At 40.7% G+C, this 288,358-nt stretch overlaps 2 protein-coding genes across 4 annotated transcripts; one reads left to right on the top strand and one right to left on the bottom strand.

Annotated features, from left to right (window-relative positions):
• Nucleotides 1-89,464: 89,464 nt before the first annotated feature.
• On the top strand, nt 89,465-202,185 carry meak7 (MTOR associated protein, eak-7 homolog). Of its 2 annotated transcripts, none has more exons than XM_073070332.1 (10): nt 89,465-89,639; nt 150,186-150,312; nt 159,654-159,810; nt 163,555-163,809; nt 172,304-172,534; nt 177,827-177,971; nt 188,826-189,266; nt 195,105-195,223; nt 196,192-196,371; nt 201,548-202,185. In XM_073070332.1, exons 4-10 carry the CDS (start codon nt 163,639-163,641, stop codon nt 201,665-201,667), a joined length of 1,407 nt encoding a protein of 468 aa, XP_072926433.1. In that variant the 5' UTR covers nt 89,465-89,639; nt 150,186-150,312; nt 159,654-159,810; nt 163,555-163,638; the 3' UTR covers nt 201,668-202,185. The 2 variants fall into 2 exon arrangements, with proteins under 2 accessions (XP_072926433.1, XP_072926432.1); XM_073070331.1 differs by lacking the exon at nt 89,465-89,639 and adding an exon at nt 138,200-138,278.
• Nucleotides 202,186-208,705: 6,520 nt separating this feature from the next.
• On the bottom strand, nt 208,706-283,006 carry LOC140740804 (calcium-transporting ATPase type 2C member 2-like). 2 transcript variants are annotated; one of them, XM_073070325.1, is made up of 27 exons: nt 282,592-283,006; nt 264,744-264,860; nt 262,887-263,003; nt 257,834-257,923; nt 254,809-254,844; nt 254,661-254,722; nt 254,304-254,412; nt 248,590-248,739; nt 246,980-247,048; nt 245,802-245,877; nt 242,991-243,057; nt 241,250-241,374; nt 240,786-240,883; nt 234,848-234,949; nt 233,583-233,672; nt 232,039-232,140; nt 231,790-231,946; nt 228,772-228,942; nt 226,216-226,313; nt 225,472-225,522; nt 225,066-225,232; nt 224,623-224,691; nt 224,402-224,518; nt 215,063-215,210; nt 213,657-213,752; nt 212,054-212,195; nt 208,706-210,099 (listed from the first exon to the last, which is right to left on the bottom strand). In XM_073070325.1, exons 1-27 carry the CDS (start codon nt 282,676-282,678, stop codon nt 209,987-209,989), a joined length of 2,826 nt encoding a protein of 941 aa, XP_072926426.1. In that variant the 5' UTR covers nt 282,679-283,006; the 3' UTR covers nt 208,706-209,986. The 2 variants fall into 2 exon arrangements, with proteins under 2 accessions (XP_072926426.1, XP_072926427.1); XM_073070326.1 differs by having other exon boundaries at nt 264,744-264,857.
• Nucleotides 283,007-288,358: the final 5,352 nt, after the last annotated feature.

Below are 288,358 nucleotides of genomic sequence, written 5' to 3'. Positions count from 1 at the left end.
AATTCGCTGCTGTTCTGATAAAAGGCTGTTTGAATTGAAATGCTACATCTGTTCCTCTCTTCACAAAAGCTGCTAGACCTATGGTATATTCAGACATTTTAAAATTTCAGTATGGCGGCATAGTGGCATCACTGCTGGACTACAGAGCGAAGGCTCCTGAGTTCGAATCCAGCCGGCTCCAAAAACCTGGAGAGGGATGGGCTCTGCCAGGTTTCAGATGCCCAAGAGATGCCGTATGGTCAGCAATCACCAAAAGGACGTGACGGTGCCCTGACGACTCCACCAGGAATTAAGGGTACACACACACACACACACACACACACACACACACACCGATAAAGTACATTAATATGTGTCCAACCGCTTCATTATATAATATTCACTCAGAGGCAACTACAGGAGGTACCTAATAAAGTGGATCACTCTACACCCTGATAAAGATGTATTTAAACAAGTTTTAACAGCACATGTTAAAATTGGTTCTGTGCATTATCAGCTTTGTGCATTCTTGTTTGAAAAAATCTCCTGTTACAGTAATGTGATAAACCATTTTACAGGGCATCTGGCAGTCAAAGAGATATCTTTCGTAATAGAAACACTTTGCTGGTCCTTCTCTTAATTTACTCACATAGAAAAATAACATCAGCTGTATTGCAAGAAGCATAAGCAACTCTTAAAAACTCAGCAACCATACAAGATGTGCCAAATTCTTGTGCAATCATAATGAAAGAGAAGCTGAACCTGTCCAAGTTTCTATTTTCCTTAAAATTGTGATTTTATTTAAGGTACTGCTCTACTTGCTTAGCATGAAGTGTATCTACTTAGTATAAACATTAGTCCTTGACCAGTTAGGCCCTGACCATTTTAAATCACCAGATAGAGATGGATGGAATGTTTGCTGCACGCTGCCATTGGCAGATTGCAGAGAAATGAATTCAGTAATATTCTTTATCAATTCCTCACTTTTACACCCCATTCTTTCCCTGTAGTATGGTCATGTTCTTGAAGTCAGAATAAGTTGCCTGAATTGCTGAAGTGAATTTTAGTCCTATTAGGTCAACGTTTTGAGAATTATGGAAAAGTGTGGGAAAAATATAGGAGCAGGAGTTGGCAAAGAGCACTGAGCATGCTCTGACACTCGACAAATTCCCAGTTTATCCTGGAGATCTACCCTTTAATTTTTCACTTTATTCCCTTAATGCAGGGATTCCCAACCATTTTTATGCCATGGACCCCTACCATTAACTGAAGGGTCCATGGACCCCAGATTGGACCCCATGCCTTAATGTCATAAAATCTGTCAATCTCAGATTTGAATGTGTGCAATAATTGAGCATCTGGATTTCACATGCTCTCAGATTTACAATCCTCTAAGTGCAGAAATGTCTTTTCATTTCCTTCTTGAAAGGCACACTCCTTATCCTGGGATGCCGCCAGTTCCAGACTTACTTGCCAAGGGAAATAGTTATTGCACAATCTAAAATTATTAATTATGTTCTGAAATCTTGCTCAATCTCTTCCCATAAAATAACCTTCTCAACCCATGAAATAATCCAGAAAGTAAAAAGCACTTGCAGGATACTCATAGATTAAAAGATATCACTCTTTATTTGTGTCTGTTTGAGTAGAGGTCATTTTACAAATGGACCAGCATTTAGATTATCAAGGAAAGTGTCCACATTTTAACAGATATTTTTTACCTTATTTACAAACAAAATTCAGTCTAGTCACCATCAGCATTATCATAGATAAAATGAAAATGACTCTCAATTAATCTTTAATGTGGTATATATAAAGACAGAGTGTAACTAAAAGCCTTTAAGAGCTGCTCTATGATCTGGCAAACATCATAAATGCTAATCAGTCAAATGCTCGTCCCTATACTTGATAAATGCAAGTTAAACAAATAATTCAGTTTTATGAAGACATTCACTTAAACAAGAGAATAAGACTTTGACAAGACATAGTGCCAAATTGCAAGTGCTTGTTATTGTGACCTTTTAGAAATTTTATTGGTGTCACTATAATTTCATAGGTGCAACGTTAAATCATATTGCGTTATCAAGAAACAGACATACTGTTCATCAAGAGTAAATTAAAAGAAGTTGTTCATAATGTCACTGGCTAGATGTAATTTTATGCTTTTATTTCTAGTTTCATAAAAAGGCAGTCACTTAAATCAATCTGGATGAAGAAATTGTGGACAATGCAAAATGGGACTGTGTATTTTCAAAGTCATGTTTTGGACGTTTTAGCTCAGATTGAGTTGTAAACCAAGTACCTTGACTGATATGAGGAAAGACTAACATGAGAGGTGGAGGCAGAAAAATAGAAAAGCAAAGGTTTTATATAGAATAAATAGGCATCATTACCTTTTTATTAATTACTTTAGCTCTATCATTGTAGTTAAACTTCAAGTTTCATCCTTAATTATACAGATTTCACAACATTCAGATCTTCAGATCTTTCTGTCGTTTGTCCTCCATTTAAGGTCAAGAATATCTTTCTCCACATTTAAACAGATGAGACAAAATGATTAAGGTCATGACTATAAATAATCTGAAAAGTTAGCAAAAGGTTAAAAGTTATTAGAAGAGTGTAATGTTATTTTATCTTAGTGTTTCCTGTCAATGCCCACTATCCGCATTGAAGACCAACAGTTAAGGGGTTCATACATCACTTGTTTTTCACTGGTTCCATTCAGTATGAGAGAATGTATAGAGTGTACAACCTGAAATTCTTACTCTTTGCAGACATCCATGAAAAACAGAAGAGAACCCAAAGAATGATTGACAGAAAACGTTATAACCTCAAAGCCCCCTTTTCTCATAAGCAGCAGCAAAACATCAACCCCTCCCTCACCCCCCACGTATTCTGCACATAGTGTTATTGCTATTCCCATTGTTACATACAGAGAAGAATTCAGGCAATCTTGGAAGAATGATCTAAAGCTAGAAGGTGAAATTTAGTTAAGCCTGGTAATTAATACTGCATCAATGAGTAAAAGATGACTGATTTAAAGTGGTTATGAATTGTCACATAGAATAGCAATGTTATTTTTACCTCCTTCAATTCACGCTCCAGTTTAGAATTGTGCATTATTAATATTATTTACCCTATCTACTCTCCTACAATGCATATTCCCAATGTGGCTGCTTTGGTTACCAGCTATGAAATGCATTTGTATGAAGAGTTCTTCAAAGGCACCTCCAAATATGCCCTTCTAATATCAGGAAAGAGAAAGGCAGAAGGCAAATGTATGGGACCAATATCACCAGGAAGTTTCTCTTCAAACTGAATACTGTCCTTAGAAACATATAAAGCCTTCATCCTGTAATTCCTTCATCCCTACCCGACAACACTTCACCTCAAGGACTGTAACAGTTGAAGGTGATAGATCATTTTGCTACCCTCTGAAGGGCAATTCTTCTTCTTTTTTAGCTGTCCATCTGTCAATATTGACTGAGGAAGACCGGCAGTTGCCCATGCTGCAAGTCTCCCTTCTCCACACCACCGATGTTGTACAAGGGAAAAGGGACTAGGCCGATACAGCTCAGCACCGGTGTCGTCGCAGAGCAATGTGTGGTTAAGTGCCTTGCTCAACATGCTGCCTCAGCTGAGGCTTGAACTAGTGACCTTCAGATCACTAGACCAACGCCTTAGCCACTTGGCCACGCACCAACACTGGGCAATTAGTGTTGCTCTTACCAAGAACACCATCATCCTGTACATAAGTAAAAGGAAATTGAACCGTGGGACTAGAGTTATTTGGATTTAACATGTTCACACTAGAAAATGGATCTGCTGTAGGAGACTCTTTGTAATAGGCCCCATATTGTAGTGAATCAAACATCTGGTTGGGATCAAGTGATTCAGCAGACATTGGCATTTTAATCCAAGAATTTTATGTTCTTTCTCTTTTCTTGTAAATCACCCCAAGTAAACTACAAAAATATGGTGATGTGACATTGTGGTTTAAAACTTCATCTGGAGAACTCCAATCCAATCAAAACACTTTCATGTATTTAAAAATTGGCTTCTTAAAGAGTAGAGCAAGTGTGAACACATTTCAGAGCAGCTGGTAGCAACCACTGGGTAATTCAAATCCTTTTTTAACAGAATTTCTGTTTGGCCTTGTATCTTTATGTCCCTCCTTTGTAAATCCCCTACAAATGCTGTCAACAACATTGATCTGCAAAAAGATTTGAAACCTCACATGTGTGAAAGTTGTAGTTCTAATTTAGCTATAGAATACAGCAGCCAATTTTTACTAGTTTTCCCAGAAACCATGTGTCTAACTTAATCAAACTTCATTTTATGTCCACTCTGATATACGAGGCCTCCCATAACCTTGTATATAGCCTCACACATGCATATTGTACAGTTAAAACAATAGTGTTAAGTTGTGTTATAACTATGTCTTTCCTTGTTGGGCAGGCTTATACACGGGCATTGAATAGTTCCCAAACAAAGACTGTATTCTTGTTCTGACTTGTAATCTAAAAGTTTTACATGCTTTTATCTTCAGAGAGCTTCAAACATAAAATTAGTCAAAACCAATATACCCTCATTACTGGCAACTGCGGGTGGTACAGCCAAAGAGGATGGCAGTGGCACTGTAGCATTGTGATTGGTACAACGCTTTACAGCAACAGCGACCAGGGTTCAATTCCTGCCTGATCTCTTGCTGTTTCTACGTTCTCCCCGTGATTGCGTGGGTTTCCCACAGTCCAAAGATGTACCATTTGGACATTGGAAATTGTCCTGTGATTATGCTACGTTAAATCGAGGATTGCTGGGTGGCATGGCTCGAAGGGTCAGAAGGGCCTGTTCCGCACTGTATCTTAATTAAATAGTAAAGATTGTTCTGGCCTGTCCAATTTGGATGCTTGCAAATTCCAAGTAGGATTCTTATCTGTGAAATTTAAAACCTGGAATCTTGTGGAACAGCTTCTGCATTAATGTACCTTGGCCTGTGAGCTTGGTAAAGCTGCCAGGGCAGTTGTCCACACTCATCTGGAACAAACAAATTATAGCAGAAATGGTGACTATGAATCTCCCAGAATGAGGGGGAATAATATCAGCAGGTTAACCTATTGTCCTTCTGGAGTGTTGACTCCAAGTGTCTTTAAAATGGCCTAGAAAGCCGAGGGAGCTTCAAGAGGTATTAGAGGTAAACAGTGAATTTTGGTCACATCAGCAATTTCACATCCAATGAGTACATAAGAAGTCACAGGTTGGATAGGTACATGGATAGTAGGGTACAGAGAGCAGGTCGATGGGAGTTGGCAGTTTAAGTGCTTTTGGCATGGACTAGACAGGCTTAAGGGCCTGTTTCTGTGCTGTACTTATCTGCAACTCTATAACTCTCCAGTTTCAGTCATACCTTCAGTTTCTTATCTTTGATCTGTCTTTCACTTCCATTTTTCCTTGTTTTTCATCTACTAAACCCCTTTCTTCCTTATCGTGAAGCATTTTGAAATGCTTCCTGCATCTAAGAGTCATGTATAGTCTTCGTAAGTAAATAGTAGTGGACATTTGTAATATGAAAACTCTTTTCATATAAAAGCTCTTTTGATGTGTACCCGCTTTAAGTTTGAATAAGGCCTCGTGAATGAATCAGTTCCTGTCATTGTTCTGGTGAATAAGCTGTTTGAAGAAAGAAAAACAACTCCTAAAAGAAAACTGGTAAGAGTGTTTATAGCTCATGATCTCTCGATTACTTGGAACAGTTCCCAAGTTCCTGGCTGCTAGCCTACCTGTCAACCTGATTGACCAATGAATAGGAATTGGAATAGAAAAATGTTAAACTCAGGGTTTCCAGGATCCTATCAATGTGGCCCTTAATTCTTATCCTGTAAACACAGATCTGAGATAGGTGATTTAAAAGGTCTCTTGAGCTAAAGCATGAAATCAGCTGAGCTGAAAAGCAAACCAAACTTTAAAACAACATCACTGTCGTGGCAACACACACACAAAATGCTGGAGGAACTCTGCCGGCCAGGCAGCATCCATGGAAAAGAGTACAGTCAACGTTTCGGCCTGAGACCCTGATCAGGAGCTGGTTGTGGATTACAGCAGGAATGGAGATGGGCTATCCCCTATTGACATCAATGCATCTGGGGTTGAGAAGGTAAACAACTTTAAGTTCCTCGGCATCCACCGAGGACCTCATATGGTCTGTACACACCTGCTACGTAGTGAAAAAGGCACAACAGCGTCTCTTTCACCTCAGTCAATTCAGGAAGTTTGGTATGGGCCCCCAAATCCTAAGAACTTTCTGCAGGGGCACAATTGAGAGCGTCCTAACTGGCTGCATCACTGCCGGGTATGGGAACGGTACCTCCCTTAATCACAGGATTCTGCAGAAAGTGGCGTGGACAGCCCAGCATATCTCTAATTGTGAATTTCCCATGATTGAGGAAATTTACAAGGACAGGAGTATAAAAAGGGCCCGTAGGATCATTGGGGACTTGAGCCACCCTAAGCACAATCCTTTCCAGCTGCTACCATCCGGGAAAAGGTACCACAGCATAAAAGCCAGGACCAACAGTCTCTGAGACAGCTTCTTCCACCAGGCCATCAGACTGATTAACTGATTTGAGTGTATTTCTATGTTACATTGACAGTTCTCTTTATTATAAATTACTATGATTGCACATTTAGACAGAGACGTAACTTAAAGATTTTTTCTTCTCATGTATGTGAAGGATGGAAGAGATAAAGTCAATTCAATTCAGGATACCACTATTGCAGCTGTGGTCGGGCATGAATCAGTATCGTTGAGAGTCCAGAGAGTAATTGGTCTGCAAAAAGCAGAGTAGGAGTTCTGATGGTGGCGCTGGGGGAGGGAGTGTTTCAGAACCAGAATGAAGAGATCATAAACCAGATTGTTCAGTCTAAAAGCATGTTAGACCTGATCTGATTCTGACTGTGACTGAACAAAGTAGAAAGCATTGTGTTCTTCACCTTGAAAGCCACGGAATAAATAAGATACATCTTCACAAGCAATAAACGATTACAGGGCTTGATGTAAGACAGTCAGTTTGTAGAAAGGGTGGAGATCATTAACTTTGGGAAAAGTCCAGGATAAGGACGATTTAATCCCACTAACAAAGGCATACAAACCAATCCCATCAGATTTCTCTGTCAGATGCCATGTTTATATGCACAATCTTCTTTCCTCAGACATTTTCTTCTATTATGTAACACAAAGTCCTTCCATAATTTAGCATGGTGGCATAAAACTGTGTGAACTTGTGGTTGTACAAGCTGCCTCCCTTACAGAACAAGTGCATGGGGTATGTTAATCTGTTTCTGACAAATACCTCCCATTATATACTGTAAAGGACAACATCTGTATTCCAAATAGTAGCATGGTTCAACTGGCTTCTACCCCAGTTCTCAATCACAAACTTGCTCAGTGTAAATGTGCGGAGATGCCAGATCCTTCCCTGGCCAAAACATTGGAAGACTGGAGGGAGTAGGATGCACCTAAAGGCTATCTGAACTTAGCAGTGGCTACCCACGTCATTCCCTTAATTAAACAGGGACATGACAATTAATTTTATAAACACAGGAAATGACCTTTTGATCTATCTCATTCATGCCAACTGTTTATCAGCTTGATATCATAAGCCATAAGTAGATAGCATTTTCACTTCCATGCCGTGCTGGCATGAAAAAAAAACCTAAGCCATTTCTCCATGCAGTTCTGAGGAAATGTTGCTTGCTGTTGGAGATTCTAGTCTTTAGTTACATGTATACTCTCCAGTGGACATAAAACATTGTGCAGCACTGTTGGGAAGAAGTGAGGTGCAATTATCCTGAGATTTGTGTCCAATATGTAACCCTCCATCAACATCATTAAAAACTCCATTCACTTTCATGTTGTTGTTCCTAGGAGGATGTTGTGTACAGATGGCTCATTCCATTTTATACATGACAACAGTCATTATACTTCAAATGCAGCTCAATAGTTTTTGCAACACCCTGAAAGACCTGCAAAAGATGTTAGAGAAATGCAAACCTTTCTTCCTAATGCTCCACATTAACCTCGTCAGTTTAAGAATACTCCACTGAAATATAAAAACAGAAAATGCGGGAAATACAGTGCTGATTAGAGAGTAACTCTGTGAAACAAGTCCTCTTACTTCTCCTGCTGGTATCCTGTGTTTCCTTAATTATCTTACTCTGTTCTTTTCAGTCACTTGACATGTACAAGTTCCACATTCTCACCACTTTCTGAATGATGTACAATTTCCTAAATACCTTTTTTGAATCCATTGGTCACAGCCTTTTAATTATGATGTCTAACTTTGGACTCTCTACAAAAGGAAGTATTCTATGTTTACTCTACCAGTCATGTCACTGTAACTCTAATTCTCAGCGTTCTCAAAAAAGCACCCTGGTCTGTTTATCTTTCTCACAGAACAGTTACTACTGGGATAAAGTGAGTGTGTACATTGGAGACTTAGACATTGGCATCTCAAAGAATGCCATTCACAGCTTTAGTTAACATTTTCTTGGGTCATGGGATGGCTGGAAGGATTCAAACAGGTAATTACACAAAGATCAGGTGACAACACATATAAGAATTTATCTGATAAAATATAAAGCAGTCAATAATTCTGATATAACAGGAGTGTGTTGTGATTTAGAAGTGTCAATAAATTTAAATGGAAATATTGAAACATAACTTAAAATATATTAAGAAACTAAACATCCTCTAGAGAATATCTTAAGCAAAAAAGAAATCAGAAAAATCTAATTTTATGCTTAACATTACTTTTTTAAACTGAAGTTTCTTCCTCCTGACATTCCTTTGGTAAATATGGAAGAGAGCTTCCTGTAAAATTTCAATGTTTCAGAAGGCATAGAAACAGGAAGAGACACTCAATTTTGTTTAATAACCTGTTCATCACAAAATAACTGTTGAGCTGAATTATATTCTAGAGGTTAAATCAGTTTTGCTGAGAAAAACTCATTTTAATTATTCATGGGCATTTGGAAACTATTTTAAACCATTCTCTGGGTGATGGCAAGATTGAAATGTCGACAGCAGTTTTCTTTTTAACAGAATCATTCTCAGTATGGTATCAGGAGAAATTATATCAACTAATTAGTTTCCTGATGTCATTTCTCCCTAGTGTAAAAATTATTCAACTTTAACAAATTTAATTTTTTAAAATTCAAGTTCCAAGCAAAAAAAAACTTACATAAATGTGTTGGTTTTAAAATAACTTGTGGAGCCACAAGAGTCACTGCAACCAATGAACCAATCAAATCACACATGCTGAGTTAGCCAATTAGCGATCTACACATCACCTTCATTGCCGGATGGTCACAGTGACTCATCATCTGACCACAGATGAGATCAATCAATTGCCATTTCTGTGCTTATATAGGCATTTTAGCACCTACCACTGCACTAAGAGAGGTGTGGGTCTACTTGAGATCTCATAAATAGTAATTTTTTAAAAATCCACTCAGAATGCTAGATTGACAATGGACAGGAGAAATGAAAAGGCTACTGTTTGGATGGTGGAGTAGCAGGTTTCTCAGGATGAGGCCTGTTTAATATAATGAAGAATTCAAATGCAATTATTTAAATGAGCTAATTTATGTTGCCTCATTTTTATTTTTTGAGATACAGCACGGAATAAGCCCTTCTGGCCAATCAAGCCATGCCAACCAGCAACCCATGATTTATCCCTAGCCTAATCACAGGAAAATTAACAATATTCAATTAATCCACTAATCGGTGCGTAAGGACAGTGGGAGGAAACTGGAGCATCCAGAGGAAACCCACACAGTCATGGTGAGAAACTCCTTAGAGGCTGTGGTGGGAATTGAACCCTGAGGACCTGTATTGAAAGGCGTGGTGTTAACCTCTGCGCAGCCGTGCCAACCCTAACACTTATTGCAAATTTGGGCCTATCGTTATTAACAGACTTTTGATGTTGATGCACCATCAATAACTCTCGGAGACGTGAGTTAAGGTAGGCTTTTATTGGTGGGAAGAAAGCACAAGCAGCAAGCGACCACCACACAACATCCTGAAGACTGAGGGAGGAGCAGTGCCTCCAATCACCTTTATACAGGGGTCTGTGGGAGGAGCCACAGGAGCAGTCAGCGGGGGGGGGGGGGGGTCGTGTCCATACAGGTATATGTAGTTCACCTCAGATGTATATTCACATATTCCCACATTAACAAGTTCTTTAAAGCTGGTAATAATCCTAATGTTAGAGAAATACTGTTGGTAAAGATATTTTACAAGCTCTGGGTGCTAACGATATCAATCCAGCAATCTGAAATGCGTAAATAAGAAACAATGCATTTTCATTTAAGAAATTCAATTTAAGTCAAATAATTTTGTGGCATTTTGTGTTAATTAAATAGTCAAAACTCAAGGTCAAGTTTATGATTACAGTATAAGCCCAAGTGCATCAAAAATGAAAAACTTGCTTGCAACAGCAGACAGCATCAAAGTACAAACTTTAAAGTAAAGTGATTATTCCAGTTCAAGATGGCGGCACGACGCAGTTTGTAGTGGCCTCTCCAGAGTTGATATCTGTTGTTTGTCAAGCGGAGTGCCGTGCACAATCCTAATCTGATGAAAAACAGACAGGGGAGATTGGAGGAACATCTGGAAATCTCCAGGAAGGCCTTCTTTGTTGCTGCTGCTGTTGTAAGGTCCGGGTCTCTGCTGGAAAAAACAGGCCCCCAGTCCTCGGGGTCGCGTTGCTGGTGACCGGTGGCGGAGGCATCGTAGTGCGCTTGGCAGAGGATGATGCTCAGAGAGGCTGTGCCGGACGGGATGGTCGGAGGCTCGGAGGTTCGACGGACTCGGAGTTCGCTGTGGTCGGGGTGCTTTCACTGTGTGCTGCGTCTGCGAGTCTGGGTCCGGCGGCATTTTCATTGTGTAATGCGTCTGCGAGGCTGGGTCCGGCGGCGCTGTGGAAGTCCATAGCGGGGGTATTCGTGCTATGGACTTCGTGGGATGACGAGTTTATCGGGACCCTGAGGACTTGTGGAAACTGTGTGGTGGTTTCTTTCGAACTTATAGTCTTTTAACATCTTTGGACTATTTTTACTGTTTTTAATCAATTATGGTATTGTTTGCACTGTTGTAACAATATGTTGTAACTATGTAGCTTTAGTTTTTGGTTTGTTGGGTGGTAGAATTGGTCTCCTGACTTGGTGTGTCGGGGTAGTCTTGTTTTGTCTGGTGGGTTTGGAGCTCCTTTCTGGGCAACACGCTAAGAAGGTAGCCCGATATTAATATGCAGCAGCCTCTCCAGACTCTGGATTTGGGGATTACCAAACATTATGTGGATTTTCTGGTGTAGTCTATTTAGTCATGTACTTTTGTGATATCATTCTGAAGGAACGTTGTTTCATTTTTTAACTGCATTGCAGTTGTGGTTTCTAAATGACAATAAACCGAAATTGAATTCAATTCAATTATCAGAGTACACACACACACACACACACACACACACACACACACGAGGGGTGATTGATAAGTTTGTGGCCTAAGGTAGAAGGAGATGAATGATTAACTTCAAACTTTCTGCATTTTCACTCAGAGAGTTGAACTGCATGTGCATGTAACGAGAGCTGTATAACTCATCTCCTTCTACCTTAGGCCACGAACTTATCAATCACCCCTGCTGTGGACACTTTCTGGAGGTCCAAGATCCATATGCTCCACGACCACTGGACTGTGTGTAAATGTAGGAGGGGACTATGTTGAAAATAAATGTGGTTGGTTTTCAAAAATTGACTCCTTCTACCTTAGGCCACAAACTTATCAATCACCCCCCCCCACCTCCATATGTCAACATACACAACCCTGAGGCTCATTTTCTTCTACACCATAGAATCAGTGGGAAACTGAACACAACAAGATGGACAAATCTGTGTTTGAGAGTATATTGACTAGCTGCATCATGGCTTGGTTTGGGAACATCAATACCCTTGAATGGAAAATCCTACAAAAAGTAATAAATACAGCCTGGTCCATTATGAGTAAAGCCCTTCCCACCTTTGAGCACATCTACATGGAGCATTGTTGCAGGAAAGCAGCATGCATCATGATACACCCCCACCACCAGGCCATGCTCTCTTCTCACTGCTGCCACCAGGAAGAAGGAAAAGGAGCCTTAGGACTCACATCAACAGATTCAGGAACAGTTATTACCCTTCAACCATCAGACTCTTGAACCAGAGGGGATAACTTAACTCAATTTCACTTGACTCATCACTGAAGTGTTTCCATAAAATATGAACTCACCTTCAAGGACTCTTCATCTCATGTTCTTGACATGTTTTGCTTATTATTATTATTATTATTATTATTATTATTATTATTATTATTATTATTAATAGTAGCAGTCGTAGTATTTATTTTTTCTCAGCTCAGGCGGGTAAAACCTGAAGTATGGGCATAACTAAGAACATTTATTTGTAAATTGCTGGGAACTTTTGGACTATTCTAGTAGTGTTATTGTGGCTTTTTTGACAATTTACTTAGATATTTCTGTGTAGCACTAATTGTTTAATGCTATTGTCTAGTGCCTTTGGGATAATACCAGTTGTAGATATTACTATCACGATGATGTGTAAGACATTTGAGAAAGAGAAGCTAAAATCAGATGTACAACAGTGGAGTAAAGAGAATTAGAGGCATGAAAGAGGAGTTGGCCAGAATTGACTGGACAATAAAAGCACTGGCAGAGATTATAGCAGAGCAACAATGGCTGGAATTTCTGAAAGCAATTTGGAAGGCACAGGATATATACATCCCAAGGAGGAAGAAGTATTCTGAAGGAAAGATGACACAACCGGGGCTAATGAGAAGTTAAAGCCAACATAAAAACCAAACAGAGGGCATATAATAGAGCAAAAATTAGTGGGAAGTTAGAGGACTTGGAAACGTTTAAAAACCAGAAATATACTGAATTAAAAGAGGAAACTGAAAGACGATGGAATATGAACAGGGTATACCATAAGTCCATAATATATAAGAAAAGAATTAGGCCATTTGGCCCATTGAATCTGCTCTGCCATTTCATCATGTTTGATCCAGTTTTTCTCTCAGTCCCAAACTCCTTTATTTGCTCCACATCACTTCATGCACTGACCAATTAAGAATCTATCAACCTGTGCCTTAAATATACATAAAGGCTTGGCTTCCACAGTAGCCTGTGGCAAAGAATTCCAAGATTCACCACTCCTTAGCTAAGGAAATTCTTCCTCATCTCCATTTTAAAAGGACACCCCTCTATTCTGAGGCTATGTCCTCTGGTCTTAAGACCCTTCCACCATAGGAAACATCCTCTCCACATTCACTCTATCAGGACCTTTCAACATTTGATAGGTTTCAATGAGGTCACACCTCATTCTTCTGAATTAGTACAGGCCTAGAGCCTTAAAATGTTTTTCTTGTGACAAGCCATTCAAGCCTGGAATCATTTTCATGAACCTCCTTTGAACCGTCTCCAGTTTTCCTTTGAAAGATAAAAGGCCCAAAACTGCTCACAAAGTGAGGCCCTCACCAGTGCTGTATAAAGTGTCAACATTATATTCCTGAGTTTGTATTCTAGTACTCTTGAAATGAATGTTAACATCACATTTGCCTTCCTCACCACAGACTCAACCTGAAAGCTAACCTTTAGGGAAACCTGCGCAAGGAATCCTGGGTACCTTTTCCCCTCAGTATTTTCTCTCTATTTAGAAAATAGTCAACCCTTTTATTTCTTCTACCAAAGGACACAAGGATGATTTCAGGAATGAAAGGGTTATCATATGAGTAACGTTTGATGGCTCTGGGTCTGTACTCGCTGGAATTTAGAAGGATGAGGGGGCACCACATTGAAACCTTTCGAGTATTGAAAGTCCAAGACAGAGTAGATGTGGAACAGATGTTTCCCATGGTGGGAGAGTCTAGGACAAAAGGGCACAGCCTCAGGGTAGAGGGGCATCCATTCAAAACAGAGATGCGGAGAAATTTCTTTGGCCAGAGGGTGGTGAATTTATGGAATCTGTTGCTACCAGACAGTTGGGTGTATTTAAGGCAGAGGTTGATAGGTTCTTTGTGCAGACTCTTTGCAAACTGCCATGGTTTCTATGTATTGGCACTTTACGAGCTGGACCCAGGACAGATCCTCTGAAATGATAATGCTGAGGATTCTAAAGTTGCTGACTCTCTCCACCTCTGATTCCCCAATGAGAAAGGGTTCATGGACCTTCGGTTTCCTCCCCCTGAAGACAATAATCAGTTCCTTGGTCTTGCTGACATTGAGTGAGAGGTTGTTATTGTGGCACCACTCAGCCAGATTTCCAAGCTCCCTCCTATATGCTGATTCACCACCACCTTTGCTTTGGTTGATGACTGTGGTGTCATCCTTGCTTCAAGAGCCCGCAATTTATCTCAGCTGTTTGTCCTGCATACTTCTTATGAGATTGGGTTTGAGACAATCCAATCGTGAATGCAAGGGAAGACCCAGGAACAGCGTAGCTGGTGCGTTGTTGGTTGGGGAGTGTATTGCATTTTGATATGCAAGGAGGAAATTAGTGAGCTTCTGACTCAGCGTCAGACTAATGTGTTATGCTGACATTGCTTGCCATGCATTCGTTAGGCTCTGCAAATCATTTCTGCCATGCCATTTGTGGCTGGGTGGTATGGTGCAGATATAACATGTCTTATTCCATTCATTTTCAGGAATGATCTGCACAAACTGTAGTCCATTTTCATTGACTAAATGTTCTGGAACACCAGCCTTTGAAAAGAGGCTTCTCAACACATCAACCGTATGCTAGGCTATAGTGAAGACTATTGAGAACAATTCTGGTCTCTCTGTAGCTGCATCCACTATTACTAAGAAATTTGTGCCTATGAATAGTTTGACAAAACTTACATGAATTATCTGCCAGGCAAATATAAACCATTCTCTGGGTTGGAGAGACGCGGTTCTTGGCATTTCCTGGACAAGTTGGCATCCTGAAGAGCTGTTCGATCTGCTGACCTAGCCCAAGCCACCAGACAAAGCTTCAAGCCAATGCTTTCATTATGACCATGCCTAGATGACTGGTATATAGCCAACACTTTTGCTCTCAGCTTGCATTGTGCAGCAAATCTCAATCTTCATATAAGGCAACAGCCATCAAAGGCAAGTTCATCCCAGAGCTGGTAAAAATGTAGCACCTGAAATTTATGCTGCACATTCCAGCTTTTTTGGGTGGCCATGTAGACCTGTGACAACATGGGATCTTTTCTGGTTTCCCTTTGGATCATCACTGCTATAATAGTGAGACTTCTGATATGCATCAGGGTGAACACATCGAGAGGAGTGTCCTCTCCTGTAAATTTTTCAGGTATTTCCTTTTCCAGGGGTAAATAGTGCAATCCATCGGCATTTCCATGATTAATTGTCCCCTTAAATTCAATCTTGTAATTATGTCCTCCAAGAAACAGAGCCCATCTCTGCATTCATGCTGCAGTTGTTAGTGCAACACTGTTCTGTGAATTGAAAATGGACACCTGTGGTTGACGATCAGTAATGAGTGTAAATTCTTTCCCATGCAAGTGTTGGTTGAACCATTTTATGCTCCGAACCTGATTCAACGGTGTGACCACAGAAAGTGATGCTTGGTTTAAAGAATTCACACTTGCTGCACTGTGCTCTGCACTCATAATCTTCCAATCTTTTAAACACTGTCTTGAGATTTTGAAGGTGCTCCTTGTCAATCTTACCAGTAACAATTAGGTCACCCAGCTAGCACCATGCGCCTGGGCAGCCTTGTAGCACCTGGTCCATGGCTTTCTAGTAGAGTGCAGGAGCAGATGCTATTCCAAAAATAAACCTATTATAGTGATAAAGCTCTCTGTGTTTATAAGGAAAAGCACTTTGGACTCCTGTTTTTCAATTCTGAATGTATGTAGGGCTCAGCTATGTCCACTTTGCTGAAGTGTTTCCCTCCAGAAAGGTTTGCAAAGGTATCCTCTATCCTGGGCAGAGGGTATTGTTCTACTTTCAGAACTGGTTTGATGTTGACCTTAGAATCACTACAGATCCTGACCGACCATTATTCTTGGTTACTGGGAAAATTGACGTTGCCCATGGGCTCCACTCAAACTTGGATAGAGTTCCTTCAACCTCCATGCAAACTAGCACAGGCAGTATAACAAACTGGGTGTAGCATTTTCATTTAACACTGTTTTTACCCTTGATATGTTTGAGTTTTTCAATGTCATCCATGAGCACTGCTGTGGCATCATCCAGTACCTTTCTTAATTCACTTTCGGTTGACTTTATTGCAGGGGATTCGGCATGCAAATCGTGGATGGCTCTCTGATCATAGCCTCACAGTGCTGACCCTGTTTTTACCAAATAAAAGCCCAACATGGCTTGGTGGATGTTGCATTTCACTGTTGCAAATGTCATTGCCACAGGAGTTATCTTTTTTCCAGTATAAGTTCTGAGCTGGATAGCTGCAGGCCATTCAAACTCATTTTGCAGAATGACTGAAATAGCTAAAGCCATATCCAAATCCATTTTAATTAATTTGTTGCTCACTTCTGGTGTAAGCAATATTGCTTGTCTCCTCTTAGTTTTCACATTGTAAATCTCAAAGCTACTCAGTCCTGTCACTCTCATTATCAGATTTAGCATTAACAGCATGCAGATTAGGGCCCTTTTTTAACTGCAGCTTGGCATTTTATGTTTTTCTCTTCTCGCTGCAGTCCATTTACTTTTGTCTGTCCAGTGTGTTCTTTGTATGTGTCCTACTTTGTTGCATTTTCTGCAAGTTTTGCCTTTAAACCTGCATTGGTCTGGTGTATGTGAGCCCCTGTCCCAATGATATCACACAATTTGTTCAGCCAGGCCAGTTTCTGCTGAGATATGGCAATTTTGTTCACTCACTTTCATTCCTGACTGTAACTCAGCTGCTGTTTCAATTGATGTAGCAATTTCAACTGCTCCTTTAAAGATGAGTGGTGCTTCAGTTAGGAGCCATTTTTGAATACTTTCTTGCAAGCTTCCACAAACTAAATAATCTCTCAGTGTATCATTAAGACCATCACTGAATGGACAATGCTTGGACAATCTCTTCAATTCAGCCACATAAGCTGTAATGGACTCCCCTTCCTCCTGATTCTGCTTATGACACCTAAAGCGTTCTGCAATCAACAGTGGTTTTGGTTCTAAATGCCATGCATTACTTTCATGATATCAGCAAAGCTCGTTTCAACTAGTTTGGTTGGAGCAGTTAAACGTCTAAGCAAATTGTATGCCTTTCCATCTATAGTACTCAGTAACACTGACACTTGCTTTTCATTGGCTATTTCATTTGCTTTAAAATACTGCTCAATTTGCTCACTATACATCAGCCAGTTATCCACAGTGTAATCAAACATATCTGTTTTTCTGATATAGCCAGCCGTTTCTCGTCTTTTTAAAAATTTACGGATATCAGCCAGTACTCATTGTCTATGAACTTAGGAATTTCTTCCATTTTCTGTCTTTTTTTTAACTTGACCATCTTCTCATCTGAAAAAAAAATGCATGCCGCACATTTTTTTTAAAAGAACTTGAACACCTCACTACATTTTAACAGGTAGTTAATTGATATGTTTTGTAACTTCAAAATATAAAACTAAGGAAAAACACAGAGCTAGGGAACAGTATGTCCTTAGTTCCTTTTACTTTAGCGTGATGTTGTGATGTAATGACATATACTATTTACATATTTTTATATATGTTCCATAATGAATTAAATAAACAACAAAAAAATTCAATCAAACAATATACTTACAGTATTACTGAAATATTAAATACACAACAAATCCAAAATGACTAGGTTCTGCAAGTGAGGATATTGGCGATCCAGTTGCATATGGAGTTATTGAGGCCTAGGTCTTAGAGCTTATTAATTAGTTTTGAGGGGATGATAGTAATGAATGCAGAGATGTTAGTAATGAAGAACATCCTGATGTATGCATCTTCACTGCCCAGATGTTCCAGAGTTGAGTGAAGAGCCAAACTATAAATTAAGTTGTGATAACTAATAAGGATAGATCAATGTAAAACCAAATAATTGGCTATATTAGCTGAAATGGCACTAATTCTACTGAAACATTAAGAATCATTACAAACAACTCTTATTGATTGAGAATAAGAACTGCAAACACTGGGAGTCCAAAATAAAAACACGAAAGCTACAGTTAATATTTGTGTTGAGTAGAAAATCTTGTTGACAGCCAGACAATGTGGGTTCAGAGGACGAAACAGACAATTAATTTCCTACTCTACTGTTTGTGCTTGCGAGACTAGCTGGTCCAACATTTCCTTCTTGCTCCACCCCATCGCTCCACTATTTTGTGCTGACTATGTCTCCTTTATATTTCAGTACAGATGAAGGATCTCGACCTGAAATGTCAACTGTCCATTTCTCTCCATCGATGCTGCCTGTCCTGCTGAGTTCTTCCAACATTTTATGTGTTATGCTTTCAGCTCACTGTCTGTTTTAGGGCTTCATTTTAGAGTCCCATCTTTTCTCACAGCAAACAGGGATATTAAACATGGTAAATTTTTATGTGTGGAGGCTACAAAGGCCACAAAACTCCCTATGCAGTACAGCCATCTGATGTCTTTTAATGAAGGTTTAGTCAAATATTTTTGGTGCGGATTTGAGTACACGCTGGTTCACTAACTGTAAAGATGCCTATCTTTTCTCCAAAACTATTCATGGCTGACTTCCCTAATAAACTGATCCTCTCATGGGAGGGGCTTGGTTGTTTTCACTTTTTGAACACTCTCCTGTCGATATTAAAATCTCTGACCTGAGCCATATCCCGGTACCACTGAGGTTAAAACTGAGCCTCATAGGTTTTACTGTACTTAACAGTTCAGTGTGAAGCAGCAAGGAATAGAGACTTTGAAGATGGTAATGGTGCTCAGTATCAATATAACTTCTATATTCTAGAGCCTTATCTCTTGGAAACTTGTTCTAATATGAATGCATTCCATATTTATTGTCATAGGCATAAATGCACAGGGTATAAATGCCATGAAAAATAGCTTGAAACTATCACCTCCTAGCTTCTCTCTTGAACAGCAACTCCATCCCCCCCCCCCCCCCCATCTACCTACCTTACCCCTCACATGTTGTTTGTCAGCTTGTACTCCTTACTCTCCCCCTGCCTTTCTATTTTGGCTGCTTCTCCTTTCCTTTCCAATCCTGATGAAGGGCCTCGGCCCAAAACATGGACTGTTTATCCCTCTCCCTAGATGCTACCTGGCCTGCTGAGTCCCTACAGCATTTTGTGTGTTTCCCTCTGGATTTCCAGCATATGTAGAGTCCCCTGTGCTTTTGAAAGTGGCGTGCTGGGTCAGAACTGTTACCATCGTTGACTGTTCAGTGACAAAGAAGTTTCACGTCACTGGAGTTTTCAGTTAGAATAAAGTGCTGGCATTATTTCCATGCAGAGAGGATCCTAACATTGGCACGGTTAGTTGATCTTCTCACAGAGGTTGTTGTCCAGCTCAGTGCTTGCTGCTTTCCCCTCCCCCTCCCCCTCCTTGCTTCATCCTTTGTTGTTGCAATAATGCAGTAGAAGGCCAGAGCCAGAACATGAGCTCAAGTTTTCATCGACTCACCCGGACTGGCCTTACTTTGCATTTGCTGAACACATCACAGCCTGATTTGTCTGGAATATATTCAGAGCTGATTTAACTCCTTCTGACACACACAGCTAACTGTTCAGCTATGGCTGTGTGAACTAGGGCTTTTCTCTTTGGAGAGAAGGAGGATAAAAGCTGACTTGATAGTGGTGTACAAGATTATAAGAGACATTAGTATAACTGGATAGCAAGCCATTTTTTTACAGGATGGAAATGGCTAACGCAAGGGGGTATATTTTTTAAAGTAATTGGAGGAATCAATGGAGGATGTCAGAGGGAGATTTTTATGCAGAGTGGCAGGTGTTTGGCACGTCTTATAGTTGTGTTGGTAGAGGTAGGTATATTGGGGCAGTTAAGAGATGTAGATATGCTGATAGATGTTAGAAAAATGGAGTGCTATGCAAAAGGGAACGGTTAGATTGAACTTAGAGTATGTTAAAATGTTGGGCTGTAGTGTTCTGTGTTCCATGAAAAGAAGACACAGAGAGACACAGCAATGTTGATTTTACCAAAGAAGAGGATTAGGATGCAGAATGAGAAAGGTGTAACAGGTCCAATTGATTGTAATTCCTGTAGGGAATTCCTATAATTTCAGCACAGACTAATTTGGGCTGAGGGGCCTATTCTGTGTTCTACTTTTCTATGACTCTATGTATGTGCAAATGTTCCTTTTTTCTCAACTGTGGTAGCATCGGGAATATGAAAAAAGAACAGGAGGGGATAAATTAGGCTGCTAGAGTATGTGCCACTCATTCAGCACTCAATAATCATTGTTATTGTGTTCATACGTAGACAAACATACTGCCTATTTACGTAAAATGGTAGTCCTGGGCCTCTTCTTTGCTTTTGGGTGGAACATGAAAATCAGGTGGCATTGTGGGATAGGACTGCTCCTCCAAGTCCACAAAGAAATTCATAGCAATAAGCTATTTGCAAGAATAAACTGTGCAACACCTTATCATACTTACATGTATAGTCAATGTGATAAGTAGTGTTTTATTACATTCCTGAAGACCAATAGGTTTATTGTCAGTAGGTTCCTGAAAGCTGTTGTAGCAGATGTGGTAGAGGGGATAAGCTCCCACTATCTAGTAAAAGTAACTAGTAAAAATCTAGTAAAGAAGATCTTTGGCCCAAAATGTCCACTGTGCTTTTTTTCCATAGCTGCTGCCCGGCCTGATTAGTTCCTCCAGCATTTTGTGTGTGTTGTGGACTGAAGTGCCTGCTTCTGTATCTCTGGATGAGCAGCTGGAGAAACATAAAGGAAAACCCAACATAGATTGGGGAAGACTTTGTTGAGCACCTTCCCTCCATCCATAACTAGTAGGATTCCTTGGTGGCCACCTATTTTACCTCCAATACCTATTCCCAGTCCAACATGTCAGTCTATGATGAAGCCACTCTCAGGCTGGAGGAGCAACACCATCTGGGTTGCCTCCAATCTGTTGGCATGAACATCAACTTCTCTGACTTCTGGTAATTTGTCCCCACTCCTGCTTCTCTCTTCTTTCATTCCCTGTTCTGGCTCCTCTCTTCTCTTTATCTGCCTATCACCTCCCTCTGGCACCTCTCCTCCTTTCCTTTCTCCTTTGGTCCATTCTCCTCTCCTATCAGATTCTTTCTTTATCACCCTTTACCTTTTATACCTATTACCTTCCAGCTTCTCACTTCATCTCTCCTTCCCCTTCAGCTGCCTTCACCTAACACCTTCTACCTTGTACTTCTTCCCCTCCCCTACCTTCTTATTTTGGCTTCTTCCCTCCTCCCTTCCAGTTCTGATGAAGGACCATGGGCTGAAATGTTTCCGCTTCATTTCTTGCCTGACCTGCTGAGTTCCACCAGCATTTTGTGTGTTACTCTCGATTTCCAATGTCTGCAAAATCTCTTTTGTTGAGGGTAGTTTAGGATATTTTTAAAGATGAATGTAGCCTTTTATACTGAGAACTGAAAATAGCTGATCCTGCTAAGTGAAAATCAAAGCTGTGTAATTTATTGAGGGCTACATGTGTGTATAGCAGATGATTGATTTGATGGTTTTGCAGAACAAGCTATCGTTCTGAGTGAAGGATCTGTGGCTGCTGTGGTCACAAATGAATGCTTACACAGGGTGAAATACCAAACCATGCCTACCCAGTTTAGAACCTCACAACAAGAAATCAATGCACTTGATATGACAGGGAGACAGGAGAATTTAGAATGCCTAAAATTGGTGAACAGTCAGGGAAGGGCTGTGCTACAAGTGTTCAGTAGAATTTAAGTGGAAAGATGACATTATAATTTGTTAAAAATTTAGCTGGTCAATTTAACAGCCTATCAAGTAGCTGGGATTCAAGCATAAGACAAACACCAGTCCGCAGCCTTAGAAAGCATTGCCACAATCACAATTAGAGTTGGGGATGGCGCTGGTGGTGGTGGGGGCATGGGTGATTGGTGATGGGGAAGTGAAGATGGATGGATAAATTGGATTTTGAGAGAAAGACCATCAAAAGTAAGGAGAGTTGTGATGGATACTTGCTTCCTGGGCCAGGGAGTTTCATGTTTGGCCAAGCTCAGCTTTCTAAACACAACATGCTCTCTTCTCACTGCTGCCATCAGGAAGAAGGTACAGGCGCCTCAGGATGCACACCACCAGGTTCAGGAACTATCAGGCTCTTGAACCAAAGAAACCTCATTCAACTTCACTTGCCAATCACTGAAATGTTCCCACAACCTATGGACTCACTTTCAAGGACTCTTCATGTTCTCAATATTTATCGCTTATTAATCAATTACTTACTTAATTATTATTGTTGTTATTATTATCATTATCATTATTATTATTATTATTATTATTATTATTATTATTATTATTATTCTTTACTTTTGTATTTGCACAGTTTTTTGCCTTTTTCACGCTGGTTGAATGCCCAGGTTATTGTCGTCTTTCACTGATTATGTTAGTATTGCTCTATAGACATTGAGTATGCCCACAAGGCAAGGAATGTCAGGGTTGTATATGATGATATATATGTTCTTTGGTAATAAATTTACTTTGAACTTTGAACTAAACAAGAGATTCTGTAGATAAAGGAAATCCAGACTAACACACACAAAATGCTGAAAGAATTCAACAGGCCAAGTAGCATCCATGGAGAGGAATAAAGAGTTGAAATTTTGTGCTGAGACCTTTTTTCAGGACCTTCTTATCTGGAAAGATCGACTCTTTATTTCTTTCCATAGATGCTGCCTGACTTGCTCCAGCATTTTGCGTGTGTTACTTCATGGAGTTAGTGTTTTCAGTGTGCCTTTATCTGATAACTTCCCTCAGCTTGAGAAATCAACATATCAATACAATCTAAATCTTGCTCTCAGTTTAAGAATATTAATAGTGTTTTGCATCTGTACACTGAGAATATCCATCATCATGTGGAGGATTCCAGATGTACACAAATCGTTTTGGAGATACTGATACCATTAAATCCCAAGTTGATCCTACCTTATCTTTTTTTATGTTGGAAACATGCTAATGTAGTGGTTAGTACGATGCTATTGCAGGTCAAGGCATCCAAGTTTGAATTTCAATCCTGGTGTCCTTAGTGAGGAATTTGTATGACCTTCCTGTGGGATGCATGGATTTCCTGTAGGTGCACCAGTTTCCTCTTATATATCAAAGATATACCAGTTAGTAGGTTAATAGGTCAATGTAAATTATCTGGTGAATAGGTTAAAGATTGGGAGTTGTTGGTGGAGCGGCTTGTAGATCCAGAAGGGCCTTTTCTGCTCTGTATCTCTAAGTAAATTTTGTTGGAGATAGGGTTAACATTAAGGGGAACATCTTATCATTTAGTGGCAAGGAGACTGATGGCCAGTGATTTTTTAATGGCAATGAGCACAGTTGGAAAGGAAATGTTGTAAATAAAAGTAAAAGGAAGTATCTCCATTAACAAGGTGCAGATGTGAATATCCATATAGTTAAACTATTTATCAGTTTGTACAACCCCTCTTCCTGTAGTTAAGACTTTAACTGAAGTATCTTTTCAATTTTGTTTACTCAGTGGTGTATATTTTTGGTGGAATACAGTACAACTACTCTGAGTCAGTAGGCAGAGTTGGGACAGAGGTATGGGTGTGGACCAGGCTGTGGACAAGGTCTAGATACCAAAGATCCTCTGAGAAATATTGTCCTATTGCAGATGCCATCATTTGGGTGAGATATTGAACCAAGACAGTAACTGTTCTCCTGGGTGGATACAAAAGACCATATAACTGAAGAGCAGACTAGTTCTCCTTGTGTCATATAACCATATAACAATTACAGCATGGAAACAGGCCCTCTCAGTCCTTCTAGTCCATGCCGAACGCTTACTATCACCTAGTCCCACCGACCTGCACTCAGCCCATAACCCTCCATTCCTTTCCTGTCCATATACCTATCCAATTTTACTTTAAATGACAATATCAAACCTGCCTCTACCACTTCTACTGGAAGCTCGTCCAACACAGCTACCACTCTCTGAGTAAAGAAGTTCCCCCTCGTGTTACCCCTAAACTTTTGCCCCCTAACTCTCAACTCATGTCCTCTTGTTTGAATCTCACCTACTTTCAATGGAAAAAGCCTATCAATGTCAACTCTATCTATCCCCCTCATAATTTTAAATACCTCTATCAAGCCCCCCCTCAACCTTCTATGCTCCAGAGAATAAAGACCTAACTTGTTCAACCTTTCTCTGTAACTTTGGTGCTGAAATCCAGGTAACATTCTAGTAAATCTTCTCTGTACTCTCTCTATTTTGTTGACATCTTTCCTATAATTCGGTATCCTGGGCGGTACATAGCACTTGGCCAACAGCATGGAAAAGATGAGCAAATTCTGACCATATTGTTTTTTGTGGGATCTTGGGCTCCTGGCTATTCTATACAGTATTACAATACTGATGGCACCACATGTATTTCAGTGGTTGTGAATTGTTTTGCAACACTCAGTAAGGTGCTATAGGAATGTAAGATTATGTTCTATGCTGCTGTTCAGAGTTGCTCCTTAGGATTGTTACAGCCGGGGGTGGTAATGGCGTGCGACTCAGATAGCCTCTGACAACCAAGTCCAGCTCCTGGTATTCACGTGTGGCTTAGCAACTAAGCCCGGCGGAACCAGTTTTACTGGCAGGAGAAGGGACAGAGAGGCAGGTTGCTGGTGCCTTAAAAGCAGGCACTTTGGGCAGATGAGTCTCAACAGCCATGGTTGGCAGCTCATCTAGGACAAGGAAAACTCTGATCTCAAACCTCTGCTGCCTTGTGGCTATACCTGCTTATGTGGAAGGCTTCAAGAGTAAACCTTGAGGGAAAATTCAAGCTCGGATCCCTAAGACAGACAGTTCAACATTGACTGCTAACTCCTGCGATGCCACTGGTGCTAAACTGTATTGATGGAGAGGAGGAGCCTGCTACGTGGGCTGCAACTTGTTCTCCATATCATACTGTCCTGGGTTGTGTACTGGCTTGCATATCATCTGCACAGCAGGGCTGCAACATTCATGTTTGACCCTGGCCAATGGAAGGCCTCAAGTGTTTGAAGAGGTCAAATGATCACCTAGGCCATAACTTAACTTTTACTTTCATTTTGAAAAAAGTTTATTAAATCTTACCCCATGTTCCAGCTATGCCAGAAGTGGAGGGAAGGGTGATCATGGGGGATTAATACTCAGTCTGGATTAGGGCCAAAGGGCCTGTGTGACTCTGTGACTTGGTGATCAGGTGAAGTTATCAAGACCTTGGAAATCCTGCCTCTAACATGCTAAGCTTCTAGTTGCCTGTAATATGAAGTCTGGGAATTTGAGGTACCCACAAATAGCAAGAAGTGATGCAGTAAAGATGCAAAAGTTGCAGCATGATAATTTCATCAGTGCTGTAGTGTAATCTTAACAAGCAGTCTGGGGAGACGAGCAACAGACATCATGCTGGAGGAAGGCTCTGGTTGGAAAAGGCCAAGGTAAAGCTTTAAATGCCTTTGAGCCACCAGGACCTCCAGTGGCCTACAAGGAAAAGCAAAGTAATCAGCATTATTAAACATAAGTGACTTGCTCTTCATAACATTGTTGGTTTGGTGTGGTCAACTTTCATGTTGCCTGCATTACAACAGTTTCAAAAGTCCTCCATTACCTTTAAAACAATTTAGCAGAACCTCGCATCTTGAAGGGTGGTTTATGAACACAATTTTTCCTTGTCTACATTTTTTTCACCTCCTGAGCCAGTGCTCCTCTCCCCACCTTCCGTCTAAAGCGCCAAGTTCTTGGAGGAAGTAATCTGCTTTATTTCAGAGCCATTGCCTCATTTGGCATCGGATCCATGCCAAATCCACTGATTGAGAATGCACCTCTGCAAGGTAAAAGATAAGGCCGAACTGGAGTAAATTCTGTGACCCATCACATGTAGTTAAAGGTAACACAGACTTTTAACCAGTCACAGGTAAATTATTACTTGCAATTTAACCCTGGCCTGAGAGCAGTCAGAAGAAATGCTGTTGACTCTTTCATGGCAACAAGTTTTAAGTCAATCTAACTGTCAATGAGTACTGAAAATGAGAATAGATCATAGATTATTTGTGCTTCAACCCTATTCACCTGTCTTTCTCTTAATTCACTAACAAAAGATCCACTCATCCTACACTTTGGAAATTTGAATTGACCAAACAGCATTTCCTCTTTCTGTTGTACAGAAAATGATTACTGGTTTCACAATGGACTCACTTCCAAGGACGCTTCATCTCATGTTCCAGATATTTATTACTTTATATATTTGTCATTTCTGTTTCTTCCTTTTGCTTTTGCAGAGTTTGTTGCCTTCTGCACTTTGGCTGATGACTTAGTTGGATGGTCTTTCATTGATTTTGTATTGTTATTATTCCATAGATTTGTTGAGTGTGACAAGGAAATGAATCTCAGGGTTGTATATGGTGACATATATTTTCTTTGATAATAAAATTTACTTTGAACTTTGAATCATGATCAAACTCAGATTTTAATAGTATACTCCTTTGGTGTAGATTGATAGCAGTGTAAATTATTTCTCTGCATCTAAGCTATTAAATTTCTTTACTATTTAAATTTCCCATCAATTATTCTTCAGCCATTCAAACTCAAGGGAATACAAACTATGTTTATATAATCTGCCCATGTAATTCAGTACTCTCAGGTTCTAAATGTCAAACTGTACCGTCTGAAGGCCAATGTATCCCCCCACAGGAGCAGTGCCCAGAAATGAATGCAATACATCAGATGGAATCTGCTCTAAACTCCATTCAAGTGACGCATCACTTCCTCATTATGCATTCTAGCTCCTCTGAGATAGCCATCAAACTTTTGTGGAGTTTTCTGTCCTTGTCCTTGACTTGTTCAGATGAAGGGATAAATCCCCTTGCTGCTCGAGAGATCTGAGTCTAACTTTGTAAAGAATATATTCAAAATTATTTATTAAGAATGCATTCCAAATTATTTTTCTTGGATCCAGAACAGATAACCTCACACTTTCACGCACTGAAACCCTTCTGCTTTAGTTCTATGCACTCACTTGATCTCAAGGAAAGAGAAATACAAAAAATGAGGAAATGTTGCTTCATTTGTGCAAAGGTCTGGCCAGACCTCAGCTAGGTTTTGCAGATTGAATTGGAGAACAACTCCTTTCTGCATGTAAAATGAAAGAATATGTTAAAATTATTTTCTCTGTGAGGATTAGTACAATTCACAAATCAAAATTAAGTACCATCTTCACCTTCACTTTTGCATAATTCTGAGTGTCTTAGTTATTAGAATGGGAGTTTTTGACAAGTTCCAACAGCCTGCTAGTTCACGATAGCATGGTAGCAAAGTGGGTAGCGTAATTCTTGTACGGTGCTGGCGATCAATGATTGGAGTTTCAGTTCCTGCCTCTGCCTGTACTTTCTCCCCATGACTGTGTGGGTTTCCTCGTTGTGCTTTGGTTTCCTCCCACAGGTAGGAGTTAGGGCTGATAAACTGAAGGCATGCAATGTTGGCACTAGAAATGTGGCAGCACTTGTGGGCTGCCCACAGCACATATCTGTACTGTGCTGGTCATTGATGCAAATGGGACATTTCACTACATGTTTAGAAGTTTTGATGTACACGTGACAAATAAAGCGGAGTTTTAATCTGCCTGACTGACTCCTGGAGATTGGAGGAAACTTTACCTTGTTTGTGTGCTCTCTTTCCAGGAACTCTCCCATGTTATAACAGTCCTTGGCATGACTGAAGTATTTGCATACATGACCGCATTCCAGTATTCCAGTTACAATGACATGCTGCAGTACAGATGGATGTCAGGCAGGGTTAATTGTGGTTTCTGGCTGCAGTTTGTTGATCCCAATTACAGCGGTACAACTAGCACAGTTGTAACTATGCTGAAATGTCACCAGCGCTGCTTTACATTCATTCAATTCGTTTTTATTTCAAGTATCCCTCCCTCAAAAAGAAAATGAGCCAGCGACTTAGCTGAAGTTAATATCCACAAGGATATGCTAGTCTTTTTGAATATCACCATTTCCCAGTGTGTCATCATTCAAAGCAAATTGTGTGTTTCTTTATTTTCCAGTAAAGAGAACTACTATTTTCGCCCCTGTGTGTTCCATATCCCTCGATGTTGCCCATGGCCATTAGTTTAGCCTATGTCCATAGAAAGGTCTTTGCATCTTTATCGTTGCTTCCAGTCCCACTCGATTTTATTTTACACCATTAGGAATGTAACATATGGTTCCCTCAGCAAATTCATTGATATAGATTGTGAATTGCTGTGCCCAAGACCCCCTTTGATATTCCACTAGTCACAGCCTGACTTATTTATATATGCTTGTTGTTTTCTATCTGTTAATCTATCCATACACTCTCTTGCATCTGACCTCACTCACTAATTGTGCAGCTGCTTACTAATGGCATACTGGAAATTAGGATTGGACCAGAAACATCTGTAGGAAATGGAAGATTGATTATTCTCAATCCCATCCAAGGTCTGCTACTAGAGGATGTCTTTGAGAAATTGTGGCCCAGCTAAAGGCACTGTATTTCAGTAAGGAGAACTATTTTTCAGAGGTGACAGGCCATTTATTAATATGGTAATAGTTACATGGAAAGACTAAAAAGCTAAAAGAAGCTACTGTAAGTGTGTTTGACTTATGGCAGAGGAGGTTATGCTGAGGTTTAATAAGGGTTTTCAAAATGGTCAAGGACTTAATCAGGTAAATAAACCTTGCCTCTTACCTCTTCTCACCTGCCTATCACCTTGCCCTCGGTCCCCTCCTCCTTCCCTTTCTCCTATGGTCCACTCTCCTCTTCTATTAGCATGCAGCCTTCTTGCATTGAGGCTTGCGCACACTGCCTCTGCTGCCCAGAATCCTCTCAGAAAATGCAGAGTGCTAGAACACCCAAATGACCTTCAAACCGCAAACCACAGGCGCCAGCAGTTCCAGAGTCACACTCAGGATGAAAAACAAAAGTAAAAGACATAAAAGAAGTGAAATGTACGGTTTCATGATCCACCCGGCATATGTCGACTAAAGGAGTATTGTGTGCAGGCGCCATCTTGACCAGACAAAACAGCTGGGAAAGAATGGTGGAAGGGGAATGTGTTGCTTTTAAAAAGGTATTGGGCACATCTTTACCAGGGTAAACTTGGAATAATTGACATATAAGCAACTGGCTGTTGCTGGTAATGACCCAGTACAGATGTACAGGATTGAGTAGCCTCCTGTACTGAATCAGGTTATTCAGTTTGTTTAAGATTGTTTAATGTCATTTCCAGTACACCAGTGTAAGGAGAACAAAGTAATTGTTACTCCAGATCTAATGCAACCCAAAAAAGAGCATTAGACATAGGAACAGAACTTGGGTACTCAGCTCAATCGAGTCTGTTCTGCCATTCTATCATGGCTGATATATTATCCCTCTCAACACCATTCTCCTGTCTTCTCCCCATAGCCTTTGATGCCTTGACTAACCAAGAGCTTATCAACTTCCACTTTAAATATACTCAATGACTTGGCTTCCACAGCCATTCTTGGCAATGAATTCCACAGATTCACCACCCTCTGGCTCAAGAAATTCCTTTTCATATCTTTTGTAAGTGGATGTCCCTCTTATGAGGCTGTGCCCTCTGGTATTAGACTCCCCCACTGTAGGAAACATCCTCTCCATATCCACTCTATCTTGCCCTTTCAATATTCAATAGGTTTCAATGAGACCCCCTTCATTGTTCTAAACTCTGGTGAGTACTGACCCAGAACCATTAACTGCTTTTCATACGTTAAACCTTTCATTCCCAGAAAAATTCTTACGAACCTCCTCTGGACCCTCTCTAATACCAGTATATTTTTCTTAGATAAGGGGCCCACAACTGCTCATAATACTCCAAGTGCAATCTGAACAGTGCCTTATAAAACCTTAGCATTATATCCTTGCTCTTATATTCTCATCTTCTCAAAATGAATGCTAGCATTACATTTGCCTTCCTTACCACTGACACAACCTGCAAGTTAACCTTTAGGGAATCCTGCACAATGACTCCCAAGCCTCTTTGCACCTGACTTTAGAATTTTCTCCCCATTTAGAAAATAGCCTATGCCTTTATTCCTTTGACAGAAGTGGATGACCATGCAATTCCCTGCACTATATTCTATTTGCCTTGTCATTGCCCATTCTCCTAATCTGTCCCAAAATCTGTAGATTTCATGCTTCCACAACCCTACATGCCCTCCATCTATCTTTGCATCATCTGCAAACTTGGCCACAATCCCATCATCCAAGTCATTGACATATATGCGAAAGGAAGCCATCCCAACAATGACCACTGTGGAACACAACTAGATCCCGGTGATCAACCAAAACAGGGCCCTTTTTACACTGCTTCCTGCCATTCAGCCAATCTTCTATCCATGCTAGTCTCTTTCCTGTAATATGATGGGCTCTTATCTTGTTAAGCAGCATCCTGTGCAGCACCTCGTCAAAGACCTTCTGAAAATCCAAATAAAAAATATCCACTAACTCCTCTTTAACTATCCTGCCTGTTATTTCCTCAAAGAATTCCAACAGGTTTGTCAGGTAAGTTTTTCCCTTAAGGAAATCCATGCTGACTTTGGCCTAATTTACGATGTGCCTCCAAGTACCCTGAAACCTCATCCTTAATAATGGACCCCAACATCTTCCAAGCCAATGAAAAAAACACAATAAGATAAAGAACACAATAATAATAATAATAATAATAATAATAATAATAATGAAAACACAACAAATACTGTATAAATACTTAAGAAAGCATACAGTGGTGCTAGAAAGTTTGTGAACCCTGTAGATTTTCCTTTATTTCCACATAAATATGACTTAAAATGTGATCAGATCTTCACGTAAGTCCTTAAACTATATAAAGAGAACCCAACTAAATAAATAGCACAAAACATTATACTTGTTCATTTATTCATTGAGAAAAATGATCAAATATTACACGTATTTCTTGGAAAAAGTATGTGAGCCTTTGCTTTCAGTAACTGGAGTGACCTCCTTGAACAGCAATGACTTCACCCAAATGTTTCCCATAACTATTGATAAGTCCTACACATCAGCTTGGAGGAATTTTAAGCCATTCTTCCTTACAAAACTGCTTCAACTCTAGGATGTTGGTGGGCTTCCTTGTGTGAACTGCTTGCTTCAGGTCCTCCCACAATATTTCTATAGGATTAAGGTCAGGACTTTGACTCGGCCATTCCAAAGCACAGAATTTCTTTTTAAATCATTCTATTGTTATTTTACTCTTGTTTTTCAGATGATTGTTTTGTTGCATCATCTAACTTCTATTAAGCTTCAGGTGATGGACTGCTACCCTGACATTCTCCTGTCAAATTGCTTAATACAATTTTGAATTAGTTGCTCTTCAATGATTGTAAGCTGTCCAGGCCCTGGGGCATCAAAGCAGCCCCAAGTCATGATGCTCCTTCCACCACGCTTCACAGTTGGGATAAGGTTTCTGTGTTGGTGTGCCATGCCCTTTTTCCTTCAAATATAGCAATGTACATTTTTGTAAAAGTTTAACTTTTATTTCATCTGTCCACAGAACTTTGTCCCAGAAGTGTTGTAGAACATCCAGGTGATCTTCTGTTAACCTAAGGCATGCAGCAATATTTTTTTTTGAGAGCAGTGATTTCCTCCTTGGTGACCTCCCATGAACATCACTCATGGAAAACTTACGGTGTTTTTCTTATAGTGGACACATGAACAGAGACTTTAGCAAGTTCTAGAGATTTCTGCGGGACTTTTGCTCTTCCCTTGGATTCTTTTTCAATTCCTTCAGCATTGCACGTTGTGCTCTCAGTGTGATCTTTGCAGGATGACCACTCCTAGGGAGAGTAGCAACAGTGCTGAGTTCTCTCCTTTGTAAACAATTTCTCTTAATGTGGACTGATGAATACTCAGGTCTTTAGAAATGCTCTTGTAGCCTTTTCCAGCTTCATGCATCTCTATAATTTTTCTTCTAAGGTCCTCTGAAATTTGCTTTGATTAAGGCGTGGTGCACATAAACAGATCTTTTTTGAGTAACCTGACTTTGTGTCTCTTTTTTATAGAGCAGGGTGCCTCTACAACCCACACCTCCAATCTCATCTCATTGACTGGAACACTTATCTCTAAATAGCTTTCGTAGAAGGCACTACCCCAGACATTCATATACTTTTTCCAACAAATACCTGTAATATTGGATCATTTTTCTCAAAAAATAAATGAACAAGTATAATGATTAAAAAAACACAAAATGCTGGCAGAACTCAGCAGGCCAGACAGCATCTATGGGAAGAGGTAATAATGATGCTTCGGGCCGAAACCCTTCATCAGGAGTGAAGTAACATGGGATGGTCGAGGGGGATAAGAAGTGGGGGAGGGATAAAGTAGAGAGCTGGGAAGTGATAGGCTGGAGGGAAATGGGCTAGGGGGAAGGTGGAGAATTATGGGAAATAAAAGAGAAAGAAAGGTAGGGCTAGGGGGAGAGATTATAGTGAGGGGGAAAAAAGAGAGAGAAAGAGAACCAGACTAAAATAATAGATAGGGATGGGGGTAAGGGTGGGGGGCAGGGGTATCAACGGACGTCAGTGAGTTGGAGGTTCATGCCGGCAGGAAGGAGGCTACCTAGGCGGGAGATAAGGTATTGCTGTTATTTATTTAATTGGGTGTTCTTTATCTAGGTGTTTGGACTTATGTGAAGGTCTGATCATATCTTGGGTCATATTTATGCAGAAGTAGAAAACATTCTACTGGGTTCACAAACTTTCTAGCACCACTATATATACATAGATTGATTGTATGTCCATTAAGTGATGTTAGATTCACGCATGTCTGTACGTAAGGTGACTGACAGAAAATGATTAAGTAATGGTGGTTGGCGGTGTGGAAGGGGAGGTTAGTGCTTAGAGGTGTTGATCAGCTTTACTGTTTATGGAAAGTACCAATTTTTGACTCTAGTGGTCCTGACGTAGTTGCTACATATCCTCCTCCATGATGGGAGTGGGACACACAGTCTATTAGCGGGGTGGATGGGATCCTTTATGTCGTTACTGGCCCTCTTCCGGCACTTTCTGTTTATATGTTCTCGATTGTGGGTTGGCTGGTGTCAGTGATGGATCGGGCAGTTTTGACTACCCACTGTCGAGGCTTCCTGTCCACTGCAGTGCAGTTTACATGCAGCTTGTTAGGATGTTCTCTACTGTGCATCTGCAGCATGACATGGGCATAGATGTGCATAGTCCAGCTTTCTTCAGTCTCTTTAGAAAGTAGAAGAGTTGTTGTGTTCTCCTGACTGTGTAGGATTTGTTCTGGGACCAGGAGAGGTTGAGCAAGATGTGCACTCCCAGAAATTTGAATCTGCTCCCAATTTCCACTGCCGATGTAAAAAGGAGGGAGTTAAGTGGTGCAAGTGCTCCTGAAGTTGATAACTATCTCCTTTATCTTGTTTACATTAAGGAAGAGGTTATTTGCCTGGCACCGATCCTCGAGCTCTTCCACCTCCTGTCTGGTAGGCCATCTCAACGTTGTTGCTGATGAGACCCACCGCTGTTGTATAATTGACAGATGACAATCAGGCATTTGAGTGAGCAGAGCGTACAGCGATGGGCTCAGCACACTGATCTAGGGGACATCCGTGTTAAGGATGATGGGAAGGAAGGAGCACTGTGCATCCTGACTATCTGAGGTCTATTTGTTAGAAAGCTCAATAACCAGTTGCGCAGTGGAGTACTTAGACTGAGGAGTAGGAGCTTGTTCATAAAGGTCTGTGGGACTATAATGTGGAATGCTGATAAGAACTCTAAAAACCGATTTCCAACATAAGTGTTCTTGTTATCTAGGTGTGTCAGGGCCAGGTGTATGACAGCTGCTCTGGCATCTGTTGTAGAGTGGTTCTGTCAGCAGGCATATCAATGTATGTCCAATGTGGGAGGACGGGAGTCTTCAATATGTACTATTACCAACCATTCAAAGCACCTTATGATGATTGGCATCAGTGCCAATGGACAGTAGTCATTCAGTTCTGAAGACGTACTGTTCCTCGGTACAGAGATGATGGTGGCTGATTTGAAGCAGGAGGGGACAGCAGCCTGGATGAGAGAAGTTTTGAAGATGACTCTGAAGATATCAGAGAGCTGGTGTGCACACTCTCTGAGTACTCAGCGTGGGATGTTGTCTGGCCCAGCTGTAGAGCCCATCTTACACCGGTTGTTGTCACAGACAATGGCTGCTCACATTGGAGCAGGATAACTTTTGTGGCTGGTGTTGGGTTACGTGCTTCCAAGCATTCTTAAAATTTTGTTGGAGTGTCAGAGAGAGAGAGAGAGGCATCACTGGCACAGTTGACGGTTTTTCCTTTCATTGTAGGTAATGCTCTTGATACCATGCCGCATGCGTTGGAGATCATTATTGGACTGGTGTTCCTCAACCTTTTCTATGTAGATCTTTTTCCTCTTGAAGCCCAAGATGAGGTTTCTCCTGGCTACTCTGAGAGCTGTTCTGTCACCCTTGAAAGGAGCACCCTGGGCTTTTAGGAGGGAGTGCACATCTACATTCAGCCAGGGCATTGAGATGACTGTTCTTGAAAGATCAACATTGTCTGGACACTTACAGATATAGCCGGTGCCAGGAGAGGCTATAAGTGTGTAGACCACAGTTCATCATTCTAGTATTCTTAATTACTGTATACTTAACTGGTCATTCATTTCATGGCCATATTTCTGGCATTTTTTTTGTGTATGAAAAGGCTGGCTACTTCTTAACAGTATCAGTTAATGTGAGATGTTTCAGAATTCTCAGAAAGGTAATATGGCAACATACAAGTGATGTCACACTTGAACAGACTGATGCAGTGGCAATCTGAATTACCAGTCCGATGAGGGAAAAAGTTGAAGTTCTTTTTTCTCAACTCACATTAGTTATAAAGAATGAAAAAAACTGTCAGTATATTCATCTTGTATCATCCAGACTTCCCGTATAGAATGTATGCAAAGTGACGTGCGCCTCTGTCGCAAAGATACACTGATGTTACTCGTTTGAGCAATGGACTGTAAAATAGTTTCATAGCCAAATGTCATCGAACAAGTTTCTTGCATGGTTGAGTCAGGATTACTTCTCAGGTCAGGCGGTACTTTGCTGGCCTTAAAACTTGTCGATATGTCAAGCAAGACTTTTTAACGAAGTATGAATGAGCTAATGAGGGCATGACATCCTCGTCCAGTGGTACCTTCAATTCCCGCTGCAGCCTGTATGTTCTCCCCGTGACCGCGTGGGTTTCCTCTGGGTGCTCCGGTTTCCTCCCACAGTCCAAAGTTGTACCGATTGGTAGGTTAATTGGTCATTGTAAATTTCCCTGTGATTAGGTTCGGATTAAATCGGGGGATAGTTAGATAGCACGGTTGAAGGGCCAGAAGGGCCTATTCTGTGTTGTATCTCAATAAATAAATAAGCAAACAAAATATACAAGGTCCTTATCTCTGGTATACAACTTTTATCACATTATACATACTGGCATGTTAGTATGATCACTCAGAATTACTAATAATCATTTCTGTGAGTAAAATCTGCTGTATAATAAAGGTTGATAATGACATATAAAGAATACATGAATAAGAAAGATCTGTCACTTGGCCATCACTACCATGTCATAAATCATTGACCTAAAAATGTTTGGCTGCTTTCTCAGTTTCCAAGCTTAAATTCAAAAGGAGGGTCTGAATTTATACGGAATGTGCATACACGCAAAACATTATCTTCATTTATGTGGCTTCTGATACAAGTTTATTCAAGCTTACCATGATTCATTTCAATTAATCGAGAACTGAGATGATTTGGCCAATGAAGTGAGCTGGGATCAAACTGATTCTTGCTCATTCCTGTGTGCAATCGATATAAATGACGTCACAATAGTATTTACCTGGAACTGAGACTGGCAGAATTATACCCATTGGCATTGATAAAAATGCCAACATGTACTCAGATTCTGATTCCACTCGAGTTGCAAGGACAGAGCCACACCATCTGCTGCAACCTAAATGAGCACATCACTCCATCACCAATGGCAGGAAAGGCCTCCTAAGTTCTTATTTTCTATTTCAGGCTCTTTGTCAACATGCTGCCATTTGGTAGATGGTCTTAAGTGCAACATCTGTAAACTTTAATAACACATTGCATCTCTGACAGCTATCATTAGCCAAGTTGGAGGAAAGTTAGGGGGGAATGACAGAGCTAAGTTTTTTTACAGAGAGAAAAGTGGATGATTGGAGTGCACTATCAGGGGTGGTTGTACGGGCAGGTACATTAGAGGCATTTAAGCGACTCTTAGTTAGGCCCATGGATGATAGAAAAAAAGGAGGACTTTGTAGGATGGATAGGTTTGATTAAAGGGCCAGCACAACATCATGAACTGCAGGGTCTGCACTCTGCTGTAAAGTTCTATATTCTATTAACCGAGTTGTGAGAGCTAAGATAGGGGAGAAGGGTGGAAATGAGAGGGGTAACATCCATATGAAACTTATTTACACCAACCCCCAGAGTCCACCTCTGGTCTACAACGAGTCAGATGCTCAGTTGTTCCATGACTGAACTGTTCACTGAGTTATCATGCTTTCTGTAATCTCTCCCATCCCTAAGTGTATAATTATTTCGAGATTATACACCTTTAACTGTAGATTTCTGTAAGCCTCCATTTTTAGACTCCCATGGATCTCTGAAATTAATTGTTCCTTCACTGACAGTCATGCCTTCAGCCATCAAGTGCCAAGCTCTGGAATTCTTTACCCAAATTTTCCTGCCTCTTTATTTATCTCCTTTCCTTTAAAACACTCTTAAACCTATCTTCTGACCAAAACTTTGCTTGTCTAACTGCTTGTAAAGCTCAGAGTACCAAAGCAACTTGAGGAATGTTTTCTTTGCTAATGGAACAGACAAAAAACAAAAATGGAAATTATTGTAGACTTTTTGCCTGGCATTTTCCATCCTACAACTTGATGAAAGACTTCAGAGGTGAGATACCTTGTTCTGGCTCCAAGGAGTTTTTTATCCTTCTGAAGCCACATCTTCCTCTTAAATTACAAACGTACATGATACTTTTGAAATGTCTTTCTGTGGTGAACTACATATACCTGTCTGGACATGCCCCCCCCTGCTGACTGCTCCTGTGGCTCCTCTCACTGACCCCAGTATAAAGGTGATTGAGGCCTGAGCCCTGCCCTCAGTCTCTAGGATGTAGTATGGTGGTCAATTACTGCTTGTTCTTTCTTCCAGTCAATAAAAGCCAATATCTCGCCTCACGTCTCGGAGAGTTATTGATGGTGCATCAATTTTATTGACTGGAAGTTTAAAACATGGACAGCATTTTACGTCCGGAAAAATTAGACCTTGATCCGCAAGACTCCGAAGCAGCTCTTGCCTTTGAACTCTGGCTTGCATGCTTCCAATCATACTTGGAACAGATTCCAGTGACTGAGCCTGCCACGAAGTACACAATATTACTATCTAGAGTAAGTCCGAAAGTATTCTCCCTTATCAGGGACCTACCACCCTACCAGCATGGCTGACATCCCCAGGGCCAGTGCTGCTCCGGAAACATGTGAGGAGCGATAAATACTCCCCGCTGGTCGAGAGTGTTCACCTTCTACATGCGAACCCCCAGTATGCCTACGTGGTCTTACCTGATGGGCAGGAGGACACGGTCTCCGTCCGCGACCTGGCGCCCGCAGGAGCAGCAGACCACTACCCCGAACACTCCACGGTAACTATGAACCCTGTACCTGAGGTGACACCGCGCACACCAAGCCCTACACAGACTCCTCACGACACTCCTATACCGGGCATCTCGCACGCGCATATACCAGGCACCTCGCACACGCATGAGGGATCACTGACGCCTAGTGGGCTGACACCTCCAGTTAGGCCGGAACCAGCACAACCACCGTCTCCAGTGCAATCACCACTGGCACCTGTGCAATCACAGCCGGTGCTACGTAGATTGCAGCGACAGATTCAACCACCTGATAGACTTAACCTGTAAATATACTTGTACGAAACTTTGCCCCATGGGGACTCTCTTTTAAAACGAAGGGGGGGTGAACGTGGTGAACTACATATACCTGTCTGGACACGCCCCCCCCCCGCTGACTGCTCCTGTGGCTCCTTCCACAGACCCCTGTATAAAGGCGATTGAGGCCTGAGCCCTGCCCTCAGTCTCCAGGATGTAGTATGGTGGTCAATTACTGCTTGTTCTTTCTTCCAGTCAAAAAAAGCCAATATCTCGCCTCACGTCTCAGAGAGTTATTGATGGTGCATCACTTTCTTTGTTCTCTAAAGCGGACTTAAGATGTACTTCGACATGAATAAACATATAGAGAAGCTGAATTAAAGAAATCTACAATTTATTAACATGATTTTACTATCCCAAACATCAATAAAACTGTATGAAAACTTGGCAGCAGAAGAAGCTACCAAAAAAATCTCAATTTTATAGTATATGAAAGTTTTACTAGGAAACATGTCCGTAACAGCACTTCACACTTAATAAATTAATGTAAATCACCAGTCCACAGAGAAGTCTCAGCTGTGGAGAATATTGTGGCTCAGGGTCACATGTAGGCTGCAGGCCTTTGCAAACAACACCAAATGAAGCATGCAACTTCCTGAAATCTTTCTCCAATAAGCAATAACATTTTCTCAACCGGTCTCCCTTCAATGGACGTTAAAGCAGTGCAGTTTTGATGGGCAAGAGAATTTTGAGTCTGTATTAAATAAGGATCAGCTTTATTCACCACATACATTTACATGAATTAGGGATTTACTGTGTGCTGTGTTGATCAGGGCACAGCATGCAACACAAACAACATTCAACAACTATAAAGAGTAAAACACATAGCAATTAAAGTTAGAGGTTAAAGTACAAATATGGAATAACATGTACAAAACATGTATTTACAATGTAATGTCATCGTCGTCTGAACCCTTAGTGCCTAGGTGGCACATGGGGCCTCCTTTACAATGTAAACAGCATTATAAAAAGTGATTTAAAGTGTTTTCAGTACAGTACAATTATGGGAGGATAATAAACAGAGGGAGCTGGGAGGGGGCTAACTAGAATGGTTGATCGGATTGACTGCCTGGGGGGGGGAAGAAACTTTTAAGATGGTGTGAAGTATTTTGTTTTAATAGCCCTGTAGCGCTGATGATTGAAAGTAGATGGATAAGAGATGAATCATGAAGAATCAACATTGCACAAGTGAAAATTTCTACAATGCTGTCCTTATTTATTTACATTCATAAACAACCTTAATAGCTTAGATTTCCAGTTCAGGAGGCTAGTTTGACATCTCTGAATTCAATGTTGGCCTTCTTATTTGCTTCAATCATTGTAGCTCGTGCACTAAATAGAACAGGGACCAGCGGCAACAATGAATAAAGGCCTCCTTGTCAGTTTGTATGGAATGCATGTTATGCTTCATATTCTCATCCCCGACTGGAATTGGTTATCATTCTCTTAGCTTCTTCTTAGGCACACCCTCAGGATCAAAGCAAGCCAAGTTTCACTCCAGTTCTGTGCATTCTGAGACAAATGTAGACTCCTCCAGGGATGGGGCAAGGAACAGCTCGATGGGACAGGTGACCGGGTGATCTGGCAGATGATGTACTCCTTCTGCCCTATTAACGTACTTCCCACGCACATCCTTGTGGCCTTCAATGGAAACTCTGAATGGTTCTTCTCCATTTTGATGCCAGAGATTCACTGGAGTGAGTGGGAATTTTTGCATTTTTTTGTCCCAGCAGATTTTAAAGATAACCTTTTTTCCTGGTAATCTTGTTTTATGGCAGAGCTTGGAGTCCAGTGTCAGGCATGCAAAAGGCACAGCATGCCTGCTGATGCTGAATGAGTGTAATTAGGACGTAAATACTGGAGATAATTGCCTAGAAGGAGATATTGTCTCAGCCAGTAGATTTAGGGCATTTTGCAGAAACAATGTTGGTGGTATCTTGATAAGTCCATTGTAAGCCAAGTCTCAGAAATCTCGATGCACCAAATGTAAATATACCAAGTCTAAGAAGCGTAAAGATTGGCAGGTGTCGCTGCATCTTGGTAGACCATGACAGTCATGCCAGGTTTGAGATCTTGAATGCAACCCAGTCTACTATGGAAACCAACATCCCTTTCATTGATTCCATCTCGATTTCCTGCTGCCTTGGGAAAACAGCCAATGTAATCAATGGTCGGTCATTCTCTCTTCTCCCCACTACAGGCAGAAGACACAAAAGCTTGAGAACACATGCCATCATGCTCGAAGATAGCCCCAGTCCCTCTGTTATAAGACTCTTGAACTGACCTTTAAAATGATAGACATGAACTCTTGAGCTTTCAATCTACCTTCACATGGCCCTTGAACTTCATATGTCTACAGGCACTGTGCTTTTTCTGTAAATATAACACTATACTCCTGATGAAAGGTCTCAGCTTGAACCATTAACTGTTTATTCCCCTCCACTGATGCTGTCTGACCGGTTTAGTGTGCAGCATTTTGCGTGTGTTACTATACTCTGAATTCTGCTTCATTTTCCTTTTGTATTACTCAACATACTGTACTTACATTTGGAATTATCTGACTGGATGACATACAAACAAAAGCTTTTTTTGCATCTTGGTACAACCAAATGCCAGTTACCAAATGATTCTCCTAACCCTTTTCCTTAGACAGGTGGAGATTGAGGGCAGTGGTCAATCTGACCATGAATATCTGCCTTCACTGCGAGATGGCTCCTGAAATATATGAAATGGTTCACATTTTCCATTGCCTTGTTGTGGACCGATATTGTCACCAGCAATTATCAACTTGTTTATTGAAGCTCATGACAGGATGGTCTTTACACTCAACATCTATAAACGAAGGTCCTCCATCAATCTGCCCCACTCTATAAGAATAAACACTACAAATATAATAATTCTGATAGGAAATACAAACTTTGAAAAAATATGGTGATCACTATGTAGTTTTAAAATTTTTGAACCGATATACCATATCTAAAATCTTAACCCTCATCTCAGTGTGTGAACTATGTTTGAGAACTGACAGGTGAATTATGTTAAGAATAAACCTCATGTTTGATGGATGATTTCTTCATAAGTATTAGGACTCTATTTATGCAATGCCTCAGAACAGATTGTCTCAATTATTACACAATATATCACAGGCTTCTGAAATATACAGTACTGTGCAAAAGTCTTAGGCACATATGTATAGCTAGGGTGCCTATGACTTTTGCACAGTGCTGTATTTGTCAGTATGGAGTGGAGAGCGGGTTTGAAAAATCTGGCAGGAGCAAAGAATGTTGGGATTGGCGAGGGTGGAACACCATGGAGGGGAGTAGGCAAGGTGGCAGAGAAAGAGTACCAGGGGCTGGGGTGATGGGGGTGGCATGGGTGCAGACACACACAGCCCTGTGCCACCTGGCAAGGTCATTTGATTCAAAACAACTGGCTTATTGATCTTCACAGAATTTACCTCTGGTATTTACTGCTCCCTCTCTTTTTCCTGTTTCCTTGCCACTCTCAGTCCTCAAAAGAGTCCCATCAAGTTTATCATCGCTTACATATGTCAAGAAATTTGTTTTTTTTTTGTGGAAGCAGTACAGTGCAATACATAAAATTACTAGACTACCGTGCAAATATCTTAGGTACACTAGCTATATACTGTATATGTATATAATGACCTGGATGAAAATGTAAATTAACCCAGATAAATGTGAGGTGTTGCACTTCGGTAGGGCAGGGAGACAGTACACTATTAAGGGCAAGATCCTTAACAGTGTTGCTGAGCAGAGAGACCTTGGGATGCAAGTGCATAGCTCCCTGAAGGTGGTTATACAGGTCGATAAGGTGGTTAAGAAGGCTTATGCAATGTTTGCTTTTATAACGTTCAAAAGTCAAGAGGTTATGCTACAGCTTTACAAAACTGCCGCAACTAAAACATTGTATACATTTCTGGTTACCCCACTATAGGAAGAATACTGAGGCTTTGGAAAGAGTGCAGAAGAGGTTTACCAAGGTGTGGCCTGATTTCGAGGGTATGGGCTATCCTGCGAGGCTGGATAAACTTGGGTTGTTTCTCTGTAGTGCTGGAGGCTGCGGGGAGATCTGATAGAGGTTTACATGATTATGAGAGGCATAGATGGAGTGGGCAGAGTATCGGTTTCCCTGGGTTGATTTGTCTATTACCAGAGGGCATGCATTCAAGCTGAGAGGGGGTAGGTTGAAAGGGGACGTGAGAGGTAAGTTTTTCACTCGCAGAGTCATGCATCCCTGGAGTGCGCTACCTGATATCGTGGTAGAGGCAAATACATTAGGGGTTTCGAAGAGATGTTTGGATAAGCTCAAGGATGTAAAGAAGATGGAGGGATATGGACATGGTGTAGGTAGGAGGGATTAGTGTTTGGGTGTTTTGATTTGCTTTTTAATTGGTTCAGTACAACACTGTGGGCTGGATGGCTTGATCCTGCGCTGTACTCTTCTATGTTTTATGTGTCTAAGGCTTTTGCAGAATACTGTAGTTATATTGATTTTCCCTTTGACACCAAGCAGATGTATACTCAGACGATGGCAGAATGACTAGTTAGGCAGGACATTCTAACTTTGATGCAAAATGGAAATATTTCCAGGACTTTAATCCATCAACTGAGTGTTGAAAAATCACTTAAATTTATGCATGTGCAAGTTGTATATTGTTAAGATTTTTTTTAGTGAATCATAAACCATGAAGAAACAGGCACCCCTCCCATTTATGATTAATAAAGAAATTTGAGACCAAAGTTTCTGGAAAATAGTGATTGTCATATGCTAAATCCTCAGAGAGATGCCAAGATCAGAGAACAGCTCAACCCTACCATCAAATGCCTGAGCTATACATTTTCTGAATGATGATCCTCTCTATATTCTAAACTGCCAGAATCTCTTCAGTTCATATTCTTCTGTTTTATAAGAGGGGTGAAATCCTGAAGAGAACTGTGCTTGATTATCTAGTTTCTGTTTGACTTGACTCCTTCCTTTGAGTTTCGCCTCCTTAACAACTGACACATGTGTATAATTTCACATCTGGTGGCTGCTTTTCAATGTCCTTCCTCTGGGTTGCTGGAGTTCAACTATGTAGCTTGACTGTTAGGGTGGAGTCCACATAGCTGAATTGAATCTTTCCTCATCCGCATATGCACATGTTCTGACAGGAGTTAATAATCTGCAATCAGGAAAGGGGGAAACTTGGCTCTTTTCCCACCTTCCTGCCCAAGAGCTTTGACGCTAATTGCTGTAGTTTGCTGATGGATCAATTCTACACCTCAGTTTACACGTGTTTCCACTTAATAATGAAACATTACCAAAAGGGAAATAAAGTTTCACAACTTCAGGGTATCCAAATTAACTTTATATCAAATAAGGAATTGTTGAATTGTTATCACTGTTGTAATGTCAGAAACTCTACAGCCACAATGAGACAGCAGGAAAGTGATAATCACATGAGATTCTGCAGATGCTGGAAATCTTGAGCAACATACACAAAGTTTTGGAGGAACTCAACAAGTCAGACAGCGTCTATGGAGAGGAATAAACAAGTGATGTTTCAAGCAGAGTCCCTTCACCAGACCTGATGAAGGATCTCAGCTTGAAATGTCAACTGTTTATTCCCCTGCATAAATGCTTCTTGACACATTGAGTTTCTGCAGCATTTTGTGTGTATATAAAGTGACGATGCCCAGAATCTTAGTGATGTTCTTTGAGAGATAAATATGAGCCAGCACAGCAGGAGAACTCCTCTGGTCTGTTGTTGGACCTTTCATATTCTTCCAAGAAGCAGATGCCTCATCTGCAACACATTGGGTAAATTGCAATAGCAATTTACAGTACTGTGCAAAAGTCTTAAGTATATATATATATACTTTTGCATATTACTTTATTTGTCAATGTAGAGCAAAGAGAAAGTCTCTAAATCTGGCAGGGAATATTGATGTTGGGAATGGCATGGGTAGAGCACCTTGGAAGGGGTGTGGACAGGTGGCAGAGAAGGAGTGCTAGGGTGGGAGATGGTGCATGTGCAGACAAGGCTGGCCCTAAGACACCAGGCAAGGTAATTTGATTCTAAGCAATTGGCTTATTGATCATTATAGAACGTCTCTCTGGTGTTTCCCTCTCCCTTCTCCTTTATCAAAACGTAATTCCCTTCTCCCTGCCCCCTTCCCACTCTCAGTCCACAACAGAGACCCATATCTGAATCATGTTTATGACTACTGACATATGTCATGACATTTGTTTTTTTTTCAGCATCAGTAGTGCCATACATAAAATTACTGCAGTGCTGTGCAAACGTCTTAGGCAACCTAGCTTTAAATATTTGTGCCTAGGACATTTGCATAATACTAGACATAACTTCAATGTGTGAATGTTTCAAAGACTGTTATTCTACATCAAATAATATTAAAAATATCATAGAAAACATAGAAAACCTACAGCACAATACAGGCCCTTCGGCCCACGTAGTTGTGCCGAACATGTCCCTACCTTAGAAATTACTAGGCTTACCCATAGCCCTCTATTTTTCCAAGCTCCATGTACCTATCCAAAAGTCTCTTAAAAGACCCTATTTTATCCGCCTCCACCACCATTGCCAGCAGCCCGTTCCACGCACTCACCACTCTCTGAGTAAAAAACTTACCCCTGACATCTCTTCTGTACCTACTCCCCAGCACCTTAAACCTGTGCCCTCTTGTGGCAACCATTTCAGCCCTGGGAAAAAGCCTCTGACTATCCACACAATCAATGCCTCTCATCATCCCGTACAACTCTATCAGGTCACCTCTCATCCTCTGTCGCTCCAAGGAGAAAAGGCCAAGTTCACTCAACCTATTTTCATAAGGCATGCATAATACAAAATAATAAAATATTCTGTCTTCTTGTCATCATTGGCTTTTGAACAAAGTAACTATTTTTAGTCTGACACAGTTGTACTTCTTCAAAATTTCAATTCATATCCTTACATTTCTGAAGCTGAATTTTGCCTCAGTGACTGTGATTTATCACAGCTGCCTGCCTCTTCATCGTAAACCCATTCAATTTTCCTACATTTTAATTAGCTAGCAGCAAGCATTCTGTTTTATAAAGGCTAAGGGTTCTTATTCCATTTTGCACTCTGAATTACCTTCATGTACCCAGGATAACTTTCTGAGCATATTCAATATTATTTTGGGAAGCAGATCAGAAATTTAGTTAACAGGTCTTCGTAAGTCATTCACCCATTGCTTGGACAAAATTTAATCTCTCAACCAATTATTCTTGTCCAATAGATCAAAGTTCAAAGTAAAATTATTAACTAAATGCATATGTGTCGCCATATAGTACGTTTTCTTGTAGCATTCATGGGAAAACAAAGAAATGCAATAGAATCAATGAAAAACTACAAAACAAATAGACTGACAAACAACCAATGTGCAAACTATTATTTTACATGTACTGTAAAATATACATTTACAATATATTGGTGCTCATAAAGATTCCTCTAACTAGGGTGCTATTATTTTTTAATGAATGCAAAACTTTTAGAAAGCATTTTAATTGAGTGCTGGCTGGGAATTCATTCATGAGATGTTTGAAGAGTTGAGAATCAATGAGAAGGGATTGATGCAGAAGGAAGGGGAAGTTCAATCTTTAATACAATTGCTTCTACATATTGCTCAGGAATACAGAGTCACATTGCACAGAAGTAGGAAAGATTGCTATGAGTAGGTGAAGATTTTAGTTAAATATTAGGACTATAACATATCTACTATATATAGATAAGGGAAGTCAACAACCTATGATACCATGTGACTAGCTGATGCACCATCAATAACTCACTCTGAGACGTAAAAGTGAGGTATCGGCTTTTATTGACTGGAAGAAGGAACAAGCAGTGAGTGACCACCATACTACATCCTGGAGATTGAGAGGCCGGCTCAGACCTCCATCACCTTTATACAGGGGTCTGTGGGAGGAGCCACAGGAGCAGTCATCAGGGGGCGAGTCCAGACAGGTATATGTAGTTCACCACACTAGCTACCCCCAGTATCTTGCAACAATGTGTAGTGTAAAACTAGGCTGAACTACTGCACCTGTGAGGAAGTAAGCTAGAGTATAGATGCTGTCCCCCACTGAAAAAATTTCTTTCATTTAATCCAGCCCCCAGAAACTGGGTATTTTTTATTGAAAGAGATAGTGATACAAAGGCAGAAACAGAAATATGAACCAGTAAGGGGACATAAGGATGTTTGGTAACTGTGGTAAAGAGAGTAAAGGTTAGCTTTATCTATCACATGTGCATGGAAACATACAGTGAAATGTGCATTTGCATCAAATCAGATCAGTGTGGGATGTGCCGGGCAGTCCCACAGCTGTTGCCATGATTCTGGCCCACAACTCACTAACCCTGACCGTACATCTTTCAGAAAGTGGGAGGAAACTGGAGCACCCAGAGGAAACCCTTACATTCAGGAGGAGAATGTACAAACTTCCGACAGGCAATGGCAGGAATTGAATCCCGATTGGTGGAAAGTGCCGCACTGACCTGCTATGTTACAGCGCCGCCCCTGTATGTGTATAAAGCAAGTAGAGGCATATTATTTGTCATATAGCCACAGAGATGTACAGCAACAAAATAGGCCTTTTAATCCACCACATTAGTGCAGACTGTGATGTCTATCCATGCTGATCTATTTGCCTACATTAAGTCCATATTCCTCTATCCCCTCTCTATCCAGGTATTTGTCTGAATGCCATTTACACATTGTAATTGTACTTAACTCCACCACTTCCTTGGTAGTTCCTTTCATATAAGCATCACTTGTGGTGTGAAAAACTTGCCCCTCTGATCTCCTTTAAGTATATCCCCTCCCATCTTAAACTATGATCTCTAGGAAAAAGACTCTAACATCCCCTCAGAATTTGTACACCTCTTTACGATTGGTCTCCTGTGTTCTAGTGAGGCAAACCCTGTGTTAGACCCTGATGTCTTTGCGATCCAAAGATTCTTTGGAAGTCAAGGATGAGGCATAATACTTGTTGCTTATGACCCTTTACGAAGTGTTACAATAAAGAAGAATGAACAAAGAAAGAACAGAGAGAACAAAAATAGACAAAAGCAATTGTGGTTGTTTCATACGGAGATCAGAGATCACAAAATTCCGATGATAATAATTAACTTATAAAATGGCCAGTTTCAAGAGGCGTGACACCTGCTAGAGAAGACTAAGAAACTTCTAGAAAAACACAGAGGCAACTGGACCATAATTGCTGGAAAATTCACTGAACAATTATACATATATGTGATTAAATAAAAATTCAAGCAAGCACAGGAAAGTTAAACTACAAGGAAACTAGATGAAAAATGACAATTCTACACCCTAACTCAATACCAGTCTATGCAGTCACTCCTGAGAAGTAAAGCCCCCATTTCCAGGCAATATCCGAGTGAATCTACACTGCACTCTTCCTATTGCTATCATATCATGTAGTGTGGCAACTGGAACTGTACACAACACTCCAAATGTGGCCTGACCAATGTTTTGTACAGCTGCAATGTGATATCCCAACTCTTGCACCTTGGCCTATAAATGTAGCCATAGCAATTGCTCCCTTTATTATTTTATCGACCCGCGTCACCATTTTCATGGATCTACGACTTGCACCCAAAGACCTACTGTACATCGACACTCCTAACGTCTCTGCTATTTACTTTATATGTTCTGTTAGTATAGATGTCCCATATCTTATAGTCATTTGGATTCATTCCATCTGTCATTGCTGAGCTCAGCTTTCCAACTGATCTACTGTATGTCCGTCTGTACCTTTGCACTACTTGCTTTTCTATTTATTACTCGAATCTTAGTGATATCAGCAAATTTCCTCATCAGCTCAACTACATTCTCATCCAGGTTATTTATATACATGACATATTATTTATATACTGTACATGACATTCCTGATCCCTGGAGTACACCACTATTACAGACTTCCAGTTAGACAAGCTCCACTCAACCACCCTCTACCTTCAAATTTAGATACACCTTGCCATTTCGTCAGACCTTGCTGATTAATCCACCTTGATATGTGCCAATATTGCTAACACTCCTTCCTGAAATGGAGTTGTCCAGAGTATCAGTGTATTCCTCCCTTAACCCTTCAGGCTCCAAGTCCTTCTCCCTGTTGAATACTGACGGGAAGAATGAATTTAAGATCCTCTTTATATGCCCTAGCTCTAGCCATTGAGTACGCGCTTGGTGCCTGAGGGAACATATTCCTTCCATAGCTACCACCTCACTTCCAATATACTTCAGAATTCACCTTAATTTTACTTCCCCATGCCATTTTCATAGCCTGTTCTTACCCTCCCAATTCCTTTCTTAAGTTTTCTCCGATAAATTACAAAGGATCCACTTGATACCAAATGCCTGTATCTGACAATTGTAATACTTCATGTGACATGCTGGGTGTCTCACTGAAGTGAAACTTGTCTGAATGAATGAACACTGCATGAATGCCACCCCCTCAAAATGATCACGTTGATGTTTGTGGCAGCAGAATATTGGCCAATCTTCATCTGGTGAACTACATGAGGAAGTCTATTAACTCAGTGGTTAGACTTAAGTGTCGTGGGGATCACAAAAGCCAGGTAGTCTCTTTCACTGGTTCTATCAGTTCAAAATTCAGAGTGTCCTTTATCAGAAAGCAGCTGGAAAAATCTTTCATCATTAGAAAATCTTCAGAAGTGTTTTTTGTTTTCTATTAAATTTCAGATGTTGCTGTCCTGGTACAGCTTTCTGTGAGAATACCAAATGGATTTTTGAGCTCCAAAGAAAGTTTAAAGTGAATTTAAATTTTAAAAAATGACATCCAGAAACAGCAAACTACTGTACATAATAAATGACTTCTTTGTTCAAATGGTTGATGCAGTAAGTTCATTGAGGCCTGGTCTAGTGCATCAGCATCAACAAACAGTCTGCTGGAGGAATTGAGCAGGTCAAGCAGTGTCTGGGGAGGAAAGAAACTGTCGACCTTTCAGGTTGAAAGCCTGCACCCACATATTGGTATTGAAGTATATTGGTGTATAAATTTCATATTTCTGCATTAGGAAAAGAATTGTTATATCATTCACGAATCTCCTATTAGTGACCACAGTCACATACTGGGAAGGTTCACCTTATAACTGTGCATCAAGTGCACACTCTCCCATGATCTGTGCACCATCACGGTCTCTCGCTGGCACTGTCACGAGCTGTTTGCCTGAGATTGTTTCTTAGTTGGTTCAGTTCCCCCACTCTTTCACGAGTGCAATCATTTAGTGGAAAGACAACCAAAAAAGAAAATTTATACACACTGACGGATTACAAAATATGATTATCACTTTTCAGGGAGTTGAACAAGTTGATAGAAATGTTAGCACATAGTTAGTGCATGAGGATGGCTCCAAGGGATGTGTTTTCTTCTGTGTGTGAGATGTGGGAATTCTGGGAGACCTCCAGCCTCCCGGATAACCACATCTGCACCAGGCCCACCGAGCTGCAGCTCTTCAGAGGATGTGTTGAGAAACTGGAGCTGCAGCTCAATGACCTTCAGCTCATACAGGAAACTGGGAAGGTGATGGACAGGAGCTACAGGGATGTGATCACCTCTAAGCTGCAGGAGGCAGGTAGCTGGGTGACTGTCAGGAGAGGGAAAGGAAATGGGCAGCCAGTGCAGAGTAACCCTGTGGCCTTTCCCCTTAATAATAAGTCTTCCACTTTGGATACTGTTGAGGGGGAAGACCTACAAGGCAGAAGCTGCAGTGAATCTGTCACCATGGCTCAGAAGGGAATGGGGAGGAAGAGGACTGCAGTAGTGATAGGGGATTCCACAGTTAGAGGAGCAGACACAAGACTCTGTGGATATGATACAGATACCCAGATGGTATGTTGCCTCCTAGGTACAAGGTCCAGGGACATCTTGGATTCAGTCCACAGTATCCTTAAGATGGAGGGTGAGCAGCCAGCAGTCTTGGTACATATTAGCACCAATGACAGGTAGAAAAAGTGAGGAGGTCCTGAAGAGAGAATTTAGGGAGCAAGGAAGAAAGCTAAAAGGCAATACCTCTAGGGAAGCAATTTTCAGATTACTGCCAGAGAGGGTAAGAATAGGATGATTTGGCAGATGAATGCATGGCTGAGGAACTGGTGCGAGGGACAGGGTTTCAGATTTCTGGATCATTGGGAACTCCACTGGGAAAAATACGACCTCTACAAAAGGGATGGGTTATACCGGAACCCGGGGGGTGACCAATATCCTTGTGGGCAGGTTTGCTAGAACTGTTGGGCAGGGTTTCAACTAATCTGGCAGGGAATGGGAAACTGAGGGATAGCGCTGAGGATAGGGCAGTTCATCTCCAAGCAGAGACAATGTGCAGTGAAACTGTTAGGAAGTACAGGCAAATGATAGGGCAAAATTTCAATTAGTGGAATGAGTTGCAGTGTAACAGGTAGACAAAATCAAAAAAACATGATGAACACAGGACTCAAGGTGTTATATTTGAATGCATGCAGTTTATGAAATAAGGTAGGCAGTTAGAGATCAGCAGGTATGATGTGAGCAACACTGAATTGTGGCTGAAAGAAAATTACAGTCGGGAAATTAACATGCAAAGATATATATAGTATCAAAAGGACAGGCAGGCTGGCAGAAGGGGTGGGGTGGCTCTGTTGGTAAATCTGAAATCAAATCCTTAGAAAGAGGTGACATAGGATTGGAAGATGTATAATCATTGTGGGCAGAGTTAAGGAACAGCACGGGTAATAAGACCCTGATGGGAGTTATATACAGGCCTCTAAACAGTAGCAGGATGTGGGCTACAAATTATGCATGTCAAAAGGGCAATGTTACGATTGTCATGGGGGGGGGGGGTTCAATATGCAGGTAAATTGGGAAAATCATGTTCATGCCAATTTTGCATCCAAGAGAGAATTTGTAGAATTCCTATGAGATGACTTTTCAGAGTAGCTGGTGGTTGAGCCCACTACGGGATCATTTATTCTGGATTGGATGAACCAGATTTGATTAGGGAGCTTAAGGTAAAGGAACCCTTAGGAGAATGGTTATAAAATGATAGAATTCACTTTGCAATTTAAGAAGGAGAAGCTAGAGTTAGATGTATCAGTATTACAGTGAAGTAAAAGGAATTACAGTGGCAGGAGAGAGGAGATGGCCAAAGTTGATTGGAAGAGGACATTAGCAGGGATGATGTCAGAATAGCGATGGCTGAAGCTTCTGGGAGCTATGTGGAAGGCAAGAATAGATACATCCCAAAAAAGTATTCGAAAGGCAGGATGACACAACCATTCCTGACCAGGGAAGTTAAAGCCAACATAAAAGTGAAAGAGAAGGCACATAATAGAGCAAAAATTAGTTGAGAAGTTTTTAAAAAACACAAGAAGGCAACTAAAATAGACATAAAGAGAGAAAAGATGAAATATGAAGATAAGTTAGCTAATAACATAAAAGAGGATACAAAAGGTATTTTCAGATATATAAAAAATAAAAAAAGAAGCAAGATTGGATATTGGGCTGCTGGAAAGTTATGCTGGTGTGGTAGTAATGAGGAACAAAGAAATGGAGGTCAAATTCAGTAAGTATTTTGTTTAGTTTTTGCTGTGAAAGATACTAGCAATATGCCAGAAGTTTGAGACAGTAAGAGGGCAGAAATGAGTGTAATTGCTATTACTGGGAAGAAGGTGCTTGAGAAGCTGGAAGTCTGAAGGTACATAAATCACCTGGACCAGGTGGACTACACACCAGGGTTCTGAAATGGGTAGCTGAGGAGACTGTAGAGACGTTAGTAATGATCTTTCAAGAATCACTAGATTCTGACATGGTTCTGAGGGACTGGAAAATTGCAAATTTTCCACTTACCTCCACTCTTCAAGAAAGAAGGGAGGTAAGATAAAGGATATTATAGGCCAGTTAGCCTTCACTCAGTGATTGGGAAGTTGCTGGAGTTAATTGTTAAGGATGAGGTTTCAGAGTACTTGGAGGCACATGATAAAATGGGCCAAAGTCAGCCCAGTTTCCATAAGGGAAAATTGACCCTGACATATCTATTGGAATTATTTGAGGAAATAACAAACAGGATAGACAGAGGATAATTGGTGGATGTTGTGTACTTGGATTTTCGAAAGGCTTTTGGCAAGGTGCCATACATGAGGCTGCTTAGCAAGAAAAATACTAGTATTACAGGAAAGATACTAGAATGGATGGAGCATTGGCCGATTGTTAGCAGGCAAAGAGTGGGAATAAAGGGAGTTTTTTCTGATTGGTTACCGGGTCAGTATTTGGACCGCTTCTTTTTGCATTGTACGTCAATGATTTGGATGATGGAATTGATAGGTTTGTGGCCAAGTTTGTGTATGATATGAAGATAGCTGGAGGGGCAGGTAGTGATGAGGAAGCAGGGTGTCTGCAGGACTGAGACAGATTGGGAGAACAGACAAACAAGTGGCAGATGGAATACAGTGTCAAGAAGAGTATTATCATGCACTTCAGTAGACGGAATAAAAGCATAGACTATGTTCTATATGGGGAGAAAATTCAAAAATCCGAAGTGCAAAGGGATTAGGAGTCCTCATGCAGGATGCCCTAAAAGTCAACTTGCAGTTGAGTCAATAGTGAGGAAGGCAAATGCAATACTAGCATTCATTTCAATGGGATTAGACTATAAAAGCAAGGATGAAATGTTGAAGATTTATAAGGGACTGGTGAGGACTCACTTGGAGTTTTGTGAGCAGTTTTGCACTCTTTATTTAAGAAAGGATGTGCTGACATTAGAGAGGGTTCAAAGGAAGTTCACAAAACGATTCCAGGATTGAAAAGCTTGTCATATAAAGGGCATCTGATAGGTCTGGGCCTGTACCTACTGGAATTTAGAAGAATGACACAAGATTTCACTAAAACCTATCACGTGTTGAAAGGGCTTAATAGAGTGGATGTGGAGAAGATGTTTCTTATAGTGGGGGAGTCTAGAATCAGAAGGCACAACTTCAGAAAAGAGGGGCATCCATTTAGAACAGAGATAATGAGGCATTTATTTAGCCAAAGAGTGGTGAATCTGTGAAATTTGTTGCACAGACAACTGTGAAGGCCAGGTCATTGAGTGCAGCTAAGTGGAGATTGATAGATTTTTGATTAGTCAGAGCGTGAAAGGTTATGAGGCGAAGGCAGGAGAATAAGGTTGAGAGGGAAATGGATCAGCCATGGTCACATGGTGGAACAGACTTGACAGGATGACTAGCCTAATTCTGTTCCAATATCTTATGGTCTTATTGTCAAACTTATGTAGTGAGAAAAGGAAAATGTTTCTGCAGAGCATGCCAGAATTATTTCTTTCTCAATATATTTAACAGAGTACTGGATGATCTGGTCGAGACAATTAGCTAACCAAACAGTAGGAACCCATTTGAGAACTAATAAACAGGGTATAATTAAGTTCAGTGCAAAATATATAAAAATATTGAGGATAAAACAAACTAATTACAGCTTGATAAAATGGCAACAGATCACATAATAATGATATATTTTAAAATAAAGATGGAAATTTTAAAAAAGTAAACAACCCGTATGTCAGAAATAAAAATGGTTATTAAAGATACAATTGCCTGGGATGTCTAAATTTTAGGTTTGGAACTGAAGTATTTCATGTTTAGGTGGTAAATAATGATGAAAAAATGGAAATATGACAAAATACAACAAATTTGCAGAATGATAAAGAAAGCAAGAAATTAAAAATGACATCAAAGCAGAAAATGTAGGAGATACTCAGAAAGGTAAGCAGAGATAATTTTTCATTATCATTTATCATTATTGAACTTGTCAAGGTGAGATTATTGTTATTTGTACAAGTATGGTGAGATACAGGTACAATGAACAACTTGCTTATTATATTATCACAGACACATAGGTTCAGACCATACTCTATATAAGGCGTCAATTATCTATAAATTATACAAGAGAGTGAAGAGAAACTAAAAGACTCTGCAAGACAAGACAGTGCAAAACAGATGCAATCAGAGACAAGACGTAATCTGTAGAGTTCCATCCCACGGTTAGGATTAGGTCAGTTCAAGAACTTCAGAACCAGAATCAGAATCAGGTTTATTATCACCGGCATGAGATGTGAAATTTGTTAACCTAGCAGCAGCAGTTCAATGCAATACATAATCTAGCAGAGAGAGAGAAAAATAATAATAATTATAAAGAAAGAAGTAAATCAATTACATATATTGAATAGATTTTAAAAAACGTTAAAACAGAAATACTGTATATTAAAAAAGTGAGGTAGTGTCCAAAGATTCAATGTCCATATAGGAATCGGATGGCAGAGGGGAAGAAGTTGTTTCTGAATCACTGAGTGTGTGCCTTCAGGCTTCTGTACCTCCTACCTGATGCTAACAGCGAGAAAAGGGCATGCCCTGAGTGATGGAGGTCTTTAATAATAAGCACTACCTTTCTGAGACACCACTCCCTAAAGATGTCCTGGGTATTTTGTAGGCTAGTACCCAAGATGGAGTTGACTAGATTTACAACCTTCTGCAGCTTCTTTTGGTCCTGTGCAGTAGTCCTTCCATACCAAACAGTGATGCAGCCTGTCAAAATGCTCTCCACAGTACAACTATAGAAGTTTTTGAGTGTATTTGTTGACATGCCAAATCTCTTCAAATTCCTAATAAAGTATAGCCGCTGTCTTGCCTTCTTTATGACTACATTGATATGTTGGGACCAGGTTAGATCCTCAGAGATCTTGACACCGAGGAACTTGAAGCTGCTCACTCTCTCCACTTCTGATCCCTCTATAAGTATTGGTATGTTTTCCTTCATCTTACCCTTCCTGAAGTCCACAATCAGGTTGTTGCTGCGGCACCATTCCACTAGTTGGCATATCTCACTCCTGTATGCCCTCTTGTCACCACCTAAGATTCTACCAACAATGGTTGTATCGTCAGCAAATTTATAGATAGTATTTGAGCAATGCCTAGCCACACAGTCATGTGTATGCAGAGAGTAGAGCAGTGGGCTGAGCACTCACCCCTGAGGTAAGCCAGTGTTGATCGTCAGCGAGGAGGATATGTTATCACCAATCTGCACAGACTATGCTCTTCTGGTTAGGAAGTCGAGGATCCAATTGCAGCGGGAGGTACAGAGGCCCAGATTCTGCAACTTCTCAGTCTGGTTATTGTTGCTAAGCATTTTCAGCATTCCCCATTTCTTCTTGAGATTTCAGCATCTGCAGTACTTTGCTTTTGAATGGAATAATAAAGGAGTAAAGTTTAAGTTAAACTTATGAACAAAGTACATATATGCCACCATACACTACCCTGAGATTCCTTGCCATGTAGGGCATTCACAGTAAGTACAAAGAAACACAACAGAATCAATGAAAAACCACACACAGATGAACAAAACACCAATGCACAAAAGACAACAAACTGTGCAAATACAAAAAGTAAAAGAAACAAACAAAATGATAATAATAAATAAGTAAGCAATAAATACAAGCCCATGAGATGAAGAGTCCTTGAAAGTGAGTACTTAAGTTATACGAGGAAATCTGCAGATGCTGGAAATTCAAGCAACACACACAAAATGCTGGTGGAACACAGCAGGCCAGGCAGCAACTATAGGGAGAAGCACTGTTGACGTTTCGGGCCGAGACCCTTCGTCAGGACTGATGAAGATATGCTGCCTGGCCTGCTGTGTTCCACCAGCATTTTGTGTGTGTTACTTAAGTTATACGAACATTTCACCACCGGGTTCAGTGAATGATATCCCTTCTGGTTCAAGAGCCTTATAGTTGAGGGGTTATAACTCCTGTGACTCTGCTGCTTGTAGATGTGCTCAGTGGTAGGGAGGGCTTTACCTGCGATGGACCGGACTGTATCCACTACTTCTTTTGTCAGCTTTTCCATTCAAGGGCACTGGTGGTTTCATACCAGGCTGTGAAGCAGCCAGTCAGTATTCTCTCCACTACGCATCTATAGAAGTCTGTCATAGTTTTAGAGGACATACTGAATCTTTGCAAACCTCTAATAAAGTAGAGGCATTGTTGTGCCTTCTTTGTAATGGCACTTAATGTGCTGGACCCAGGACAAATCCTCTGAAATGATAACCCTGAGATATTTAAAGTTGCTGATCCCCTATGAGGACTGTCTTATTAACCTTTGCTTTCCTGCTCCTGTAGCCAATAATTAGCTCTTTGGTTTTGTTGACATTGAGTGAGGGGTTATTGTTGTGGCAGCACTCAGCCAGATTTTCGATCTCCCTCCTATACGCTGATTCGTCATCACCTTGATTCAGCTAATAACAATGGTGTTGTCAGCAAACTTATATATGACATTGGAGCTGTGTTTAGCCTCACAGTCATAAGTCATCGCCTGCTGGAGGAACTCAACAGGCCAGACAGCATCTACTGAAAAAGTACAGTCAACATTTCCGACCTAGACCCTTTGGCAGGACTGGAGAAAAAAAAGATGAGGAGAAGATTTAAAAGGTGGCAGAGGAGAGAGAGAAACAAGGTGATAGGTGAAACCAGGAGGGGGAGAGATGAAGTTAAGAGCTGGGAAGTTGATTGGTGAAAGAGATACAGGGCTGGAGAAGGGGGATAGGAGAGGAGAAAAAGCTATGGAAGAAAGAAAGGGGGGAGCACCAGAGGGAGGCTATGGGCAGGCGAGAAGGTGAGAGAGGGAAAGGGGGATGGGGAATGGTGAAGGAGGGGTGGGGTCATTAACAGAGGTTTGAGAAATTGATGTTCATGCACCAGGTTGGAGGCTACCCAGACAGAATATAAGGTGTTTTTCCTCTAACCAGAGTGTGGCCTCATCGTGACAGTAGAGGAGGCCATGGATTGACATATCAGAACGGGAATGGGAAGTGGAATTAAAATGGGTGGGTACTTCTTCTGATGAACGGAGCGTAGGTGCTCGGCGAAGCGGTCTCCCAATCTACATCGGGTTTCACCCATCTATATCGGACGCCACAGCGGGAGCACTGGATACAGTACATGAGTTTAAGAACTGTTCCTATGCTTGACTGTTTGGGAGTCACACACACATATACACACATAACACTGTTAACTTCAGTTTATTTTGTTTAATTTTCTGTATTTTGAGTAAATACTAATAAAGATAGTTGTTTTAACATTAAAACCTGGCTCAATTTATGATCTATTGCTGCTGGTACGTAACACTAACAGACTCACAGGTGAAGTGTTGCCTCACCTGGAAAAACTAAGGATCCAATTGCACAAGGAGGTATTAAGGCCTAGGTCTTGGAACCTATTGATTTGTTTTAAGGGAATGATAGTACCGAATGCAGAGTGTACTCAATGAAGAGCATCTTGATATATGTACCTTCACTGTCCAGATATTCTAGGGTTAAGTGGAAAACCAATGAAATGGTATCTGCTGTAGACTTGTTGTGACGGTAGGCAACTTGGAGCAGATCCAAGTTGCTCCGCAGACAGTACTTGATATGTTTCATTAGCAGCCTCTCAAAGCACTTAATCACCAGTGGATGTAACTGCTGGTGGATAATAGACAAGTTACCATGTTCTGAGACATTGGTATAATTGGAGACTGCTTGAAGCAGGTGGGTACCATAGATTGCTGAAGTGAGAGGGTAAAGAAATCAGTGAACACCCCACCTAATTGATTAGCACTGGTCTTCAGTACTCGGCCAGTGCACCCCATCTGGGCCAGATGCTTATAGTGGGTTCACCCTCCGTGAATCTAAAAAAGACCGTAGCATTCATTGGGTCATGAAAACTTTCATCTCTGAATCCAGCAGTTGAAAAGGAAATAAATCACAAAATCATTCATCTCATTCTTCTTTGAGAAATCCCTCTGTGCACAAAATGTGTTTCGGTGGTAATCTCATTTAAAGTAATTAGCTATAAAATAGTCTGAGATGAGGCCGTGGAAGAGGTGGATTTTTTTTGCACACTGGAGGTCTGTGTCTTGTGGTGTGTCACTGGGATGAGTGTTGGGTTCACTCGTGTTTGTGACCTATATTAAAGATTTGGATGAGAATATAACTAGTTATCTTGTGGATGACACCAAAATCGTTCGACTCTACATTTAACCCCTTCAGGCCAGCTCTCCTGTCAATACTGCTCTCCAGAGTTTTCTCACTGGAAAACAAACTGAATTACCTTCATCTGCAACTGACCCAGTGCAAGGTGAGGAACTGCTTATTCTTACAGAAACATAGCTCCAGGCCAACATGCCATGCACTCTTTAGGCCATACCATTCAGAGAATTGTGCTAACATTATTTTGTCTCTATATTGTGCTCTGGAGTGGTGGGGCAGAGATATGTCTCTACCAAAGGAGGTGTAAAGCGCTCCTTCCCTCTGCTAGCCCGCCGGTCACCCTTGGGCAAGGTGTAGCGCCTGATTGGCCCCCCGATCAGAGTCACATGAAGCCATGGGAGCAGCTGGTGCATATCCCCTGTCCTGGTTATACGACCACTGATGCCAGGTAGACAATCTTTGACGTGTATTGATAATAGCTGGGTTCACCCATCTTGTAAAGACATTAGCCAGAAGAAGGCATTGGCAAAGCACTTCTATAGAAAAATTTGCTGAGAACAGTCATGGTCGTGGAAAGACCATGATTTTCCATGTCATACAACACGGCACATAATAAATGAATGATTGGGCTTTACCATAACAATATCTGCTGTATTGTAACTGTATGTGCTATCTGTAACTACATGTACTGTGTTTTTCACCTTGGCCCCAGAGGAACGATGTTCCATTCAGCTGTACACATAGTTGAATGACAATAAACATGAAATTGAACTTGAACTATTGTCACATGTACTGAGACACAACGAAAATCTTTGCTTTGCATGCCATCTATCAGATGCTTTCATCACATCATTACATCGAGGTAGCACAAGGGAACAGCAATAACGTAAGGAAGAGTATAGTATTATTTTTAAAGAGAAAGCGTAATGCTCAGAGGGACTAGGATGCAAGGCCATGATGAGGTCCGGAGTCCATTTTGTCATACAAAAGCTCTGTTCAATAGACTTCTATCAGCAGGATAGAAGCTGTCCATGAGCCTGGTGGTATGTGCTTTCAGGTTTTTGTATCTTCTGTTTCAAATTTTTGATGTTCCAAAACATTTATCCACCTCCAACTTAAATTTACCTATTGATCCAGCCTCAGCACTCTTGGGGGTAGAATTATACAGAGATTTACTACCCTAGAGGGGTTTGAAAACATATATATCTTAGACTCTATAATGTATATTGAGTGGAGCAAGCAGTTATAAAGAAGGTAAGACAGCGGCTCTACTCTCATTAGCAGTCTGAAGGGATTTGGCATGTCAACAAATGCACTCAAAAACTTCTATAGATGTACCGTGGAGAGCATTCTGACAGGCTGCATCACTGTCTGGTATGGGGGTGGGGGGGAGGGGCTACTGCACAGGACCAAAAAAAGCTGCAGCGGGTTGTAAATCTAGTCAGCTCCATCTTGGGTACCTCCAAAGTACCCAAGACATCCTCAGGGAGTGGTGTCTCAGAAAGGCAGCGTACATTATTAAGGACCTCCAGCACCCAGGGCATGCCCGTTTCTCACTGTTACCATCAGGTAGGAGGTACAGAAGCCTGAAGGCCCACACTCAATGATTCAGGAACAGTTTCCTCCCCTCTACCATCCGATTCCTAAATGGACATTGAACTCTTGGCACTATCTCACTTTTTTAATATACAGTATTTCTGTTTTTTGCACGATTTTGAATCTATTCAATATGTGAAGAGCAAGAGGATAAGACATGAAAGAATAGGATTAATCAAGTGTGATAGTGGAAAAATGTGTATGGACCTGGAGGAGACAGCAGAGATACTTAATGAATACTTTGCTTCAGTATTCACTATGGAAAAGGATCTTGGTGATTGTAGGGATGACTTACAGTGGATTGAAAAGCTTGAGCATGTAAATATTAAGAAAGAGGATGTGCTGGAGGTTTTGGAAAGCATCAAGTTGGATAAGTCTCCAGGACCGGATGAGATGTACCCCAGACTACTGTGGGAGGTGAGGGAGGAGATTGCTGAGCATCTGGCAATGATCTTTGCATCATCAATGCAGACAGGAAAGGTTCCGGAGGATTGGAGGGTTGCAGATGTTGTTCTCTTATTCAAGAAAGGGAGTAGAGATAGACCAGGAAATTATAGACCAGTAAGTCTTACTTCAGTGGTTGGTAAGTTGATGGAAAGGATCCTGAGAGGCAGGATTTATTAACATTTGGAGAGGTATAATATGAATAGGAGTAGTCAGCATGGCTTTCTCAAAGGCAGGTCACGCCTTATGAGCCTGATTGAATTTTTTTAGGATGTGACTAAACATATTGATGAAGGTAGAGCAGTAGATGTAGTGTATATGGATTTTAGCAAGGCATTTGATAAGGTACACTATGCAAGGCTTATTGAGAAAGTAAGGAGGCGTGGGATCCAAGGGGACATTGCTTTGTGGATCCAGAATTGGCTTGCCCACAGAAGGTAAGGAGTGGTTGTAGATGGGTCATATTCTGCATGGAGGTTGGTGACCAGTGGTGTGCCTCAGGAATCTGTTCTGGGACCCCTTCATGATTTTTATAAATGACCTGGATGAGGAAGTGGAGGGATGGGTTAGTAAATTTACTGATGACACAAAGATTGGAGGTGTTGTGGATAGTGTGGAGAGCTGAAAGAGATTACAGTGGGATATTGATAGGATGCAAAACTGGGCTGAGAAGTGGCAGATGGAGTTCAACCCAGATGAGAGGGCATAGTTTTAAGGTGCTTGGAAGCAGGTACAGAGGAGGTGTCAGGGGTAAGTTTTTTACGCAGAGAGTGGTGAGTGCATGAAATGGGCTGCCAGGGCAGTTGTGGAAGTGGACACAATAGGGTCTTTCAGGAGACTCCTGGATTGCTACGTGGAGCTTAGAAAAATAGAGGGCTATGGGTAAAGCCTAGGTAGTGCTAAGGTAGGGACCTGTTCAGCACAGCTTTGTGGGCCAAAGGGCCTGTATTGTGCTGTATGTTTTCTGTGTTTCTATGGAGCTTAGAAAAATAGAGGGCTATGGGTAACCCTAGGTAATTTCTAAACTAAGTACAGGCTTGGCACAGCATTGTGGGCTGAAGGGCCTGTATTGTGCTGTAGGTTTTCTATGTTTATATATGTATACTGTAATGGATTTATTTATTTATTATTATTTTTTCTCTTCTATATTATATATTACATTGAACTGCTGCTGCTAAGTGAACAAATTTCATGTCACATGCCGGTGATAATAAACCTGATTCTGATTCTGATCCTCTGTGCCGTCAGCAGCATGTGACTGTTGAGTGCTTTGGTGTCTGCTGAGTACCTAGGGGAAAGGCATGGTGCCATCAAACTTCCAGGCCAACGGCTCTTGTGGAAAAAATCTTTCATGGAACAGAACTAACTAACAATTAAAATAGGTCATGCCTTTGAGAGTCTTTGGAAGGGCCACATTTTTGTTCGTTCTTGCACAGATGTACCATTCAAATTGTTGTACTTATTGACAATCGTATCCGAAAACTCAGCAGATGAATGAAATAACAAAGTTTATTTCAGGTCTGCTCTGCAGATGGTTTCCATCACTTAATGGCACTTCTGAAAGAATTTCACAGACAAAGTTAGAAATAGAAAGCTGCAACAAATAAAACTCATGGAGATCATGTTTACTTTTCCTTGTTACTCTTGGTGAAAATGTAGAGACAACTAGCTATGCAGTGAACATAGACGGGCAGCATCTATGGAGGGAAGTAAACAGTTGATATTTTGGCCCAATACCCTTCAAAAGGACTGAAACATTGACTGTTTATTTCCCTCCATAGAGACTGCCTGACTTGCTGAGTTCCTCCTGCATTTTGCGTGTAGTGCTCAAGATTTCCACCATCTGCAGAATCTCTTGTTTATGTAAACAGACTGTTTAACAATGTACATTTGTGACCTAAGATTCCTTCAAAAAATGGGCCAACTATCTAGTGTTTCTGTTTCTCAAACCTAAAACAAAAGAGAAAGGAATTTGTAAACGCACAAACTAATGAAGCTATTTTAATCTGAATCATACCTGTAAACTGATTAATTTAATGAGGACAAACTGTGAAAGTTTGGGGGAGAAAACTGTTTTGTACCTGTGAGATAGTTAATGGACTATGGCAGGGTTATCAGTTCTGCTGTATGATTACCAGTCTATCATGGCAATAAATTTGTGACTTTCAGTGATGATGTTTAAAAGAAGTCCATTTTTAGTGTCGTGTTACAGTCAAGAAGGCTTCAGAGGATATTTTACCTGTGCAGATAGTTGATGAACTACGGCAGGCGCATCAAGTAGTCGGAGGTAGAGGATTCGCCTCAGCAAAGGTCAGTGCTTTGAAGCTCAGAGGAGATGGTTGAGTTACTGTTCAGTGGGGCACAGAGCATTTACAGTAATGGAATAGCAGTACCGACATGGTGGAGATGGGGGTGGGGAAGGGTGACGTTGAGTACCTTGCAATCCAGAAACACAGAATGGCAGAATGAGGCAGTCATACAAGCACACATACTAATCACTAGAATGACTGGAGATACTGGAGTTATTGGAGTTTGTGGATATCGTGCAGTGAGAAGACAGGATTGGACTCAGGATTTCTTTCTGGATGTTATATTTGTCACTTCTTGGCTAATCAATTTCAAACTAAAACCCTTCTGAAACATGACAAATAGGAGAAATCATGAAATAATCCAAAATACTTTGACCAGTGTGATACTCTGTGACTGATGTCAACATTGCCTATGCCATTCTTATTTTGCGCCTGCATTCTTTACATAGAACAGTACAGCACAGGAATGAACCCATCGATTGCTAATGTTGTATCGAACTAATTAAGCTAGAAATTAAATGCCCAACTAAACTGATCTCCTCTGTCTACATAAAGTCTATATCCCTCCATTCCCTGTATATTTACCTGCCTCTATTGTGTCTGCCTCTGTCACCACTGCTAGCAGTACACTTTAGGCAACACAACTCTCTGTGTAAAAAACTTATCCTACACATTTCCATTAAAATTTTCTCCTCTCACCTTAAATGAATTCTCTCTAATATTAGACATTTCAGGCCTAGGAAAGAGATAGCAGCTGTCTACCTCATCTCTGCCTCTCATAATTTTAAGAGCTTCGATCATTTCTCCCGTCAGCTGCCAAAGAAAACAACCTTTGTTTGTCCAAACAATCCTTGTAGCGCATGATCTCTGATCCGGGCAGCATCCTGCTAAACCTCTTCTGCACTCTCTGCAAAGCCCCATATGTTTCTACAATGGGGTGATCAGAATTGAATGCAGTACTCCAAACCTAGTCAGCTTAGGTAATGGGCAAAGAAGTGGCAGATGAGAAGTATATGGTCATGCACTTTGGTAGAAGAAATAAAGGTGTAGACTTTTTTCTAAATGGTGAATGAATTCAAAATTGGCGATGCAAAGGGACTTTGGAGTCCTTGTTCAATGTTCAAAGAAAATTTTTTAAACAAAGTCACCATATACAACCCTGAGATTCAGGGTTACTCAATATATACTCAATAAGTATATGATAGAATAATAACCATAATAGTATCAATGAAAGACCACACCAACTTGTGTGTTCAACTAGTGTGCAAAAGACACACATTGTTCAAGTTCAAAAAGAAAGAAAGAATAATAATAAATAACTAAGCACTAAATATCAATAACATGAGATGAAGAGTCCTCGAAAGTGAATCCAGAGGTTGTAGGAACATCTTAATGATGAGGCAGGTGAAAAGAGTGAAGTTACCCCTTTGGGTCAAGAGCCTATTGTTTGAGGAGTAATAACTGTCCCTTAACCTGGTGGGTTGAGTCCTGAAGCTCTGTACCTTCATCCTGATAAACGGAGCATAGCCTGGATGGTGGGGGTTCCTAATGATGGATATTGCTTTCTTGTGGCAACACTTCACGTAGATATGCTCAATGGTGGGGAGGGCTTTACCTGTGATGGACTGGGCCTTATCAACTACCCTTTGTAGGGTTTGGTGTCAAAGGCATTGGTGCTTCCATACCCACTGTGATGCAGTCAGTCAATATACTCTCCACCATACTGCTAAAGATGTTCGTCAGGATTTTAGATAGTATACTGAATCTCCTAACAAGCATAGGCACTGTTGTGCTTTCTTTGTAATTGAACTTATGTGCTGGGCCCAGGACAGACCTCCAAAATGATAACACTGAGGAATTTCAAGTTGCTGACCCTCTTCACCGCTGATCCTCTGATGAAGAGGTCCTGGACCTCTGGTTTCCTCCTCCTGAAGTCAATAATCAGCTCCTTGATCTTGCTGACATTGAGGAAGAGGTTGTTGCTGCGGCACCACTCAGCCAGATTTTCACTATCCCTCCTATATTCAGATTTGTCACCACCTATAATTCAGCCTACAACAGTGGTGCTGTTAGCAAACTTGAATATAGTATTGGATGGAGTTTGTGGAGGAGATATGGTTGCCAATTCGAACTGACTGCAAGTGAGGAAATCGAGGATCCAATTGCACAAGGAGGTATTGAGGCCAAAGTCTTGAATCTTAATTATTAGTTTTGAGGGAATGATGTTATTGAATGCCAAGCTGTAGTTGATAAAGACCGTCCTAATGTATACATCTTTGCTGTCCAGATGTTCCGGAGTTCAATGAGAGCCAAAGAGACGGCATCTACTGTGGATCTATTGCTCTGCTAGACAAATTGGAGCAGATCCAAGTTACTTCTCAGGCAGGAGTTGATATGTTTCATCACTAACCTCTTAAAAACCTTCAACACTGCTACTGGACAATAGTCATTGAGGCATGTTTCCAAGTTCTTCTTCAACACTGGTATAATTGAATCCAGCTTGAATCAGGTGGGTCCCTCAGACTGCTGAAGCAAGAGGTTAAAGATCTCAGTGAAGACTCCAGCCAGTCGATGAGCACAGGTCTTTAATACTTGGCCAATTTCCCTTCTGGGCTGGATGCTTTTTGTGTGTTCAACCTCCTGAAGGCTGCTCACATGTCGGCCTCAGAGACTGAAATCACAAGATCATCCGGGGCTGCAGGAGTTTGTGATGGTTCCTCCACGTTTTGATGATCAAAGTGAGGACAGAAGGCAATAAGCTCATCTGGAAGTGAAGCCGTGTTTTATCTTATGTTGCTTGGTATAACTTCATAAGAGGTAATAGCATTCAAGCCCTGCCACAACTGTCAAATATCCTTCATTGTTTCAAGATAATCCAGAATTGTCACTTCACCCATGAGATGGCTTTCTGGAGATCATACTTGGATGTCCTGTAATTTTCTTGGTTACTGGTCTAGAATGCCTCTCACCCGACCTTCAGCAGATTGCAGATCTCATGGTTAATCCACGGCTTCTGGTTGGGAAGAGTTTGAATGATTTTGTGGGCACATGCTCAGCTGTTTTAATAAAGACCTTTACAACCTTGACAGCATTCATTCAGATCCATAGATAAATCCTTGAACATAGCCCAGTCCACTGACCCGAAGTAATCCCATTGCCGCTCCTCTGCCTGATAACGACTAACTTGTTGTTCTAATCTCTACAGTTTTGCTCTTTACTCTCTGCCTGTATGCAGATAGAAGGACAACCAAGTGATCAGATTTACTCAAATGCGGTCTGAACATGGAATGGTAGGCATTCCTTATCTAGTGTGTTGGGACATCTTGTGCTACCAGTTATAAGCTGATGGAGATTGAGCAGGGTTTTCTTCAAACAAGCCTTATTGAAGTCCCCAACTATGATTTGAAATGCATCAGGATGGACTCTTTCTTGTTTGGAGATGACTTCATGCAGTATCTCAAACGCTTGATTATAGTTAGCCTCTGGTGGTATACAAACTGCTATCAGCATTATGGGGACCTTTTTAGGTAAATAGAACAAATGGATGGCATTTGACTGTTAGGTGTCCAAGTTTGGAGGAACACAAGTTTGACAAAACCACTACATCGGAGTACCACCAAGAGTTTATCATGAAACACACACCTCCATCTTTTGCCTTTTCCAAATCAGCAGTTTAGTCAATCCTGTGAATTGAGAAGCTCTTGGGTTTAATTGGCGTACCTGGCTTGCTGGGAGTAAGCCACAACTCAATCAATCATAGAGCACAACAGTCTTCCATTTCAACACAAGCAGATGCTGGAGGAGCTCAGCAGGCCAGGCAGCATCTATGGAAAAGAGTAAAAAGTCAACGTTTCGGGCCGAGACCCTTCACCAGTCCTAATGAAGTTTCCCATCCTGAAATGTCAATTGTTTACTCTTTTCCATAGATGTTGCCTGGCCTTCAGAGTTGTGTGTGTTGACTTGGATTTCCAGCATCCATAGAATTTCTAGTGCTTGTGAATCTTTCATTTCTCTCCGATATAACGATCTTGCAAATTCACTAAAAGTTGACTCACAGTGAATCAATAGCAAGGAAGGCAAATTCAATGTTAGCATTCATTTTGAAAGGACCAGAATATAAAAGCAATGCTGAAGCTTTATGAGCATATTTGGGCTATTGTGAGCAGTTTTGAACCATATATCTAAGAAAGGCTGTCTGACATTGGAGAGGATCCAGAGGTTTAGGAGAATGGAGCTAGGAATGAAAGTGTTAATGTGCGAAGCAGTTGATGGCTCTGGGCCAGGTCTCACTGGAGTTTAGAAGAATGAAGTTAGGATCTCATTGAAATGTATCAGATATTGAAAGGCTTAGACAGGGTGGATGTGGGGAGGATGCTCCTATTGTGGGGAAGTCTAGGATCAGATGGCCCAGTCTCAGAATAGAGGGATATTTCTTTAGAACAGAAATGAAGAGGAATTTTTATTTAACCAGGGGGTAATAAATCTGTGGAATTTATTGCCACAAACAACTGTGGAGGCCAAGTAATTTGGTATATTTAAAGCAAAGGTAGGTTCTTAATAAGAAATGGTGTCAAACATTGTAGGGAAAGGAGGAGAAATTGGTTGAGAGGGAAAATATATCAGTCATGATTGAATGGCAGAGAAACTTGATGGGCTGAATGGCCAAAATTTGCTCCCATGTCTTATGGTGTTATGGTCTTACATGGTCTAACTGAAGTTACTTAGATTACTCTACGGATGCAGGTGTGTACCAGGTGGCTAGATGGCCATACAAAGTTGAACAGAATTAAAGAACACAAATATTAAAGAATATAGTCCATAAACTGGACTTCTAGATTCCATATTAATAAACTATCATCACTGACTGTGTTGAGATTCAGATCTCAAGATACTTTGGTGCTGGGATTACACATACTAGATCTAATAATGAAAGGACCATGTGAAGATAATACTTTCCATTCTGCCATTCTACTCAGATCAATAAGCAAAAGTTAGCCTGTTACAGAAATGACAATCCTGTAAATCCAGTGTGTTAAAATGCAAGTAAGTAGTTTCATGAAGATGATTAAAATGTTCTGTGGCTGGAGAATAGGTCCTGTAATTTGACACTCATAGACATCAGATGTCAGTTATGTCTAACAATGCCAAGTGCATATTGTGATCAACAACTTGTGACAGTACAGACAGTTAGCAGTTTTATCAATGTCTAATATGGGTAAATTTCTAGTGGTGAATTAGTTTTGAAGAGGCTTCTAAGTTGATGTCATTTTATGTGAAGACATAGTTGCTTATTATTATTTATTGCATTTCATTTATTAATTTTTTCCTTACAAATGAATTAATAAGCTTTTGCAAATGCCTCAGAATTTTCCTTGTTAAAATACTGCCATTTCAATTATGATCACTGAAGCAGAGGTTCAATGAATGAAAACCAATGAAAACTTAAAATTAATAGTGAAAACTTGGACATTTATTGGCTTCTAATGCCATTTTTATTTAATCAATGACATAGCACAAAATTAACAGGAGGATTAATAAAAAGGCCTTTCAATTTGCAAAACAAAATAAATGTTTGCCCCAGTTTCAGTTTAGATGATGCAATTACGAAAGCACTTAGTCATTTCCAAAACTAAGACTATACAACTACTTAACTTCAGAGAAGATAACTTTCTTTGTATTGAGGATGATTTGCTTCTACTCAGGTTCAGAGGAGGGCAAGTTGTTGTTGTGTGTGTTTTTTTAGTGCGTGGTTTTTGCACACATGATGGCACATAGTTTCATAGACTTCATAGAATAAGGAATCAGAATATTGTGTACATATGTGTATGTGCTAAGTCTGTGTTCACTCTTAGCTTTACATGTTACTTGGAGAGAGGGAGACATAGTCACACGGTGCAGAAAAGGTGCTTCGTCCCGCCATGTCAATGCTGAGCTACCTGTCTTTCCTAATCCCATTAGTACTTGGTTCATAGACTTTTACGTGCTGACAAGTCAAGTGCTCTGAAAGAGAGAGTTCATTCCTTTGGCTGCACATGGAGCCCGGTGATGGAATGGAGTGACCTTGCACTTTATAGCAGGTCTATGAATGTCCAGCTCTCAGGTTGGAGTGCTTGAATGGCAAAATTTCCCTTCTGAACTGCCGGCAACTTTCACATATTCCAAATAAAAGGCTTCAATTCTGCTTGATTACAACTTCAAGCAGCATTTCTGAAGATGGCAAACAGCTTATCATAAGGCCATTCTGAAATAGCTTCTGTCTCTTTAAGCAGAAACTTTGAAGCTGTTTAAATACAGTTGTGGCAGAACCGCTATGAAACATGAACCACACAGTTGGTGCACTGTGGAATTGGGCAAAGAGACAAGTAATTATGGCTATAATGTGAACACAAACTAAAATATTTTGGAGATGGGGATAGACTATTGTTTTTGTTATACATTTTGGTAGCCTGCTAAATACTCTAGATTCTATTAAAAGCAGGCAGAAGGTATAAGCATTTTCTTAGGAAGTCCTACAAGGTAAATTAATTATGCAGTCATTATAAAAATATGTCTTGATGCAAGAGGAGCATTTCATGGTCTTGTGCTGTTGAATACTAATGGGTTTTGTTGAGCCCTTCGCTTTTATAAAAGCTGGCACAGCAGTCGATGCAGAGAAGTGCCGTCAATTAAAGCAGCAAGCTACAAAAGTCTCTTTGATCATGGAATAACTCAGCTTCCACTGTGACATTTAAAAGCAATGGCTTTATTTCATTTGATGCAGATTGTATGTGAATATTGCACTTCTTTTTAATGCATGTATGGGTTAAATGAGCAATTTGACCATAATATTTTATTTACACCATAGAGCTACATAATTAAACCCAAGGGCAACATGAGTGAATCTGCAGATGCTGGAAATAAATAAAAACACAAAATGCTGGCAGAACTCAGCAGGCCAGACAGCATCTATGGGAGGAGGTAGTGGTGACGTTTTGGGCCGAAACCCTTCATCAGGAGGGTTTCCTGATGTATTAGTGTTTTTAATTAAACCCAACTTGTCTTTAATAGGTTTATACTCAATGACAACCTTTTCCCACCTTGTTTTCGCAAACCTATTCAGCAAACCCTCCCATTCTCAGATTAAATCAAAATATATTCAAATCTTTATGAATGTCGTTGAAGTGTTTTTCTGTCAACCAAGAAATCCCTTATATTGATAGCGTTCAGAGTAGGGCAATTGTTTGGGAGTCAGGGATGTAGATGATACTTGATGGAGTTGATTAACTGTGATGCTGGTGGCGTCAGCCTGGAAGAAGTCACTGATATTGGTTCATCTATTCTGCCAATGAATTTGGAGAATTTTCAAGTTCATATTTATTTTAATGGGCATACATATCCAGGGTATAAATGCCATGAAATATAGCTTCTTGTAACAGCAGCAGAGTACAGTCAAAGAAGACAAAAATTAGTTTACATAAACTTAAACTGAATTATACATAACTTACATCATTTATAATTAAACAGGATAACATAACAACATTAGCTCAAATTGAGAGAGAGAGAGAGAGAGAGAGAGAGAGAGAGAGAGGAGAGAGAGAGAGAGAGAGAGAGAGGAGAGAGAGAGAGAGAGAGAGAGAGAGAGAGAGAGAGAGAGAGAGAGAGAGAGAGAGAGAGAGAGAGAGAAAGAAAGAAAGAAAAATGTAGTCCAAGGTAATGTTAGAGTTTTTCAGGTCTGCTCTGGAAGCTTATGGTCATGGGGAAGGAACTGTTGTTGAACCGTGAGATGTGTGTCTTCAGGCTCCTGTACTTTCTGCCTGAAAGCAGCAATGAGAAGGGGGCATAGTTGCCATGATGGGGCCCTTAATGTTTTGTCCATGCCTCCAAAGCATACAGTGAGGTAGGAATCATTGTTGTTGGGCAGACCATGAACTTGGTGTCAGCATTGATGTCTTGTTATTTTTTCCTTCAGGTGTGCTGGTACAACACACTGATGATGAATCTTGTCATGAATATCTGCCTTTTCTGCAAGATGATTCCAGAGATATGGAAAGTGAGTCTCATCTTCCAGAGGATCTCTAAGTGGTGTTGCACTTGAATGGAGAGCAAACTGAGATGCTTTCAGCCTTCTGGGTATTCATGGAAGGCCCATCCTTTTATATGCTTCATTGAAGGATCAATGATGGCTTTTCTCTCAGTTTCTGTACACTGTAACTTGGTGACTGAGGTTGGAGTGATTGTGGGTCTGGATTGGAGATGAGAAACCTTGAATAGATTTGTCCTGTTTCTCCACACAATCAGAAAATTTGTTGGGGAAGTTTAATATTGTAGCAAGAACAAGTGAGAAGATTTGAAATGCTAGCAGAAACTTAATTCTAGTCCATAATGGGATTGGGTTGGTTGATTTGAGTCACCAGTAAATCTGACAGTAAATAATTCGACTGACGGTCATATTTAGGAAAATCCCGGTGGCACCCCTTTTGAGAAATCTATGAAGGATAAATAGTGGTTGATTCTGCTCTCTGCATTTTCCTTAGACTTGTTGCATGTTGAAAATGTATATCCTGATAGATGAAATCTTCATTCCAACTCTGGGAGAAGATTTTGAGGAGATGACAATGACTTCCTCAGAGATGATTGCAGGGAGCTGCCCCATAATGACCACAATCAGATATTTTCTTTCTTGAAAACAATGATGATCATGACATTTTGTATGTCTGCTGGCACGTTCTCCACTGCCCAGATGACAGCAAGGAAGTCATGTATTCACATCAGAAATACTTCTTTACTCTGTTTTAGTAGTTCAGCTGAGAATTTGTCTGATCCAGAGACTTGTTATTTTTATAACTGCTGGATGACCTTCCGCTGAGCTGAAGAATCCATTTCATGGGGTGCTGTGGGTTAGAGACAATGACACTTGGGTCAAGGACAGAGTCTTGATTAATGAGATCTTCAAAGTACTTTGCCATTGGGGTCGACTGCTTTATGGCTTGGCTCTCATTCTTGGCTCTCCACACGGTGGGTCCTTTGGTCCTTGGGCCATAAATTGTTTTGTTAAGGATGAAGAATCTGCGCACGTATTGCTTTTTGGTGAACTGCTGGACCTCCTGCCCTCTCTTTATATCCACTTTATTTTCTTTAGGTTATGGACATGTTAGATTTTTGGCCTTCACAAGCCTCCAGATCTGAGACAAAACAATAAAGGCACCTGCGGAGATTCAAAAGGTTGACCATCTCTCTGCCTCCAAAGATGCACTAAACTTATGAATTGCTCCAGCAGTTTGTTTTTTATATCCTTGTCCATTTGGGATACTTCCATAATATACAGACTCTTGTAGCCATCAATATCTCTCACCTGACACAACTGTGCTGTGACAAATCTTATTCTTTTGAGTATTAACTCAAATTATTACACAGGAAGGTCTTTTAGATTAATAAATTCAAAGGTACCCCAAAATAGGCACAGGGAACATAATGCAAACCAACCAGAGCCACCTCAACCCATTAAGCAGTGCTCTCCACCACCAATGCACCCATTGCTCAACTTATGACTAGGACCTGCATGGAAAACAATGGGTGGATTAATATTCACGTTTCTAACATTGGCTTCTCCCGCTCAATAATGAGTGACTTTAGTGTGCAGTCCAAAAGATCCTCAAAGGTAACAGTGCAGGAAGATAGCATGGTTAAGAAGGCATGTGAGATGCTGGCCTTCATTAGCAGATACTGAATAAAAAAGATAGCATATAATGTTCTAACTTTATTAAAAAAAAGGTCAGACCCTCATGCAGACTGGTCACCCCCATACTTTGGGGAACTTCTCAGAGATTCATCGCCTCGTCATGATGGAGATGCCTCTGAGTTCCTGCGATCCCAAGAGCTGAGCAATCTGGAGATTAGGGATCTGTCACTGTTAGGGTCACCCAAGTTGGTACGATAAAGGGGGAGGTTCCAGGAGAAAGTGTGATCTAACCGAGACCTCACCTGTGGAGGTGGCAGAAGATGATGACACATCACTATGGCATTGAAGGCAGAGGAAGGCTGCAGCAGAAAAGGCCATGCCACTGAACCCTGACCCTGATCCATCAAAGGCTGAGAGGAGGCTGCCTATGCTTTAGCCTCCCCATGTCAAACAAAGTCATGCACAGGCATTCTCCATTAAGGGGAATCCACCACAAATTCCCAGATTATGTACCATGGTAATCAGCAAGAGGCGAAAGGGGCAGGACTGTAAGGTCTGGCCAAGGTGTTGGGTTTACAAAGGACAAATGAAAGTAGGTAAAGGTGGTTACTCTTGTCTGTACAGCACCAGAATGTGTGGATTCTGGATCAACCACTGCAGCTACCTGAAGACTCACCAACAGACAACCTCTTGATTCAAGTGACTGCACTACTGCTGCTTCAACCATTATTACTTTGGAGAAGATGTGATTCTATGGAAAGGGTGCAATGGAAATTCACCATTGTATTGCCTGTAATAGACTACTTTGACTATCAGGAGAGACTGGAAATATTAGGTCTGTTTTGCTAGAGCAGAAGAGATCAAGAAGGAGGCATGACTGAAATTTATATAAGTACGAGCAATATGGATTGGGTAGACTGTGGGAATTATTTCTTTTTATCAGAGGTAATTAAACTAAACTACATAAATTTAGAGTAGGGAATAACCCATTTAGAGGGAACTGGGGTGGAATTATCTGGACTGTACTGCTGGAAACTGAGTCACCGACAGCATTTAAGAAGGGTCTAGATGGGCACTTGAAGGCCACGGGCCTGGAGCTGAAAGATAGGGTTAATGCAGCAGAGTGTTGGTTGGTTGGTGAGCATGTGGTGAGTCATGTTGTATGACTCAGTGATTCTTTTGAACTCCAGTGGCTGCAAGCCTTGTCTATCCTGGATTTCCTCGGGAGATAAGCAACTCATTCCAGCTATCAGTGGAGGCAAACAATATCCTTGTACTGGGCTCTGTGCAGAGCTTGGAATCCATTCTTTCCAGCATAGAACCAGGAGGAAACCCCATTTCACATAACCATGACATATGATGGTTGATGTTCCAGCTTTTACTGCAGCATTAGCAGAAGACATTCGACCTCTGGATATTATACTAGAAACACAAGATTTCTCACAGTTCAGCTAGGTTGTTGCCATGCAAGCTCAGACAGTTATCATTGCCATTGTGAATACCAGAGCTTGATTGGTTTACAAGCATCACACATTTCAATGGTTCAAAGGCTCAATTATTCAATGGTTTCATTTTATATCATGGAGTGTGTACAATACCAACCTGGAATTCTTACTCTCCATAGACATCCACAAAACAGAAGAAAAGCCCCACAGAACAAATGTTGGAATAAAACATAAGAACTCCAAAGCCCATCCTCCTCCCTCACACACACAAGCAGCAGCAAAAGCATCATCCTCCCCCCTCCCCCTCCCTCCACTTATTCAGCAAAGAGCATCAGCCTCACCACTCACCATGCAAGCACAGCAAAGCCCCCAAGGGGACCATGGTCTGGAGTCCAACGAAAACTACTGCCCATCCCCAACACTTTGACATCTGAACAGACCCTCTCTCTCACTAATGAGAGAGAGAGAGAGAGAGAGAGAGAGAGAGAGAGAGAGAGAGAGAGAGAGAGAGAGAGAGATATCGCTCCCTCCAGCTACTTACTAGGGTTGTCAAGGTACCGCATGAGTGAGCGGCTGTAGTTCCACGCTGCACCAATCTGCTGCTCTCACTTAGGATACCTGCATTACTGCCACTCTGGAAAAGACTTCTCTTGTTCATGTTGAAAAGGTACAACCATAAGGCAGGCAATCCTGACCTAAAGCTGCTAGAGGCAAACCCAGAAACTGTTGGGAACACAGCAGGTCTGTGTTGAGAGGAACAGGCTCAATGGTTGAGGCCTATCCTGCTGAGTGTTTCCACCATTTTCCGTTTCCAGTTCAGATTTCCAGCATCTGCAGATTTGAGTTCTAAATGGGAAATATGTTATTCTCAATTTCCTCTGAAATTCATCAGCCTTCCAACAGCTTTGTGGAACCATTGATAAGGCATTGTGCTCAATGCTGGTACCAAGAAGATGCGAGTGTGAAAGGTTTGTTGATGCCTGTATGGTATTTGGCATGCTTTGGTTTATAAATTTTATTTGGTATCTTTATTTTGTCCTGGCTTTCATCCTGGAATATCAGTCCAAGGAGAGGAGATTTTGGTCTACAGTAGAGAGAGGGTAAAGTTTGGGACTGTTATTAAATGGGGTATTGGGGTGATGTTTACTGTTTAGTTATTCATTCACATGATCTAGATGTTGCTGGAATCACCAGCATCTGCATTTGTCCCTGAACTGAGGGAGGGACATATTGTTAAGACTGGACTCACATTTAGTTCACGCTAAATAAGGATAGCAGATTTCCCTTTGTGAGAAAATGTCAGTTCCAGAGGTTTCATTGTTAAAGAGAGTTTCAGGCCCCTCTTTAATATCCAGACTATATTATCTGGATTTATTTTCCACAGCTGCCATACTAGAATTTAAATTCACATCTCTGGATACAAGGTCCTAATTGCCCAGACATTGAATCACAGAAGCACTATACCTGGGGAGCACAGCTAGCTGTGTTTCTCATGGACTGGCCAGGAAATGCTTGTCGCACTTGTCTCAAACAAGAGAAAATCTGCAGATGCTGGAAATCCGAGCAGCATACACAAAATGCTGGAGGAACTCAGTAGGCTAGGCAGCATCTATGGAAAAGAGATCCTGGTCCCGTTGAGGGGGACTCGGCCCGAAACGTCAGCTGTACTCTTTTCCATTGATGCTGCCTGGCCTGCTGATTTCCTCCAGCATTTTTGTGTGTGTCACACTTGTCTGCTCACTTCCTTTTGTTACTGCACTCACTCCTCTCTCTCACTGTCTGCTGGGCCATGTAATGGCGATTCGTGCGGCATTTAGCAGATTGCTAACAGATCCTAAGCCTCGTGCTGCAGGAATCTTTCAGAGGGGTCCATGAAGTGGACTAGCAAACTAATAGGTTAATTGATCATATTTTCTATGGCAGCCTGGCATTTGCTGTATGTTTCTTATTGCATGCTTGCGAGCACAGGCTGTCAGGAGGTAAACAAGTTGTCATTGTAACCCGAAGCCACCCTTAGGCTGGTCGTGGTGGGTGAGATGGAGATGGAAGAAAATACTCCTGCTAAAACAGAGCCTGTTTCTCCTCTGCGTGACTCTATGACTTTCTGAAGAAGGGAAACATGCCTGGTACCAATCTTGATGCCCTACTGAATATTTTTGGTCGCTGAGGGAATGGAGCCCCTTTCAGTTGACATATTGACTAGCGATACCTTCAGATTGATGTGTCATACTCACAGTCAATACGTCACTCTGCTTAGTGATCAAAATATAGTTATCACCATGTTACTTGCTATGTCACTGCAAATTGCAAACTAGGAGTTGTTTCTGGTTTTACCATCTCACCCTTAGGGAACCAGCCCATAAAAATTAATGTCCATATTGTCCCTAGCAAGTTACTCATTGCTTTCAATAAGAAATCATTTCTAGCCACGGTATTCAGGGACTGATTTTTCTCGCTAAACCTTAGCATATTACGGAAGTACCTTGAGCAAAGTTCCATTTTGAGGTTTAGATAGAAAACTTGCTCTCCGAACAACATGGGTGGAGATGTGAGTCACCAAGAGCTTGGTCCTCCTTCGAGCAGTTTACCTTTCTCCACCTGCCCTCCAACATGTTCCCAATATGTTGCAAAGAAAATTGCTACTAATGCACCAATGTTGGGGAGCACCTGGTTTACAAAATTCAATTCAGAAACTGCCACAACACTTCCTGTAATCTATAATAGTTTTAGCAAGCCTCATGCACATATAATTTTTGCAGCAATTTGTAGAAATCCGTCAGCCGCTGATCAACATGCAATCTACTGATTCCTGTAAATGGTGCTGATTTGGGGTTTGTGAAGTTTGAATCCATCTAGGCTCTAAACGTGTGTCCTGTTGTGCAAGAGAGAATTTTAGCTGGATCATCAACTTTGCAGTAGAGATATCAAATCCGGTTTGTACACCGAATGAATAAAGAATTCTCATTGACATCAACCCTAAAATGATGACTGGCATAATTCACAGGGCTTTATTCACTTTGTGGCCTGATTGACATTGAATTCAGACTGATAAAACTCAAAGCACAAACATTATAGAACTAAATTTTGTAAACTTTTGGTTCATGATAAATAACTGGATATTCTCTCTAAAACTTACCAAGCAGATAGGAATGATGAAATAATGTTAAAGGTTTTATGAGCCTTTTAATGTGGCAGAACTGCTATTAAAGCACTTAATTTAGTGGTTAACTGATTGCTCACTCATTGCTGGTAGAACATTGTTGAAATATAATGGTTGGGTATATAGATTTACAGTCCTTGCATATTGTTAACCTTCAGCAGAACATTGCTTTCTATTTCTTTATACCAAACTAAAATTATTACTCTTATTTCTCTTTTTATGGATACTGTCTGATAACAATGAGTGTTTCCAGCATTTGAAGCAAGTTATTTGAAGAATGATTGATTTTCCACAACTGTAAATATTTTGGCGCATTTTATCTCTCTGTCATTAGTGTGAAATCAGATTCTGTAGAAGTTAGTCATCCAAGTCTCAAAGGCAAAAGCACATTCTTTCCACACACCAAGTTAAAGCAGGATTCTCACATGGGGGTGGGGGCAGACATGTTCAATGCATCTGTTCCTCATTCTTGTTTGGAACTTGCACACATTTCAAGCCTCATCTTGAAAAGATTCAGCAGCAAGATGGTGAAATAGCTTGTTTGGAAATACTTTGAAATTAACCATTTTCTGTCCAATAGCTGTGTCCTAAATTACAATAGGTCGATCAGATTTCTTTTGAGCCTAACTGCAGGATTGAATATCTAACTAGATACTTAGTTGTATGCCAAGAATATCTGGCAACTAATCACAGTAAATAATTCTAATGTTATACAGATCAGGGGGATGCCACATGTGACGAATTCTTCACAGTGTTGAATGCTGATGCTTTACAAAGACCTGAAAGGATTTAGATGAGTGAAGAGAAAATTGCAAAACAAAGTATGTCTTAATATGTCAAAAGACGATTAAGAGGGGATAGAAATAAGGTAGTTAAAATTCTGAAAGGAATTGATAATGTAGATACAAAACACCTGATTAACTTACATTGTGAGGTCAGGTCCAGAGCATGCGAACACAAAATCCATGCCAGGAAAAGGGGGCTTTTATTTTGAGTTGTACTATGTTCAATTATCTAAACTGATCATTATTATGCAGAGTATGTTTAAAACACATCAAGTTAGAAATAGATTTAAAAGAAGTTCACATTGAACTCATAGTCTTTTTGGTTAAATGTAAGGTTCCCTACAATGTTGGACACAGGGAAATACCATGTCATGAAAGGCAACTGCTTATACAATGACTATAAAAAGTATTCACCCCCCCACCCCAGAAGTTTACATGTTTTATTGTTTTACAACATTGAATCACAGTGGATTTAAATAGGCTTTTTTTGAAATAGGCTTTTTTTGATACTGATCAGCAGAAAAATACTCTTTGGTGTCAAAGTGAAAAATGATATCTATAAAGTGATCTAAATTACTTACAAATATAAAACACAAAATAATTGATTGCTTAAGTATTCACCCCCTTCAAGTCAGTATTTAGTAGATGCACCATTGGCAGTAATTTCAGCCTCGAGTCTGTTTGGATAGGTCTCTACCAGCTTTGCACATCTGGACACTGAAATGTTTCCCCATTCTTCTTTACAAAACTGCTCAAACTCTGTCAGATTGCATTGGGATTGTCAGTTTCACTTTGACACAAAGGAATTTTTTTTTGTTGATCAGTGTCAAAAATAACCATATTAAATCCACTGTGATTCAATGTTGTAAAACAATAAAACATGAAAACTTCCGGGTGGGGGGGGGGGTGAATACTTTTTATAGGCTCTGTATAAAAGACCATAAGATATAAGAATAGAATTAAGCCATTTGACCCATCGAATCTACTCTGCTGTTCCATCATAACTGATTTATTATCCCTCTCAACACCATTCTCCTTCCCTCTTCCTGTAACTTTGAACATCCTTACTAATCAACAAAAAAGCAGAAGTTTTGTTATTGTACTGCTGGGCAGCAGGGAAAAGCATTCCTCAGGATATGAAGTGGATCAAGTGGAACCCACAACGACCAGGATCACACGCTGCTACAGCTATTGTTTTAGTGACCAGTTCCTCTTCCATGATTTCTTTTGCAAACTCTTAACACTGACTTTTGGTGGCAAGTTGAGTAATCCGTACTCTAGTTACTGAACAAGAAGTCTACATGGTTTACACTGCAAGTGAAATCGATTGCAAGTAATTACACAGGGTTAGTCATTTTGGTGAACACAGCTTAGCCATCATTGCAAAGAAATGTGTTGACATGATTCCTCCTCCTCATGAACTAACAATTGGCAAAAGCAAACTGTGTTAAGCAACTCATGAAATACTGTCAGTGCTGTGCCTAGAAACACATCAAACAAGCAGGATCTCTCTCTTGTAAAATTAAAAGGCATGCTTTTTTTCAATCATGTAAGGATCTGTTCGATATTATCAAATGCAGAGACGTTGAGACAACAGAGAAAACAAAGCTTTATTTCTTCCATTGGTAGGAGCTGTAATAGGACTATACATCATTTACTTCAAAGTTCAAAGTAAATTTATTATTGAAGTACATATATATCACCATATACTATTCTGAAATTCATTTTCTTGTGGGCATTCACAGTACATACAAAGAAACACAATCAAATTAATGAAAAGCTACACACAAAGATGGACAAAGAACCAATGTACAAAAGGTACTCTGTGAAAGTACAAAACTAAACAAATAATAATAATAATAATAAAGCACAATAAATAATATAGAGAACGTGAGTTGTAGAATCTTTGAAAGTGAGTCCATAGGTTGTGGAATCATTTCAGAGTTAAGATGAGGGAGGTTATTTATGCTGGTTCAGGAGCCTGGTGGTTGAAGGGTAATAATGGTTCCTGAACCTGGTGGTGTGGGACCAAAGGCTCCACTACCTTCTTCACAGTGGTAGCAGTGATTTAAATTAATAAATTAATTCTACCTGGGAAAGGGAAAGGGAGGAGGAGGAGGACTTGACCAGGTGCACACCTCCTTCAAACCCTCCCTGTCAAATGACAGATTTGAGGAGGACCTCAGGTCTATTGAGAACTACTCTCATATAGACTTAACAGTCCTCAATGGAACCAGTCTTGGAGGTGATTTGTTATCAATCTGAAGATTGTGCTATTATGAATTGCAATGAGTAAAATCTCTAATGTATGTGTAGGCCACCGTTAGTCTTGATAAACCATGGATTTGCGCCTTGGAAAGTTTCCAGGGTGCAAGCCTGCGCAAGGATTTTTTATGGAAGACAGCAGTTGCCCAAGCTGCAAGTCTCCCCTCTCCATGTCACCGATGTTGTCCAAGGGAAGGGCATTAGGACCCATACAGCTTGGCACCAGTGTCGTCGCAGATCAGTGTGTCGTTAAGTGCCTTGCTCAAGGACACAACACACAACCTCAGCCAAAGCTCGAACTAGTGACCTTCAGATCACTAGATGAACGCCTTAACCACTTGGCCACGCGCCAACATATACTAGGTTGGATCAGGGTATTGGATTTAATATCCTGGGTGGTTGTTTGGAATAATTCATCTGTGTTGTTAATGTTGTACTCAATGTAGCCTTTTAAATGACCTGTTTCTGAGGCTGGGTTGAGATCAATGTTTGAGTGTAACCACACTATTGATGTAACCATGACTAAGTCAAAAGGACGGGTTTCCAACCTGGGGTCCACAGACCCTTTGACTAACAGTAGGGATCCATGGCATAAATAAAGATTAGGAACCATGGACTAAAGTAAAATTGTGAATGAACTTTTGGCAGCTCCATGGGTGGGCTTGAAGACAAGCTCTTAAGATATTTGTGAGGTTGTGGGTGTATAAGACACTAAAATCACTGACAATGAAACTTAGCTCAGTTAACATGTTTGAATTTTACATTATTTTATTCCAAATTTATAAAAGTATAATGTAATGATTTTAAAGGACTAAAATGGAGCAAAAGTGATGTGCTCTGAAATAAAAAAATACATCACTGACTGAATGATACTCAGAAAAACTGATTGTGGTTTTTATTAAAGGTAAATATTACAAGTCTATATTACCCTTCTGGGTGTCATAATGTTGAAGCATTCAGTCAAGCAGTTGGTGTTGAAATGGAAGCAATGCACACAAAATGCTGGAGGAACTCAGCAGGCCAGGCAGCATCCATGGAAAAGAATAAACAGTCAATGCTTTGGGCCGAGACCCTTCATCAGGTCTGGCAAAATGAGATTAGAAGTCAGATAAAGAATGTGGGGGGAGGAGAGGAAGAAGTACAAAGTGATAGGTAATTTGTAGAGTCATAGGGTGACTGATGGAGATCCCCAGATTTAATAGTTCATCACAAACCTTATTAACTCTGGGGATCTCCCATCCACTGCCACCAACCTCATAATCCCCTTAACCTGCACCTCCCATTTCTAACTCCTTCTCAAGATCCATAAATCTGTCTGCCCAGGTAGACCCATTCTTTCTGCTTGTTCCTGCCCCACCGAACTCATATATGCATAACTTGACTTTATTTTATCCTTCCTGGTTCAGTCCCTTCCTACCTACATCCCTGATGCTTCACATGCTCTTGATCTTTTCAACGACTTTTAGCTTCCTGGCCCTGGTCGTCTCATTTTCACTATGGATGTTTGGTTTCTATACGCCTCCATCCACCATCAGGAAGGCCTCAAAGCCCTCTGCTTCTTTCTGGACACCAGACCCAAGCATTTCCCCTCCACCACCACTCTCCTTCATCTGGCAGAACTGGTCCTTACTCTCAATAATTTCACTTTTAGCTTCTTCCACTTCCTTCAAACAAAAGGTGTACCCATGGGCACTTGCATGGGTTCCAGTTATGTCTGCCCTTTTGTTGGCTACATGGAGCAGTCTATGTTCCAAGCCTACACCAGTATCACTCCCCAACTTTTTCTCCACTATATCAATGACTGCATTCTCTTAATTCCTCCTTCTCCACCACATCTGCTCTTAGGATAAGGCTTTTCATTCCAGAACTAATAAGATGTCTGCCTTCTTCAAAAGTAGGAGTTTCCTTCCTCCACCATCAGTGCTGCTTTCACCCGCATCTCTTCCATTCACGCATGTCTGCCCTCACCGCATCCTCCAGCCAACCCACCAGGGAGAGGGCTCCTCATCCTCACCTACCACCCGATCAGCCTCTGTGTCCAGCAAACAATTCTTTATGACTTCAAGTGCTATACCAGCCTCTACACCTCCCCTCTCACTGCCATTCAGGGCCCTGAACAATCCTTCCAGGTGAGGTGGCACTTCATCTGCGAGTCTGTTGGGGTCATCTCCTGTATCCAGTGCTCCCAGTGTGGCTTCCAGTACATCAGTCAGACCCAGTGTAGATTGGGAGACCATTTTGCCAAGCACCTCTGCTCTGCCCAGCAGAAAAAGTGGGATTTCCTGGTAGCCACACATTTCAATTCTACTTCCCATTCTGACATGTCAGTCCATGGCCTCCTCTACTGCTGTGATGAGGCCACAAGCAGTTTGGAGGAACAACACCTTATATCCTGTCTGAGTAGCCTCCAACCTGATGGCAGGAACATTGATTTTTTTAAACCGGGTAATTGCCCTCCACCCCCCCCCCCCCCATTCACTATTCCCCATTCCAATTTCCCTCTCTCACCTTACCTCCTTACCTGCCCAACACCTCCCTCTGGTGCTCATCTCCCTTCCTTTTCTTCCATGGCCTTTTGTCCTAACAGATTCTCCCTTCTCCAGCTCTTTATCTCTTTCGCCAATTGATCTCCTGGCTCTTTAATTCACCCCCTCTCCTGGTTTCCATCACCTACTACCCTGAACTTCTTCCTCTCCTCCCCCACCTTCTTACTCTGACTTCTAATCTCTTTTTCCAGTCCTGATGAAGGGTCTTGGCCTGAAAGGTTGACTGTGTGATCTTTTTCATAGATGCTGCTTGGCCTGCTGAGTTCCTCCAGCACTTTGTGTGTGTTCCTTTGATCTCCAGCATCTGCAGATCTTCTCTTGTTGGTGTTGCAATGGAACGTTGCTGAATATTAAAAGAGGAAGAAATGTTTGACTTTATATCTCATTCGATCATTTTTCTTAATAACCCTCCAAAATATCTTCCTTGCATTTAATTTCTCTGAAATGCATTGACTTTGAAACATTATTTAATATGGCAGTAATTTTGTGGCTCTCAGAAGGTACAAATATTAAAATCATGAATGTTTTCAACCATGCTGAGAGAGGGAAGTGTGATCATAGGGATAGCAACTGTTAACTTATGTAATTTTTCTCAGTATTCAAATATAACTCAATGGCCTAGATATTTTGCAGCATGAATATTTGTCCTTCTACGTGCAGAAACTAGTTTTTATCTTCCTTCAAGTTCAGACACTTTTAAGACAAAACACATGAAGTAGCCACTGGTATCGTACAGGAACTGCTCGAGCTTACAGTAACTAATCATTTCTTGAACAGGGAGGGGGATGTGGTGTCTGAAAGAGGAAGTGGTGCATGGTTCCATTTGTAATATGATGGAATGAAGTCAAAGTCAGAAAACTTCAAATAGTTATTGCAGAAAAAACCTGACATTATACATCACTGAACAAGTAAGCATCAGCTGAAATTAATTCTGACCTTTATTACCGTTGCACCAGTGTAAGAAGATGTAAGAAAGGGATTTCCAAAGAAGGACCACTTTCTGCTTTGAATTTTTTAATGCAATGGAACTGCTTTAAAACAATTAAATAAGGAAGTAACAGCGTGAGAAAGAGAAGTACACGTTCAACTTACTTCCACAATTAAAGTTTAAAAGTAAATGAACACTACCTCACTACTTTTTCCCTTTTTGTACTATTTATTTATTTTAACTTTTTAAACATAGATATATACTTTTTACTGTAATTTACCGCTTCTATTATGTATTGCAATATACTGTTGCCGCCAAAACAACAAATTTCATAACATATGCCAGTGATATTAAACCTGAATCTGATTCTAAATCTTACTTATCCAGGACTTTGGATAGGTACAAGGATGGGTGGGATATGGAAGGCTATAGTCTGGGTGTAAGTTGATAGGAGTAGGCAGATTAATGGTTTCGCACAGACTAGTTGGGCCTGACCCATAGATGCCGCCTGAGCTGGAGAGTTCCCTTGGAATTTTGAGGATAGATTCTGCTGATGACAGGCTTCTGCTCTGTTGATGTCAGGCAAGAGAATCTTTCCCTTGTTGTAGCTTTGACTTGTAATAATTTTATTAATGGATCTGAATGGGCTGAAGAGCCTGTTTCTGTGCTGCAGTGTTCTATGGCTTTAGGACTCTAATAATAATTAATGTTCTGTTATAAAACACAGGTTTCGATGTCACTTGCATGTGACTGTCATTGACTCCGAAGGATGGGATCGGCTCTGACATCTGTGGACTCTGAGAGAAATACAAACCAAGTAATTTTTAACCAGATGGTTTGCGCCAAATGTGCTTTACGGTTTCATAAACAGAAACTTTCTCTGAGTGAAATCAGTTTAAGTCCAATTGCAATTTAAAACTACCCATCAATAAAATGGTTTCAAGTCAAAGCTACAACAAGGGGAAGATTCCCCTGCCTGACATTAACAGAGCAGAAGCCTGTCATCAGCAGGATCTATCCTCTAAGTTCGAACTCTCCAGATCGGGCTGCATCTATGCAGGTAAATGGATAGTCAACACCTTGAATAGAGACAGTTTATCTGGACTTCATGACCCACAATGTCAACTGTCCATTTCCCTCCAGAGATGCTGAATTCTTCCAGCATTTTTAATGTTGCTCCAGATTTCAGAAAGCGCACTTTCTTGCGTCTCCGTCTGCAGAATCTAGATGGTTGAATTCATGGTAGGATTTAAGCCTAATCTCTAGATTGTTAATCCGGGTTTCTGGATTGCTTGTCTGATCATTTTACTAGTCCACCTTCCTTACTGTGTACTCCTATAGACATGTGGTGAGATTCAAGACTGCAACCTGACTAAGGATATTTTCAAATTAGGATACAGTGTGATTTGGAAAATAAATTCCATGTGGGCCTTCCCCTTGTTCCTGTGCACTTTGTTCTTCTAAATGGTGAAGCTGTGGCTTTGGGAGGCCCTGTCAAGGAATACTATAATTAATCATGAGACACAACCCAAGTGGTTAATTTTAGAAAATAAACACCTACTTGATGTTAAACACAAGAAATTCTTGAGATGCTGGAAATCCAGAGCTTCACGCGCAAAATGCCGGAGGAACTCAGCAGGTCAGGCAGCATCTAAGGGAATGAACAGTCAATGTTTCAGGCTGAGACCTTTCATCAGGACTAGAAAGGAAGGGGGAAGACACCAGAATAAAATGGTGAGTGAGGGGAAGGAAGATTAGCTAGAAAGTGATAAATGAAGCCAGTTGCTGGGAAAGATAAAGGACTGGAGTAAAAGGAATCTGATAGGACAGGAGAGTAGACACAGGAGCAAGGGAAGAAGGAAACCCATCCGGTGGAGGTGATAGGCAGATGAAGAGGAGAAGTAAAGGGTCAGAGTGGGCAATAGAAGAAAGGGGAAGGGGGAAGAAAAAAATTACCTGAAGGAGAAATTGATGTTCATGCTATCAGGTTGGAGGCTACATGGACGGAAAATGAGGTGTTGCTCCTTTACCCTGAGTGTGGCCTCATCATAGCAGAAGAGGACCATGGACTGACATGTTGGAATGAGAATGCGGCTAGGAATTAAAATGGTTGGCCAAAGGGATATTCTGCTTTTGGAAGATGGAGCGGAGGAGCTTGACAAAGCGGTCCCCCAACTTTACCTCTGGTCTCACCAGTGTGGTGGGAGGCCACATCAAGAGCACCTGATACCATAGATGAGCCCCAACAGATTCACAGGTGGAGTGTTGCCTCACCTGGAAGGACTTTTTGTGGCTCTGAATGAAAGTAAGGGGAGAGGTTAATGGGGAAGTGTAGCATTTCTGTGCATGTGTGAGGAGAGGTGAATGGACAAAGAAATCATGGAGGGAGGAAATGCAAGGGGGCAAAGTTAATGATGTGCTTGGTGGTAGGATCATGTTGAAGATGACGGAAGATGCAGAGAATGATGTTTTGGATATGGAGGCTATTATCTGATGTTTCCATTTTTGCAAACTGCATTGTCTGGAAAAGATTCTGATAGTTTTGCACTAAAATCACATGTTTATAAAGATATTTAGGATATTTTTTCCAATAGAAGATCAAAGGGTAGAGGTAAATAGATATTTAATAATTTTAATAGTGTCAGTTTGATACCCCTTCTTCTAGTGCAATAGTGTGAGGGAGCAATTAGGATCAGTCTGGGTTTATGCAGCAACGGAATCTGAATCAAAGATTCAAGGTACATTTATTACCAAAGTTTGTATGTAGTATACAACCCTGAAATTCATCCTCCCCACCGCTTTGTTGAGCACCTCCGCTCCATCTGCCAAAAGCAGAATTTCCCGTTGGCCAACCATTTTAATTCCTAGAAACAAAGATTTAGCCAATCAAATATCAAACCCCACCCCAACCCCACCCCAGTGCAAATAAATTGGACAAACAGCAACAAAAAAAAGAGCAAAAAACACAAAATCAAAAGACATGTTTCAGTACTGTTCGGCTCAGTGTTCATTTTCTACAGGCTGCCCCAGTTCAAAAATCACCCAAAAGTAGCAGCAAACCAGAGTGGCCAGAACTAGAACTAGACACTAAAAGACATCATAAACCTCAATTAGAGACCAATTAGTGTTAACTAAACCTTGCCCCAGAACCATCCACCAACAGTACTGAGGGAGAAAGAGATCACTTGAATGCAAGGACCTTCCCTCAGGAGCAGCAGGCGAGAGAGGGACCACCAGATGCAGACACCTTCTCCGGCAGCAGCCAGCGAAAGGCTAATAGACGGTGCGGAATACTCTCTCAGCTTCCACACCTTCCTTGATGACTTCAATCTTCCTTGGTGCTTTAATTGATGAGATAAGCATGAATGGAGATGATCATGGGCTCATGCCTTGTCTCCAGGCTTCCTGGTTTCCAGGCCTCCATACCATAAGTTTTGGTCTATAGTCACTGACATATCTCATGAAATTTGTTGTTTTGCAGCAGTAATACAGTGGAATACATAAAATACTGTATACTATAAATTACAATAAGAAGTATATAGTTAAAAAAATAGGCAGGGCAAAAAGAGATCAAAAATAGAGAAACAGTGTTCATAGTTTACCAATCAGAAATCTGATGGGAGAGAGGAAGAAGCTCTTCAGTGAATTTGAGTCTTCAAGCACCTATACCTCTTCCCTGATGGTAACAATGAGAAGAGGGCATGACCTGAATAGTGGGGTCCTTAATAATGTATGCCACCTTTTTGAGACATGGCCTTTTGAAGATCTCATGTATTTAAAGTTGGCAAAGTTTCTGCTTTAGATGGCAGAGAGCCTAAATTGACTGTAAAAAGCTGCACCCTGATTATGCCATCGGTATCACAATTAAATTTGTGTAAGGAGTCTTGGTGACAAAGATGAACTTGAAATCAAGTAGGAAGCTCCTAGGAAGCCAGAAGAGGCCAAGGTGAGTGAACGTGTGGTAGCAGGCAGTCATGTTAAGGCTGAAGTCAATGGGTCTCAAGGAGAATGCACTCTGATGGCTGGACTCATAGCTCCCACAAGGGAAGATAATCATGGTTAGTGCAGACCATCAACAGGGCCTTAGGCCAATATCTGTGCCAATTATGATGCAAAATGAAACTAAATTTCTTCTGTCTGCACACCATCACTCTATTCCCTGCAAATTCATGTATCTAATAGCCTTTTAAATGCCACAATCATAACAGCTTCCACCACTGCTCCTGGCAGTATGTTCCAGGAACCTACCACTCTCTGTGTAAAGGAACTTGACCAGCACATCTTCCTTAAACTTTACCTCTCTCACCTTAAGTAGATATCCTCTAGTATTGGACATTCTTACCATGGGAAAAAAAAATTCAGACTCTTTCTGACCCCTTCAATACCTCCCATAACTTTATAAACTTCTTTCAGGTTTCTGCTCTGTGTCTGATACTCCAGAGAAAACAACCCATGTTTGTCCAACCTCACCTTAAAGTTCATACTCTCTAATCCAGCCAGCATACTGGTAAACCTCTTTTGTACCTTCCTCCAAAGCTTCCATATTCTTCCCATAATGAGTCAACCAGAAATGCAGATGGTTATTGGAAGTCAGTCGTCCCGTTGCTAGGACATCACAGTGGAAATTCCTCAGGGAAGTGCCCAATACTCAACCATATTCGGCTGCTTCATCAGTGACCTCCCTTCCATCATTTTATCCAAGGTGATGATGTCTACTGATGAATGCAGAATAAATGATTGGAGGAATCAGAAGAAGTTTTTAGGACTCTCTCATGCTGCTCTTGCCTTTCTCCAAAGTCATCGCTACCCCTTCAAACTTCCCCATTGCTGAATAACACCACACTTCAACATCTGCTTCCACGGCAATTCCTCTAATGCAAGCATTAAGGATGTCCAGTGGGACCACAAGGGATTACTCACAACCATTAGAGGAAATAATATAATAGATTTGTTTTATCTAAACCCTAAGACAGACTCTCAAAGCCATTCTTCCATTTTTTAAATAATATGTACAATGGAGTGTTATTTCCTACTAAACAATGTGTGCCCTGTATGCAACATGGTAGCATAGTGGTTAGCTCAACATTTTACTGTACCATCAACTGGGGCTCAATACCGCTGCTGTCTGTAAGGAGTTTGTAAGTTCTTCCCCATGACTGTTTGGGTTACCTCAAGGTGCTCCTCCAGTCCAAAGACATATCGGTCAGTAGGTTGATTGGTCATTGTAAATTGCCCTGTGATTAGGCTAGGTTATGGGGACACCTCTTTTTCCCTTATTAGGGAGAGAGAGAGCCTGTGGTATGTCGAATTACTGGGTAAACGAGTAGTCTTTGGGGTAATGCAATTCTGTGTCTTTATTAATGCTTTGCTGCACACTTGAGTGCTCGGTGGAGGGCATCAATGCGTTTTTGCTGGTGGGGCATGTGGGGGGGGTCATCGCCTTGCTGCTGCTTGTGCATGGAAGGGGGGAGCTGGGGGGGGACTTTGGGGTTCTAATGTTTCACTGTCATTAATTCTTTGGGGCACTCCTCTGTTTTTGTGGATGTTTGCAAAGAAAAAGTATTCCAGGATGTATATTGTACACATTTCTCTGACATTAAGTGTACCTATTGAACCTAAATTGGGGGTCACTGGGCAGCGCGGCTCAAAGGGCTTGAAGGACCTATTTTGCACTGTATCTTAATAAATAAATAATGGGTGGAAGACACTACTTGGTTACACATGGGCAAGTCCAATGGGCAAAGTTCTTTATTCAGCAGTTGTACAAAACTATTTTCATCTAAAAATTCCATTAATGAAACATTAACTGCATGTTGAGTAGAATTTAACCTATAATAGATAACATATGGAAATCAATGCTAAATTCTCTCTCGCTCCATATATAACTGGTTAAGGATTTGAAGGATCTGAACACACTCCTGTCACTTTCCATTCATTCTGTCCTTTGTAGCAGCACTCTTGTAATAAATACATGTGTCCGTGGATTTACTCTGAGCAACACAACAGGAAGTCAGCTAGCAATGCAAAAATACTGTAGATTAGTTTGTGTGACTTGTTGATCAACAACATGGAATTTCGTGCTGCTATTTGAGGGTCAGAAAATGCCCTGGAGAGCTTTGGAAACACCTGAAAGATCTTGAGAAACCCCTGGAGATCATGTCAGGTGAGACTGTCGCCTCCAATCAAGAGTCACACTAACAAGTTATTAGGAATGGAAGACAAATAAGGAAATCTTTGCAAGTTGTTATTCAAACCAAGAGACATCTAAAGGCAGAGGTTGTTGCAGACAATGGAAATTTTATTTTTATTTTTCAGATCAACATGATAAGGCTTCTAACTACTCCCTTGCTGTCCCAGTGAATTTGTGACAGTGCAGTGTTTGAGATGGGATTAATGCTCTTCTTTTCTGTTAAATTTCAGAATTATGTCATTAACACATTACAAGATTAGCTAATACTGTAAAATTGAAAAATGCTGTTTTTTCAATATCTCTGCACACTTCCACTGCTTCAAGACAACTTGCTGTTTTTGATGCTTTTTCCTACAGAATTAGTCAAGGATAGGTTTAACATGATCTCATGAATTATGTTATGAAAATGTTATGAGTTATGCTGAGAAACTGATTGATAACTTAACCACAATTCGATTTGCAGAGTTAGTGCTCAGTCAGAGCAAAACTAGTACACAATCTGGCACATAACTGGCAGAATTTCATGGGCATGAAATCAATTGGGTGCTGGTACACCATAGACCAGTTCAGCAGGTATGCTGTCATTGGACTGGGTTAAGCCATTGTGTTGGGACAGAGTACAGAGAGGTACATTCTGCACAATCCTTCTTATAGATGCACCAGGGGAGCTCCACGATGACGATAGAGGCCTAAAATAGAAAATTGTTCCACGTTGTCAAATTTTCTTGCCTCAGCTCGTGGAAGCAAATCAACAACACGGCATGCTTGCATTTAATTGGTGTTGGTAAATCATGGAAAGTAATAGTTAAACCAATTAACTCCTTTCTTGTTGATGGAATGTTTTTGTTTTCATTTCTAATCATCTCGTTTCATGTATGGAGCAAATAGCACACAATTCTAATGAATGTTATCTTAAGTGCCAGAGAAAAGGCCATGGCTGTGCTACTTTTAATGTTTATTTCAATGGCAGAACCATCGGTGTCCATCAGAGCTTGAAGCCAAGAGTGGCCAGAGAGGCAAGTAAGGGAAAGAAAACCACAGGTTTATGCTAATAGGAAGTAACATTGTAAGAGCTTCATTTACTTTTGTACAATACTTGGTAAGGTGTCGGAGTAAAGCACTAACATGTTGATACTTGTACTCAAATAGCACAGAGGTATGTTAAACACATTAAGGAACAACGTCAACATTACAGTGGTCATGTTGCGAAGGGAATTTTCTTTGGAAAAGATAAGTGATGCATTTTTTTTAATCAATTGGCCTGATAAGCTTTCTCTATATGTCTGGTGAAAATAGTTAATAACAGGCAAAGCCAACTATTTATTATTATTCAAATTAATTTATTTAAAAGTTAAAATTACATTTATTGTCAAAATATGTATACATTATACAACCTCGAGATTCGTCTCCTAACAGGCAGCCACAAAACAAAGACACCCAAAAAGAAACATATATATAAAAAAAGACTGTCGAGTACTCAATGTGCAGAAAAAGAGAGCAAACAAATAGCATTCAGAACTGAAGTTCACAAGAGCGTCCCAGAGTTCAGCACACGGACGAGTAAACCTCATGGAGCAGTGATTTGAACCGGCTTGACCCTCCCTTCGGGCCCCAACACCCTGACTCTTTCAATCTGGCCCGGCACCTAAATGGACGGCTAAACATTGGCTTTAATCCCCTCGATATGCTTTGGGACCTGGCCCTCACCACTTTGATTTTGCCTGTAACTGACTTTTCCAATTCGGCACGGTGCTTAAGTCTCCGTCCAAAAACTAAGTTCAGTTGAATCATATCATTAAGCTCTGGGGACGGGACCTCACTACCTCAATTCGGCCTGTAACTGACCCTTCTGATTTGGCATGGCGGTTAAGTTTCCATCCAAACATCGAGTTCAGTCAAATCAGAACTTTCTGGTGCTTGAACCTCGCCGCCTTGATTTGGCCTATGGCACCTTGGGTCCTCTTCGCTTCACCTCAGTTCTGCCACAACGAACTGCCTTCAAGTCCAAAGGGAAGTTACAGACTATTACTTATGACAATTCTTTGCCAGAAAAAGTGTGAATAACGAAGTATTTAGTTGTTTTCCTTGTTTCGTTAGCCACCAGCCAGAAGTCGCTGAAGTTTACCAGCACCATCTTAAACCGGAAGTCCCTGATTTCCCCCAGACCTTTCACGTAACACATGTGCAAAAAAATTAGACTACACGATAAAAGTAGAAAGAATCAAGATGCTACTCAAGCAATGAATTAATCTGTTGGTTTAACAACTGAGTGTTAAATTAAGGCTTCCATCCAAAAGTTGGTACAGAAATGTCTTCATGAACACTATTTCAGACATATTTACAGTAACAATTGCACCAATAGGCATAAAACAAAAACAGAAGATATAGGAAACATGCTGATGAGAGGGAGTCATTGAGTTGGAAGGTTTGTTTTTGTTTCTCTCTCAACAATTGCTTGATAGGCTGTTGTATTTTACATTTCCTGTTTCAGTTTTTTGCCTCAATGTGCATGATGGCATTTCTCAAGTCACTACAGCCTGTTTTATACTGATACTGTATCTCAGGACAGCAGCAACAATAAAGACACTCTTCTTGACAGTTATGACAAGTATATACAAACACATCAGCTTTCAGTCTTTCAGTTCTGTGTGCTCGTGGAACAATAGTTTTAGCTGAATTATGACTTTCTGTTATCAGTAGACAAATGGCAGCTGATGAAAGGAACGTCACCGCAAGCTACTTTTTCTGGCATAATATGGACTCCTCTAGATTACTCTGAAGAATTGTTGTTTGCCTGCCATACAAAGAAATAACATGATTAACAATATTTTCAAGAAAATTAAGAAAACTGCAGATGATGAAAATCTGAAATAAAACCCCAAAGTGGAAGAAGCACTAAGCAGGTTTGGCAATATTGATGGAAAGTGAAATAGAGTTAACATTTCAGGCTGAAGATCTGGGAAAAAGGGAAACAAGCTAACTTCAAGCTGCAGAGAAGATGGGGAAGGGATTCATAAGACAGCAAGAATACACTCAGTGGCCTCCTGTATCTAATAAAGAGGCTGCTGAGTGTATGATCATTGTTTTCTGTTCATGTAGCCTCTCCACTTCAAGGTTCAATGTGTTGTCAGCTCAGAGATGCTCTTCTGCAGACCATTGTTGTAACGTATGGTAATTTGAGTTAATATCACCTGCTCCTCTGACCTCTCTCCTTACTAAGGCATTTTTGCCCACAGAACTTCTGCTCACTGGATGTTGTTATTTTGTGTTTTTCACACCATTCTTTGTAAGCTCTTGAGACTATTTTGGATGAAAATCCCAGGAGATCAGCGGTTTCTGAGATACTCCAATCATTCCATTTGGCATCAGCAATCATTCCACAATCATATTCACTTTAATCACATTCCTTCCCCTATTCTGATAATTTGTCTGAAGAGCAACTGAACCTCTTGACTATGTCTGTATGTTTTTATGTATTGAGTTGCTGCCACAGGATTGACTGATTAGATAGTTGCGTTAACGAGCAGGTGTACTGGTGTACCTGATAAAGTGGCCACTGAGTGTATAGCTCACTGGGTGAGGCCAGGGATGTGGAGGTGATTATTTATAGAGATTATCTGATGATTTTTTGAAGACTGGTAAACTGAGAGAAAGCTTGGAAATGAAGACAGTTAGAAGGTGATAATATTAACAAAAATATAAAACCAGTGAAATGCAAAACTCTAGTCTAGTGCATACCTAATATGTCAGGCATATTAATAGAGATAGAAAAACTGAGCCAATATCACAGGTGGATGAATCAATCAGAGCTAAGCAGTTGGTTGGGTTAAGGATTAGGGGGTTATGGCAAGACTTGTGGGATACTGGGCACAAGAGGAGACACCTTTACAGAATACACAAAACTGTTGGGCTTATGGGAGAAGGGGGTAAAACAAGAAAGGAAGAAATTATTTTGACACCACTTACATTCCTCTCATCTTGTTTGAAAACATCATTCTGGGTTGTGTAGTTTGCCATCATTATAAAACAATTGAACATATTACAGTGTGAAACATATAAGGTTGAAAGAATTTAAAGGCAGGCTTCATTTCAATCTTTTGGGGTTGATAGTATACATTTAAAAACTTTGTTAAGTTATGAGAGTGAATTTAATTTAATTGACAGTATGATCTTTCATTACTTACAATCTACAGGGACTTTGGGGTAATGTTGCTTTCATTTGAAAAGAGTAGCTAATTCTCTACACTGCACTCCAGTCCAGTTGGTGGCAGTAATGAACATTTAAGTTGGACTGCCAACCGCCATTAAAAGTTAAAAGAAGAAGATGGATGAATTAGAGCAGAAATAGGAAGTTCTGTTGCAGAGAAAGTGAGTTCTTGCTCTGATCAACTCTCTCTCACTCTTTCTCTCTCTACCTCTTTCTCTCTTTTCCTCCAATAATTTAACAACCAGTTGAACCCAACAACTTATTTCAGCAGCAGTCATGGCCTTGCTTTATTTGCTTTGTCCTATCTACCCCTTGCATTACCCCACCACACCTTCTCTGCAACTTAAAACTAATCTGTTATCTCTTTGTCAACGTTTCAGGCCGAGACCCCTTGTCAGAATGAAGGGTCTCGGCCTGAAACGTTGACAGTACTTCTCCTTATAGATGCTGCCTGGCCTGCTGTGTTCCACCAGCATTTTGAGTTTGTTGTTTGAATTTCCAGCATTTATAGATTTCCTCGTGTTTGCTGTTATCTCTTTTCTAGTTTTAACAAAGAGTCAAAGAATCAGAATCAAAATCAGGTTTAGTATCACTGACGTATGTTGTGAAATTTGTTGTTTTGCAGGAGCAGTACATTGCAATACATAATAATAAAAATATAAATTACAATAATAAAACAAAGTAACTAAGTAGTGCAAAAAGAGAGCAAAGAAAAAAATACTGACGTCGTGCATATAGGTTTGTTGTCCATTCAGTAATCTGATAGCAGAGGGGAAGAACTGTTCCTGAAACATTGCGTGTGTGTCTTCAGGCTCCCGTACCTCCTCCTTGATGGTAGCAGTGAGAAGACGGTATATCTTGGGGAATGGGTTCCTTACTAATGTGTGCCAACTTTTTGAAGCATCGCCTTTTGATGATATTCTCGATGCTCGGGAGGCTAGTGCTCATGATAGCGCTGGCTGAGTTTACAAATTTCTACAGCTTTTTCTGATCTTGTGCATTGACCCCTCCACGCCAGAGAGTGATGACACTAGATAGAGTAGTGCTCTCCATGGTACATCTGTAGAAGTTTGTGTGTGCCTTTGGTGACATACCAATCTCCTCAAACTTCTAATTAAGTATAGCTGTTGCCATGTCTTCTTTGTAATTGCATCAATAATTTGGGTCCAGAATAGATCTTCAGAGATGTTGACACCCAGGAACTTGAAACTGCTCACCCTTCACTTCTGATCCTGGAATAGGACTGGTGTGTGTTTCCCTTCTTGAAGTCTACAATCATGCCTTGTCTTACTGAGTTGAGTGCAAGATTGTTGTTGCAACACCACTTAATCAGCTATTTATCTCACTCCTGTATGCCTTCTTGCCACCATCTGAAATTTTGTCAATGATAATTACTGTACATCATCGGCAAATAAATAGATGGTGTTTAAGCTATGCCTAGTCATACAGGATGATGACTCCAAACATTAATTCTACTTCTCTTCCCAGAGATGCTGCCAGACCTGCTGAGGGTCTCCACCATCTTCTGTCTTTATTGGTGTTTCTTTTAAACGTTTGGAGGGAGAAATCAGTTGGAATTATATCTGCTTTACGGCTGTAAATTGCAAGTTAGTTATACCAATTTAACCCTAGCTATGAAGGTTTTGGCTTTGAGGTTGAATATATTTAACACATTTTTTAGATGTACAGGCAGTAGGATTTTCATTGATACAATTAACAATTATGTGTTCATGATGTGGACTATAACTGATGAAAACATACTACAGATTAATTTATTTTTTATGAGGATTAGAAAAGTAATCCTGCAGAGCAGACCTGTTATGCCAAATGGCCTAATTCTGCTCCTGTGTTTTATGCTTTATGGTAATCTTGGAAAGGAAGTGATGGTTTGAATGAGCTTTGAATTATATATGTATTCAAAAAACATTTCCTCGAGACAGTTGTATGCATTAGACTGACACAATGTCTATTGAGTAAGAGTTGACGTTAAACTTATTTGCATATAAATAGCAGAAGTACTAAAGCCATCGCATTTAACAACGCTCATGTATCTCGCTATACAAATATTTTAACAATGCTATTGTGTCACTTTTTAATAACTGACGATTTTGCTAATAAAACCAATAATTTGGGCTCATTCTGAGCTGCATTTAGGGACTGTGGGTTTAGTGAGTGGTTGATTTGTTGGAAGCTTGGGTGATTCTACCATATATGGTAAAAGGTACTTAGAGTGACACAGTAGGTGGGTGGTTACAAGTAGACACTGGGGAGAAGGCAGAGCTAACCACAGACTGCTGAAATAGGGATGAATGAAACACAGATACGCATCAGTCCTGTTGTCAGGCTCATTAGTTGAAATCTTTATTCCTAATAAGGGAAAAAAACACTTTGCTTTGTTACAAATTCAGCTCAGGTTCAAAGCATTACAATGGATTTTTAATATGGAACTCAGTTAAGTTCAATTAGCTTTAAGATCTGTATCAAAGTTCTATCTCATTACAACATACAAAAGATGACAAAAGCTGTCTTACCTTTTATTACAACTCATGATGCATACAGAGCTTCGAGGTCTTTGTATTTTATTATGTATTTTTAGGTTATATCGTGATCAGTGTGATACAACAAAGTCTTTATTGACCAACATAGAGTATGCTTCCATGCATATTAAACCACATAATTTAAATATTTATTTCGTTGGGTACCAAGATTTAAACATCAAAGTATTGATCATACAAAACGAATCTTGAAATGAATGAGATGGTCCCTGACATACATACAGTACTGTGCAAAAGTCTTAGGCACATAAATACAGCTAGGGTGCCTGAGACTTTTGCACAGTGCTGTATATGTCAACGTGGAGCGGAGAGTGCGTTTGTAAATCTGGTGGGAGCAAAGGATGTTGGGAATGGGGAGGGTGGAGCGCTGTAGTAGGGGTGTGGGACAGGTGACAGAGAATGAATGTCAGGGGCAGGTCACCAGCCCTGAGACACCAAGCGAGGTTACTTGATTCCAAACAATAGGTTTATTGATCATTACAGAATGTCTCCCTGGTGCTTCCTGCTCCCTCCCCTCTCCTTTCCCCTTTTCCCAACCATGATTCCCCTCTCCCTGTCCCCTTCCCACTGTCGGACCACAATAGAGACCCATATCAGAATCAGGGTTATATTCATTCACATATGTCAAGAAATGTGTTGTTTTATTGCAGCAGCAGTACGATTGCATAAAATTGCTACAGTACTGTGGCAAAGGGGAACCACAGTGAATAAATGCATGGTGGGAGCAGGAAATAAATAATGAGGTGTTGGGACTAGAGTCAACCCGATGAACAAATACTATTACTTGTATGTTATGAATTTCTTAATTTTGAGCTCAAGACAAAGAAAACAAGAATTGGAATTGGTTTATTATTGTCACACGTAGCAAGATACAGTGAAAAGCTTATCTTGCATACACTTTCTGCAGCTGGTACTACCAGCGCATTGAGGTAGTACAAGACAAAGCAATAACAGAATAGAGAATGAAGTGCAGAGAAAAAGCAGTTCCGGTGCAAGGTCAGAGTGAGGTGGACAGTGAAGTCACAACTCCATTTTATTGTATTAGGGAACAATTAAAATGGTCTTGTAACAGCCGGGTAGAAGCTGTGTTTGAGTCTGGTGATGTGTGCTTTCAGGTTTTAGTATCATCTGCCCAATGGGAGAGGAGGGGAAGAGAGAGTGGGGTCTTTCATTGTGCTGGCTGTTTTACTGAGCAGCAATGCATACAGATGGGGGAGAAGCTGGCTTCCGTGATGTGCTGAGCTGTGTCCACAACTCTCTACAGTTCCTTCCGGTCACTATTACAATACCTAGCTGTGATGCATCCAGATAGGATGCTTTCTACGGTGCAATGATAAAATTGATGAGAGTCAATCAGGACACATCAAATTGCTTTAGCATCTTGAGCAAGTAGAGCCATTGTTGAACATTCTTGATTGAGGTGTCAACGTAGTTGGATCAGGACAGGCAATTGGTGATGTTCATTCATAGGAACCTAAAGCTCTCAACACTGTTGATGTAGACCTCCACCTCCCCACTACCTGAAGTCAATGATAAGCTCTTCTGTTTTGATGACACTGAGGGAAGATTTCATGACACCATGTTACTAAGCTCACCATGACTTTCCTGTATTTCAGTTCACCATTATTTGGGATGAGGCCCACTACAGTGGTGTCACATGTGGATGGAGTTAGAGCGGAATCTGACCTTGCGGTCATGAGTGTACAGGGAGCACAGAAGTAGGCTGAGAATGCAGTCTTGTCCAGAACCAGTGTTGAGAATAATCATGGCGGAAGTGTTGCTGCCAATCGTTACTGATTGCAGTCTGGTGGTCATGGAGAAGGTGATCCATTTGTAGAGTAAAATGTTGACTCCCAGGCCTCAGAATTTGAAGATGACTTTGTTTGAAATTATAGTATTGATAGTAGAGGTGTAGTCTCATGTATGTGTCTTTACTGTTCAGATCCTCCAGAGATGAGTGTAGGCCTGGGGACATGGTATCTGTTGCAGACCTGTTTTGGCAGTAGGGGAATTGCAATGGGTCAAGGTTTTTCGGGAGGCTTGAGTTTATGCTTGGTATTACCGGCCCCTTGAAACACTTCATGATAGTGGATGTCAAGGTCACTGGGGGGAGGGGGGGGGGGGTAGTCATTAAAATTCTGACCGGTTGAAAGTTGGAATTTAATTTCTGACAATAGCACCAATCCAAGAATTATACTAATGCTCCAATGCTGCTGTGTGAAAAGTGAGAGAACCAATATTTAGTTATTAATTGAAAGGCCTGGTCAGGGTGGACATACAGAGGATGCTTCTAATAATGGAAGAGTCTGGGAGCAGAAGGCAAAGCCTCAAAATGGAAGAACGTCCCTTAAGAACAGAGATGAGGAGAAATTTCTTTAGCCAGAGGGTAATGAATCTATGGAATTCATTGCCACAGAGTATGGCTATACTTAAAGCTGGGGTTGATATGTACTTAGTTAGTAGCAGTGTTTAAGGTGAGTGGGAGAAATTAGGTTAATGGGTGTGAGAGGGAAAATAGATCGGCCATGATCAAATTCCATAGCTGAGTCAATAGACTGAATGGCCAAATTCTGATCCAATATCTTATGGTCCTATGGTTAAAGACTGAACTTGGTGCACATGGAATCGTCCTGACAAAAAAAAAGCAAAATTATCCAATCAAATAACTAAAATCTGGCCTCTTTGCAATTGGCATGAGGTGGACATTTCAGGGAATCATTTATGGGTATATGGATGAGCTTTTGGAAAAGTGATGCATGTGTTGACACATCACTTATGAAGGCACATTGGCCTTCATAAATCAAAGTACCGAGAACAGGAAATGAGGTGTTATGCTGAAGTTGTGTAAGACATTGGTGAGGTCTAATTTGGAGAACTGCGTGTGCTTTTGGTCACCTACCTACAGGGAAGATTGAAAGGGTTGATAGAGAACAGAAAAAATGTACACAGATGTTGCTGGGTCTGGAGGACCCGAGCTATAAGGAGCGGTTGAATAAGTTAGGATTTAATTCCTTGGAACCTTGAAGATTGAGAGGAGATTTGATAGAGGTATACAAAATTATGAGGAGTAGATAGGGGAAATGCAAGCAGGCTTTTTCCACTGATGAGGTTGGGTGGGACATCAACTATTGGTCATGGGTTAAGGGTGAAAGCTGAAAAGTTTAAAGGGAACATGAAGGGAAACTTCTTCATTCAGAGGGTTATGAGAGAGTCGAACGAGCTGCCAGCACAAATCGTACATGCAAGCTCGATTTCAACGTTCAGCAGAAGTTTATATAAGTACAAGGATTGGAGGGGAATGGACGGCTATGGACCCAGTGCAGGTCGATGGGAGTAGGCAGTTTAAATGGTTTGGCATCGACTGGATGGGCCAAAAGGCCTGTTTCTGTGCTCTATGACATTCAGGATCAGGGTCAGATGAACACAACAGAAATGACTAAAGAACTAAAAACTTGTTTTCACTTTATAGACTGAATGGATAGAAAAATCGAATGAACAGTAGTCATGGTGAAAACCTGTAGCCAGAGTAACTTGCTGTGTTGTGGTAAAACAATTTCAATTATCCCCTGAACTCTCCATGCTGATGAACTTATTTCAAGTGAAGAAAAGTTCATTGTACTGGTGACAGCATAAACAATTAAGAATGAATAGTAAATGCCAAGGAAAATAGAATAATTTTCCTAGAAACTGCAGTGAGTGGAGGAGAGTCACATTGAAGTTACGTGGGGAAAATTTGCAGCAGGAAAATTTTAGAGCAGGAGCAACGAACCTATAGCACGCACGTTCAAGGGGGCATATATTGCAGTGTCACCCCTCAATTCTTTAAACCCCCATTGTAATAAAATGATACATAATCATTTTCTTTACTACCAAATGAAGCAACAAACAATTTTTACATTCTGAGAGCTGTGAAATGTTTTCACCAGAAACGTCCGGCCAGCTTGTGCCAGCTAGACAGTTGGGAGAGTATGTGACATTGGATGATACATTTGAAATCTTCATAGACCTGGTGTAAACAACAGTATTGGTATAGTAAATGATTACAATACAATTCTATTTAAAAATTATATATTTTTTCAATTGTCTTTTAAAAATATAGTATTAATAATTTTTTAAACAGGTTTTCTAAAAGCTTCATTTGTTTCAATCTGTCTCTCTTGAGAATTGAGGGGTGACACTGCAATATATGCCCTCTTGAACGTGCATGCTATAGGTTCGTTGCTCCTGCTCTATAATTTTCCTGCTGCAAATTTTCCCCACATAACTTCAATGTGACTGTCCTCCATTCACTGCAGTTTTTAGGAAAATTATTCTATTTTCCTTGGCATTTACTATTCATTCTTAATTGTTTATGCTGTCACCAGTACAATGAACTTTTCTTCACTTAAAATAAGTTCATCAGCATGGAGAGTTTTGTAAAACAATGAATACATGTAAGTAAGCAGGAAGACTCATCCTTTTTCCTTAAAAGGCATCATAATTATTTTTACTAATTCATTAATCAACAATAATCTCTACTGGAAGTTACCATGGCACATGAGAGAGGTTTTTTTAGAAGACTATTGCTAATTTGGGCACATGCTCTCAAAAAGATTCATAACCCTTAAGTCATAAAGTGATGCAGCAAAGGACAGGCTTTTCGGCCCAACTCATCTACGCCAACCAAGATGCCCCATCCAAGCTAGTCCCATTTTCAAGCATTTAACCCACGGCCCTCTAAACCTTTCCAATCAGCATGCCTGAAAAATTGTCTTTTGAAAGTTGCTATTGTAACTGCCTCAACATTTCCTCAGGCAGCTCATTTCATATATGTATATTCAAACCTTTGAGTAAAAAAGTTGCTCCTCAAGTACTATTGAATCTTTCCTCTCTCATCTTAAACTTATACCCCCTATTTCTTGATTCTCCAACTCTGGGAGAAAGACTAAGTGCATTCACCCTATCTACGCCCCTCATGATTTTGTACACCTCTATAAGATCTCAGTCTCCTATGCTCCATTCAGTAAGATCCTAGGTTGTCCAATCTCTGTCTGTAACTCATTCCCTCAAATCTTTGTTAATCTTTTCAGCACTCTTTCCAGTTTAATAACATCTTTTCTGTAGCAGAGCAGCCAAAACTGAAGACAATACTCCAAGTGTGGCCTCACAAGCATCCTGTACACGTTGATGAGGTCACTAAGCTTGACTGACAGAGCAGTTACCTAAATGTTTCATCACTGACTGATTATAGCAAAGTTAGTTTTGGAGCCTTTTACTTTTATGTCATTGCTAGTGTCCGCAAAAGTATTACTGATTTCCTTCTTCATTGATAAATGTTTCCCATTTCTGTTATCCCTCAAACGAGAGAAAACCCATTTCAGTTTTCATAGTGCTCTGTGAGTACCACTTATTTAATATAATCCAATTTCGGTTTACCCGCCCTACTTAATTAGAATGCAGCTACGGTTCTCAGAAGGCATTTGGTGAAAGCACAATCAAGAGTGAGACCTCAAAGTGCGTTGAGGTACAAACCACATCCTACCATCGTGAGCAGCGAAGAATAATGGCACGCCATGCATTGTCAGTAATGTTGATTCTGTTCCCATTTCCTCTTGCTTCCTTTGATCGATAACAAGTGCATCTACAAGGTTGTAGAACAGTCAACTGAGCCTTTGCTTTGGACCAGCATACAGGGTGGATCTCATGAGTATGTCTTTTTATCATGTTAGTGAGATAACAATATTTATTAATGACCCTGGCATATCCAAAGAACTGTTGTGAAGGAACTACACCTGACCACATTATTTTATTTGATTTTTGACTCAAAAAAACATGCAATTTGTGGATATTACATTCTGCATAATTGATATGAACAGCTGGATCCAGACAGACAGTTTGATAAAGGGGAAAAAATTAGGGACGATATTAGATTTATTAGTTTTATAACAAGTTGAATGATTTTTCTTTTTAGTTCGCTAGCTACAAGCATTCTTCCATTCATCAGTAATCTATTCAGTGTGATCTTCTATTGATTTGGCTTGAATGTGAAATTTGGCACTTTCCACAGAAAGCCAGCTGAGGAACTCAGACCATTACAGCACAGACAATAATGGAAGTCCTACACTTAGCCAAGAACAAATTGTACAGGACTTTACTCTTGGCATGGAAGCTCATCAGAGTAAAGTACAGGTTATTGAATTATCTACCGATTCTGTAGAGTGGCACTCTATATTGGAAAAGGATCCTGTACATGTCCTTGTAGGCAGATACTAGTAGCAGATTTTCTGTCCGCTAAGTAGGAACAGCAGCTTGTACTTACATGTTTTAGAATAGAGATGACGACAGCTTGGCAAGGTCGCTCTCTGCCATGCACCAGCATTCTGATCTGTACAAGAGTAAGCTGTCGTCATCCCACACCATGAGCCTCCGGAAGGTTCTCTGTATTTTCTGGCTAATGAAGATCTCCAGCCATGCCCTATTCCTTCAGTGTCAAAAGGACATGGGCACAATCACCATGAGGAAATGTTGGAGGTAGATTGGGCACGTGATGAGAAGAGAGGCCAACTCCATCACTGGACCCCTGAAGGTCAGAGGAAATGTGGGAGACCGAAGACAACTTGGTGCTGTACTGTACAGGCAGAAGTAAGGACCCTGAACCAGACCTGGGGCGCAGTAGAAAAGATAACCAAGGACACAGAGATGGAGGACCTTCAATGCTACCTTAAGTGCCAGTAAGGGCAGAAAGTAAGTAAGAACAGAGATGAGGAGGAGAATTTGTAACCATAGGGTGGTGAATCTGTGGAGTTCATTGCCACAGGCAGCTGTGGAGGCAAAGACATTGTGTGTATTGAAAGTGGAGGCTGATAGGTTTTTTTACTAGTAAGGATGTTCAAGGCCACAGGGAGAAGGCAGGAGAAGGGGTTGAGAGGGAAAATAAATCAGCTGTGATCAAATGGTGGAGCAGACTCGATGGGCCAAATGGCCTAATTCTGCTCCTATGTTTTATGATCTTACTGTCTTTTACCTCCTGCCTTTCTCTTCCTAATATTCCTTACAGATCATCATTGAGCTGGTGGCAGGGAGCAAACTGGACACTTCCCTTGGTTGCACATTGGCTACATAATATAGGACTGAACCCTTTCTATATGGACAGCATCCCTATGCTTTATAGCTTCAAGACTCTAATTCAGTTATCTTCAAATTATGCAAATATATTTGATGCAGCCAGCATTGTAGGAGAACCTGCAGTATTCTTGTGAGGTTGCTGTGCTCTGCTTTCTGTCAGAAGGGGTGAAATGTAGTCAGTTCCCTTTGAATGACACCCTCAAACCAATACAACAGTGTTGCACATATCTCCAGCCCCAGTCCACAGTATTGAAGTTCATGGTCACAGTGACATTAATAGATATGAGCACTGGTTCACAGCTCACAGCGGTTTGCAGGAACAAGAGACAGTCAGTGAGAATGGTCTTCAAGGAGTACTATTGTATCCTGAAGTTCCATTGGGAGAACTGCTTCTAGAGCACCATGGTTAGACATGACCCCCTACTGAGGAATTAGCTTCCCCCTCCTCTTCTCTTCTCCATAAGAACATAAAAATTATGTTCGGCCTATCTAGTCTTCTCCACCATTCAATCATGGTTGGATTTGTTTTCGCTTCTTAATCTCCATTCTCCTGTCTTCTCCCCAAAGCTGTTGATGACCTTAGTAATCAAGAACCGATCAACCTCTGCTTTAAGTGTACCCAAAATATATTCTCCAAGGGAGTCTGCGCCATTTGCCTTTCGCTTAGTTTCCCAGTTATGCTGTATTTCAAAAGAAATGCCTGCTAATGAAAGTATGATAACCGGTGTGCAGAAACCTTGAAGATGGGACAAATACTTTTAGAGCGGAATGGACACTCAGCAATAATACAGGGTGTTAACTGGGCAGCCCTGCTCTAAAGCTTCAGCACCAGCACTAGGCCAGTATTTCATGCTGCTTGATATCAGAATCTGCCTGATTTGCATGTTTCTGGTGAGCATTGGTGGCACACCCACTCACGCCCCTCACCAGTAGGTGTCTGGTGAAACTCATCATGGATGTGCATGTGCCCATCAGATGCCATGTTCAAACAGAATCAGCAGCAATAAGAGCCCCAAATCCCTTGCCCCTTCTAAGTGAAACTGAGACACAGAGAGCAGCGAGAAGATGTATATTTCCTTAAAAGGCAAGCAAGTACCTCATTCGCCAATTGGAAAAGCAGATAAGCTCTGAATCAATGGACTCTGTGGCGACTTATTGCTCAGCAGCGACCTCTAGTGGTGTCAGCGAAATGCATTTATGATCTTGGCTATTTCAGGGAAGCGACCAATAATTACAGGTCACTAGTGGAGCCCCAAGTTCCACTTCAGTGAACTGGACCTTAAATCAGCATTGCTTTATGGCACTACAAAAAAACAATGGCTCAACGTAGTTTTAATTTAACCTGGTTACATATTATACCAAGACAGTTTTGCAATGCAGTTAACTATTTCAGTCTGTCTTGCATTGGTGCACTATATAATATTTGTACTTGCTAAACGCAGCATGAAATGTGACTGTTAATGATCCTTCCCATCCATGCAGCAACCTCTTTGACCCCTTACCTTCAGGCAGGAGGTACCGCTGTTTACTTTTTAACTTGTGACATAAATGCACCTTGGTATCTGTGGTAATATTACTTCACGTGTTGTGTGTGAGTTCATATGTACTGGATTGGGCACCTTGGTCTGTAGGAATGCTGCTTTGTGATTGAAATTTGATCTTCAACTTGAGCTTGAACTTGACTCGGCAACTTTCCTTTAAGTGGATTGGCCTTTAATCAATTGGAAGTAACGATAAATATCGGGGCAGATCTGCCATTTATCTGGACAGGCATGGCTGAGCTTGTGCAGCGTTTCACTCAGACCAGGCTCTGTAGACGGATGTCTCAGCCTGAGAGCTGGGAAGCCTGAGGAAGATCGGAATATTCCATTGAACTCCATGTGGAATCCAGTGGCAGTAAAACTGAGATATGTTGCTGCCAGTTCACGCTGAGATCAGTGATGGAAACTGAGATGCGGAAGTACTTTGCACCTTGAGGACTGGCTTTGGGACAGAAAATCTGTCTGATAATAGTTACCAACTAGACTGATGTCAATTAGACTCTGGCGAAAAGACATTTGAACCGATTATGCAGAGTGCATTCAATCTCCTTGTCCTTCCCAGCTACGTAGAATCTAAGAGTTATAGGGTCATTTAGCACATTAAAAGGCCCTTCAGACCACTAGTCCATGCTGAGCAAGATGCCTATCTAAGCAAGTCCGATTTGCCGCCATTTTACCTTTTAGATATTTCCTCTTGGCACAGTAGCATAGTGCTACCACAGCTGCTTTACAGCAGCAGCCATCATCAATTGGGGCTTGTCCCCATGCCAAAGGAGCTTGTACATTCACCCTATGACCACTCATGTTTCCTCTGGATGATCCAGTTTCCGCCCGCATTCCAATGACACATGGTTAGGGATAATCAATTGTGTGCATGCTATGTTGGTGGCAGAAGTGTGGCGACACTTGTGAGCTGTCCCCAGCACCATCCTCGGAGTGTGTTGGTAGATGATGAAAAATGACACATTTCACTGTATGTTTCGATGTACATGTGACAAATAATAAAGATAATCTCTATTCATTTCTGTTACATCAACGTCTCTATCATTTTCAAAAGTCTCTGCATGGTTTGTCTGTAAAGGGAGGAGTAGAGCATTTGATCACCTCGCGCCTGCTCTGCCATTCAATAAAATTATGACAGACCTTCCACCTCAGAGCCATTTCCCTGCACCTACCTCATATCCCTTGATTCTCTTGGGATCTAAAAACCTATTGATCTTTGTCTTGAATATATTCAGCAACTGATCTCTCACAGATCTCTGGGTGGACATTTCCAAAAACTCACCACCTTCTGGGTGAAAAAATTTCATTTCATCTTTGTCTTGAACATCAAGCCCTGATTCCAGAAACCCCAGCCGATCATCTCTGCATCTACCCTACCAAGTCCTGTAGTGATTTTACCCATTTCAGATAGGTAATTTCTCATTCTTCTAAACTCAATAGGCCTGCATAATCTCTCCTTTAAGTACATAGTCTCAAATAGGGTCCATCCTCATGAACCTTTGTCACATACCCTCTATCAAAAACATATCCTTCCCTAAACAGGGAGACTAGTCCTTTATATAATCCAGTAGCAGTCTCTTCACGGCCCTATGTAGGTGGACCAATACCTCCTTGCTCTTGTACTCTTATCCTTTTGCAAAAATAGCCGATCCTAAATACTGGCAATACATGCATGTCAACTTTCTATGATTCATTTGCAAGGACACCCAGTTCCTTTCAAGACAAGCACTTTCCAATCTTTCACTATTGAAGATCAGTCCACATTGCCTGTGTTTTTTATTATATTTTTTTCTGCCATGTCTTCACCCATTCATCTAACTAGTCCATATTTCCCGAAGCCTTTCTACATCCATCCTTCTGTCTCACTGCATTCCCACTCAGCTACGTATCATCCACAGACCTGCATTCACTATACTTGATACCCTCATTCAAATCATTGACGCAGATTGGAAACAGCCCAATTCCAGCACACAGCACTTCCCGCCCTCCCCTCAACTGGTCGCAGCCTCTCAACTTGAAGATGCTCTGTTTTTTCTTATTCTCTGTTTTATATCTCAAAGTTCAAAGTACATTTATTATCGAAAAGTTTATATATTGTACAACCTTGAGATTCATCTCCTAATAGGCAGCCACGAAACAAAGACAGTCCCCTCCCCTAAAAAATATATCAAAGATAAAAAAGACTGTCGAACACCCAGTGTGCAGGGAATAAAAACCACATCATGCCCATAAGAAAAGAACCCATAAAAATTAAAAATAACTCATAAAAAATCACCAATCTACACGCACATGTTCTAATTCTGCTTGATAATCTCTGGTGTGACACTTTATTGAAGACTTTTGTGAATTGAAAAACACCACAGTAACAAGTTAACCCTTCTTCTGCTACATGATTGGCTGATTAGAAACTTGCAAGGGTGCCACGGTAGTGTAGCAGTTAGCACAGTGTTCCGGAGTTCGGAGTTCAAAGCTGGTGCTGTACTGCAAAGAGTCTGTTCTCCCTCTCCATGGAATGTGTGGGGTTTCCCCGGGCGCTCCAGTTTCTCCTGCAGTCCAAAGACGAACCAGGTAGGTTATTGGTCAGTGTAAGTTGTCCCGTGATTAGGTTAGGGTTAGTCGGGTTTGACTGGGGTTGCGCAGTATGGCTTGAAGGGCCAGAAGAGCCTATTTCACGCTGCATTGCTAAATAAAAATAAAAATTTAAATTAACGAGCAGGTGTACCTAATAAAGTGGCCACTGGGTGCATGGCTAAGTATTGATTTTTTTTGTTATAGTAAATCAAAGTTTAACTCACGACGTTGAACATGCAGAATGATTCACAAGCAGCAGAAAACTACAATGTTCTTGGCTCTTAACATCATAGACTTGACCATTCTAAGACCCCATGAAGGACTGACATTACTTCTACTGGAAGAAATAATCCCCTCAGATTGACTGGAATGTACCTGATCCTTAATATCCTTGTTAACCTTTAACCTGAGCTGACATATGTTTTCTCTTTATAATGATAAATGTCTAAAAATGCTACTTAAAACTACATCTGCTCTCAATCAAAAGCCCACTTGAAATGACAGATCACAGCAGGTGGCAGACAACTATTAGCCTCATGGCTTTCAAGTAATTCCAGTTGGAAGGTGTGTAGTTTGGTACCCTAAATAAAGACCTAGAGTTAGTTACAAAGCTGAAGTTGCTGGGCAGTTAATGCACCAATGCTCACTGACATACGGATAATCTGAATAATATCAACACCGGTTAAACAGAATTTTCCAAAAGAAAAGAGAAAATTAGGAAGTTAAAACACTCAGCAGTATCTAACTATGGACTGAAATTCCCAAAAGGACAGCTTTTGTGCCCGATCTGAAATGGGGAGGGTGGTGAAAATTACCATTGATCTGAAATGGGGATAGGGTGAAGAAATAGCGTAAATTTTTGAAATAAATCCATCTGTGACTTCATTGATGACTATACCAAAGTTCTTAGGATATCATCTCTCCACGTGGGGTTTTAAGCCATAATATTGACCATTCTTTTCTCTCACACATGCTGCTCAACACACTAAATTCTTCCTGTGGATTGTTCATTGCCTCTTGAGACCTCTTCTATTTTGTTTACTTAAAAATGGATTTGTCCCAACTGGGACCACTTTGAATTTCTAATTCAACCAATGAGCCTTTCCTTAAAAACTAAGATGAAATGCTGCTCTTTGACTTTATTTCTGTTGGCATTGTAGTAGCAGTGAGCTGGAAGTTCCAAGAATCTTTGGCCTTTATATTCTCTGAATATTGGTACACAGTTTTAAAATAGTGGTGATAATTTATTTTTAAAACTGAGTTGTAAGGCAAATAACTTGAAATAGCTTACAGCCTAAATTAGTAATTTTGGTTCTTCTTTCCTTGCATGTCAGAAACTCCCAGTGAAGGTTGGTGCAAGGGCGACTAGGTCCCAGTACAATGACTACCTTGTATTCCTTGTGGAAGGGAGCCAGTCCTCTGCCCCATTCTAATAATTAAACTTTGACCACTCTCTTAAAGGAAATCTTCTACAAAGTCTCTCACTTGAAATGGAATGCTGCATGTTTTGTTTACCAATTACAAAATTATGAACAAATTTTTTCTCTATTGGAATGGAACTGAAATGCAGTATTTTCCCTGACGTATGTAAATAATTGACCAAAAATGCCTAATTTTAATGAGCTTATTGATCAAGTCATGTCTCAGTCGAGCCATACATCGCCCACTATTATCTGCCGCTGACCCATTCTACCGCTCATCACCATTCTTCTTGTCACAACATTGCTTGAGAACAGCACCAATTTTCACATGTATACCACTGACTATGCTTTCCCAGCATAAATCTAATTTCTGATGCTTCTTACCTTTATCTTTTTTTGGTGAACAGAGATCTAGGGTTCCACTATATTTTGTGAAAGGAATATATACTTCTTCACCTGATGACCTTAAACCCCAATTTGCAAAAGACCCAACTCTACTTCTTGGGCTAAACTCCTTTAATTTTTGACTTGTCCAAAACAATTTACTTAAACATATTAATTATGGCACAGAAATCCTAGTCCAAAGAAGAAATGGTTAAATTCATTTTGATTAATTTTTGTTGTATTTACGGAGTATATTGGCTGGGGATTTTTTTCATGTACTTAAATGGTGCAGGAAAAAGGACATGAACTGATCTTGGGTGTACATTTTTTGGAATGTTCAAACATGTTAATGCCTTCCCATCACCACCTGAAAATGAATGTCACAAAGAAGAACTTGGCTCAAAGTGGTCCACGAGGATGTGGAGGTGTCTGTCATCTGTGAAAGTTCCAGTTTTTAGATAAAGTAAACTAGCTTTCCATCTGTGCAGGGTTGAGTGTCGAGCTCGCAACTCGGCCTCGTAAAAAAAAAAAACAACTGCACTGTGAGAAGGACGTGGGGGACCACTCACAGAATCTTTCCTCCAAGACAACCACTTGAAAAAAAAAAGTGGTTGCCAAGGCTCTGGCAGAGTATGGCACACAACACGACACAAACTAGCTCCTCAAATCATTGACCTCGAATAGTACTCTGCCAAGTATGTCTTACGTCAGCTTGAACCACAGCTGACATGTTCCTTCAGGATCTTCTTACACTGATTTACAGGATGTACCCATCCCTGCCAAGACCAGTGACCACTTCCTGCTCTAACTGCCAGGAGAAGGTGAGAATGAACTGATGAACTGGTGAGGTAAAGATAATACTCCAGAATAGGGAGGGTCCATTATTTAGGTCCAATGGCAATGAAGTAATATCCCAATGGTAGGCATTCAAAAAGATAAAGGCCACTCAATAATTCTATAATAATCTTCTTTCATGTAACACCATGGTCCTGAAAAACATTGTCTCATTTTTACTATGCACTGTACCAGCAGTTATGGTCGAAATGACAATAAAAGTTGACTTGACTTGACTTTCTTCCCTGATGACAATTGTGAGAAGCATTTCCAGCTGCAGCTTCTAACAAACTGCACGAAGGAGCTGAAGCTCGAACTAGATAAACTCCAGATCATTCAAGAGACTGAAGAGCCTCTTGAATGACACCAAGAGACTGGTATGGAGGGGCTACTGCACAGGACTGAAAGAAGCTGCAGGAGGTTGTGAATCTAGTCAGCTCCATCTTGGGCACTAGCCTACAAAGTACCCAGGATATCTTCAGGGAGCGGTATCCCAGAAAGGCAGCATCCATTATTAAGGACCTCCAGCACCCAGGGCATGTCCTTTTCTCACTGTTACCATCAGGTAGGAGATACAGAAGCCTGAAGGCACACACTCAGTGATTCAATGATTCTTCCCCTCTGCCATCCAATTCCTGAATGGACTTTGAAGCTTTGAATACTACCTCAGTTTTTTTAATATACAGTATTTCTATTTTTGTACATTTTTAAATAATCTATTCAATATATGTAATTGATTTACTTGTTTATTTATTATTATTTTTTCTCTCTCTCTCTCTCTGCTATATTATGTATTGCTTTGAACTGCTGCTGCTAAGTTAACAAATTTCACGTCACATGCCGGTGATAATAAACCTGATTCTGATTTGGATATAGAAGAGTAGTTGCACCCAAGGCAAGGACACAGGAAACTGGGAGACAGTCAGGAAGGGGAAAGGGGTTAAGGAGCCAGTGCAGAGTACCCCTGTGGCCATCCCCCTCAACAACAGGGACATCACTTTGGATACTGTTGGGGGCAGAGTGTTGACCTAACAGAGGAAAGTCAGTGGTTGGGCCTCTGGCATTGAGTCTGGCTCTGTGACTCAGAGGGAAGGGGGGGAAGAAGGGAAATGCTGTAGTGATAGGTGATCTGTTATTTAGGGGAACACACAGGAGGATCTGTGGGTGGGAACGAGATTCCTGAACGGTATGTTGCCTCCAGGGTGCCAGGGCCTGGGACATTGTGGTGAACTACATATACCTGTCTGGACTGCTCCTGTGGCTCCTCCCACAGACCCCTGCTGACTGCTCCTGTGGCTCCTCCCACAGACCCCTGTATAAAGGCGACTGAGGCCTGTTGCCCAGCCTCATTCCCCAGGATGTAGTGTTGTTCATTCTTCCAGTCAATAAAAGCCGATACCTCACTTCTTACGTCTCAGAGTGAGTTATTGATGGTGCATCAGACATCTTGGATCGAGTCCTCAGCATTCTTAACCGGGAGGATGAACAGCTAAAAGTCGTGGTCCATGTAGGTTCTAATGACATGGGTAGGACAAGTGGTTTTGCATTGAGAGTTCAGGGAGTAAGGTGCTAAAGGGCAGGAACTCCAGGGTTGTGGCCTCAAGACTGCTACCCATGCCATGTGCTAGTGAAGGCAGAACTAGGAAGTTTATGAAGTTCCATACATGGCTAAGGAATTTGTGTAGGAGGGAGGGCATAAGAGTTTTGGATCATTGGGCTCTCTTCCAGGGAAGGTGGGACCTGTACAGAAGGGACAGTTTGCACCTGTGCTGGAGGGGGACTAATATCCTATTGGGAAAGTTTGTTAATGGTGCACGGTGGGGTTTAAACTAAAGTTGCAGGGAGATGGGAACCAAAGTACCAGAACGGTTAGTGGGGGGGGGCTGTGGAGACAGATGTTGATAAGACCTCAGGCAAAGTCAGGAATCAAAAGGTTGAGCATGGTGCAACTAGTGTCCTGGGCTTTGTATATTTCCATGGAAGAAGTAATGTAGGAAAGGTGGACGAGCACAGAGCATGGATCAACACCTGGAATTATAACTTTGTAACCATTAGTAAGACTTGGTTGCAGGAGAGGCAGAACTGGCAGCTCAGTGTTCTAGGGTTTCTTTGTTTTAGACGTGACAGAGTGGGAGGGATTAAAGGAGGAGGGGTGATACTACTCAGGGAACATGTTACAGCAGTGCTCTGTCAGGACAGACTGGGGAACTCAACCAGTGAGATATTATGGGTGGAACTGAGAGATAAGAAAGGTACGGCATGTTAATGGGCTGTATTACTGTGCTGAACTACACATACCTGTCTGGACACACCCCTCTGCTGACTGCTCCTGTGGCTCCTCCCACAGACCCCGGTATAAAGGCGATTGGAGGCACTGCTCCTCCCTCAGTCTCCAGGATGTTGTGTGGTGGTCTCTTGCTACTAATCGTGGTTTCTTGCAGCTAATAAAAGCCTATCGTTCGCCTCCCATCTCCGAGAGTTATTGATGGTGCATCAATTACAGATCACCCAACAGTCCTAGAGATTTAGAAGAACAAATTAGTAAAGAGATCGTAGATTGTTGAAGAAACCTAAGTTTGTTATAATATGTGATTTTAACTTTCCACATATTGACTGGGAATCCCGTACTGTAAAAGGACTAGATGGGATAGAGTGTGTTCAGGAAAGTTTCCTTCATCAATGCGTAGAAGTCCCAGCAAGAGAGTGTATGATTCTTGATCTGATATTAGGGAATGAGACAGGATAGGTGACAGAATATTTTGTAGGGGAATACTTTGCATCTAGTGACCACAATGCCGTTAGTTTTAAAGTAAATATGGAAAGAGATAGGTCTGGTCTGTGGGTTGAGATTCTAAATTGGAGAAAGGCCAATTTTGATGGTAACAGAAATAATCTGGTAAGTGTGGATTGGGATAGGTGGAATTCTGGCACAGGTGTACTTGGAAAGCGGGAGGCCTTCAAAACTGTATGTATGTGCCTGTCAGGATAAAAGGCAAAGATAACTAGTGTAGGGAACCTTGGTTTTCAAGAAATATTGAGGTTCTGGTTAAGAGAAAAAAGGAGGTGCAGGGCAGGTATGGGCAAGTAGGAACAAATAAGGTGCTTATGGAGTACAAGAAATGCAAGAGAATACTTATGAAATAGATCAGGAAGGCTAAAAGAAGGCATGAAGTTGCTCTGGCAGACAAGGTGAAGGAGGATCGTAAGGGACTCTGCTGAAAAAAAGATAAAATTGGTCCTCTGGAACACCAGACTGGGTGCAAACAAAACGGGTGGGGAGATCTTAAATGCATTCTCTATGTCTGTATTTACTCAGGAAAGGGAAACAGAGTCTATAGAACTGAGGCACAGCGACATCTGCCTCATGAGCATGGACCCTGTATAGATTACAGAGGAGGAGATGTTTGCTACTCTGAGGCAAATCATGGTGGATAGATCTCCAGGACCTGTCAAGGTGTTTTCTTTAGGGGTTCTCTCATGCCCTATGGGAGGAAAGTGCAGAAAAAGCCAAGGCCCTAGCAGAGATATTAAAACATCCTTAGTGACAGGAGTGATACCAGAGAGTTGGAGGATAACAAAAGTGTTTCTGTTTAAAAAGGGTTCTGAAAAGAAACCAGGGAATTATAGGCCAGTGAGTCTGACATCAGTTGTGGAAGGTATTCTAAGGGACTAGATTTATAAGTATTTGGATAGACAGAGACTGATTAAGGATAGTCAGCATGGCTTTTGTGCATGGTAGGTCATGTCTAACCAATCTTATTGAGTTTTTTAAGAAAGTTACTAGGAAAGTGGATGAAGGTAAGGCAGTGGATATTGTCTACATGGACTTTAGTAAGGTATTTCACAAGGTCCTCCATGGGAGGCTGATCAAGAAGGTCAAGAGGTAGGAAAACTGTAAACAAGGCTGAAAGAGTGCAGAGAAAATTACAAGGATGTGGCCAGGTCTGGAGGAATTGAGTTATAAGTGAGGATTGAACAGGTTGGGACTGTATTCTTTAGAATGTAGAAAATTGAGTGGGGATTCGATAGAAGTATACAGAATTATGAGGGGTATTCATAGGGTAAATGCAAACAGGCTTTTTCAACTGAGATTGGGTGGGACTACAACTAGAGGTCATAGGTTAAGGCTGGAAGGTGAAACATTTGTTGGGAAAAGGCAGCTTAAATGGTTTCAGCATGGAATAGATGGGCCAAAGGGCCTTTTTTTGCTGTACTTCTCTATGACCCTGTGACTCTATAAAACAACAATGATGACATTTCAATTTCAATTGATAGGTTTAGCTTCCAGGGTAATGAAGGTATTTGCTCTCAATTGCTTATTCATTTTGCTTTCATCATGTTAAAATTCCTTACCATTTTTAATTGGCTTTCCTATTTAATAGCATCTCCAAAACCCTATATCCATATTCTCATTTCATTTTCCAATCTTTTTATTGATTTTCAAATAAGGAATATACAAATCAGAGGAGGAGTTTAGCAAACAGAACAAGAGCTGTAGATTCACAGAAGTCTCAATTGGTCCAAGTCACCTACCATTCTGACTATTATAACTGTTTTATCGTAGCTGGTTTCAGACATGGCGTTGTGTTGTATATCGAATAGTGTTACTATGTAAACTGCAGTACTTAACCCCGTCCATCAGGCTCTTGAACCAGAGGGGATAACTTCACTCACCCCATCACTGAACTGATTCCACAACCTATGGACTCACTTTCAAGTATTCTGCATTTCATGTTCTCGATATTTATTGCTTGTTTATTCATTATCATAATTTTTTTCTTTTGTATTTGCTCAGTTTGTTGTCTCCTGTGCACTGGTTGTTTGTCCGTCCTGTTGGGTGCCGTCTTTACTTGATTCTTGAATTTACTGTGTATGCCTGCAAGAGAACAAGTCTCAGGGCTGTATATGGAGACAAACTTACTTTGTACTTGGTACTTTTAGGAAGGTTGCTTCATTATCATCTTTTCAATAGCAGCTACTAATGGCTTCTTGGTGATGAGCGTATCCCAGGAATCCAAGACAAGGAGAAACTTCCTGATTTTACTGCAGTTGAACTTCATCAGTCTCTTTGAATCGACTTCTGTTTTGCTGTCTTGCACATTTTAGAAAGCCAATTGACCTTTCAGCAATGACAGCCCAGGACTGACGATGGCTCCCCGACTTCTCAATTCTCTCCTGGACTGTTCCCAGTACGGTTCCATCTCATTAAACTGTGCTTTTCTGCTTCTTTTCCGAGTAGCTTGGTCCACCTTTTACCACTGCCAATGCAACATCATCTAATCTGTCAAGTAACTAATTTCAAGTCACTAAAGTGGAAAAATCTAAATCAAAGTTTAATTGGATGTCTTAATTTACCTCTTGCATAGGTCAGGGTGCATAATGCAATGAACAGGCAAGTTAATTTCTCAAATAAATCTACTTTTTGTGATGATATTGCATTAGCCATACAAAGTAATGCTTTTTGAGCTAATAGAATTAATTGCTTGAAATCATTCTGCACATCATGGAAGAATAGTAGTACTCCTATCCCATTGCTTCTGTGGTAATCACTTTTTATACCACCTCATCTGGTCTCAGCACTATTTTGTGATCAAGCATAACTCAATAAATACATTCATTTCTTCAGTGGAACTGTCAGTTATCACAAATAGTAGTAGCAGTAGAGAGCATCCTAACAAGCTGCACCATTGCTTGGTGTGGAAACTGTACTGCAGTGGACAGGAGGCTCTACAACAGGTAGTCTAAACTGCCCACCGCATCACCAGCACCAGCCCACTTGTTAACAAAGAGGTATATATACAGAAAAGTGTCACAAAAAGGCCAGTAACATCATGAAGGATACCACCCACCCTGCTCATGGACTGTTTGTCCCACTCCCCATCAGAGAGAAGGCTACGCAGTATCCATGCCAGGAGCACTAGACTCCAAAACAGTTACTTTCTCAAGGCAGTAAGGCTGAATAACATCTCCACTCACTAATGAACCCTCCACACCCCAAATACCACTATTTTATTATTTTCCGTCAGTCACCTTATGTACAAGCACATCCGTGCCTACCATCACTTTACATCAATCTATGTATATAAGTTATCTGATCTGTCCTTTGGGCAATTGATTTGCTTTTACTATGTGAATAAGCACATTCAGCTTTTATTTTGAAATGAGCAGTTTTATATCTGTATTAGGTCACTTCCTGTGCAATTAGAAAATAGTAAGTAGGAAAACACGTTCGTTGGCAGAAAGCCAGAGGTTTATATTAGGAGCGAAAGAAGTTTCTTCATAAAACCGTCCCGTGGTTTCCTCAGCAGAAGCGTTGCTTTTAAGTTGATGTTTTGATGTTGAGAAGTTAACCTAAAGGTATCAATAAGATTTTGCTGAAATAGAATGCTATTTTTGAGTTTATTAGGCACTAACCTATATGTTAATGGTTTACACATACTATTTATCTGTAGTATTTACTTGTCAGAGTCTTATAATACTTACCTGCAAGAAATGAAACTAAGTTCTTAATTATCTGTGTATATTTACATGTGTGTATGGAACAACACATACACACTTATATTCCATCTGTGTGGCCTCCAAATTGATGGGTTTCTCAAACTTCAGGCAATTACAACCCTCCACCATTTTCTTTTCCCTCTCTCACCTTATCTCCTTACCTGCCCATCACCTCCATCTGCTGCTCCTCCCCTTTTTCTTTCCTCCATGGCTGTCTCTCTCCTATCCGACTCCCCCTTCTCCAGCCTTGTATCTCTTTCACCAATCAACTTCCCAGCTCTGTACTTCACACCTCCCCATTCCAGTTTCACCTATCACCTTGTGTTTCTTCCTTCCCTCCCTCCACCTTCTAACTCCTCACCTTTTTCTCTCCAGTCCTAATGAAGCGTCAACTATATTTGTTTCCATAGATGCTGCCTGGGCTGCTGAGGTCCTCCAGCATTTTGTGTTGTGTTACAGTAATTGCACGGTATTTTGCTGTTTCTCAGTTTCACTCCTTATTCACTGTATCATGAAACTGAGTCAGCAAAAAAACAAAGGTGCTAAGAGATTACATCCTGACTCGTAATTTTGGAAAGGAATTTGTCTATAGTTGATGTTACAACACCTCAGCGTGGGAGGTACACTAGGTATTTACATTTATTGTGTACTTGGAGCTACATTGGATCAGGAGTAACAATTATTTTGTTCCCCTTTACACTTGTGTACAGGAAATCATATTCAACAATCTAGAATCCTGAATACTTGAAACTATTAAGAGCACAGCAATCAGGGTTCAGATCAAATGAAAACTAGTACAATGAAAGTAAAAATAATTGGTTTCTGGAAAACTGATATAAAACAGAAAATGCTGGAGATACTCAGTAGGTTGGGCAGCTTCTGTGGAGAGAGAAATGTTAATGGTCAGATCAATGACCTTTCAAGCTGGTTCAGTCTTGTTAAGCAATGTCCTGCCACTGTATGTTGATCCTGGCACTAGAAATGGGTGCTATCTACATATGTGATGTCTGTAGACATTGTTGTTGTTGCATGAATGAATGTGCCTCTGGACACATCTTCAGTGATGTTCCTGGAATCATCGGGTCTTTCAACATTATACACCCTCCTCCAGGTGACCCAGCCGGGGCTGATCAGACCCCAGCTTGTGTCCAGATGGCTAGCTACTTATGACTCCATGGCTCCCCTCTTTTGAGCCACAGCCATCTTGAGCCCCTCTCTGCCGCATCGGTGGTACTGCGGATGGCTCTCCTCTTCCTCTCTCCCTCGATGCCCAAATTGCTGAAGGCTCTGTCTAAGGAACTGGCTGCGAATCCTCTACAACCGACTTCCACTGGGAGACACCTCGCTCTCCATCTAGCCTGCTGGCAGTTGCTGACCAGTCCTATGTACTTGGAGAGCTTCCTTTCAAAGGCCACTTTCAAGCGATCTTCCCATGGGACTGTCAGGTCCAGCAGCACCACTTGCTTGGTAGTCTCAGACACAAGGACAATGTCTGGTCGCAGGATGGTGGCTGGAATATGGTTGGGGAACTTCAGCTGCCATTTTAGGTCCACCAACAGCTGCCAGTCCCTTGCAGAGGTCAGGATGCCTGCAGATGTTCTTTTGGTGGGTATTGGCTGCTCCCCAGCTCTGACAAAGGCAATGGCCTGCTTGGAGGGTCAGGACCATTTCGCCCACTCCACTCCTGCGCTGATGGCTTCGGTGATGGTCTTCAGGACCTGATCATGCCTCCATTGGTACCGTCCCTCACCCAGTGCCCTTGTGCAGCCGCTGAGGATGTGCTCCAGGGTTCCTCACTTGGAACACAGTGGGCACACAGATGACTCTGCTTTGCCCCATGTTGGCTTGGAAGCACATCATACACTGCCTGGATGAGAAATTGGATGCGGTGTGGCTCGGCTTTCCAGGTCACTTTCCTCTCAACAGCATTCTCCCATCTTGTCCAAGCTACCTGTTGCTTCATTCCCACTGCCTTGCAGGTTCTCGTCTCCTCCACTGCTGCTCTCACCTCCTCCTGAACTAGGCGGCAACTTTCCTTCCCTCTGATGGTGTCCATTTGGGGAGTTGGAAAGGATCCTAGCCCAGCTCTGCCTTGTGTGACCACGCCTACCAGCCTCCTGTGACGCAGCCTTGCCTCTGCTTCCTGAACAGCTTCCTCTGCCCTCCACTTCCTGCCAGTCCTCACTTGGATCCCTGCTCTAGCCACCTTCGGATCACTTGAGTCCCCGTACTGTGCCACTTCTCTGGCTCTTGTTATCTTGAATTCCTGCTCCAAGGATTTGAAGGGCAGTTGCAGTTTGTTGTGGTGTCCATAGAGGGCGATGCTGCTCAGGCTCGTTGGCAGCCCCAGCCATCTCCTGAGGTGCTTACTGACCCTCCTCTCCAAGGTTTTGACTGTCGAGATTGGAACTGCATAGACGAGGAGGGGCCGCAGGATTCTGGGAAGAATGCCATGCTGATACACCCAGGCTTTGAACTTCCCAGGTAGGCCAGACTTGTCCACGGATTTCAGCCAGCCATCCAACTCGGTGCAGGTTGCCTGAATGGATGCCGTGTCCCTCAGAGAGCTGTCAAAAACCTTGCCTAAGCTCTTGACTGGCTTTTCTGTGATGGTTGGGATGGCTGTACCTGCAATGCTGAACCAGAACTTGTTTTCCACCTTGCCTTTCCTCAGCACCATTGATCTTGATTTGTCTGGTTTGAAACGCCTCCGGGCCCACTCCACCAGCTTTTCGAGCCCCTGCAGAATCCACCGGCAGCCTGGGGCTGATTCTGTGGTGACTGTGAGGTCGTCCATGAATGCCCTGATGGGTGGTTGCCGTTGAGCGGAATTCACTCTGGGCCCTCTGCACTCTGGTTCAGCAGACTCAGTGAGCATGTTCATGGCTGGGGAGAACAGTGTCACTGAGATAGTGCACCCTGTCATGATGCCAATCTCCACCTTGTGCCGGCTTGATGTAATTGCTCCTGAAGATACCCTCATCATGAAGTTGCTGTAATAATCAGCCGATAAGGTCTCTGATTCTGCTGGGGACGTGATGTTTGGTCAGTGTGAGCTGCACCAGCTTGTGCGGAATGGAGCCATATGCCAGGTCAAGCCACAACACTGACAGGTTGCCCTTGTTCTCTCTGGCCTCCCTGATGAGCTGTGTCACCACACCGGTGTGCTCCAGACAGCCCGGCATCCCTGAAATGCCACCCTTCTGGACTGATGGATCGACATAGGTGTTCTTTGCTAGGTAGGTGCACAGCCGATTGGAAACGGCACTGAAGAACAGTATATATTCAGATGTGAAGACTGGCCCCTGAAAATCATTCCGGTCACACACAATTGTCAGTTGGGTGCTGAGAGGTGACAGGGATCTCTGTTCTGCAGCACCAATATCAGACAAAAATTCACACAAGCCTCTTTACTTCAGGGTCCTGGATTTCTGCCAGCAGCATATATTTGTATTTTTATATGCAATGTGCAAATTATTGAGGAAATGGGACATCAAAGATTCATCAAAAGATGCTTTCTGTGAGAGGCACAGCAACTCAAAGCCTTTGTGTACTACATATAGACTGAAACAATCCACCTAATTGTCCCAGATGAAAAGAACTGGCTTTTAAACCTCCATGTTTCTGAAATTACTTGTCCAAGTCATGCAAAAGAGGAAATGGATGCACATCGTCCATTTGTTCGTCATCTCTACTAGGTTATAGGTCACTGAGAGCAGTTCGTCTGTCCTGTTTCAAATTGTCCCCAGGTATCCCATCTTCTTGGTTTCCTTCCTCTCCCAGCAATGATTAATTCTTTGGAGCTGTTGGTGCTGGTGTAGCTCTGGGATTTTACAGGGTGGGGTTGCTGGCCCCATTCCCAGCTGAGTATGGGACCATCCTTGGCAGAGTTTGGATGCACATGTTGGTATTAAATCTGTTAACTTGTTCTCTTATCTTTCATCACTCGCTTAATTTGAAATGTTCAGAACTTCCTCATTCAACATTAGTTTAAGATTAGTACTTTATGTTTTATTGCATATGGTTGGGTCAAATTCCTTTCAGTGAGCGATCCATTCCCATGGTTATCAAATTTTAATCTATGTGGAGAGATTATTTGTCTTGGATTAATAGTTACACAGACCTTTCCTGTTTCCTCTTGGCTGAAGTTTGGATTTAGTCTTTTGAGAAGTTCTTTTTAAATTTATTCATGCATGACGTGTGGACTTTACTGGCCAAGGCCACATGAAATTTTCATCCAAAACTGGCCCCAAACTAAGTCCTTACTGAGTCATTTGAGAGGGGCGGCAATCCCATTCCAAGCCCTTGCAGCTGTTCATCTGTATTATCATCTGAGCGACACAGTGCCATTTTAGTTATTGGTGACTGATGTACTGACCATTGCTTAATCCTCAACCTGCTCCCAAAACAAAGGGAAAGTTCTCGGGTTGAAGGCTTTGACTAGTTGTGTACAGTTAGGGATCAATAGTCAGGCATGAGCTTTAAAACATATATATTGATAATTTGGCTAAGAGAATCAAATATCATATTTACAGGCTTATCCATGATTCTAAACTTGATGAGATTGTTCAAAGGTTTATTTGTTATCAAAGTATGTATGCAGTATACAACACCGCAGTACTAAAGTCTCCAGATAGCCACGAATCTCAGAGTTGTATATTGTATACATACTTTGATAATAAATTAACCTTTGAATTGTTAGTACAAAGGATATAAAGAGGCATCAAAGAGATATAAGCAAAGGAATGGGAATATGCAGATGGATTATAACGTGGACAAATATGAGGTCATCACCTTTGGCACATAACAAAGAAAAACAGAATGTTTTTTAATCATGAGAAATGGTTAGAGATTTGGAAGTGCTTGTATACGAGTTACTGAAGGTACATGTGTAGCCTTTAATATGACATGGTTCTGTACAAGGGTAAGAAAGTCTTATTGTATTCTCTAGGGCCTCAGGAGACTTCAACTTGAGTGCTGTTCATGACTTTGCCCTCCCTACTTTAGTAATTGTCATTGAAAAAGTGCAAAGGGTCCAGGCATGGCAGGTTTGCCAATTCAACAGAGATTGAGTCAACTGGGACTGTAATCTCTCAAGTCTGAAGAATGAGGAGTGTTAACGAAATTTACAAAGATCCTGACAGGCTAGATGTAGGCAGGTTGTTTTCCCTGTCTGAAGAATCCTGGACCAGGGGACAGAATTTCAGAATAAGGAGTGGGCTGGTTAGTTCTGAAGTGAGGGGAAATTTCTTCAGAACATGGTGGGTATCGGAAATCTGCACAAGGAGGCTGTATGATCTTGCTGAAACAAATAAGATTTTTGAGGAGGTTTGTAAGTGTGGATGTTGGGATGGCATTTCCTTTTTAATATTCTTTATAGCACATTGCCATAGTGTATATTATAGCTCTGGTGCCCCAGGTTTGTAGAGAAATAAATGTTCCAGATGATAGAGGTTTGTTGCTTTGATCTGAATGGTGTCTAGATTCTTTGGTGTCATTGGAATTGTATGTATCCAGGCAGAGAGTCGCCCAACACATTCCTTGTATGCCCTTGTAGATGGAGGATAGGCTCTGGCAAGACACTAATGACAGAATACCCCTGATTCTGAATTACTCTTGTAGGAAGATATTTAAGTTCTTATTTAACCATATAACCATATAACCATATAACCATATAACAATCACAGCACGGAAACAGGCCATTCCGGCCCTCCTAGTCCGTGCCGAACTCTTAATCTCACCTAGTCCCACCTACCCGCACTCAGCCCATAACCCTCCACTCCTTTCCTATCCATATACCTATCCAATTTTACCTTAAATGACACAACTGATCTGGCCTCTACTACTTCTACAGGAAGCTCATTCCACACAGCTATCACTCTCTGAGTAAAGAAATACCCCCTCGTGTTTCCCTTAAACTTTTGCCCCCTAACTCTCAAATCATGTCCTCTCGTTTGAATCTCCCCTACTCTCAATGGAAACAGCCTATTCACGTCAACTCTATCTATCCCTCTCAACATTTTAAATACCTCGATCAAATCCCCCCTCAACCTTCTACGCTCCAATGAATAGAGACCTAACTTGTTCAACCTTTCTCTGTAACTTAAGTGCTGAAACCCTGGTAACATCCTAGTAAATCGTCTCTGCACTCTCTCTAATTTATTGATATCTTTCCTATAATTCGGTGACCAGAACTGTACACAATATTCCAAATTTGGCCTTACCAATGCCTTGTACAATTTTAACATTACATCCCAACTTCTGTACTCAATGCTCTGATTTATAAAGGCCAGCGTTCCAAAAGCCTTCTTCACCACCCTATCTACATGAGACTCCACCTTCAGGGAACTATGCACTGTTATTCCTAGATCTCTCTGTTCCACTGCATTCCTCAATGCCCTACCATTTACCCTGTATGTTCTATTTGGATTATTCCTGCCAAAATGTAGAACCTCACACTTCTCAGCATTAAACTCCATCTGCCAACGTTCAGCCCATTCTTCTAACCGGCATAAATCTCCCTGCAAGCTTTGAAAACCCACCTCATTATCCACAACACCTCCTACCTTAGTATCATCAGCATACTTACTAATCCAATTTACCACCCCATCATCCAGATCATTTATGTATATTACAAACAACATTGGGCCCAAAACAGATCCCTGAGGCACCCCGCTAGTCACCGGCCTCCATCCCGATAAACAATTATCCACCACTACTCTCTGGCATCTCCCATCTAGCCACTGTTGAATCCATTTTATTACTCCAGCACTAATACCTAACGACTGAACCTTCTTAACTAACCTTCCATGTGGAACTTTGTCAAAGGCCTTGCTGAAGTCCATATAGACTACATCCACTGCCTTACCCTCGTCAACATTCCTCGTAACTACTTCAAAAAATTCAATAAGGTTTGTCAAACATGACCTTCCACGCACAAATCCATGCTGGCTACTCCTAATCAGATCCTGTCTATCCAGATAATTATAAATACTATCTCTAAGAATACTTTCCATTAATTTACCCACCACTGATGTCAAACTGACAGGTCTATAATTGCCAGGCTTACTTCTAGAACCCTTTTTAAACAATGGAACCACATGAGCAATACGCCAATCCTCCGGCACAATCCCTGTTTCTAATGACATCTGAAAGATCTCCGTCAGAGCTCCTGCTATCTCTACACAAACTTCCCTCAAGGTCCTGGGGAATATCCGGTCAGGACCCGGAGATTTATCCACTTTTAAATTTCTTAAACTTTTAAATTTAACACCAGTTATTTTTCTGATCAACATTGGCACCTAGGATTTTGGTGTGGCAAATTCAAAGATGGTAATGCTGTTAATAAGCTGTTTAGACTGCTCCGTGTTAAAAATGGTCACTGAGTGATACTTTCTGCAGCACAAATGTTGTTTGCATCTTATCAGCCCCTCTGAATGTGGCTAAGAACGTTGGGTACAGTTTTGAATTGTTTGTCAAGCTGGGGGGGGGGGGCTAGGTATTGTACAATCATCACTGAACATTGATAATTCTGATCAAATAAATACAGCAATCATTAACGAAGCAGCAAATAATGGTTAAGCCTAGGACACAGCTCTGCAGAGCCACTGCAGTTTAGGAGATTGATATGACGGTAGGTAATCTGGGAAGTCATAATGGATCCCTTCCACTGAAACAATTGGATGGAGCCATCTGACATCAGGTGAACTAAAGCTCCAGTGTTTTCTTTTCAGCTGGTCTGCCCTGGACTTGAGGACTGTCGATGTGTGTGAGTGGGTGGGTGGGAGGATGGGAGGGAGGAAAGGGGCTTATTTTGCTGCTCAGACATTGTGCCGTTGCTATGTTGGTGCTGGAATTTATGGTGACACTTACGGGGAGTCCCCAGTACATCCTTCGTTTGTGTTGGTTGTTAACATAAATAACCATATAACAATCACAGCACGGAAACAGGCCATCCCAGCCCTCCTAGTCCGTGCCGAATTCTTAATCTCACCTAGTCCCACCTACCCGCACTCAGCCCATAACCCTCCACTCCTTTCCTGTCCATATACCTATCCAATTTTACCTTAAATGACACAACTGAACTGGCCTCTACTACTTCTACAGGAAGCTCATTCCACACAGCTATCACTCTCTGAGTAAAGAAATACCCCCTCGTGTTTCCCTTAAACTTTTGCCCCCTAACTCTCAAATCATGTCCTCTCGTTTGAATCTCCCCTACTCTCAATGGAAACAGCCTATTCACGTCAACTCTATCTATCCCTCTCAAAATTTTAAATACCTCGATCAAATCCCCCCTCAACTTTCTACGCTCCAACGAATAGAGACCTAACTTGTTCAACCTTTCTCTGTAACTTAAGTGCTGAAACCCAGGTAACATCCTAGTAAATCGTCTCTGCACTCTCTCTAATTTATTGATATCTTTCCTATAATTCCTATAAACCTATAAATGAGGCACCTCACTGTATATTTCAATGCATATGTGAAAACTAAATAAATCTGAAACTGGATACAGGTAATTCAGAGAGCTTGGAAATCAGCGCAGAAAGCATTATCAATTGGGAAAGTTGCGACCATTTTTGAGAACAAGCCCAGCTTAAGTCTAAAACATACTTGTATTTTTGTTATGAACCAGGAAACACTCAGACTTCAGTGTAATTATTTCTCTACAACAGTGCATTGATCAGCTTCTTGAAGTTGTCCTCATTAATTCTTCAAAATATTCATCAGACCTTTATTCCCTCAACACTGCAGATTTGGGCTGTGCTAACTTGTTCAATAATCTGGTCTCTCCATGCCTCCTTCATAGGCCAATGCTTAAAGAATCATCAATTTCAGTTGAAGATGGTGCTACCGGACACATGTGACAGCTTACTGGTAGTTCAAAAAGCAAGAGATTTGACTAAAAACATTACTAGTAATACCTTATTTGAAGTAAGTTATGGTAAATTATCACTGTAAACAATGAAAAAGTGAGCGAAGGTGAAGCAAGTTTGGTGGATGAGCTTTGCTGGTGCATCGCAGAATCGACGCAGAGGGAGTGAGAATTTTGGAGAGGAGAAGTTGAGGAGAGGGGTTCTGACTCACTGGCCAGGGGCAAGGTTGGATCGCTCCAGGCACTGAGCCAATTTGAATAGTTTTAGAGCAGCTTCAGGCTAGGCAGTGAAATCTGGGCCTGGAGTGAGTTGCTGGATAGCATAGTCTAGGCCCGGAGCCTTTCGCTGCAGCAGTGCCTGAGTCTTAATGTGAGCAATTATGTGCTGCTTGGACAATTTTAATGCTGGATCAGATAGACTAGGAAAGGTAGGGCGTTAGGATTTTGCTTGCTCTCCACGATGTTCACACCTCTCTCCATGGCACTGAGGCTATGAAGACTGCTTTGGCTGCTGAGCTCCGTGCCCATTAATATGATTAGCTGATCCTGAGGCTTTGGGCCTGCTCCAGGCTGCTTTGAGTTTTGGATCTAAGGACTCAATTTGGTTCGGAATTGTCACTCGCATCTATTACTTGCATGATTTGTTGTTTTTTCCCTTTCTTTTGAATGTTGTGTTTTGGTCATTTTTTGTTAAATTTGGTTCTTTCAGGTTTCTTGCTTTTGGCTACCTGTAAGCAAACAAATCTCAGAGTTGTATAATTTATACATTCCTTGATAATAAATGTCCTTTGAGAACTCTGAATAGGGTCATGTGGGTTGAGCTAAAGAACAATTGTTGAGCTTTGTTCTGTGCTAGCTGATGTTTGTAGAGTATTTTTATGGGCTTCACATGAACTCAAATGAGTCATCCTATCATATTCAAAATTTCCCTTAGTTTAATATTTTTGATGAACTGAAACATCAGTGAAAAAGTTATTATAATAATGTTAGTTAGAAGTTGTGTCCTGCTCTAGGCACCACACCGCAGACATCTGAACCAGGATATTACACTTTATATAAAATCTTTTTAAAAAAAACACAGGAAAGAACCACAGCTATGTCCTGTTGTTTTTGGACTTTGCAATAACCTGGAGAGGAGCCAAGCATCTGCCAATCCAGGGAAATTTCCAATAACAATAATAATTTGTCTCTAATTGAGATGAGGATCTATTTTGACCATTTCCCCAAAGAGATTGGGCTGGTTAACATTTCAACCATCAGGCTACAAAATAATATTAAATATGTCAATTATCAGTTAATATTAAACAATTCTCACCAGCTAGAATTAATAAAAAGTTATAAGTGAATCCATATTATTGCATTTTATTAAGATTCAGCTCCCAGATGTATGGCGTTATAATGACAATGATTAGCTGAGAAGCACGAGAGGAACTTAGCACAGTTGGCCTTCATTTTAAGAAGAAAACATTTGGTGAGGTTGATCACTGTCCAGAATGGTTCATTTTGGAAGAATGTATCAGGAATTGACAGAAGCAAAGAGGTCTTTGCTCAGCTAGGATCCCCTATTTTGTTTCACTGCCTGTGCTCAATTATTGTGAGAATCACAAGATAAGGTTCTGCAAGACAGCCTATGGAGGTCTGTCAAAATCACAAAGTCTTTCAGAAAGTGGGTAGGAAACCAGCAGGAAAACGAGGAAGAAAATGAATAATAATGAAATGTCCATCCCAAGCCCTCTTCATTACCCTCTATTTATTTTGATTTATATCAAATAATGCCACAGTTTTTAAAATAAACAAGTGTTTTGCTCTCCCTAAGGGTTCGAGTATACTGTGGAAACAAATTTATTTTCAAGAGAACAGTTCACTCTTAAAGTCTCTTTGCATTATTTAAGTTTCATAACATAAATTGCACATGGCACAAGGTATTTCCAAACAAGAATTTTGACCTCTTTAAATTATGTGGCATTTACAGTTTTCTTGCCCCACAGCTTTAGAGAGGATAGTTCCTAAAATGATTACTTCAGGGATTTCAGATCAATCAGGCAAAACAAATCTGTGCTCTCATGAAAAACAAGGAGAGCAGGTAGTTGTGAACAGTACAAACTCTCTTCACCTCAAGCCACACACCACCTGACTTAAAAACATCGCTGGCTATTGGGCCTGTCCTCATTGGAATTTAGAAAAATGGGGGGAGGGGGATCTCATTGAAACGTATTGAATGTTGAAAGACTACATAGAGTGGATGTGGAAGGTATGCTTCCTATAAGGCCATAAGACCATAAGTGGGGGAGTCTAGGACCAAAGGGCACAAACTCAGAATAGAATTGACATCCACTTAGAACGGAGATGAGGAGGAATTTTTTTAGACAGAGGAATTGTTAAGTTCGTTGCCAAAGGAAGTTATGGAGGCCAGGTCACTGACTGTATTTAAAGTGGAGGTTGATAGATTCTTGATAAATCAGGACATGAAATGTTGAAAAGGAAATGGATCAGCCATGATGAAATGGCAGAGCAGGCTTGATGGGCCTAATGGCCTAATCCTGCTCCAATTCCTTATGTTCTTATTCACTGTAGAAAACCTGGAACTGCAGCAGCACTGTTAAAGCATCTTGATTAGATCCACTGGAATTCAAGAAGACAGCTCACCACCAGCTTCTCAAGGCCAAGAAAGGATGGGCAATGAGCTCTGGATTTAGTGATACTTCTATCCTATGTTTCTAAACCCAATTACCTCTTGTAACTTCTCTCAATTCATTTTTTCACAGGATTACATAGAATATTAATAGTCCTTGTTGGCACTTATGTTCCACTGCTGCTTTCCCCACTTATTCTCAGCCAAATCCAGTGTTACCTTCTTTCTTCTATGCTTTTTCAGCTTCTCTACAAATGTATCAGTACTATTCTCTCTAACCACTTTCTGAGGCAGTGAGTTCCATATTGTCACTGTGTTTTAGATAAAACACTGAAATCTTTGTAATATTTTCTGGTGGATTATCTTATATTGATAACCTTCATTAATGTTCTTCCCTACCAGTAAAATACTTTATCAAGAGAATAGTTTTTAGATGTTTCCAACTTTGCACTCAAAAGAGGAATTTTATTGTATTTATTTGTTCCTACATGCAAGAAAATGAAACTTTAGGTCATATATGGTAATAAATAATAATAAATTTACTTTGAACATTGAATTTCTATCAACATACATTAATTGCATCAAGCAATTTAGCTGAAATGATCAGAGATTAACTTGAATCATTTCTATCTCTATGGGGCATATAGAAATGCATCTGTTCTACTTCAGGATCAATAAAATATTAATGATGGACTTAATTTTTCTTTTCTTATTTTTGGAATAATTTCATTGCTGGATGATTAACTTTATTAACTGGTTACCTGGCAATAATCAGGACTAATAGATTAAGAGCATTCCTTCACTCTGGGGAATATAATTTTAATCAATTTGATCAATAATTGTGGTTTGCCTGTGGAAACCCACTGGGTTCATTAACCTCTTATGGGGATCTGTCATCCCTACCTGTTTGGCTGAACTCATAACAAACTGGTTGACACTTCACTGCTCTCTGAAATGGCCCGGCAAGTTTAAGAGGCAATAAATTCTAGTTGCGCTAGCTAGATCTGTAATTACAGTAATTCAAAAGAAAAGGGCTAATTACTCTTGCAAGACTTTCCCTGGGATGCTCAGACAATTAACGATAACACAACATCATCAGTCTCTTGACTTGTTATCAGCCATACATTCCTCCAGACATTTGACATTCCAAGGATCTTATCAGGAATGGCACTGATAGTTTTACCATCTGTTTTTCTTCAGTGATGCAACCTGGGTGAAGGTTTCCTTCCAAGTGCTCCTCCCACTCCGATGACTGAATGGCTCCTCCTTCCTCTGCACATCGCCAAGGCCGATAATCCAGACCTGAGAAACTCATTTGAACTCTGAGTCTATTTGGCTGGCAGTCAGTAACACAACACAAAATTTTGGCCCTTGGGATGACAGGCGGAGAATAAATCAGCTCATTTTTTCCTTATAACATAGAACACAGAACATTACATTACAGTAAAGGCCCTTTGGCCCACAATGTTGTGCTGATCGACTCAAAGATTAGAGATGTTGGTTAATGTTGAGGCTACAGTTACTTAATAGTAGTGTATTTTATTACAATTAACCTGCATCTACATTAGCCAATTGATATTAGATTCGAGAGAGTGCAGACAACCTGTGTGTTAAGGACATACAGTATATAGCTTTAACAAATAAGGGAATGAAATGGGAGTATGATAATTGGTGCTGTTATATATACATATGTTAATTATTTTCACAACACAGCACAGTTTTCTTCAACTTGGCAGATGGACCTATTCCAGGGAATTGCTTGAGACACACACACACACACACACACACACACACACAATCAAGAAAAAACTGCATTAAATCTGGAAATTAAAGCAATTTCATCTTCCTGGCGACAGCTGGGTTTCTAATGGATGGGAGTCATAAGTAATTCATGTTCTGAGCTCTACAATTTAAGGAAATATGGTAGGATGTGCAAGATATATATACATTTTTTTGGAGGACATACCAAATCCTTTATGAGTGTCCAGAGAAATGGAAGTTTGATGATGTTCTTGGCAGATACTGAGTTTCAGTACTTTGTGTATCCTTTCAAACACACAATGTTGCCACCATGTGGACAAAAAAATAAAAACTGAAGTAATAAGAAAGGTAGGTACATTAACCATAGCAAAACTCTGATCATCCAGCATATCTCAAACTTTGGTCACGACTGACAAGTACATTTTTCAGAAACTTTTATGTTATTCCTATACTTTATACATATTTTAATTTTTTATGCAATAATAGGTTTCCAGTGAAACCAGTAAGCTTAAGAGGAACAGGAAATACGTGAGCATTGCGGACTCTGACCCTGCTGCAAACCCACCCATGTTCTGATTGATTGTGCTCGTGTCCTCAGCCTCAGCCACACACCAAGGCCAGCTCTCTGGATCCTGGTCCCAGTTCCACCCCAGATTCCAGTCCTGGCCATACACCTCACCTGCGCTCAAGATCACCAGTCCGACTTCATGACTAAGGATGCCGGACCATTCGTCCTGTTGCTGGATATTAGATTATTTTAAAATATTGGATACTAGTGAATAACATTAATATAATAACGCCATTCAATTTGGTCCCCCAGAAGAGGAAAATTAAACCATAGTCCCTCATTCCTGTAAATAGTAAGTTGTTCCTGCACACTGATAAAAGTTATGTACTTTTACAGATTTTTAAACTTTTTAATGTTTGTTTTGCCTCTCTTCAGTTCTGTATTTTTCTCCCCTCTTGTTAATTCACTTTTTGCATTTGATTGACTCTAATCCAGCTCAGTTTCTCTATTTCTTTTCCCCACTTCAAACCTGGTAAGCAGAAACTGTTGATCCTGATGCGAACCAAGATCTAGAACATTAGAGAGAGTGGAGATGACATGTGTGTTTGGGATCTATGGTATACAGCTGTAGCCCCTCACCAGGCTCATATGCAAACTTGGCTCGTTATCCGGCTCTGCTAACAGCTATGTGACTCAGTGGAGAGAAAGCCACCTTTCATGAACAATGTACAGCTTGGGTCAGTATGATTTGAGGTTCAACCAAACTGGAACATAGTGATGTTATGATTAATAAAACCTCGATTGGAGCAAATGCTGTGTAAGTACTGCCCATACACAGCTGTCGGTCAGCAACAGATAACAGATTGTAAAACACATAAAATTATAGACTATATTTACAAATTTCAGCTTTTTCGAACAGTTAGTAGGAAAGAGAGAAAAAAAACACAATAGAAGGGCCCGTTACCGTTAAACCAGTCCAATGTGCACACAAAGTTGGTGCTCATTCTGGATTGACTTTACTCAAACGCGACACCACACACCACATTCCAAACTTCACTCAAAATCCACCTTGAACAAACGGGCTCTCTCTCAGGAGTGTTGACCCTTCCTCCTTGGAACCATTCCTCTGCACAAAGCACTTCGCTCCTTCCTGCGGCATTCTCAGGCACCTTTGCTCCTGTCCTCTCTGCAGCTCCTGGAAAGAAGACCCCGAACCATACTACTGCCCATCCCAAATCTCTCTCTAGAAATTTCTCCTGATTCTGCCATCCTGCTTGGCTGATGCAATATTCCTAAATTGAACAGCAGCGCTTCTTACCTCTGCCAAAACCAAAACATTCTACCAGCAGGACACATTGCTTTTGCAGAAACTGCTAAAATGAAGTATCTGTAGCATTGCAGTAGAAATCTTAACCTGGGCATTGCACAGCTTTAACAAACAATGGAATAAAATGGGAGAAGAATAATTGCTGCTCTTTATATGTATACTAATTAATTATTTAAACACAGAACACAGGGGCATAATTATCATGCTGCAGTACCAGTCAAGTAGTTTTCCATGACAGTGTGGTGAACTACATATACCTGTCTGGACACGCCCCCCCCTCCCGCTGACTGCTCCTGTGGCTCCTCCCACTGACCGTGGCTCCTCCCACAGACCCCGGTATAAAGGCAATTGAGGCCTGAGGCCTGAGCCCTGCCCTCAGTCTCCAGGATGTAGTATGGTGGTCAATTGCTGCTTGTTCTTTCTTCCAGCCAATAAAAGCCTATATCTTGCCTCACATCTCAGAGAGTTATTGATGGTGCATCAATTTTATTGGCTGGAAGTTTAAAACATAGACAGCATTTTACGTCTGGAAAAATTAGACCTTGATCCTCAAGACTCCGAAGCAGCTCTTGCCTTTGAACTCTGGCTTGCATGCTTTCAATCATACTTGGAACAGATTCCAGTGACTGAGCCTGCCACGAAGTACAAAATATTACTATCTAGAGTAAGTCCGCGCAGTGTTACTTCTGCAGACTCGAAAAGCACCCCCGAAAACGCTGCCCGGCCCGAGAAGCGACCTGCTCCAGCTGCGGGAAGAAGGGCCATTTCACCAAGATCTGTAAGTCTAAACCATGAGCGGGGTCGGGCAGCGCTGCGTGTGAGGCATGGGGGCCGCCATCTTGGTCGCCGACATCTTGCCTGCCTGCCTCGTGCGAGGCATGGGGGCGGCCATCTTTGTCGGCGCCACTTCGCCCCACCCCCGACCCACCGGTGCTTACCGGGCACCAAGACGGCAGTTCAACTCTGGCCTCCATAACCCTCGACCAAAATGCCCCACACCAGCTTGCCAGGTCAATGATGGACATCCTGGTGGAGGGGCACAGGACTAGCTGCCTGTTTGACACGGGCAGCACTGAGAGTTTTATTGACCCGGACACGGTGCAACACTGTGGACTCGTGACACGGCCGGTAAGCCAGAGGATCACCATGGCTTCTGGGTCGCATTCCACAGACATCCGGGTGGGTTGGGTAGCGACATTGGTGGTGCAGGGCACAGAATATCGGAACTTTGCGCTACTGGTCATGCCTCAACTGTGCGTGCCTGTGCTATTGGGGCTGGACTTCCAGAGCCACCTCGAAAGTGTGACTATGGCATATGACGGGCCCCTCCCACCACTCACTGTCAGGAATCCTCAGTTTTGTGGGACTTGGTCATATACCCCACTACTGACCACACACACACACACACACCGACCCACACATCCCACCCAGCACCATGCCAACAGCCGCGCTACTGACACCACTTGCAGCCTCTCCACCCTCAAGATCCCTCCCCCACCGCTGTTCGCCAACCTGACCCCCGACTGTAAATCTGTGGCAACTAAAAGCAGGAGGTACAGCGCGGGGGACAGGGCCTTCATTCAGTCAGAGGTGCAGCGGCTGCTCAGGGAGGGGATCATTGAGCCAAGCACAAGACCTTGGAGGGCCCAGGTAGTTGTTCGGACTGGGCAGAAAAATAGGATGGTCGTGGACTATAGCCAGACCATCAATAGGTTCACGCAGCTTGACACGTACCCCCTAAACCGCATCGCGGATATGGTCAATCAGATAGCTCAGTACAAGGTGTACTCGACAATAGATCTGAAATCCGCTTATCACCAGCTCCCCGTCTGCCCAGAGGACCGCCCCTACACCGCCTTCAAGGCGGGCGGAAGGCTCTATCACTTCCTGCGCGTCCCCTTCGATGTCACAAATTGTGTCTCTGTCTTCCAGAGGGAAATGGACCGGATGGTGGACCAGTGCCAACTGAAGGCCACATTTCCCTATCTGGATAATATCACCATCTGTGGTCACGACTGGTTGGATCATAACGCCAACCTCCAACGATTTTTCCAAGTGGCCAAAGCCCTGAACCTTACTTATAACAGGGACAAGTGCATGTTCGGAACCACCCGACTCGCTATCCTTGGGTATGTCGTGGAGAATGGGGTCATTGGCCCTGATCCCGACCGTATGCGTCCCCTGTTAGAACTCCCTCTTCCCACCACCCTCAAAGCCCTCAGACGGTGCCTGGGCTTTTTTTCCTATTACGCCCAATGGGTCCCCCATTACGCAGACAAGGCCCGCCCCCTGGTCAAGTCTACCACATTTCCCCTCTCTGCCGAGGCTCGCGCGTTAAAGGGGACATTGCCAAAGCAACAATGCATGCGGTGGACGAGACCATTCCCTTCCAAGTAGAGAGTGACGCCTCTGATTTCGCACTGGCTGCTACCCTCAATCAGGCAGGCAGGCAAGTAGCATTCTTTTCTCGTACCCTTCAAGGCCCGGAAATTCGGCACTCCGCGGTGGAGAAAGAAGCCCAGGCCATAGTGGAAGCTATTAGGCACTGGAGGCACTATCTCGTCGGCAAAAGGTTCATCTTGCTGACCAACCAGCGCTCAGTTGCGTTCATGTTCAGCAACCAACAGCGGGGCAAAATCAAAAATGATAAAATTTTGCGGTGGAGAATAGAACTCTCCACCTACAACTATGCTATCCTGTACCGGCCTGGAAGGCTCAATGAGCCCCCTGATGCCCTATCCCGGGGAGCGTGTGCCAGCGCGCAGCTCGACCAGCTATATGCCCTCCATGCACATCTTTGCCACCCGGGGGTCACCCGATTTTACCATTTCGTGAAAGCCCGGAACCTGCTGTACTCCCTTGAGGACATCAGGACGATGACCAGGGACTGCCAAGTCTGCGCTGAGTGCAAACCGCACTTCTACCATCCTGAAAAGGCGCAACTTATCAAGGCCACCTGCCCCTTTGAGCGACTGAGTGTTGACTTTAAGGGCCCCCTTCCCTCCACCGACCGCAATGTCTACTTTCTCAACATTATCGACGAGTACTCGCGGTTCCCCTTTGCCATCCCCTGCCCCGACACCACTGCCACGTCCGTCATAAAAGCCCTGCGCCAGCTCTTCACTCTGTTCGGATATCCCTGCTATATCCACAGTGATAGAGGGTCCTCCTTTATGAGTGACGAGCTGCGCCAGTACCTGCAGGCTAGGGGCATTGCTACTAGTTGGACCACGAGCTATAATCCCCGGGGAAATGGACAGGTGGAGAGGGAGAATGCCACAGAGTGGAAGGCCACACTTTTAGCCCTTAAGTCAAAAGGGTTGCCGGTCTCTCGATGGCAGGAGGTCCTCCCTGAGGCACTCCACTCTATCTGCTCCCTGTTATGTACATCCACCAATGCCACCCCTCACGAGCGCCTATTCTCTCTTCCCAGGAAGTCTGCCACTGGGACCACCCTACCGGCTTGGCTGACATCCCCAGGGCCAGTGCTGCTCCGGAAACATGTGAGGAGTAATAAATACTCCCCGCTGGTCGAGAGGGTTCACCTTCTACATGCGAACCCCCAGTATGCCTACGTGGTCTTACCTGATGGGTGGGAGGACACGGTCTCTGTCCGCGACCTGGCGCCCGCAGGAGCAGCAGACCACTACCCCGAACACTCCACGGTAACTATGAACCCTGTACCCGAGGTGACACCGCGCACACCGAGCCCTACACAGACTCCTTACGACACTCCTATACCGGGCGTCTTGCATGCGCATATACCAGGCGCCTCGCACACGCATGAGGGATCACTGACGCCTAGTGGGCTGACACCTCCAGTTAGGCCGGAACCAGCACAACCACCGTCTCTGGTGCAATCACCACCGGCATCTGTGCAATCACAGCTGGTGTTACGTAGATCGCAGCGACAGATTCGACCACCTCATAGACTTAACCTGTAAATATACTTGTAAGAAACTTCGCCCCATGGGGACTCTCTTTTAAAACAAAGGGGGGGGGGTGAATGTGGTGAACTACATATACCTGTCTGGACACGCCCCCCCGCTGACTGCTCCTGTGGCTCCTCCCACAGACCCCTGTATAAAGGCGATTGAGGCCTGAGCCCTGCCCTCGGTCTCCAGGATGTAGTATGGTGGTCAATTGCTGCTTGTTCTTTCTTCCCGCCAATAAAAGCCTATATCTCACCTCATGTCTCGGAGAGTTATTGATGGTGCATCAGACAGATGGCCAAAAATTCTGCAGGTATTTTACCAAGGGTATTCTACGTTTGTATATGTAAGTGGAAGCTGTCATTGTTGCTGTCATCAGGAAGGAGGGTCAAGAGCCTTAGGCCCTACACCACCAGGTTCAGGAAGTTATTACCCTTCAGCCATCAGGCTCCTGAACCAGCATGATCGATAACTTCACTCACCTCAACCCTGCACGATATCGTCTACCTATGGACTCACTTTCAAGGACTCTACAACTCATGTTCTCAGTATTATTATTTTCTTTGTATTTGCACAGTTTGTCTTCTTTTACTCATTCTTTGTTTATCTGTCCTGGTTTGTGTGTAGTTTTTCATTAATTCTATTGCATTTCTTTGTTCCACCGAGAATGCCTTCAAGAACATCAGTCTCAGGGTAGTAGTGTATATGGTGACATAAACGTTCCTCGACAATAAAATTTGAACTTTGAACTACTAGTCTGTCTTGCCACGATTAACACGCTGAGGTACATTTATGTTTGTGATGCTTGCCGAGGGTCCAAGCCTTGGCTGTTTTTATCTTTGTTGCCTCCCAGCTGTGACCTGGATATCCACAATGAATAATGAACGGTCACTTGGGAAAGGTGATCCATTTACTGCTGGATCTCTATCCAGAAATCTAAGTGGCTTCTAGAGTTAGGAACGTCACTGTAAACAAGGAGGATAACAAATGCAAGCATTATACATTGGATAATTAGCAATGACTCACGAGAAATACCACAATTTTGGTTGTTTATACTATTTTGATCTTTTCCCATAGTACATATTGTAGAACTCCACTTTCCATTGAATTTCAAAATTATGTCCTTACCTTTAATGATAATATTCCATTTACTTCTTTACTTCATCATCTCTCTATTCCTTAGTTTCCAGTCCCACCAGAGTGGTTCTGGATGAGGTGTATGTAAAGTAATTCCGGTCAGAGCGGAAAAGACTGTGCAGAGAAGAAAGCAAATTTTGCCAGCTACCTGCAATATGTCCAGTGGTCTATGCATATCTCAGGCGGTAAACTTTACAACATTTTGCCTAACACTTTAGGCCATCATAGAAATTGGTATGTTTACTTCAAAATCACTTCTATAACAATCTCAAAATTAAAACTTAATTATTATAGATTAACTAATGGCAGCATAGGTTTTGTTCTTAACTGCCAAACAAGTTAGTAAAGCACTGGTGTGCATTTATTACCAGTGTGCTGTTCTCAAAATGCATAAACTTAGAAGGACAGAGAGCAGCTCAGAAGGTAAGTGGTATGTTGATCTTCAGTGGAAGTGAATTCACGTGCAACATTAAGGAAACCTTGCTGCAGTTGAGAAAGTTGTGTGTAGGTTTGCTCTTTCTCCCTGAGGAAAAAGATGTTTACCTTGGAATCAGTGCAGCATAGTTATATTAATTTAGTTTCTACAATGAGAAATAGAAATGGAGTTAGATTGGCTCTTGTTCAATGGAGTTTACAAGAACAATGCTGGCCTCACAGAAACATGTAAGGTTCTGCAAGGCATTACTGAAGTTGATGAGTCTGGAACAATGGGGCATAAACTCATGAAGAGGTCAGCCATTTCATACTGAGACAACTCAGAAGGTTGTAAATCTTAGCATTCTTTAATCCAGAGGTCTACAGATGGTCACTGAGTCCTTTTGAAGGGTCTCCATAGTATCCAAGATATCTTCAAGTAGTAGTGCCTTAGGTAGCTGGCATCCATCGTTAAAGATCCCCACTGGCCAGGTCATACCCTTTTCATACTGTTATCATGGGGAAGGAGGTACAGAAGCCTGAAGGCACACACTCACTGATTCAGAGACCGCTTCTTTCCCTCTGCTATCTGATTTCTAAATGGACATTGAACCCATGAATACCACCTCACTTCTTCTTTATTTCTGTTATTTTGTACTACTTATTTTAAATTAAGTATTTAATGTAACTCAGTTTGTTTTTCTCCATATTTTTATCATGTATTTAATTGTACCTCTGCCATAAATTTAACAAATTTCATGGCATATGCTGGTGATGTTAAATCTGATTCTGATTTCAAAACATTGACAGTTTCTTCCCTTTTCCACAGATGCTGCCTGACCCGCTGGTTCCTCCAGCATTTTGTGTGTGTTATTCTGGATTTCCAGCATCTGTAGAATCTCGTGTTGGTAATTGATTCTTCTTTTTCACACTAAGCAGAATGGACATTACTGTTTTGAAACAATATAAATGCCTTTGAGGGAATGAAGGGAATATTTAACAGATCCAATTACTAGGAGAGATGAGACAAACTGTAGGTACTTTCCCAACAACTTAGAAAGTTTAATTGAAGATATTAATGACATTATTGAAGCTAAATATGCTCACTGGTTATAGACTCCATGACTATGGAGAAATAAGTAAAAATTACAGCCAGTCATTACAGGAGTGAATTGAGGAAATAACTGTACACACCCATGCTAGAAATTTGAAACTATCTTAGCAATTGGCAACTCAGTGCGAGGAGAATTATTAATTCAAAATCTGAGACTGAAACATTTTTACAGCCAGAGGTTTTAAGAGATACTCGGGTGGCACTGGAATGTTGTGACAGATCAGCCACGATCTCGCTGAATGTCAGCATTCTGAAGGGGCTAGACAGCCTGCTCTTATACTTGTAGAAATCTATGCAAATCATTTGAGAGCATGAAGAATCTCCCCTAAGATCCTCGTCAATGTCACTCGCTAACTATATACACAAATTGGTCCTGCATTTCAAGTTTGCTAGAATTGGCCGTCCCTTCATCTTTGCATGATAATTTAAGCCATGACCATGAAGTTGGTTTATGAATAATTGATATAAGACTGCATCCAAACTAAACTGTATCTCAATATTATCTTGGCTGTAAACGGAAGATAGCTGATGCACTCACTACAGTAGATTTACAGGTTTTCCGTATTAATGTATTCAGTGTAATGTTATCAGCAAAGTGTGCTAAGCCAACACTTTCCAGTAAATACTGGAGCTTGCTGACATGGAGTGAGACATGTAGCAATTGCAGTCTCTTTCGTAACACTTCAAGCAAAACATTTAAGGCATTTATGTAAGTCTTCCACCACAAATCAGATGTAAATATTTTTTAAAGAGCAGTAAAGTAAAATTGATGCCACTATTGAAAATTAATATATTGCTAGACAGCATTGTGAATTTAAATTATTGATCATATAAATTAAAATTCCAGCTGAAAGGAGATACTCAAAGGTCACCTACTCCACCTGAGAGACATCATGGTTCAACTTGCCTTGTTGCCAGATCCAAAATAAGGCATGCAAGAAGAAGCCTTATATCTATCCATCTTATCAAAGATTTACATCCACACTGTTGAAGTGTTTTGAGAGTTTGGTGATGAAATGTATCACTCTTGCCCAAGAAACGATTTAGTTCTGCTCCAATTTGCCCACCGGAGCGACCTCATTGGCTCTTCACTTTAACCTGCACATCTGGACAGCAAAAAATAATATATCAGGATGCTCTTTATTGACTACAGCTCAGCATTCAATACCATCATCCCTTCAAAACTAATCAATACACTCTAAGACCTTGGCCTCAATGCCTCCTTGTACAATTGGATCCTCAATTTCCTCACTTGCAGATCACAGTCAGTCGGGTTAGCAACAACATATCCTCCACAATCTCCATCAGCACAGGTTCACCACAAGGCTGGGTGCTCAGCCCCCTGGTCTACTTGATTTACACTTACGACTGTGTAGCTAAGCACTGCTCCAATGCTATATTCAAGCTTGCTAATGACACTACTGCCGTAGACTGAATCAAAGGTGGTGAGGATTCAGCATATGAGAGGGAGATTGAAATCTGGCTGAGTGGTGCCACAGCAACAACTTCTTACTCAATGTCAGCAAGACAAAAAGAGCTGATTATTGACTTTAGGAGAAAGAAATCAGAGGTCCATGAGCCAGTCCTCATCAGAGGATCAGAGGTGGACAGGGTCAGCAACTTTAAATTCCTCTGTGTTATCATTTTGGAGCATCTCACCTGGCCTGGGCTCAGCATGTAAGTGTAATTACACAGAATCATGACAGCACCTCTACTTCCTTAGGAGTTTGTGAAGATTTGGCATGACATCTAAAACTTCAACAAACTTCTTTAGATTGATATGGTCGTTATGCCTGCAAGAACAGTGAAAAGGCGGCATTATCAGGTGTTTCAAGTGCTGCACTGACAACTCGATCCAGCATCACGTCGTTGCCATCCAGCGACAGGGGCAGTAGGGCATCATCAAGTAAGGCTGCCAATGCAAGAGCTAAGGCAGAAGCCGCCAAGGTGCGAGCGTTGTACGCCGAACAAGAAGCAAAACTGAAAATGGAAGCGGCTGCCAGAGAAGCCGAAAACCAGAAGGAAGTTCTTTCTTAGATGAAGGACCCAAAACTGCTCACAATACTCCAAGTGAAACCTCAGCAGTGCCTTGTAAAGCCTCAGCATTACATCCTTGTTTTTATATTCTAGTCCTCTCAAAAGGAATACTGACATTGTTTTTGCCTTCCTCACCACTGACTCAACCTGCAAGTTAACCTTTAGGGAATCCTGCCCCTCCACTTATCTCCGACCATCTGCAAACTTGGCCACAAAGCCAACAATTCCATCACCCAAATCGCTCACATAGAACGTGAAAAGAACAGTCCCAACACCGACTCCTGCGGAACACCAGTAAACATCGGCAGCCAACAAGAAAAGGCTCCCTTTATTCCCACTCTTTACCTCCTACCAATCAGCCTATGCTCTATCCATGCTAGAATCTTCCCTACCTTGCTAAGCAGCTTCATGTGCGGCACCTTGTCAAAGGCCTTCTGAAAACCCCAGTACTGTATGCAACATGTACTGAACAACCTTATGTGAACAACGTGCACCTCAACTTAATGCCATTTTATTGAAAGAGCAAACTTCCTAGAGTGCAGGCTGCCCCTCAGTAACCAAGTGAGGGCTCGGAGCAGTGAGTTTGTGGGGGGAGGGAGGGGTCAGGGTAGAAGAATCACATGGTATCCTGAGGTCCCGCTCGCCTTTAACAGGTTTGAAATGACACTCAAATATTGAGAATGTAAAAGATGCCACATTCTTCACAAATAATTATAATTCATGGAAGCCACATTAAACAGATCAAAGACTGTTTTTTGCCGGGACAGCAACTTGACTCAAATGAATAGGTTTCCCACTCACGTACTGGCTGGCCCTGGCATCGGGCATCAAACCTGAGGCCCATCCTAATCCCATCCACAGCTTCCAAGGGGCTCTGAATAGCTGGTTCACCATGTGTAGAACCAAAGTACACAAATTCACTGAGATCCCTGCTGCCATGGTGTGTGAAAGATGGGCCTGGCCTTGCTATGCAGTTTTACATTCAGTTCTTTCACTATCTGTCCTTTGGGGAAAAAACTCCTTCCGGAATGTACACTTGACAACAAGTCTAATCAGACTGTGGTCAGCATGGAATGCCTGCGTGAGAAGTACAGGTTCAATGGGATGTTTTCTTGAGCCATTTGTTAGACAGCCTTATCACCAGAGCTCACCAACAAACTCCCAGACCTTGCTTGGTTAGCAGTAAGAGGGGCTCCCCCTGTATGGCCAAAGTCTTATTCCAATGCATGCTATTGAGATGAGTTTATTGTTGTCACATGTACCAAGATACAGGGAAAAGCTCGTCTTGCACACTGTTTATACAGATCAAAACATTCCACAGTGTGTTGAGCTAGAATAAGGAAAAAACAATAACAAATCAGAATAAAGTTCGAAGTTCAAAGTAAGCTTATTAGCAACGTATATAAGTCACTGTATACTACCCTGAGATTCATTTCCTTTGCAGCAAATACAAAGAAACACAATAGAATCAATATAAAACTGTACACAACAAAGACGAACAACTAAAGTGAAAAGGACAACAAACTGTGCAAATACAGTATAAAAAAGTAAATAATAATAATAATAAATATCAAGAACATGAGTTGAGGAGTCTTTGAAAGTGAGTCCATGGGTTGTGGGATCAATGGTAGGATAAGTGAAGTTATCGCCTCTGGTTCAAGAGCCTGATGGTCGAGGGGTGATAACTGTACCTGAGCCTGGTGGAGTGGGATGTGAGGTTCCTCTACCTCTTTCCTGACAGCAATAGTGAGAAGAGAGCTGGCCTGGATGGTGGGGTGGTGTGCGGGGGGGGGGGGGGGGGTGGTCCTTGATGATGGATGCTGCTTTCCTGCAACACCACTCCTTGTAGAAGTGCTCAGTAGTGGGGAGGGGCTTTATCTGTGAAGGACTGAGCTGTATCCACTGCTTTTTGTCAGCTTTTCCATTCAAGGGCATTGGCGGTTTTATACCAGGAAGTGATGCAACTAGTCAGTATACTCTTCACTTTTTACACTTTCTAAAGTGTAAAAACTATTGAAAAAGTGCAGTGCAGGTAAATAATAAAGTACAAGATCATAACAAGATATATAAGATGGATTCTTGACCTCACTATCTAAGAGATCCATTCCAGAGTCTGATAACAGTGGGATAGTTCTTGAGACAATTGCTTTAGCAAGGTGACTATCACCCAACCTTTTGTGGACGGTGTATTTATGAAGAAGGTCTGGAGAAGGATGTAAGGTTCTCCTTGTGCAGCTGTGTCAGATCTATGGGCTGTTTTCAGAGAAACCCAAAAGTCAGACTTCAACTGCTGCAGGAAGATTGTCAACTTGGTGAAAGACGGCCTTTAATCTGCCTGAAACATACTGGTTTTCCAACACAGCAAGATGTCCTGAAAGGGATGCTGTGAGATGGATCAGTTGATTGAGTGGTGTTGCAACGGCAACCTTGCACTCAACAAGACAAAGGAATTGATTGTGCACTTTAGGAAGGGGAAATTGGGAGAACATACACCAGTCCTCTTTAAGAGGTTAGCGATGGTAAGGGTGAGTATCTTTAAGCTCCTGGGTGACAACATTTCAGAAGATCTGTCACGGCCCAACACTTTGATGCAATCATGAAGGCAACCACTAGTAGCTATACTTCGTTAGGAGTTTGAGGAGACTTGGTATGTTACCAAAGGCTCTTGCAAATGTCTACGGGTGTATGATGGAGAGCATTCTGACTGGTTGCATCACAGCCTGATAAGGAGGCTCCAATGCACAGGATCAAAAGAGGCTGCTGTTATGTTTTGTGACTTCAAAACATTAAACTGATTCAAAGGAAAACACAGGAGTCCAAGATGTGACTCTAACTTTGAGCAAGGTATACAATTCGCGTATTTTTACTTAAACCCATATGAACTGTCCAAACAAATAAAGAATGCTTACCCAAACAATATATTTACAATATTACTCAAATATTAAATACACAACATTCCTCCCTGCTCAGCTGTAAAATCCAATATAGAATGCATCACAACTATATACACAGCATTCTATATAATATAGACAACTACAGCATAGTAGATTTTAAATTGTTCCATTTAGGCCTAAAGATTTAATTGCTGTGGAGGCTTTCTTACTCCTGTGGATAACATCTTTCCTGACAAAGGAGATCATTCTGCTTGGCAGGTGAGACTTGTGGCTGTGAAAACAATCTCAGGTTCTGAGTCTTCCTTCCATGGAGGTTAGACTCTGAGACTGCTGAAGGTAGTTCAGGCAGCCTCTGGACAACTTTCTTCTCCTTTTCTTGGTTTTTCCCGCTCTTTGCCTCTTTCTAGGATGGGTTTCTTAATCTTGGGTAGGACATTTAGGTCACCAGAGTATTCTCTTATTAATCCTTCTATAGTTCCCTTGACAATCTGATCTCTACTCTTGGTGTCTGCATTCACAACATCATTTCACTAATCCTCTGCTTTCATATTTCCATTGACTCCTTTATAGAGTCATAGAGAAGTACAGCACAGAAACAGGCCCTTCAGTCCATCTAGTCCATGCCAAAACCATTTAAGCTGAACAGAAACTCCCATCAGCCCGCACAGGGACCAGAGCCCTCCATACCCCTAATATCCATATACGTATCCAAACTTCTCTTAAAGGTTGAAATCAAAGTCGCATGCACCACTTGTACTGGCAGCTCATTCCATACTGTCATGACGCTTTGAGTGACGAAGTTTCCCCTCATGTTCCCCTTAAACTCCTCACCTTTCACCCTTAACCCATGACCTCAGGTTGTAGTCCCACCCAACCTCAGTGAATAAAGCCTACTTGCATTTACCCTATTTATACCGCTCATATATCCCGTTCTTTTTGGCCTTCCATTCGTCCAGCTATGCTTTAGTTTTTGCATCTACTTTTACATGAATCTGTTTGTTTCTCACTTAAAGCAATAGCCTTAATGCACACAGAGTGGACACCAGTCCTTTTTACTCACAAAAGCTGAATGCTTGCAACTTTCCTGAAGCTCCTTGAACTCTCTTCCTACTTCAAACGAAGCCTCATTTCAGAAATAACTGCCTGATTAACATATCAGAAGCTTCCTCAGACACGTTGCCTACAAAAACTGTTGTAGCTTGATGACTGCACTCTCATGATTTATCTGAAAAGCATGGTACTTCTTTGCTCAAATTTGCTTTCTAAACAGAAGTACAGAGGTTGGCACCAACACCTGTTTATTCCCTGCTGGGCAACTATTCATGGTGTTCAGCATGGAGACCTTTGTGACATCATTTGGTAACTGCCTTAATTCACTTCCAGTTGACTCTTTTGCAGGGGATATGGCATGCAAATGGTAAATGGATCTGCAATTATGTTGTAGTTGGCTTTGCCAAACATGCCCCCACAATGCTGGTCCTGCTGCTTTTACCATATGTGGCTTGTTGGTGTATTTCACTGTCGTGAACATCATTCCAGTTAACCACATCCCATTTGCTGATATAGGTGACAAACAACACCGGAGCCAACACTAGTCACAGGCCTCCAGTCAGAGAGTCAACCATCTACAATCACACTCTGGCTTCTCCCGCAAAGCCAATGTCTCAACCAATTTACTATCTCATCTTGAATGTCGAGCGGCCGAACCTTCTTGACCAACCTCCCATGTAGAACCTTATCAAATGCCTTACTAAAGTCCATGTAGACAACATCCACTGCCTTGCCTTCATCAACTTTCCTGGTAACTTCCTTGAAAAAACTCTATAAGATTGGTTAGACGTGACCTACCTGCACAAAGCCAAGCTGACTACCCCTAATCAGTCCTCATCCATCCAAATACTTAGATATCCGGTCCCTCAGAATACCTTCCAATAACTTTCTTACTAATGATGTCAGGCTCACTGGCCTATAATTTCCTCCTTTATTATTAGAGCCTTTATTGAACAGTGGAACAACATTGGCTATCCTCCAGTCTTCTGGTACCTCACCTATTGCTAAGGGTGATTTAAATATCTCTGCTAGGGCCCCAGCGATTTCTGCACTTGCCCCCCTCCCCTGCAAGAGTGCGAGGGAATACTTTATCAGCCCCTAGGGATTTATTCACCCTAATTGCCTCAGGACAGCAAACACGTCATCCTCTGTAATCTGTACAGGGTCCATGAAGTTCATACCGCTTTACTTCACTTCTCTAGACTCTGTGTCCATCTCCTGAGTAAATAGAGCTGCAATATATATATATATATTTAAGATCTCCCCCAATTCTTTTGGTTCCACACATGAATTAGCATTCTGATCTTCCAGAGAACCAAATTAGTTCTTTGCAATCCTTTTCCTCTTAACATGTCTATAGAATCCCTAAGGATTCTCCTTCACCTTGTCTGCTATAGCAACATCATGCCTTCTTTTAGCCATCCTATCTTCTTTCTGAAGTGTTCTCTTACACTTCTTATACTCCATAAACACCCCATTTGTTCCTACCTGCCTAAAACTGCTATAAACCTTTTTTTCCTTGGCCAGGGCCTCAATATTTCTTGAACATCAAGCTTCCCTGTACCTGTTATCTTTACCTTTTATTCTGCCAGGCACATACAAGATTTGTACACTCAAAATTTCACTTATTTCACTTAAATCCCACTTATCAAGCATACTTTTGCTAGAAAACAATCTGTCCAAATCCACATCCTTTCTGATACTATCAAAATTGGCCTTTCTTCAATTTAGAATCTCAACATACGTACCAGACCTATCTTTTTCCATATTTACTTTGAAACTAATGGCATTATGGTGACTAGATGCAAAAGTGTTCCCCTACAGAAACTTCTGTCACCAGCCCCATCTCATTCCCTAACAGCAGATCAACTGTCGCCCACTCTTTCACTGGGACTTCCACGCACTGATTAAGGAAACTTTCCTGAACACATTTGACCAACTTTGACAGAATGGGAGTCCTAGTCAATATGCGAAAAGTTAAAATTACCTACTATAACAACATTATGTTTCTTGCAACAATCTGTGATCTCTCTCTATATGTGTTCCTCCAAATCCCTCAGACAGTTGGATGGTCTGTGATGTAGCCTATTGATATAGCCATACTTTTCAGTTACACCCATAATGCCTCACTAGACAAGATCTGCAGTCTGTCCTAACTGAGACCTGGCATGACATTTTCCTTAACTAGTAACACCACCGCTCTTCTTTCAATCCTTCCCGCTCTGTTGTTTCTAAAACAATGGAACCCTGGAATACTGAGCTGCCAGTCCTGCCCCTCCTGCGACCAAGTCTCACTAATGGCTACAATATCATAATTCCAGGTGTTGATCCATGTTCTGAGCACATCAGCCTTCCCTATGATACTCCTTGCATTGAAATACATTCAGCTCAGGACATTAGTCACACCATGCTCAACCTCTGGTTCTTGACTTTTCCTGAGGCCTTAACAACATCTGTCTCCACAACTTCTCCACTAACTGTTCTGGCACTATGATTCCCAGCCTTCTGCAACTCTAGTTTAAACTCCACCATGCAGCAGTAGCAATCCTTCCTGTTAGGGTATTGGTCCCCTTCCAGTTCAGGTGCAAACCATCTTTCTGTATAGGTCCCACCTTCCCTGGAAGACAGCCAATGATTCAAAAATCTTATGCCCTTCATACTATACCAATTCCTTAGCCATGTGTTAAACTGGCCTCACTGGCACGTGACATGGGTAGCAACTCGGAGATCACAACCTGGAGGTCCTGTCCTTTAACTTAGCACCTAACTCCCTCAACTCATTTTGCAGTCCCTCATCATACTTCCTACCCATGTCACTGGTACCTACATGGACCACCACCTCTGGCTGTTCACCCCCCCACTAAAGAATGCTGAGGACTCGATCCGAGATGTCTTGGTACCTGGCACCCATGAGGCAACATATCATCTGGAAATCTTGTTTTCATCCACAGAAGCTCCTTTCTGTTCCTTAATGAATCTCCTATCACCACAGCTCACCTCTTCTCTCCCCTTCCCTTCTGAACCTCAGTCAGACTCAGTGCCAGAGACCTGAGTGTTACGTTTTCTCTACTAGGTCATCCCCCCACCCCAAAACAATATCCAAAGTGTTATACCTGTTGTTGAGAGGAATGGCCACAAGGGTACTCCGTACTAGTTATTTAGCTCCCTTCCCCTCCCGGTCTCCCAATTCGCTTTATCCTGCACCTCGGGTGTAACTACCTCTCTCTGTGTCCTATCTCTCACCCCCTCAGCCTCCTGAATGATCTGGAGTTCATCCAGTTCCAGCTCCAACTCCTTAATGTGGAGTGTTACAAGGTAAAGCTGGATGCATTTCTTGCAGATGTAGTCATCAGGGACACTGGAGGTCTCCCTGCTTTCCCACATCCTCCAAGAGGATCATTCCACTATCTTGTCTGGCATCCCTACTGCTCTAACTGAGCAAATATAAAGATGGAAGAACAACAAACTGTGGGGCTGCGGTCTCAAGGGGCTTCGGCCGGAAAATCCCCACTCTAACTCTGTCCACCGCTTCACTTGCTGCTGCCTTACTTTAATTTGTTCTTGCCAATCAATTCCGAACTCGCCGATTGGGTGCTGCTCAAAGCTCTAAACTGCCGCGAGTCGCTGTGTTTTCTACTTATTCGCCGAAGCTGAGTGAACTGCGTCTTCTCAGGCGTCTGATCTCTGATTGGGTGCTGTTCAAAGTATAAGTCCCACTTTGCTGCATTTTCTGCAAGTTTCACTTTTACACCTGCATTGGACTGGTGTTTGTGTGCCCCTGCCATAATGGTAACGCAATTTGTTCAGGTTTCTGTTTAGACATTGCAACTCTGTTCATGCTCACTTTCATTCCTGGCTACACCTCAATTGTGTCTCTGCCTGCTGTTTCCATTGATATGGCTATTTCAACTGCTTTTTTAAATACAAGCTGTGCTTCAGTTAGTTGTTTTTGAATACTTCCTTGTAAATTTCCACCAAGTGATCTCCTAGTGCACCATTAAGAGGATTACTGAACTGACGATGCTCACACAATCTCTTCAATTCAGCCACATACTCCCCTTCATTTTGATTCAGCATATGAATCGTAAAGTATTCAGCAATGGCTTTGGTTCTAAATGTTGCTGCACTACTTTCATGACATCAGCAAAGCTCATCTTGGCTGGAACAGTGAAACTTTGGAGCAAACTATATGCCTTACCAAAGTATTCTGCAGGAATTGGTACTTGCTTCTTATTGGCTATTTCATTTGCTTCAAAATATTGTTCAATTAGCTCAGTATACATGAGCCAGTTACAGTACAATGTAGCCAGCCATTTCTGATATTTTTTGGGATTGTTATCACCCGTTACTCACTGCTTATGAACCCCGAATTCTTCTGTTTGCTGCTGTTTTTAAACTCGGCTGTCTACACTTACCGCATTGTTTTTTTACTTGACATTTCTCACTGAGCACTTTTAAAACTCGAATGTTTTGCTGTACTTCAAAAGATTGGTTGTTGTATTATGTTTGTTTCAAAAACACCTCGTTGCTACTGTTATGTTTTGTGACTTCAAAACATTAAACTAATTCAAAGGAAGACATGGGAGCCTTATGCTCCGGACTTTGTTCCTTACTTTGAACGAGGCACACACTTATCACGTGGTAGCATTATGACGTATGCAACTCATGTATTTTAATGCATTATTTAAACAAATAAATATTTACAAAATTACTCAAATATTAAATACACAACATCAAATGTTGCAGACTTAGTCTGCACAAGACTTCCCCAAACATCAATGACATCTTAAAAAGGCAGTGTCTCAGTTCATCCATCAACTTTCACTAACAGTAAAAGTGAAACACTAACAGGCTCGAAGGGCCGAATGGTCTACTTCTGCACCTATTGTCTATCAGGAACATGCCCTTTACTCATGACAGGTTGCGTACTCCTTATCTGAAATTCAATAATCTGAAAACCTCCGAAATCCTATTTTTTGAGCGCTGACACGATGTCCCAAATTCAAAAAAGATTACAAAGCATCACATACAGTTCTGAGAATGACCTCACGTAAGTATCGAGCAGAAGTTCACGAAAAATAGAAAAACACTGCTTAAAGCGAAAAATTAAGATCTCGATTGTGCATTCGTCAGCGTCGGAGTGAACACATGCCGCTTAACGGAATGCTGATCATGAAACAAGCAAAGATCTATCACGACGAAGTGAAACTTTAAGGAAATTGTTTCATGCACAAAATTATTTAAAATATTATATCCCACCCCTCTCGCCGTAGCTGCTGTAGAACGGGCGGCCGTTTGAAATCGATGCCGGATATGCAGCGCTAGAACCCGGTAACAGACGCGGTCGGGGTGTTGTAACACACAGCTACCGGGGTAAACTGACAGGTTGCGGGGCAGGAATCCTCTCCCAGACCACTGGCGTCAGTGGGAATGCACCAGTTATATGAACTAAACTGCTCTCTAACCAGGTGTACAGTGCCAGGGCCCCCTAAAAATCCAACGTGCAGGCTCAACTGGAACACCTCGGGGCAAAGACCGTCTCTAAATGTTTGTGAAAATCTATCCCTATCGCTGTAACATGAACTCACTCAGCTCTTGTGTCTGAGCTGAGCGGAACTACCAGTCTTCCCGACGGAAAGTCCCTGATTTCCAATGGGATTGTAACGCTTTCCATCCGTTGCATTGGTCGCTGTCGATGTCAATTTGTTTTATTTCCGTAGTGACGTGATGCTGTCAGGTTGTGGAACCAACAGCGTTCTGCGGCGGTCACCGATGGTTCCTCACGATACCCCCGGGCTTCCACTGACTGCCTAAAGAATTACACGGGCAGGCTAAAGTACTGGCACCGTAAGTGTGTTTAATGTACATTTAAGGAGCGCTAAGTTGTAAGTAATGTCTAACCCTGGTGGAGAAGTTTCATTGATTGCATGCGTCTTTCATTGTCAAGTTTTTAAATTAATATAAAACGTTTGCTTATTTCTGCATAATCTACCGTTCGTAAACCCGAGTTCCACCAAAAGTTTACAACACTCGTCAGTTCTTGAGCCAACGGTGTCACCGCCTGTGTTCAGGTTAGCTGATAGCGATAGGAGTCATAGAGAACTACAGCACAGAATCAGGCCTTTCAGTCCATCTAGGCCAAGCCGAACTATTATTCTGCTTATTTCTATCGACCTGGACCATAGTCCTCTATACCCCTCCCACCCTTGTACTTATCCAAACTTCTCTTAAATGTTGACTCCAGTCTCCATTCACCACTTCTGCTGGCAGCCAGCCCCACACTCTCAGCACCCTCTGAGTGAAGGACATCCCCCTCATGTTCCCCTTAAACATTTCAGCTGACAGCTTTAACACGTGACCTGTGGTCTCGCTCAACCTCAGTGGAGAAAGCCTGCTTGCATTTGCACTATCTGTACTCTTCATAACACCGCCCACTCTTCTGGCTGCTGCAATCAGGAAGAAGGTACAGGAAATGTCAGGACCCCCACCCCCAGGTTCAGGAACTCCTCAACCAACAGGCTCTTGAACCAGAGGGGATAACTTCACTTGCCCCATTGCTGAACGGTTCCCACAACCTATGCACGACCCTTCGAGGACTCTTCCTGTCATGTTCTGGATGTTCATTGTTTATTGTTATTTTGTGTGCATTTTTTTTCTTTTTGTATTTACACACACAGTTTGTTGTCCTTTGCACATTGGTTTATGACTGTCCTGTCGGGTGCAGTCTTTCCACCAGCGTGTTGTGTGTGCTGCTTAAATTTCCAGCATCTGCAGATTTCCTCGTGTTTGCGCTTTCATTGATTCTATTGTGTTGCTTGGATTTACTGTGTACGCTCACAAGAAAACAAATCTGAGGGCTGTACATGGCGACACGTGTACTCTGATAATAGATTTACTTTGAACTTTGAAATGATTGATGTACCTTGCATTTACCGCGTTACTGTGACTCCTCACTTACCATCCTGCGGAAGACCCTTTTACTCCAGTTTTCTTTCTGTCAACCAGTGTTTTAAAACCTCTGCAAATATATTACCCCCAACCCCATGTGCTTTAATTAGATTCAGATTTACCAAAACATCAGTCTGTGTAGGCCCTCAGGAACTCCATTTGGCCCATATTTTTCTAAACTTTTTCAATCCTTGTACTCATCCAAGTGCCTTTAAAACATTGTAATTGTACCTTCCTCTACAGCTTCTTCTAGTAGTTCATTCCATATACACTCCACCCTCTGTGGGGGAAAAATTGTCTTTTAGGCCATTTTTACCTCTTTCCCCTCACACCACAACCCTTTGTCCTCTACCTTTAGACTCCCCTGCTCTGGCAAAAGGACTGTGACCATCCATCTAATCAATGCCCTTCATGATATCATGTACCTCAGCCTTCCTGTGCTCCAGAGAAAAACATTTCCAGCCTATCCAGCCTCTCCTCATAACTTAAACCCCCTAGCCCCAGAAACATTCTTATGAATATTTTCTGTACCTTTTTCCAATTTTTCACACTAAACTCTTATGTGAGACTTTATCAAAACCTCTTATGAAAATCCAGGTGGGTGCTCCACATTCGTTGTTGTCCCTTCTTTATTCTCTCAGTTACATTTGCAAAAAGCTATGGCTGATTAGTCAAACTGAATTTCCCTTTCATAATCCATGTTCTCTTTGTCTATTTCCAATAATATTCCTGAGTATCCTGTTATCATAGTATTTATAATAGACTCTTTGGGCCAGCGGACTGTAGTTCACCACAAGTTCTATCTTTATTAAATAGTGCAATTACATTACAGATTTAATTGCTCGGCATAGCTGCTTGAAGCAACAATTGTAAGTGGAAAGCGGCCTGTGAGTGAGTGGGCCAGTGAAGGAGTGGAGATTTGAGGCTTTGACGAGAAGAGGTGGAGGACGAGCTTGTTCCCAGTTAGTCTTTACAATGCCTCCTGAGACGGTGATGTGCCTCTCCTGTGAGATGTGGCAGTCTTGGGGGAACTCCCCTCTCCCGCAGAGTCACATCTGCCAGAAGTGCATGTAGCTGGGCGATCTGGAAGACCGAGTGAGGAATCTGGAGCAGCAGCTGGATGACTTTTGACTCATAAGGGAGAATGAGGCAGTCACAGATGAGAGCTACAAGGAGGTAGTCACACCTTGGCTGCTGGAAGCAGGTCATTGGGTGACAGTCCGAGGGGGGAAAGCGAAGGAGAGTACACAGGTAGTGCAGAGCACCCCTGTAGCCATTCCCCTGAATAATAAGTTTACCGTCCTGGATGCTGTTGGTGAGGACGACCGACCAGGTGTGAGCCACGGTGGCAGGGCCTCTGGCACTGAGTCTGACCCTGTGGTGCAGAAGGATGGGACGGAGAAGAGGAGAGCTGTCGTCATTGGAGACTCTATAGTCAGGGGAGCAGACAGGAGATTTTGTGGACGTGAGAAGGAAACCGGGTGCATGACATCCTGGTACGAGAGGGAAAACAACCAGAAGTCGTGATACATGTTGGGACCAACGACATAGGCAGGAAGAAGGATGAAGTCCTGAAGTGTGAGTTTCGGGAACTAGGCAGAAGGCTGAAGAACAGGACCTCAAGGGTGGCGTTCTCAGGATTGCTGCTAGTACTATGTGATAGTGATGGTAAGAATTGAAGGAGATGGCAGTTGAATGAGTGGCTGAGGAGTTGGTGCAGGGGGCAGGGTTTTAGATTTTTGGACCATTGGGATCTCTTCTGGGGAAGGTGGGACCTGTACAGATTGGATGGGTTGCACCTGAACTTGAGGGGGCGCAATATCCTTGCAGGTAGGTTTGCTAGCATGGTTCGGGAGGGTTTAAACTAATTTGCAAGGGGGGATGGGACCCGGAGTGATAGAGCAGTGAAAGAAGTGCATGGAGTAAAGCCAGATCTAACATATAGAGAGGCTTTGAGGAAAGAGCAGCAGAATAAAGGGTATAAAGGTAGTAAGGTAGAAGGGCTAAAGTGTGTGTACTTTAATGCAAGAAGCATCAGGGACAAAGGTGATGAACTGAGAGCTTGGATACATACATGGAATTATGATGTAGTGGCCATTACGGAGACTTGGCTGGCACCAGGGCAGGAATGGATTCTCAATATTCCTGGATTTCAGGATAGGGGGGTGGGGAAGGGGAGGAGGGGTGGCATTACTGGTCAGGGATACTATTACAGCTGCAGAAAGGGTGGGTAATGTAGCAGGATCCTCTTTTGAGTCAGTATGGGTGGAAGTCAGGAACAGGAAGGGAGCAATTACTCTACTGGGGGTATTCTATAGACCCCCTGGTAGCAGCAGAGATACCGAGGAGCAGATTGGGAGGCAGATTTTGGAAAGGTGCAAAAATAACAGGGTTGTTATCATGGGTGACTTTAACTTCCCTAATATTGATTGGCACTTGATTAGTTCTAAAGGTTTAGATGGGGCAGAATTTGTTAAGTGTGTCCAGGATGGATTCCTGTCACAGTATGTTGACAGACCAACTAGGGGGAATGCCATACTATATCTAGTATTAGGTAATGAACCGGGTCAGATCACAGATCTGTCAGTGGGTGAGCATCTGGGGGACAGTGATCACCGCTCCCTGACCTTTAGCATTATCATGGAAAAGGATAGAATCAGAGAGGACAGGAAAATTTTTAATTGGGGAAGGGCAAATTATGAGGCTATAAGGCTACAACTTGCGAGTGTGAATTGGGATGATGTTTTTGCAGGGAAATGTACTATGGACATGTGGTTGATGTTTAGGGATATCTTGCAGGATGTTAGGGATAAATTTCTCCCAGTGAGGAAGATAAAGAATGGTAGGGTGAAGGAACCATGGGTGACAAGTGAAGTGGAAAATCTAGTCAGGTGGAAGAAGGCAGCATACATGAGGTTTAGGAAGCAAGGATCAGATGGGTCTATTGAGGAATATAGGGTAGCAAGAAAGGAGCTTAAGAAGGGGCTGAGAAGAGCAAGAAGGGGTGTTGAGAAGACCTTGGCGAGTAGGGCAAAGGAACACCCCAAGGCATTCTTCAGTTATGTGAAGAACAAAAGGATGACAGGAGTAAAGGTAGGACCGATTAGAGATAAAAGTGGGAAGATGTACCTGGAGGCTGTGAAAGTGAGCGAGGTCCTCAATGAATACTTCTCTTCGGTATTCACCAATGAGAGGGAACTTGATGACGGTGAGGACAATATGAGTGAGGTTGATGTTCTGGAGCATGTTGATATTAAGGGAGAGGAGGTGTTGGAGTTGTTAAGATACATTAGGACGAATAAGTCCCCGGGGCCTGACGGAATATTCCCCAGTCTGCTCCACGAGGCGAGGGAAGAGATTGCTGAGCCTCTGTCTAGGATCTTTATGTCCTCGTTGTCCACAGGAATGGTACCGGAGGATTGGAGGGAGGCGAATGTTGTCCCCTTGTTCAAAAAAGCTAGTAGGGATAGTCCGGGTAATTACAGACCAGTGAGCCTTACGTCTGTGGTGGGAAAGCTGTTGGAAAAGATTCTTAGAGATAGGATCTATGGGCATTTAGAGAATTATGGTCTGATCAGGGACAGTCAGCATGGCTTTATGAAGGGCAGATCGTGCCTAACAAGCCTGATAGAGTTCTTTGAGGAGGTGACCAGGCATATAGATGAGGGTAGTGCAGTGGATGTGATCTACATGGATTTTAGTAAGGCCTTTGACAAGGTTCCACATGGTAGGCTTATTCAGAAAGTCAGAAGGCATGGGATCCTGGGAAGTTTGGCCAGGTGGATTCAGAATTGGCTTGCCTGCAGAAGGCAGAGGGTTGTGGTGGAGGAAGTACATTCAGATTGGAGGGTTGTGACTAGTGGTGTCCCACAAGGATCTGTTCTGGGACCTCTATTTTTCGTGATTTTTATTAACGACCTGGATGTGGGGGTAGAAGGGTGGGCTGGCAAGTTTGCAGATGACACAAAGGTTGATGGTGTTGTAGATAGTGTAGAGGATTGTTGAAGATTGCAGAGAGACATTAATAGGATGCAGAAGTGGGCTGAGCAGTGGCAGACGGAGTTCAACCCGGAGAAGTGTGAGGTGGTACACTTTGGAAGGACAAACTCCAAGGAAGAGTACAAAGTAAATGGCAGGATACTTGGTAGGGTGGAGGAACAGAGGGATCTGCGGGTACATGTCCACAGATCCCTGAAAGTTGCCTCACAGGTAGATAGGGTAGTTAAGAAAGCTTATGGGGTATTAGCTTTCATAAGTCGAGGGATAGAGTTTAAGAGACGCGATGTAATGATGCAGCTCTATAAAACACTAGTTAGGCCACACTTGGAGTACTGTGTCCAGTTCTGGTCACCTCACTATAGGAAGGATGTGGAAGCATTGGAAAGGGTACAGAGGAGATTTACCAGGATGCTGCCTGGTTTAGAGAGAATGGATTATGAACAGAGATTAAGGGAGCTAGGGTTTTACTCTTTGGAAAGAAGGAGGATGAGAGGAGACATGATAGAGGTGTACAAGATATTAAGAGGAATAGATAGAGTGGACAGCCAGCGCCTCTTCCCCAGGGCACCACTGCTCAGTACAAGAGGACATGGCTTTAAGGTAAGGGGAGGGAAGTTCAAGGGGGATTTTAGAGGAAGGTTTTTCGCTCAGAGAGTGGTTGGTGCGTGGAATGCACTGCCTGAGTCAGTGGTGGAGGCAGACACGCTAGTGAAGTTTAAGAGACTACTAGACAGGTATATGGAGGAATTTAAGGTGGGGGGGGGGGTTATATGTGAGACAGGGTTTGAGGGTCGGCACAACATTGTGGGCCGAAGGGCCTGTAATGTGCCTGTACTATTCTATGTTCTATGTACATTTAGAAGGTGTTTAACCAGTTAAATCTGCAATCGGGGTCGGAACATGAAATGTCAGCTACCCCTTTGTTTCTACAAAGGTAGTTTCACCCGCTGAGTTCTTCCAGCAGTTTATCTCTGATTCCTGCTTCTGTAGTTTCTCATGCCACTGTTGAGTTAGTCTTGGGTGCATTGTTTAACCAGGTCTGCTGGGCTCGCTTTCTGTGAAAAACTTCACGTCTTCTGTGTTAATAAGTAGCTGAAGAAACTATGACCTGTTAACATCTGGATAAGAGTCTGTATGTATTTTACAAGGCACTAAATCAATATCAATGAATTGGCATGGCAGTGTAGTGGTTAGCATAATGCCTTACAAAACAGGCGAGCCTGGTTCAATTCCCACCTGTATGTTCTCCCCTTGACTGTCTCCTCCAGTTCTCCAGTTTCCTCCCACAGTCCAAAGACATTGATAGGTTAGTTGGTCATTGGGGAATCAATTATGTGATTAGGCTCGGATTAAATTTGGGGATTGTTGGACAGTGTGGCTCGAGGGGCTGGAAGGGCCTATTCTCTGCTGAATCTCAATAGATAAATGAAAAATAAATATCTTCATAACTGGATTGGAAACTAGCTGTTTACTTTGATGGTTTCTTCCCACACTTTCCTCAAAGTCACTGCATATTTGTGTCGAGAGGGGTCTGGAATACTTATGAGATATCAAAGGCTGAAGTAAAAAAACTTATCTGAGGGCCTATTGGTGTGAAGGGTTGTTTCTGGAGGGGGGTGGGGAACAACTGTCTCTTTGTAGTTATGTTATCCAGTTAATGTCTGGGGAAAGGAATGTTGGCCAGTATTGATAGTTAGTGAATTGGTACAGATTTCAGGATTCTGTTGATAATATGCATTGCGTTTTACTATGACATCTTGATCTATGTATGGTCAAATATGGAGCTGAGAGTAAATTAGGTCATTTCCACCTCCCTCGTATTTCGGCTGTTTTATCCTCGTTTGGATAAAAGTTTGGAGGCATGACCCCTACGGAAGCCAAAATGAGAAAAGCAAAAAAACACCTGGTTGATAAGCAGGTGTTGAAAAGCTCTGTTAATGATACCTCCTGTTGTTTTGGTGGAGAGTGAACTAAATGAGTGGTGATTAGCTGGTTTAGATTTGTCTGGCTCTCTGAAGACAAGAACCTTTGAAGTCTTGTTGAATGCTGTATCAGAACAGGCTTATCTTGCCCATGCCTCTACTACAGAAAGGATGTTGTCAAAGTCTATAATTTTATCGTTCACTTTACTCACGAGTGGGAAAGCATTTGAGACCAGTTACTACGTACTTCAATCTGACAGTTGTTACCTTCAATACTTCGTAAAATAAAAATTAAAATGCACTTAAAATCTCATTTGAAACAGATAATTGTTTAATGTAAGAAGCAATGGAACAGTCATCAAGTCGGCAGGATCTGTGGAGATAGCACCGGTTTGTAATTTTAGTTTTGACCAATTATTATTAGAGCTTGACAGCTGAATTACACAGTAACTGGATTGCATCAGTATATATTCTGAAAGATGTTCAAGTAATACCTTGCCTGATCAGCTCAGTACTTTATCACAGTCAGGGTGATTAGCTTTCTATTATTGTACATGAATAACATGTTAGAAATTGTTACAATAATAGTAATAGTTGGGTTTGGAAAAGACTAAGTTGCAAGGTTCAGGCCAGGTTTCGATTGGTTTTGAACAGATAGGCTTTCTGTCACATTGTAATTTTACACCCAAGGTGACCTCTAATTGTTGCTTCAGGCACACTGTTTAACAACATAAAGAGCCAGCATGCCATATTATTTTTCCCCTGCTGGTAATCAATGGCACTGCCAATTTCAATAAATGCTGGAAAATCACAGCCACCGTTGTTAGCATCCAGGCTTTAGGTTTTGGGTTCCTATGGCAACAATGTTCCACAATCTACTGATTGTGATCTAAAGAGTAGACAGGGTATTTTCAATGAAGGGGTATCTTTGAAAACAGTAGTTAACTTCCAAGGTTGTGATTGAAGAGGCTCTAAGGAATCTGATTTGCAGTGTGAAGAACACCTCATTAAAGGTCTCTTACTGTTGCAGAAGGAGGAAGGTCATGTATCTCAAGCTGAAAGGAAAGGGGACGACTATGTGAAGATGGGGACTGTTCCTTCCCAGACTGGATACTTGAATCTAGCAGCTGATTGTTACTTTAAAATGTTGAGTCATATAGTTACACATCCCAGAAGTGGGCCTTGCCATGTCCATACCAACCATCCAGTACCCATCTTCACTAATCTCACTTTCCAGCAGTTGGTCTTTAGCCTTCTGTGCCTTGGTAATATTTCAAGTGATTGCCCAGATCTTGTTACACATTGATTGAGTCTCTGCCTCCACCATATTACCTTCCAGATACTAACCATTCTCTGGGTGAAAAATATTTCTTCCTCCGGTCTTTTCCAAGTTTTCTGATGCTTATCCTTTTAAGCCAGACATTCTAGTTTTAAATCTAGGCTCCCTGTTTTTTTTTCTTTCTAGAGCATAGAACATTAGAGCATTGTGTCGGCCTTTTAACCTTGTATAAGATCTACTTCGATCTATGAAGAGATGAAAAGTACTGGCCTTGCCAGTGTCACCAATATCTAGTAAATCGGTGTAAAAAGAATGAAATAATTACTTTTATGATTTTATTTAATTCTAGCAAAACAGCTTAAAAAGGGATAATGCAGGTCACAACTTTTAAATCTGCATGTTAAGATTTGGATGTGTGGAAACTCCACTCTTTGAAAGTTTTCTCAGGGTGTGAGTTTTAATTGTCAAGGCCAGTATTTATTGCCAGTCTTAACAGTACAGTGAAAAGTTGGTGGTGATCCACCTTCTCGAATGCCTGCTGTTACTTGTCGTGAAGGTCACTTACAATATTGTCTGGAACACAACCCAGCGGCAGTGAAGAATACATTTCTGACTTTGGGTGGTGTGTGCAGGTGGTGTTGCCAAATGCCCACTGCCCCTGTCCTAAATGGCAGAGATTGAATGTTTGGGAGATGCTGTCAAAGTAGCTTGGGTAAGTAACTGCAGTTTATTTCACAGAAGTTACAGAAAAAAGACATACTGGTAGAGGTAATGAAAGACTAGGATGGTAGATGGGATACCTATTAGCGGCCTCTTCATGAGCATCACCAGGTAAATGGGGAGTATTCTATCACACTGGTAATCAGGCTTCGGACTATTAGGAGCTGAATCTCTGAACCCAATCTCTGATCTGTTCAGATAATTGTTTCTGGAGTAACAGTAATGCTATTGAATGTCACAGTAGATTGACACTTGTTGTAATTGCCATTCTAACAACGAGATATTTGATGTGATTGCTGTCTTTTCTGCCCATTATCAAGGCACTATTCCTTTATCTTTTGATGGCTTCGCCTTGCTGAAAATAAAAATCAGAACTATAAAGGAATATGAACTACTAAATCAAAAGCAGAACACAATGGCAAAATGCACTGAAGATCAGTCAGAATCTGGGAACTAATTGAAAAGTTCTAATGTCAGGTAAGGAGCCTTAAATTTTTCTGTTTTCTGTCCTGATCTTGTCTGGCTTCCTGTAAAGCTATAGGAATGACTGTGTTTGTTTATAGTTTCTAGCAAATAGAGCATTTTGTCTAATCTGAAAATAGCAAATGTTTGGTATTCAAACAAATTTCTCTGGTCTCTGTTTTCTTGATAATTATTCTCGAATAGTTACCTGCTAATATTGTCAAGAATTAACTTCAGTGAAATAAAGCATTATATTTAAGTATGTATGACCACAAACATTTGACGTTTGGAAGATGGCTCAGGGTGGGACAAACCTTAGCTCTTCTGTATTGTTGGGAGCTGACTGTGAGCACATTCAGTGGTCGTTACCATGGTCTCAGAGCCGGGAAGTTATGGATTCAGTCTTACCTTTGCCTTGGCCCTGAGATCAAAGCTTGAAATTTTGCATTAAGGTAGGCTATGTTGTTGAAGATCTGAATAAGTTTGCAACCCACTTTTGGAGGGTAAAAAAGATCACACACCAGTTTCCTTTAATTTGAAACTGAACCACGCTACTGTTCTGACAAGACCAAATGTCAGGAAACAGTTTAATAAGCCGTTGTGGCATTTCTTAGGGCTCAGATGAACAGTAATGGACCATAGTAATTATCTACAAAGCGATGATATCTAATTTCTGGAAGTATTTGGCTCTTTGGAATATCTTAAGGGTGCTATAAGAAAACGAACTACTATTTTTGGTGTTCTTAGAGTGGTCTGGGTAATTCCAGAGGTTCAGTCAGAGATGCCCATGCTGATAGTACCTTTGCTTCTGAATCAGCAAGTTCTAGTTTCAAATCTTTCACCAGGTACTTGAGCACAGCAGTGTTGTTCAGCCGTCGAGCACAGAGCAGAAGGTGGCTTCTCAAAAGTTCTGTCCTCTGGCTGAGATTTAAACTAAGAGCCTGTCTCCTCTGTAACTTTGAGATAAAACGTTTGTGTGAGCCTATTTTTGGGGGATGGAGGACAGGTATTATTTATTGCATCCTGGACAGTATTTACCCCTTAAATTTGATTTTTTTTTTGATGATAGAGGCTTAGAGCACTACAGGACAAAAATGGGCCTTTCAGCTCATCTACTCCATGTCTGTCTATCATGGGTCTTTCAGCTCATCTAGTCCACGTGTGCCCATCTGCTTGCATCTCGACCAAAGCCCTGCATACCTCCCTCATCTATGTACTTATCCAACTTGCTCTTAAATGTTATAAATGAACCTGCATCGCTTCCACTGGCAGCTCGTTCCACACACAGACCATCCTCTGATTGAGTAGTTCCTCCTCAGATTAGTTCCCCTGAACCTATGAGCTTTAGTTCTAGCCTCACTCAGTCTGAAGGGAAAAACGCCCTACCAGAGATGGCAGATACTTGAGAAACTTTTAAATGATTCATAGATAAGCACATGGATGATAGAAAAATGGAGGGCTATGTAGGAGGGAAAGGTTCAACCACACATCTCAGTTCCTTACTGTTCATTGTGTAGTTCTTAACATGGTTTGTCCTCACAAAGTGCAACACCTCACGCTTGTCTGCATTAAATTCCATCCGCCATTTTTCAAGCCATTTTTCCCAGCTGTAGATTATTCTGAAAACTTTGATAGACCCCAATATTGGTGTCATCCACAAATTTGCTGGTACAGTTTACCACATTATCATTCAAATCATTAATATAGATGAAAAACAACAACAGACCTAACTCTGATTCCTGTTGCACGCCACTAGTCACAGACCTCCAGCCAGAGAGGCAACCATGTACTACCACTCTCTTGCTTCTCTCGCCAGTCCACCATTGAATGAAATTGACTACTTCATTCTGGTTGCCAAGCAATTTAACCTTCTGGACTTGCCTCCCATACGGGACTTTGTAAAAAACCTTGCTAAAATTTATGTGGACAATTTGCACTGCCTTTCCTTCATCAACCTTCTTGGAAAAACTCTTAAGATTGGTTAGAGATGACCTGCTATGCATAAACCCACATTGATGTCTGTAATAAGGTGCTGTCTATCTATACTTGTGTAATGTACTTTGGTAAAAGGAACAATAGTGTGGACCATTATCGAAATGGGGAGAAGTTTCAAATGTCAGAGATGCAGAGATCCTTGTGCAAGACTCCCAGAAAGTTAATTTACTGGTTGAGCCTTTGGTAAAGAAGGCAAATGCAATGTTGGCATTTATTTCAAGGGGAAAAGAATATAAGAGCAAGGGGATAATGCTGAGCTTTTATAAGACACTAGTCAGGCTGCGTTTAAAGTATTGTCAATAATTTTGGGCCCAATATCTCAGAAAGGATGTATTGTCATTGGAGAGAGTCCAGAGGAAATTCATGAGGATGATTCTGGGAACAAAAGGGTTAACATATGAGGAATGTTTGGCAGCTTTGGGCCTGTATTCACTAGAATTTAGAAAAATGAAGAGGGGTGGGTGGGATCTCATTGAAGCCTATCAAATATTGAAAGGACTAGATTGGGTGGATGTGGAGAGGATGTTTCCTAACGTCGGGGTATCCAGAACGACAGGGGTGACCCTTTAGAACAGAGGTAAGGAGGAATTTTTTAAATCAGAGAGTAGAAAGTCTGTGAAATGCTGTGCCACAGAATGCGGTGGAAGCCAAGTCCAGGCAAATATTTAAGGCAGAAGTTGATAGTTTTCTGATTGGTTAGGGCATCAAAGGATATGGCGAGAAGGCAGGTGTTTGGGGTTGAGTGGATCAGCCATGATGGATTGGTGGAGCAGACTTGATGGGCTGAATGGCCTAATTCTGCTCTCATGTCGTATGGCCTTACCCTGCCCCTTTTGAATACCTTCCAGTAATTTATACACGACAGATGTGATATCAGAATCAGAATCCAGTTTAGTATCAAACATGAGAAAATCTGCAGAGACTGGAAATCCAAGCAACACACACAAAATGCTGGAGGAACTCCATAGACTTGGCAGCATCTATGAAAAAGAGTAAACAGTCGATGTTTCATCAGGATTCATGATGAAGGGTCTCTGCCCGAAACGTCAACTGTACTCTTTTCTATAGTTGCTGCCTGGCCTGCTGAGTTCCTCCAGCATTTTGTGTTTGTTGCTCAGGTTTAATATCACTTGCATATGTCGTGAAATTTATTAACTCGTGACAGCAGTATAATGAAATACATGACAAATAACTGTAGAGGAAAAAACAGATTAAGTCTTTTCAATAATTAAATTAAAATAAGTAGTGCAAAAAATAAAATCAGAAATAAATGTAGTGAGTTTCAATGTCCACTCTGAAGTCAGATGGCAGAGGGGAAGAAGCTGTTCCAATATCGCTGATATTGATTATTTGGTCATTATCTCACTGTTGTTTCTGGGAACTTGCTGCATACCAGATTGATCATTAGATTTCCTACATTACAATTACATTTCAGGAACACATCATTGTGAATACTCGCTTTGCAATATCCTGACAGATTTGGGAGGCATGGATGCAAGACTTTCCGTGAAAAATAAAATTTTACATTAGTACTCAAACTAAGGATTGTCTGGCATCTGGATATGAAAAGCTATATTCAGACCTTTTTTTATTTGCAATCTTTTTATGTACCCCTTCCTTCATGTGCATTGTACAATTCTGAAATAGTGTACTAATCTATTTTGCACCTCAGGATAAATTGTTTCATGGGTAAAAAAAATTAGCAACAACTATTGATCTGTCTTTGCTTGCAAGGGATTGATTCACTTTACACTCTGCATGCAGGGCGGCTCAGAAAATGGAGAGGCTCATCCTTTTTTGACTGCAGTTTATAGTTTGTGGAGACCTGGCGGATACCTGTGAAGAAAGATGGGCAATTCCGAGAGTCAGTCTCTGCAGGAAGTCTGGCAAAGTCAATTTTCAGCTGAAGAACGGACGTATCTGGGTGATATTTTTGACATTATGTCTGGATCCAATACCACTGAAGAAACAAAGGGCGGAAAAGCTCCCAAGCAGCAGCTTACACTCAGCATGTTAGAGGTAAATGTCCAGATGAACCAAAATGGTAAACAATGAGAGTAAATTGATCCTGAGATTCTGCTGAATTTTCAAAGATATTACTTGAAAATCGTCCAAAACGTAAGTTGCATTATATCTGTATTTGTTCACAAAGCATAAATGCACTTCTGCCTTTCTGTCCTAGCATACTTGAAATGCAATGGAAGCAAGCAGGCAATGTAAAGTTCGGGAATCAGAGCCGTAGATCAGCCAGTGGAGGGATTGAGGAGAAGGTTGAGTTCAGAATCAGGTTTAATAACACTGGAATACATCATGGAATTTGTTGTTTTACAGGAGCAGTACATTGCAATACATAATAGTAAAAAACTATCTATTACAAAAGTAAGTAAATATAAGAAGTAAATTAGTAGTCAAAAAATATTGACTCTCAAAATGCTGGAGGAACTCAGTAGGTCAGGCAACATCAATGGAAATGAAAAAACAGTTGACGTTTTGGGCCAAGACCCTTCAGGACTGTAAAGAAAGGGGGAATTCACCAGAACAATGAGGTGGGAGGAAGGGGCAGGAGGACAGGCTAGAAGGTGATCTGTGAAGCCAGGTGGATTGGAAAGTAAAGGGTGGAGAGGAGAGTGGACCGTATGAGAATGGGAAGGTGGAAGGGACCCGGGGGAAATGATAGACAGGTGAGAAGATGTAAGAGGCCAGAGTGGGGAATAGAAGAAGAAGGGAGGGATTGGGAATTATTTTAAATGGAAGGAGAAATCCATTTTCAAGCTATCAGGTTGGAGTCTACCCAGATGGGATGTAAGGTGTTGTTACTTCACCCTGAAGGTGGCCTCATCTTGGCACAGGAGGAGACCATGGACCAACATGTCAGAACGGGAATGACAATTGGAATTAAAATGTTTGGCAACTAGGAAGTTCCCCTTTTGGCGGATTGAACAGAGGTGCTCGACAAAGTGGTCCCCCAATTTATGGCAGGTCTCACCAATGTAAAGAGGGCATATCAAGAGCATCAGACAGAATAGACAACCCCAGCAGATTTGCAGGTGAGGTGTTGCCCCACCTGCAAGGACTGTTTGCGGCCCCGAATGGAGGTGAGGGAGATGGTGAATGGGCAGGGTGTAGTATTTTGGTTACTTGAGTGATAAGTGCCGGGAGGGAGGTTAGTGGGGGGGGGGGGGGGGAATGAATGGACAAGAAAATATGCAGCAAGTGATCCCTGTGGAAAATGGAGAGAGGTGTTGGGGAAAGATATGTTTGGTGGTAGGATCCCTTTAGAGATGAGATTTCAGAGAATGATGTGTTGGATGCAGAGTCAAATGAGAGTGAGGTAGTGTTCATGGGTTCAATGTCCATTCAGAAATCTGCCGGTGGAGGGGAAGAAGCTCTTCCTGAAATGTTGAGTGTGTGTCTTCAGACTCCTGTACCTTCATTGCTGGTAGCAATGAGAAGAGGGCAAGACCTAGATGATGGGAGTCCTTAATGATGTACTTCCCCTTTTTGAGGCATCGTCTTTTGATGGTGTCTTCAACACAGGGGAGGCTAGTGCCGTGACTGGCAGGGCCAAGTTAATGGTCATGATGGGGGTAATGGACTGAAGTGTATTTATTTCAGTGCATGAACTATTATAGGGCTCGCATCAGTACACGAAAATGGTCTGAATTCAGGACTAAAATTTTTCTGTGAGGAAGAGAGACGAGGATGGCAAAATTCAGGAACCTTAGATGATACTGCAAATTTAATGAAAATGAGGAAGCAAGCATATGCAAGGTTTAGGAAGTTGAAATTGCGCAGGATCTTTGAGGGTAATAAAGGAAGCAGAAGAAAACTTAAATAGAAAACTGGGAAAGCTAAAAAGGGCCATTAAATATCCTAGGCAAGTTAAAAGAATCCAAATATATATAATCTGCAAATTAGCAAATTTGCAGACAATACAGTTGGACGAGTTGTAGAAAGTGAGGAAGGTTGTTAAAGGATTCAGCAGGGCATAGAGCAGTTGGAAACCTAGACTGAGGAATGGCAAGTGGAGTTTAATCCAGGCATGTGTGAGGTGCTGTCCTTTGCAAGGTTAAATTTAAGAGGAAAGTACAGAGTAGATGGCAGGACCCTTAAGAGCTTTGATGTACAGAAGGATCTTGGGGTGCAGTCCAGAGCTCCCTAATAATGGCCATGCAAGTAGATAAGGTGGTAAAGACAATGTGACAAGGTCAAGGTGATGAGTGTAAAAATTAGTCTTGCTGTAGCTTTATAGAACTATCGTGTGGCCATACTTGGAGTATTGTGTGTGTATTCCTGGTCACAATGTTCCAGGAAGGGTACAATGGAGTTTCGCCGGGAATTTGCCTGGATTACAGGATATTTGCTATAAGGGGAGATTGGACAAACTTGGATTGATTCCTCAAGAGCGCGGGAGGCGGGAGGTAGGGGAGGATGAACTGATCGAAGTATACAAGATGATGAGAAGCACAGACAGAGTGGATGGTAAGAGTCTTTTTCTCAGGATGGAAATGTCAAGTACGAGAGGCCAAAAGGTGAGGTGAAAGGGAGAAGATTAAAAGATGATGTATAAACTCTTCTTAGATTTCCAGCCGGGTACTGGTATTGATTTCAACCGAAGTTTCAATGACAAGCTCTGCCATCTTCATCAGGGATGATGCCCGGATATGTGTAGGCCAGTGGTATTTATATCCCCATCGTCCATCCCTCCTGATTGTTTAGTCCTCATCCAGTCAGGTTTCCCACCTTGTTTACAATCAAATTTCTGTTCTTACTTAGAGCGAGACCTTTGTCTTTGTTAAAGTTCTGTTCCTCTAGTTCTGTATCATTCGCTTCCTTCATCAGCCGTCCTGCTCAAGTGGCAGCTTATGCCAGTCAAAGATGACCTGGGAGTCAGACGGCTGGTGCTTAGCGGATTCCCTGTGAACGTGGAGCAGTGTATATTGGCCAGACTCTATAGAAACCTGCATCAAGAAGCACAGACATATCTCTTTGGCTTACCCGGAGAAGTTGGCATTAGCAGAACATTACATTCGTAATGGCCATAGGATTGACTTCGACAGCACAACGCTACTGTGCAGCACCAATGGGTTTTGGTATTGCCTAGTGAAGGAAGCCATTGATATAAAACGAGAGGAAAAGAGGTTTAACAAAGGCAAATCCTCTAGCAAATTTTTACAGAAGTAGTGTGGGTCGCATTCTGACTGGTTGCATCACCAGTTGGTGTGGAGGCACCAATGCACAGGATCTGAACAGATTGTAGACTCAGCCAGTTGCGTCACAGGCACAAGCCTCTTCACCACCAAGGAATCTTCAAATGGCGGCGTCCCATCCTTAAAGACCCTCACTGTGTGGTTCGTGCCCTCTTCTCGTTACTGGTTGGTTTGGAATACAATTGTGCTCAGCAGCTTGAGGAATGGACATCCATCACCTGTTTGTGGCTGTTAATTGCTGCAGAAATGAGTCTGAAAGGAGAGTCTATAACTGCAGGGTATTGGTTTAAGGTGGGAGGGCAAAGGGTTAAAAATGGATCTGAGCTATAATATTTTCAAATGAGGGTGCTTGGTACAAGGAACGAGCTGTCGGAGGAAGTAGTAGAGGCAGGTACAATTATAAACACGAGGAAGTTACAATTATGCAAAAAAGGTACAATTATAAAATTTAAAGGATATTTAGATAGATACGTGAATACTAGCCAAACACGGGTTATTGGAACTAGTTCAGGTAGATAGCTTAGCCAGCATGGATGAGTTGGGCCAGTGCTGCATAATTTTATGACAGTGACTCTGAGACTCCTGTGGATAAAATGAAATTCTGGAGCTTAAAAGATAAAAATTCTTATTGACAGAAGAGAGTACATTGATGAGCAAGTACATTTTTTTAACGTATCTGGCTATAGATAAGAGCTCTCCTGATAACATTTTCATCAGTAGTAGATCACCTCAGTAAGGTTGTGGTTGTGTCCTGTATCACTAACGACAATGGATATTTGCTTTCCAGATAGCTTTTGATTATACGTAAAATAAATGTATGCACTTGGAAAAAGAATGGACTCATATGTCAAGCGTTAAGATGTTAGAGCATGGTCACTATCGGTGGTCTCTCATATAATTCTATAAAGTTGTACCCTTTTTGTACAAGCTTTCTAGCTTCAGTGCACAGTTTAACTTGCCCAAGTGAGATGGAAGCATGGTGAAATCCTCATGTTCACATTTTGCCTTGGTTCTACGACTTCTTTTGTTGGAGGACAGTTCTAACAAGAGAAGCAAGGTGGCAGAACCTAGGCCAAGTGTGAACCATTTCCTTTGCAGATGTTTATGAAGCAACTATTTTTCCTGCTGTGCAAATATTGGTTAACAGCACTCAGAGAAAGAGTTAATGAGGATGTTGCCATTGATTAAGGCCAGTGCTGTAGGTCTGCAAACTTCACATTGCAAATATACTAAAAACAGAAAGAAATGTTGGTTTTCCTTTGCTTACTCTACAATAGAAACATAGAAAAACTACAACACAATACAGGCCCTTAGGCCCACAAAGTTGTGCCGAACATGTCCCTACCTTAGAAATTACTAGGCTTACCTAGGGCCCTCTATTTTCCTAAGCTCCATGTACCTATCCAAATGTCTCTTAAAAGACCCTATCATATCCACCTCCACCACCGTTGCCGACAGCCTATTCCATGCACTCACCACTCTCTGAGTAAAAAAACTTACCCCTGACATCTCCTCTGTACCTACTCCCCAGCACCTCAAACCTGTGTCCTCTTGTGGCAACCATTTCAGCCCTGGGAAAAAGCCTCTGACTATCCACTCTGATATCCCTTTAACTAACTGCTGGTGATTTTGCCCTGATTCTGTGCTGGGATTTTTACTATGCCCTTGAGCTATATGGCTGCAGTTCAGAAGATCTCCAGGCTTGAGGAGAATTTCTGTCACCCCCTATCTATTTAAGATTTGTAACTGAATATATAGGAATATTTTGGATGTTACAGGCTGAGATATACTAATTTGGCAGAATCTAAACTAGACCATTTTGCAACTATAGATTTAATTCAGATTAAAATCTAGAAATTGACCATTATTGTGAAGCTGATTCTATCCTGATATGTATTCAAATTGAAGTTTCTGTCTATAATGACTGTGGTGCAATTAGAATTTCTTGTGAATTTCGATGTAGGTGATGCAGGCAAAACCATTTATTGCCCACATATAACCATATAACAATTACAGCACGGAAACAGGCCATCTCGGCCCTTCTAGTCCGTGCCAAATGCTTACTCTCACCTAGTCCCACCGACCTGCACTAAGCCCATAACCCTCCATTCCTTTCCTGTCCATATACCTATCCAATTTTACTTTAAATGACAATATCGAACCTGCCTCTACTACTTCTACTGGAAGCTCGTTCCACACAGCTACCACTCTCAGTAAAGAAATTACCCCTCGTGTTACCCCTGAACTTTTACCCCCTTACTCTCAACTCATGTCCTCTTGTTTGAATCTCCCCTACTCTCAATGGAAAAAGCCTATCAACGTCAACTTTATCTATCCCCCTCATAATTTTAAATACCTCTATCAAGTCCCCCCTCAACCTTCTATGCTCCAAAGAATAAAGACCTAACTTGTTCAACCTTTCTCTGTAACTTAGGTACTGAACATAGAACATAGAATAGCACAGCACATTACAGGCCCTTTGGCCCACAATGTTGTGCCGACCTTCAAACCCTGCCTCCCATATAACCCGCCACCTTAAATTCCTCCATATACCTGTCTAGTAGTCTCTTAAACTTCACTAGTGTATCTGCCTCCACCACTGACTCAGGCAGTGCATTCCACGCACCAACCACTCTCTGAGTGAAAAACCTTCCTCTAATATCCCCCTTGAACTTCCCTCCCCTTACCTTAAAGCCATGTCCTCTTGTACTGAGCAGTGGTGCCTTGGGGAAGAGGCGCTGGCTGTCCACTCTGTCTATTCCTCTTAATACTCCTCTGAAACCCAGGTAACATTCTAGCAAATCTCCTCTGTACTCTCTCTATTTTGTTGACATCTTTCCTATAATTCAGTGACCAGAACTGTACACAATACTACAAATTTGGCCTTACCAATGCCTTGTACAATTTTTAACATTACACCCAACTCCTATACTCAATGCTCTGATTTATAAAGGCCAGCATACCAAAAGCTTTCTTCACCACCCTATCCACATGAGATTCCACCTTAAGGGAACTATGCACCAATATTCCTAGATCACTCTGTTCTACTGCATTCTTCAATGCCCTACCATTTACCATGTATGTCCTATTTTGATTATTCCTACCAAAATGTAGCACCTCACACTCATCAGCATTAAACTCCATCTGCCATCATTCAGCCCACTCTTCTAACTGGCCTAAATCTCTCGGCAAACTTTGAAAACCTACTTCATTATCCACGATGCCTCCTACCTTAGTATCATCTGCATACTTACTAATCCAATTTACCACCCCATCATCCAGATCGTTAATGTATATGACAAACAACATTGGACCCAGTACAGATCCCTGAGGCACACCACTAGTCACCGGCTTCCAACCTGACAAACAGTTATCCACCACTACTCTCTGGCATCTCCCATCCAGCCACTGTTGAATTCATTTTACTACTTCAATATTAACACCTAAAGATTCAACCTTCCTAACTAACCTTCCTTGCGGAACCTTGTCAAAGGCCTTACTGAAGTCCATATAGACAACATCCACCGCTTTACCCTCGTCAACTTTCTTAGTAACCTCTTCAAAAAATTCAATAAGATTTGTCAAACATGACCTTCCACACATAAATGCATGTTAACTTTTCCTAATCAGACCCCTTCTATCCAGATAATTATATATACCATCTCTAAGAATACTTTCCATTAGTTTACCCACCACTGATGTCAAACTTACAGGCCTATAATTGCTAGGTTTACTCTTAGAACCCTTTTTAAACAATGGAACAACATGAACAATACGCCATTCCCGTTTCTGATGACATTTGAAATATTTCTGTTAGAGTCCCTGCTATTTCTATAACTTCCCTCAAGGTCCTAGGGAATATCCTGTCAGGACCCGGAGATTTATCCACTTTTATGTTCCTTAAAAGCGCCAGCACTTCCTCCTCTTTAATCGTCATAGTTTCCATAACTTCCCTACTTGTTTCCCTTACCTTACACAATTCAACATCCTTCTCCTTAGTGAATACCGCAGAAAAGAAATTGTTCAAAAAATTGTGAGAGTAATTCCCTCTTTTTAAGTATTACACCTGCTGGCTCGCATCTCTAATTGATTAATACTGGAAGGTGATTGAATTATAGTCAGCTTCTTGAGGTCTGTACAATGTGAGTGAAGTATTAGTGGTGGGTTTCATGGGTTCCTATGGAATGGATTCCTCTAACTTTGCTTAGCACCTCTGAATGGTGGTGCTATGGTGGAGGTTGTTTCACAGTTTTAATAGTGACCACAATGATTTAGACACCTTGCTATGTAATTTTAAGTTCTTAATGGAACTCTTCGAGATAAACAACAGAGTGGAAGATACTAGGAACTTTTGCTAAGCTAATGTGTGGGTAAGTTAGGGAGGGAGTCCTGGAAGCCGGCTCTTCAGCATGTTAAGCACACCTTTTGTAAACTAATACTTAAAAGTTCAAAGTAAATTTATTTTCAAAGTACATATATGTTACCGTGTACAACCCTGAGATTCATTTTCATGTGGGCATATTCAGTAAGTCCATAATAAAATAATAACCGTAATAGAATCAGTGAAAGACTCCACTAACTTGGGCATTCAACCAGTGTACAAGAGACAACCAACTGTGCAAACACAAAAAGCAAAATAAATAAATAAACAAACAGTAAATATTGAGAATGTGAGATGAAGAGTCCTTGAAAATGAGTTCATAGATTGTGGGAACATTTCAATAATGAGACAAGAGGGGCATAATTGTTCCTGAACCTGGTAGTGAGAGTCCTGAGTGTCCTGTTCCTTTTTCCTGATAGCAGCAGTGAGAAGAGAGCATTTCCTGGGTGGTGGGGTCCTTGATGATGGATCCTGCAACAATGCTCCACGTAGATGTGCTCAATGGTGGGGAAGGCTTTACTCATGATTAACCAGGCTGTATCTACTACTTTTTGTAGGATTTTCTGTTCAAGTGCTTTGCTGTTTACATTCCAGGCTGTGATGCAACCCGTCTGCCAAAGTTTTAGATATTACCCGCTCAATTTGTTCTCTCCACATTCACTTCAATTCCAGCCAGCTTCTAATTCTTAACTACACAGTAGAAGCCAATTAACCTACCATCTGCACATTTTTGGGATATAGGAAGAAACACAAGTATCTGGGGGAAACCCATGCGGTTTTGGGATGACCATGCAAAGTGTAGCGATATGAGGTCTGGATTGAACCCAGATCTCTGAAGCTATTAGGTTTCTAACTCTTCTAACTGCACACTGCTGCCCCAGTTTTGTAGAAAGGTAGGTGATGTTGTTTTACTTCTCTTTAGGCCTATATCAAAGGAGCAGTAACGGGCAGAATGATTATTCAAATGTACAATGGAATGAGGAACATTCATCCAATGAAAAAGTTAAACGTCGCTGACTCTGTAAGCAAGAAACAGTTTATTTCCTTTCTTTATTACACCATGCGAGGCAGCGTGGAAGAAAGAAGTTTTGTCGTTCAGCATATGATTTCCAGTCAACCTGACGGCCCTGTAACAGGGAGGCAGGTAAAAGAGGTAAAGTCACTAAAGCTGTCCTAATTTTCAGCAGTTGTCTGTCTTTTATGTAGAAAATATGCATGCCAGGACCACCAGCCTCTACAAAACTTTGAGTTTTTTAAGCTTGTTTAGTGTCTGTCTGCAAGGGATGATTCTTTTCAACTTCATTCTCAAGGATCAGGCTTTATCTGCAATCTACACTCAGTGGCTACTTTATTAAGTACACCCGTACACCTGCTCATTAATGTAAATATCTAATGAGCCAATCATGTGGCAGCAACTCAGTGCAGACATGCAGACATGGCCAAGAGGTTCATTTGTTGATCAGACCAAACATCAGAATGGGGAAGAAAAACTCCCTCTTGCTATTGAGGGAGTGCAGCATAGGTTCACAAGGTTAATTCCCGGAATGGCGGGATGTCATATGTTGAAAGATTGGAGCGACTGGGCTTGTATACACTGGAATTTAGAAGGATGAGAGGGGATCTGATTGAAACATATAAGATTATTAAGGGATTGGACACTCTAGAAGCAGGAAACATGTTCCCAATGTTGGGGGAGTCCAGAACCAGAGGCCACACTTTAAGAATAAGGGGTAGGCCATTTAGAACGGAGTTGAGGAAAAACTTTTTCACCCAGAGAGTCAGAGAGTTGTGGATCTATGGAATGCTCTGCCTCAGAAGGCAGTGGAGGCCAATTCTCTGGATGCTTTTAAGAAAGAGTTAGATAGAGCTCTTAAAGATTGCGGAGTCAATGGATATGGGGAGAAGGCAGGAATGGGGTACTGATTGTGGATGATCAGCCATGATCACATTGAATGGCGGTGCGGGCTCGAAGGGCTGAATGGGCTACTCCTGCACCTATTGTCTATTGAAGTGTGATCTAAGTGACTTTGAACATTGAATGGTTGTTGGTGTCAGATGGGGTGTATCTCAGAAACTGCTGATCTGTGGGATTTTCATGCATGTCTCGAGAGTTTACTGAGAATGATGCAAAAAAAAAACATCCAGTGAGCAGAAGTTCTATGGGCAAAATCATCTTGTTAATGAGAGAGGTCAGAGTGGAAAGGCCAAACTGGTTTAAGCTGACAGGAAGGCGAGGTCGCAGTAACTGAAATAACCATGCGTTACAACAGTGGTGTGTAGAGGAGCATTTCTGAATGCATAATGCTTCAAACTTTGAAGTGGATGGCCTACAGCAGCAGAAGACCATGAACATATGCTCAGTGTTCACTTTATGAAGTACAGGAGGTGTCTAATAAGTAGGCCACTGAGTGTATATTAGTATCAGGAAATTGCTGTGGTGTGTTGATGCTAAATGCAACAAAAAGACAACATTCCACAATTGTAAAGAATAAAGAATAATATAAAAATACAGTTAGAAGTACAGAAATGGAATATGATTTGCATAAATACATAATGTAAACATCATTATAAAAATAGTTCAAAGTGTTACTGTACAGTGACAGAGATAATCGAGGGGACTAACTAGAATGGATTATTAGATTAAATGCCCGGAGGGAAATAACTTTTGAAATGGAGTGAAGTTTTTTCTCTTATTAGTCCTATAGTGCTTTTCAAAAGGGAGCTTTTTGAAAAGGCAGTTTGCTGCGTGGGTAGAATCCGCAGTGATTGGGCCTGCCTGCTTCTTTGTTCTGGACATTTACGTCCTCCCCTGACCTTTCTCAGCATCTAAACATAAATTTATGTGAACTTAAAATCTTTTAAACTCTAAAATAACCAGCCTGGGTACCAATGACTCCAGTAAATTGTAGAAGCTGAATTAGCATCAATTAAATTGATAACAATGCTCCTAGTACAAAAGAAAAATGGTGGATGTATTTGGCAGGACAGACAGAGACCACATTTGTGGAGAGAATTGGAGTTAATGTTTCAAGTCAATGATCCCATTGATTTTCATTTTTAGAATCTTTTTATTGATACATAATCTTCTACAGCTATAAAATGATACAAAACCAAGTTGATAAATATACAATTAATAAAGCTGAAGAAAAAAACTTATCGAAAAGGATAATATCTGATAATGAAAATAATATTTTTTATAAAGAAAAGAAGGAAAAAAGAGAATCCCAACTTACTAAAAAAAAACCCCACTAACTACAAGAGAAAGAAAAAAAGGAAAAAAAGAATTGGAAAAAAACAACCATTAGTAATCAACTCCAGGAGCAATACGGCTTACCATTTTTCCCCGGGTGATCACATGGGTTTGGGCGGGATGAATAATAAAATAAAATGGGTGGCATGGTGCCCTGTTGGTTGGCACTGTTGCCTTGTGGGATTCGGTGAAAACTAGAGTTAAGATTGGATCAGCCATGATCTTGTTGAATGGCGGAGCAGGCTTGAGGGGCCGATTGGCCTACTCCTGCTCCTATCTCTTATGTTCTTATGTTCTTATGTACCATCATCTATATATATATATATATATATATATAAAGAAGAATCATCAGCCGCCAATTCATGTTTATATAAATTAAAATTGGAAGGAAACCATATAAAATAATTCAAATTAAATGATAATATTTGGCAAAAGAGCCCTATCTTCTCTCAAAATCAAATCGAGGATCAAAAGTTCTATTACTAATTTTTTCCAAACTAAGACATAACATTACTTTGAGAAAACCATTGAATTAATGTAGGGACAGAGGTATCTTTCCATTTTAATAAAATAGCCCTTCTTGCCAATAATGTAACAAATGCAATTTCATGTTGGTTTGAAGATGAAATACCCTGAATATGATGTGGAACTATTCCAAATGGGACAGTCAATGTATTAGGGTGTAAATTAATTTTCAGAGCTTTAGAAGTTGTAGAAAATAAAGATTTCCGAAAAGATTTTAATGAAGGAATGACCAGAACATACGTGAAAAAGTGGCTACTTCAGTTTTACATCTATCGCAGTAATTGTCTATGTTAGGAAATATTTTGGATAGTCTCTCCTTTGTTAAATAATAACGGTGAATAATTTTAAATTGAATTAAACAGTGATTGGCACATATCAAAGAAGAATTGACCATTTAGATAGATAGATAGATAGATACTTTATTCATCCCCATGGGGAAATTCAACATTTTTTCCAATGTCCCATACACTTGTTGTAGCAAAACTAATTACATACAATACTTAACTCAGTAAAAATATGATATGCATCTAAATCACTCTCTCCAAAAGCATTAATAATAGCTTTTAAAAAGTTCTTAAGTAGTTTACTTAAATACATTAAATACAATCAACCCTGGCACTTAACATATCTTACTCCTGGCGGTTGAATTGTAAAGCCTAATGGCATTGGGGAGTATTGACCTCTTCATCCTGTCTGAGGAGCATTGCATCGATAGCAACCTGTCACTGAAACTGCTTCTCTGTCTCTGGATGGTGCTATGTAGAGGATTTTCAGAACTCGCAACCAATCTTCGTTAACAAAGATCATATTAAGTTCTCTCTCCCAATCTTGTTTAATCTTTAGTAAGAGGTTATCTTTTTGTAGTAAAAATAAATTATAAATTCTACCAATGGAACCTCTTACTAAAGGATTCATATTCAAAATAATATCCAACAAATCAGATTCTTGCATATATGGAAACTTAGATAAGTATTTTTGTAAAAAAAGTCTAATCTGAAAATATTGCAAAAAGTGTGTATGAGAGAGAGAGAATATTTGCTAATTAACTCTTCAAAAGTCATCAATCGACCATCACAAAATAAATCTGCAAAAAAACAGATCCCCTTATTTCTCCATAAGAGAAAAATGGGATCGGTTATTGAAGGTTTCAATAAAAATTTCTATATAAAGAGCTAGACAATTTAAATTGTTTAAAATTTTAAAAATTACAAAACTGAAACCAAATCCCTATGGACTGTTTATTAACAGGGTAGAGATTTAAATTTGGAATTTTAGAGAGTTGTAAAGGTAATGGAGCTCCTAATAATGAGGTTAAATGAAATTGTTTGATAGCTTTTAATTCCAAATCAATCCAGGCTGGTTTTGTCAATCCAAGCTCTTGTCGAGACAATATAGCCAAAAACAAAATTGTCGAATATTAACAGCCCAATAATACAATCTTAAATTAGGAAGTGCAAGCCCACCATCTCTTTGAGATTTTTGTAAGTGATACTTATTAATTCAGAACGTTTCTAACAATTTCACATGGAAAACCTTTGAAGAAGCGAATTTTAGAGCTTTGAAATTGAAACAACCTTTGTTTTCTAGCAAGTTTAATAATGCTGTCTTTGTCTCTGAAACAAAGAAAATGCACAACCACATGCCGGTTTTTACCTTGACCCAAGGATTTTAAGGCGTCGACTCTATGAGCCACTTCAGTCTCTGGCGGTTGTAGGCAAGCCTCCGGAAATAAAGATTGAAACATTTTAGCAAAATAATCCAGTGTGTCAGTTTCTGATTTCTCTTTTAATCCAACAATTCGAATATTGTTCCGACGAGAGCGAGCCTCCAAATCCACGATCCGTTGTTGAGCCTTTTTCAAACAAGAAGAAATATCAGCCGCATTTTGACTAACCTCTTTAAAATCAAGGCTCAAAGAGTCAATTTTTTCCTCCAAAGGGAGAAATCTTTCTTTGAGTTAATTCAGCCACAATATAGCTGATTTGAGACTCTAATCTATTTACCCAGGGTGGATTCTTCGAAATCTCGTCAGCTTTCTTAAGCTTACCATTGCCTGCTTCAGGATTCTTTTTGGAGCTTCTTAGGTTAGACATAATTATAACTGTCGCTGTACAGGATCTGACTGAATAAAGTTGAAATTTCGGAGTTTAAGTCGGAAAAGGGAGAGACTAAAGGCAGACAGAAAGAAACTGTGTCTTACGTGTCCACAGGAGGGAGGCGGAGTCCCAATGATCCCATTGAAGCTTTCAGCAATTTTTGTGTGAGATCACCAATAGCAACGAGCAACCCCTTTTATTTGGTTGCAGAAACTAACTGTGTATTTGACATAAAATCATTCTGGTGCTGATCAACAATTGAAAGCCCAACCTATCATGCTTTGCCGTTGCTCTTCCCTGAAGAGTACCAAAAAGTTGGTGCAGTTGTTTGGACAACCCATCTGTTTCTTACTGGACCCACTGCTACTTATATCCAAAATTATCTTGAGCTCTGTGTATAAATGCTCAGATGTAACCTCCACTGTGGCTGTATAATGTAATTACTGATTTTTTTTTGTATGGAAAGAAGGTTAAAGAATCTGAGGCCAGTTCAAGTGCTTTATCTGTCTCTTACTGTTGCTTGATTTATTTTGCATTGTCATGACACGTACTACTGTTGTATGTCCCCATGTAGTTCACAGAGGATATAATCGTATCAGTGATCCACTTATTAAATAAGGAGAAGATGCTAATGGGTTGGAACTTGGAGAAAACTGGAGATTGCATTTTGGGTACATCACGTCTGACTGCTTATCTGATGACTGAGTTGAAGGCTAAAGGTATTGTTGTGCTGTCTGTAGGGTGTTCAGATTTCCTCCCATATTTCAAGGTTGTATGGGTTAGCATGTCCATTGGCTACATGAATATAATTGTTGAGCATGGGCTTATTGGCCCACAAGGGCCTGTTGCCATTCTGTATCTCTAAATTACTAAAAATTCTATGTGTTCAACATGTCACAGTTATTATTTTAAAGAGGACAATAACTTGGCACAGGTTAATCATTGAATCAGAGATCTTGCTGGTGTATTACATGCTCTGTTGCTTTGTACTCACTGTTGGTGAAATCCACAGCTTATCTTTAAATTATATCCCCTTTAATGATTGCCTGAAACTTAGTTAATGAAAAAATTGTGTATTTAAAAAAAAGCCCATTGTCTGATCCCTGTACTTTTCTCATGGGAGCTAGACTGGGAGAATGGTATGTAGCTATTTCTGAGAGAGTGCATCTTCAAAGTTGTATCACAACCGAGATTACTACTTTGTTAGAGCTGCAAAACGAAAGATTAGAATCTGGAAGATTAGATTACATCCTTGTATATTTCAGTGGCAACCCTCAGCCAGTTCAAAACTTGCTATAAAACAGTGCTGAGGCATCAGTATAGAACGTCGATTTGGAGCTTTCTGAATTCTGCAATTTCCCTATTAAGGTAACATAAGCTGCAGGATGACTTTAAGGTGAAAAGCTCTTATACACCCTATCCCCGTTATATGCGGGGGGATACGTTCCTCGCAGTCGATGCATAGCATGGAAGATGCATAATGTGAATAATTAAAAATCGAGAAAATAGGGATGCATTTTGGAGGGCTTCCTAAATATGTTTTATCTGTAATTTATTCACATTTTCATACCAATACGACTCAAGTCAAGTCAACTTTTATTGTCATTTCAACCATAACTGCTGGTACAGTGCATAGTAAAAATGAGACAACGTTTTTCAGGACCATGGTTTACATGACACAGTACAAAAAACTAGACTGAACTACGTAATAATAAAAAAAAAACACAGAGAAAGCTATGCTAGACTACAGACCTACACAGGACCGCATAAAGTACACAAAAACAGTGCAGGCATTACAATAAATAATAAACAGGACAGTAGGGCAAGGTGTCAGTCTAGGCTTCGGGTATTGAGGAGTCTGATAGCTTGGGGGAAGAAACTGTTATAAGAGCCCAGAGTCTGGTCGTGAGAGCCCGAATGCTTCAGAGCCTTTTCCCAGACGGCAGGAGGGAGAAGAGATTGTATGAGGGGTGCATGGGGTCCTTCATAATGCTGTTTCCTTTGCGGATGCAGCGTGTAGTGTAAATGTCCGTGATGGCGGGAAGAGAGACCCTGATGACCTTCTCAGCTGACCTCACTATCCGCTGCAGGGTCTTGCGATCCGAGATGGTGCAATTTCCGAACCAGGCAGTGATGCAGTTGCTCAGGACACTCTCAATACAACCCCTGTAGAATGTGATGAGGATCGGGGGTGGGAGATGGACTTTCCTCAGCCTTCGCAAAAAGTAGAGATGCATTAGCAGTACCACAAGGCAACATTCGTATTATATTTCGGCATTGGAACACATAAGCAGAGTCAACCTATCCTATGCTGCCTTGAACCCTGACGCAGTCTTTCATCCTTACTTATGTAAGTGCGTTTCGGCATAGCGCTTCCAAAAAACCCTAGTCTCGTCTGCATCAAACATCTGCTTTGGTTCAAGGTAGCATTCAGCAGCTTTGTGGTCAGCACTAGCTTGCTCACCACGCACAGCTAAGTTGTGAAGCCTGTGATGATTAACAAACTTAGAAAACCATCCCCTTCTTGCAAAAAAGCTAACAATATCACTTGACACTTCCTCACTAGCCTCTGAACAAAGGGGACCATAAATTTCCAAAGCTTTCACATGAAGATGATCAGAACTGAGTGTTGTTTTTTTTCTTTGTTTCATACTCAATGTACAAACTCAACATTTTCTCCATTTTTGTCATAATCTGGTTACGCACTTTGATAACAATCTTTGAAGACACTTGTGATAAATCAATCACTGCACTTTTTATTTTCTCAGCATTTTTCTTTATGTTTCTGATCGTGGACTCACCCAGGCCGAAGTAATGTTCCAGAGCTGTGTTACCTTCACCTGACGCGGCCCTGTTTATAATTTCCAACTTTTTTTCAAGTGTTAAAGTGGTTCTCTGCCACTTGGCCGATGGCCCAGGACTTGACATAAGACACTTAGGAGGCATAGTTAAATATTTGAAGCACAAAATCAATGCACCGTAGGTAATAACAACAGAAGTTTAAGAGCACAAGATCGCACATCAACAAGTTGCCAAAACCAATGCGAGACTGGTGGAAGGCTGTGAGGCATGCGCGCGTGACTTGTATTGGCGGGAAAGCAGTGCTTCTCATCCCAACAGCCTTGCATAACTGTGAGTTTTGGACGCATATAAGAAGTTGGTAGAAATAGGTTCCTTGCATAACTGTGAATCCGCATTATCTGAAGACGCATATAACGAGGATAGGGTGTACTTGCACTGTATTGCTGCTCTATTTAAACATGGAAAATTGAACAGGTCTGAGGAATTCGGGAATATTCTTAGAGTCGTGGAAAAGCACAGAACATAAACAGGCCTTTCAGCCCATCTAGTCCATGCCAAGCCACAACTGCCTACTCCCATTGACCTGCACCAGGAACATAGTCCTCCATACTACTACCATCTATGAACCTATCCAAACACCTCTTAAACGTTGAAATCAAGTCTGCATGCACCATTTGTGCTGGCAGCTCCTTCCACTCTCTCATGACTCTGAGTGAAGAAGTTTCCCCTCATGTTCCCCTAAACTTTTCACCTTTCACCTTAACCCATGACCTCTGGTTGTAGTCCCATCCAATCTCGGTGGAAAAAGCCTGCTTGCATTTACCCTATCTATACCCCGCATAATTTTGTATATCTTAATCAGATCTCCTCTCGAACTTCTGAGTTCCAAATTATAAAGTCCTAACCTATTCAATCTTTCCTTTTAACTCAGGTCCTCCATCCTTGTAAATTTTCTTTGCACTCTTTCAACCTTATTTACATCTTTCTTGTAGGTTGGTGACAAATACTGCACAGAATGCTCCAAATTAGTCCTCACCAATGTCTTATACAACTCCAGCATTACATTCCATCTCCTATACTCAATACATTGATTTTTGTGCTGAGAGCTTTCTTTACAACCCTATCTACCTGTGATGTCACTTTCACCAAATGATGGACCTGTCTTCCCAGATCGCTTTGTTCTACCGCACTCCTTAGTGCCCAACCGTTCATTGTGTAAGACCTACCCTGGTTGGTCTTACCAAAGTGCAACATCTTGCATTTGTCTGCATTAAATTCCATCTGCCAATATTCAGTCCATTTTTCCAGCTGGTCCAGATCCCTCTGCAAGCCATGATAGCCTTCCGTGCTGTACACTACACCCCCAATCTTGATGTCATCTGCAGATTTGCTGATCCAGTTAACCATATTATCATCCAGAATATCAATATGGATTATAAACAACAATGGGCCCAGCACCAATCCCTGCAGCAGTCATAGGCCTCCAGTCAGCGAGGCAACCGTCTATTACTACTCTCTGGCTTCTCCCATAAAGCCAATGTCTAATTCAATTTGCTACCTCATCTTGAGTGCCAGGCGACTGAACCTCCTTGACCGTGGGACTTTGTCAAAGGCCTTGCTAAAGTCCATGTACACAACATCCACTTGCTAGCCTTCATGCACCTTCCTGGTAACTTCCTCAAAAAACTCTACAAGGTTGATTAGATACGATCTACCATGCATGAAGCCATGCTGATTATCCTTAATAAGTCCATTTCTATTACATATATATCTTTCTGATACCATCAAAATTGGCCTTTCTCCAATTTTGAATCTAAACCCTTGGTCCAGAAGTATCTTTTTGCTTATTGTTGTGTCTGTACCACATATATCAATTCAATAAAAACACGCACATGGAGAGCAGGTAAACTCATATATTCACTTTGTAGAGAGAGAGAATGGCACAAGGCGCATGCGCAGGACAACAGATCAATATGCATGGGTAAGTTATCAGTCAATTATTGGTGCTAAGGGAGTCATAGTGCTAAATGAAATAGATCCATAGATTACACTTCCTCCCACTTTCGATTAATATGACATGAAACGGTATATATACAAAACATTCAATTTCCTTTCATAAGCCCATATTCCAAATAAACATGCTTTCACAATAACAGTCCACAATTAACTTCACAGTTCTACAGGTACAGCCTTTTGGTGGTGTTCTCTTTCTTTCAGGATAGCATTTTTGTAGCTGTGGAGTGGCATCAGGTTTGGCAGTTGTCAAAGACAACTTTCTCTATTGCAAGTGTTGCATTGTTGTTGGTGATATGATCATCAGAGAGAGGTAAGTCTGCTGACTGTAATCTTGTTGGATGCAGTTGACTCAGGTGTGCTGTTTGGTTGAGCATCCAGGACCTGGCCAACATGACGCCTCCACATCTGATCTCCAACATCCACTGTGTACATCAGTGGTCCAGTTCTTGTAGTTCTCCTACCGGGTGTCCACTTGTCTTCTTGGTAATCACACACTAGGACTTCCTACACAAACTCAAAGTTTGTTGCTGATTTACTTGGCAACTGGCTGAACTATTTTTTCTGCAGTTCCCTCCATAGGTCTGTTTTCAGGAGGTGTATGTGAGATCTCAGATATCTGCTCATGAACAGCACTGCAGGTATTTGATTTGTTGTCATCTGAGCAGAGTTCTAATATACAGAAAGGAGGTTGGCCACCTGGTGCTGCAGAGAAATGTCCTCGTTGTCCATAGCTTTAATGGACTTCATGAAGGTTTGAATAAACCTTACAGCTAACCCATTCGTTGCTGGGTTGGGAGGAGATGACTTGAAATGTTTGATGCTAGTTTTCTACATGAATAGTCTGAACTCTTCTGATGTGTATTGTGGTCCATTGTCAATCACAATGTGTTCAGCTAAGCCATTTCTGGAGAAGGTAGTCCTCAGAGAGGAAATGTTATTTTCTGAGATGGTTGACTTGATTGGTATTACCTCCAGCCACCTCATCTGAGCATTTACAGCGATCAGGAACATGGAGTTCATGAATGGCCCAGCAAAGTCAATATGCACTCTTTGCCACGGTGAAGATGACCACTTCCATGGGTGTAACAGTGCTTGTCGGGGTGCCTTTTGAATTTTGTGGCATCCTGAACAGATTTTGGCCAAGTCTTCAATCTGTCTATCTATTTCTGGCCACCACATGTAGGTCTGGGTGAGATTCTTCATCTTGACTATACCCAGGTGTCTTTCATGCAGATTCTCTAACATTCTGGTGCACAGTTTACAGGGAACCACAACACGAGATCCACACGTCAGAGTTCTTCGACGTACCAATAGTTGGTCCCATCCCACTGAGAACTCTGGAAACTTAGGGTTACCATGAGCTGGTCATCCTTGAATGGTGATTTCATAGACTTTTGACAATGTTGAGTTATTCCTTGTTTCTCTTTGTATCTCAGAAATTATTACCAGCAACTGGCCCACCAGTGCTGTGTGAAATACCTCTGCTGGGTCACAGAATGAAGACTTTTCTTCTTCCATTGTCAACAGTGGAAGACATGACAAGCTGTCAGCATTGTTGTGTTGGTTGGTACCCCTGAACTCAATGTCATAAAAGTGGGCTCCTAGGAACAATGCCCAATGTTGCAACAAGGTAGCAGACACTACTGGGTTTCCCTTCCTGGGATTGAAAATGGACACAAGGGGCTGGTGGTCTGTCATTAGAGTAAACTTTTGTCCATAGAGGTAGCGGTGGAACTTTATTCCCCATACTAGACTACGGGCCTCTTGGTCAATCGGTGCGTAGTTGCATTCTGTGCTTGTCAGTGATCTTGAAGCAAACGCAATTGGACGTTCAGATTCATCTTTCGTAGTGTGTGACAAAATAGGACCAACGCCATAAGGGCACACATCACATGCCAGTCTGACGGGCAGAGATGGGTCATAATGGGTGAGCAGTTCATTGGATCTTATTTGTCTCTTTGTTTCTTTGAATGCTCTTTCATATTTTTTCTGACCATTCCCACTTTGCTTTTGCCTGTAACAGTGCGTGCAATGGATGCAGCGCTGTAGCAGTGTTTGGGAGAAACCAGTGTAGTAGTTTACAAGGCCCAAGTATGACCTCAGTTGTGACATAATTTCCGGTTTGAGCACCTGTAGCATTGCTTCCGTCTTCTCTTTGACTTGTATAATCCCTTCTTTTCAATGACATGTCCACAATATGAGATTTCATTCTTAAAAAAAGTCACATTTCTCTCATTGCGCGTAGACAGTACTCACTCAGCCTGGTAGGCACTTTACCAAGGTTCTGGGGGTGTTCTACATCATTTTTGTCAGTCATGATGATGTCACCAAGGTAACATTGTGGCCCTGGGATATGTTGGACCACTTGGGTCATTGATCTTTACCAAATTACTGGAGCTGATGCGATGCCAAAGACGGAATGTTTATTATGGAACAGTCTCTTGTGAGTGAGGAACCTGCCTGACTTCTCAGATAGGCTTGTGACAAGTCAATCTTGAAAACCTCTCCCTGCCTGCCAAAGACACAAAAATGTCTTCTATTTGTGGCAGGGGACACTGCACAATATGTAGCTCAGGGTTGATGCTCACTTTGAAGTCCCCACATATGCAAACAGCTCTGGCCTTCCTTTTGTTGATCACCAGGACAATGGGCGTGGTCCAATTGCTCCACTCAGCTTTGAAGAAAATGCCAGACATCTCCAAGCTCTGAAGTTCAGCATCCACTTTAGGATTGTAGTGTGTAAAGCACTGGACACGCTTTATGGAATCTTGGTGGTGGTGCTTCATCTAGTTCAATTCTGGCCTTCATGGCTTTGTGTTTACCAAAACCTTTCTCAAATACCTCATTAACGCTAAACAGCTGTGACAGTCTCTGGTTAGTGCTACTGTTGGGGCTGCAGTTGTCTGTTGATGACACATTGAGAGCCTTGATTGTGTGGCAGTCTAATTGTTTTTTTCTCAACCATTCATGTCTGAAAAGTGCTGACCCTCCATTTTTCAACACATAAAGTTCTAACTGCTATATTTTGCCTCCGCACTTCACGTTTAATTTCAGTTTGCCTTTGAGAGACTCTTTTATGCCTGTGTAGGTCTTTAGCATCACAGAGGTCTTTTCTAATAGTAGCTGAGAAAGCAGTCTATTGTAGTCAGTCTCGGAAATTATAGACAACGCTGACCCTGTATCCAGCTCCATTTTCAGTTTTATACCAAACACATTTCTTATCCGTATGATTTTGTGATTTGCTTCAGTAATGCTATTCAGTTCTAGGCATCACAGCTCACCTTTGTTTGACTCTGTGTTGTCTGATTCATTTTCACATTCATTCACTTTGTGGATTTGTTCAGTTTTGTGTTTGAAATTTGTTGTGTCTGTACAATTACATATCAATTAAATTAAACATGTGGAAGGCATTTTAACTGGTATTATTCACTTTGTAGAGAGAGAGAATGGCACAAGGCGCATGCGCAGAACAACAGATCAATGCTCATGCATAAGTTATCAGTTGATAAGAGGTGCTAGGGAGAATCATTGTGGTAAAAGAAACAGATCCATACATTACACGTAAATACTTTGAAACTAATGGCATTGTGATCTCTTGATGAAAAGTGTTCCCCTACACAAACTTCTGTCAGTTGCCCTGTCTCATTCCCTGATAGATCAAGTATTGCGCACTCTCTCGTTGCAAATTCTACGTACAGTACTAATGAAGGAGACTTTCCTGAACATATTTGACAAATTCTATGCCATCTAGTCCTTTTACAGTATGGGATTTCCTGTCAATATGTGGAAAGTTAATATCACCTACAAAAACAAACGTGTGATCTCTGAACATTTGTTCCTATAAATCCCTCAGACTGTTGAGTAGCCTGTAGCATAGCTCCACTAACATGGTCGTACCTTTCTTATTTCTCAGTTCCACCCATAATACCTCACAAGACAGGCTCTCCAATCTGTCCTGACTGAGCACTGCCGTGACGTTTTCCCTGATTAGTATCGGCACCCCTCCTGTATTCCCTCCCACTGTCACGTCTAAAACAACAGAACTACGGAATATTGAGCTGCCAGTCCTACCCCTCTTGCAACCAAGTTGCACTAATGGCTACAATATCATAATTCCAGGTGTTGATCCATGCCCTGAGCTTATCTGCCTTTCCTATGATACCTCTTGTATTAAAATATACGCAGCTCTGGACATAAATCACACTGTGCTCATCCTTTTGATTGCTGACTTTGTCTGAAGTCTTAACAACATCTGTCTCCACAATCTCTCCACTAACTGTTCTGGCACTCTGGTTCCCAACCCCTACAACTCTAGTTTAAACCCCACCGTGCAGCATTAGCAAACATTCCCAATAGGGGATGCCCCCTTCTAGTTCAGGTGCAAACCATCTCCTTTGTACAGGTCCTACCTTCCCTGTAAGAGAGCTTAATGATCCAAACATCTTATGTCCTCCCTCCTATGCCAGCTTCTCAGCTGTGTGTTAAACTGTTTTATCTTCCTTTTGCTGGCTTTACAGCATGTGGCGTGCGTAGCAATCCTGAGATCACAGCCCTGGAGGTCATGCCTTTTTCCTTAGCACCTAACTCCCTGAACTCCCTTAGTAGAACCTCATCACTTATTCTACCCGTGTCATTGGTACCTACGTGGACCACCGTCTCCAGCTATTCACCCTCCCACTTAAGAATGCTGAGGACTTGATGCTAAAAATCCCAGACTACCATCCGGGAATCTCATTCTTGTCCACAGAACCTCTTTTCCGTTCCCCTAACGAACAAATCCCTATTCACCACAGTGTGCCTCTTTTCACTTCTGAATCGCTGAGTCAGAATGAGTGCCTGAGACTTGACCGCTGTGACTTCCCAGGGCTAGGTCACCACTGGCCCCCCACCCCACCCCAATTATATTCAAAGTAATATAACTGTTGTCGAGGGGGATGGCCACAGGGCTACTCTGCACTGGCTGTTTAACCCCTTTTCCCCTCCTGACATTGGGTATAACTACCTCTATTACCCCACCCCCCATCTTCCGGAAAGATCCAGAGTCTACTTACAGCTTTTTTGCCCTCTCTGACTTGAGCCTCTACTTGTGGAAACCTCGAAGAGCTAAAGCTTCCAAATTTCCACTCTGACTCTGACCCCTCTGACAATGGCCACTGTGACAATGGTGGGTATAATTTAATTTGTCCTTGCCTATCAAGCCCGAATGCTGATTGGCCACTGCTCAAAGCTCCAAATTGCTGCAAGTTGCTATTTTTTCTACTTAATCGGTAAATCTGAGTAAGTTATGACTTGTCAGGCCTCTGATCTCTCTGACTGGGCGCTGCTCAAAGCACATCCTAAAAATTTCACAATCCGAATAGAAAATGCTGGAAACACTACAAGCCTGGCAGGTCCTGGGAAGAGAGAAATTGAGCTAATGTTTCAAATCAATATCAACTTTTTACTTGTAAATGATGAGCAGACTAAAATCGCCTGAAGGATATTTTGATTGCTGCAGAGAAATGCAATGCCTGAATATGGTTCCTGTGTTTTTGTTTTGAATGAAGGGCAGATGTTAATGGAAGGTACATTTTGTGCATCATTTGCAGGGCAACAAAATTAAGGAATTGGAGGACAGGGCAGATATAACTTTTTCAGATGATAAGAAACAGAATCTTAATATTCTAGGCCCATATTTGCAGTGTCAAAAACCCACTGAAGTGGTGATTTTTCAAATAATTATCCACATTGATGCAAAATATGCTTTGTAATTGACTTATTAATCATTCTCTCTCACTCATTCACTCCTTAGAGATCCATGGAATTACTAAATTGCAAGCAGGCCATGTAGCATAGAATCATTCTGTAATCTAGTGCAGAGGAAACCATTTGCTGTATCATGCTTGTGCTGACTTCTTTGTATACAGTTTTTCTACTTCTCTTTCTCTCTAGTCCTCCTCTATTTAAAAAAAAAATCCCAAGAAATATTTGGCAACAGGCACAAAATACTGGAGGAACTCAGCAAGCCAGGCAGCATCTATGGAAAAGAGTAAACAGTTGACATTTCAGGCCAAGACCCTTCATCTGGAAATATTTATTCAGTATCCTTTTGAAAGATCCGAGCAAATCCCCTATCATGACATTGTATTCCTGATCTCAGCTTGTAATATTCCTTTATCATCTGAAAATCAAAAAAATAAAGCTGTGTATGCTGGAAATCTGAAATAAACTGCTGGAAGCCCTCAGCAGATCAGACAAGATAAAGGAAAAATGAAACAGAGTGTATGTTTTAGTTATGTCAGGACAAAGTCTTTTAATAGGTTAACTCTTTTTCTCCTCCTGCAGATAATAGCTGATCTGCTGAGCCCTGCTATCATTTTCTATTTTTGTTTCCTCGTTGTCTCACCTTGCATCAGATAGCCTTGCTAGTTGACACTTGCAACACTGAAAACACATTTTTCACCTATACATACTTAAAGCAGTATACAGTTTTAAACATTTCTGTCAAATTTGCTCAAATTTGTCTCTGCTCCGATGAAAAGCGTTTCAGTGCCAACAATAAAGTGAATTTCTCAGTGTAATGTAATGGTGCCTTAGCATTTCACTGGAGAAGTGTTTTGACCTTTTCACATTTCATTGCTATAAAGAAATGTTCTCTTGCACAAAAGGTTGGCTGACCTGATAATATTTTTGCTGATGATGTTCAGTTTCATAGAGAATCTGATTCACTGATCAATGATGTTTAATATTTTTTCACTTTCTTTTGATGATGACAGGAGAAGATCTGTCTCTGGAGCATTTGCAGACTGTAGAACTTGGACAGGATGCCTTAAAGGATTGGATGTGCAGAGCCTCTGTGATCGTTACTTTTCTCCATGCACTGGTTGCTCTGGCTCTTCACCTTACAAAACCGGAGTACCAAGGTGAACTCTTCAATCCGAACCAGCTGCTGCCACTGTGTTTGGGTATAGAGTATTCTGGGACAGTTCCTGTTTTGGATATCCCTTCTGTCATTTATCTCAAACCCAACTTGCCTTCAAGGAACCAGAGACAATGGAAGCTGTTGTTCTCCTCTCAAGCCCACGGGGAAAGTTTTTCTCGTCTTTCCACTCAGATTCTTCACAAAGGCCCAACATTGTTGGTTGTGAAGGATTCACTTGGATACATCTTTGGTGGTTTTGCCTCCTGCAGCTGGGAGCTGAAGCCACAGTTCCAAGGTAAAATACCATTAAGTGATGGTGTAATGTTTAATCAGGAACAGTATTTATTTTTTCTATTGTTAAATTTATGCTGAAAATTCTGATCCTGAGCTATTAGCTGACCCAGCATTAAAATTCACCCTCATGCCTTGGGCTGGTCTCTGTGCATGTCGAATTTGATTCACTGTACAAATTATTCTCAATCTAAATGCTTAGGCAACCAATTAGCAAGTACCTACTATCAATATAAATTTTAAAGTTGACTTGAAGTTGGTTTTAAGTGGCCAGTAAGTTGAAAGTCCAAGACACATTTCGAACCCTTATTCAACACAAGAAGCCATTTTCTTTTAATTTAGTTCCATGAGATGGAGATTATTGGTATTGCCAGCATTAAATACCGTGAATTCTAAGCATTAGGGCTACATGTTGCTTCAGAATTCTGCACCACATCCCTGCAAAACCAGGCAAACTTTGAATCTGAATTATGGCTGTCAATACAGCATCGGTTCAGGATGTCACTCTAGGATTCAAATTGAAAACTACCTATTAATTTTTTAAAAAACTTAATGAGAACGAAGTGCAAAAGAATCATCTTCAGACACTGCTATAAAGTTAATTTTTTTAGGAATATGTTTCCATGGTTCCTTTGGATGAGCTTCCCAGCAGGCTTCAATGGTGAAAGTTAACTGGCAAGAACTCAAAGGAGATTCTGCTCACCCTAAGTAGCGTTCACTCAACGGCCAGATTCATACTTGGAGTAGAATATTATACAGTTGTTGTCAGGGATACTAGTACAATTGAAGCTGCAATTTGTGTATATAAATTAGCATTGTAACTGTTTTTAGCAGACATTTTACATCCATGTTATAGAAAGTATGTGGATGTAATCACTGAACTTATAAATTCAAAGTAATAATGTTCTAATAACTTATATAGAAATAATTTGCTGTTTGTACTTCTATGGGCATTCTTTAAGATTTATTTATGTTAGAAACATAGAAGACCTACACCACAATACAGATCCTTCAGCCCACAATGCTGTGCTTCTGACTATCCACACAATCAATGCCTCTCATCATCTTGTAGACATCTATCAGGTCACCTCTCATGCGCCATCGCTCCAAGGAAGAAAGACCAAGTTCACTCAACCAATTCTCGTAAGGCATGCTCCCCAATCCAGGCAACATCCTTGTAAATCTCCTCTGCACCCTTTGTATAGTTTCCACGTCTTTACTGTAGTGAGGTGACCAGAGCTGAGTACAGTACTCCAAGTGGGGTCTGACCAGGGTCCTATATAGCTGTAACATTACCTCTCGGCTCCATGTAGAATATGACCCGTCTACAACCACTCTTTGCCTTCTGTGGGCAAGCCGGTTCTGGATCCACAAAGCAAGATCCCCCTGGGTCCCATGCCTCCTTACTTTTTCAAGAAGCCTTGCATGGGATACCTTAATCAAACACCTTGCTGAAATCCATGTTTACTACATCTACAGCTCTACCTTCATCAATCTGTTCAGTCACATACTCAAAAAATTTAATCAGGCTCGTAAGTCATGACCTGCCTTTGATAAAGCCATGCTGATTATTCCTAATCATATGCCTTTCCAAATGTTCATAAATGCTGCCTCTCAGAATCTTTTCCATCAACTTATCAATCACTGAAGTAAGACTCACTGGTCTGTAATTTCTAGTGCTATCTCTACTCCCTTTTTTTGAATAAGGAAACAACATCTGCGATCCTCCAATCTTCCAGAACCTCTTTGCATCATCTCATTGATGATGCAAAGATCATTGCCCCAGAGGCTCAGCAATCTCCTCCCTCACCTCCCACAGTAGCCTGGGGTATTTGTCATCCGGTCCCCGTGATTTATCCAACCTGATGCTTTCCAAAAGCTCCAGCACATCCTCTTTCTTAATGTCTATATGCCCAAACTTTTCAGTCCACTCTTAAGTCATCCCTAAAATCGCCAAGGTCCTTTTCCGTAGTGAATACTGAAGCAAAGTATTCATTAAGTACCTCTACTATCTCCTCCGGTTCCATACACACTTTTCCACTGTCACACTTGATTGGCCCTATTCTTTCACGTCTTTTCCTCTTGCTCTTCACATACTTGTAGAATGCCTTGGAGTTTTCTTTAAGTTCCTTCCTGCTAGCCTTATAATCTTACAGATTTCTGTCATGACCTAGTTTTTTTAACCTTTTATAAGCTTTTCTTTTCTTCTTGACTAGATTTTCAACAGCCTTTGTACACCATGGTTCCTGTATCCTACCATCCTTTCCTTGTCTCATTGGAACATACCTATGCAGAACGCCACGTAAATATCCTCTGAACATTTGCCACATTTCTGCCATACATTTCCCGAGAACATCTGCTCCCAATTTATACTTCCAAGTTCCTGCCTGATAGCTTTAAATTTCCCCTTACCCCAATTAAAAGTTTTCCTAACTTGTCTGTTTGCCAATGCTATGGTTAAAAAAAAATAGAATTGTGATCACTGTCTCCAAGATGCAGTCCCACTGAGAAACCTGGCACCTAACTAGGTTCATGTCCCAATACCAGATCAAGTACAGTCTTTCCTCTTGTAGGTTTATCTGCATCTTGTGTCAGGAAACCTTCCTGAACACACCTAGCAAACTCCACCCCATCTAAACCCCTTGCTGTGGGGAGATGCCAGTCAATATTGGGGAAATTAAAGTCTCCCATCATGACAACCCTGTTTTATTGCACTGTTCCAGAATCTGTCTCCCTATCTGCTCCTCAGTGTCCCTGTTACTATTGGGTGGTCTATAAAAAAAACACCCAGTAGAGTTATTGACCCCTTCCTGTTTCTAACTTCCACCCACAGAGGCTCAATAGACAATCCCTCCATGACTTCCTCCTTTTCTGCAGCCGTGACACTATCTCTGATCAGCAGTGCCATGTCCCCATCTCTTTTGCCCCCCTCTCTGTCCTTTCTGAAACGTTTACAGCCTGGCATTCGTAAGTAACCATTCCTGCCCGTGAGCCATCCAAGTCTCTGTAATGGCCACAACTTCATAGCTCCAAGTACTGATCTATGCTCTGGCTCTAAGCTCATCTGTTTTGTTCATGATACTCCTTGCATTAAAATAGGCACATCTCAAACCACCAGTCTGAGCGCGTCCCTTCTCTATCACCTGCCTATCCTCCCTGTTCATTGACTTGTTTTAATGTTCTTTCTGGTAGAGCTGAAAAAGATGTGCAATATGCGTTTGGAGTAGATCTCTAGTATGTTATGATACGAGGTTATGATATGAACTCTCGGCTTCCCCACCCCTCACCCCCCACTTAACCTCTTAGAAGCACTAACAGGACTAATAGAGTGGCCTGGCAGCATAGTGGTTTGCATAATGTCATACCACCCAGGTTCCATTGCTGCTGTCTGTAAGGACTTTGTACATTCTCCCCGTGACCACATGTGTTTCCTCCAGGGACTTCAATCAGGCTTGTTTGTATTGATCTCTGCCCAATCATTAATAACATATAACTTGCAGTACTAGAGGACACCGCACATTCGAGCACTGCTATTCTACGATAAGGAATGCCTACCGTTCCATGCCTAGACCGCAATTTGGGAAATATGCGATCTAGGAGGATAAATAGGAGATCTAGGCCTCATATGGAGCCAGTGATCATTAATGGAGAATGTGTGGAGCAGGTTAAGACCTACAAGTATCTGGGAGTACAGTTAGACGAGAAACTAGACTGGACTGCCAACACAGATGCCTTGTGCAGGAAGGCACAGAGTCGACTGTACTTCCTTAGAAGGTTGGCGTCATTCAATGTCTGTAGTGAGATGCTGAAGATATTCTATAGGTCAGTTGTGGAGAGCGCCCTCTTCTTTGTGGTGGCGTGTTGGGGAGGCAGCATTAAGAAGAGGGACGCCTCACGTCTTAATAAGCTGGTAAGGAAGGCGGGCTCTGTCGTGGGCAAAGTACTGGAGAGTTTAACATCGGTAGCTGAGCGAAGGGCACTGAGTAGGCTACGGTCAATTATGGATAACTCTGAACATCCTCTACATAGCACCATCCAGGGACAGAGAAGCAGTTTCAGCGACAGGTTACTATCGATGCAATGCTCCTCAGACAGGATGAAGAGGTCAATACTCCCCAATGCCATTAGGCTTTACAATTCAACCGCCAGGACTTAAGAACTTTTTAAAAGCTATTATAAATGCTTTTTGAGATATTGATTTAGATGCATATCATATTGTACGTAATTAGTTTTGCTACAACAAGTGTATGGGACATTGGAAAAAAAAAGTTGAATTTCCCCATGGGGATGAATAAAGTATCTATCTATCTTTCTATCTATGATCGCTTGGCTGTCCTTCTACCTGCATAGAGGCTGATGCAAACACCAAGGTTCCAGAGATAAAGACAATAAAGAGGTGGTTGCGGGAGGTAGCGGAGCAGCTCCAGGATTTCTTCAAGTCTGTGGACTGGGCTGTGTTTAAGGATTCATCGAAGGATCTGAACGAATACACCATGGTTGGCACGGACTTTAAATAAGCAGTCGTGGACGAGTGTGTCCTCACAAAACCATTCAGAGTCTTCCCCAGCCAGAAGCCCTGCATGAACCATGAGATACACAATCTGCTGAGGGCCAGCCAGATCAGTGGCTTCAGCTATGGTGAACAAATAAGACTCAAGATATCCAGGTACAATCTTTGAAAGCCACTTCACTTGCAAAGTGACAATTGTGGACCAAATGTGAATCACTTAAAGATGCTTGACAGCTTTGGCAAGGCATTAATGCTAATGCCTCTTACAAAGTGATAACCAAGCAACATAGGGGACAAAAAGCTTTGCTCTCAGATGAGCTCATTACCTTCTGTGCTCGCTTTGACGATTAACACATGGCAGAACCTTCACGAACTCCCACTGGTCTCAGTGACCCTGTGATTTCAACCTCTGAGGCCAATGTGAGAACATCCTTCAGGAGGGAGAACCCACAAAAAGTATTCTGCCCAGAATGGGGTACCTGGCCATGTACTACAGACCTGTACTGATCGATTGGCTGAAGTGTTCACTGACATCTCTAGCCTACGTGGAGTGCTGTTACAGCAGGGCAACATTAGTCATTAGCCCCCACCCCCACCAGGCCATGTTCTCTTCTCGTGGCTGCCATCAGAAAGAAGGTACAGGAACCTCAGGACCCACACCACCATGTTCAGGAATAGTTGTTACACTTCAACCATCAGGTTCTTGAACCAGATGGGATAACTTCACTCAACTTCACGTATTCCATCACTGAACTGTTCTACAAGCTATGGATTCACTTTCAAGGACTCTTCATCTCATGTTCTCGATATTTATTGCTTATTTATTTCATATTTTTTCTATTGTATTTGCATAGTTTAATGTCTTTTGCACATTGGTTGTTTGTCTGTCCTGTTGGGTGTGGTCATTCATTGATTCTTTTGTGTTTCTTGGTTGTACTGTGTACGCCTACAGGAAAACCAGGGTTCTATAAGGTGACATGTATGTACTTTGATAATAAATTTACTTTGAAAGGTTAATGTCAAATGTTACGGAGAGAAAGCAGAAGAATAGGGTTGAGAGGGATAATAAATCAGCCATGATGGAATGGCGGAGCAGACTCAGTGTGTTGAATGGCCTAATTCTGCTTCTGGTCTCATTATTCAGTCAGTCATTCATTCGCTGCTTTTGAAAACTAAGGTATACAAGTGATTGCTGTGTTTTCTTACTTGACCAACAAGTACGTGATCCATGAACAAGTAATCACTTCGGTACATCCTTAAGCTGTGATGAATTGTTATATAAATGTACATTTGTTATTTTCCAGTAATAAATAATTTTTATGTATATTGCAGGGGATAGCAGATGCTTTTTATTTACTCTTAATCCAAAGCTGGGGATCTACAGCTGTACGGGATACAATGAACACTATATGTACCTGAATGTTGGCCAACAAACCATGCCAAATGGACTTGTGAGTATTGGGCTAGCCAAACTGCAGTGTAGAAGTATTTAAGTGAAAAGTAATATTGGGTTACTCTCTGCTGCTCATTTTTCGAAGGTTGACAAAGTTTTTGGTGATATGCTGAATCTATGCAAACTTTTAAGAATGTAGAGGCACAGTAGTGCCCTCTTTATTATGACACTAATGTGCTAGTCCCAGGACAGATAATCTGATGTGTTAGTGCCAAGGAATTTAAAGCGATTGACACTGCCCACCTCCATTCCCTTAATGAAGACTGGCTTATGGATCTCTGACTTATTCCAATTCAAGATGAAAATCAGCTGTTTGGTTTTGCTTACATTAATTGAGTTAATTTAAATTGTGTGGCACCACTCAATCATATTTTCAATCTCCCTCCTATATACAGATTTGTCACCACCTTTGTTTTGGCCAGCAACAACAAACTTAAATATAGCTTTGGAGCCTCACAGTCAGAAGTATGTAGTGAGTAGATTGGGGGCTAAGCACACAGCCCAAAGGTAGAACAACAGCTTTTTAGTTCTGATTGTTTTGACAAGTAATTTTGGTTTTAAAATTCCAGTTGCTTTAAACTGCTAGGAATAGCAAGTTATTTCTGTAGTTGCATAGGTGGTTTAAGTAAAATCTGATAGACCAGTAAGGGAGGGTGGCACTCTTGAAAATGCTACTTTTCAAATGAAGTACATCTGAGGTTTTGTTAACGCTCATGAATTTTAAAAATCCCATAACATTAATGAACTACTCGGACTTATCCCTAATTTTCTGTTTAATATGTACCCCTCAACAATGCCAAAACAGTAATAGTGTGGTCATACTCTATGGTGGTTTGTGGGAGCTCCCTCTGCACATATGATCACATTTTCGGTACACTTAAAAAATTGCTGGTTGCAGTACATGAGATCAATTTTAACGTTTAAAATGGATTAATTATAAATTGCATCTTTCCTATGGTGTTACAGGGCATGGGAGGGCAGCACAATTACTTTGGATTGTGGATTGACAGTAACTATGGTAAAGGTCACAGCAAAGCCAAGCCACGGTGTACAACTTACAATAGTCCTCAGCTGTCTGCTGAGGAGCATTTTACTATCGATACCATGGAAGTTTGGATGGTGGGAAATCTCCCTGCAAGTGATCTGGTACGTTGTAACTAACTTTTTGTGTCCGAGAGAACCTTGTGCTTTAGTAATTAAAGTTAAAAGTTGAAATTAAAGTCTGTCCTGAGCCTTATAGGCTCATCAGGCCAGTGCTTATGCCGGTGTCCGTGGCATGAAGCTGTGGCGTGGATGTGTGGAATTTGCTGGTGGCTGTGAAGGCCAAGTCATTGAGTATATTTAAGGCAGAGGATGATAGATACGTGATTAGTCAGGGCATGAAGGCATATGGGGAGAAGGCAGGCAATTGAGGCTGAGAGGAATAATGGATCAGCTGTGATGAAATGGCAGAACAGACTCGATGGGCCAAGTGGCCTAATTCTGTTCCTATATTTTATCATCTTATCATCTTATTCAAAGAGCTGAGAACAGCTGTGAGCTGTTCCTAACCCCACAGTGTGTCAGTTTAAAAACCATATAACCATATAACAATTACAGCACAGAAACAGGCCATCTTGGCCCTTCTAGACCGTGCCGATCGCTTACTGTCACCTAGTCCCACTGACCTGCAATCAGCCCATAACCCTCCATTCCTTTCCTGTCCCTATACCAATTTTTTTTTAAAAATGACAATATCGAACCTGCTTCCACCACTTCTACTGGAAGCTTGTTCCACACAGCTACCACTCTCTGAGTAAAGAAGTTCCCCCTCATGTTACCCCTAAACTTTTGCCCCCTAAACATTTTTCCTTGGTTGACAATTTGAAAATTTGATCTTAAAAATCTCTATAATGTTGTGCTAATTTAGAACGTTCCAAATGCTCTTTGAAATAGTTTAAGTTTTTAATTATTCTAGGTGATCAGCTCCTTTATCCTGATTTTGTAGGCAGGATTAATTTTGGCAGTTCCATTTAATTTTTTTTATTTATGCCTGCACCTTACTATTTTGGAAGAACTAGGAAGAACTTCCTAGCATTTTGTCTAAAATGCACATGAAGAACGTCGTGGAAAGGAAGGTGAACATAGATTTTCCCCCCAAGGCCAGCAGAGAGCGCTGTAGGCTCTTCATTGATTGCAAAATCTGTAAAACCTGTACACCAAGTTACAAAATCCAAATTCTAGTAGTGGGAATTTTGAAAATATCAGCTTCTCAAATTAATTCTAGCTCCTTGGTTCAGTGAGAACCGTATAAGTTTTACTTTCTTTTTTTTTGCATTGGCCTAGTTTATCTTGATTTCATATTTTTTATGGTCAAAGTTGTTTTCAGAGTCAGTATCTGAGCATACATAGAAAATAGAACACTACAGCACATTACAGGCCCTTCGGCCCACAATGTTGTGCCGACCCTCAAACCCTGCCTCCCATATAACCCCCCACCTTAAATTCCTCCATATACCTGTCTCGTGGTCTTTTAAATTTCACTAGTGTATCTGCCTCCACCACTGACTCAGGCAGTGCATTCCATGCACCAACCACTCTCTGAGTGAAAAACCTTCCTCTAATATACCCCTTGAACTTCCCACCCTTTACCTTAAAGCCATGTCCTCTTGTACTGAGCAGTGGTGCCCTGGGGAAGAGGCGCTGGCTGTCCACTCTGTCTATTCCTCTTAATATCTTGTACACCTGTACATACTGTACATCTTGTATTCCTCCCTAGTAGTTAGCACAAGGCTATTACAGCATGGGCTGTTCCAGAGTTTGGAGTTCAATTCTGGCACTGTTTTGTAAGGAGTCTGGATGTCCTTCCCATGGAATGCATGGGTTTTCCCTGGGTGTTCCAGTTTCCTCCACAGTCCAAAGGTGTACAGGTAGGCTAAGTGGTCATGATTCGGTTAGGGTTAATTGGGGTTGTGAGGTTGCTGAGGTGGGGTGGCTCAGTAGGGCTTACCCTACACAGTATTGCTAAATCAATTAATCAATTAGGATCCTATTTGAATTAACGCTGACTTGTTAGATAGCATTAGCAATCATTTCCAGGTTGATTGGTGCCCATCAAGAAACGGTCCCGGGTACTCCTGGATGTAATTTCAGTGCCACTGATGTTGCCTACCGTTATACACCTTTCCCCTCCACCCAATAGAAAAATGGAACCTTTGGGGGAAATCTGTGAATTTTGTTAATAACTATTTTTTAAAAAAAAAGTCTTTTGTGTATGTTTGGAGAATGAATCATTGAAGTACTGTCATATCAACCTCAGCCCCACTGTTCAATTGGCCAGCAGTATTATAACTCAATAGAACTCTTTTAAATTGATTTTTAAAACCAGGCCGGTGCACCTCCTGTGAGATACCCCCTTGGTGTTTCCTCTTACCCCATGGCAGCCTTTTATGCTGTTGCACTTTGACACCTGAGGGAAGTGATTTGACTCATTTCACAACAGTCAGTGTGGTAAAAATACAACAGTTTTATGTTCTGTGGCTAGCTGTGATCAAAAAACCATGCAGGAAAGGTTTTTTTTTCATAGTTCACCCTTTTTTCCTTTTCACTAATATGTATTTTTTGTGTTCTCAACCAATGGTAACAGCAATGCCATCCATCATCGTTCCTCCCTAATTCCATGGCCCCGTTAATTCCTTAAGGAATTTTGCACCATCCCTAAACAATACCATTTTAGCTTTTCTTCAAGAATGAAACTTAACTGCAGATTTGTATAGAGAAATTATATCTGGGCAAAGAGTTGAATCTGGATTTCAGAATTATACATCTGACCGTGGTTAAGGAGGGAATAAATGAGAAACTTGAACCGGAGTTGAACCAAAGGCCAGCCAGCTCTTACATGCATATAAAATTGTGGAATTACTCCAACTGATACACCTTCGGGAGTCAGAGTAGATCTTTGGGTAATTGTGGCTTTAATAATAGACTATTGTTTCAATAGAGAATGCCATTTGTAACCCCCTTGCCAAGGAACATATTTGCTAAAATTATTCCTTTTATTGGACACCCTTTGTATTTCTGTAGGTCTGAGTCCAGTCTGTTACGAAAAGTTCACAAAATGTCAGGGAGAATGATGATTTGACAAAAAGGACCATCTGCAAAATGCATGAATGCTTATTGTATTCCTGATAGCATTTGCTTCAAAAGGTTAATGATGAGGTTGCTGGAATTATTGTTAAATCTACTCCTGGAATTACTTTTTGGGCAATACGCACAAAATGCTGGAGAAATCAGCAGGTCAGGCTGCATATATGGAAAGGAATAAACAGACAGTGTTTCGGGCCAAGACCTTTTCTGAGGTCCTGAGGAAGGGTCTTGCCCGGAAATACCAACTGTTTATTTCTTTCCACAGATGCTGCCTGACGTGCTGAGTTCCTCCAGCATTTTTTGTGTGTTGCTCTGGATTTTCAGTATCTGCAGAATCTCTTGTGTTTATGAATTACTGTTTGGGAGCTGCTCCTGATTATCATTTGGTCTCCTGAGTATAAATGGTGGAAACTTGTGTGTTTATGGTCCATGTCTTGAGTGTTTCAGAGAAAGCAGGTTAACAAGAAAGCTTCATGTGTATTTGAACTAGTATATACAAGTTGCATCTGGTACTGTCGAATTTTCATATTCCGAATCATGAGGTAAAACAAAATTAGTAGCATCCAAACTAGACAAAGAGGGCAGAGCCACGGTTTACAAAGCCCAGGTACGAAGTAACCTGGAATATGCCTGCTTATCATGGATGAGTGCCTCACCGAGTGTCCTCAGCCAGCTTGACTCCATTCAAAGAAAGGCTCTCAGGATTATAGGTGTAGGTGAAGCCACAGCTCATGAGAAGCTAGCCATTAGTAGCTTACACCACAGATGACAGGTTGCTGCAGCTACTGTGCTATACAAAATGCACACCAGCCACAACCCTGCAGACCTTCGCGCCATGCTGCCTTCATCTTATGAGAGACAGCGCACCACACGATCGAGTTTATCTATGCCTGCTCATGCTGTTTCTGTGCCTGATGCGAGAACCTATGCACTGGATAAAAGCTGCCTTCACTGTGCTATCAGAATTTGGAACAGCCTTTCGGATACTGTGGTTGGAAACATCTGCGATGATGGGGTCCAAGCCTTCAAGAGTCGAGTGCACAAACACCTCTCGTCTCTGGGAGGGAAGTCACATGCTTCTTCATAAGCTATCATGAAGGGGACCAGGATGACAATGCTTGGTTGTTGGCAGGTAGGGTTAATACCGGACTTTCAAGAGCACTTGTGAGTTATGTTCCAGCTGGACTTAGTCCTTAAACTGTTGGAGAACAGTGCGGAAAGATCAGGTGCTGTTTTCTCCCGGTAGGGATTAGTTTTTAGTTCCAAGTGCTCCTGTCACGTTTTGTCACCCTGTAACCTTATCCTTCAATCTCTTTGAATTATGGAGGACAGCATGTGTATAAATGTCTCTCTCCAGCAGACTTCATCATGATCATCATGACTCCTGTATTTCTGCTATTTTTTAATGTTTCTTAATTGTACATATGATTTTTTTTGTGTTCTATCGCTGAGCAGCAGTGAACCATCTGATTGCCTTATCAGAATTATCTTTGGGAACTAGTTGACTTGATCAGCATTTCTGATCTGGCTATTGTTCACGATTGCACTTAATAAAAAAAAAATTAATGTTTTACAAAATCAATAGCTTTATTCTAAGTGTCAGAATCAGGTCTGGACTTTATTTTTTTCCCAGTCTATATTTTTCAAAAAATGGGTGATTTTAAAAGTATTGAGAAATGTAGTTTTGACTTTAATGTAATTCACTATCATCTGTGCTTGTTAGTGATCTGTGATTAAGGAGCCCTACCACCTAATACATACCCTCTTCTTATTACTACCATCTGGGAAGAGTTACAGGAGCCTGAAAGCAGACACTCAACATTTCAGGAACTGCTTCTTCCCCTCCGCCATCCTATTTCTGAATGGTCAATGAACCCATGAACACTACCTCCTTATTTTGCATTACATTTTTTTTATATTTGTTCGAGGAATTTGTATGTTTTATACTGTACTGCTGCCTCAAAACAACAAATTTCATGACATATGTCAGTGATAATAAACCTGATTCTGACATTCAACACAGTTTAGTATACCCCCATTCATTGTTTATAGGTGTAAGTATTCCTTACCAACTAAATTTTATTTATTGGTAATCTTTATGGCAAATCTTCATTGTCACCCAAATTTCAAGTGGCTTTCAGTTACTGCACTCAAATTCAAGTTTTAATTTCAAATAATTGCTTCATTTTGCTTCTAGTCTAAGACCAAGAGTATACTGGACACAGACCCTGAGGCTCAGGCCTTGCTGGAAATGGTTGGAAAGACGAGGGTAAGTGATGGACTGCGAGATCCTGGTGGAGATGAAGAGAAAGAATGAAGTGATTCCTAAAGATCAAGTGCAGAATAAATAGTACAATGTCACCATTATTCCTTAGAAGAGGAGAAATCCTAAATGAACCAGCTGATAAAGACAATCTTCTGTTTAAGAAATAATAATCAAACAAAACACATTAAAAGATTTGCTTATTTTTATCGCACAGGCGTCGTCAATTGATTCCTGAGCTGTGTTTTATGCAAGGTAACAGCAATTAGATGATTCTGATCTGAACATAACAGATTTGCAGGAAACCAGGAGGAAAGGAAGATCTGGGTAACTTTTTCAGAGCAAGAAATTCCACCTAAGTTATTCTACCTATTTCAGTATATTTCACCTATCACCTAACTGAGTAGCGCAAATTAAATTTGTTACGATTGTTAAGGCGTAAATTGCTAAGGTTGCAAATATAATGTGTACCAAATGAATATTTGCCTTGGATGGGAGGCTTCAGATTTGTAGTATATTTTCTATATTTAATCAATAATTTCATGATATGGATTAAAGTACTGGTTATTTAATTACATTGTATTGTGATTAATACAACATTACTAACTGCAAAATATGTTTAATACTGCTGCAAAATGTAATGATTTGATCTCTTTTCGTAAGTGTCTCCACAAAGTTGAGAATGTTTAAAAAAGACTATATTCATGCTCAGTATTGAAACATCTATGCTTGTTCTATAAAATGGTTTTGTTTATGACATTTTTGAGATGGTATCAGTGCAGTTAGTGATTCTCATTTTTTTATCGATATACGTGCATTAATTCTCAAACTAGCTCATGAATATTGGTTATCCATAACCTATAGTTTCCCTTTATTGCTCCTCATTTTCCTATGTTTGCTGATTTCCACATTTGCAGGAGTCAGTATAATGTGCATCATGAGGAAATAGAGGAACTGATTTAGAAGAACCACTAGCAGGATATGTAATGAACAGACCATCCTGCCTTTTGAACCATTATCAAGGTCAGGGCTGATCTTATACCTTTATGCCATTTCCTGTATTTTCTCTATGTCCCATGATTCCCTTAGCATCCAGGAATCTACCAACGTCTCTTTTGAATTAATTCTATGACAGAGTCTTCACAGTTCCCTGTAACAGTGATTCGTCACATTCCGAGTGAAGAAATTTCCCTTGGTCTGCAACCCTGACCAGCATCCAAGGAAATGTTCTTCCTTCTTCCTCCTTGCCCTGTAGGAAATTTATAAGTTTCACTTAAATGTCCTCTAAGTCTGTAGGGAACACAGAACACTTCTACTTAATCTCTCTTCACCTGTTCCGTGAGTTGCCTCTTAGTTGCTTCCAGTTTGTGGATAGTACAACCTTTCCTTGGTAAGGAAATGAAAAGAGTACACAATAGCCAGGTATGCTCACAGCAAGGCTGTAGTCTTTGCATTAAGCTTTCCCTTATTTTTGTATTCAAATACTCTTGTAGTAAAGGCTAACACACTATTAACTGACATAATGTATAGTTGCACCTAAATGTGGTGTTTTGAACAACAAAACAGTGAAATTTCTCAGTTTTGTAAATAATACAGTTTTTCTGGTTTGTATGTGATGCACCATCAATAACTCTCAGGGACGGGAGGTGAACGATAGGCTTTTATTAGCAGCAAAAGAGACCACGACATTTTGGAGACTGAGGGAGGAGCAGTGCCTCCAATCGCCTTTATACAGGGGTCTGTGGGAGGATCCACAAGAGCAGTCAGCAGAGGGGCGTGTTCAGACAGGTATACATAGTTTACCACAGTATACCACAGTGGATGACCTACATTGTATTTAATCCACCATTTTCTGACCCACTCATTCAGCTTGTCTGTGTCTTCCTGAAGCCTCTCATCATCCTCTATACTCACAATGGCACCTAGTTCAGTATCATCAGCAGACTTGGAAATACAGCATTTACTACTTTCATGCAATCATTGATACTGATTGTGAATGGCTGGTCTCTAGGCTCTTATACCTGTGGTATTCCAGTATTTGCATCTCGATTACCTGAGGATAATCCATCTATTCTCACTCTTTTATAGACAAAGAATTCTTAGTCCATGTCAGTATATCACCACCAACTCTATGTACTCTAACCTTGTTGATCAATCTCCTGTGTGAACCTTACGGAAATCCTGCTGAAAAAGGTAAAACAGCATGTGAATTGTCTGCACCTTTTCTCCTAATCACTTCCTCAAAGAACTCCAGCAGATTAGTGATTAGCCATAAGTTTCTGTTGATTCTGCCCAGCCATAAAGTCATGGAGCAGGTACGGGCCCATTGACCTAACAAGTCTGCGTTGAGCACGGCATCCACCCAGCTTGTCCCGATTTTGCAGTTTGGTCCATATTCTCCCTAAGCCTCACCCCTCCATGTACCTATACAAGAACTTCTTAAATGATATTACCATACCAGCAGCAACCACGTGCTCACCACCCTTCGTGTGACTCAGGTCCCTTTTTAAATCTTTCCCCTCTTGCCCTAAATCTGTGTCCTTTGATTTGATATTCCTTACCCATCAGCCCTATCTGTGTTTCTCAATTTTAAACATGTCGGTAAGATCCTGTTCTTGCCAAGCTGTTCCTATCATTACATCCTATGACGACTGTGGTGGAAAGAGAATCTCTTAGATAACCATTTGTTATTGGTGAAGCCCTTCTACGGTACTTGTGATTTATTTCAGATTGCTGCAGTCCAACTTGTTACGTACCCGTGACATGTGACAGTGGTACCCTTGTCACGTGACTGGGGTTGAAGTTATACTGGACTTGAGGTAATGGTCTTGTGATGGTGGAGTGACATCATTTTCCCGCCAGTAGAGGTCATGTGACAGGTTTTTTTTACAGGGTATAAAAGGAAGACCCACCCTGTCAGGTGGGGCAGTTCGTGGCGGGATTTGCCAAGCTGACTTCATGACCCCGCGTGATTTAATGTGATGACACAGTTTAGTTGGAAAATGAAGTTTTATATAATGCCTAAAGTTTAAAAGGTCATTGTCAACAGTTTCTTTACTGTGGAGAGTGAAGATAAAAGTTTGGAAGATAAAAATCGAGGAGAATCGATTTTCGACGGTGGATTGGTTTCGACCTTGTGTGATCCTCATTCGGAAGGATTTCATTGACTGTTCTCGTGTTAATCTCCGCTGGGATAGCGGGAGATTGAGGATAGTGTGGAAGGAAGGTCAGTGCCTTTAAGCCATTATATTTCATAAAATTCTTCGTGGGAAAGTTCGACGCCGGGGAATCGAAGGACAACGACGTGGAAGAGAATTTAAATCTCTCCTTTTAAATGGACTGTGAGCTTTTGAACTTTCGGCATACCGCTTTAAAGAACTGTTTTTTTTCAATACCGCTTTAAGAACTGTTTGAACTGCAACGCTATTAAGAACTGTGAATCTGCTGCACAGCAGCTGAGTTCCGGTTAAGCTAGAGTTTGTTTACTTTTGAGGGGGTTTGTTTTCAGTGTTTTAATAAACGTGTTATTTGTTATAAAAACCCTTGCCTAACTCATATATGTTTATTGTTGCCTGAATACGTAACAAACTCAACTTCCTTGTGTACTCAAGAATTGAATACAATGGTATTAGTATACTAGCAATGGTTTGAATTAATGTTACATTGATAAATAGGATCAAGTGCATGGATAGAAAGGGAGTAAAATCTAAAATACAGCTCGTTATATTGAATTTGAACTATTAAACCCTGCTTTCTGTAATCTTAACTGAAATACCACAATGTGTTAGCAATAGAGAGAATGGTAGAGATAGGATTTTATAAAACACAGGCCATTTGGTCCATTGATTCCATTATGGCTTCTAGGGGAAAAATCACAACTGTTCCATTGTCCCTTTCTATTTCCCTGTATCCACTTATTGTCTCGCCCATGTCCATCAATGCCCTTTTGATTCTTTTTGACATTAACCTACTCTGAAGATTAATTTACAGTAGTTGATGAACCTAACGTGTATCGTTGGGGGGAAGCTGGAGGACCTGCGGGCAACCACTGGGGAAGTGTGCAAATTCTGTCCAGACAGTGCACAAGGGTAAGATTGAATAGATGCAAGTCAGCAGCAGCAAAATCATGCTGTCCTAAGCACGTGCATCATTGACCTGATAGATTAACTGATTGTTTTTTTTTTCTGGCACTGATGCTGATTGACTGCCTAATTATTTCCAGCATTTTCTATTTTTATTTCAATGATTAAAGGTGCATTGAGTCCTATTTAATAATCTGTATTTGTATCACTTTGAATTCTGGAGATGACTTGTGGTCTGAAAGTTTTTATTACAATTGGATACATGCTGTTTAGACAATTAGTCAAATCTTTAGGAGAGTTTTATGATGACAAAGAGAAATATCTTAACAAATAAACTAAATTATTTCCAAAGTAAGCAGCTCCATCAAATCTGTTCATTTATTTGAGGAAAATCTAGTATACTTACATAAAGCTTTGTACAAGATATCTCATGCCACAAGATGATGCCTTGTATCAATAGAAATAGAAATGCTTGGCTAGAACCTGGTTTCAACCCCACAATTCACATCTGGTTTATCACTGGTGATGTTTACACAGTTAACAGATATTACCCTCGAGAAAATCTGTAGATGCTGGAAATCCAAAACAGCACACACTCAATGCTGGAGGAACTCAGCAGGTCGGGCAGCATTTATGGAAGAGGATAAACAGCTGATGTTTCTGGCTGAGACCTTTCTTTACCCGGACTTTTTTAACTTAGTTTTACGTAGTGATCTGGGTAGCGGTGGCGTCGAGAGCATTGGAAGTGTGTAGACAATGCCAAAGTTTTGACAGGTGACAGTAGTCAAATTCCAAATAGATTCAGATGTGCTGTAGAATGGGAGATGGTGTTTAAATTGGTGTTTTGAATGTTGGTTGGATCAATATTATAAAGAGATCATGAAGGAAAAAGATCTGGGTGATGCTGTATGCAGTTTATGAAACTTCAGTGATTTATGGAGAACTAGCAAAAGCTATAGGTAGTTAAAACTGGAAATGATTGAAAAACGAAGTAACTCTAACTTTTTTCTAATGAACAGTCAATGGTCAGAAATTAACTGAGGCTGCATGAGTATTTCTAGAATTTTCTTTATTTCAGATTTCTGGTATCTAATGTAACCTAGTCCTTTGCTAACCTAATGTAAAACTATATCAAAGGACTATGAACATTTGAGAAGCTGCCTGTCAGGGGTATCCACGCCCAGTTTTAATTTTACTCTCTAGTGTTCCCTGGACTTGGAAACGGTCCAAGGGAGATTCGGAAGAATGACTGCCAACCTAAAGATTCAGAGCTCATATAACAGACTTGAGTATCTTTGTCTGTTTGCATTTAAGAACTAAACTTTCTCTACCCAAGTCAAAGTTGGTCCAAGTTGAGTACAACTTGGGGGAAACTTTCATTCTGCAACTTTCTTTGTATTCAGCAGGTGATCTTATGGTGCCACTTCCACTGAATGTCTGCTGCTTCTGGTGTTCCTAGCCAATCTCCCAACCAAGTACTAATTTTGAATCCGCTGAGTCTGAGATCTGTTGAAGTCAGGTACCCTGATACAGTTTGTTTAATTTCTCTTTGAATTGTCTAATATCACTATAAATAGTGCAGAAATGTAATTTTCCACTTGCTACCTATCCAAATTTTAAAGTTTTTCCATGATTTGTTATGTTATTGCACTTAACGGTTCTGGGAAGATTTGAACAAAATAGAATAGATACTCTAACAAAGGTTCAGTATGGGCCAATTCCCCAATGGAATTGGCTCCAGGCAACATCCATGCAAAGCTGCAGAAGAAAATGGAAAACAGCAATGGGATGCATAAATATCAAAGGGAGAAACCAAACAATCAGTGAGTTTCAATATTCAAACTTCATGGTTTTGTGACACATACAGACAGCTATAAACTCAGCTCAAATGTTTGATCCAATTTCCTCTTATTTAAAATGCTCCAGCTTGATTTAAAGCTATTTGTAATTTCTTTCTAAACTTCAATATTTCCTTGCCTAGTTTAAAAATATTTACTGAAAATTCAGACTGTTTAATTTGAATTTGGTATGAAAAATATTTTGATTTTTTGGCTAATTACTATTTGTTCTGTATCATGTATTAAAGCTAACCATGTTCAATTCATTGATTAATGTAGAAACAGAGTCAGAATTGCACAGACTTTACAGGTCCTTTGGCCTAACTTGTCCATGTGTATCCCACTTGACCTATTCCCAGTTTCTACAGACACCCCTATGAATGATAACTGTGATGTTTAAGCAACTTGGACAATGTACAGAATGGGAAATAATTAACTCAGATGTCGTTGACCAAACTTGAAATACCAACATATACTTAAAAATTGGCTTGGAAGCTTAAAAAGTAAATTGAGATTTAAGTGCACTCCAGACTACCCGTTTTGTTGGATATACAGTATATTGAACAGTGTACTATTATTCACAAATTCCTAGCTACCCTCTGATTAGGGAAGTCAGTGTCACTCAGTGAATATTACTCAACTAGAAAGGAAATCACAATTTAATCTGAACTCCATAACACCTGTTGTACAATTCAATTCATCTTCCTGAAAAGGTTCATTAATAGAAGTCAACCCATTTTCACCTGGAATCAGCTTTATTATTGCAGCAATTGGTTGTGTCCTTCCAAGGGTGAGAACCTGTAGTCATTTGGAGTCTTATATTTAAGGAGATAAATCTGATTGCAATTGGTCATTGACCTATAGCAAAAAAAAAGTGTTTGTTTTCATTTGTTTATTTAAGTGCACTAGTGCATGAGAGATAAATAAGTCTAAAATGGAAAACTGTACTAGTATCAGTAATAGTGATCACAGTGTCCACCAGGTTCATGAGAGAAGATATTAGAAAACTTTCTGCTCTTTAACTTGTTTGATCTATTTGTGTCCTCTCAGATAACTGACCTAAAATAGTCCAGGAAGCCATTTGGTACAGTTATAGAATGATTATAAATTATAGCCAAGCCAGTGTAAAAAAATATTAAAATTAATTAACAATCCTTAATGATTACCAAAGTTTTTGTAAATTTAGAAACTACAGTTTATTGAAGTGATGCAAGGTGAGAAAAGTCATAAGTACATAGTTCTTCCAAAATATGAGCTATCTTGATCCATAAATTTTGTTTTCAAACATTTTTGTTGATACCATCAAAAGAGCAAGTTGTGAAATTGCTGGTGAATGGAGAATTGGACTTGCATTTTTAAAACAACAGTACAGTAATGGAACAGGCCTACCGACCCATAATGTCTGCACTGAACAAGATACTAATTCTCTTCTGCTTGTACATAGACCATATCCCTCCATTCCCTGCATATTCTTGTCAATCTTACACTTCTTAAAAGTCACTGTTTTATCTGTTTCCACCACATCTCCCAGCCACCATAAATCTTTGAATTAATTTATCATCTCCACCCCCGACCCCCAATAACCTCGTTCTACTCTGCAGTGATCTCTCACTTTTCCAAATTGCCATGCACCGTAAGAATGCCTATAAATCCACAACTCTGGGAAGGGACTGAGAAACTGGGATGTATTCCTCCAGCAATTGTCACAACATTCCATTTAGAATGTATTAACTTAAATGCACTCTTTACAAACATAAAAAAAAAACACTTGCGAGAATTATAGTAACAGCCTGTGGAAATGTATCAACAAATAAACTGAAAATATGATGATAATTTTTAAATGGCACTGGCTGTATGTTCTAATTACTGATCATGTTTCTGTGTCTGAGTTAATGGTGGTGTTGCAGTCCAAAGTAACAGCAATGCTGGGTATCAAACCGTTATTGCATGTTGATTAGCATAAACAATTGTTCTAACTTGCTCCTTCTGCTTTTTACTTAATCCCGCAAGTATTTTCCAGTGTGCTTGTTCGATTAAAAGTGCTTGGGTGAAGTTTTGTAACCAGTTTGACAATGTTCATTCTTAAAAAATGTAAGGGCTGAAGTCAAATTTCACACCTTCAGTATTGTAAATGTTCAATGCGTGATTGGCTGATATGTGGCATTCTGCACGGCCCCTTTTCAAGTCTCGCTCGCTAGTCACTTGTTTTTTCCTTGCCATTTTGTAATGAAGATTTGTAGATAACAACATTTTCTAATCCAATTTTGGTTATGTAACATCATCAGTACCTCCTGGAAACAAAGGCAGTTCCCTTGAGTGTAATTTCGCTGATTCAGTAGAACATGTCTTCATGTCAATCAGCATTACATTTCACAAACCTTGCTAAGTTTCATAAAATGGAGGTGTACGGTCCTATAATGTGTATTTACATTCCAATTTATATGGATGACTTATCAATTTGGACTAGTTTTCTTTTCAGCAGCTGCCAGCCATATCCTTTCAATTAGCTTCAGTAGCTCCAGAGCAAAGAACACCGAAGAGGCCAAGACAGTCAAGAATAGCAGATCTATAAAAGATTAAGAACGCAATCAATCTGATTAGCTCTTAAAAATAAACAGAATGTTCAGTAGATTCTTGCTTTAATTGTATTTTAGACCCAGTTATTTATAATAATGTATATATTCTCTCAGGACAGGATAAATAAACTTTGAAAATTATTGTACAATCTGAAACTTAGTTGCTGGACAGAGGTGTGACTAAAAACCTTTCAGTGTACCACAATATAATAAAGATTCTGTTTTAACTTGCATAATTAATTTCCAAGTGTTATTTTCTTCTACATTCAGTAGTAGGAGTGGGCCATTCTGTTTGTTGCACTTTGTACATAGAAACATAGAAAACCTACAGCACAATACAAGCCCTTTGACCCACAAAGTTGTGCCAAACATGTCCCTACCTTAGAGATTACTAGGTTTATCCAAAGCCCTCTATTTTTCTAAGCTAAGTTTCCATATTTACTAGAATAATGGTGGAATAATTTTTCCATATTTACTAAAATAATGGTGGAAAATTAACCTAGCATTCATATCCCATCCCTATAGACAATAACCACTTTCAAACCGATTGCTTTATTTTCTGGTATTTAAAAAATGAAACACTCTGCCAAGGAATCAGAATCAGGTTTATTATCACCGGCATGTGACGTGAAATTTGTTAACTTAGCAGCAACAGTTCAATGCAATGCATAATCTAGCAGAGAGAGAGGAAAAATAATGAATAAAATAAAACATAATAAATTAACAAGTAAATCAATTACGTATATAGAATAGATTAAAAATGTGCAAAAACAAATACTGTATATTAAAAAAAGTGAGGTATTGTCCAAAGCTTCAATGTCCATGTAGGAATTTATAATTTATTATTACAATGGGATAAGCGTCCTTTACTTAAAATTAAACAGGATTGGGAGAAGGAACTCAATTTGACTTTTATATGGGAGGATTGGACACGGATTCTGAAGCTGGTTAACTGTTCTTCGATCTGTGCTAGTCATTCACTGAGTCAATTTAAAATTGTACATCGTTACCAGTTGATGAAGGAGAGACTTTCTAAAATATTTCCCAATTTTGACAAGTATTGTGATAGATGTAAAACTGAGATAGCTACACTGACACATATGTTCTGGTCATGTTCTATATTAAAACAGTTTTGGAAGTCAGTCTTTTTGACAATTTCTAAAGCACTCAGAATCAATTTATAACCTAATAAATTGACTGTGCCTTTTGAAATAATTCCTCAAAATATCCATGGTATTTCTGTGTCTGACCAACATGTTATTGCGTTTGTTACACTGATAGCTAGGAGGGCCATCTTGTTGAAATGGAAGGATATATCAGCTGCTACTTTGTCACAATGGTTCTCTCAAATGATGCTGTGTCTTAGCTTGGAGAAAATTAGAAGTCGAACCTTTGAACCTTTATTTGATTTTGAGAAGAGATGGGGCTCATTTACTCATTATTATCATTTCAGTTAACTGATAGATTTCCTCCATGATCTAAATGTAAATTTTTTTGGATATATCTTTCTTTCTTGTTGGCAGTTTGATGTTTATTTTTAGAAGCTTTCTGTATGAAGCATGGCTCTGGGGTTGTACACCCAATGATTTTTTTTATCTCTCACTTTTCTTGCTTAGTAGGTTTTTTTTATTCACAAAATTTTCAATCTTTAAGATAATTTCTTTTGAGGCATTGTAAGTTTTGTTGCTTCGATGTACCTGTGTTATTTTTGAATAATAATAATAATAAAAAGATTTGAAAAGAAATCAGATGGCAGATGGTAAGAAGCTGTCCCTGGATCGCTGAGTAAAAAAAAATTAACTTTAATGGAAACAACTTAAGTACAATAAAAGCTAGATTATGCTCACTGAACAGAGATATAAAAATAGGCAACATTCTTCTGTAAAATAAAATTTTGAATGTAAATAAACTTGAATATGCAATAAAAACCCTCCAATTACATACCAAGTGGCCCAAGGTTCTCTGTTTGGAAGACTCGTTGTAGAGGTGGGAAGTAGATGACAGCCATTTGCCCAAGAAGTGAGCCAAGCACCGTGTAAGTAAATGCACGGTTATGGAATAGGCCTATTTCACATATTGATTTTGTCTAGAAATGAGAACAAAATTGGTTCAAATTATGCGAATCATTGTAACACAGTGCTAAGACCCACGTGCATTTTGTATTTACTTCCGAAAATCTGCTTTATAAGGATGTTATCAGTTTCATCCAAATGGCAGGCAATAACAATCTTCAATGTAAAAAGAGTCCAACAACGTACCCCTGGCCTTTCAATTGAATTACCATTGTCATATATCTTACTGGGATATTGCTCAACTGGACCAACTATATCACTGTGGTTGCAAGAGCCAGTCAGAGTTTGGGAATCCTACAGCAATTGACTCGCCTTCAGACCAAAGCCTTTTTTCCATCTACAAGGCACAAATCAGGACTGTGAATGAGTCTGCAACTTATTAGAAGCACAACACAGTCAGATCAAAGCAGCTTACTAACATCTCATTGAACGACAATAACAGTCGCTCCCTACACCTTGGGCTTACAGTGTGAACCGTCTACAAAATCTAGTGCCACTAATTTGAAAGCACTTCCCAAACCTGCAACCCGAAGCACAGAGAGCGATTAGCTCCATATGACACAGGTACATCGAAACATACATTGAAATATCATTTTGTGTCAATGACCAACACAGCCAGAGGAGAGTGCTGAGGCCAGCCTGTGAGCATCACCATGCTTCCAGTGCTGAACTAGCATGCCCACGACTTACTAACCCCAGCTGTACGTCTTTGGAATATGGGATGAAACCGGAGCATCTGGAGGAAATGCATGTGGTCACGGGGAGAATATAGAAACTCATTACATTCAGCCCCGATTGGGGATCGTCTGTGGTGTAAAGTGTTGCGCTAACCACTACGCTAGTGATGATGTCTATCGTATCTGACGATGACAGGAAACCTGAGTGGGAGAGTATTTAAAGCAGAAGAGCCATCACACTGGGGCAGTTCCATTCTCTCAACTTCGCAAGTCTGGGTCAAGTGGTCCAAATAGTGCCACGTTGCAGTAAGGAGAGCACATGCACGGTAACACCACCACTAGCATACTCCCCTAGTCACAAACCATTTAATATTACTGTCATTTCATTTTTGCTCGCTTTAGTCCTGGAACTCCTTATGCAACACCTTAGCATTGGTGCCTTCAGCTGACGGACTGCGGTGATTGAAATGGGAGCTCACCATCTCCTTCACAGTTCAACTAGGGATGGACAATAAAAGCTGACATAGCTGGCTAAACCATACCCTAAAACAAAAAGGAGCAAAAACCAAATGGTATAATATGATCCAATACTTCACTCGCATGTGAAAGTGCAGGTGTGGTCTTGGTTTGACTTGTCACCCAAAAAGTGGCTCCTTCCTTGGTAATACGCCAGCTTAGAGTTTGGTTGTCATAAGATTAGGACATGAATGCAGACTTTGGTGGCAAGTGCTTCCACTAAAAATTGACACTTGAAATTTACACAAATCAATTCCAAAATAATTAGGTATTGCCTAGTACCTGTGAGCGGCAACTTAGAGCATTGAACATATCGAAGAAGACGAAACAGGTGAATGCCATGGTTGTGGTCCTTGAGGAAATCTTCCCTTCTGGAAGCTATTTTAAATAAAATGAAAGATTTAAAGTTACATAACCATAAAATTAATAGAGGCATAGAGTAATACAGCATGGATACAGGCCTTTCGGTCCAACAAGCCTTTACCAACCATGGTGCCTACCCAGCTAGTCCCAATTCCCTGTATTTGTCCCATATCCCTCCAAGTCCTATCCTAGTGCTTCTTAAATGATAGTATTGTAGCTACCTCAATCACTTCCTCTGGCAGCTCGTTCCATGCATTCACCTCCCTCTGTGTGAAGGAGAGGGAGGTGAACGCATGCTCCATGCTCCCTATTTATGGTCTTGCCTACCCTATCATCCACCTTATCTAACCCTCTCATAATTTTAAACATTTCTATAAGGTTATCCCCATTCTCTTGTGCTCCAAGAAATGAAGACCTACCATGGCAAACGTTCTCCCTATAACCTATAACCCGGGCCCTCTAGGCCTGGCAATATCCTCAGGCCCTTTCTTCACTCTTTCCAGCTAATGCTCTTTAAAACTACCACTCATCTCAATCTTTCAGGTAAACTGAAATATAGGAAGAAATTAGAGACCGAAATAAAAGCAAAGAGTGCTTTGCATCGTCCACACATCGGGCGGGCCATGATTAGGTTAGGATTAATTGCTTTGCTGAGGTGGCATGGCCCAAAAGGCCTACTTTCTGCTGTAGTGGTAAATAAACAAAGAAACAAAAACAAATAAATAAATAATAAACCAGATTCTGATTTTACATGATGTAAAAGCACAGCTGGGAGCTAGGCACATTGTAAAATCAATGGGAGCATTTTAGTGTGGCCTCCACTGTACAATGGCACAGAACACACTGGATTCTGAAAGACATCCACACTTTTTCACTTCTCAACTTACAAGTGGGTTATCATCTCCAAAAATAATAATGAACAAGTTACATTTTGTAGGTGGCGCGTGGCCAAGTGGTTAAGGCATTGGACTAGTGATCTGAAGGTCATGAGTTCGAGATTCAGCCAAGGTGGTGTGTTGTGTTGAGCAAGGCACTTAACCACACATTGGTCTAGTCCACCTAGCTGAAAATGGGTACCGGCAAAATGCTGGGGGTTAACCTCGTGATAGACGGGCGTCCTATCCGGGGAGGTGGGGGGGGGGGGGGAGTCTTGTACTCTCAGTCGCTTCACACCACGGAAACCGGCATAAGCACCAGACTGATGAGCCTATAAGGCTTTAACTTTTAAACTTTGATTGAATAGAGGAAGCACGAACATAGATTATTTGATTGCGATTCAGGCAATTAATAATAGATTATTTATTAAAGTTTGTAATTGTACACACCTCTCTCCAATAAACAAAAAGGGTACCACTCATCATTATAACTGATGAGAATAATATTTTCATAATTAGGCTCTTATTCAGAATAGAGTCGTTCATATTTCTTGGAGGCTGTTTAATTGCATTCTTATCAACTGGTTCAACACCCAAGCTGTTGAAAGAAGAGCAGAAATAAATTACCAGCCAAATGCATATACACCAGGTATAATTTTTAGAGAGACACGAGACTGCAAATGCTGGAATCTGGAACAAAAAATAAACTTAATTTATTTACTTTCTACTTATTTGGATGCTCTGTAGTCAACCAGAATTATTAATTCTTTGGTAGAAGCGTATATTGAGTATATGAGAAATGGAAGGGATGGCGGGATTTCTCTGAGGTCTGGTACAGAGTCAATGAGCTGAATGATCTAAACCAGGGATGGCCAACCCATGGTGCATGCACCAAAAGTGGCGCATTGGATGATTAGAAGTGGCGCACTGCACCCCAGTGATAATAATAAAAAAGTAAACCTACTCATACAAAAAGTATTAACCAAAAACCGATTTGTGGAACAGTAATCTATAACAGGAATTCAAGTAGCTTAGACCCAGAAATGGGTCTGCACCAGCGGTGCGTCACAGGTTTTTGCCAGTCAGTTTACAATTGACACTCGTGCGCTATGGAGTTGTGCTTTGTTCATCCTTTGTGAACATTTGCAGTTTTATACTTTTTCAAAAATTAAGCCTTGCTTTTACATTCAGTTACCCATCACAGTGCAAAAGAAAAGCAGAAAGTGATAGTAAGCATGAATTCAATGAACAGTGGGAAAATTAGTTCTTATTTATAACGGGTCCGTCAGGAAAACCATTGTGCATTGTTTCTGAAAACACTTTCTCACATAATAGAAGATGATCTTAATAGACACTATAAAACACAATATCAGACTGAAATAGAAGGAAAACTGAAGCTAGTGCTTGGGTCTGAGTTACGGAAAGAAAATGTGATTAAGAAAAAGGAAGAAATTAAAAGAAGACAAAACATATTTGTTAAAAGTCCCATTAAGGTAAGTCCCACTTGGTGGCATAATAGTATCAGTGTCAGACTCCGGAACGAATGTTCCCGAGTTTGAATCCAAGTCGGGTTGAGCAACTCGGCCTCTTAAAAACAAGAATAGCTTGTTACGAAAACATCGTCAAAAGACGGTGCCCCGATAACTCCACTGCCGAGTTAAGGGCTATTCTTCTTCTCATTAAGGTAAGTAATATTTATCTTGTTTTTATATTAAATCAATATCTCATGTAAAAATGCTAAATATGTCTATATTAACACGTTTTTACAAGAATTGAATGGGGCTACAATAGTTGTATGGAATGTAAAAGGATTACCACCCCTGATCTAAACTGACACGTTTACTGAGGTGCAGTGAAATGTCACCCATAGAGATCATTTCATCACATTGGTACCTCAAGTTAAAACAAGGCAAACACAATTAGAAACTGCAGAAAACATTGTTACAGTTACCAAGTGCTGTGCAGGCAGACCTTAAGGTGCAAGGCCATAACCATTAGATTGTGAAGTCCAGAGTTCATCCCATTTCACAGTTCAAAGTACATTTATTATCAAAGTTCATGTCTGTCACCCTATGCAACCCTGGGATTCATTTTCTTGTGGGCATACTCAGTAAACCCAAGAACCAATAGAATCAACAAAAGACTACACCCAAAAGGCCGGACAGACAACCAATATGCAAAAGATAACAAACCATGCAAATACAAAAAGAAAGAGAAAAAATAAATAAGCAATAATTATCGAGAGCACGGGATGAGGAGTCCTTAGATTGTGAGAACTGTTCACTGTAGGGGCATGTGAAGTTGAGTGACAGTATCCACACTAGTTCAAGAACCTGATGATTGAGGGGTAATTATTCCTGAGCCTAGTACTGAGAGTTCTAAAGCTCCTGTATCATCGTCCTGATGGCAGCAGCAAGAAGAGATCATGACCTGGGTGGTGGGGTCCCTGATGATGGATGCTGCTTTATTGTGACAGCGCTCCATGTAGGTGTGCTCAATGGAAGGGAAGACCTTATCGCAATGAAATAGGTGATTATACATTTCACTTCATATATAATAGTATTTACACTGGTATCTGAAACCTTAATTCCCACACCACCAGGTTCAGGAACAGCTATTTTCCTAACACTTTAGAGGGATTTTGGGGTCCAAGTCTAAAGCTCCCTAAAGGTGGCTGTACAGATTGGTAAAGAAGGCATTTCAAATACTTGTTTATATCAGTTGAGGTACCGGGTTCGAGAGTTAGGAGGTGACATTGCAGCTAGTTACACTGCATCTGGATTATTGATTCAACTGATTGCCCCGTAGGATGTCCATAAAGGCCTTGGATAAGGTGCGGAAGGGGATTACCAGGGTGTTGCCTGGATTAGAGGCCATGTGCTATTAGGAGAGGTTGGACAAACTTAGGTTGTTTTCTCTGCAGCAATAGAGGCTGAGAAGAGATCTGGTGGAGATTTAAAAGTTATGAGAAACACAGATAGACTGTATCTTTTTACCAGGGGTGAAATGCCCAATATTGGAGAAGATATATTTAAGACAAAAGGGTGTAAGAGAGGTGCGGGGCAATTTTTAAAACATAAGCACAGAGTGGTGGGTGCCTGCAGTGGTGATAGTAGAGGGAAATACGACAGAGGCATCTAAGATGCATTTACATAGGCACAGAAACGTGCAGAGAATAGAGAAGTATGGACATTTTGTAGACAGAGGGGATTAGTTTAGTTAGGCCTTTAATTTCTGGTTTAATACATTTGGTGCATCATTGTGGACCGAAGGGCCTGTCCCTGTGCTGTACGGCTCTACGTTACCACGAGGTTCTTGAACTGACCTGCACTGACGTCTTGTTTTGCACAGTCTTTTTCTCTCATTATCTTGCATAGTGCGTGGCTGGGTAGAGATACCAAAGGAGGCGTAAGGCGCTCCTTCCCTTCACTAGCTGCAGGTCTCCCTTGAATTAGATGTAGCATCTGCTATGCACTACCCCCCCACCCCCCCGCCGAAGCACAGTCCTGTGAAGCCATGGGAGCAGGTGTAGTGGATGGTCGTATGAGCAACTGGTGCATATCATAACTCCCTGTTATGTGACCACTGGCCCCAGGCAGACAGTCTCTGAAGAGTATTGATAATGGCTGTAAAGACACTGCCAGAAGAAGGCAATGGCAAGCCACTTCTGTAGAAAAATTTGCTAAGAACAATCATGATTGTAGACCATGATCGGAAGCAGAAGTGGAAGGATTTCTGTTCTGTGTGTTGTCTGAATTTACATGCCCATGAAGCTGCTGAAAGCAAGTTTTTGTTGTATCTATACTGTACTTCACTCTACCTGTGCACAAGGCAACAAACTTGACTTGACACAATGACTTAGAACATCTCAAGTGTACTTTTATTTCTAAGTCCAGTGTTTACTCTTCCTGTAGGTTTTACTTGATATTTGTATAGCAGTGTTAGGTTAGAATACCTTGAAGGATCGTGAAGAATAGGCCCATGCTGCATGGAGTTTTGCAGAGAAAGAGGTGATTCTACGGTGGTCTATAAGACTATGAAAGGGCTTGATAGAGGTGATATTGTGAGAATATTTCTCCTGGATGGTGAATCAAGACCTAGTGAGCATCGTTTTAGAATAAGTCTATTCATTAAGATAGGGATGAGGAGAAATTTCTTTATTTGGAGATAGCACAGTAACAGGTCTTCCTGCCCACCCAGTTACACATCGACTAATTATCCTACTAATCTGTATGCCTTTGGAACATGGTGAAAATAACAGAGGAAACCCACATAGTAACAAACAAACTCCTCACAGAAAGTGGCAGAATTGACCCGGGTACACCAACTGCTGCACTACCATGCTGTCCCACAATTCTTTCAGAAGATTCAGAATCTTTGAAGATCACTACCCTGCACAAGTCATTAGTACATACAAAGCTGAGAGAGACAAGTTTCTCCACCTTAAGGGAATCATGAATGATAGGGATTAGTTAGGAAAGTGAATCGATAAGGTTCAGATCAACAGTTATTGTATCTTACTGAATGGAATAGTAAGCTCAAGTGGTTTCGCATCTGCTACTGTTCCCTGGTTTCCTATGTAATCCGAGTTCATCTTTAAACTTTAGCTTTAAAGCTACAGCACAATGGACTATGCTTAACATGATGTCAAAATACACAGACGGGTTTATGGTAAGAGCGCAAAATGAGGAATCTCACAGAACAATAAAAGCATGACAAGGAAGGGCATCGAGCTCCACAGACTACAGGGAAATGTGATTGGATTACTTCTTTACAAGAAAATAGGTTGCAGAAACAAACTCAAGAAAAAAATGTAAAGACAAAAGCATAGAACACATATGATGAAATGATTCAGGTGAGGTAAGTGAGGCAAAACATCAGTGATGTCATGAGCCATATGAGGGTTACAGAGGAGGTGGTGCTTGCTGCTCTGACGTAGGTTAGGGTGGATAAAACCCCAGGGCTTGATAAGGTGCCCCCTTGTGGAAGGCTAGTGCACAAATTACAGGGGCCTTAGCTGAGGTATTTAAAACTTCCTTAGTCACGGGTGTGGTTCTGAAAGATTGGAGGATAGCTGATCTTATTCCATTGTTTAAGAAAGGTTATAAGAACGAGCCTGATAATTATAGGCTGGTGAGCCTGACGTCAGTAGTAGGCAAGTTATAGAAATATAGAAAACCTACAGCACAATACAAGCCCTTTGGCCCACAAAGTTGTGCCGAACATGTCCCTACCTTAGAAATTACTAGGCTTACCCATAGCCCTCTATTTTTCTAGGCTCCTTGTACCTATCCAAAAGTCTCTTAAAAGACCCTATCGTATCTGCCACCACCACCGTTGCCAGCAGCCCATTCCACGCACTCACCACTGAGTAAAAAACTTAACCCTGATATCTCTTCTGTATCTACTCCCCAGCACCTTAAACCTGTGTCCTCTTGTGGCAACCACTTCAGCCCTGGGAAAAAGCCTCTGCCTATCCACATGATCAATGCCTCTCATCATCTTATACACCTCTATCAAGTCACCTCTCATCCTCCGTCATTCCAAGGAGAAAAGGCTGAGTTCACTCAACCTATTCTCATAAGGCATGCTCCCCAATCCAGACAACATCCTTGTAAATCTCCTCGGCCCCCTTTCTATGGTTTCCACATCATTCCTATAGTGAGACAACCAGAATTGAACACTACTCTAAGAGGGGCCTGACCAGGGTCCTATATAGCTGTAATATTACCTCTTGGCCCTTAAACTCAATCCTGCGGTTGATGAAGGCCAATGCACCGTATGCCTTTTTAACCACAGTCAACCTGTGCATCCGTTTTAAGTGTCCTATGGATTCCCCAAGATCCCTCTGATCCTCCACACTGCCAGGAGTCTTACCATTAATACTATATTCTGCCTTCATATTTGACCTACCAAAATGAACCACCTTACACTTATCTGGGTTGAACTCCATCTGCCACTTCTCAGTCCAGTCCTGCACCCTATCAATATCACGCTGTAACCTCTGACAGCCTTCCACACTATCCACAACACCTCCAACCTTTGTGTCATGAGAAAATTTACTAAACCATCACTCCACTTCCTTATCCAGGTCATTTATGAAAATCACGAAGAAAAGGGGTCCCAGAACAGATTACTGGGCACACCACTGGTCACCGACCTCCATGCAGAATATGACCCGATTACAACCACAATTTGCTTTCTGTGGGTAAGCCAATTATGGATCCACAAATTAAGGTCCCCTTGGATCCCATGCCTCCTTACTTTCTCAATAAACCTTGCATGGGGTACCTTATCAAATGCCTTGCTGTAATCCATATACACTACATCTGCTGCTCTACCTTCATCAACGTGTTTAGTCACATCCTCAAAAAATTCAATCAGGTTCTTAAGACATGACCTGCCTTTGACAAAGCTATGCCTCTCCAAATGTTTTCCATCAACTTATCAACCACTGAAGTAAGACTCACTGGTTTATAATTTTTTGGGCTATCTCTACATCCTTTCTTGAATAAGAGAACAACATCTGCAACCCTCCAATCCTCTGGAACCTTTCCCATCCCCATTGATGATGCAAAGATCATTGCCAGAGGCTCAGCAATCTCCTTCCTCGCCTCCCACAGTAGCCTGGGGTACATGACATCCAGTCCTAGAGACTTATCCAACTTGATGCTTTCCGAAAGCTCCAGCACATCCTCTTTCTTAATGTCTATATGCTCAAGCTTTTCAATCTGCTGTAAACCACCCCTACGTTCGCCAAGATGCTTTTCCATAGTGAATTAAGTACCTCTGCCATCTCCTCCGGTTCCATACACACTTTTTCACTGTCGCACTTGATTGGTCCTATTCTCTCGTGTCTTATCCTCTTAACTCTTCACATACTTGTAGAAAGCCTTGGGATTTTCTTTAATCCTGCTCACCAAAGCCTTCCCATGGCCCCTTCTGACTCTCCTAATTTCATTCTTAAGCTCCTTCTTGCTCGCCTTATAATCTTCTAGATCTCTATCATTAGTTTTTCGAAACTTACGTAAGCTTTTCTTTTCTCTTTGACTAGGTTTTCAACAGCTTTTGTACAGCATGGTTCCTGTACCCTACCATCCTTTCCCTATCTCATTGGAACACACCTATGCAGAACCCCATGCAAATATCCCCTGAACATTTGCCACATATCTGCCGTACATGTCCCTGAGAATATCTGTTCCCAATTTATGCTTCCAAGTTCCTGCCTGATAGCTTCATATTTCCCCTTACTCCAATTAAACACTTTCCTAACTTGTCTCTTCCTATCCCTCTCCAATGCTGTGGTAAAGGAGATAGAATTCTCATCACCATCTCCAAAATGCTCTCCCACTTAGAGACCCGACACCTGACCAGGTTCATTTCCCAATATCCGATCAAGTACAGCCTCGCCTCTTGTAGGCTTATCTACGTATTGTGTCAGGAAACCTTCCTGAACACACCTAACAAACTCCACCCCATCTTAACTGCTCGCCCTAAGGGAGATGCCAATCAATATTTGGGAAATTAACATCTCCCACCATGACAACCCTATTATTATTACACCTTTCCAGAATCTGTCTCCCTATCTGCTCCTTGATGTCCCTGTTACTATTGGATGGTCTATAAAAAACACCCAGTCGAGTTATTGACCCCGTCCTGTATCTAACTTCCACCCACAGAGACTCAGTGGACAATCCCTCCATGATTTTCTTCTTGCTGCAGCCATGACACTATCTCTGATCAGCTGTGTCACGCCCCCACCTCTTTTGCCTCCCTCCCTGTCCTTTATGAAACCTCTAAAGCCTGGCACTTTAAGTAGCCATTCCTGCCCCTGAGCCATCCAAGTCTCTGTAATGGCCACAACATCATAGCTCCAGGTACTGATCTACGCTCTAAGCTCATCCACTTTGTTCATGATGCTTCCTGTGTTAAAATAGACACATCTCAAACCATTAGTCTGAGTGCATTCCTTCTCTATCACCTCCCTTTCACACTTCTCCAAGCTCTCTCTATTTGTGAGCCAACCGCCTTTTCCTCTGTTTTTTCAGTTCAGTTCCCAACCCCCAGCAATTCTAATTTAAACTCTCCCCAATAGCCTTAGCAAACCTCCCTGCCAGAATATTGGTCCCCTTCGGATTCAAGTGTAGCCCCTCCTTTTTGTACAGGTCACTCCTGCCCCAAAAGAGGTCCCAATGATCCAGAAATCTGAATCCCTGTCCCCTGCTCCAATCCCTCAGCCACGCATTTATCGTCCACTCATTCTATTCCTATTCTCACTGTCACGTGGCACAGGCAGTAATCCTGAGATTACTACCTTTGTGGTCCTGCTTCTCAACTAACTTCCTAACTCCCTGTGGTCTGTTTTCTGGACCTCCTCCCTTTTCCTACCCATGTCATTGGTACCAATAGGTACCATGACCTCTGGCTGTTCACCTTCCTACTTCAGGATATCTTGGACATGATCAGGATCATCTCAGACCCTGGCACCAGCGAGGCAAACTACCATCCGTGTTTCTTTCCTGCATCCACAGAATCACCTGTCTAACAATACAGCCCCTATTACTGCTGCCTTCTTCCTTTCCCTACCCTTCTGAGCCACAAGGCCAGAGGTGTGGCAACTGCTGCTTGACCCATTGACCCAGGTAGGCCCCCCCACAACAGTACTCAAGCAGGAGTACTTATTGTTAAGGGGGACAGCCACAAGGGTATTCTCTAGTATCCGGGTCTTGCCCTTCCCTCTCCTGACTGTTACCCACTCACCTGTCTCCTGAGTTGTTGGGGTGACTATTTGCCTATTGCAAAACCCAAGTTATAGAGAAAGGTTGAATAAGTTAAGATTCTGTTCCCTGAAGCATATTCGAATGGGGAGAGATTTGATAAAGGTATAAATTATGAGGGGTGTAGGAGCCATGCGTCAGTTTTCTATCTGCATTGTATTCTGTGTTACCCGTTTATTATGTTCGTTATGATAGTCACATGGATGGGGGTGTGATAAAAGCAAAGAGTTTGGTTACGTGTTCCTGATTTAGTTAGTCAGTTAGAGTTAGGGACAGCCGGGTGTGATATCTCCTTGTTTGTCCCTTAGGTACGCTTAATATTTCTTCAAGATTGTTTGTTTTGCTAGTTGCTTAATAAAGGATTAGATGTATTTCTTCGATGTTGAACATTATTACAGAGTTGGATCAGAAAGTGCGTCATACTGGATTAACTCCCTAGTTTGGTCTCTGGCAGTGGTGTTGGTTTGTTCAGGTAGCTACTACAAGGGGTGTATAGATAGGACAGGTGCATGTCCACACACTGCATGTCCACACACTGCCCACCAGAGACTGAGTGAGATGAGAACTAGGGGTCATGGCTTAAGGATGAAAGGTGAAATGTTTAAGGGGAACATCTTTACTCAGAGGGTGATGAGAGTGTGGAACGAGCTGCCATTCGAAGTTGTGACTGTGGGTTCGATTTCAACATTTAAAAGAAGTTTGGTTAAGTACATGGACGGGAAGGATATATGACAGGCTATGGTCCAGGTGCAGATGAATAAGACTTGACAAAATAATAGTTTGTCACAGACAAGAAGGCCCAAATGGCTTGTTTCTGTGCTGTAGTGCTTTAATGGTCAATTCCATTTGAGCATAGACAATTAAGCCCAAGTTATAAATTGAGTATGAAGAAATTTAAATAACTAATTTCACCCTTGACACATAGATAATGAAATATGTTTCCAACTGTACAGCCCCGCAGATATGGATCATGCCTTCAATACGAAATTGGGGTAACTAACAATGACCCTACCTTTGAGCTGGAGGCCCATCCATAATGATGTTGATCCACAGAATCTGCATTGCATTTAGTGGATTTGGCAAGTTGAATATAGTCGACAGAGCAATCATACCCAATGCTGAAATACTCCTGCATATTTAAAACAAAGCATTTAAATTTTAGACAGATGTTTGACAATGGCGTAATCTACAAAGACAGGTTAGTGTCTATTAAATAGCTAAATTTATACTCACGTACTCAGTTGGAACATCACAAAGTTTTTAATGTTGTAGAATATTCCTTTGCCTTCCTCCACTGCTGACCTACAAAATAATGGCTTGCCAGGTTATTCCATTTCATGGAAATGATTTTATAAATTTTAGTATTTGTTTATATTTCCCCTGCTCTTTCACATTTTAACATGGTTTTCTATGTAAAACAGCAGGAAGCCCCTTCTAGTGTATAATAATAGCTGTTTTCATCTTTGAACTTACAGTCTATGCTCAGGCATTCCACAGGAATCTCATTCATCACTTTAGCAAGAGAAATTTTACTCTGCATTTCTAAAATAAAGACCTATAAAGTAAATCAAAATGTACAAACACTACACACATTATGTAAAAGCTTACAGTAATTAATAATTTGCATGCTATTGCTAACATTTTGAGAAGTTAAGCAGAACCGCAAGAATACTTACAAAATAGATGTGAAGTCATCGTCCACTAGAATCATGCCTGCCGCTTCCTTACTGACATCACTTCCTGTTCCTCTCATGGCAATTCCAATATCTGCAGACTTGAGAGCAACAGCATCGTTCACACCATCTCCTGTCATCCCCACCACCGCATTATTGTTCTGGAGAGCCTGTAGAGCATCATGGAAAGATGTAAACGGTTGCATATTTTACTGGTCAACCAACATGCACATCAAGTTTAAACAATATCGGCTGTTATCCAAAGGACATCTCGAATGGCTTCTATTAGTAGCAGTTTCAATTACCTTACCATTACAGTGGTTTTGTGTCATTCAAGATAGTTGACTAATACATTTAGAAAGTGTGAGAGAACACATTTTTACAATATACATCATAAAGAGGTTAATACCTTTACAATATTCTGCTTGTGTTTTGGACTTGTTCGGAAGAATACAGCAACCTGGAAGTGGAAACAGAGGGAATGGGGAGGAATGTGCAGGAGAGAGAGGAGAAAAAAGCAAATACTTTAGTTTTTAAGATAATTGCCACAAAATGCTATTTATACAGTTTTAATGTTTTATTTCAAAATGTGTAATAAAACGAGAATTATATTGGCGGGGTGTGACAAGATCCCAGTGTAACCGCATCGATTGAAAACAAGCAGAGAAGGCAGTGTGGATTCAGCTCATATTTGCATGATGTAAACCTAGATGTCAGGTGATTATCAGGACTATTGTATGACACTTGCACTAATTGCTGCATGCACCAGCAGGGGACCTGAATTAATAGTGCTAATTAGATCTCAGCTGCACTGCTTATAGGTGAGATAGAAAGTAATGAGTGAAACTGCACTCTAAATCATGATGAAGGAGAAGGGGGGGTGTTTGTTTTGCGGGGGGGGGGGGGGGGGAATTGCTGGAAGTGTTATGAGAAACTATCTTGATGCTTAACCATACTGCTAAAATTCATTAAAACAGCAGTGCCAAAACCCTGGAGGCTACAACACTAAACGACTTTATTTGTAATGTTGAAAAATAAACTCATGCTTAATCAAATTTTGGACCTTTATTAAAGGGGAATATACAACTAAGGAAGTGACTTTAAATTATCTTAAAGAAATTAAATTTAGAGTAACTTCGAGTTGGTATCATACCTTCATGACCAAACGGGAAAGATCCTCATCACTTGTTTGATCCAACTGCTCCCCAGACATAACCTCCATATCATCATTGTAAAGTCCTATACTTTTCCCTGTATGAGCATATGCAGTTGAAAGCGATTATTTCCAGCTATACTTTGGGGTTATATTTTACATTGTGGACTACTTCATTTAAATATCATTGTTCAAATCATTTACTTTGCTTCAATTTACTACTCCAAAGCAAACATCTGGCAGCACCACAAAGATAGAAATGTCATGTTGCAAATACTTAGAAGGTTAGGCAGGGTCTATGGAGAGAGAGTAAATTGTCCAGGTTAATGGCAGGAGGAAACTCAAACTCACAGTAGACTGGATTTTATGGGGGAAATGAGAAATATGACTGAAAGCCTGCTAGCCCCAAACCTCAATCATTATATTAGAAATATGATCAAGTAATATGGTACATTATTCATTGACCATGAGGATGTTATTCAGCAGCTTAATCATTACAATAAAAAATTTTTAAAAACACAAACACAAAGTGGAGCAAACTATTTTTTTTTGTTAATAGGGAAAGGTTGAGGATAAACGGAGCTATTTAGCCTGCTGATTATTCTCCTTTATTGGATTCAGTGATTTATTGAATGTCTCAGCTCTATTACAGTTTAAGTAGCCCACGAAGAATAATTTTGTGTTTTAATGGTATAACTGAAGTTCTACTCAACATCCACTTAAAATTATTACTAATTTAAATGACCATTTAAGTTATAAAAGTTATATGAAAAATGTCAGTATAGTCCAAGAACATCCAGAAGCTACATGCTTCATTACACGCAGGAGCGTACAAAGCACCACAAAGGAGAAAATAAAGACTTGTTGATTGGATGGAAGTTTATTACTCTGTCACAGAGAACCAAATTATGGCTACAATGAATGATAGTTTCCAGCATTTCAAATTTGATAACAGCTGTGTTTGTGTTAAATGAAGTAATCTGCATTCATTAACTAGTCTCATATCACAGGTCCTATCAGTTCAGTAATTACACTTCTTTTTAAAAATCAAAAGCATATAATATAGAGCTTGAACATAAGCCAAGATTTGAGAATTTTCACACTATCCAGGATAAAGCATCTTGATAACCTTCCCATCTTGCACTCTGAACATTCTCTTCATACACCCTGGGGTCATTATGACAGCATAATTCAGTGCCGTAAATCACCAAGTCTTCAACAGCATCTTCTTTCAAGAGGAACAAACAGCCAAAAGGAAAATCACTTCCTGTTGCTTCCTAACCAAGTCACTTATCCTTCAACTCAGAAAAAATACTGTTGATCAATCCTCATCACCGAGTCCACATAACGGAACTTACTATCCAAGCAGCTTATTCAAATGTACTTTCATCATGTGGTACAAGGAAGTTGTCCTTGTCATCCTCTCAAGGGCATTGGGTGATGGGCAATAAATGTTTGGCCTTTTCAGCAGTGCTTGCATTTCATGAATGAACATGAAGAGATTGTCCAGTACTAAACCAATGGAACAATTGGTTACTACTGGACAATGCTGAGGACCAACATGGTATATCCCTGCTAGAAAGCATGTGATGCCACTCATCCTTTTCAGTCTCTTAGCTTAATTTTCTATTTGCCACAGTAAAAACAGAATGATAAACAAAAACTTATAAATTGTAATGGGTATAAAATGTAAAGCTTGTTGTTGCTTTGAATTCTGTCAGGTGTTAGAGCAGCACACACTTCAATACAGCTGCATTAAACCTAAAGGCAAGCTTAGGAGGAGACAATGGTGCCTAACAGCAACTCCTTTGCTTGCATCTTCGGAAACAGCTCCATTTCCTTCTTTAATATCTCTATTTTTCACTTTCAGGGTTCTTTTGAAGACCTGGAGTTACACGCTGACTTCAGTTCTTTGCAGGGATGGGACCTGTTCTCGGGGGTTTCACGTTATTCGATATGCAAAGGATGCAGCCTATGAGATTAGCTTGCCTTTGGAGTTCCAGGATCTTGGGGCTCCGGGGATGGGCAGTCCCAAGGTCGGTGTCCTGGCAGGAAATCGGTGTGTCATGGGAGATGGAACGTCGCTGGCTGTTTGCCCAGTAACCTGAGATCTTTGGGCTCAGAGCTCAGAAAAAGCGAGGCAATGGACTTTTAACATCGTAAATCAGCGAGGTGTTTGTATATTGAATACAAGGTGAACGAGTATTCTTTGGGGCACTGCAAGTCTGTGTCTTTGCTGTTGCTTTGCTGCACACTTGAGTGCTCGGTGGAGGGTGCCGATGCTTTTTTTTGCTGGTGGGGGAGGGGGGATCGTTGCTTTGCTGCTGTTTACGCGTGAGGGGGGAAGCTGGGGGGTACTTTGGGGTTCTAACATTTAACTATCATTCATTCTTTGGGGACATCCCTCAGTTCTCATGGATGGTTACAAAGAAAAAGCATTTCAGGATGTATATTGTATACATTCCTCTGACATTAAATGTACCTTTGAAACTTGGAAAAGAAGATAGACAGAATAATTAGTTACTCAAGAGCAAAATAGGCCAAAATTCATTGTACCTATAGAGATGGCTGTTGCCATGGAGTCTCCAGTGACCATCTTAACAGCAACTCCTGAACTCTGAAGCATTTGAATTGCTGCTTTGACTCCAGTTCTCGGTGGGTCAATAATGCCAATAAATCCCAAGAAGGTAAGTTCACCTAATTCATGCCCAGAGGCTAGTGTAAGCACTGGAAAGAACAAACAGGAAACTGGCAATTAATACCAGTCTTGATCTTTTAATGTACATATATCCTGCATCATGGAGAAAAAAATAATGGGGCAAAAGATACAGAAGCCTGAAAACATAGACCACCCAGCACAAGGACAGATTCTAACCCACTGTAATAATAAGACTATTAAATGGTCCAATAGTACGATTAGACAGACTCTTGACCTCAGAATCTACACCGCTAAGACCTTTATCAGTAGCTGTTACACTTCATTCTACATTGTTATTGCTTTACTTTGTTTACCTCAATGCTCTGTTATTATTTGATTTTAAAACGTAGGGCACAATTAGGCCATTTGGCCCATAACCTGTATGAACAGTATGCAAGACAAGCATTTCATGGTATCTTGGTACATGTGGTAATATTGACCAAATACAATGCGAGAGCATGAATTTCCACTTGGGATCAATAATTATTGATATCATGTACTACCTGCCCTGGATGGTTTATATTGATAATTAATCAAGGTTTGAAACACACACATCCATTGTTTAAAACATAAGACCATAAGACAAACGAGCAGAAGTCAGCCATTCGGCCCATTGAGTCTGCTCCGCCATTTTATCCTGAGCTCATCCATTCTCCCATTTAGTCCCACTCCCCCGCCTTCTCACCATAACCTTTGATGCCCTGGCTACTTAGATACCTATCAATCTCTGCCTTAAGGCCAATGACTTGGCTTCCACTGCAGCCCGTGGCAACAAATTCCATAGATTCACCACCCTCTGGATAAAAAAAAAAAGAAGTTGGCCTGAATTCTAGTCTTCGTTAACCCAAACCGATTTTCCAAATCTGCTGCAGAATTTAACTGCTGGCTCGCAGTCAAAGGAAAATCCTGTAAACAAGCTGCCTTATCAGCAGGTGTGAGACGAGGCCCTCCATAGGATTATGAAGGGAGAGAGTTTGCAAATAGGTTATTGAGAGGAAGATTTGGTGTTAGGACAGTGAGTTCAATGGTGGTCAAAGGTCTCAAGAGTAGAGAGGTCACAAAAGGTGCTCACAAAGGCAAGGTATTTGGGCTTGGGAGTGGGACCATTGCAGCTTTGTCCTATTCACAAACCTCATGGGTTCAATCCTTCACGTTCCTCCACAGTTTAGGTCTTTTGAGATAAATTAAGGATAATTGCTTAAAATGGAGGTCATCTGTCTCAATATAAATTTTTTAATAATGAACTTGTCTGCTGTAACCACTATTTCCTCTAAGCTACGTGGCTATTTTTCAGTTTTCATTCTAAATATTCAAAGTACGTCTATTACAAAAAACTTTTTAGTGCTAAGCAGTTTGTTGGCATGTATAAATTTTGTGCTTAGACACACAGCGAGAATTTTCTTTTACAATGTTAATATAATTTTGACATCTGGATTAATACAACTGTGAAGCACCCCTGTAATTAGTTATGTTAATGAATATACTTGACCAACTTCTAAGATTGTGTGGGAAGTGCATTGACCGGCTGCAGTTTTGCCTGGCATGTGAATGCCAATGCTTTTGAGCAGAAAATCCTACAAAACGTAGTGGATTCGGCCCAGTACATCACGGGGAAAGACTGCCAGGCCATTGAGCATATCGACTTGAAATGTTGTCATAGAAAAGCAACATTCATTAAAGATCCACACCATGCTCTTTTCTGGCTGCTGCCATCAGGTAGAAGGTACAGGTGCCTCAGGAGTCAGACCACCAGGTTCATGAACAGTTACTAACCCTCAGCCAATAGGCTCTTAAGCAAAAGAGGATAACTATACTTATTCTATTTCTGATGTTCCCACAACCATGATCTCACATTAAGGACTGTTTATCTTGTTATTTCATGCTATTGATCTTGCTATCTATATACCTTGCTATTTATTTATATTTGCATTTGCACAGTTCGTTGTTCAATGATCCTGGTTACAGTTACTGTTCTATTGATTTGCTGATTATGACCGCAGGAAAAGGAATTTCAGGGTTGTACCTGGTGATGTGTATGTATACTGATAAAATATTTCTTTTAAACTTTGAATATAGTCTATATGTTTTCTAAGCAAAAAACATACCACAGCTTTTACTTGAAAACATTTTAGAGCTTCAACGTATTTGTATTGTCAGTTTTTCAGGTTGCAGCACTGTTACAAATTGTAACAATAAACCCACAATGCAAGTCAGTAGCTCATTGTTAATAAACTATCAGCCCACTGAATGCTGATGCTGTCTAGTCAAAACACTTTACTTTTTGCATTGTGTCTGTCAGTTGTTTAGACTGCTTGAGTTTATGAAATATTAAATATTTTCTTTGATGTACTATATTTCATGATAACCTTAAATTAATAAGTAAAATCAAAAGTATGTGATTTTTCAGTTTTCATTCTAAATATCCAAAGTATGTCTATTACAAAAAAACTTTTAAGTAGTGCTGGACAGTTTGTTGGCATGTAAAAATTTTGTGCTTAGAGCAATGGTTGGTCTGTGCAGCTGTAAAAATGTTGGCTGTAATGATCCATGATTACCTTGTGCTATTTTGGCTACATTACAATTTGAATGGAGATGCAGTGGGTTTAATTCCTGTCCCAGATATACTGTTATATAATCTCTAATATGGTTCAAACCATCCCATTTTTAGAATATGATTTACCTTTAATCTTGGCAGAACATAGATGAAAATATATTTGACAGTTTTGCACTAACAACATTACAATAACATACTAAAGAAAAACAGCAGAAATTTACATTTGACACTTGCACTATATTATGACACACAATGCAATAGAATTTAAAATATAAAACTATACACGTTGGATTAGAAGATTTGGCAAAACTCAAGATCTTACCACGAAGGCCCTCTGCTCCCAGCTTTGCTTGTTGTTGAAGGTATACAGCACACTGTTGTGGTGTGAGTGGTATTGACGCGCCACCGAGGTTATACTTGATACAATACTGAATAACTGCCTCATATGCACCTTTCATGAAGAACAATTCTTCATTTTCCTTTAAATCACATAACAAGAAGGTTACCGCTGACTTAGACATGTTTTAAAACAGCATACATATTAGAATTTCCACACCAAGATAGCTCCCACCTGATCTTTGTAGACACATTTAACAGCCATCCATTTTTTTTCTGAACTAAACGGATATTCCTTCTTCCTTGTATAACTCTGCCCAGCCTGATCCAGGTCCATCTTTAATGTAAAATGCAAAATATTTTACTTTAAAATCAAGATTCTTCAGTGATTGTGAAGCAATTTTCTTTCAGATTTATATTGAGTGAAAATGTCACTCAAAACAAAAATAAGCAAAAAAAAACCACATTCATGAGTATGCTTGGAAACATTTAAGATGTGAAGTATAGTACATGGATTTTCCACATAAAAGTCAGTGTGCAAAATTAAAGAGCATATTAATGGAGGTAATACATTGGCCTAGGTTGAAAAATGTTTGAAAGACAAAACAGTGAAGGAATTTTTGGCAGTAACTAATAGGAAACCACAGGGATCAGTGACTGGGTCTCATATACCATTTGGTCAAGGAACATAAATACATCACAAGTTTGCTTATGACTTTAAATTGGGCCACTTCAAGAACTTGGAGGTGGAAGCCAAGAGTTGACTTATTAAGTTGAACTGATCTGTGTTCCTCTCAATACCTTTCAATCAGTTACTACTTGAAGAAATGTTCCACCCATTTTTTCTATCAAAGTGAATGATTTTACATATTTTCCACATTATGTTTCACATTATCTGTCTTGTCCTTGCCTCCCTTAATCACTCCATATCCCCCCCATGCATGCTCCTCACAGTCCATACTTTCACCAAGCTGTACATCATCAGTAAACTTGATTACAACTTGCTGATAAACATTGCAAACTACCTCCTTATCAGTGACGGACAGCCAATTGGTTACCCCAATTCCACCACTTTCTCACCTCACTCCGATGCGCAGAATCGAATAAAGCTGTGGAGGGATGCAAACTCAGCCAGCTAAATCACAGGAAGAAAACTCCCACTAATAAGGTCATCTTCAAAAGGTGGTAACTCAAGAAAGCTGCATCCATCACTAAGGAACTTCACCATCCAGGACATTCCCTCTTCTCATGACTACCATCAGGGAGGAGGTACAGGAAACTGAGGGTTCCCACTCCGTGCTTTTCGAACAGCTCTGCCATCAGGTTTCTGAATGGCCCATGAAGATTACCTCACTATTTTGCTTTTTAAAAATTATTTATTTCTTTATATATTTCTTAATGTAACTTATAGTAAATTTTTAATTGTATTGCATTGTAATATTGCCACAAACAATGGATTTCATGACGTATGTCAGTGTTAATAAGTCTGATTCCAATTCTGATTCAGAACTATTTAGCTATTGCAAATCTATTTTTCCAAGAGGGTTAAATCAACCAACTTCGTGGCCATTTGCCCGTGTTTGTGGTGTTCTGCTCTTCAGTGGAGTTCACATCAAGACAGTGATTGTAAACCACTTAAGTTTTGGCAAACAGCTGTGTCCTTCACCTATCAAGGTTCTGATCTTCCAAGATATGCTAATGATTCAGCTGCACTTTCTGACATGGAGTTGAAAGCTTGTCTCGGATAAAGCATTAAAATTAAAATTACTTCAGCTTTACCTTCATTGCAAGTGCAATTAAGGCTCCTTCTGTTGGTTGTCCTATCAAGGAATCTTCGGTAATTGCAGCATTGTTGCATAAACATCCAGCCTATGACAAACAAGTGTTCAGCACGGGTTAGCTATTAATGTTAAAACATGTTGAAATAATACACTTTATTTGACTGTAAATGTCGTAACACATGCACTCAGCACAGGGCAGCTCGAAGAGCTACTCCTTCACAGGTCCAGTGACCAGATGTCGTCTGGGTGAAGCTTACCCATTCTCCCTTTGCAAGGGTTTTCTCTAGGTGATCAGATTCCGCTCATATCCCAAAGAATTGCAGGCCGGCAGGTTAACTTGCCGCTATAAATTGCCCCATGCGTGCTGAGAAGTGATAGAATCTTGCAGGAGGGTGGGGGGGAGGGGGAGGAATTGATGTGAATGTAGGGAGAATAAAATGGGGCTGATGAAGGATTGATGTAAATGGCTGCTTTATTGTCAGCATGCACTTGCTGGGTCAATGGACCTTCTCTGTGCTCTACGTCTCTCAGATTACTGAGAAGGTGGACTTCTAAGCTGCCCTACTGAAACCCCTATATTACTGCTATTCTTTATCAAAAGCAATTCAGATCAGGTGACACTGAGAATCATTTGTGTCATTATGCTGTATGAAGGCCACAGATTCCTCAATATAATGGCTTCAGAACCAGTCCTTAATTAAATCATAAAACTTTTTTTCCTTCATTAGTTTTCAGAACGCAAACAATTTTGGTTGGGGAAGTGTTCACTTCCATCAGCACATAGATGAAAATGCTGCACTCACTCACTGAAAGCCCTACTCCTAATTTTGGGTCCCGATAGATTGTATTACACTCTGGGACAACACTGGACACTAGGTCTAACTTTCAGAGAGAACTTCACATGGAACATAAATACAGGAGATATGGCAGATGCTGTAAGTTCACACACATACACACACGCACACACACACACATGGAGGAACTCAGCAGATCAGGCGGTATCAACAGAGAGGAAGTTGGAGTCAACATTTCAGGCTGAGTCCCTTCATCACTATTGGTGAGTCCTGATGAAGGGTCTCAGCCAAAAACATAACTCTTTATTCCTCTCTATAGATGTGGCCTGAAAATCTGTGGGAATCTTTTTAGCACATTAATTCCATACTTGGCACCTCTGCCAACAATGGCAGCTTGGTATGGACAACGAAGATCAGTCTTGCACCTTAGTAATAGAAACAACCAAACAGAGCATTTTAAACAACTTACTTCAACCAGTTTTCCTACAGACACATTGGAAAATGCCTTTACGACTTCTCCAGTGGATAATAAATGCACATTCCCATTTCCATTATATCCGGTACCTGTTACCTATAGCAAATAAAAGAAAGAAATGCTTAAAAATTTCACAACACCCAAGGTAACATATCAATCACCCTTTACTCAGGAATACTTGACTTTAGAGCATCTAGCCAAAATTCTTTCAATAAAATGCTCTGAGACTCTTTAGGTAGTTTTATATTATATATTTTCATGAGAAGTACAATTCTTATTTAAAAATTTCATTTCAAGTCTCCTCAGAAATTGAAATCCGTAAATCTTGTTCCCAGGCATCTTTAATTTTGTCTAAAGGAACCTCTCTTATTCCCAACAACATACTATAAATATTGGATATTGAGCCATTATGAAAGGTTTCAAATTAGAAATTACATCTGATAAGTTCTTATCAGGACTCATAGGAATTGTTAACACTTCATCACTATGTGCTCACCACTCCCTCCTACAATTTAAAGTGGTTCACAGGGCCCACATGTCCAAAGACAAGCTATCTTGTTTTTATCCAGATTTATCTCCCTATTGTGATAGATGTAACAATGGAGAGGCTTCACTAATCCATATGTTTTGGACATGTCCGAGTCTTGAAAAATACTGGAAGGAAGTATTCCAAACTTTTTCTGTACTTTTTAAAGTAAATTTTAAACCTAACCCTTTGACTGCCTTGTTTGGTATTGTTGGAGAAAAGGCATAACTTTGAAGACATTTGATTTGCATATATTGGCTTTTATTTCTCTTATAGCTAGGAGGGCGTTGGTGCTTAAATGCTCCGCCTACTCACAATCAATGGTTACGTGATGTTATGTCATGCTTAAATTTAGAGATGATTCATTGTTCAATTTCTGATTCTAACCAAGACTTTCAAACAGTGTGGGGACCGTTTTTGAACTACTTTCAAAACCTTTGATTTGGTGTTAAAGTACAGATGTTGGCTAATAACATAAATCACTATGTGGTAAGCATTTTTTCCATCTTTCTTTATCAAACAGCTTCAATCTTTGTAGTGGGTTTAGATTCATTTTTATAATAAAATTATTACAATTCAAATTACAATTTAATTAATGTATGTGTTTGATCATGAATATAGGGTACTGTGATTGCAAGTGTGATTTAAATATAATGTATTCAGTACTATTCTATCTTTTTTTTGATTCATGATATATATCCTCATGTACTCTGTATTCTTCTATGTGAAAATTAATAAAAATATTGAAAAAGTACAATTCCAGTTATTTGTATTTCAAATTGTGCTATGATCATTATACAAATGTGTAAGAATAATAATGATGTCAAACAACTGCCTTGAAACACTTGTTATTTTAATGTTAATAATTTGAAGTAGGCTTTCTTTGGGGTAAAATAAATATATACCCTCAATGGCCACTTTATTAGTTACCTCTTCTACATAATAAGACGACTACTGAGTGAATGTTTGTGGTCTTCTGCTGTTGTAGCCCATCCACTTCTAGGTTCAACATGTTGTACTTTCAGAAATGCTGTTCTGCACGCCACTGTTGTAATGTGTAGTTATTTGAGTTACAGTTGTCTTCCAGTCAATTTGGACTTGTTTGTTTATTCTCCTCTGACCTCTCTCATTAACAAGGTATTTTCACCCACAGACTGTCACTCACCAGATGATTTCTATTTTTCACACTATTTTCTGTAAACTCTAGAGCAAGGATTCCCAACAACCCCTTACTTAAATGGTATTGGTCTATAGCATAAAGGATAGGAACCCCTGCTCTGGAGACTGTCGTGCTTGAAAATCCCAGGAGATCAGCAGTCTCTAAGATACTCAGATCTGCCTGTCTAACACCAACAATCATTCCACAGTCAATGTCACTCAGATCACATTTCTTCCCTCTGATGTTTGGATTGAACAAAAACTGAACCTCTTGACCATGTCTGCATGCTTTTATGCTTTGAATTACTACCACATAATTGGCTGATTGGATATTTGCATTAGTGAATAATAAAGTGGCCACCGAGTGTACTTTTGTCATTATTGAAACTGCTTATGTCAACATATGATGTAAACAAAATTAAAGTAATATTAGCCATCACCATGTCAATGTTTGCTAATCTTTTAACACAAGCATTATTGAAGCCAAATAGCATTTCTCATGGTTTTAAAATAGCACCTTTTTCTCACTTTTAGTTGACTATTCCTGCTAACTCTGAGCCCGTTGTTATGTTGTTGTGTACAAATACTAGTGGCATGGTAAAAGAGGTGACGTGATAGCATCCCAGTTAACCCAACACTTTATGGCATCTGTAAAATCAGCTTTCAATTCCCGCTGCTGTCTGCAAGGATTTTGTCTGTTCTCTCCATGACCAGGTGGGCTTCTTGGTTTTCTCCCACATTCCAGAGACATACTTGGCACTGGAAACGTGCTGACAATTTTAGGCTGCACCGCACAATCCTTGTTGATTTGATTTGACACGGTCACATTTCACTCTTCGTTTCAATGTGCATGCGACAAATCTAATCTTTAAAGATTAGATCTTTAATCTAATATTTAGTGAGGCACTTTGCACTTGGTGCTTATTTTTTGATACAACCAGCGGTAACTTTTGTCATCCCCATATATTATATATGCAGTTAAAATTAAAATATTAAACTTGCTGTTCGTAATAGCCTGCTATTGTGGAGATTGCTCCTCTGCATTCTTCTCTAAAGACACATGCCTAAGGGCCTATAATGTCATGTACTTAGACAAATTACCTACCATTCCAGTTGAACAAACAGCTAACATTTTGACTTAAATTAAGGGTACCATTTTAAATGTGATTTTCATAGAGTTGCAGAGTCACAGAGAACTACAGAGAGCTCAGAAACAGGCCCTTCTGCCCATACACTTCATGTCAGCCTGGTTGGACCACAGCCTCCATCCCCTCCCAACTATGCACCTGGCCAAATTTCTCTTAAGTGTCACAATTGAATCTACATCTATCACTTCTGCTGGCAGCTCGTTTTACAATTGTACCACACTCTAAGTGAAGTCGATCCCCCATCAGAACCCCCTTAAATATTTCACCTTTCATTGCAAACGTATGACCCCCCAGTGCTAATCTCACCCAACCTGAGGGGAAAGTCTGCAGGCATTCAGCTTATCCACACCCCTTATAAATTTTAATACCCTTATAGGATCTCCCCTCATTCTCCTGTGCTTCATTTTCATGCCTGCAATCCATCTGTTGTTTGTAGTACTTACAATGCTAAAGACCTCCAGAGGACCACTGCCTTGTTATTGGGTTTAAGACCATAAGATCACAAGACTTTGGAGCAAATTAGGTCATTCAGCCCATTGAATCTACTCCACTATTCTATCATGACTGATCCCAGATCCCACTCAACCCCATACACTGGCCTTCTCGTCATATCCTTTGATGCCCTGACCAGTCAGGAAACAATCAACTTCCACCTTAAATATACGCATGGACTTGGCCTCCACTACAGTCTGTGGCTGTTGCAAAGATTCCACAGATGTACTACTCTCTGGCTAAAAAAAAAATTACTCTTTACCTCTATTCTAAAGGGTCACCCCTCAATTTTGAGGCTGTGCCCTCTGTTTCTGGATACCCCCACCATAGGAAACATCCTCTCCACATCCACCCTATCTTGTCCTTTCAACATTCAGTTTCAATGAGATCCCACCACATTCTTCTAAATTCCAGTGAGGCCCAAAGCTGCCAGATGCTCCTCACATGTTCCCTTTCATTCCAGAATTATCCTCATGAACCTCTTCTAGACTCTCTCCAATGACAACACTTACTTTCTGCGATATGGGGCAAGTTTGGAGGATTGCATGCCCCAATGACCCAGACAGCTATGTTGGCTGGAGTCAGGGCTTTATGATCTGGCTCTTGGTAGGGTCACCCTTGCCAAACAGGTCAAAGGGTAGAGACCAGACTCAATCTGGTCTACTGGTCCTCCACGTTGTGGGGTTCAGCTCGGGGTCAACAACCCTGACTGGTCAAAACAAAACTGTTATGGAAACAGCAAAGAAGAATCCTCCTACATATGACTGCAATGGTATTCCTGAGTTTCAACTGGGGTCTTGCATGAATGACAGTAGTAAAAACTGAGAGGAAGCTACTGACATGATGAGGGAAGTCCTGAACACCGGCAAAGTTGGAGGACCTTCTTTGCTGCTCTAAACACCAGTGGCGTAAATGGAAAAAAAAGCATGCTAAAGAATAATGACAGTACTTGTAATCAACATCCAAAATTCTGAGTATTAACACAAGGCATGTGGCTTAATCTCTACTTGGAGATCTATGTAATTTAGTGAGAATTCTCATGTCCAGCAGTTTGAAGAAAACCACCCACTACAGATTGAAGAGTAGGAATGCAATTGCTTTTATTTTATTGAGATACAGCATGAAGAAGGCCCTTCCGACCCTTTGAGCCGGAACTCATGATTTAATGTTAGCCTAATCATGGGACAATTTACAGTGACCAATTAACCTACTAACTCGTTGCCTTTGGACTGTGGGAGAAAACTGGACCACCCAGGGGAAATCCATGTGCTCATGGGGATAACGTACACACGTCCTTACAGGCAGTGGTGGGAATTGAACACAGGTTGCCTGAACTGCAAAGCGTTGTGCTAATCACTACACTATCATGCCACCTTATTATTTGGAGCCCTTGAATATTGTGTGGAGGTTTGGCCTCATTGCCTGAAGAATATTATATTTGCAATAGAGGGAGCAAAATGATAGTTCAGCAGATCGGTTGCTAAGTTGGGATGATTGTCTAAGATTAGATTGCTTATGCCCAGTCTTCTTACTTATTCAGAAGAATGAGACATGATTTCATTGAAACATGATGCTAAAATACATCCTAGGCTGCGCAGGGACTCATCATTAGTGAGGTATCCTGGGTGTCAATGGGTGGTTTTGGGTCTTTCAACATCAGACACCCTTGCCCAGGTGACCCAGCCAGAGTTGATCAGGTCCTGGTTTGTGTCCAGGCAGCACTGGGTCACAGGTCATGCCTCTTGATCCATAGCCATCTTCAGGCTCGCTCAGCAACCTCTGTGGCTACTCTGATGGCTCTTTTCTTTGCAGCCCTCCCCCAATGCCAAGGAGGGAGTAGGTTCTGCAGAGAGAGCAAGCAGAAAAACCCCTACATCCCTCCTCTATGGGCTCACATTATAACATTCTTCTGGGAAACAACATTAACTCTGTTTCTCCTTCCACAGACGCTCTCGAGTGCCTCATCTTTTTTTTTCTTTTTAAATGCAACATTCTTACGGTGCTTAACAAGGTAAATGTGGGAATGACTTCTCCTGGCTGGAATTTTTAGAACCAAGGGTCACATTCTAAAAGTAATTAGTTAGCCAGTCTGGTCAATGATGAGAAGAAATTACTTCCCCCAGTGGATGGTGAACCTTTGAGATTCACTACATAAAAGTTCTGTGGAGGCTCAAATCACCAAGTATATTCAGGAGAGGTTGATTGACTTTTAGACAGTGTAGAAATCAAGAGATATTGATTAGTGAAGGCGAGGTGGCAACAGGGCAAAAGGTCACCTGAGATCTTATTGAATGCCAGAGCTGGAATAAAAGATTATATGACCTATGGTTTTTATTCCTCACAGAAAACATTACTTTAACTGGAAAAATGGATGTCTGTGGTAACGAATCTGTGGACAGTTGTGTACACAATGAATAGTTAAAGCCATTTCATGCCATTCAGAGCAAAATTTAGAAGTTCTGTTGGCTGCCTCAAACTAAGCAAACATACAGTATGTATCAGGTACAAGGTCAGTAAGAATTGGAGCATTTTCCACAACCTGTTTTCTTCTATTGATAAAGGTTATAACTTTCTTCATGGTTTAATGTCAAGGTACTTTAATACCAACCTCTGCTTGTATGCCATCTGACGTAATTAACCGTGTTGCAGTCATCTGATTAGCTGTAAGGGTGCCAGTCTTATCAGAGCAAATGACATTACAACAACCTATAATTTAAAAGCATGATTAATAATTACCTGTATTAGAATCAGTACTCAATTATCTCAATACTCAAGGATTAATTCAGAAATTAAGTTATTAAGACAGGGTATTTCTGGTGTCTTGGCAATTCAGAGTTCTTTCACAGATGGAGAAGTTTGTACATGGTAAAGTGAATGCAAATGTACAGAATTATACATATCTTGATAAACATACTATATATTTTAACAAATTGACTGCTGCATTCAGTAAGGTCTCTGCATGTCTTTTTATTTTAGATGCAAATAACAAAATTCAAATGTTTCAACTGCTAAGATAAATCACAATATTAAATTTAATCAGTTAAAAGTTAACAAGATAAGTTGTTGACTTACCCAGCGTCTCTACCACGGGAAGTTTCTTTATTATGACTCTTTTTTTGGACATTCTAATCACACCTAGTGCTAATGTTACTGTGACAACAATTGGTAGGCCTTCTGGAATAGCTGCAACTGCCAGGCTACCAAAGAAACAAGAAACCATGTCAAGGCTGATACTATTCCAACTCAGAATGTCTGCAACGTCTGTGACAACAGGACTTGGGGATAGAGGAAGTAGGTGGGGGTGGGGGACACTGGATCGCAATCAGAGATGGTAGCCACAGAAAATGTTGGACAATTTTAAGAGATTTATGATTGGCTTAATAACATGGCTAAGTTTCAGACAAATGGTACGTGGTTCTCTTTCTGACCCGAGGAAAGTGAACAGTAGCCAGCAGGGATCAGTATTAGGACCACTGATATTTTTTTAAAAATTCATTTTTAACAACCTGCGATTGCATGCCACAAAATTGAGGATGACATACAGTAGTACTTGGCATCGTAAAGTGGAAAAAGAATAATTTTTAAATAAATTATTTAATGAAATAGAATTTCATTAAATATTTAATGAAATACACATCTGTAGCAATCCTAACCTAATCGCGGGATAATTTACAATGACCAATTAACCTACCTGGTACCTTTTTAGATTGTGGGAGGAAACCAGAGTACTGGGGGAAAACCCATGCATTCTACAGGGAGTACAAAGACTTCTTACTGAATAGCACTGGAATTAAACTCTGGAATGTCCTGAGCTGTAATAGTGTTGCGCTAACTACTACGCTATCGTGGCGTCCAATTGCAATTGGGTGGTAGCATGGGTAGATTAAGTTTAATGTGGAGAATTGCAAGGTGGTGCATATTGGTAGGGATATAGAACATTACAGCACAGCACAGGCCCTTCAGTTCACAACATTGTGCAGAACTTTAACTTACTCTAAGATCAATCTAACCCTTTTCACCTATCTAGCCCTCCATTTTCATTTCATCCAAGTACCTTCCTAAGAGTTTCTTAAGTGTCCCTAATGTATCCGTCTCTGCCACCACCTTTGATAGTGTGTTACATGCACTCACTGTGGAACGCACTGTTAGGGGCTTGTAGCAGAGATACAAAGCCTCCATGTTGAATTCTGTAAAGAACTGCTGCCTCTGGCATGCTCCCTACACTTTTCTCCAATCACCTTATAATTATGCTCTCTCACATTAATCATTACAAACTGTGAAAATTCCACTGGCTATCCACTTCATCTATGCCTCATATCGTTTTGCACACCTCTACCAAAACACCCTCCTGGAACTAGACCCTGAAGCACTCCAGATCCTGTGCAACAATATGGGTCTCTGATTGAAGTCAAAAAATGCTACACAGCCTCTATTGCACCCCACCCTCCCCCTTTGGCCAGGTTTTCACTTCATCTTGCCTCCTAAACCTTCAGCCCTCCCATAAACTGGGCCTTTCTTCACATCACCCTACTGCCACCACGACCCAAGATCTACCACAGTTCATTGGGGAGTGAATGGATAAAAGTTCTTTTTGCCCACAGATATACAAAACTGAAAATAATACACACAAAGCAGCCATTTTGCATAGAGTAATGCAAGCAGTCCAGGCTTAAGATATACTTTGGTCCTCTGTAGATCACCAATTTAATGAGCCTTTCCTGGTGCAGGCCAAATTTTGGATCATACAATGCAGAATAACAGCCATAGGTTTTATGGTCCATTATGCTAATAAGCAACATGTTTATGTTCTTACCTAACTCCTATAGTGAACATACTAAGGAGATGCTTTCCTTGTAACCAACCAATCAGCATCATTAAACCTGAAGGAGACAATTTGATAGCCATATTTAAAAGTGTGATTACTTAAGACTTTCTATTTTACAGTGATTGCTCCACCTATTACTGTAAAATCAATGAAAGAGAAGTTACAGCAATGGAATGCAAGCAACACCATGATCATTTATCTCACTGAATTCAATGGAAGTGGAGTACATGCTGATACCATGTTTTAGCACAGTTAGCATTAATAGCTGTGGATAACTTCTTGGCAATGAAGTTTCAAAAGTGCTTAATTTTATCTTGATTGCCTCTATATCCTTGTCCGACTGTATGCTCTAATTTTTGTAAAGAGACCTCCAAAAGATGTAAAGATACAACTCTCGATCCCTACGGTGCACTCGTAACATCATTAAAGACCCATTCCATCCCGAGCACTATCTGCTCAATCTCCTGCACTCTGGTAGGAGACACAGCAACATATTAGCCAAGACAGTAAGACTGAAAAACAGCTTCTTCTCAAGGGCTGTTGTGCAGCTGAATAATGCTACACCCTGGCTTGCCAATGGCCTTTGAGTGTCATGGAGTGGTATTAATTAAATATTTATATATTTAAAATGACGCCTTATTGTTTGCATTGTAAATAACTGTTTTGGCATGGACTAGAGTAACACCATAGTCTTCTTGCCTTGAGCAATGAAATAAAGTTCCATTCTATATTAAAATTATGTATTACCAACCTTATTGCAGACATTACAATGATAAGCACAAGTTAATTACTGTAGCACAATATACCTTGCAAATCCACCCAAAAACAGTGATTGAAAGATATTCATAACTTGTTGAAATATGCATTGTAATATCTTAAGGTCTCTTAGGACAATGAAAGTCACTACAGGTTGGCTAAAGACAATCATTTTAAATTTTGTATGAACTTATTTACCCAATGAACAGCCACACCCCAAAGTGCTAATGGTTGCCTGAAGCACAGCAACATACAAGGAAGAAATTAAAGCATGAAATGGGAGATTGTCTTGTGCAGCAGATTAAAATGTTGGCATGTAGTCAATGCAATAAGATGGAACAAAAAGAGAAATTCTGTTGTTTAGGTACATTGGTAGAGAGTGGGCTGTGAAATTCCAAATCTTCTAAGGTGTGTGCACTAACCTCGGGCTTGAGGGAGAGCAATGCCGGAATTTAAGTATGTTGACTTGTGGCTAAGCACATCAACAGTGTCATGGGGGAAAGCACGTTCACATGCAACCATTGTCTCGATTATAACATATTTTGTAACATATCAGTTTCAAGATGATTATAGGGAGAGGGGTCTGCAACCCGAGGAGTTTTAATTTGAGAGCTGAAATGTTAGAATAAATTATACAGGGAGTAGCATAAGAACAGATATACAGAGGGATCTTGGAGGTACATGTCCATAGCTCCCTGAAAGTGAAAATAAAATAAATAAGATGATAGAAAAGGCATTCAGCATGCTTGCCTTCATCAATTAGAGCACTGAGTGTACAAATCAAGTCATATTAAACTTTGGTTGGGCCACATTTGGTGTATAATTCTGAAGAGGAATGTGAACGATTTTGTGAGGCTACAGAAGAGGTTCACCAGGATGTTGCCTGGATTAGAGAGCATGAGCATCAAGGGAATGTTGGACAGATTCAGATTGCTTTCTTTGGAGTATCAGAGGCCAAGGGGTGATTTGATCAAAGTTTATATCCATGAGAAAGTATACAGTCAGACTCTTTTTCCTCAGAGTGTAACGTTAAATGCTAAAGGGTACAGCATTAGGAAAGAGAGGAAAATATAAAGGAGGTGTGTGGGCCAAACATTGGTTTAAAAAGAAAGACTGGTAGGTGCTTGGAACATATTGGTGGCGGGGGGGGGGGGGGGGTGGTGGGGGAGATGAAAGCAGATCCACTAGTGACATTTATGAGGCATTTCGACAGGCATATGAACTTGAAGGGAAATGGAGGGGTACAAATTATGTGCAAACAGGTGACACAAGTTTAATTTGGCATCATGGTTGGCACAGTGTTGGATGAAGAGCCTATTCCTATGCTCCACTGTTCTATTTATATTGTAAAAGTGTGATTTAAGTGGGCTTAGAACTTTCACTTGATTGATCTGGGCCTGTAATCACTGGAGTTTAGAAGAATGAGGGGGATCTTATTGAAACCCCAGACAGAAAGGCTGTGACAGACTGAACAAGGAGAGGATGATTCCTGTAGTGAGGGAATCTACCACCAGTGGGCACACCCTCAGAATAGAAGGATGTCCCTTTCGAATAGAGATGAGGAAGAATTTCTTTAGCCGGGGTTGGTGAATTAGTGTAATTCATCGCCTCAGGTGGCTGTGGAGGCCAAGTCATTGGATATATTTAAGGCAAGAGGTTGATAGTTCTAATTAGTAAGAGCATCAAAGATTACAAGAAGGCAAGAGAAAAGATTTGAGAGGGGTAATAAATCGGCCATGACGGAATGGTGGAGCAGACTCCATGGGCTAAAAGGGCCCATTCTGCCCTTACATCTTATGGTCTTACAGTCTAAGTCAACGTCAACGTCTGCTCAGATGTGAAATCAACATTCGTGGTTGAACTCTTCTCTTTACTTGCCCTGAGTTAAGGTTGAGATATTAAGATACTAGAAATCTGTATGACTGAATAATGCTATTAGTGTTTCACTCTGAGAAGCTGCTACTCCTTTTAGAAAGATCTCAGAAATGTTATCTATGAGACAGAAGTAAAATTAAGGCTTTAAATTTACTTCATTCAACTTACCGATTATTGTAAATGAAAACAGTGATAATTGCTTGCCTAGCTTATTCATGCTTCTTTGTAAAGGGGTTTTTGGAGCCTGGACAAGAGGAGGAAAAAAAAAATAATTCACAGATTAAAAGTATATACACTTCCACTGTTTGTTATTACAAATTCTTCACATGACTTTATTCCCTGACAGTATAATGGCAGGTCCCTGGAGACTGCTGTAGAAAAGTGTGACTTGCAGGTACAAGTTGTCTCTCTGGAAGTGGCGACATTGTTAGAGGGGGTGCTGGAGGTGGTGTTTGGCATGTGTGCCTTCAGTAGCCAGGGTTTTGGGCAGAAGTGTTGGGACATCATATCACAACCATACAAGCTGTTGGTGAAATCACACTCGGGATGCTCAATAACAATCAGCATCATCTCTGAGAAAGGCCACACAGACTGTCAAAGCCACTCTGAGTGCAGGGGACTGTCTGCATTGTGGAAGTTCCATGACTGCCCACTGCCACATTTTGTCCCCAGCTGAATATTGTGCCCAGGGTCACACTAGAATAAGGAGCACTATCCAGAGGCAGAGGGCAGCAAGCTTTGGGCAATGTGCTCCAGGGTGAGGGGTAAACAGACAGACAGACATACTTTATTGATCCCAAGGGACATTGGGTTTTGTTACAGTTGTACCAACCAAGAATAGATTAGAAATATAGCACTATAAAACCATAAATAATTAAATAATAAGTACTTTATGCCAAGTGGAAGTAAGTCCAGGACCAGCCTATTGGCTCAGGGTGTCTGACACTCTGAGGGAGGAGTTGTAAAGTTTGATGGCCACAGGCAGGAATGACTTCCTATGACGCACAGTGTTGCATCTCGGTGGAATGAGTCTCTGGCTGAATGTACTCCTGTGATTAACCAGTACATTATGGAGTGGATGGGAGTTGTTGTCCAAGATGGCATACAACTTGGACAGCATTCTCTTTTCAGACACCACCGTCACAGAGTCCAGTTCCACCCCCACAACATCACTGGCCTTACGAATGAGTTTGTTGATTCTGTTGGTGTCTGCTACCCTCAGCCTGCTGCCCCAGCAAACAGCAAACATGATAGCACTGGCCATTAGGATCAACATACACTGGACAAATATAAACAAAAATAAATAAAAAGCAGAGGTGTTGAATAATAAGCTAGTAAACACATACCTCCTCAGTTTGCATCATTTTAAAAACTTCTCCAAACTCAGAGTTTTCACCAGTTGCAATCACAATTCCCTGGATACAACGCAAGTAAAAATAAATCTATATAGAGCCACACAGTATTGATTTACCACAGAATTCATTGATATAGATCAACCATAACATTGATTCTAACATAATTTTTTTCTTCTTTGCTTTCAAATCTGGTACCTGAAAAAGATGCTTAAAAGTATGTGTATATATGTATATCTTATAAATACACACCTTCACTGGTTAGGAACATAGTAAAGATCTCCCATGGTAAACTTGGCATAAAGTAATGAGTAATATGCCAATCATGCATGTCTCACTCATTCTCTCCCTTTGTCTGCCTCCATCTACCATCCACCTGCTGCAGTCTTCCAACCCATGTCCTACCTGGCACACCCTGCTTGTAATCTTTAACTCCTCTGTTATCCACTCGCCACCTCGGACTCCAATCTCACCACTCACTTTCTCCTTTTTGTACTGGCCAGCTCCCAATTCCACTCCCAGTTCAGATGCAGAATTGACTCAAAACATCAACAATTTTGTTCCCTCTCCCCCCACAGATGCTGATCGACCTGGGAAATATCCTCAAGCTGATTATTTGCTATCCCAGATTCCAACATCTGCATTCTCTTGACTTAAAACAAATCAATAAACCATTACGAAGATGAAAGCAGCTGTAAAGATATGGATAAAAGAAAGCCAAAGAGATAAAAACAGATGATTGAAATTTATGTTCTGATTGAAAAATACAGTTTATGTAACTAAAGTCTCTAAGTTATTCATTTATCTATCTACAGAACTTTCAATGATAAATATGATCAGAAAATGTTCTAAATACTCAGCAAATCAGGCAGCATCCATGGAAATAGAAGCAAAGTTAATGCTTCAGATGGCAGACCCTTCATCAGAACTAGAATTGGAGATACATAGAAAGTGGCTGGTGATGATGGTAGTGCCAAATTCAGAGTAAAAAGCAACGTCAGTAATAAAGGCAGAATAATTAAATGACAAAATTGGAAAATTGTGAGTGGTGGCCTGTAGGAAGCAAGAATACACAATGATTACCTGAAATAAGTAAATTAATGTGCTGGAAATATGGAATAAAATACATGGATCCTAAAATATCATGAATGTCATTGAAACCAATACAAAAGAACAAACTTAATCCATCTGTATGTTTGGCATTTGGTTCATGCACTTTATACCAGGCTTATCATGGGAGATCTTTATTAGGAGGAGCAAAATACTAAATTCTATCATCCAATATTCTTGTGGTTCAAAGGCTTCTTGGAATTTAACACAAACAATGTTATGACTTACTCTTATGGCCCATTCTTACATGCAGCCTAAGGTACATTAAATGCATATTCTGCATTAACAGCTTGGCATATGCGCATTTCTAGAAGTTAGTCAGAATGCAACAAAGAGTTTGAGTATAAGTGAGTGTGCTTCAAAATAAAAATAGGAATTAACAGGAACAGATGAAAGAAGAGTTTATTAGCCTAATATTGCATGATTTAAGGTAATGTTGCTTGTATAGATCCATTTACCAGCACTATAAAAGAGCAATTTAATAAAGAAGGTACCTTTCCTTTCCCATATTGTACTAGGGTTCCCATGAATGCAATATTTTGAAGAGAAGTTGAATCACCAGGTTCGGGCAAGGCTGTGATACTTTTATTATTAGCTTCCGACTCGCCTGTGTAACTTGACTCATCAATCAGTAAATCAATAGCCTAATTTAAAAACAATAAACCAATTAGTTGTAACATACAGTTGGAAACAAAATACATTACTTATAAAAACTGACAGGTGATTGCTATTAGTCAATAGCAAAATTCTAGAACATTGAGTGGATATTGAAACCATAATGAATGAGCAAATGTAAAACTGAATTGCATCTTATACCTGAGCAAATTTGCTGTAAACCCATTTAAGATAAACAAAACAAGTGATGCACTTTTTACATATCTGATCATCTCAAGTGAATTTATGTCATGAATCAAGTACCGGTATATGTAAAGTCTCTTTTTAATATATTTACTTCCACGCGTCAAGATTTTGCTGTCCATAGCAATCAGCCGATGGCTGTTAAACTAAGCAATTAAACTAATTTGCAAGGGGGATAGGACCTGGAACGATAGAGCAGTGAAAGAAGTGCATGGAGTAAAGACAGGTCTAACATATAGAGAGGCTTTGAGGAAAGAGCAGCAGAATAAAAGGTATAAAGGTAGTAAGGTAGAAGGGCTAAAGTGTGTGTACTTCAATGCAAGAAGCATCAGGAACAAAGGTGATGAACTGAGAGCTTGGATACATACATGGAATTATGATGTAGTGGCCATTACGGAGACTTGGCTGGCACCAGGGCAGGAATGGATTCTCAATATTCCTTGATTTCAGTGCTTTAAAAGGGATAGAGAGGGGGCGTGGCATTACTGGTCAGGGGTACTATTACAGCTGCAGAAAGGGTGGGTAATGTAACAGGATCCTCTTTTGAGTCAGTATGGGTGGAAGTCAGGAACAGGAAGGGAGCAGTTACTCGACTGGGGGTATTCTATAGGCCCCCTGGTAGCAGCAGAGATACCGAGGAGCAGATTGGGAGGCAGATTTTGCAAAGGTGCAAAAATAACAGGGTTGTTATCATGGGTGACTTTAACTTCCCTAATATTGATTGGCACTTGATTAGTTCCAAGGGTTTAGATGGGGCAGAGTTTGTTAGGTGTGTTCAGGATGGATACCTGTCACATTATGTTGACAGGCCGACTAGGGGGAATGCCATACTAGATATAGTATTAGGTAACAAATCGGGTCAGGTCACAGATCTGTCAGTGGGTGGGCATCTGGGGCACAGTGATCACCGCTCCCTTACCTTTAGCATTATCATGGAAAAAGATAGAATCAGAGAGGACAGGAAAATTTTTAATTGGGGAAGGGCAAATTATGAGGCTATAAGGCTAGAACTTGCAGGTGTGAACTGGGATGATGTTTTTTCAGGGAAATGTACTATGGACATGTGGTCGATGTTTAAGGATATCTTGCAGGATGTTAAGGATAAATTTGTCCCGGTGAGGAAGATAAAGAATGGTAGGGTGAAGGAACCATGGGTGACAAGTGAAGTGGAAAATCTAGTTAGGTGCAAGAAGGCAGCATACATGAGGTTTAGGAAGCAAAGATCAGATGGGTCTATTGAGGAATATAGGATAGCAAGAAAGGAGCTTAAGAAGGGGCTGAGAAGAGCAAGAAGGGGGCATGAGAAGGCCTTGGCGAGTAGGGTAAAGGAAAACCCCAAGGCATTCTTCAATTATGTGAAGAACAAAAGGATGACAGGAGTGAAGGTAGGACCGATTAGAGATAAAAGTGGGAAGATGTGCCTGGAGGCTGTGGAAGTGAGCGAGGTCCTCAATGAATACACTTCGGTATTCACCACTGAGAGGGAACTTGATGACGGTGAGGACAATATGAGTGAGGTTGATGTTCTGGAGCATGTTGATATTAAAGGAGAGGAGTTGTTGGAGTTGTTAAAATACATTAGGACGGATAAGTCCCTGGGGCTGACGGAATATTCCCCCGGCTGCTCCATGAGGCAAGGGAAGAGATTGCTGAAACTCTGGCTAGGATCTTTATGTCCTCGTTGTCCACGGGAATGGTACCGGAGGATTGGAGGGAGGTGAATGTTGTCCCCTTGTTCAAAAAAGGTAGTAGGTATAGTCCAGGTAATTACAGACCAGTGAGCCTTACATCTGTGGTGGGAAAGCTGTTGGAAAAGATTCTTAGAGATAGGATCTATGGGCATTTAGAGAATCATGGTCTGATCAGGGACAGTCAGCATGGCTTTGTGAAGGGCAGATCATATCTAACAAGCCTGATAGAGTTCTTTGAGGAGGTGACCAGGCATATAGATGAGGGTTGTGCAGTGGATGTGATCTACATGGATTTTAGTAAGGCATTTGACAAGGTTCCACAAGGCAGGCTTATTCAGAAAGTCAGAAGGCATGGGATCCTGGGAAGGTTGGCCAGGTGGATTCAGAATTGTCTTGCCTGCAGAAGGCAGAGTGTTATGGTGGAGGGAGTACATTTAGATTGGAGGGTTGTGACTAGTGGGGTCCCACAAGGATCTGTTCTGGGACCTCTACTTTTTGTGATTTTTATTAACGACCTGGATGTGGGGGTAGAAGGGTGGGTTGGCAAGTTTGCAGACGACACAAAGGTTGGTGGTGTTGTAGATAGTGTAGAGGATTGTTGAAGATTGCAGAGAGACATTAATAGGATGCAGAAGTGGGCTGAGAAGTGGCAGATGGAGTTCAACCCAGAGAAGTGTGAGGTGGTACACTTTGGAAGGACAAACTCCAAGGCAGAGTACAAAGTAAATGGCAGGATACTTGGTAGTGTGGAAGAGCAGAGAGATCTGGGGGTACATGTCCACAGATCCCTGAAAGTTGCCTCACAGGTAGATAGGGTATTAAAGAAAGCTTATGGGGTGTTAGCTTTCATGAGTCAAGGGATAGAGTTTAAGAGATGCGATGTAATGATGCAGCTCTATAAAACTCTAGTTAGGCCACACTTGGAGTACTGTGTCCAGTTCTGGTCGCCTCACGAAAGGAAGGATGTGGAAGCATTGGAAAGGGTACAGAGGAGATTTACCAGGATGCTGCCTGGTTTAGAGAGTATGGATTATGATCAGAGATTAAGGGAGCTAGGGCTTTACTCTTTGGAGAGAAGGAGGATGAGAGGAGACATGATAGAGGTGTACAAGATACTAAGAGGAATAAACAGAATGGACAGCCAGTGCCTTTTCCCCAGGGCACCACTGCTCAATACAGTGGTAAGGGGGTGGGAAGTTCAAGGGGAATATTAGAGGAAGGTTTTTCACTCAGAGAGTGGTTGGTGCGTGGAATACACTGCCTGAGTCAGTGGTGGAGGCAGATACACTAGTGAAATTTAAGAGACTACTAGACAGGTATATGGAGGAATTTAAGATGGGGCAGGCAGGGTTTAATATGGTTTAATATGGGAGGAAGGGTTTGAGGGTCGGCACAACATTGTGGGCTGAAGGGCCTGTAATGTGCTGTTCTATTCTATGTTCTATGTCGGGACCTTTCCTCCTGTGAGTTCCAAGGTAGACCTTAAAGGTTGGGGAAAATTCTCATTAAAAAAAATTCTTTAAACACTTGAAATTTTTGGCTGGGGCAGGGAAGAAACTTGGAAATGCTCCTGGTGAAACTGATCTTAAAACTTCCTGTTCTAATATAGCTTCTTACTATATACTGTAAACACTGTCTAACAGGCCCATTAAGCTTAATGGTCCACCAAGAGAAAACAATATTTTACACTTTATCTTAAGTAAAAGCTGTAAAAAAAAGAAAGCAAATAAAAAGAATGGTATGTGTTGTGACAAGCTCAGTGGATGGATATGATTAGTTGATGCCAATTCTGAATGCATCATGGAAAACTAAAAGTAAATTATGCTCACAGTTGCACCTATGACACACAAAGACAAAGACGTGTTGAATGTTTATGGAACATTATATGATGCTTCAGGTGATCTATGCAGTTATCTGTGTTGACTCTTCCTCAATATCTGCTTCAACATTTATTCAAAAGCAAATATTGTAAAATCTTACATCTACTCCCAAATGACATCCTGAAGTACATGAACGAGCAGCATATGCTACATCAAAGATAATGAATGTGTAAAAACACAATTCTCTAGAAATAAAACTACTATTCTCACACCCTGTTGGAGAATGTCACTAGCCATCAGAATCAGAATCAGGTTTAGTAACACTGGCATATGTCCTGAAACTTAACTTTGCAGCAGCAGTATGATGCAATACATGATAAATATAGAAAAAAACTGAATTACAGTAAGTACATGTATATTAAATAGGCAAGTTAAAATGAGTTCGAATGTTTCAAAAGTACATTTAATGCCAGAGAAATGTATACAATATAAATCCTGAAATTCTTTTTCTTCACAAACAGACACAAAAATAGAGGGGTGCCTGAAAGAATGAATGACAGCTCCCCCCTCCCATGCATAAGCATCAGCAAAGCAACAATCCCCCTCCCCACCAGCAAAAACAGCATTAGTGCCCTCCACCGAGCACTCAAGCGTGCAGCAAAGCATCAATAAAGACACAGACTTGCAGTACTCCAAAGACTACTTGTTTGCCCAGTAATTTGACATACCACAGGCTCTCACTCTCCCTAATAAGGGAAAAAGAGGTGTCCCTGTTTCATAGCGAGAGGGGATACATAGATATAAGAAGTGCAAAAACATAAGTAAAATTTTTAAAAAAAAGTATTGAGGTAGTGTTCATAGGTTCAGTGTCCATTTAGAAATCGAATGGCAGAGGGGAAGAAGTTGTTCCTGAATCATTGGTAGTGTGCCTTCTAGCTTCTGTGCCTCCTTCCTGACAGTAACAATGAGAAAAAGGCACATTCTGGGTGGTGGGAGACCTTAATGATGAATGCCACCTTTCTGAGGCACCACTCCTTGAAGATGTCTTGGATTCTATGGAGGCTAGTATCCATGATAGAAATGACTGATTTTACAACTTTCTGAAACTTATTTCGATCCTGTGCAGTAGACCACTTCCCCCCACCCCCTACGCCATGCCAGATGGTAATGCAGCCAATCAGAATACTCTCCATGGTACATTTGTAGGTGTTTTTAGATGACAAACCAAATCTCCTCAAACTTCTAATGAAATATAGTTTCTGTCTTGCAAATATATGTTGCGACCAGGTTAGGTCCTCAGAGATATTGACACCCAGGAACTTGAAATTACTCACTCTCTCCACTTCTTTACAGTGGCTACACCAGTAATTCTCCAAAGCTCTGTGCAGTTTCCCCCAGTTCTGATTTGCTATTCATCATTATTTTTAAGAATAGATAGAACTGAACAGGAATTCCAAATTACAGACCAGTTCTTCAATTTGCTGAACGGTTAGAAAAATGAGAGCTGAAATGCAGAGAGGATGTTTTCCTTTCAGAGATATCTGTAGCTAGGGGTGTAATTTCAGAATGTGGGTTACCCACTTAAAATGCAGATGAGGAAGAATTTCTTCTCTAGGGTTATGGTGAACCTCTGGAATTCTCTACTGCACGGAACAGCGGAGAATGGATCACTGAACATATTTAAGGCAGCAAGAGAAAATTTTTTTGATCAGGCTATGGAGACAGGAAGGAATAAGCATCTGAGAGCAAGATCAGATCTGTCATAATCTACCTGAATGGCAGAAAGATGCAAGGCCTCACAGTCTCCTACGTTTTTATTTTAACATCGAATGAACAAACCTCCATCAGTCTCATATCTGCAGGGACACGATCACCAATGGAGAGGCACACGGTGTCACCCAGCACAAGTTCCTTTGCTGGTATGTGTTCCACTTTGCCTTCACGGATGCTATGAATGAGAGGACAATCACAGCAGTTTGAGCAGCCACTCTTCTCAGATATAGAACTTTGAAAATAACTGAAAGGGAATTTTTAAACTGCTATTTCAGGGTACTGTTTGAAAACCATTACCTCCACAAAGTGGGTTCCTATCATGGATTAAAAACTGCAATTACAGTATTCAAGTATCTCCTAAAAAAAATAAGTTTCTTTGCAATATTTCCTTGTCCGTCCGAGATATCTGAAGGTGACACTTACCAGTTACATTCTGGAGGGATTAATTTACCAAGCTCTCGTACAGATTTTTCAGAATGGTACTCCTGAAAGAAAAATACATTTCTAAATAATATTTTGATGTATTATGTCATTAATTTCACAAAGGAATGACATTAAACTAACAACTTACCTGCACAAAGGCAACTGTAACCACAATTATTATAGCCTGTAAAAGGGAAAAATATAAAATTAAGGTTGTAATGATATAATTCCAATTTCACAAATTATACACACCTTCTGTTTTTTTTAAACTTTTATACATTAAGGGGCCAGAGCACAAAAGGTAGCCTGAGGTTTCTAAACTCAATTCTTTCCTCTTCAGAAAAGCTCAGAACGTAAGTTCAGCTATCTTGAATTAGGCATTCTATCAGAAGGACTGCTCCAGAAATCCTTCCACATATTGAGACATTTTCATAATCAGGTAAAGGCAATTGATATTAAATAGATTGCACTTTTGCAAAAGCTTCTAAATTGATCCTGAGGTCTTAAAATCCAGCACATTGAACTGCCAACCATTAGGTCTTGCTTAAGTTTTCTGTTTTACCATGTCCGTTTCTCAGTCCCATCAACAGACACGTCCTTATCCTCATTTTCTCATCATGCCCCAATCAAATCAATGAGCTTCCCAATCCTCAGTGATGGTAGACTCTTAGTGTTCAAGACAAGGCTTATGCATTCACAACCACGTTCATAAAGAAGTGCCAGGTGAATGATCCATTTTGCTTTCTACCTCCCCCACATCCCCCAAGTTCCCACCACAATCTCCAAACAATCTGAGACACTTCTTTTGACAACATAAAACAGCCGAGAGTATGGGAAACCATAAATACAATGGGACCAGATAATGATCCAGCTGTAGTAGAGGTCTTTCACTCCAGAATTATCTCTGCCCCAAGCTGTTTCAATACCATGTCAACACTGCCATTTGCCCTTTGGTATGGAAAATAGCTCAGCAGTGTGATGTTCACGAGGCCTTCGTTGGTCAGAGTTGACCATGGATATTGCATCCTAGCTGTCTCAATACACAAGCCTGGGCAGTACAATGTGGAGAGCAAGCTTTTGTCCATGTAGCAAGCTCCCCCTCTCCACGCAACTGATGGCAGAAACCGATACAGTTTGGGTCCAGTAGCATCACAGGGGTTGCCAGTCAGTATTGAACTCAATGTTGGACTGCTTTAGGGACTCCAGGTCTGGATTTTTCCCTTGGGGTTTACTCCCAAACACCTGCTATGCTGTTCATGAGTAGGAATCTGAGATCTCGCACAGACCTACGGAGGGAAGTGTAGAAAAAATAGTTCAGCTGGTTGCTAAGTAAAGCAGCAAACAGCTTCAAGATTGGACAGGAAGTCCTAGAGCATGATTTCCGAGAAGACAAGTAGCCACCTGGTAGGATAGCTACAGAACTGGACCAGTGATGTACAAAGCAGATGTTGGAGATCATACATGGAGACATCACGTGGACGAGCTATTGGACGTGCAACTGAACAACACACTGACTAGATTGCATCCGACAAAATGGGACACATTACAGCCACCGGACTTGCCCTCAGTGATGAACATGTCACTGACAGCAACATGACAATGGTAATTGAAAACATTGTTTTTGACAAGACACCTGCCAAATGTGATGCCACTCCACAGGTCCAGAGGCTCTATCCTGAAAGAAACAGAGCACCACCCAAAAGACTGAACCTTTAGAACTGTGAAGTTAGTTGTGGACTGTTACTGTGAAAGCATGGTTATTTGGAATATGGGTTGTGAAAGGAAAATTGAATGTTTTGTACACATACAGTTTTATGTTGCATTTATCTAAGGGGGGAGGAAGTGTAATGTATGGATCTATTTCTTTCAGAGCAATGACTCCCCTGAGCAGTATATATTGATCTGTTGTCTACATATGCAAATTCTTCTCTCTCTGTCTCTCTCTCTCACTGCAATGTGAATACACCAGTTAAAGTCATCTCCCACATGCGTACTTTTATTTAATTGATATGTAGCTGTGCACAGACACAACAATAACAGTGTATTGATAGGATGTAGAGAAATGGCAAATGGAGTTCGATGCAAAAAAAGCGTGAAGCAACTTTGGAAGATCGAATTTGAAGACAGATTACAAGGTTAAGGGCAGGATTTGTAGCAGTATAGAAGAACAGAGCGACCTTTGCGTCCAAGCCAACAGATCCCTCAAAGTTGTCTTGCTAGTTGATTGGGTGATTATGAACTCATATGGCATGCTGGTCTTCATTAGTTGGGGGAATGAGTTCAAGAGCTGTGAGATAACTTTGCAGCTTTATAAAGCTCTGGTTAGACCACATTTTTACATTGTATTCATATTCGATCACCTCCTTATGAGAAGGGTGTGAAAACTTTAGAGAGAGTGCAGAGGACATTTTACAAGAATGCTGCCTGAATTAGAGAACATGACTTAGGGGGAAAGGTTGAGCAACTGGGGCTCTTCCCTTTGAAGTGATGGAAAATGAGAGGCAACTTGATAGAGGTGTATATAATTATGAGAAGCATAGAAAGTGTGCATAGCTGGAGTCTTTATCCCACTGTCAATGGCCAATTCCAGAGGACATCAGCGCAAGGTGAGTTGAAAATATTTTAAAGAAGATATCAGGAGGTAGTTTATATAAAAAAAAACAGAGAGAGCGATGGGTGCCTGGAAAACATTGCTGGGTGTGGTGGTGGAGGAATGGTTCCTAGTGTGGAATCCTTGCTCAATCGTATTGGTCCATGGCATAAAAAAGGTTGGGAATCCCTGTGGCAGAGGCCTATACAAATGGAGACATTTAGAAGAAGTATGGATGCAAGAAAAAAAAAGGAGGGTTATGGGCTGCATAGGAAGGAATGGTTAGATTGATCATGGGATAAGTCAGCACTACATCATGGGTAGATGGACCTATACTTTGTTGTTCTGTTCTGTGTTCTCTCTCCTTATTCATGACTATGTACAACTAGAGAAAATCTCGCCAGCTGTCTATATTACTATGCCAGACCCTAGTATCTACAGAAAGGTGCCACCACTGACCAGAAATTCAACTGGACCAGCTATATGAACACATCTTCAGCCAACTCCCCAACTCTGATTAAACGTTACAGTGGTACATGAGAATATATTTAATATTAATTGAATGATACATAATTTTACATACCACCGTTATGCTCACTGCATCTTCAATCTCTTTAGTGATGAGGCTAATAACAGCTGATGCCAAGAGCAACAGAATAAGGGGATCTTTGAACTAGAGTTGAAAAAAAATAAGACTAAATATATTACATATGAATATAATAAAACCACAGCTTATTATAATTGTCTACAATTTGCATGTACTTGATTCCAATGACATGCATTCAAAGCTAGCAAAGATCAATTAAACAACTTAAAAACTAATAAAACATTTGAATTTTGAATTATGTAAAACACAAATAAAATCAAATGTTAAAGCAGGCATAATTAAGCATAATAAAACACTTCTTTGTTGCAGCTGATCCTATTCATTCAAGTGAATGGGTTCATGGACCTTGCGCATGAACCGACAGAAGTTTAGTTGGCAGATATTACACCCATTCCCAGAGAAATAGGTAAGCTTATGCTCCACCATGTGGAATCCGGTAGTGGAGTATAGCTGGGTAATTGGTGGCACAAACAAAAGTGCCCACAGTTCCACTCTGAAAATGGTTCACTTTTCCTTGTGACCAACAATTTAATGAACAATGCATCAATTTTGTGCGAGAGAAGCAAAATATGTCTCAGTACAGGAAAATAAGCAGAATTTAAGAACCAAGGTTGTATAAAATGGATTAAGATCTTAGTTAAACACTCAACCTCTAACTCTGCAATATGAAATCAATACACAAAACTAATAGTTTCTAATTCCTTTATGCCTATGTTTGAATAAGTGTACACACGTGCGTGCGCGCGCCTGATAATAGATAACAAGTTGTGATGAAAATCAATTTTTACAGCTGCTTGGTTTAACTACATCACTGTGCAACTGGATGTTGGACTTACTAAACAACAGACCTTGAAGAGTCAAGATGCACAACTGTTCTTCCTTCCTCATCATCTTCAACACTGGTGCGATAAGTTTGTGGCCTAAGGTAGAATGAGGTGAGTTATTAACTTCAAACTTTCTGAATTTTCACTCAAAGGGTTGAACTGCACGTGCACGTAATGAGAGTTGTAAAACTCATCTCCTTCCACCTTAGGCCACAAATTTATCCGTCACCTCTGCTGTGGATCACCTGGAGGTCCAAGACACTCTCGTTACATGCACATGCAGTTCAACTCTTTGAGTGATAATGCAGAAAGTTTGAAGTTAATAACTCGTATCCTTCAACCCTAGGCCACGAACTTACCAATCACCCCTACTATGGACCACTTCTACAAAACAGGGATCCGTATGCTCCACGACCGCTGGACTAACTGTGTACATATAGAAGGGGACTATGTTGAAAAATAAATGTGCTAGGTTTTCTAAAATTGACTCCTTCTACCTTAGGCCATGAATTTATCAATCACCCCTCATGTACCTTACACAATCAAGAACGTTCAACAATGCCTTTACGTTCTGGGGAAGCTTACGAGACCTGGGCTTTATGCATTCATACTCACATCATTCTAGAGACACGCGGTAAAGAGCATCCCAACAAGCTGCATCACTGCTTGGTACAGAAACGGCACTGCGGCGGATAGGAGTGCTCTACAACGGGTAGTCAAATTGGTCCATCACATAACTAGCACCAACCTACTCGCCATCAAGAATATACGTACAGAAAGGTGTTGGAAAAGGGCCAGCAACATCACAAAGGATTTACTTTCCCCAAGCAGTAAGACTGACCAAAACTTCCACCAACCAACTCCAGCACTACTTTATTATATCCCATCATTCAGATGTACAGCCTAGCAACACTTTATGGAATATAATTAATCTATGTATCCAATGTATTTACATTTACATTGTGTTTTTATTATTTTTATGTTATTTACTTTTGTGGGTGGGTGCAGGGTGGGGTGGGTTGTGCTGCATCAGATCCAGAGCTATAATTACTTTGTTCTTTTTAAACTTCTGTGAAGGAAATTACATTAAACAATTTTGACAAAAAAAATTAAATTGATTCACCCATGAATCTGATTGACAACATTGCTGGTAGATGTACAGATATTCTAAACCAGAGATATTTATTTACAAATATTTTGATGTCGAATATCAGATGAAACAGAGGCAAGCTTTTTAAAATGAAAAATCTATTTACCCATGGCAAGCCCAACTATCTAAACCCCTTTCTTGTCAATATCACCACTCAATCAGAATCATTTTATTGCCAGCGTATGAAACATAAAAGAAATGATTGTGGATTGGTGCCAAGCATAAAACACAGGACAATACCATAGCAGAAAACATAATGGTAATGAACTATTTACAAGAAAATAGTGCGAACAGCCAAGGGCAATCGACAATTAGTAGAATGGTCACATGCACAAATGTCAATAATCAGACACAAATAAATGTGAACTTAAGAACAGACTCCATAATTAGCAGCAGAACAAGGCAAGCAGGAAAGAATTTCATGAAAGTTGTTCAGGGACATTTAGGGAGTTCCCCCTGAGTGAGTTTGTTGAGAAGCTGGATAGCTACAGGAAAGAAGTTTTGGAGATGACGTGTTCTGATGGTGATGGACCTGTAGCATCTCCCTAATGGCAATTTGGTGAATAGTTGACTGCTAGGGTGGGTGGAGTCAGCAGTAATTTTTCCAGCTCCTTTCTTTGCTCTGGCAATGAACTTGTCTTTTAATGTCTGTAGCTGACAGCCAATGATCAATACATGTAATGCATGCCCACCCCTCCCCGTCACACTCACATACATAGTTGCTTTCACTCTGATTACTGTAAGTGCATCTGACACAGAGAAAGGCAAGCCATTGTCTTTGGTTTTGCTCTAAAATCCATACTCATTGCACCTACTGTGCCCTCTTCTCTGATCACCATTTTAATCTTAATGTTACATGCTCGAGAAGTTGCCAGCCTTGTACCCCCATGTCACTTTTGTAAAACCTGGTCTTCCTTTTCACCACTTACTGAAAGTGATCATTGTTTTAGTTTCCCACAGGCTGGATCAGCCCATAAGTAAAATATCAGAAACGATGGCAATCTGAAATAAAACGGAAATATCTGTACCTTCCACAGATTTTATAAATAGAACAGAGCACTTTCTTCTTCACTTTTTAAAACATTTATTCCAAAGCCCTCCTGACCAGACAACAGCTACAGAGAAAATGCAATGCAGGTAGACAATAAGGTACAAGATCATAACAAGGTGGATTGTGAGATCAAGAGACCATTGCAAAAATTGTAAATATGAATTGTAAAGAGCCAATAGTAAAACTATATTAAAAGGTCAGGAAGCATTTGCAGATAAAGAAATAGGGCTTAAATATTTGGTTGCCAAACTTAGTTCAGAATGGTCAAACATGTTTTAATCTGCAGAGAAAGGAAGGAGGCAAAACCAAGCCTGGAGTTTGATTTGCATTATAGTTTCTATTGTCATGGGTCACAAAGAGTAATGTAGCACAGATACAGGCCTTCAGTCCATCCCAACCATGATGCTCTCCGAGCTAATCCCAATGTCATGTACTTTCACCACCCCATTGCACACCTCACCTTTAGTTCTGATCATTTCTCTTCCTCGTTCTCTGCTTTGCATGAACTTGCCTTATCTCTCATTTCTCAGTCTTGAAACGTTAACTCAACTACCTCCAGCCCCCCAGAAATGCTACTTTACCTACCAATATTTTCTCTTTTTGTATCCGAAGAACATTTGACATCTTCCATTAATAAAATCATGTCATGGTTAAAGTACAGACAGGTTAATCTGTCAGTAAATGGCTGACTTCAAGTGGTGGAAGGAAAGTGGGAAGAAAGATTAAGTCATTACCAATTTGAATGATAGATATTTTGGAGGTGTGATCTCTCAATTCAATAAAGTTTGAATGTAAAACATAGAATAGTATAGCACAGTACAGGCCCTTTGGCCCACAATGTTGTGCCGATCCTCAAATCCTGCCTCCCATATAACCCCCCACCTTAAATTCCTCCATATACCTGTCTAGTAGTCTCATAAACTTCACTAGTGTATCTGCCTCCACCACTGACTCAGGCAGTGCATTCCACACACCAACCACTCTCTGAGTGAAAAACCTTCCTCTAATATCCCCTTTGAACTTCCCTCCCCTTATCTTAAAGCCATGTCCTCTTGTACTGAGCAGTGGTGCCCTGGGGAAGAGGCACTGGCTGTCCACTCTGTCTATTCCTCTTAATATCTTGTACACCTCTATCATGTCTCCTCTCATCCTCCTTCTCTCCAAAGAGTAAAGCCCTAGCTCCCTTAATCTCTGATCATAATCCATACTCTCTAAACCAGGCAGCACCCTGGTAAATCTCCTCTGTACCCTTTCCAATGCTTCCACATCCTTCCTTTCGTGAGGCGACCAGAACTGGACACAGTACTCCAAGTGTGGCCTAACTTGAGTTTTATAGAGCTGTATCATTACATCGTGTCTCATAAACTCTATCCATCGACTTATGAAAGCTAACACCCCATAAGCTTTCTTTTTTCTTGTAATTTATTTTTTTTGAAGTTCATCATCAAACAAACACTTCCATAAGATGTATTCCAGACATTGTACATATATATTATATAATCATATATATCACAAATCTCCACAAAGTACTTATCTACTTCTAACTACCCTATCTACCTGTGAGGCAACTTTCAGGGATCTGTGGACATGCACCCCCAGATCCCTCTGCTCCTCCACACTACCAAGTATCCTGCCAGGAAGGCAGTTTTGAAATTTGTCAGACTACTGTCACAAGGCTCTGTATACTTGCAACTTTATAGTCCTTACAACTAATGCAGTGGCTTCAATATGTTCTTTACAGTGCACAGCATCGAACAGAAAATGTACTGCAGGTACATTTAAAATATCCACATTTTACATTTACAAAACAGGATCTAAATGAATTTCATGAATTACATAAAATGTATCATAAGCAAAACTATCTCTCACATTTGGATAATTGAGGGAAAAAATCACAACTAACACATTAAGTTATAATGAAGTTCAAGCAACATTAGAGGTAACTTGTCACATTAAAAGGTAAAGGTTTTTATTAAATTTTAAAATAACCATTCTGATTAGTACCTGGCCAAGGTACTTCTTCCAAATTGGTTCAGGTTTGTCCACTTCAAAATCATTCCATCCAAACTTATGCCGTCGCTCGAGCACCTGAACCTCTGTGAGACCATTCTCCAAATCAGCCTATCACCAAAGATATTATTTATGACAAGTTATTTTCATAAAATTATAACCACAAATGCACTTCTGTAAATGATATGATTAATACACAATAATTTTCCAGGCAATTTTCATGGTTCAAATTAGGTACCTCTTTTGCTGTATAGTGCAATGTGTAATGTATAATAGTTTGGAAATTTAATTTCTTTTATACACAGTACAAGTATCAATGCCAACTCAACATAATTTTATTTCCCATCTATTTCCCCAGTGATCTTTTTTCATATGTAGCAGCAATCATCCATGAAGACCATTTCACATGTTGACCGATTCCAGGATCAACTGGATATTTGGATTATCAGAAAGCTTTCATAGTGCCCCACACAGGAAATTAGTCAACAAGGTGAGAGTAGGTTTGACTTTGTGGTAACAGACTGACATGAATTGAAAACTGGTTATAGGATGGAAAGCAAAAAAAAAAAATACTCGAGTTGGTAATCTGTTGGTACATGGGAGCCAGCTATTAACAACTGAGAAGATTGGCTGAAGGAACCAAACATTATACTTCTGAATTTACCTACAGTATTAAACCATGTGGTATTGTGATTAGGAAAGTGGGTGTAAAGAAGTTTCAAATATAAACACCCTCAGTGAGGAAGTAAGAAGTTGAAATGCAATATTTGGAAAATGAGAAATTGTTCATGTTAGAGCACAATTATAGAAAATGCAATGGTGGGAGACATTAGATCCTGCTGACATTGAAAGGGGCACTGGCAATGATACCCAATATGTAGGTGCAATTGATGGCTGAGGTTGGCCTTTATTATTCATAGATTTGAACATACAACTAAAGATGTCTTATAGCAATTATATAGGGGCTTGGTGACACTGCTGCCGAAATATTTGGTATAGGTTTGGTCCATTCACCTAAAAAAAAGATATACTTGCCATAGAAAGTGTGCAACAAAATTCACTGGCGTGATTCCAGGGGTGACAGGTTTGAGGACAGATTGAGTAAACTGGGCTGGATTTTCCAGAGTTCAGAAGATTGAAAGATTCAACAGCAGGAAGTTGGAAGGGTGTGTCCCTTGCTGAAACCATAGGTAGAACCAGGGATACAGTCACAGAATGAAAAGGAAAGGCCAAATAGAACTAAGATGAGGATAATATTTTTTTATGCAAAGGATGGAGTGCAAGCAGATAGTGCTGAGAAAGAAGATGAGCCATACACTTGTTGAATGCTGGAACTGGCTTTGAAGGCCTATGTCTTCTGCTTCTTCTTGTCTTTTTAAGTACTGTTCTGGAATTATTCAGTTCAAGGCCCACCCAAGATCTGATCTTTCTAGGTAAGGGAAATTTAATGAAAAATTGATGGGGCTAGGGAGTTTTCAATTCAAATATAGGATATCCAAACCAAAATAAAAATGTTACCAACTCCCACTGGGATACACAAGCATGCTACAGCCTGAGAAGGCATTGTACTGACACTAATCTTCATGAAATGAAGGGTGACTGCAAAGATTCAATTACTACTGGCTATTCATGAATAAAATTTAGGATACAGAATTAATATGATCCAAGAAATCTAAGTTTTATTTTATTACAGTGATTTTGGCTTGGCATGACTATTCATAGTTTTATGAATAAGCAAACAGCAATTTCAGGCATTCTTCTCAAGGTAAGAAAAATATTTGCTCCAATACTGTGCACTGAAAGTACAAAGAAGTATTCAAATAAACATTGATGACAACATCTCATTCTTACCTGAAGGTCCCTTATTAAGTCATCAAAATGGCGTGCGCTGGCTTCCTTGGAAGAAACTGGATGGATTGATTCTTTATTGCTGTTAACTTTTAGTTCCTGAAGTTCTGCATCTGTCTGCTGGTGAATATTGTAAATGTTTGTGGGTATTATGTCATCTACAGTAAAATTTGCAATTTGCACAATTTACAGCATATCAGCTTTCTAATAATTTACCAAGAAAATCAGGTTGAAAGAAAAAAACTCTTCAAATGGGTTAATACACTTAATTAATATTAGGTTAAGATATGCCCCAAAATATAGCTCAAATGCCTCATTTTACACAAAAATACTACAGATTTTTGGCTCATGTTACCATAATGGTGAATATGCAGCTCCAATAGTTGTGTTACAGTAGAATACAGGAGTGGCACAGTAGCACAGTGGTTACAGCAATCACTCTACAGTGCCAGTAACACACACACAAAATGCTGGAGGAACTCAGCAGGCCAGGCAGCATCTACAAAAAAAGTACGGTTGAAATTTCTGGCTGAAACTCTTCAGCAGGACAGAAGACAAAAGGCTGAGGAGTAGATTTAAAAGGTGGGGTGAGGAGAGAGAGAAACACCAGGTGATAGGTGAAACTTGGAGGGGGAGGGATGAAGTGAAGAGCTGGGAAGTTGATTAGTGAAAGAAACAGAAGGCCATTGAAGATAGAAAAAAAAAGGTGGGGGAGGGAGGAGCACCAGAGGGAGGCAATGGGCAGGCAAGGAGATAAGGTGAGAGACGGAAAAGTGGATGGGACATGGTGAAGGGGGGATGGGGGACATTACCAGAAGTCCAAGAAATTGATGTTCATGCCATCAGTCGGATGCTACCCAAATGGAATATAAGATGATGTTGTTCTTCCAATCTCAGTGTGGCTTCATCACAACAGTGGAGGAGGCCATGGATAGACATATCGGAATGGGAATGGGAAGTGGCATTAAATGTTACTCCAGATCCAATGCAGCACAAGAAGAAACACATCAACCAAGCTGCTCTGGCTGAATAATATACAGGTTAGTATCCGTCATGCTCAGCTGGTTTATCAATGACTGACTCTCAGTCACAGGTCCAGGCTGCTGGCTGGACATCGTTCACTTCCACTGGCATATACAAATAATGGAAAACATGGGCTCAAGAACATCTCAAACATGTACCACCAAGCTCAAGAACAGCTTCTATCCTGCTTTTATAAGACTATTAAATAGTTCCTTAGTTCAATAAATTGGACTTTTGACCTGACAATCTAGCTCGTTCTGATTTTGCACCTTCTTGTTTACCTACAGAACACTTTCTCTGTAGCTATTACACTTTATTCTGCATTCTTGTTGTTCTGGATCTGCAGAATCTCTTGTTTTTTGTTGGTGTTTTTACCTTGTTTTACCTCAGTGCATTGTATAATGGTCTGAACTGTATGAACAATATGCAAGACAAGATTTTCACTGCATCTTGGTACATGTCACAGCAATAACCTAATTCCAATTGAAAGTAACACACACACAAAAAGTTGGAGGAACTTAGCAGGTCAGGCATTATCTATGAAAAAAAGTAAACAGTCAAAAGTTTTTGGCCAAGAAGGGTTTTGGCTCCAATCTTTGACTGGTTACTCTTTTCCATAGATGCTGCCTCACCTGTTGAGTTGCTCCAGCACTTTTTGTGCGCTGCTTTGGATTGCCAGCATCTGCAGATGTTCACATGTTGTAATTCCCAATTGACATTGGTTTTTGCCCAGGGAGGAGGGTGTGGTGCTATTTCTTAGAGGGAATGAATGGTAATGTTAGTCACTATGATCCACAAGTTTAGTAACATGGCCACAGGAGTGGAATGAAGCCAATGAAAAGGATAAGCAAATTTTTTAAAAAAACAGCCAAGTCAAAAATCAGGTTTAATTTCATTGGCATATGTTGTGAAATTGGTGTGTTTTTAGCAACAGTACATTGCAACACACAATAATAAAATGTAAATTACAATAATCAAGATATTGCTATGAGCATTTGTTCCATAATGACAGACGAAGAAGCTCATTAACACAACAGCAGCTTTATTGTGATAAACACAAAACATACTGGACACCATGACCTGGAGATTGAACCTAACCAGTCTCATACAGACAGGGGAGGTGAGCATCACACACCCTGGTTACAAGAACTCCCAAATATTCGCTAATCACACCCAAAGATTTAAAAGTGAAATGGATTAAAGATGAAGACAGGGACAGTGAATGGAGTTGATGGATGTTTAAGGACAGAAGAATATTTAAATATATTCTTAATTATATGATACAGGGGGAGAAAGGTAAAAATTTGAGAAATATTAATCGAGAGTAGTGATATTATTTTTTCTTCTCTTATATATACTTTTTTATGTTACAGGGGAGCTGGGGGAACTTCGGATCGATTGCTACAGTATTCACGTGTGTAATCATGGTGATTGCCATGACCCGTACAACGGAGGGGGGTAATGTTGTGTTTTTTTTTATTCACAACATCAGTAGGGGGGTATTTTGTTATTTCTTTCTTTATAATCTATTTTTCTTTAATCTTTCTTTCTTTGCCTGGACAATCGGGGGGGGGGGGGGGGGTGTGGAAGACACATAGCAACACGGAAAATTTTAAAAAGATTCCCCAAGGTACTATGAAAGTTGAAAAGTTAGGTATTACTATAGACTGGAGTAACCCTGTTAAAAATAATGACTAATTTACTGAATTTTTAAAGTTTTAATGTTAATGGGATTAATGGACTGGTGAAAAGAAAAAGAATTTTAATATACATTAAGAAAATGAAAATAGATATAGCTTTTTTACAAGAAACACACTTAACAGAGATAGAACATCAGAAATTAAAGAGAGATTGGGTCGGAAATGTTATTGTAGCTTCATTTAATTCAAAGGCGAGGGGAGTTGCAATTTTGGTTAATAAAACTTTACCAATTAAAATACAAAATGTATTAATTGATTCTGCGGGGAGATATGTAATTATACATTGTCAAATTTTTTCAGAACTATGGACTCATGAATATTTATGCACCAAATGAAAATGATGTAAAATTTATACAAGAGGCCTTTTTGAATTTGGCTGACGCACATGACAAAATATTAATAGGTGGAGATTTTAATTTTTGTCTAGACCCAGTTTTAGATAGATCAACAAAGGTTGTTACAAAATCAAAAGTAGCAAAATTAACTTTATCATTGATGAAAGATTTAAATTTGATTGATATATGGAGAAGAATTAATCCAAAAGAAAGAGATTACTCATTTTATTCAAATAGACATAAAACTTATTCAAGGATAGATTTTTTCCTATTATCAATGAATATTCAAGACAGAGTGAAAAATATGGAATATAAAGCAAGAATATTGTCAGATCATTCCCCCTTGACAATGACAATGATAATGATGGATAAAGAGGAATCGATTTACAGATGGAGATTTAATTCAATATTATTAAAACGTCAAGATTTTTGTGATTTCATGAAAAAGCAGATTCAGATTTTTTTAAATACAAATTTACATTCAGTTGATGATAAATTTATAGTATGGGAAGCAATGAAGGCATATTTAAGAGGCCAGATAATAAGTTATACTTCTAAAATTAAGAAGGAATATATGGTAGAAATAGATCAATTGGAAAAAGAGATTACAAAATTAGAAAAAGAATCTCAAAGATATATGACAGAAGAAAAACGAAGACAACTTGTTAACAAGAAGTTACAATATAATACACTTCAGACATACCGAACAGAAAAAGCAATTATGAGAACTAAACAAAGATATTATGAACTAGGTGAAAGATCACACAAAATTCTCGCTTGGCAGTTAAAAACAGACCAGATTTCCAAAACAATAAATGCAATTAGAACAAGTGTAAATAAAATTACTTATAAACCTTTAGAAATTAATGAAACTTTTAAGAATTTTTATTCTGAATTGTATCAATCAGAATCACAAAATGATAATGTCGAGATAGAAAGGTTTTTTTTAAAATCACAAATTACTCTTCCAAAATTGAATTCGGAAGAACAGAAGGGATTAGAGATCCCTTTTACATTAAAAGAGGTCGAAGAAGCTTTAGGATCACTTCAGAGTAATAAATCCTCAGGAGAGGATGGTTTTCCGCCTGAATTTTATAAAAAGTTTAAAGATTTCTAATTCCTCCTTTTATGGAGTTAATATACCAAGCGGAAAGAACGCATAAACTTCCAGAATCTTTTTCGACAGCTATTTTAATAGTATTGCCAAAAAAAGATAGAGATCTTTTAAAGCCAACATCATACAGACCTATTTCTTTGTTGAATACCGACTATAAAATAATAGCAAAAATTTTATCTAATAGATTATCTAAATACTTACCAAAATTAATACATATGGATCAAACAGGATTTATCAAAAATAGACAATCGGCAGATAATGTAACTCGGTTACTTAGCATAATTCATTTGGCACAGAAGAGGGAGGAAATGAGTGTGGCAGTTGCCTTAGATGCAGAAAAAGCATTTGATAGATTGGAATGGGATTTTTTATTTAAGGTATTGGAAAAATATGGATTAGGAGTATCTTTTATAAAATGGATTAAAACCTTAAATACTAATCCAAAGCTAAAGTAGTGACAAATGGTCTAATTTCAACATCATTTCAGTTAACAATGTCAACTAGACAAGGTTGTCCATTATCACCAGCTTTATTTGTGTTGGCGATAGAACCATTAGCTGAATTAATTAGAATGGACCCAGATATTATGGGTTTCAGAGTTAACCAGGAGGAATATAAGATTAATTTATTTGCTGACGATGTTTTGCTTTATTTAACAAACCCATTGTATTCGCTGCATAAATTATCTTCTAGATTGGAAGAATATGGGAAAATATCAGGCTACAAAATAAATTGGGATAAAAGTGAAATTCTACCCCTTACTAAAGGAGATTATAGTCAATGTCGACTAATAACTCAATTTAGATGGCTGATAAATGGTACATAATATTTAGGTATAAGAGTTGATAATGATATAAAGAATTTATATAAATTAAATTATTTACTATTATTGAAAAAAGTTCAAGAAGATCTTGATAAATAGATTACATTACCAATAACATTAGTAGACAGAGTAAATGCTGTAAAAATGAATATATTCCCTAGATTACAATATTTATTCCAAACACTACCAATACAATTACGCAGAAGTTTTTTCAAGAGTTAAATAAATGTGTGAGGAAGTTCCTTTGGAAAGGCAAGATGTCAAGAATATCGTTGGAAAAATTGACATGAAATTTGACCTAGGAGGGTTACAACTTCCAAACTTTAAGAAATATTATAAAGCAAATCAACTTAGATTTATTGCATCCTTTTTGAAGAAGATAAACCGGCATGGATTAGAATAGAATTAGATAAAATAGGAGAAAATATACCAGAAGATTTTATATATAAGTGGGAATCTAAATGGATACGGGAAAAGAAAGAATCTCCTATATTAAAACATTTGATTGATTTATGGGATAAGATAAATGTTGATGATGAGATAAAGAAATCTTTATTAGCAAAGAGACCTTTAATTCAAAATAAACTTATTCCTTTTACAATGGATAACCAACTTTTATACAATTGGTTTCAAAAAGGGATTAGATAGATAGGAGATTGTTTTGAAGGAGGTATATTAATGTCATTTGATCAATTAAAGAATAAATACAAAATATCAAACAACACTCTTTTTTGTTATTTCCAATTAAGGGCTTATTTAAGAGATAAATTGGGTCAAACAATGTTATTGCCAAAACCTAATGAAATAGAAACTTTAATTCAAAAAGGAAAAATTTAAAAAATTATTTCTTGTATGTATAGTTTGATTCAAAAAAGGCAATTAAACAAGGAATTCATAAGTCAAGACAAAAATGGGAAAGTGATTTGAATATTAAAATTGAAGAAACAAGTTGGTCAAGACTACGTCTTGACAGTATGACAAATACAACAAATGTCCGGTTAAGATTAGTGCAATATAATTTTTTACATCAATTATATATTACACCACAAAAAATAAATAAATTAATCCCAAATTTATCTGATCAATGTTTCTGATGTAATCAAGAAATTGGTACTTTTTTTACACTCTACTTGGACTTGTTTTAAAATTCAACCTTTTTGGACAAATTTAAGAGTTTTATTGGAACAAATTATTGGAACACAACTTCCACATAATCCAACGTTATTTTTACTAGGCGATATTGAAGGGATAAAACCGAAATCCAAACTGAATAAATGTCAGAAAGAATTCATAAAAATTGCATTGGCAGTAGCCAAAAAGGCTACTGCAGTTACTTGAAAATCGGATTCATACTTAAGTATAGATCATTGGAAGAATGAAATTTTCAGCTGCATTCCACTTGAAAAAATTACTTATAATTTAAGAGATAAATATGAAATATTTCTGAAAATTGGTGCCCTTATTTACAAAAGATAGGATTAAATATATAGGTGCTCCGAAGATAAAATTATTGGCTATTTGGGGAAATAAATAAATATATATACTAAAGCTATTACGAATTCCGTGGAGCACGTGGGGATCTTCTGATATCCAGGCATTCTTTCTTTCTTTCTTTTTTCTTCTGTCTTTTTTTCCTCTTTCTACAGGGATATGTTAGGGGGGAGGGGTTAAGGGGAGGGGGGGAAGGGTTGATATATTTTTTTTCCTTTTGTAACTATTTGAAAATTCAATTAAAAATTATAATAATAACAACAGCTTTATTGTGATAAACACAAAACATACTGGACACCATGACCTGGAGATTGAACCTAACCAGTCTCATACAGACAGGGGAGGTGAGCATCACACACCCTGGTTACAGTTAGGGGGAGATCCACAAATACACTAGTGAATAACTGTATAACCCAAGCTAAAATGTAACAATAAACAAACTGGAACTGTACACCATAATCCCACAAAAGCATTTTAGCACAAGAACAATAAACAGTGCTGGTCATTAAAAATGCAGAGGTGGGCTGTTGACTAAACCCCCCCCCCACCCAAAGAGCATCACAATATTTTTAAAAATTAAATTAGCAGCACAAAAAGAGAGCAAAACAAAATATTGAGGTCGTGTCCATTCAGAAATCTGATGGCAGAGGGGAAGAAGCTGTTCCTAAAGATTGAGTGCATGTCTTCAGGCTCTTGAACTGCCTCCTTGATGGAAGCAATGAGAATAAGATATGTCCTGGAGACCTTAACGATGGATGCCACCTTCTTGTAGCATTGCCTTTTGAAGATGTCCTTGATGCTGGGGAGGTGAGTACCCATGATGGACTTGGCTGAGTTCATAACTTTCTGCAACTTTTTTCGATCCTGTGCAATCGGCCCTCCAGACCAGACAATTATGCAAACAGTTAGAATGCTCCCCACAGTACATCTAGAGAAATTTGTGAAAATCTTTGATGTCATACCAAACATTTTTAGGAAAATTACCCAGTAGCTCCTGTGATCGGGAGAGGCTAGCTAATTTGGAGACATCATTGGGATTTCTATCAGCAAATGGGGCTGAGCAAGTGTGAATAGAAATTGGTTGTTAAGTTTTACGTCTGCTGGGCTTCTGCAATCAATGCAAGCAAATGATTATTAACATGCCAGAGCTCAAAGTTCAGTGTCTGTTGAACCTCTGGCTCCTCCTTTGGTTACTCCTGTGAAAACTTACCACAGCACCTCAAGTACTTCAAGTATACCCACTTGATAATCAGTGAAGGAAACAAATTTACATAGTTACCTTCAAGAAAAACACCAATATTATGAGACAAAAGAAGGTTGCTAGGCTGATACTTGTTGTTTGCCAATATTTGAAGGTGTGATTTATTCCAGGGTACGAGATGACATTTTTCTCCGCAAGAATCCCATGGCCAGCAGTAGAATTTTATCTTGGATTGAGATCACAGATCTTGAACTGAGAATAGATCGTTAAATAATGCCTTCTATGAAGTGAGGTAGCCCAATGGCAGAAATGCCCAGAAGGATTTGACATTTTCAAGAAAATAAGATAAATTTTGATTTGGTTTAGATATCGTGAGTGGGTGCAGCCTAAGTTGAGTAAATACAGACAGTGAGTTTGGAAGATGAGTGACACTGAAATTATGGCCTGTCAGCACAGATGAATTCTAAATGCTCTAGCATTTTGATTTAATTGTATAGGAAGAAAAGTTCCCGCAGACATCTTTAGAATTAAAAGGGCGAGGCTTGATGTGTGTTTAACATCACCTGCGGAAGACAGGCCAAATAATTATTTCATATCCTTCAATGCCCTCATGTATCCAGATTAAAAATGGTGGGTTTGTGAGTCTGGAAGGTCAAAAAAGAAACACACCCAGCAAATCAATGTAATGTTAATAAATACTTCATTTTATTTAGATTTACAGCTCAATAACAGACCTTTCTGGCAATGGTAGCCCATGCTACTCAATTACTCCCAAGTGACCAGTTAACCTACTAACTCATAAGCCTTTGGAATGTGGGAGAAAACAGGAGCACCAGGAGGAAAGTTACATAATCACAGCAGAAGATACAAAGGCCATATGGCCAGTGGAGGGATTGAACCCCGATCACTGGTGTTGTAATAGTGTTACGCTAACTGCTATGCTAATTGACATTAGAGAAAGAAATCATTGATTTTATATTTATAATAGAAATGTAAAAATATGGAAAAGATAAACAATTCCTTGTATTCCACTTCCGTTGGCTATATGGTGGATACCTTAAGAAATTCCATTTCAGGTAAGAATTATATGGAACATGCAAAAAGCCATGATGATTTTAAAGAAAAAGAATTGCTGTAGAATAAATATGTAACTTTTCTTACTAAATTGTCACTTTTCAAGGTTATGATTGCATTAACTTTTTTTAAGTCAGGAAGACTGGCTTTATATAATATGTATCATAATATCCACAAAGTAATAAAACCTAGAGCCATATCTTTTTTATCATTCAAGTTTCCCAATATTGTACAAGTTCCTGGAATACAGAGGGAAGAACAAAATTGTCCAAGTTTCACATAATTTCTACTTAGGATGGAGATATAGTCAAGTTTGGTTGTGAATTCACAGCATGGTGTGATTGAAATTATATACAGTAGCTGTTGTAGAGACAAAAACACTTGAAACATATCAAGCTCAACTAAAAATTTAAATATCTGAAAACATTTGAACACTCTTGTAATAATTAAAGCCATGAAGCATAGTAAAAATCACTTACCTTGTCTTTCATATAGCCTACAATTGCCATGAATTGAAATCAATGCACTTGCCCCACACCAGATGCACTCTCGCAAGTTATCTCAGATACAGATTCAGACTTATTTATCACGTCACTGAAAGCATACAGTGAAACACGTCATTTGCCTTAACAACCAACACATCCAAGGATGCGCTGGAAGCTGCCCACAAATATCAGCACACATTCCAGTGCCGACATAGCATGCCTACCATGCTTGGCAGAACAACACAGAACACAACATAACAGAATACAACTAGCAAAAGAAAAACAACAGCGAACTGAAGCTCCATCCTCTCTCACATCCACCCTCTAACTAGAGGGCAGGCCAAATTTGGCCCTCAGTCTCCAATAGTACTTGAAAAGTGGGAGGCCTTTGAATATGAATTTTTGAGACTACAAAGCTCGTTTGTGCCTGTCAGAATAAAAAGTAAAGATAACAAGTGTAAGGAAACTTGGTTTTCAAGCAATATTGAGGCCCTGGTTAAGAGAAAAAAAGGAGGTGCAGCATAGCATGTTCAGGCAAGTTGGAAGACGTGAGATGCTTATGGAGTACAGGAAATGCAAGACAACATTTAAAGAACTCAGTAAGGCTAAAAGAAGGCATGAAGTTGCTCTAACAGACAAGGTGAAGGAGAATCCCAAGGATTGCTAGGGACAAAATTGGTCCTCTGGAAGACCAGAATGGTGATCCTTCTGTGGAGCCAAAATAGACAGGGGATGGTGGGGAGAACATTCTCTGCATCTATATTTACTCAGGAGATGGGCACAGAGTCTATAGAATTGAGGCAAAGTGGCATCAACTTCATGGACCCTGTACAGATTTCAGAGGAGGTATTTGCTGCCCTGAGGCAAATCAGGGTGGATAAATCCCCAGGGGCTGACAAGGTGTTCCCTCAGACCCCATGAGAGGTAATTGCAGAAATTACTGGAGCCCTAGCAGAAATATTTAAAACATCCTTAACGAAAGGAGTGGTACCAGAGGATTGGACGTTAGCGAATGTTGATCCGCTGTTTAAAAAAGCTCTAAACAGAAACCAAGAAATTATCGGCCGGTGAGTCTGACATCAGTTGTGGGAAAGTTATTGGAAGATATTCTAAGGGACTGGATATACAAATATTTGAATAGAAATGGACTGATTAAGGATAGTCAGCATGGCTTTGTGCATGGTATTTCATGTCTAACCAAGTTTATAGAGTTTTTTGAGGAAGTTACCAGGAAAGTGGATGAAGTTAAAGCAGTGGATGTTGTCTACATGAACTTTAGTTAACCACATTATCATCCAGATCATTGCAGGTTCTGCATGGGAAGCTGGTCAAGAGGCTCAGCATTCAAGATGATGTAGTAAATTGGATTAGACTTTGGCTTTGTGGGAGAAGCCAGAGGGTGGTAGTAGAGGGCTGCCTCTCTGACTGGATGCATGTGACAAATGGTGTGTTGCAGGGATTGGTGCTGGTTCTTTTGTTGTTTGTCATCTATATCAATGATCTGGATGATAATGTGGTTAACTAGATCAGCAAAGCTGTGGATAACACCAAGATTGGGAGTGTAGTGGACAGTGAGGAAGGCTATCATGGCTTGAAGAGAAATCTGCGTCAGCTGGAAAATTAGGCTGAAAAAATTGGCAGATGGAATTTGATGCAGACAAGGGCATGGCTTTGCACTTTGATAGGACCAACCAGGGTAGGCTTTACACCGTGAACAGTAGGGCACTGAGGAGTGTGGTAGAACAAAGGGATCTGGGAATACAGCCACATAATTTGTTGAAAGTGATTTCATGGGTAGATAGGATTGTAAAGAAAGCTTTTGGTACATTGGCCTTCATAAATCAATGTATTGAGTACTGAAGATGGGATATTACGTTGAAGTTGTACAAGAAGTTGTTGAGGCCTAATTTGAAGTAGTATGCGCAGTTTCGGTCACCTACCTACAGGAAAGATGTAAACAAAGTTGAAAGAGTGCAGAAAAAAATTTACATGGATGTTGACAGGTCTAGGAAACCTGAGTTATTAGGAAAGATAGAATAGGTTAGGACTTTATTCCCCAGAACATAAAAAAATTGAAAGGAGATCTGATAGAGGTATACAAAATTATGAGGGGTATAGATAGGGGAAATACAAGAATGCTTTCTCCACTGAGGCTGAGTGGGACTACAGTCAGAGGTCATGGCTTAAGGGTGATAGGTGAGAAGATTAAGGTGGAATATGAGGGGAAACTTTTCATTCAGAGAGCTGTCAGAGTGTGGAATGAGTTGCCAGCACAAGTGGTCTATGAGAGCTCAATTTCAACTGAGTTTGGTTAGGTACATGGATGCTAGGGATATGGAGGTCTATAGTCCTGGTACAAGTCCTTGGGAGCAGGCAGGTTAAATTTTTTTTGGCATGGACTAGATGGGCTGAAGGGCTTGTTTCTGTGCTGTACTTCTCTATGACTCTAGACTCAGACTGGCAGACATAGAACCTTTGAGTTTTCCAGCAGACTCGTAGTGATTCACAGACTGACCTCTTAACCTCACTCTACCATTGATCAGCCAATCCAGCAAAGGGACATGACCAGAAAATAGTTGCTAGAGTTTACTTACTTATTTTGTGACTTCACAGTTCACAGATTCCCAAACCTATTAATATTTATGCAAGAAAATGTAGTTCTGCTTGCAATTGCCTGAATTAATTAATAGGACCCCAAACAATTCTTCCAGGTAAAGCAACCCTTCACCTGTGAATCTATTGGGGTAGTCTATTATATCTGTTGCTCCTAGTAAAGCCTCCTCTACATTGGCAAGACCAAACATAAATTGGAAGACCACTTTGTTGAACTCCTCTGCACCATCTGCCCAAACCGGAATTTCCCAGCGGCCAACTATTTTAATTCCTATTCCAATTCCTGTTCTGATACAGTATGTTGGGCATGGCCCCTTGTTTTGCCATGATGAGGCCACCCTCAGAGCAGATGAGCAACACCTTATATTCTGTTTAGGTAGCCTCCAACATGATGGTATGAACATCGATTTCTCATTTTGATGTATTTTTCCTTCCTCCTTCACTTCTATCCCCTAATCTGGCTTCTTTACCTCTTCTCCTCACCTGTCTATCATCTCCCCTGCTGCCCTGTCTTCATCCCCTTCTCCCATCCTCCACTCTTCTCTCCTATCAGATTCCTTCTTTTCCAACCCCTTACCTTTCCCATCCACCTGGCTTCACCCATCACTTTCTAAGAATCCTTTTTCTCCTCCCCACATCTTTTTATTCTGGAGGCTTCTCCCTTCCTTCCCAATCCTGAAGAAGGATCTTGGCCTGAAACATTGACTGTTAATTCATTTCTACAGATGCTGCCTGACCTGCTGAGTTCCTCCAACATTTTGTATGGGTTGCTCTGGATTTGCAGCATCTGCAAAATCACTTGTGCTTTTAATTAATAGGTGTTAGCTTTCAACAAAATTGTCTTTGAGTATTGCATGTAAAACAGACCTCTACAGAAACTGAACGGATAAAATTCCATTCTGATGCCACCCATTCTTATTTTAAAAAATGTTCAGCAAGATACTCTCCAAGCTGCTTCTCATGAAAGTGTAAATAGTGACTAATGAAATGGATGTCCATTGATATTGTTGTTAGTTATATAAGTGGGGTGGCTGGGTGGAGATTCGTCTCTACCAAAGGATGTGTAAGGTGCTCCTACCTTCCACTAGCCTGCAGATCACCCTCGGGGAAAACATAGCTCCTGTTTAGCCCTCCAATGAGGGTCATGGAAAGCCATGGGAGCAGGTGGCGGGTGCTCATATGAGCAACTGATGCATATCACAAGTCCTGGTTATGTAGCCATTGATGCCAGGCAGACAGCCTCTGAAGAGTATTGATAATGGCTGGGGTCAACTGTCTTGTAAAGATACTACCCAGAGGAAGGCAATGGCAAACCACTTCTGTGAAATCTTTGCCAAGAAAAATCATGGTCAAAAGACCATGATCGCCCATGTTATACAACACGACACACAATGCTGATGAGGTCATATAAAAAGTATGTATTACCCCAAAGCCAGAATCCCCACACCATTATCCATCCAATTTTCTTCAACAGCAACTTCAATCAAACGGTACTAAAGTGATGCCAATTTCTCAGAAGCAGCTCCATGGCCGGAAATCACATTTAATCCTTCCGAGGCAGAAAATTTTCAAATAATAAAAATCATCTTGATCCCACACACTTAATAAATTAAGGATATAATGAAGGAAATTGTGGGTGAGAGTAAAGCAAAAGCAGCATTAATATTCATCCCAAACTGAAGGGAAGCAGGTGTTTTATGATTCCTCAGCCATCTTCTTATCATACCTGTAACTCAGTTAGGAATTTGAGAGCCAGGATAATAAATAATAGATTAAAGATTCTGCAGATGTTGGAAATAATGAGGAACATGAAAAAAAAGTGCCGGAAGAACTCAGCAGGTCATGCAGCAGCTACGGAGAGGAAAAAGCAGTCAATGTTTCAGACCGAGGCACTTCATGAGGACTAAATAATAGCATGGCTGCAATTAGTTTGTTATATTTTCCACAAGATCTTGAGGTACATTTACAAGATTGTTAACAGAACTCGAAGGCTTAAGATATAGGAAGAGTTCGGGCATGCCAGGACTTTATTGTGTGGATCACATGAAACTGAGGGACATTTCATAGAGGCATACAACGGGCATACATAAGGTGGGTGCACACTTTCATTTTCACAGGGAAAGGGAATCAAAAAGTGGGGAGAGTTGTAAAAGGAATCTGTGGGGCAACTTCATCATGTTCATATGCAATTGCTGCAAGAGCAAGTGGTTGAGAAAGATACAATAATGATATTTAAAAGACACCTAGATAAACATATAGAGAGAAAATGTTAAGTGTTGCAAACATAGAATCAGAATTATGTTTAATATCACTGGCATATGTCATGGAATTTGTTGTAATGCAGCAGCAGTACATAATAATAAAACTATTATATATATAGTTATATTTAAATAAGTAGTTCAAAAAGAGAAAAGAAGTAGTGAGGTAGTGTTCATGGGTTCAATATCCATTCAGAAATCTGAGGGGAAGAAGCTATTCCTGAATCGTTGAGTGTGTACCTTTAGGCTTCTGTACCTCCTTCCTGATGGTAGCAATGACAAGAGGGTATGTCCCAGGGAAGTTGGTCCTTAATGATGGATGCCACTTTTTGAGGCATTGCTCCTTGAATATGGCCTGGATGCTGGGGAGGCTGACTGAGTTTACAACTTTTTCCAACTTATTTCGATCCTGTACAGTGCCCCACTCGGTGATCCAGCCAGTTAGACTGCTCTCCATGGTACATCTGTAGAGATTTGCAGGCTAATAAGACTAGCTTAGATCAGTATCTTAGTCAGAACAGATGGGTTGGGTTGGGTTGATGGACCGGTATTACTCTGTGATTCTATGACAAACTAAAAGCACAAGGATTGTCACAGATTCACAGAAAACTACAGCACAGAAACAAGCCCTTTGGTCCATTAGTCTATGTGAACCATTGAACTGCCTCCTCCCACCGACTGCACCAGGACCATAGCCCTCCATAACCCCTACCTTGCATGTACCTATCGAAACTCTCTTAAAACTTGAAATCGAGCTTGCATGCACCACTTGTACTGGCAGCTAACATTCTCATGGCCCTCACAGAGAAAAAGTTTCCCCTCATGTTCATCTTAAAATCCTTACCTTTCACTCTTAACTCATGACCTCTAGTTGTAGTCCCACCCAACCTCAGTTGAAAAACCTTGCTTGCATTTACCCTATCCATACCCCTCATAATTTTGTACACCTCTATCAAATCTCCCCTCAGTCTTCTATGTTCTAAAGAACACAGTTCTAGCCTATGCAATCTTTCCTTATAACTCAGGTCCTCTAGTCTCAGCAACATCCTTGTAAATTTTCTCAATACTCTTTCAACCTTATTTTCATCTTTCCTGTAGGTAGGTGACAAAAACTGCACATAATACTCCAAATTAGGCCTCACCAACATCTTATACAACTTCAACATAACATCCCACCACCTGTACTCAAACTTTAATGTACAAATGCCAATGTGCCAAAAGCTTTCTATACACCCCTATCTACCTGTGATGCCACTTCCAATGAATTATGGACCTGTATTCCCAAATCCCTTTGTTCTACCACACTTCTCAGTACCCTACTGTTCACTGTGTATGGCCTGTTCTAGTTGCTCCTTCTGAAGTGCAACAGCTTGCATTTGTCTGCATTAAATTCCATCTGCCATTTTCCAGCCCATTTTCTGACTGGTCCAGTCAGAGAGGCAACCGTCTGTTACCACTCTCTGGTGTCTCCCACAAAGCCAGTGTCTAATCTAATTAGCCCTTATCTTGAATGCTGAGCAACTGAATTTTCTTGACCAACCTTCCAAATGGGATCTTGTCAAATGTCTTCCTAAAGTCCACGTAGAAAATATCCATTGCCTTATCTTTAACTTTCCTGGTAGCTTCCTCAAAAAAAAAACTCTATAAGATTGGTTAGACATGATCTACCATGTGCAAAGTAATGCTGACTATCCTGATCAGCCTGTGTCTATTCAAATACTCGCATATCCGGTCTATTAGAATGCTTTCCACCAACTTTCCCAATACTTTCCCACTAGAGGCTATCCTACCTATAAATCTCCTGTTTTTTTGGAGCCTTTCTTTCTTAAGCAGAACAACTTTGACTATCTTTCAATCCTCCAGTACCTCGCTAAGGATGATTCAAATATCTCTACCAGGGCCTCTGCAATTTCTGCACTTGCCTCCCACAGGGTCGAAGGAAGCACCTTGTCAGACCTTGGGGAATTATCCACCCTAATTTGCCTCAAGGCAGCAAACAACTCCTGCTCTGTAACCTGAATTGGGTGGATGAAGTCAATGCTGCTGTGCCTTTCTTCTGTAGACTGTGTCTGCCTCTGAAGTAAACACAGATGCAAAAAATCCATTTTAGATCTCCTTTTGGGCATCACACATGGATTACCATTCTGATCTTCCAGAGGACCAATTTTGTCCCTTGCAATCCTTTTGTTCCTAACAGATCTGTAGAAACCCTTAGGATTCTCCTTCACCTTGTCAACCTTATGCCTTCTTCTAGGCCTCCTGATCTCTTTCTTAAGTATTCCCTTGCTTTTATTCACCAGGCGACAAATTGACGAAACTGGAGTGATAGAAATCATGTATATAGAGTTTAGTAAGGTGTTTGACAAGGTTCCCTATGGTGGGCTCAAGGCACGAGACCAATGGGAACTTGGCTGTGTGGATTCAGATTTGACTTGCCTGCAGAAGGCAGATTATGGTAGTGTATTCTGTTGGTGACTAGTGGGGCTCCTCAGGAACCTTTCTGGGATCCTGGTCTCTGTGACTTGGAAGAGAAAGTGGAGGTGTGGGTGTTAAGTTTGCAGAGGACATGCAGTTTGAAGGTATCATAGTCTACGTAGAAAGTTGTTGTAGGTCACAACGGAAAATAAACATGACGGAGAAGTTGCAGATGGAGTTCAATTCAGAAAGTTGTGAAGTGATATACTTTGGAAAATCAAACATGAAGGTGGAGTACAAGGTTAATGGTAATATTTAATTGTGGTGTAGAAGGAACAGTGGGGTCTCTGGGTTCAAGTCCCTAGATTCCACAAAGATGCCACACAAGTTGATAGGGTGGTTAAGAAGGTGTACGTTGCGCTTGCATTCTTTAATCAGAGGATTGAGTTCAAGAGCTGTTAGGTAACGTTGCAGATCTATAAAACTCTAGTTAGCACACACTTGGAATTTTGTGTTCAGTTCTGATTGTCTCAATCTAGAAAGGATGTGGAAACATTAGAATGGGTATAAACTAGACTTACCAGGATGTTGACTGGATTAAAGAACATGTATAATGAGGAAAGGTAGAGCAAGCTAGGGCTTTTCTCCATAAGGCTATAATATGTAGGAGGTAATAGGCTATTTGGCCCATCAAATCTGCGCCGGCATTCCAGCATGGTTATTTTACTATCCCTCTCATCCCTATTTTCCTGTTTTCTCCCGATAGCATTTTCCTTGGAGTGTAGGCAATGACAGTCGAATTGGTAGGTGTGTAAGATTACCAGAGGACACAATGGATGATCAGCCAGTGATGATCAATATCAGGAATACACCTGTTTAAAATGAGCAGGGACACGTTAGAGATAGGTATTCTTACACACAGAGCGGTAGGTCTGCCTGGTACTCGTTGCCAGGAGTAGCGGTAGAGGTTGATACAATATCGATATTTAAAAGACTCTTAGACAGGCGAATGTAAGAAAAAGGTGAGGGCTATGTAGAACGAAGGGTTCGGTTGATTTTGGGATAGGTGTATACAGGCCGGCACAGCACGGTTCCGCGTTCCATATTAAAAGAGCAGAAACCTTGGACTTCAGGAAACGCGCGAGGATTGAATCTGTTCACAAATTACAATGACTTTAACTTGCTAAGAAGGGTTTGCACTGGCTGGAGGAGTGAAGTGCTCAAACAGCCGCGGTTCTGGAAACTGAGAGATAACTTGACGCGACGGTCACACAGTAAATTCGCTCAGCCTGCAGATTCAAAGCACGAAGCCTCACCTCGTTCTCCAAGACTTGCTGGTAGTTCCTCCGCGCGAAGATTAGAGCGGCTTTCTTGAAGAGGGTGGGAAATACCCGTTTCGTCATGGTAACATTTCTCTCTAATCAATATTAATTTAATCGTGGGAACCACAAATACGAACATACAGGAGTGAGACCCACCGAGAGAAACGTTAGGGATGAATTATGTAAGGACGGTCTTGCCTTTAAATAATTGAAGGAGGTTCCTGTTGCGAATTTTCTTGCTCCTCCCCCTTGTGCCTCAGGTAATCAAACCATTGCTAAGTGCACATTTGTTGAAGCGCTTCTCTTAAACAAAAAAAATGCTTTAGCGTTATCAACAAAGGTAGCAAATTGGATTGTCAAACAAAACCCGAAGCTGGCAGAGATATTCTGCGAGACTGGTGGCTTCTGGAGACAGAAGAAACACGGTGCTTTGTCCACGAGGAAATTGGTAATGGGTGGGCGTTAGGGTGCGGAGAAAATTGGGAAGGGCCGGAGTAAATGAAAACTTGAGGAAGGTGGGAGGGGTTACGTGTTGAAAGTGGGTGGTAATACATATCTGGCAGTCTCTCTGATCTGCAGCAATAGCACTTTAGTTTTTTCCTACCCGCCATCGTTCCTCGCGCCCTAAAACCTGTTTATCACTGACCTATTTCAGCCATTCATCCAGGACATCTTGCCCCTTCAGCGTGCTGCCCGCGAGTTCCTGCAATAGCTCCTTCCCTGCCATCAGTTCATTATCTACAAGCATTTTGCATTCATTACGAGTAAACGATTTCAGACTTTTTCCTGGTTCAGTTATAACTCGATTCAGGGGCTGAGGCTTTTCTAAGACATTGGTCAGACTGCACCAAATTCTGCTCCTATGCCTTGTGGTCAGGGCAAAGTAGGAATTCAGACCAGAAATCCAGTTGCTCAATGTTGGTGAAACTGTTAAGACATATAGAGTAAATGGTAAGGACCTTGGGTGTGTTGATGTACAAAGAGATCTTAGGGTGTAATTGGTGATACATATGGGTAGGGTAGTGAAGAAGGCATTTAGTATACTTGCCATCATAGACTGAGGAGAGTTGGGACATCACGTTGCAGTTGTATTTCTGTTCAGAGGATTGGGCAACAGTTCTGGCACCACTTCAGGAAGGATGTAGAAACAATTTTAGAAAATAGTCACCAGGATGTGGCCTGTAGGCATAAAGAGAGACTGCATATGCTAAAGTTATTCTCACTGAAATGTGGGAGGCTAAGGGTTGAACTTATAGATGTTACTAAGATTAAGGTGGTCTAGGTAGGGTAGATGGTCAGTAGGGAAGAGGAGTCTAGAACAAGAGGGCATAGCTTTAAGTTGAGAGGGGAAAGTTTAAGAAGATCTGAGGGGTTATGCTTTCAAACAGAGGTGATGTTTATTTGGATCTAGTTGTTAGAGGAGGTGTAGTGGCAGATACAATTAAACATTTAAAAGGCACTTGCAGTTGTAGAACACTATATCACAGAAACAGGCTTTTTGCCTCATCTAGCCTAACCCAACCTATTTTTTCCCCCAGTCCTATCTAGACCATAGCCCTCCATATCCTTCCTATCCATGTACTTATTGAAACTTATTTAAAATTTTGCAATCAAACTTGCATCCATGACTTCCTCTGGCAGTGCATCCTCGCTCTCACTCCCTCAGATTCCCTTTAAATATTTCAGCTTTCACCCTAAACCCATGACCCCTCAATTCGGCCTCACCCAGCCTCAGAAGGAAAAAAAAATCTGCATGTACTTACTCTCTCTAAACCTCTAATTTTATATACCTTTATAAGATCTCCCCCCATTTCTCTACATTCCAGGGAATAAAGTCCTAACCTATTCAACCTTTTCCTATAGCTCATGTCCTCAAGTCCTGGTACATTATCCTTGTAAATTATCTCTGCGCACTTTCAAGCTTATTGATATCTTTCCTATGTGTAGGTGACCCAAACTGTACGCCATACACCAAATTCAGCCTCGCCAATGTCTTATACAACTTCAGTGTAACATTGCAACTTGTTTACTCAATGAAGCCAATATGGCAAAACCTCTCTTTACAACCTTTTCTACAAGGAATTATGGATCTATATTTCAAGATCAGTGCTTGATCATTCATTGCTTAAGTCCATCCCTGGTTTTTCCTGCCAACGTGCAACACCTCACACTAGTCTGCATTCATAAGTTCCATTTGCCATTTTTCCAGCTGGTTCAGATCCCACTGAAAGCCTTCCTTGCTGTCTGCTACACCCCTAATCTTGGATAGGAAAGGCACAGAGGGATGCTCACCTAATTAACTAGATAAGCATCACAGTCAGCATGGACAAATTGGGCCAATTCAATAAATTATAATAAAATACAAAAGACTTGAATTAAAACAAGATCATATCATTACATTGAATAGTGTATATTCTAGTGTCCCACTGCACAGAGAAGCTCTCATTTATTGTGAAGGGGACGAATAAATGGCAAAACTAGAAGCACAGAAATTTAAATCTGTGTTAGAGTGACACAAAGTTTTGTAGATTTTTTTTCACGTTCAGGATTATTCTGGGAGAATTTGAGGTAAATGATGAAGTTATAATTATATTTTCTGGGATGAAAACAAAAGTGCTGTAAACACTCAGAAGAGCATGCAGCACCTTTGAAAAGAAAAACAGAGACAATACTTTGGATCAATAAATGTTCATCAAAACTGGATGCCAGATTTTTGACCAAGAATGTTATCTGTTTCTTTTTCTGATGATGTTGCCTGATCTGCTGTGTGTTTCTATCAATTCCGGTTTTTGTTTCAGATTTCTAGCATCTGCAGGTTTATTCTTTGATTTTTCACAGAGTGTTTTGGGAATTGATTAAAGGTCACACAAACTTATAGAATCATAGAAATCATTGAATATGTGTGATTAAAAGAAGACTATTTGGCCTAACTATGCTGGTAATGCAAGAGATACCCAAACTAATTCCATCATCCCATACTTGGTCCGCAGTTTTCTAAATCACAACTCTTTTAACTATGTGCGTAGGTACAATTTAAATGTAATGAGGGTGTCTGCATCTATCACACTTTCAAACAGTGAGTTCTTGATCTCATCCATTCATTGGGTAAACAATTATTGTTTTTTGTTCATCTTCCTTCTACTCCTTCCATTTATTCTTAAATCTTTGACTCTTCCGTTAAGATAAATAGGTCTTCTTATTTACATCTTCCAGGGCCCATATAATCTTAGCCACTTCAGTTAAGTCTTCCTTCTTCCCGTGTTCCACAGAACTCTAGCTTACCCATAAAACACTTGCAAGAGTTAATCATTTGGTGTCTGACACAACCTTTTATTGTTCTATGTTGATTTCTATGCATCATATCATTCGGGATATTCAAGCATCTCGGAATCAGAATTAGCTTTATTATCACTGATATAATCATGAAATTTATTTTACGGCAGCAGTACAGTACAATGCAAAAATTAAAGGACAAAAATAAATAAATAGTGCAAAAGAGGAATACTGAGGTAGTGTTCACGGATAAATCTGATGGTGGGAGGAAAGGAGCTGTTTCTAAAATTTTGAGTATGGGTCTTTGGGCTTCTATTACCTCTTCCCTGTTGGTAATAATAAGAAGAGGGCCTGTCCCGGATGGTTAGGGTCCTTAATGGTGTAATCCTGTTTCTTAAGGCACAGCATTTTGCAGATGCCCTCAATGTTGGGGAGGGTTGTTCCCGTGATGGAGCTGACTAAGTATCCTCTACTCTATTCCATTAAATCTGAAATTCTGCAATCTGAGTCTGTAATTCGAGAATGGGGATTGTGGTGGGAATTGGAGGAAAAAAATGTATGTTCACATTACTACCAAGTTCTTGTTGGAAGGCCAAGCAGAAATTATATTTAAGTATCATTGCCACATTTGTAATTATGAACAAACTGTACCTTTGAAATATTTTAACAATGCATTGTGAGAGATTGATTAGTTTATATGCCCTCATATGGTACCTCTGTTCCAACTCCTCTTTCCTCAGGTAGATAACACATTAATCTGGTTCACATTTCTCTGCAAGTGTTAACTCTGTTTACTGTTTCACAGTGGTTGCCTGATCCACTGTGTGATGGCAGCAATTTCAATCTTTATTTTAATTTTTTAAAAAATTTTCCACACTGGAGGTAATCCGTGTGCATTCTTACTTACAAAGAATTACTTTATGTTTATTGTCCCTATTGGTCAATCTTTTATTTTCACCATCTAGTATTGGATGAGCAGAACTTTCCTCCAATTAAATATTGGGAAGACTGAAGTTGCCTGAACTTTCCTCCAATTAAATATTGGGAAGACTGAAGTTGCCTGAACGCACCCCTCTCTTGGCTGCTCTATGAAGTTGAGCCAGATTGTTAAGAACTCTGATGTCACTTTATTTAGAGGTACATCTTGGTAACAGGCTTTTCAGACCCAACGAGCGCCCAGTACCCAATTACACCATGTGACCAATTAACCTAATAACCCAAACGTCTTTGGAATGTGGGAGGGAACTGGAGCACCCAGAGGAATGCTACGCGGTCACGGGGAGAATGTACAAACTTCTTACACACTGTAACGGAATTGAACCTGAATCATTGGAGCTGTAATAGTGTTAAGCTAACTGTGACACTAGCATGCCACCTACATTTGCCACCATTTTGGGTTTTAGGCTACTTTCCTGCAATATCTTAAGACTTACCTTTTTGCTTACACTGTGCAGTCATTTGATTCCAGGCTGTGTACTGCTGGAAAACTCATTCATACCTTGCTATTTGCAGATTTGACCACTGAAGCACATTCCTGGTCGGCCTTCCATATTCTATTCTCTGCAAGCAGGGGTCCTCTGAAACTCTATTTCCAATGCCCTGACCTGCACTGAATCCTATTTCCCTATTGCCCCATGCTTTCTGACCCGAGTAAGCTCACTTTTGAACAGAACTTCAATTTCAAATTTCTCACTTTTGTTTTCAAATAATTTCCACAGCATCGTCTCTCCCCAGCTATACCATAATCTCCAATGGTGCTCATTCTGCCTTCTTACTAACCCCCAAATTTCATTGCCACACCACTGGTGACTGTGACATCAATGACCAGAGCCCCTAGGTCTGGAGTTCCTTTCCTAAAGCATTTTGTCTTTTTACCTGTTTTTTCATATAATTACAGTACTGTGTATAAAAGTCTTTGGTGTGTATATATATATATATAGAGCTAGGGTGCCTAGCACTTTCGCACAGTACTGTATATTGATTAAAAAAGAAAGGAGGTTGGGAAACAGAAATAGGAGTACTAAACACAAAGTACACTGAAGATGCTGTGGTCAAATCAAGGCGTACAAGAAAGCTGGATGAACTCAGCAGGTCAGGCAGCATCCGTTGAAAGGAGCAGTCAACGTTTTGGGTCGAGTAGGGTCCTGATGAAGGGTCTCGACCCGAAAGGTTGACTGCTCCTTTCAACGGATGCTGCCCGACCTGCTGAGTTCATCCAGCTTTTTTGTACGTCTAGAAATAGGAGTACTTAGCTTTGTATTAGCTCAGTAGCATTAAGTGTTATTTGGCAACTGGAAAGACATAGCATACAGTACTGTGGAAAAGTCTTAGGCAGCACACACAAAATGCTGGACGAGCTCAGCAGGCCAGGCAGCATCGATGGAAAAAAATGTACAGTCAACATATGGGCCGAGACCCTTCGGCAAGACTCTTCAGCTTTTAGCGTGTGTTGCTTGGATTTCTGGCATCTGCGGATTTTCACTTGTTT

The sequence above is a fragment of the Hemitrygon akajei genome, chromosome 17 (genome assembly GCF_048418815.1).
Source record: "Hemitrygon akajei chromosome 17, sHemAka1.3, whole genome shotgun sequence".
Lineage (NCBI taxonomy): Eukaryota > Metazoa > Chordata > Chondrichthyes > Myliobatiformes > Dasyatidae > Hemitrygon > Hemitrygon akajei.
Note: the sequence above shows the minus strand (reverse complement) of the source record. Positions and strands in the feature narration are given on the sequence as shown.

What these genes read in the sequence shown, in the direction of transcription:
- meak7 (XM_073070332.1), top strand. Translation starts at nt 163,639, where the DNA reads ATGGGCAATTCCGAGAGTCAGTCTCTGCAGGAAGTCTGGCAAAGTCAA. An exon ending in AAACCATGCCAAATGGACTT is followed by an intron (nt 195,224 to 196,191) that starts GTGAGTATTGGG and finishes ATGGTGTTACAG; the next exon opens with GGCATGGGAGGGCAGCACAA. An exon ending in ATCTCCCTGCAAGTGATCTG is followed by an intron (nt 196,372 to 201,547) that starts GTACGTTGTAAC and finishes TTTTGCTTCTAG; the next exon opens with TCTAAGACCAAGAGTATACT.
- LOC140740804 (XM_073070325.1), bottom strand. Translation starts at nt 282,678, where the DNA reads ATGACGAAACGGGTATTTCCCACCCTCTTCAAGAAAGCCGCTCTAATC. An exon ending in ATCCCTCCAGAATGTAACTG is followed by an intron (nt 254,413 to 254,660) that starts GTAAGTGTCACC and finishes TCTCATTCATAG; the next exon opens with CATCCGTGAAGGCAAAGTGG. An exon ending in TACAATATGGGAAAGGAAAG is followed by an intron (nt 247,049 to 248,589) that starts GTACCTTCTTTA and finishes CGTTGTATCCAG; the next exon opens with GGAATTGTGATTGCAACTGG.